Source organism: Phyllostomus hastatus, unplaced genomic scaffold, assembly GCF_019186645.2.
Source record: "Phyllostomus hastatus isolate PE091 unplaced genomic scaffold, TTU_PhHast_1.1 phas_contig_34, whole genome shotgun sequence".
Taxonomy (NCBI): domain Eukaryota; kingdom Metazoa; phylum Chordata; class Mammalia; order Chiroptera; family Phyllostomidae; genus Phyllostomus; species Phyllostomus hastatus.
In genome coordinates, this window is record NW_025333857.1 from 47104950 (window position 1) to 47366746 (window position 261797).

General features: G+C 41.7%; 3 protein-coding genes, 1 non-coding gene and 4 pseudogenes across 12 annotated transcripts; 3 read left to right on the forward strand and 5 right to left on the reverse strand.

Annotated features, from left to right (window-relative positions):
- Positions 1-1280: 1280 nt before the first annotated feature.
- CLTA (clathrin light chain A) lies at positions 1281-22916 on the forward strand. 3 transcript variants are annotated; one of them, XM_045840593.1, is made up of 7 exons: positions 1281-1632; positions 9410-9447; positions 11452-11569; positions 15478-15589; positions 20230-20283; positions 21464-21499; positions 22459-22916. In XM_045840593.1, exons 1-7 carry the CDS (start codon positions 1416-1418, stop codon positions 22628-22630), a joined length of 747 nt encoding a protein of 248 aa, XP_045696549.1. In that variant the 5' UTR covers positions 1281-1415; the 3' UTR covers positions 22631-22916. The 3 variants fall into 3 exon arrangements, with proteins under 3 accessions (XP_045696549.1, XP_045696550.1, XP_045696551.1); XM_045840594.1 differs by lacking the exon at positions 20230-20283; XM_045840595.1 differs by lacking the exons at positions 20230-20283; positions 21464-21499 and having other exon boundaries at positions 1282-1632.
- A 2267-nt stretch (positions 22917-25183) lies between these two features.
- On the reverse strand, positions 25184-75486 carry GNE (glucosamine (UDP-N-acetyl)-2-epimerase/N-acetylmannosamine kinase). Of its 2 annotated transcripts, none has more exons than XM_045840591.1 (12): positions 75370-75486; positions 59368-59573; positions 46660-47111; positions 40732-40884; positions 39688-39900; positions 38106-38193; positions 36669-36879; positions 34470-34599; positions 33898-34119; positions 31942-32124; positions 29745-29861; positions 25184-29153 (listed from the first exon to the last, which is right to left on the reverse strand). In XM_045840591.1, the coding sequence occupies exons 1-12, from the start codon at positions 75418-75420 to the stop codon at positions 28918-28920; spliced, it is 2262 nt and encodes a 753-aa protein (XP_045696547.1). In that variant the 5' UTR covers positions 75421-75486; the 3' UTR covers positions 25184-28917. The 2 variants fall into 2 exon arrangements, with proteins under 2 accessions (XP_045696547.1, XP_045696548.1); XM_045840592.1 differs by lacking the exon at positions 75370-75486 and adding an exon at positions 64210-64363.
- A 21074-nt stretch (positions 75487-96560) lies between these two features.
- Positions 96561-97383, reverse strand: LOC123819596 (annotated as a pseudogene).
- A 2170-nt stretch (positions 97384-99553) lies between these two features.
- Positions 99554-220027, reverse strand: RNF38 (ring finger protein 38). 6 transcript variants are annotated; one of them, XM_045840302.1, is made up of 13 exons: positions 219705-220027; positions 164445-164515; positions 142545-142592; positions 133918-134111; positions 127092-127305; positions 117672-117839; positions 116478-116648; positions 113922-114083; positions 113523-113629; positions 111579-111663; positions 107501-107622; positions 104355-104454; positions 99554-102430 (listed from the first exon to the last, which is right to left on the reverse strand). In XM_045840302.1, exons 1-13 carry the CDS (start codon positions 219949-219951, stop codon positions 102368-102370), a joined length of 1752 nt encoding a protein of 583 aa, XP_045696258.1. In that variant the 5' UTR covers positions 219952-220027; the 3' UTR covers positions 99554-102367. The 6 variants fall into 6 exon arrangements, with proteins under 6 accessions (XP_045696258.1, XP_045696259.1, XP_045696261.1 ...); XM_045840303.1 differs by lacking the exon at positions 142545-142592; XM_045840305.1 differs by lacking the exons at positions 164445-164515; positions 219705-220027 and adding an exon at positions 149855-150222 and having other exon boundaries at positions 142443-142592.
- Positions 121269-124086, reverse strand: LOC123819827 (annotated as a pseudogene).
- LOC123820333 lies at positions 180911-180995 on the forward strand (annotated as a pseudogene).
- Positions 193462-194350, reverse strand: LOC123819828 (annotated as a pseudogene).
- Positions 220028-244743: 24716 nt separating the features above from the next.
- LOC123820316 lies at positions 244744-244847 on the forward strand. The gene has a single exon (XR_006785946.1). It is a non-coding gene; the product is annotated as a small nucleolar RNA U13 (small nucleolar RNA).
- Positions 244848-261797: the final 16950 nt, after the last annotated feature.

Here is a 261797-nt window from a genome sequence, read left to right on the forward strand (position 1 = left end):
GCTTCTTTGTCTACACCTTGTTTGAGATTCTCTGGGCTCCCTGGATGCAATTTGTTTCTTAAAGCAATCTTATATTACAGCATCTTGTACCTTCTTATAACTTACAGTTTCCACACACTAGATTTTCCTAAAGGGAGTTACAGGACTATTATTTGTGATTTAGATTCTTGGTGCTAGTAACTATCATAGGCTTTGTTACCTTTAAGCAAAAACAAAAAAGAAATACATCTATTATTTTTTAAAAAACCAGTTTCTTGTTTGCTGACTACCTCGAGACATCTTTGACCTCTGGTTGGTTGGTTTTGATTTTTTTCCTTTTCAGGTGGTAAAGGAGTGTTGGCCATTGCCTAAGTTTCCCTCCTCAACATGGGTGTGATGAACTGGAATCACTTCTATGGCGTAGACGGGACTAACTAACCACTTAATATTAACACGTCTCTGATTTTAAACACTGAAGGAACTTTTTTGAAAAAAAAAAAAAGGCACATACATACAAGACATCGTGGCTACCCCATTATGTATATGCCCAGCAGACCTGGGTTCCCTGACCACTGACTACCTGTGTGACTGATCTCTTTCAGTTTCCTTATGAACTAGGTGATCCCTACGGATTTTTCCAGCTCCAGAAACTTGTCTAGCTCTGAAAAGACGTACTGGCTCCTAAAGGACTTGGTGAAAGGATCCATTATTTTCCTTTTTATAAAAATACTATGGGGGAAAAAATCAGAGTGGATTTGAATCCATCACATTTAAGTCAGGCTGTTCAAAAGTTGAAAAGAAACCCAGCTGGGCGAATGAGTTAAATACAACTTTTTTTTTTTTTTAAATGAAGCTAGTATATCGCCTTAAAAGGATTCAGTCTTCCCAACAATCCTAGGAGACAGTGCAGGATTCCCAGTCTCTTTTTACAGATGAAAAAACTGAAGTTCAGGAATCTAAGTAGCTTGCCTCTTCTACGTAATCCGCCCATCATCGCTCTCTTCGCCGAGAGGTTGAGCGCTAGTGTCCCGGCAGAGGTGACAGACCGGACCCCTCTAGTTCTAAAAGCTGGCGGGCAAAGCTGCTTTAACTCAAGCGCCACTTCCGCCTTTCTTGAGCCCACGAGGCTTACCGCCCGCACCCCCCCCCCCCCCGGTGCTGCCTGAGTCACGAGTTTTCCACGGGTGCTTCTCCGTCTGCTGATTGGGTAGGTCTTGAACGAGTGCTGTCCTCTGACTGGTTGTTACCTTCTCGGCTCTCCCACCCCGCCTTAGACCAACCGGATATAGGGGCAGGCCTTCCACTTCCGCCTTCTCCCTCCTCCCGCTTGTCCTCGGAGCGAAATCGCCACCACAGCGGTAGCTGCCGGGCGCGGTGTCTGTGGTTCGTTTGGTTTGTCTGTCACTGTCGGTGTCCGTGCCGTTGAACTGCCAGCCATGGCGGAGCTAGATCCATTCGGCGCCCCCGCCGGTGCTCCCGGCGGCCCCGCGCTGGGGAACGGGGTGGCCGGCGCGGGCGAAGAAGACCCGGCCGCGGCCTTCTTGGCTCAGCAGGAGAGCGAAATTGCGGGCATCGAGAACGACGAGGCCTTCGCCATCCTGGACGGCGGCGCCCCTGGGCCCCAGCCGCACGGCGAGCCGCCGGGGGGTCCGGGTGAGAATGCGGGCGCGTTTGGGGCGGGAGGACTTACCGGGAAGCCGGGCCCAGAGTGGGTTGGAGAGCTGTGGGTAACTCTTGTTCTGTCGCTAAGCCGCGACGTTGAGGAGGAGTGCCGAGGAAACGAGACCCCGGCCCAGTCGTGCAGAACGCCCGCTCGGTTCAGTGAGTGTATTTGAGCGCTCATGGCGCGGGCCGAGTGAGAGCACAGCAAAGCAAATACAGTGACAGTCACGCCGAGGGGCCCGGAGAAACCGGCTCAGTTCCGGAACTTTTCATTGAGTGCTTGCTGTGCGGTGAGTCTGGACTCTGGAGCACAGCCGCATTGGCGCAGTGTGGCCAGACTTACAGGCAAGTCTGAGCCCAGCACGGGACCAGGTATTAAGAAGGGAGGACAGAAAAATAACAGTATCGTTTTTGAGACATACAAACAAAAATGGCAATGATGGAGTTAAACACTTAAGGTGTACAGAATGTTGGGTTCTGAGGAAGAAAAGAGGAATGAGTGCGGAGTTCCAGAAAGATGGTACAGCCTTGGAGAAAGAGGGATAGGAGTTTTACCATTTACCCGAACGTGTTATGGCTAGGACTCCAGGAACTCCGCTTCCTCGGGAACAGCAGTGGTAGGCACTGCCGTCTGAGCAAAACCTCAGGTTAGCCTGGACCAGTCTTCCAAGAGGTGAACAGAGAATGTAGTATGGCCTTTTCCCAGCCACACTCAAGGAAAAACAAAAACACGGTAGAATGCCAATTTGACCTTTAGTGCTTTATCTGGGTGTGATATTTACAGTCGTCGCGGTGGGAGGAAAGGCTGAGTGGCAGAGATCTTTTCATTAATATAGGGAAGTAGGAAATTAGCTAGAAGAAATAGGACGTGGCTCTTCATTTACTTTTAAAAAATACTAATTAAGAGAGAACAGGGCAATGGTAGGGCAGATGGGAGCTTCAAGGTGCCAGGTAGTTTGAACATAAATAAGAGAAACATGCTGGGTGTGAGATAACGAGAGTTGGAGGCTGAGGCTTTGATATTTCTGAATAATGCTCTTCAAAAAGCAGTCAGACTCAGAAATCTCGTATTATTGTGCCAGTCAAGCAGAACCCTTTTGGGGGCGGGTGGCAGCAGAGGTGTGGAGACTGCTAACTTGCAGTCTCTGAGTTTTTATACTATACCATGTTGCTTCCTAAGCAAATCTGTCCCCCAGTTAGAACTTACATAACAATGTGTAATATACCTGAAAACTCAATTTATAGCTAGCTGGTTGGATTGAAATAGATTGTGGCTGAGAGATGAAGTTAGCTTTAAGTGATAAGGGTTTTTATGGTGTGGGTGTGTGTGTGTGGTGGTTCTTTTGTGGTCTTTAACGTTTGCCTAAGAATCATAAAATGTGCTTTTTTAGGTCCTTAGTTTACCTCCTTCATTTAAGAGAAGAGAAAAATGAGTCCTACACAGAAGTGACTTGCTTAAGAAAAAGGGCAAGTCACTAGGTGAGCTCTGTTTCCCTGTCCTCTGACTCTACCCGATTCTGTTGCAGTTTCAGCAGGGTTGTAGTGGGTTGAAAGATGGTCATTGCTGGAAAGCAGTTGTGGCTGCCCTGGCCAGGACAGCGGTGGGAGAATCAAAACCCATAGTTGGGTCCTGATTCAAGGACAGTGTTATCTCTTGCTCACTGTTTATCCGAAATGCCTGTCAGGATGTCTGGTACATAGTAGGTACTCACAAAAGAATGGGCAAAAATGTCAGGTCCAAGGAACCTGTATAGAAGCAGCAGATCTTGGTGACTGGCAAGTTGGAGAGATAAAAGGGAGAAAATCGCGTTGGACACATGGGTCTTTTGTGCCTTAAGCTTTCAGCAAAGGGAAGGAAGGGGTGATTGCTGACTTAGTTCCTAGGAAGGACTTTCTTAGTGAACTAAGCATTTAGTGATTTAAAGCCTGATCTCTGACATGTAGTTGGGGTTGGAAATAGCGAAGTGGTCAGCACTTCCTTGGATTAGAGAATGAGTTGGACACTTTTTTTCTTCCTTCTTTCACTCTTTTTCTTTTCCCTCCCTCAATTCTGTGCTAGACTGCTTGTGTGAGTGTAGCTTTTCAGGCAACTTATATAGCCTCTGCTCCCCTGCCTCAGTTTTTCCCTCTGTAAAAGGTGCAAATATGCACCACTTAGGGTTGCTAGGATTCCATTAGCACCTGTAACATGCTTACACACAGTATGTTATTACTATAATGCACCTATGTACCCAGCTACTGTTATTTCTTAGGAGTAGGGAAAGAAAGGTGTTACAAGGCCTATAGGCTGTGTGTGTGTGTTGGAGGGTGGTGTATTGAGGAAACAGATTTTAGGAGGGAGCTCTGTGTCTGATGTGTTTTTATGCCGAGAGCTATAGGCAGGAGGCTCTCAGAGATGGAGGAACATACTAAACTACTCCCAGCCGGGGGGAAAGTCCCATGGCAGATGGGGCAGGCAGAAACCAGGGGGGTTAGGCCTGAGCCCTGGATGACTCCCTCAGTTGTTGGGAGGGGTGGAAAGATACACAAGTTTAAAGGTGGGAGGTAACCAGCTAGGTAAAGTAGCTCATGGATATTGAGGAAGAACAAGTGATCAGGAAAGAGGCAGCCTAATTCTAGAGCCCTTGAAAGCCTTCAGTCACGAAGGCTGATGAGAGGAAAATAAGAGGTGATTAAGGAGCTACTGAAGGGAGTATGGGAATGAGGCATTCTTTGGGGTGTTTCAGTCAAGTCTTTTCTTGGAGGAGGAGGAAGAGAGGTACGTGAATTTAAAAAAAGCTGGAGGAGGAGAGTAATTTTTTTGGTAGCAGTGAAGAGAAGTTCAAGGAAATCTCATGTGTGGTATTTAGCAGTGCCACCCATTTCCCGTGTGCCAGTTTTCTCCGTACTGTCAGGTCCATGCAGTAAGCAATTCTGCAGGCTAAATGGTAGTGTCGTCCTGTTTCACATGAGAACTGATAATCATGGAACTTAAGCAGTTATCTTAAGGTAGCAAGCTAATAACATGTCTCCCCTGGAATTCCAACCCAGGTCTGCTTGCTTTGGGAGGTTGAAGGTGGGTTCAGGGTAAGAGCCTTTCATCTCTGGAAACATATTCTGACCCTGCTTCTGTCTGGATGCCCTAGACAGTTTCCTTCTGGAGCATCAGGTTGCTTAGCTTAGTTGTCCTAATAAAGCAAGGCACTCTAGATGTCCTTTCTGCATGTTTCTGTAGCCACAGATGATCTTCTGCCTGGGGCCAATTGAATCTCAGTGCAGTGGTGTGGTAACTAAGAAGAGTTCAGATCGTTTGCCACTGGGGCTGGATGAGCCTTCAGGCCTACAGGACAGGCAACATGTGACCTAGGAGGTATGTGATGAGAACAGCTTCTAGCTCTGTGATGGAGTAGTGATCAAAGTCTTTCCTACTGGGAATGGCCCTGGGCTGGAATGTATTAACTGACTAGTTCGTGTGTCAGGTGTAATACATTAACCAGAATGGCAGTCTGGCTTGTAGGCTCTAGGATTTAAAATGATCTCTTTTCTACCTTACACAAAAATAACTTCTGACCTGGCTGGCGTAGCTCAGTGGATTGAGCGCGGGCTGTGAACCAAAGTGTCGCAGGTTCGATTCCCAGTCAGGGCACATGCCTGGGTTGCAGGCCACAGCCCCCAGCAACCACACACTGATGTTTATCTCTCTCTCTCTCTTTCTCCCTCCCTTCCCTCTCTAAAAATAAATAAATAAAATCTTTAAAAAAATAAATAATTTCTGGGCGGATTTAAAATACCAAGAGAAAAGTGAATATTTATCTTAAAGGGGGGGAAAGGCCTATAGCGTAAACGCAGCTATAGAAATCATAAAGGGAAAATTGATAGTGTCTATATATAAGTTAAGTAGTTCCAGGTGTTAAATATCAAACTGTATAAAAAGCAAATGGGGAAAACACTTGTAGTATGAGAGGATGAATTAATACAGAGAGATACTTAGGGATTAAAAAGATTAAAAAATGGGCAAAACAGATAATTCAGTAAAGAAAATGTCAGATTTTTAATTACTTCAATGGAAATAAGATTGGCAAAACAAAACCACATTAAGTTTTGTGTTTAATACCTGCTATCAATTTAGCAAAAAGGTATAAAAACATGAAAAAACTCAGTCTTTAGTATCAGCGGAGGTCTGGGAAATGGGGCACTCTTGTGCTGATGGTAATAAAAGGGAGCAAGTAGTTGGTGTGTTAGAAGTTTTTGTGACCCAGCAGTTCTACCCCAAGGAATATATTATTGAGGTTCAATTGACTATCCCCACCCCCCTGCCATACTTTGATTAGTTTTTTGGTGAATGTTGTATTTCCAAAACTTTATAGAGTGCTTTTAAAAATTATATAGGTAGGGAACACACAAATAGCTTAAAGTGTAAAAAGCCAGTGACAAAAACGATGAGAAACTTTTGTACTAACATAAAGCATATGAGTAAAAGAATTAGGGAAATTAAGTTAAAAATATGAGAAATATGTTGCAATAACCCGGGTTTATAACCAACAATTGAGACAGATCAGTGCTGAGGTGGGTTGGTAAATGCTTAGGTCCTGCAGATGGTGTCCGTGTGTCAAACTCTCTGACGGTCTCTCCTCTGACTTCCTGGCTTGCCTCGGGTACTGCAGCACTTTTTAAAGGCTCATTGTTTTGTAATACATGCATTTAATATTTTTCCTAACATATCTTAAAGTTAAAAAATAAAAGAGGAAATGTTGTCATCAGTTACCTGTCCTTTGAAGAATAGCTTACTCACCTTAAGGAACCCTGTGCATGTTCTTATTTTTTTTTTATTTATTTTTTTTATTTATTTTTTTTTAAGATTTTATTTATTTATTTTTAGGGAGGGAAGGGAGTGAGAGAGAGAGAGAGAGAGAGAGAGCACGAGGGAGAGGGAGAAACATCAATGTGCGGTTGCTGGGGGTTATGGCCTGCAACCCAGGAATGTACCCTGGCTGGGAATCGAACCTGGGACACTTTGGTTCCCAGCCCGCGCTCAATCCACTGAGCTACGCCAGCCAGGGTTGTTCTTTTTATTTTTTAAAAAGATTTTATTTATTTATTTTTAGAGAGAGGGAAAGGGAGAGGGAAAGACAGAAATGTTGATGTGCAAGAGGTACATTGATTGACTGGGGACCAGGCTCATAACCCAGGCATGTGCCCTGACTGGGAATCAAGCTGGTGACCCTTCAGTTCTCAGGCCGGCACTCAGTCCACTGAGCCACACCAGCCAGGGCCCTATGCATATTCTTAACGTCATTTGTGAAGTGCTGATACATACAGGTTTATTATAAGGATTAAAACAATGTTGATGAAGTGTTAAACACTGTGCCCAGGACATGGGAGGCGATAAGCAGTAGGCATCTTCATACTAATAAAGTTGAGAATTTAATGAGGTGGATGAATGGGTTACTGAAAAAAAGGTTATATTGTAGGAGTCCAGTTTTGCTGAAATTTTTTATCTATACACATTAGGTAAGCTAACAGGATAGAAGTCAGTGGGTTGAGTGAAGAAATTGCAGGGCATTTTCTTCTGTCTTCCTTTTCCTTTTTTTCTTTTTAAAGATTTTATCTATTTTTAGAGAGGGAAGAGAGAGAGAGAGAAACATCAATGTGCGGTTGCTGGGGGTCATGGCCTGCAACCCAGGCATGTGCCCTGACTGGGAATCAAACTTGCGACACTTTGGTTCGCAGCCCGTGCTCAGTCCACTGAGCTATGCCAGCCAGGGTATTTTCCTTTTTTAAACAATTTTATTTTACTTTTTTTGTCTCAATTTTTCTTTTTGAAAAAGTAATGTTTTGGCCCTGGCTGGTGTGGCTCAGTCGGTTGAGCACTGGCCTGAGAACTGAAAGGTAGCCAGTTCAGTTCCCAGTCAGGGCACAGCACTGGGCCAGGTCCCCCCATTGAGGGCATGCGAGAGGTAATCAATTGATGTATCTCTTGCACATTGATGTTTCACTCCCTCTGTTTCTTTCTCCCTTCCCCTCTCTCTAAAAATAAATAAATAAAGTCTTTTTTTAAAAAAAGGATGTTGGCAAAAGATGATAAAATGTTTTTGTATCAGAGAGACATGCTGGGAAAATGATCTATAAAAGTTTTCAGTGCTCCCAAAGCCAAGAGGAAGGTAACTGAGAGAAGCAAGAGAACCAAAGAAATAAATGAAATGGTAATGTTAATTTGGAAAATGGGCGGTTAAAATTGCATTTATGGGCATCCCATGGAGATGCAAGTTTGGTTCCAGACCACCATCGTGATAAAGCTAGTATCACAATAACAGAAGTCATAATCTTTTTGATTATGATGGAAGGTCTTGCTTTCAATTTGTAAAGTGCAATAAAATGAAGCATGGCTGTAATTAGTTAGCAGCCAAGACCAGAGGAATGGTTTGATGAAATCTTTGCCTGCCAGAAGGAAAGAATGAGGCGGAGGGCACCTGCCCCAGACCTCTAGGAAAGCTATTTCTGTACACTGCCCTCTGAGGGCCTCCTAATGGGGGCCCTAACTAAGTGCTTGGCATTCCTTTTACTTCTTGAGTTCTTGAACCTTTTAGGTTCGTCTCTTCTTTCATCTTCTCTCTCCTATTCCATGCACTAAGATGACTTTGTAATTTGAAAAAAAAAATGGACAAATAATGGAAGTTCTACATGATAGGTAATACATGGAGCTCAACCAGCAGATACGGAATGCAGATTATGTAGGTGGAAGCTACATTTTTATGGTGTCTAGATTGAGGCTTTTGGAGGAGGTCAGAGCAGCCACCCAGAGTGATGGCGTGTAGCGCTGGACAGACTGCCTCTTAGTGATGGCTGGGTGAGGGGCACATGCTTATCAGGCCAGTCAGAACTAGATGAATGAAACACAGAATGGGTTAAAAAAAAAAAGTGGGGCCAGTGGGACTGGCATGCTGCATGTAAAGGCTCCCCTCGTTTCAAGCAGTGTTGCCAGTTCGGAAGCGCAGACCCGTTGTCAGGTCTTCTCTCTGCATGCCCCACTCCCCAAACCTGGAAATCCTGATTTGTGGGGTTTCCTTAGTACTTTGTATTTTAGATAAAATACGTTCAGCCTGTGGACCACCATTTTGTACTGTGTGGGTTGATAGTCTCTAGGTCTTACTTAGGCATTATTTATATTTCTGAGATGGACTTTCTCATTTAATTATGAATAATTGTGTCTGTAAAACTGGATTGTACACCTCCCTTTGAACTGTTTAAACTTTTATCCTTGAAAAGACTAATTTGGTGTGTCTTACTGTTTTGAACAAATTCCAGGTGCCCTGTAGGAATTAGCAAGAAGTCTAAACTGTTAAACCGTTAGGTGCCAAACTTACTGCAGCCACAGGATGGAGAGTCTTGACCCCCAAAAAAGCACCTTGGTTTGAACACAAAGCTGCACATTTCCTCTCAGTGTGAATGAATCTGGGCCATGCTATTTTTTTTTTTTTGCCTTCTCCAGAACTTTCATAGAGAAGTACTGTTGCTCTATGAGACTCTTCTGCCATGATTCTATGTGTTCTCTCTAAGCCAGAAAGCAGAATTTCAAAAGCTTTGGGGCCTGGGAGCACAGAACAGATTTGTCCACATTTTGGTAAAGTCATTTGTATATAGGCACATCTTGGTTTCATTAGTTAAAAAGTTGTTCAGTGTTACATCTTGTACCTAGCACAGGGACACAGTGCTGTATTTTGCTCTGCAAACCTTTGGCTCAGCATTTGACCAGCCCTGACTGACAAACCGCAATCTTAATGTCTTGCAGATGCTGTTGATGGAGTGATGAATGGCGAATACTACCAGGTACAGAGTAATTATGTTGCATGACGGTGCTCAAGAGTCTTTCTGTCCTGTGATTTAATAGACTGACCTGGAAGGGACCCCACTCCTTTGACCGTCCTGGGTGTATTAGTGGCTGGTGTGTGACCTGCCAGAGGAGAAGGATTTGAAGAGAAGTGACACTGATAGAGCATTATTTTAAAGTGCTATTTACCTGGCCCTAATGTTATCAACTTCATTCTTAAGAAGTGACCCTTCATGGCTGCTGCTGCTGCTGCTGCTGCTGCTGCTGCTGCTGCTGCTGCTGATTGTGAATTTAAACGCTGTCTGTGTCAAGCACTGTTTATAATTAATCTTATTTAGTTCTCACAACCACCTCAGGGACCTGTACTGTTGTTATTTCTATTGTACAGATGAATAAACAGAGGCATACAGAGCTTAAATCAGTAGTCTAAAGTAACAAAGGCAATATGTGGTGGGGCCAGCATTCGAACATTTTAGATTGTATGGGGAGGGGGGCTGATACTTGTGATGAATACCATTACTTTTTCTTCTGTATCACAGGTGGCACACCCAAGGCCCACGGGCTGAATCCGGCCCTCCACCTTGTTTCTACCCGGCAGCAGCGCTGGGCTCCTTGCCCCCAGTGAAGGAGTAGTTAAATTTATACAGTCCTAAAATTACATTCTTCCCTTTGAAGGCAACCGTGAGGCTGATGTGGCCCCCAGTGAAAATGAGTTTGACATCCCCACCTATATTACTAAGCTTTCGGTTGTTGGCCCAACTTGCATTGGTTTAAATAGAGAACTTGCTTGTTTTTATAATTGAAAGAGCTCTGAGATAGATTAGGTGTCCTCGGACCAGAACTCTGACTCAGTTCTAGGACTTTGGCTCTGCTTGCTGAGTGTGCAGTTTTGTACTCAGGTTCTTTTCACAGTGGTGAAATGGCTGCAGCACTTCAGACCTCATGTGTGCATGTCATATAATCTAGAGCAAAACGAAGGTTTCTTTTCTCCCAACCATGTGTTCAAGTGAAACTTAATTACAAGGCAGGGAACGGGCCTGAACTGTAGTTTCTGATCCCTGGTTTAGAACTCGTCCCTTAGAGTGAGACAGAATGTGATTCATCCCCTGGGTTTATCCCTTACCAGCTATGAATTTGGACTTGTCATTTCTCTGTGCCTCGGTCGAATCTCCCAACTGTGAAATGGGAATAAAAACTTGCTTTGTAGGGTGTTTGGGAGAGAAAGCTTTTATGTGCCTGACACATGGGAAGTGTTAATGAGCTAGTTACTAATACTTTAGATAGTTTTTTCCACCTTTATTTATTGTCTGCTTATGTTAAACTGGTAATACCTAGTTTAACAGGTGAAATAATTCTCTAAACATTAAATTTTATTTGGGTCTTTGTCAATCTATTTATTAGCTCCCAAATCTAACCCATTATAAAGAACAGTCTGCATTCCTACACACTCACGGCTCTGTGATTGCCTGCCTTCTTATTGCTTCTTTGGTGACTGCAGTAACTGTACATTGTCTTCTGGACTCTCCTCAAATTCACTATATTTTGATTAGGTGGTATTAAGTGACCTATTTCCTGCATTGTATAATAGCAGTTAGGCCTTAAGTTCTAGGTCTTGCTCTACTGTGTACTTTTTGTTACTTTGAAAATATCACATAATCTGTGTCAAGTGAGGAAACCAAAACTGATAGCACTGTTTCCTAGTAAGTCCATTACTCACCTCCGGGACTTTCCTGTCTCCACTCATGTCCCACTTATTAGCAGATAGGATAACAACTGCTCTGCCTCCTCGAGGATGGGAAGGACTGAGTGCAGTGATGCTGAAAGCTCCCTATCTGCATGTACGATTGTAACACGAGATTGTAGACTGTTACTGCTTCTCAGGCAGCCCTTTCACATTTTATCATTGTCAGGGCTCTGCATAGCCAGGGGTTCTAACTTGGGTGAAGTGCATTTCAGGAAGGAGTTTTTGGTACTGATAGAGTACAATTGTGTTTTGTGTTAAGGAAAGTAATGGTCCAACAGACAGTTATGCAGCTATTTCACAAGTGGATCGATTGCAATCAGAACCTGAAAGTATCCGTAAATGGAGAGAAGAGCAAACGGAACGCTTGGAAGCCCTTGGTAAGGAATCCCTTTCTATCTTTGGGTGTCTGTTTTCAGTGGGATAGTTGACCTTGACTCTCCTTTTATTCCTTTTTCGTTCGAATTAGCCTTAATGTCCTTGTCAAGTGTTTGGGAAGATAATCTTTCTCAACCTGAATGTCACAGGACTACTGATGTGGGGACACTCAATCGCAGGCCCTTGTGTAAGGATTAGGGCAGCCTAGAGAGCCACCAAGTGCATCCTCTCTCTCCTCTCAAGAAGAGCAGAGTGATGCTATGGAAAGAGCTATGGACTTGGAGTGAAAGGCTGGGTTCAAGGCCCAGCTATAACTCTTACCAACTGTGCGCACTCGGTTAGCCAAACCTTGCAGAGTCTAAGAGTCTTCTAAGAGAAGCAAGATCAGTGTTACCAACCCCAAGGGTATTCTGAGATGGTATTTATGAGAGTGCTTTTTGTAAACTTGAAGGTGTTATATCCATGTGAGAGACTTCACAGTCCATTTATCATTTGAAGGCTGAATTTTTAAAAATACATTTTATTATACTATTACAGTTGTCCCAATCCCCCCCCCTTCCCCTTTGTCTAAAATTAAATAATCTTTAAAGGGGGCGGGGTTGTTCCTGTCGTGTGGTCCCTGGGCTGTTGGTGTGTGGCTGCAGTTTGTTCCAATGTTACCTTCCACCTGTGTCTGTAGAGGGCGGTCCCTTCTTCCTGCCTTTGAGTACTTTGCAGTTTGATTGCTGGTTGTGAAGGTGTGTGAGGAGGAGGCTGTCCCCAGAGTCCAGGGGACTCTGAATCCTCCCTCTGAACTTCAGAGACAGAGCTGGGGTGTTAACCCAGGTCGAGCTCCCACTGCCCCCTGCTCCCCTAGTTGCAAGTCTCAGGAGGCCAGAGGAGAGGGAGGACTAGAGAATGTCCCTGTACAGGCCACCAACATGTTAGGGTGGTCAGTGACATGGCTGTGAAAGAATTCAGGGGAGTGGTGTGGAGAGACACACCCACTGCAGTCACATTTTTTAACCATTTTCAGATACCGACATCACATACTTCATGCCTAAACATTTTATTGTGAATCTAGAAATACAGCACTCTTCTGTGTAACCAGAGTCTCAGCATTATTATTCCTTCTTGGGGACCACTGAACTAGTACAAATACAACTCCTCTATTTTTCGGTTGGGGTAACTGACACCTAGAAATAGGAAGAGATATCACCCAGATAACACAGCCAATTAGTGTAAAATCTGTCGTCTCTCCAGTCCAACTTATGGTAGAGTTTTCAGAGCACAGGCCACACTTACGTTTACAGCATGTCCAGTAGTTACTTCTTTGGTGATGGTGATACCGTGTGTCTGTGCTGCCCAGTGTGGCAGCCACTAAGCTGTTAAGCATTCAAAATGTGGCTTGTATGACTTGGAAACTGAATTTTAAATTTTATTTAGTTTTAATAAATTTAAATGGCCACATGTGGGTAATGCAGCTTTAGAAAGATGGGACTGGGTCCTCCCAGTGCTGGCAGCACCCGTCCTTGCTTTTTCCCTTGTGTCTCTCTCCTCAGTGGGCTGAGAGGCAAGGCCTAGTTGGTATTAGTACTACTGGAGTATTTTTCATGTTACAGAACCCAACTTTCTCTTTTCCCGAAGTTTAGCAAAATTGCTTTGTTCATGGAAAGAGTTCACTTTGGTGTCTGGGAAAATTGCATTTTCTTTTTTGATGATCAAATTGGACATTTACGGGATACTCTGTGAAGTATTGTTTTCTTAATTCAAGATACCTCTGGAGGGAAGTCAAACATTTGGCCTTATGTTCTGATTGAATTGAATCGAATTTGTCCATGAACTAGGTGTTTCTTCAGTTGCACCTTTTTTGCTTGCAAGGACTGTGAGAAGGCACAAGATGCTAAGAATAGAGAACCAGTGTCAACGGTTTGTAGCTTAGCTGCTGGCTCTTAAATAACTTGCTTTTCTGTGAATAGTAATGAGGATGGCCAGAAGAGACAGCTGTCAGTGTGCCCTGCTGTCTGAGGGGACTCTTTATCCCTCCCTCCTTCCCCCTTCTCCCTCCCAGATTCAAAGAGATGGTATTATGGCTTGGATCTTTGTCTCATCAAGCTAAGTGTTTAAGAATTGTAAATCCTAACTGACAGTGTCACTTCATAAATCTGTAATTGTAAGAAGACAATTTAAAGGGATTGTTTTATGTAGTAACTATAATTAGTACAAATGGTCACAATTTTTATTTAGATAAAAATTTTTGGAGATAAATTTCCATGATAATTTGTTCCTACTATGTGATAATATTTAAAAAGTTACCAGACTACACAGAAAGAAAATACTCTTCAATCAAAAAGTAATTTTTTGAAAGTAATTTCGCCAATCTTGAAAAGGAGACCTTACATTTTGAATATGGTATTTTTCAGTTTCTTGCCCACATGGCACTGTCAGCCCTTATCTCCCATGGCATCCCAGCACCTCCATTCTGCCACGTACACTAGTGACAGGACAGCCGTGCATCAGGAGTTCACTCTGTACGTTTGAGTCATCGATAGAAAATCTGAGGAAACTAGTTCTCCTGAGACATAGGTCACCTGACAAGTTAGATAGCAGGGTAAAAAGCTATTTTACAATGTAAAACCATGTGGGAGTTTTTAGATGCTGTTTATTCTAGCAGTTACAGACGGCTTTCTGTAAGTTGTTCCTACAAGGCATTTTTTCAGAGGCCCTGAAAATGCCCCGAGTTGCTTCCTTTCTTCCCTTGGATGGTTACTTGCCGCCACCGCCACCACCACCTTCTCTTCCCCTCCAGGACACTAATTGCCTGCTGGGCTCCGGCTCCGCCCTGCCCAGACTCTAGTCTGGCCAGTGGCAATCCCCGTGTAGTTGCATCTCAAGATTATTTCTAGGCCTTGCTTCCCTTTCAGTCCTGTCCTTCCAAAGTAGCACAATGCAGTAAAAACATGGGCCTTACAGCCAGACCTGGGTTTGAGTCCTGACTCTGCCCCTTACAGTGACTTTACGAAGGTTTCTCAAACCTTCTGAGCTGTAGTTTTTCTCACTGCCACTAGGAGATGACATTTCACCTCCTTGGGGTTGTTGGAAAGACCACAGGGGACGTCTGCAGAACACCTGCCAGAAGGATGTCCTTAAAAACGTGTCACGTGAAGTGTCAGGGGAACTTCAGGTGTCAGTGCAGCAGTGGCTGGGACGCGTATTTCTTTTTCTCCCATTACTACTGACATGAGTCTCTTCATTTTAGGTGAATGTCTTAGGAAAATCTATATTTAAACCTGAGAAACTTCCTGTTAGGCATGCATTTTCTAATTTCTAGAACCTTTGCAGATAACTGTTGGTAATGATCCCCCACACTCTGCAGGTCTCTTCACTGGAGTTTCTCCTTTAGTTCTATCCTAGCTCTGCACAGACATGCTCTGCAGTCCAAGCGGGAAGAGATTTTGTGGTCTTCCCAACTCTAGCATCTATTATATTCTGTTCCCTGGCTTCTCAACCTTCTCTATGTCTGATAACTTTCCTGTAGCTCCCTACTTCATACAAGTGCTGCTGCCATATTTAGTTAATAAGAGAATGAGTGCCATCTTGTTCTACAAAACCATTAGTAGTCAACCTGAGGTGTGGAATATAGGCTGTGAGAAGGTTTTATTAAAGGATTATCAGATACCAGCAATTCATCCCAAACTAACATTGGCAGCATTACTAAAGAATCATCTCCAATTGCTTTTCCCTGAGTTGGCGCCCTCATAGTCTTTTTTCTATTAAAAGTATCTCCACTCCCCTCACCCCCACCCCCCCAGAAAACAAAAACATACCTGCACACAGCATAAGTTTAATAAGACCAAAATAGACTGATGAAGTGAACTTCAGTTTATGTTCTGTTTCATTTATATTGTCTTTCTTTTCCTTCCCATCAAAGATGCCAACTCTCGGAAGCAAGAAGCAGAGTGGAAAGAAAAGGCAGTGAAGGAGCTGGAAGAGTGGTACGCGCGGCAGGACGAGCAGCTGCAGAAAACAAAAGCCAACAACAGGTCAGTCCACGGGGCTCCTAGCACAGCTCGTTTTCCGACGGGATCGAATCCATTTCCGACAGCCAGGGCAGGTTCTCAGCTGCCAACTCTGTTCATGTGAAATGTCTTTGTGGATTGTCAAAAAAGTGCTTGAAACATAAGGATTGCAAGTTCTTGGGCCTTATGAGCATAATTTAGCCTATTAGCCATAGTGAATCGTTATAGCGAGTTTAGCTCTTCAGCCAAGAGTTTTTGGTTCACGTGCACCTCATGTAATGGTATGATGCAGTGAAAGGAAAAGTTATTTCATGGAACCCTAAAGTGAAAGGCTGCTTTCATGACCGTGACCAGGATCTCAGTCCCCTGAAGCTGTTTATAGACTCGGTCATGTTGCACCCCCTAAATACAGCCCTGCCCCCTGAAAGCTGCTTCACAGGGGAGTCCATCTGTAGGGAAATGTGTTTTGTAGTGAAGTAGCCAACGATGGTCATCCAGCACAGCAACTTCAGAATTAAGGGTTTGCTGGGTACCTATCTGTAAGAAAATCTTGGGCTTTTTAAAAATGCTTTTTTCAGAATTTACTCACTAGCTGAAGGGCTAAGTAGTTGTGGACGAAAACACTTTATGTCACCGCTGACCAGCAGCTGTGGCGCTTAACACTGTGTGCCGAGTCCTCTCGGAAGGAGCTCAGAGAAAGAGAGGTGGACGCAATGCTGCTTGCCTTGGTGTGTGATGGGCTCGCTTTGCCTGCTGGATTGACTTCACTCACTTAGTGTAAAGATAGGCCAGGCTGGTCTTGGCGATGGTTTTAATTTTCAGGGTAAAAAGCCTTAGGTTCCTATCCTCAGAGGCAGAAGTGGGCATAAGTGCCCGTGTCTTTGTCAGTTTTATTGAGATGGAAATTGACCAGAAAGGGGGAAGCTGATCACTTTGCCAGCCAGCCCGTGCCACTGTGGAGCAACTGCAGCAGAACAGACGGCTTGTGTAGAGCCTTCGGCTGCCGCCTGTCAGCCATCCTTGGTTCTGTCAGCTGCCCCTCAGACGCCAGGTTTGAGCCTCTGTCCTGGCCATTACCCTGTGGCACCCGCTGGGATTCCATTTGAAGTCCTGTGAAGAGTGTGGTGGGGACCGCTCTCAGGCTTCTGCTGGGCCTGTGATCACTTTGGAGTGCCGACAGGTCCAGGCTTCTCCATCCTGTGCTCATTCAGGATGGTTTCCCCCAGCTGCAAGTTCACGTCTCTTAAAGAAAGATGAGTGGGTGCTTTGTGCAAGTTGCTGTTCACCCTTTGCCTATGAATCTGCTCTGAAGTACTTGGTAAAACTGAGTGACCCTCCCTGTTCAGGGTCTCTGAGGATTAAGCAAGTTGGCCTTCAGATTCTGAGACTTAAAATGTGATTATGTTGGGAACGGGCTTCCCATTGCAGACAGTTTTTCAAGCCAGTTTTGCTACACTGTATCCTTTCTGTCTGTATATAGAATTAGTTGTCCTCGAAGAGAATAATTATACCTTTTCTTAGGAGCTGAGTCTTAGAGGTTTAGTCTCTTCAGGCATTGGTTTAGGGCTTGGTGTGCTTTTCTTTATGTAAAATTGTAGAATGTTGGGTTGGATAGTCTCAGAGATGAACCTAGGTTCCAGAGAGGGGGAGAGAGTGAAACTCACACTCCTCGGGAGTGCGGAGCTGTCACTGCCTTGTAGAAACCTTGCAGCACAGGGCTGCCCCCGAGTGTGTAAAGCTAATAGCAGACTAGCCACTGTCACCAGAGTTCCAGGACAGAGGGATTTTTTAAAATACAAATTTTACTTATTTTTAGAGAGAGGGGAAGGAAGACAGAAGGAAAGGGAGAGAAATACGGATCAGTTGCCTCTCATATGGGCCCCAGAAGGGATGGTTTCTACACTCCATGCCAGTTACTCAGAGGGCTGGGGTGGAAGCCGTTACAGAGCCACTTTGGGGCCCTTCTTCCAATGGCGTGCACCCTCCCCTGGAGATTTGGACATTGCCGACGGTTCACCCTCGTGGGACTAAAGGAGTAAGTCCCATTTATATGTGTGAAGTGACTCAACTTTCTTGTCTGTCGGCAGGTAAATAGTAAATACTTTGAGAAAAGAAAATGGGGGTGCTCAGTTCAAGCAGAGCCGTTCTCCGTGGGTGACTTCCGCAGCAGCTGGGTGGTCACGGGGGCCCTGCAAATATGAGGCAGAGAGAAGTTGAAAGAGAAGGCTCGGGGGTAGCAAGGGCCCATTTTTATGAGTATGTCATGAGGCTTCCTGCCTTCCAGGTGCCCTCACCTGAAGCCTTCAGGGCACATCTGTGCCAGGCATCGCGCTGGGCTGTGGGCAGACAACCAGCGGCAGACCTTGTCCTGGCATCTCTGGTCTGTGTTGGTCCTCCAGTTGCATCTCCTTCCTTGTGTAGGGCCTAAATCTCACTGAGCAAGAGCCATGAATTACCGTATTTTGCCATGTATAACGTGTACTTTTTGCCCAAATTTTTGAGGGGAAAATAAGGATGCACATTATACATGGGTAGTAATAATTCCATATCTATATAAGTGTTTTTAATTCTTTTATTTATGCTTACGCATTAAAAGTGTAGCTGTAGAAAGCAATAACGATATCCATATGCAAAACAATATCCTGGAATACAGTCATTGGTTTTGTTTCTAAATATAAGTAAACAAAATATGGAATTAAAAAATAAAAACGAAAGATTTTTTTCCCCTGAAAGTTTGGGCCACAAACATGGGTGCACATTATACATGGCAAAATACAGTAAGTGACAACACATGGAAAAGAATTCTCTTTTCATAGGAGCCAGAGGAGTTTATTCCTCGAGAACCCCAGATCATGTCCCTTCCCAAACCGTAACAGAATCATTTCCCCTTTTATAGGTAGCTTTGGTGCTGACTTTCAAGGCTCGCACAAGTTTGTGGAACCCACGATGCCCAGTGAGGCACCACGTTTTTTCCATGCCCACTCTGTGTACGTCAGCCTCCTGAGTGACTCGTGGTCAGGCCCGGAAGGCATCCCTCCTCCCCTCTCCCAGGCTGCCCTGAGCCCCTCGCTGCCTTGCCTGGGATTGCTGCTGTCTGTCTGCTGGGTGAAGCACAAACAGGTGGAGGGGCCACCTGTGCTTGTTGAACAAGATTTCCCATTTGTCCCCAGTCTGTACCATGACAGCAGTGCTGTCGGACGAGCTCTTAAGTCTTGGGACCAGCTGTGGAGGAACAAAAGCCGGATGTTCAAGCCTTTGTCAAGGCATCTTAGTGATGCGTTGTCAGGAGGTGTTAAACCTTTATTTTCTTACAGCAGCAGCAAGCACAGTTGAAATTGAGTAGGGTTAGTCCTTTTGTGTAAACTAAAAGGATTATGGGTTGACAAGTTGGCCTATTTTCCTTTCCCTCCCACTCATTTTGCCCACAAACAACTCTGTGTTTTCCTGCCGACTCACTTTGAGCTACAATCAGGCTGTTCTTTTTTGTTTTCTTTAAATTTCCACAGAACACCTCCTGTGTATAAACCAAAACGGTAAAGAAGGAAGGGTATATGTGAGTTTTAAAATTTACTAGCATCTCCCTTCAAATAAATACGTGAGCTTATGTTAACACATGATTGTTCTTTAAAAAAAAAAGTCCCTTGCATTCCTATGCCCCAGACTGACCTAGCAAGACAGGATCCAACTCCTTGAGGGAGGTTCCCTGCCCACCTATAGTGGATGGCGTGGGCAGCCGGGGCAACTGGGTCTAAGCCAGCCTGTCCTCTGCAGTGTAAACTCCGCCACTCAGCAGGCCCCCACCTTCTTGTCCCAGAGCCCTGCCATTTTGAGCCATTCCTGATGTGGGAATTCAGGAGGGAGAAAGTGCTGGCTTCTGGGCTGCACCTTGTCAAGGTCAAGTCTGGACTGAGCAGATGGTCCTATTCAGGGACACATAGTAACCAGAGCCAGAGCCCTCGTCTGCAGTCCTGTCCATCAGACCTTGCCTCCAGCTGCTTTTTTCTCTAAAGTGGGAATTTTGAAATGACCTAAAAGTGTTCCTAGAATGCTGAAAGTGGATCCCACCCAGCTAGTGTGAGGAAGCAGCGGTTGGATAATCCAAGATAAAACTGGCTTTGGGACCTAGCGAGTCTGGCAGCATTCATGCCCAGTGATGGATAGTTACTGAGGCTGGCAGGAAGGTGACACGGCCGCCCACTAGTGCACACCATCTGGGAAGTGCTAATATACAGTGAAGAGGGCCAGGTAACTTTGGTTGTGGGTTCTGCCTGTTGCCTCTTACTGCTGAGCAAGTTGCTTCATCTCCAGGCCTCTGTTACCTCATCTGTAAAAGGCGGTAAACACTCAGTGTCCTAGGTTGCTGGGGTTGCGAATTGAGCCAACACAATGTCTATAGAAGGGCTGTAAGTAGGTGCCTAGGGAATGTTTGTAGTGGCTGGGAAAGGCAAGGGGAGAGTCCCTGTCGGGGAAGCCAGCCCGGAAACTGTCTGTGCCTGCTGGAGGCTGCGGCGCTGGAAGCCTCCCTTGGGTTAGGATGGAGCCTTGGGAACAGCTTTCCCAGAGCACAGTTGTGCCTCTATTATGGGTTTGAGATGTTTCTGCTTCTCAATGTTCTCTCTTTTTTCCTGCCTGCTTGCCTGCCTTTTGGACCTCTTGCTGTCTAGGGTGGCAGATGAAGCTTTCTACAAACAACCCTTCGCTGACGTGATTGGTTATGTGTATGTTGCAAAACTAATTCCTTTTGTTTCAATTCTATTTTTTGTTTAGAGTTAATGCACCTTTTATGCCACAAGTTGCTTTGCTTTTTAAATGATTTCAAATTAGCACTCTGGGGGCTGCTTAAGAGTTGATATGCTGGGGGTATATGATCCATTGTTTGCCTCACAGAACCATGACTTCCTACAACTCCGATTGCCATTTTTCATATTCCGGTTTTGGAGGGAAGGAAGGGAACTGACTCCCTTTCAAAATGTGGGTCATTCGTGATCTTGTCTGGGAAGGCTTTGGGACTGGAGGACTCTGACCTCTTGCCATTGCTGCCACCGCTCCCTCCCTGTCCCAGGTGGGGAGGCCACGTGTCCCCATGTGGGAGAGGTGGACGTCCTGGTTAGGAGCCAGTGGGGACAGCAGCATTTTCTACACTTGGTTCCTTGGTTGCATTCTTCCCGGGGCAAAGGGGGGTTGTCTCTGCTGGGAGCCTGTAGTGGTTTCTCTACTGTCTTACATGTCAGAAATCGCTGTGTAGTGGCCAGCTTCTGGTGCCCCGTCCCCTCGCCCATGCACAGAGAGGCCCCAGCTTTGAGGTGCAGATAGCCAAAGCTGTCTGACATGAGCCACTTTGGCCTTTTCCTCCAAAGAAAATTACATCTTCTCTGGAAGGGTTTTTGTTTTGTTTTTAGGGATTCCTGCTACCAAATCAGTATTGCTGAAGACTTGGAAACGGTTTCCCCCTTAAATATTAGGACTAGATTTTGAGTGAAGGAAGATGAGGGTGGGGCGGAGGGAGAGAGGAGTTGGTGGGAAGGCTGGACCGCAGGCTGAGAGGTCTGTAGAGCCTCTGGGGCCTGTGATCTTGAGGTGTTCATCCCATTAGAAGGCAGAACTGGGTTTCATGGGCCCCCAGATATATTTACAATGAGGCTTGTGAAATGCTGGACTTACAGGTGGTATTGGATTTGATTTTTGCACATTCTCTCTGGAGTAGAAATGGAGACTAGAAAGGTCGAGTCTGGGTTTGCTGGGCAGCAGGGTGGCCCAGCAAAGCCAGCTGCACGTTCCCCAGCGTAAATAGAGTGGCAGGGGCATGTCTAGCTTACTGACCATCTGCATTGAACTCATTCTCATTTTCTATATCTGACCTAAAGTTTCCTTGTTTCTTTTCTTCTCTTCACCTTTAAGCACAAACATAAACCATCCTTGCTACAGCCTAGAACAGTTAAGTAAATCTTTCTCACTGCCCCTAACTGTGTGTGCCATGCAGTCGCAGTGTTGTAGTGGCTCTGGCTTCAGCAGTGTTTGCCACGGCCATCCCTGTGAGAGTGCGACCCTCTGTCCCCATGGACCAGTCATCTCCATTGCTTTTGCTTTGCCCGTGACGCTTGTTGGAGTAGATAAACACAGTGTGTCTTCCCTCCTCTTACCACTGTCCACATTGTGGGCTGTAGCTCCCACCAGCTGGTTCCCGAGCGGGGGTGGGCTGACCTTGACTGAAAGAAGGTTGGAGCAGCATCTTACCAAAAAGCACCTAACATTGATTGGCTCTCCAGCCATCATTGGGTGCCCACCCCTGCCACAGTGTGCTCTCAGTGGCCCAGGGTACCTGGCTGGAGGGAAAATGGCTGACCTAGAGAATGTCCTAACAAACCCTTTCCAGAATGGCTTTAGTGTCTAATGCCTGCTAGCATGGGAGCTTGTTTTGAATTCCTTTTGATCTGCCCTGTTTCTCTCCAGCCTTAGGAGTAATCCAGAAGCTGTTGTGCAATGAGCTGTGGGCTTTTTAGACGTCTCTAAATTTACTTAAAACTTAGTACAGCCCCAACATAAACTACTGTGCAAGTTCTTGACAAGCCTCTGCTTTGCTTTTAATGAAGGCACTGTGTAGCTGGCTGAGGACTTGCTTTTTTAATGCTCTGTGTCAGCAGAGACAGAGAGAGAGCCCTGAACCAAACACCTGTATTCCAACATTTTACACGACAGGGCAGGCACCCTGTGCCCAGGAGAGCCGGCCCTGTGTCTGCTCTCGAGTCCGACCTGGGCCAAGGGCTGTGATTCTTCAGAAACGCGGAATGCCATCAAGTCAGGCATGAAGATGCAGTTGCTTCTGTAACAAGGCAGCCACCAGGTAGCTCACAGGGGTTCTGCATTAAACCAACATATTTTGTCGTTGCTTCTAGGGCAGCAGAAGAAGCCTTTGTAAATGACATTGACGAGTCATCCCCAGGCACTGAGTGGGAACGGGTGGCCCGGCTGTGTGACTTTAACCCCAAGTCCAGCAAGCAGGCCAAAGACGTCTCCCGCATGCGCTCTGTCCTCATCTCCCTCAAGCAGGCCCCCCTGGTGCACTGAAGAGCCGCCCTGTGGAAACACTACATCTGCAGTACCTTAGTCCCACTCAGTGAGGCTCTTCACATAATTGGATTAATCATGTTGAGTTCTTTTGGACCAAACCTTTCGTCTTTAGAGTTGTTCATTGTTTGTGATTGCATGTTTCTTCCTTCAACCGTGTTCTCCCTGGCATTCAGAGAGGAGGGGGAGGTGGTGGCAGAGGAAGGGAGGGATGCCTCCAACGGTAGCCTCAACTTGTGCTTTTTGTGTATTATTCTGAGAATAAATTTCTGTTTCAAACAATAAACATGAAGCTTCATTATTGACCTCGAGATGTACTGCAGTTTGTAGTGAGGTTCCAGGGAAGGAGGAGTTCGCTTTTATCATCATTTCTAGGGCTGAGGCAGCTTAGTGTGGGGCCTCCACCCAAGCCTTGAACTAAAATAGCTCCAAGTCTCTATTGTCTTTGGAAGTTTCCATTTGAAAAGGGAGTTCCAGGGCCAAAAGTTAACCCCTTGGTACCCACCTAAGAGAGCTGTGAATTCTCACCAACCTGTATATTTCTCCCAGGTGGCTCATTTGTCACTGTCCCTTACTTCAGGGCCTTGGGTGGTATATTTCAGTGGCATATATTTCTCTGGGGTCATACACTATAGTGAGACTTTACTTTCAGATTCAGCCAGTAAACCTGAGTCAGACTGGCATCTGTGCGTGGCTAGCCCCCTTACTCTGGATTCCCCTGGCACTTTGCTCATATCTCTGTCGTCAAGTCCTTCATCTAGACGGGCCAGCACAGTGGCCACTAGGCACATGTATCTAATTAAAATAATAAATACATACTAGTTCTAGTTACATTTCATATGGCACGTGTGGTTAGGTAGTATCAGAATGGCACAGCACAGATGACCGAACATGTCCAGTGTAGAAAGTTCTAGACCACACTGATCAATACAGCAGGGGCCTCCAGAAGACTGCTCTATTCAGGCATCAGCATGTTTATTATGTGCCCTCAGAACCTGTCACATTTTAAGAGTTCAAGCAACTAATAACGCCGTATTTCAGAAATCTGCTTATAGTTACCTGATACTATTTCCAAGTTGGAGATGGATGTAAACTCCTGCAATGCCACCCTCAGGCGGGCCTTGCCATTGTGAAGAAGGAACGTCCACCGCCTCTCCTGTGGCAACTGTCTGAAGGGGAGAGGAACCTTCATTACTTTCCTGCCTACCTCCCCCTTTCCAAGCTTCTAACTTGGGCATTCCTTGGCCTTGCCCACAATTCTAGCCTCTCTGCTCGTTTCTCCCCTGTAGCCACCCCAGACTGCAGTCATGCAGTAACTCACTGTTCACCAACGATTTGTTCCTTCTGAGCCTTGCTAATGCCATTCAAGATGTCAAAATCCGGCACTGGTCGGGCAGCACAGTTGGTTAGAGTGTCACCCTGAGCCACGAAGGTTGCTGTTCCATCCCCAGTCAGGGCACAAATAAGGAGCAACCAATGAACGCTTGGTAGGTGGAACAACAAATTGATGTTTCTCCCTCAAATCGATTTTTAAAATGTCAAAATCAGGAACTAGCTTGAAGGCCACCTCCACAATGCTTCCCTTCCTCCCCTGAGCTCCCAAGGCCCCCTGTGCAAGGCAGTTTACCTTTTGGTATTCTCTTGGTGGTGCCATCTGGATTGGTCTTGCCTCCCATACCAAATGGGCTTCTTGAAGTGGATGTGGCAGTTGTAAAATGTCAGTATAGTCTTCTGACATTCCTCAGATCAAGAGGTGACTGGATAATGTGACAAGTAACACTGTGTGGCTTTCAAGGCTAGGTCATAAAAGGCAGTGCAGCTGACAGCTGGCTCGTTGGAACACAACAAAGCTCTGGCAATCCTTGAGCCACCATGTAAAAATGCTCTGTACCCGGAGGCCGTCACCCTGTGAAGAAGCTCAAACCAGCCCACCTGGAGAGACCCGAAACCACAAGCAGAGAGAGAGATCTGGCCAGTGCCTAGTGTCCCCGCCTCCTGCTCTTCCAGCGGCAGGCACTGACTGTGTAAGTGGATCAGACGCCCTGCAGCAGAACTGCCAAGCAGAGCCTTTCCCAAACTCCCGACCCACAGGAACCATGAGAGAAAACAATTACTGTTTAAGCCTCAAATTTTGAGGTAGTTTGTGACAAGGATTACTTCTAAAACCTACACCACCCACATGGGGCTACATAAAAGGGAGTTGGTCCCAGGGACTCAATGAGTGCTCAGCATTTACTTTCAAAACTCTCAAATCAGATCACTTGGCTTTTTATGTCAAATTTTAAATGTTATTGAACATATAGCACTGGAAGTCATAGCCAGAACAACTTGGCAAGAAGAAAAAAAAAGGAATCCAAGTTGGAAAGGAAAAACTAAAACTGTCACTACTTGCAAATGACATGATATGTATAGAAAACCCTAAAGACTCCACCAAAAAAGTTAGAATCTATGAATTCAGTAAAGTTGCAGGTACAAAACCAATGTACACAATTCTGTTTCAATACATTAATATCAGAAAGAGAACAATACCATTTACAACTGCATTAAAAAGAATAAAATACTTAGGAATAAATTTAATTAAGGTAAAAACCTGCACACTGAGAACTATCTGACATTGGTGAATATTGAAGACAACACAAATGGAAAGATATTCTGTGTTCACGGACTGGAAGAATTAAAATTGTTAAAAATGTCCATATTACTCAAAGCATTCTACAGATTCAATGAAATTCCTATCACAATTCCACTGGAATTTTTCACAGAATAGAACAATCCTAAAATTTACATGGAACCACAAAAGACCCTGAATACCAAAGTGGTCTTGAGAAAGGAGAACAAAGTTAGAGACATGCTCTCTGATTTCCAAATATATTACAAAGCCATTGAAATCAAAACAGTATGGTACCGGCATAAAAATAGACACATACATCAATGGAACAGAATAGAAAGCCCAGAAATAAACCCACACATATATGGTCAATTAATTTACAACATAGGGAGCCAAGAATATACAATCAAGAAAGGACAGTCAATAAATTGCATTGAGAAAACTGGACAGGCACATATAAAAGAAAGAAAGTGGACCATGATGCTGCCCCACACACCCCAAAGATTAACTCACAATGGGTTAATGACTTGAATGTACGACCTGAGACCATAGAACTAAAAAACAGGCAGTTGTAAGTTCCTCAACTTCTGTCTCAGTGATAATTCTTTGGATTTCACACCAAAAGCAAAGGCCACAAATGCAAAAGTAAACACAGAACTATAGCAAACTTAAAAGCTTCCACATGGCAAAGGAAACCATCAACAAAATGGCATCCTACTGAATGGGAGAAAATATTTGCAAATCATATCTGATACAGGGTTAATATCCAAAATTGAGCATAAAGAACTCATAGAACTCAATAGTAAAAACCCCAATGTGATTAAAAAATGAGCAGAGGACCTGAATATTTTTCTAAAAAGGACATACAGATGGCCAACAGGTACGTGAAAAGATGTTCCATATCACTAGTCAGGGAAATGCAAATCAAAACCTCACACCTGTTAGAATGGCTGCTATCAAACAGACAAGAAACACTGAATGTTAGCGAGGATGCGGAGCAGAGAACCCCCGTGCTCTGTTGGTGGGAATGTACACTGGTGCAGCCACGATGGAACACAGTGCAGGGACGCCTCAAAAAAATTAAAAGTAGAGCATCCATAAGACTTGCAGTTCCACTTCTGAGTATCTGAAGAAAACAAAAATACTTAAAAGATATACACACCCTGTGTTCACTTCGTTATTTACACTAGCTGAGATATGGAAATGAACAGATAAAGAAATCATGCTGTATATCTAATGGATTATTCTTCAGCCATAAAACCTACGAAATTTGCCATATGCAACATGGACGGACCATGAGGGTATTATGCTAAGTGAAATAAATTAGAGAAAGACAGATACTGTCTGATCTCACTTAAATGTGGAATCTAAAGAAAAAAAACAAACCAAGCTCACAATAAACCACAGTGGACTGGTGGTTGCCAGAGGTGGTGGTGTAGATGGTGAGTGAAATGGGTGAAGAGGGTCAAAAGGTACAAATTTCCAGTTACAAAATAAGTAATCCATGGGGATATAATACACAGCATGGCTAACTATAGTTAATACTATATCATATATTTGAAAGTAGATCTTAAAAGTTATCACAAGAAACAAATTCTGTAAAATATACATAGTAATTATATTATCAAAGGTTTTTTTTTTTGGTTAAGAAACCAATATTAGATGCCTTACAGAAGTTACATGACCTTCAAAAAGTAAGCGCTGCAACAATGTAAATCTCTTCTGGGAAGGGAAAGGCTTTTAGCTAGTGAGTTAATTTAAGAATAAAACAAAATAAAAGTGCTAGGATTTCCGCAAGGAAATATATTTATTTTTTCTTTAGAATTTGGCTCAGTAACAAAAATATTTACATTAAAATAAATTAAGATATGATTGTTAACCATATATAATAATTATGTTGGAATATATTAGTCTTTCCATGAACTTAAAAACTAAGATTTGGTTTTAGATTCAGTACCATCCTTCATATATTTGGGTGGCAATGCAATTGTCTGGTGTAGAAAGTGGTTATGGATTTCACCAAGGAACAACTGACGCCCCTTCACAGTACACCATCTGGCCGCAGACACTGATGGCCGGCTGAGCAGACCAGCTTCCCTCCCAGGGATCACCAGGAATGTTTCAGCAATAACCAGGACCTGGAGATTATTCAGGGCTGGTAGAAAGTTCTAAGAATCAGTCAGTCTATCTTTTCACATTAACTCACCAGGAAGTAAGTAATATATCAAATGTAATACTGATTCCTTCACTTTATTTTATACGCTAATACTGAAACAATGTATTGTAGAAATCTTGAGGTTCTCCTAAAATAATAATCTGAGAAACTTATGCATATCCTTTTTTAGGTCATCTGAAAGTATCCATAAAATCTATCACTGGCAAAATTGACACCACACAGAATATTTGATTAAATAATCTATTTACAGATAGTGCCATGGACAAGTCAAGGCATTACTAATAAGATACTAAATAAAGCTTCTGCCAGTCTGCAGTAAAGCCGAATATATTCACAATTTGAAAACTGTTGATGAGAGGTTGTGTGGCTTAGCAGAAAAAGCAGAGAGACCTGGGATCAAACCCTGTCTCAGACTCACTAGAGACATAACTTTAGGTATGTTTAAACACTAAGACAGTTTGGGATTCCGTAAGCTGGGAATTAAAACACCTGTTTTACAGGCTGCAAACATTTAGAATAATGTATCTGAGGTGGACCTAGTTCAGAGCCTGGCACACAGTAGGCACTTAATAAATGGTGGCTATTAGTTTTTCTTCCAGGTTGCAACTGACAGCAAGAACCTTGGCCTTTGTATCTTGACAGCAGTGAAAGCACGGAATCTCACTTAGCTGGAACCCAGACTCATGGATGTGGGCTCCAGGTCTGACACAGACACTGCCCTTGTGGCACTCCGGGGCCAAGTTCCATGTAGGATGAGAAGTTACTGAAGGGAGAGGTGTCTGCTTGTCAGTAGCAAAAACCCTTTGGGACAGTTAATCTCCTTTCAGAGGCTGTAAGTCCTAGTGGCTTCTCAGCTGTCCTTAAGAAGATAAGTACAAGGTCGCTAAGGCCACTGTAGTTCAGATCCCTGGTCTGAAGTTTCTCACGGTTCTGGGAGAGTAATAACAAGCGACCTTGGGGGGCGGTGACAGGTATGTCCAATGTCATGATTGTGGTAATGATTTCACAGTTGCATATATGTTTGAAGCTTATCAAACTGGGCACTTAAAGAAAAGTGCACTTAAGCCTTCCAAGGTGAGATTTGCTTTTGTTTCCTGACTAGATGCCTTTTTGCCATCTAAGTTTAGGGTCAGAGGAGGAAGGATTAATAATCCAAACTCCAGTCTCAAGGTCACATTCCCAAGCATGGCCTGCATGTCTGAGGGGTACATCTAGTAAGCAGAGGCCAAAAGCTACTGTAGCTCCTGCTGGCACAGAAAACTGTGAGTGGCATTTGTAGGGTCTGAGCTGAAATGACCCAAGAAAAAGCAACATCTACAAAAATGGGGATGGGGATAGGTGACTGTGGAAGAGGGGACTACAAGCACAAATTTCTCTGCCAAAGTCACCTGCTAGGTATCAAATTTAAGTAATCAAATTTGCTTTTTAAGAAATGTGCATCTAAAAGATAACCTGATTCCGTTAAGGAGCTCTAGTTTCGGTCTGTGTCCACTACCGGGAAGCCTAGTAGATCCTGCGCGTCGTGTAGTCCAGAACCATGCTGGCGGCCCCGAGCAGGGCAGGGTCCACCAAGTCCGAAACCACCACGTCCACGTCCTGCACGGAGGGCAGGGCTTGCTGGCGGATGACGTCTTTGACAGTGTGGATGTAGTGACTGGCCAGGATTCCGGAGAGGATCACGAGGGAAGGATTCACAGTGTGGAGGATGTTCACAACCCCAAGACCCAGAGCCGTTCCAGCTACAGGAAAACAAAAGTTTCAGGAAGGAAATCAAATAAAAAAAGCCCAAGGGGAAGGTTGCAGAGCCAGCAGCTGGGAACATTCCCACTGGGTAACCAGAAGCTGTACTTGTGAAGCTGTTCATGCCTTACTCCTGATGGAAGAAAATGACCATGGGATACTTTGAAATGAAAAAAGCTGGGTATAAAATTGCATATACCATACTATGGGACCTCAACTAAAAAATTTCTCTAAAAAAATTTCTCTAAAAAGTTAGAAATACTGGAAGGAAATGTTAGCAGTTGATATTTCTGACCAGTAAAATTCAGTGACACTTTTCCTTAACTCTCATTATTTCTCTAAATTTCCTATAAAATAAGTCATTTCATCATAGTTGTAAAACTCGACAACAAAAAAAACCTGTTTAAAAAAGGCAGTGCTGCCAAATACCTTGAAGGCGATTCCCTTTTCTTCCCCTCACTAGGCAGGAAAAGGACCTCTGAATAAACACTCAAGAGCACCACTCCTGAGGGAAGGTGGGCATCTGGGGGAGCCCTGGGTGGTCCGAGGGCCTGTCCCCTGCGCCGGAGCTGCCAGGAGCCGAAACTCACCTGTTCTCAAGATGCTCTGGGCCTTCACGTTGCCAAGCTTCGCAGCTTGGATAAGGTGGAGCGCCCCCACAGCTTCATCTTTTGGTACTGACATCCCTTCCACCAAAAGCAGGTCTTCTGTTGGAGCAGAGATAAGAAGCAGTCATTAATGAGCTGTGGCCGCCTGTGGGGAGGCCAAGGTTACAACTGTGCCGGTGGGCAGCAAGCCCCCAAATGGGAAGGCAGTATTTTCCTTTCACATTTGCAAAGCTCACCATCCATAAACATCCACGCATATCCCCTTGCCGCCACCCTCTTGTTTGGTTATACATCGCCCAGGATGTCCCCAGTTCTGCTCAGAACCCCCTCCTCACCCTCCTAGCCCCCGCGTCCTATGGCGGGAATGCACAGTGCCTAAGGCACAGACACGGACCCGGTTCAGTCTCCAGCTCTGTCATCTCAAGCTGCACGACCCTGTCCATGTCACATCACCTCCGTGTTTGTCCCCTCTGTGAGACTGGGGCCATACTGTAATAATACCTACTCTAGCAGGATTATTTTAGGGGTTAAATGACATAATGGACCATAAAGTACTTAGTCAGGCATGGGCCAAAGTAAAAGCTAAAAAAAACACCGGGTATTTCTGTAATCTGGAGTCCCTGCCTTTCTGTCCCTCGCTCTGCCAGTCACCGACCCAGATGGATCTGCCTCCTCCTCAGCCTTAGCTCCCATTCCTGTGTGCTCACAGATTCCACTTCCGTCTCAGTGTAGTTAGGCTTCTGCCCCGCACTGTTTGAACTTAAAGATAGGCACTTTCCCCTAAGGGGGCAAAAATAATCTTTTTATGTAGATACTGCATAAACAGAGAATCTTTCTGGGGTATTAGAGTTTCATGGGGTGAGATGATCAAGAAAAAACATCTGAACAGGCTCCTTGTCGGGGGTGATGATAAAAATGAGGCTGAAAACATTTTTCAGGGCTTCAAATGATGCCCTCGTGGACAGAGCCAATGAACTTTGCCAATTTTCTCTCATTCACAGCAGCATTCGACACTACCTACTACACTCTCCCTGAAACACTCTCCCCCTTTTTGGCTTCCATGACTTTCCCCTTTCCTGGTTTTCCTCCCACCCTCGAATGCTGTTTTGCAGGATTCCCTTCTTGACTCTTGACTCTTGCCTCCTTCCAAGTCTCTTCCGGAGGTTATACTGCCTCCTCGGGGCTGATTCCCACACCCCTCCTCTGGCCTAGTCTTCTCCCCTGAGCATCAGAGCCCTGTAGCCGGCTGTCCCCCACGCCTTTCCACCTGCACACGGCTGTCTCTCTGCCACCGAAACCTGTGCTTCATCTCACCTTCCCAGCCCCAGCTTGTCCAACCAGAAAACTGGAAGTCGCTCTACAGAAGTGTCCCATTTAAAGCTGCCCTCCATTCAACTACCATTTTCCTCCCAGAAAACAAAAAGTTACAGTTCAGTGAAGAATCTACAATTCAGATATGACTGAATCTTTCCCCTAAAACTTTTCAGTGGTTTCTTTGTTGGCTGCTGATTCTGGCTTACCTCTTACTACAGTATACTCCACCCTTTATGCACTGACAACGCTGTTTCCCAAGCTTGGAAATGTTCCCTTGCTCATCCAAACTTGCCTCACTGGTTGTTTACCCTCTGACTCTTGACCTCTTGGGACAGCACCCTCATGCTCCCCTCACCACACGGAGAGGGTGGGAGGGCACACCGGTGTCCTTCTAAGCATTTCTTGGGCATCATCACTGCACTGGAGACATTCTATCACGATACTAAATGACTTCCTCTTGCATTAGACTGGAAACCATCCTGACTTTTATAACATGTCCAGAAACAGCTTTAATGCAAACAGACCTTTTAGAATTCAAAAAGTGTAATACATCCCTCCATTTAATTCTTCATTAAAATGTGTATTAAGTACCTATGCTGTGCTAGGGCCTGGGAAAACAAAAATGAAAGAAATCTTCCCCGCTATCCTGGAGCTCAAGACCCCCGCCATCTCCACCACTGGAGAGGAAGAATTGTTAACACAGGTCAGGACCAAGGAGCCTCTGGCGCTTCAGTCTGAGAACCTCCTTTTCTTGTAGGCAGGAGACGGTTAAAATTTCTGGCTTCAGTGTTCCTCTCTCCAGAATATCTGCTTTGAAGTACTTTTCTACCTTTGGCTATTTAATTCCTCGGGAGAAAGAACCAACCGTCATGTAGCTTTTTTGCTTCCTTCTGCAAGGCCATTCCAGAAGCATACGCTTCGATACAGCCGTGGCTCCCACAGGAGCAATCAGGCCCGTCTAGAGACACAACAAGGTGGCCAAGTTCCGCCGCGCAGAAGGAGCTTCCGTGGATCAGCTCGTGCTGATGGATGATTCCCCCGCCAATTCCTACAGTGAGAGAAGCAGTCGTTGAGGTGGCTCTTCAATGCAACAGCAAACTGATATGGCAGTGCCTCATGTTAAGGAAAGCTTTGGGACATGAGGTTCTATATAACACTTAATTCTTAGATAGCTGAAATTTACTGAGTACCAAAACCTTACTTGGAATCATTTTGGAAGGGGATAATTTCGGCAGATCCTGATACCCTGTGTGGCAGCTGCTTGGCTCAGTGGATTTCAACCACAGCTGCTGTGGACAGGTCTGTGGCGCTTGGCCTCACCTGTGATGGCAGTGTACCCACACTCCCCACTATTCTCACCAAGGCTTCCTCCGATGCTGAGGAGCTTCGTCAGCCATGTAAACACCGTGCCCCAGAAGCAACCCTCAACCAAGGCAAGACAGGAGCCGGCAGATCCAAGTGGACAATCCTGGATGGTCTCTGCAGGCTTCCGGGGAGGTTCTGGTAGATTTCAGCCCCCGCTGCCCTCAAGGCAGCTCGGACACCGTGTCCTCTGACGGCTCTCCTGCTCCTCTGCTCTGCTCTTCCCGCTCCCTCACTCCTGCTCGGGGTCACGGCCCGAATAAAATGCCCACACCTAAACTCTTATCTGCTTTGGGGAAGACAATCTTTTTAAGGTATCAAATACCTCCTGCTTTCTTAAACAGATATGAAATATGTTTTGCCTCTTCTTAATACCATCAGGCCTAAAAAAGTCTATGCTTCAGTAATTATAAAAATCAGTAGCTGTCTTCTTACGGAGTTTAGGGTTACTAAGGAGTAAAGGACATTTCGCCTTAGTGGGCTCTGCTTTTCAGTTGTCCTGCTACCTATTACCTCTTGTGACATCTCCTCAAACTCCACCCCTCTCATCTGCAGCTCATTAACTGCTCTGTGCTAGGAAATGATGGCCAAGCTTGCTAGAACTGTGTCTGAGGCCAAGAGAAGTGTATGAGCTTAACAGGGAGGCAGCCTAATGCAGGGTTAAGGGCACACCAGTTTTGAAGGTAACCGTATCCGGGATCGAATGCTGGCTTGACCATGCACAGCTGAGGCTGTCTCCTCATTTAAAAAACGAACCAGGACATCGGCAGATATGGCAGAGTAGGGAACTCCAAAAGTTCATCCCTCCACTAAAGCAACGAATAAACTGACAAAAACTATCAGAATCAACTTTTTTGGAACTCTGGACACTAACCAGAAGTTTGCAACCACCAGAGGAATGCTTAATCAAGAAAAAAACAACTGAATGTTACTAAGAGCTTTCTGGCATTTTCTGGCCCCATCACCTTCTCCTCCCCAGGAAGTGGCACGGCCTTGAACCAGCAGCCCCCGTCCCCAGCACAGATGGCTGTGCCAGAGGGAGCTGAACTAACCTTACTCTCAAAGAACTGGGTGGTCTGTTTTGACCAGCTCAATGGGCCTGCCTTTCTCGCACCTACCTCAGAACTCACCCAGGGCTCAGGGGGCTGCCCAAGGGCCATTTGTCAAAACATCTAAAGGCAAAATATACTAATTAGCCCCCATTGGTTAGGGAAATAGGTAACGGTGGGGGCAAACAATATACTAACCAAAAAGACTGGGAGGAAAAGCTGGGGAATGAGAAGCTTTTAGAAGGCCATGTACATGCTCAGAAAAGACCTGAGCAGACCCTCAGCTCTCCCGTGTGCCTCTCTGCTCAAGCAGGCCAAGGCGAAGCTGTCCGCTGCCTGGCTGGGTGTTGATGGTGTGCCCGACACACACTCCAGCTCCTGCAGCAGCCGTTTCTGACTCCTCTGCTTACCTGTGCCTGTGATAAGTGTCACGAAGTTTTCCAGGCCCTTTCCTTGGCCAAATTTCCTTTCTGCCATGGCGGCGCAGTTGCCATCATTGTCTACCCACACGGGCAGATGCAAAGTGTCAGACAGGGGCGTCCTGAGGTCTACCGAGTTCCACTCCTGAATCAGCTTGGTCGAGTGCAGCACGATGCCTTCCCGGGGGTTTACACGGCCGCCTGTGGAGACACCTGCGCCCCACCACGAGCACGAGGGAGATCATTCTAATGAGCAATCTTAGAAAGTGTGCCGACTTTCTGGGCTTGGAACACCGATTGATTCACCCAGCAAACCTGAAGACATTACCAAGGACTGCAGAAAACAACAAGCAGTCCAAGCTAAATCTGTAGCCCCCGTAGACACAACACTATCAACGCTTCCCAAAGGCCTGGGAAGGCCTTGTGCCCGGGGCCCACAGACAGGACCCGGAGCCATCCGTGCACAGGGCAGGCAGGGACTTGATACTGAGTCGTGCAGCAGAACTCAGGAAGTTCTGTACGTAAAAATGAACATCGCTTGGATACGTAATTCACAATCTTACCTACTCCCAAAATTCTGCAGTTCAGTTTTACAGCTTCTGCTGCAGCTTCTACACACATCTGTAGTATTAAGTTAATCCTCTCTTCATAGGTTTTAGGATTGAACTGAGTATACTTCTTAACTATTTCACCCTGAAAGAGAAAACACCACCACCGTCTGCCGCACTGGTCTCAGCTAAGGAGCACACACAGTGAATCTCTTGGCCTATTGCATGACAAAGCAGACGATGCCATGGGACAGTTCCACAGATACAGAGGACCGCTTCAGAGGCAGCCACCGCTGGCTGCGTCAGCCCCAGGATACACCCAAGTCGTTCCCCAAGAAGCCCTTCTGGCACATGGCTACTGAAGCAAGGACAACTCCTGGCCACCCGGATAGACCCCTCCCTAAGCATAAGGTCAATGTTGGCTAATCTGAATCTTCGTTAAAAGGTCATATGTTACTCTCTCAGGCTGACAAATTTTCCTTGCTTAAATACTGAGGCAACTAAGTAAATGTCCTAAGCACTTAAGCTTTAATCCTCTCCCATAACTGGAGCCAATGATCGTATGGCACCATGACACATAAATTACTGTGTTTTGTGATAGATTTTAGTACCAACCAATCAGGGATAGTCCCTCCTAATTGTTCTTGTTTTTAAATTTTTTTCTTTGTTCTTCTCACTTGGGCATTATCTTAAGTAAACTTCACAATAATGTTGTTAAACTTTTAAAAATTTCATTGAAATGTTGACTAGAATTCTGCTAAATTTATATTTCAATTACGAAAGTGCTGACACTCAACACTCAGCATTTCCAGCCAAGATATTTCTCAAGCATTTACATTTTACAGTGAAGTTTTATAATTTCCTTTATATAGATCACATAGTTGTCTGGTTTAGATTATTCTTAGAAGTTTTTGTTGCATTGTTCTGAGTAGGATCTCTTTTTCCATTCTTCTGCTATGCATGGAGTTTTATATAAAACCATGACAAAGGTTAAGGCTGTCACTAATGGTTGCTATTAAAAATAATCCAAAGTTGTGATTCTCAGCCCTCACTGTGCATCAGACGCACCTGGGCAGCTCTGAACCAATACTGGTGCCTGGCCTCCACCCGCAGCGAGTCCAGTGCAATCGGTCTGGGGTGGGAGCAGGCATCTGCGTATTTTTTTAAAGCTTCCAGATGATGCTACTCTGCAATCAGGGTTCACAAACACCCACCGAGAGGGAAACTGAAATCTCTGCCTGCAATTTCAAACCAGTAGGAAGTTACTGACATTTATATATTTATCGTAATATCTAGCCATTTTACTCAGTTGTTTTATTAATTCTATAACATTGTTTATTCACATTGCCTATAAATAACACCATTTTACCCTGTCCACAATCTCCATTTCTGCTGTTTGTTCCATGCCTTAGTCCCTCCTAACTTCCAGAATCATGTGCAGCAACGGTGTGGAGGACAGCCTTCCTTTCCTCTTGATTGCAGTGGTGACGCCTCTAGAATTTGTACTGTGAGGGGTGCTGGCCACTGACATGGTATACATCTTATGTTAAGAAAATATTCTTCTATGAATACCTTGTAAAGATTATTAATAAAGGAGGCCTTCTGGCTTCTCTTGAAGAAATTGTATTTTGTTCTGCTTTTCTAAACAACTCTACATGTAAGGTCTGCTATTTCTAATGAGCTCCTGAAACTATACACAGACTGGATTTCAAACGAAGACTTTTCTTGTTAAATCATTAAAGAGCACTTTAACATGGACGCCGTGGTGTTTTTATGAAGGCTCTCTCAAGTTCGGTCGACACCGGGTGATGGTTCGGTGAAGGGGCTGAAGGCATGCTGTGCTCAGCCAAAGTCATGTGTAGAGGAGATGCAAGTCCCCTCACACCAGCCCACACCCTCCTCCCGCGGTAAGTCGCCGACACACTCCCTAATCCACACTGATAACCAATACAGCTTCCGGTCTCCTGGGTGGCAAAAGCCTCTCTGGGGCCTTGTCAACTCAAGTGCCCTCCCTTGGCCTCCCAGAGAATCTCACTCCCTTGGAGTGTTACTGATTAATAAAACAATGACAGACATTGTGACGGACCCAGAAAGTCAGCACTGTGGGCAAATGGTTACACCCTTCCATGTGTGTTTCTAGCCCTCCCAACTGTACTTTTTAAAAATCAATTACTTGTATGGGATATAGAGTGAAGACCTTAGGCGTTCTTTTACCTTCATGCTGACTATGGCAACTCGGAGGTTTGTCCCACCGAGATCAACAGCTAAAGCACTCAGAGTTTCAAGAATATGGTCAATGTCTTGAGAGATATTGTCCTTCACAGGAGGAAAGCAGAATTTCTTTTGCAGTGGCTCTTGAAGATCAATAGATTTCAGAAACTTCAAAATCCTTGGAACAGCATTTCCATCCCCATATATCTTTGAACTGCAATATCCAAAAAGTCAAGTTAAATGCTTTTCTCACACACGCTAAGTGATACGGAGGACACGGTATTGATGGCATCTCAGACCCGAGGTAACAGTTTGTACTTTTTCCTTTTAAGATAACAACATCTGGATCTCTTCAGCAACACAGCAGCTTCCTATCAGCAGTGTAATGTCTAATTCCATTGTTGATTGAAATACAGCTATTTCCAACCTGAGATACCATTAAAAGATGCTTATATTATCAAAGAAAAAGTATCTTTGTTAAGCCAATTTCAGCATATAACAGTTTGAGACAATGATTTTTTTTTTTTTTTTGGTGATAAAGGAAAAGAGTATTCAAAAGCTTCATAGTTTTGGAATAACAGCTTTCCACGTGCATTAGTCACTTAGGTCTCTCAATTAAGGCTAAACTCGTTAACTCTTTAGTTACAGCTTTAATCACTTAAACCTATCATTTAAGGCTAAACTCTAACACCTGAGTTCTACCTTTTCCCAGCCTCTACCCCCCTCCCCCATTATTTTTAATTATCTTAATCTGTAGGGTTAGTTTACAAACAAAAGCAGTAAGATACAAAAGCTACACAATTTTAGAAGAATGTCAGGCTTCTGCCTCAGAGCCTGTTCCCTCTAGAACACCCAAAGAATAACCCCGCCACCCTCTGCCAGGCCAGTCCGACCCTAGGCTGCACCCAGAGTTCCTTCCCATCCAAAATACCGTCCTTTGGGAAACGCAGGCAGCTGCAGCACGATCGTCCAGGCATCCCCAGAGCCAGAGAGAGCCCGTGCCACCGAATTTTATTTTTTTAAGTTTTCATCTTTACATTCATGGGGGAAAAGTTACATTCAGGGAAAAACATTCAAATACAGGAAAATCTCATTAATTTGAAATAGAAAGGAGGGCAGTCTACATTAAAATGCTGAGTGAAACTATTTTTAAATAAAATCAGTTACATTACTTTCTAATGTTTACGGAAAATCAAAACAGGCTAAAGACCTATTTCCTAGCTATGTTAATTAACTGAGACAAATAAAAAAATTATTCTCCATCGGACCCCTTGGCAGAACAATAGGCATATGTTAACAAGCCCCGTCTCCCCACCAGCTGGGGGCCCAGGGGTGGAGAATGAGAGCTCTGTTAGGGGTGAAACAGTGGTCACAGCTTGGAAATGGTGCCGAAGGCAGCTCCTCTTTTAAAGCGCTTTTAAAAAAAGGGTACGTACTCACCAAGGGTACTGTTTCCCAAACTGCAGGTGCAGCGCTTGCAATATTTTGTCTTGGGTATCAGCATCCCGGACATGAAGGACATTCTCCCCTAGGTAAACCCAGTGACACAGTGCCATGATTCAGAAGTGGGAATACCCAAAGAATAAAGAAATTAGCAGTGTGTTATGCTCATAATTATCCCTGAATCCCAGAGGACTTCAAATAAGTCTTCTTTTTAGAGAGACATCAACTTTTCTACTGTGTACCTTTCTTTAAAGCACTCTCAGCAAGATCTCCTTATGTCAAAAAGGTAAGGGCACTAGGGTCCTTCATTCCCCAAAACAGTTAAGTTTTTGTAAACTTACTGTAATCAATAAGGTGGATCAATCTATTGGGTTGTCAAAAAAATCCGTATGATTTTTTCCATAAGGTAAAAGACAGATTTTTTGCCCTGGCTGGCATAGCTCAGTGGATTGAGTGCAGGCTGTGAACCAAAGTGTCATAGGTTCGATTCCCAGTCAGGGCACATGCCTGGGTTGCAGGCCATGGCCCCCAGCAACCGCACATTAATGTTTCTCTCTCTCTATCTCCCTCCCTTCCCTCTCTAAAAATAAATAAAATCTTTTAAAAAAGACACATTTTTCATTTTCACCAATAACTTCATTAATTTGGATATTGTGAGTATGTCAGCTATCTCCCATGTGGTATAATGTTGATTGTTCTCAATGTCTCAATTTGATCACTGTCAGCTTCAACTGGGCTATCCAACCGTGGAGCATGGTCCAGTGAGAAATCTCCAGCACAAAACTTCACAAACCACTTTTGACACATTCAATCATCACAGCACCTTCTCCGTACACTGCACAAAACTATGCATTTCACTTGAATTTTTCCCTTTCTTGAAATAATAAAGTATAATGTGCCAAAATGTTGTGTATTTCTTCCATCTTCAATAACAATACTGCGTTAAATGGCTTCCCATCACACTTAGAAAAAAACCCAAAGTATTTACCCTGGCCTAGGTCTGCCTCCTTCTCTCACATCATCTTGTATTCACTCTTCTTGCCCACTGCCCTACAACTGCACGGACCCCTCTGTTTCTCAGATGTATGAAGCTTGGCCTTCATAGTGGTGTTTTCCTCTGCTTCTCCCGATCCTCACGAAGCTAATTCCTTGTCATTCATATCTCAGCTGAAGTGTCATCTAAAAGTCGCCTTCTCTTATCCGCCCTAATGTGACCTGCACAAGTGGGTAGCACACCACCTAATTTTTTTCCCTTGATTTGTCATCGATCTCTCCTCCCACTGGAATGGAGGTTACAGGACAGCTTGGATGCCACGTTCAACTCCAGTCTCCCTTAAACACTGCCATCAAACACCACAGCTACCTAAGAAACTCTTAGCTCTAAGTGGTATTACAAAGACGATAAAAAGGTAAGTAGAGCCCTAAAAAATTTCGTGATCCCTGTGTGCTAGTTATAGATTTTAGGCCAAAATTGGTCATTAACTGCATTCACTCACTTGTTGATAATATTTGCATACCTTGTAATAATTCACACACATGTGTTAAGCCAGTCAGTTGAAATACAGGCAAAGGTAGATACCTGTTTCTCTTCCGATCTGACGTGTTCCTAGATTGATCACAGGTGTTCCAAAAGCTCCAACCTCTCGTACCCCACAACTGCTGTTCCCAATCATGCAGCCCGCGTGGGCAACCAACTGTATGAACTGGTCAAACGGGACGTGTTTCACTGCCCGGAAATTAGGGTGATGCTCGATGCCCTTCTTCCGCATCACTCGAACCATCTCTTTGCTCCCTGAGAGAGTGAAAAGAAACAATTGTTATACGGTTTATGAGATAAACAATTTTCATTGGCAAGTACAGCCCCACTTGAAGAAATCTTCCCATGAAGACTCATAATAGTTTTTCAAGAAAAAGTCATTTTAACAGCCTACTTTGTTTCCCCTAACAATAAAGATTATTCAAGATACACTGAGACAGGGATTCTATCAGAGAAAGGTGACATCTGGACACTGCAGCGAAGGGGTCCTGCCTGTGTTACCACAAAGCACCTAAGAGCTCAGCGATGAGCGGTGTCAGCTAATGGTGACCAGCATGCGACAGCTCCTGCTCTGGCTTTCTCACTGGTACCTCATGTCCCCATTAACATGGTTAAGGTCTCACTGACACCAAAGCCTACAGGCAGGCCTGAGGATCAACTGGAGACTCTAGCTCTAATATAAATAGGAGAACAGGAAATAACCATAACAATGGCCATTTTACTGTGGTTAGTGGGGTCGTTACATTCCTAAAGACACTTGACTTCTAAGATTTGTCTCCTGGCTGTTGCATTTTCTTAGTAGTGCAAAATGGAGGGAAGAGATTTAACATAAAATGAAAATGAGGATTAGCAAGATCTTTTTTTAGTATTTATTTCCTATCAAGTTTCTACTAGACTTGACAAAAACATCACAGCCTCTTCACTCTACTGCAGAATTGGTGATCCTTTGAAAACTGGAACACATTTCCGAATACAGCAGCCTTCAGCATAAAATGAGCAAGGTAAGAATGGCAGTCAAAAGGAGACATAATAGGAACATAAAACTGGAAAGGTAGGTGGCACATTTTCATCTTCAAGTCTCTTTACCTGCATCAATATTTGGAAACAGAACTAGGGTCCTCTTGTTGAAGGAGATAAGTGCATCCAGTGTTAACTCGAACATTTTAATGGAATGCTTAATGTCGGTGGTCACTGGGTGCTGTAGAGCAACGATGTAATCTTTAGGTTTTACATCATCACCTGTTTAAGGAAAATCCAACCACATTACATTGCTTCATTAGTTAAGAATCTCAAAGGAAGAGGCAAATTCCAAAAGACAGACTCCAAAGTCTGTGCTTTTAAAAATGCTAAGGGAAAGCAGTTTGTTACATTTTTAGCAAGCCATCCAAATTAGATTCCAATGATCAGAATATATGGCAACAAGTCCAAGGATTCAACACATTTAACAAAGGTACCTGCTACCACAAACAAAATATATAACTTGAAATAGCAGACACTAGAATTTATTGTTTCAAATCCCAAATTTTTCAAAGCATTAGAAAAATGTGAATCTTCCCAATTTCTCATTAGTGTATCTAATGAATTATCAGCAATACCAATGAATAATATTAGGTTGTAAATCAGGACATTTAGAGATTGAATGAGCACTAAATACATTTCATATAGATACACAGGAGCTTCCCCATACCATCACCCACCAGATTCAACAAATGGCAAGTACTTCTAAGCCTGTTCAAAGGCCTAGACAGGCTTCACTAATCCCAGGCTGGGATCCCAAGGACAGTTCCTCGGCAAAGATTTAAAGGGTGAATGGCTCAGATGGACAGTGCTCTGCCAGAGAAGCAAAGCACTGATCAACAGGGCCTACATTACCTCATAAAACTGAAAATGAGCTCCACCTGCTTACTTTTAATGAGAATATATTTCTTTGTGATACTAATTTTAATGATCAACTTTATATTACACTGTAAGTTTATTAATTTCCAAATTCAAACAGTAGCTGTTATTTTATCATTTAATGGTAACATAATTTTTACTAAGAATCTTTAGTAGTATTTGATTCAAAAGACTATAGGTTCCGATTTTTTAAAAGATTTATTTATTTATTTTTAGAGGGGAAGGGAGGGAGAGAAACATCAATGTGTGGTTGCCTCTTGCATGACCCCCACTGGGGGGCTGGCCTGCAACCCACGCATGTGCCCTAAATAGGAATTGAACTGGTGACCCTTTGGTTTGCAGCCCGAGCTCAATCCACTGAGCTACACCACCTAGGGCAATTTTCTAAAATTATTGGCCCTATATTATGTTCTAAACTGGGGTTTGGGGAGATATAATTATTAAATTTTTGTGCAAAGTAGGGAAAAGACTTAAAGGCCTAAAAGAATCTATCAGAAACAGAAGTCTAGAAAGATGTGATCAATATAAATGGAGCTAAGTCACTAGACAGAGATCAGGGCCATTAGAAACTATGGGAGGGGCTTCCAGCCAAGATGGAGGCGTAGGTAGACACACTGTGCCTCCTTGCACAACCAAAATAAGGACAACAAAATAACAACCAGAACTGACAGAAAATTGAACTGTATGGAAGTCCAACAACCAAAGAGTTAAAATAGACACATTCATCCAGACCGGTAGGAGGGACAGAGTTAGGCAGTTGCAGCAAAAAAAGCAGTGGCTTGTGGACCCCGGGCACACAAGGCAGCAGCTGACAGACCTGGGGCGCCCAAGACAGAAGCGGGCGAACTCAGAGAGGCAGCGGCTGGCAGACCCCGGGCGTGGGGTGGCGGCTGGCCCCAGGCGTTGGGTGGCAGCTGGCGGACCCAGCGAGGCAGCAATTGTGGAGCAGGCTGCTGCGTGCAAGGTGGCTGGCTGACCGAGTGGTCCCACATTCGAGTGCAGATAAACCTGGCGAAACTGGAGAGTGAGACAAACCACACAACCCAGGGTTTCAGCTTGGGGAAATAAAGCCTCAAAACACATATTGAAAACACCTGTGGGGGTTGAGGCAGCTGTGGGAGAGACTCGCAGCCTCATAAGAGAGTTCGTTGGAGAGACTCACAGGGTCCTGGAATGTGCACAAGCCCACCCACACAGGAATCAGCACCAGAAGGGCCCAGTTTGCTTGGGAGAAGTGGCAGAAGGGACTGAAATCTGGCAGAAAGCAGAGCAAGCGCCATTGTTCCCTCTCTGACCCTTGCCCCACATACAGTGTCACAACCGGGCTACGGGATTGCCCGCCCTGGTAAACACCTAAGGCTCCGCTCCTCATAGGTAACAGGCACGTCAAGACAAAAAAATGGCCCAAATGGAAGAACAGATCAAAGCTCCAGAAAAAAATACAGCTAAGCGATGAAGAGATAGCCAGCCTATCAGACAGATGCACAGTTCAAAGCACTGGTGATCAAGATGCTCACAGAATTGGCTGAATTTGGTCACAAATTAGATGAAAAAATGAAGGCTATGCTAAGTGAAATAAAGGATAATGTACAGGGAACCAATAGTGATGGGAAGAAAATTGGGACTCAAATCAATGGAGTGGACCAGAAGGAAGAAAGAAACAATGAAACAGAAAAGAATGAAGAAACAAGAATTCAAAAAAATTAAGAGAACTTAGGAACCTCCAGGACATCTTGAAACATTTCAACATCCAAATTATAGGGGTACCAGAAGGAAAAGAGGAAGAGCAACAAGTGGAAAAGTTATTTGAACAAATAATAAAGAACTTCCCCAATCTGGCAAAGGAAATAGACTTCCAGGAAGTCCAGGGAGCTCAGAGAGTCCCAAAGAAGTTGGACCCCAGGAGGAACACACCAAGGCACATCATAATTACATTACCCACAATTAAAATGGAGAGAATCCTAGAAGCAGCAAGAGATAAGGGGACAGTTACCTACAAAGGAGTTCCCAACAGACTGTCAGCTGATTTCTCAAAAGAGACCTCACAGGCAAGAAGGGGCTGGAAAGAAGTATTCCAAGTCATGAAAGGCAAGGACCTACATCCAAGATTGCTCTATCCAGCAAAGCTTTCACTTAGAATGGAAGGGCAGATAAAGTGCTTCTCAGATAAGGTCAAGTATTAAAGGAGTTCATCATCACTAAGCACTTATTATATGAAATGTTAAAGGGACTTATCTAAGGGGAAAAAAAGATAAAAAACATGTACAGTAAAATGACAGCAAACTCAGTTATTAACCACACCTAAAACAAAAATAAAAAACTAAGCAAACAACTAGAACAGGAACAGGACCACAGAAATGGAGAACACATGGAGGGTTAGCAACAGAGGAGTGGAAGGAGGAGAGAGGGGGAAAAGGTACAGAGAATAAGTAGCATAGATGGTAGGTAGAAAATAGACAGGGGGAGGGCAAGAGTAGTATGGGAAATGTGGAAGCTAAAGAACTTAAGACACATGGACATGAACTAAAGCGGGGGAATGTGGGTGGGAGAGGGTGTGGAGGGGAATGAAGGGGGGAAAATGGGACAACTGTAATAGCATAATCAATAAAATACATTTTTTTAAAAAGAAACTATGGGGAGAGAAATAGCAATAAAGGATATAACACAAGTTGGCCCTGTTATGGTGCACAGTTCTATAATGTGAATAAGCTATTCCGTGACTCATAAATAGAAGAATGATGTCAGCCTTTAATGCAGTAGTTGAGTTTTTCATACACAATTCCCCATGGCTGGACACAAATAACCTTAGTTCTAAATGTATACAGCCAGCTATGGAGTACCTGTGTCTCTGACCTCTGAGGCTTTTTTTTTGGGGGGGGGGTCGGCCAATTTTTCTTTGAGAGTGAGGATGTTATAGAGCTCCAGAAGTCCCCTGCCGACAGGACCATTCTATACAACTTATTGCTAAGGGGCAATGGAAGGTGAAGAGGCAGTTACAGCAGTTTTAACCCATGAGAGTTTTCCACTTCTCAGTTGTCTTCTCCTTGAAGTGGGATTAAGAAGCATGTGCACTATTTAGAAAGTAATCATAATGAAAGAACTAGATGTCTTCAAAACAAAACAAAACAAAAAAACAGTGAAAAAGAACACACAGGACAATGAACTGGAGCTAGCCAACCCTGGCAATAATTCATTTTGTGCAAAGCCTACAGCTGCTTCTCAATGCACAACTTCTGACACCATCACTGTCTCTGTCTCCAGACCTCAGCAGCTTCAGCCCCTCCACCCAGCCCTTTCCATGAAGGTGCCATTGTTTTGTTCTGTGTTAAAGTTCTATATTTACTGTGCCATTTCTTTTATTACTGGGAATTTAACATGTCTTTTTAACTTTGCTAATATTTTTATTAGGACTGTTATTTATTAATGTTCTGCTTACAAAGTCACATATTCTGAGAGGCATACCAAACACTACTTTTCCCATTGATGAGCAGTGTGGGAAACATGAGAAGCAGGTACAGACTTTGCAGATGTATTATTGGCAGAGGCAGGTGGCCTGGCTCATGGTTTTGTTCCCGCCCCTTCTCTTCCTCTCAACACACATACTGGTTTGTCTTTTTATAATCTAGATTTTGCTATTTTGTCATGTTTCTTTTCATAAAGATACTGCTCACATGGTTCTAAACAGAACTTTAAGCCCTACAAATACAAGCTTGCTGCATTCCACTTTATAATGATTATTTGCTATTCACTGCAAGTTTTTCAGCAATCCAAAGTTTTGTAGAACACATATAGAGCTAACAGTATAATCAGAACAGAATAAAAGAATGTTTACTTAGAAGCATACAAAAAGGAGAAACTAAAGAGACAAGTTTATTCCACCTGCATTATCTAGTCAGGTTTTTTAATAACTACAAATCTGTCCAAGAATGAGAAATATATAGAATGGATTAATTTACAGAGCAGAAGAGCCCGATCCCTTTCCTGTTTTAATGTGGTCTGATGTAAAATACACACAATCACCAAATCAATTCATTCATTAACTTCATTATTCAACACATCTACCTCTTTAAAAAGGAGAGTCCTAAATATCTAACCAGATGATTATTTCTGATTTGTCCTCTAGATAGTACTCTCACTATAAATTAATCAATGAAATTCTGTTTGTAAACTTATTATCTTTGCTTCTGATTAGCAAAAGGTAATTTACAGAAGGCTAGACCATTGAACATTGAAGATTTCAGACCTTAAGGCTTATTTACAAAGATAAACTCTAAGGTACAACTATGACTTTTGCTTTTAATAATAATCATCAAAATCCCTTTTAATAAGTACTTACAGCTTACTAACCACTTCTAACATTCATTATCTCATCTAAGTATTCCAATAATCAAGTAAGAAAGACATTAAAATTAAAAATAACAAGTTTTCATTGTGCTAAAAAACAAAATAAAGGAAAACATAAATAAAAACACCCATCATTCTACTAACCAGACACAAATATTATAAATGACTTGGTGTACATACTCCCTTAATCTTCCATTCTGTTACTGTTGTCATAGAAATGGCATCATATTATACATGAATATCATAGCTTGCTTTCCCCCCTTTTGCTGTGTCAATATCTATCCCTGTAACTATTCACGCATCACATATTTAATGTATTAAAAGGCATTTCATTGTATGAATATCCGTTAAGCCTTTTTAACAGAAAAGGTGAGTCTCAGAGAGGTAGTCAAACCACACGGCAAGATCTATGACCTATAACATTAGCCTTCTGATTACTAATGGAATATTCTATCCATGATAGTTTCTGAAAGGATTAAATAATACACAACATGGACTCTGGCTGGTGTGGCTCATTGGATTGAGCGCTGGCCTGTGAACCAAGGGGTTACCGGTTCAATTCCCACTCAGGGCACATGCCTGGGTTGCAGGCCAGGTCCCTGGTGGGGGCCATGTGAAAGGCAACCACATGTTGATGTTTCTCTCCCTCTCTTTCTCACTCCCTTCCCCTCTGTCTAAAAATAAATAAAATCTTTTTAAAAAATGATAAATAAAATAAAATATACCCGACACAGACAAACACAACCATTAGACTGAATAGAGTCTGATACGTACCCAACCACATCCGAATGATGCTCATGTAGTCTTTGTTCTTGGCACAGAGAAGTTTGTCATAGGAAGGGCAGCCTGCCAAAAGGATGCGGTCGTGGTCCTCGCACATGGATATCAGGTGCTGCTCGGCACTTCGGGTGCAGCACACGTGGTAATGAGCCAGCTTTGTTATGGCGTGTCTGATGGAATCGTCGATGGTCCCACTGACTTCTCCACCTTCGATGTGAAGGATCCGGATGTTCATCAGGGCAGCAGATGTTGCCAGTGCCAGGGCGTCAAACCTGTCTCCGTGAACTATCATGATATCGGGCTTCAGGCGATTAAGGACATCTGGTAGCTTCACTAGGGCCAGGCCTACTGACTCAACCATGGCTGCCTCATCTTCCCCCCTAACAATCGTGTGTAGCCTGGTGTTAATGTCAAAGTCATCCTGTTCAATCATGCGGTATGTATTTCTAAAGCAGGAGAGAAATAAAAATGCGAGAGCATATTCTTAAATACGGGGCCATAAAAACATGAGAAAAGCAATCTAAAATCAACTCTGAAGGGAAAAATATTTTATAAAATGTCCTTTTCAAATAAATTGAAGTATAACTTACAAAAATTAAAAGCACAGACCACAAATGCATGGATCACTTGATGAATTTTTCTGACTGCATGCCCTGTAGCCACCGCCCAGACTAATGTGTAACCATGCAGCTGCTCTGACTATGGAGTAGCCACTCTCTGCCTCACTGCTTCACTAAGCAGCTCTTTCACAGAAGAAAAAAAAAAAAGATATAACCATCTAGCAGCATCTTGGGACTCTTACTTATGCAGTGAGGACCTGGAGGGAGATCTATCTGAGAGAGAATTTTATTAGGGGAAAAAAAGACCAAAATGTACAATGGTCATGACTTTTTTTATATATTTATAAATTTTTAAAAGAAATATGCTACTTAATAGAAAAAAAAGTACTTATAAAAGCAAAGCTCATTTAAAAAAATAGTAGGGAACCAGTACATCTGACATATTATTATAATATAAATTTCTGAATGATGGAAATTATCACCTGAATTTTCTTTGTATGTTATTATTGATGCAGCATAATTCTTTTTTATATATTTATTTTTTATTTATTTTTAGACAGAGGGGAAGGGAGTGAGAAAGAGAGGGAGAGAAACATCAATGGTGGTTGCCTCTCACATATCCCCCACCAGGGACCCAACCAGTAACCCAGGCATGTGCCCTGACTGGGAATCGAACCAGTGACCCTTTGCTTCAAAGGCAGGTGCTCAATCCACTGAGCCACACCAGCCAGGGCTTGATGCAGCGTGATTCTGATTGGGGTGAAAAGAAAGTTTTACAGCATTAACTTGGCTGTGAAATGCACTTTCAAGTCTGTTTCATGGATTAACAACAACAACAGCAATTTGCAATGCTGTAAAGTTTCCTGTGTGTTATCATGAGATTCTAAAAGGTATGGCTTTTTCCCTAAATATGTAATATATTTATTATTGAAAAATGGAAAAATACTGAAAATTAGCATCCATAAACCTACACTTGGCAATATCAGTGTTATCATTTTGATTTTATTTCTAGCCATTTCATGCATATTTTAACATGGTTGAGAACATGGTACACATACAATTTTGTAATTGACTTAATTCATTTAACACTAATATTTTCTGAGATCACAAAGGATTCTTTACCTACATCACTTTACCTCACATGGATATCCTAACAGTCATTTCACAGATTCCTTTGGATTGTGCTACACAAGCTATGTTGTCTGTAAATAGAGAGTCTCTGTGCCTTTATTTCTATTTCTTACTTTATTGTGTGGGCCTCGATGACTAGTACAAGTTGAAGAGAAGTGGTGAAAGTGGAAGTCCTTACTTTGTTCCCAATTTTAGAAGGAAAGCATACATTTTATGTTAGTTACAGGTTTTTTACAATTGCCCTTTATCAGACTGAAGAATTTCCATTCTATTCCAAGTTTAATACAAGTTTTTTTAATCTAAGTAGTTGTTTAATTTTGTCAAATGTTTTTTAACATGTATTGATGATAATATGGGTTTTCCTCTTTATTGTTAAAATGTTAATTATACTAATTGATTTTCAGATGTGAAATTAACCTTGAATTCCTGAGATAAAACCACTTGGTCATGATGTATTAATTGGTTTTTTATATTATTGGATATGATTTGCTAATATTTTGTTTAAAATTTTATGTCTATATTCATGAGGGATATTGGTCTGAGTTTTATTTTCTTATAATGTCTTTGTCAGGTTTTGATGTCAGAATTATGCTTATTTTATAATCTGGGGAGTCATCTGCTCCCCTATTTTCTAAGTTTGTATAAGATTGGTGTTATTTTTTCTTTAAATATTTGATAGAGTTCATGAGTGAAGTCCTATTTGTGGGAAATTATTTTTATAGGAACTGTTTGATAATGAATTAAATTTTTAACAGATATAGGGCTACTGAGATTTTTTCTTCTTCCAATTTTGGTAAACAGTGTTTTTCAAGGAGTTTGTCCATTTCATCTAAATTGTCAGCTTTCTTAGACTAATACTCCCCTTTCAGTCTTTTAATGGCTATAATATTTTGAAAGAAATAAATTTTAGCTCTGTAAATTTTCTCTATTGTTTAAGATTTCCCATCTTTATTATTCCCTTCCTTCTACTTAATTAGGGTTTAATTTTTTTGTTTTGTTTACTAAAGTGGAAACAGGTAATTGATTCTAAACTTGTCTTTCATTTTTTAAGTATATTTTATTGATTATGCTATTATAGTTCTCCCATTCTTTTTTTCTACCCTTTATCCCCCTCCACCCAGTACCCTTATTCCCTCCAGCATTCCGCCCCCCCCTTAGTTCATGTCCATGGGTCATACAAAAAAGTTCCTTGGCTTCTCCATTTCTCATACTATTCTTAACCTCCTCCTGTCTATTTTCTACCTACCAATTATGCTTCTTATTCCCTGTACCTTTCTCCCCATTCACCCCATCCCTGCTGATAACCTTCCATGTGAACTCTATTTCTGTGATTCGTTTTCTAGTGGTTTGCTTAGTTTTTGTTTTTGTATTTTTTAGATATGGTTGTTGATAGTTGGGAGATTGTTGTCATTTTACTGTTTTTTAAAGTATATTTTATTGATTATGCTATTACAGTTGTCCCACCTTATTTCTGCCCTTTATTCCCCTCCACCCAGCAACCCCCTCCCACCACAATTCCCCTTCTGCCCTTAGTTCATGTCTATGTGTCATACATTTAAGTTCTTTGGCTTCTCCATTTCCTATACTATTCTTAACCTCCCCCTGTTTATTTTACCTACCATTTATGCTTCATATTCCCTGTACCTTTTCCCCCATTTTCCCCCTCCCCACTGATAATCCTCCATGTGATCTCCATTTCTGTGATTCTCTTCCTGTTCTGTTGTTTGCTTAGTTTGTTTTTGTTTTTTTAGGTGACATTGTTGATAGTTGTGAGTTTGTTGTCATTTTACTGTTCATAGTTTTGATCTTCTTTTTCTTAGATTAAGTTCCTTTTACATTTCATATAATAAGGGTTTGATGATGATGAACTCCTTGAACTTGACCTTATCTGGGAAGCACTTTATCTGCCCCTCCATCCTAAATGAAAGCTTTGCTTGATAGAGTGACCTTGGATGTAGGTCCTTGCCTTTTATGACTTGGAATACTTCTTTCCAGTCCCTTCTGCCTTTAAGGTTTCTTTTGAGAAATCAGCTGATAGTCTTATGGGAACTCCTTTATAGGTAACTGTCTCCTTTTCTCCTGCTGCTTTTAAGATTCTCTCCTTATCTTTAATCTTGGGTAATTATGATGTGTCTTGGCACGTTCCTCTTCATGTCCAACTTTTTTGGGACTCTCTGAGCTTCCTGGACTACATGGAAGTCTATTTCCTTTGCTAGACTGGGGTATTTTCTTTCATTATTTTTTCAAATAAGTTTTCAATTTTTTGGTCTTCCCCTTCTCCTTCTGGCACCCCTATGGTTAGAATGTTGGAACATTTAAAGCTATCCCAGAGGCTCCTAGGCCTCTCCCATTTTTTTCAACTCTTGTTTCTTCATTCTGTTCTGGTTGAATGTTTATTTCCTCCTTTGTTCCAAATTACTAATTAAATCCCAGCTTCATTCCCTTTACTGATGGTTCCCTGTATATTTTTCTTTACTTCACTTTGTATAGCCTTCACTTCTTCCTTTATTTTATGGCCATATTCAATCACCTGATTACCAGTCTTTTGAACTCTGCAGCTGATTGGTTGGCTCTCTCTTCATTACTTAGTTGTTTTTCTGGAGTTTTGATCTGTTCTTTCATTTGGGCCATATTTCTTTGTCCCACGCACCTGTTACATTGTAAGAGGTGGAGACTTAGGTATTTGCCCAGGTGAAGCAACCCACTTCATTGTGTTGTGGTGCTATATGTGGGGGAGGGGTCAGAGAGGGAACAATGCCACTTACTCAGCTCTTTCCCCTCTTTCAAGAGACTGGCAGTTTCACCACCACACCCCCCAGGTTATTGCAGCCACATGTTCTGAGGTCTTATCTTGCCTGCACTGGGACCTTGGGTTGCATGGTCTGTCTCACTTCCCAGTTGTTCCTCCCGGTTTATACGCACATGAATGTGGGACCATCTAGTCCACCAGCCACCACAGCTGCTTCCTCAGACCACCTCCTTCCCTGTCTGCCAGTCACTACCTTGCCATGCGTCCTCTCTGCCCCTCCTACCAGTCTGGATGAATGTTTCTCCTTTAACAACATACAGTTCAATTTTCCATACATTTCATACTTCCATACAGTTCAATTTTCTGGTAGTTCTGGTTGTTTTTTTTTTTAAATTGGTTGTTTCCTTCTTTTGGTTGTGCTAGGAGGCGAAGCATATCTACGTATGCCTCTGTCTTGGCTGGGACCTATCTAATAGTTTATTTTTTACTGTATTTCTTCTATTACCATTTATCCCCCTTATACCCTCCTTCCACCTTCACCCACCCCCAAACTTGTCTTTTTTTTTACTATAGGTATTTAAAGATATAGGTTTCCCTGTAAGCATTGCTTCATCTATACCCACAAATTTGGTATAGTACAATATTTATTATACAGTTCAAAATCTTTTCTAATTTCCCTCAAGATTTCTTGTTTGATGTATGGGGTTAAAACTTACAAATAAAACAACATAATTAAAACATAGGCTAAAGACCTTAACAGACTCCTCCTCACTAAACATGATATAAAGATGGCAAGTAAGCAAATGAAAAGCTGCCTTATACCATATGTCATCAGGGAAATAAAAATTAAAATGACGGGATACCACTACACACCTATTACAATAGCTAAAATCCAGAACACTGAGAACACCAAAGGCTGGTGAGGATGTGGAGCAGCAGGAATTCTCTTTCATTGCACAGAGAACGCAAAATGATACAGTCACTCTGGAAAACAGCATGGCAGTTTCTTACAAAACTAACATACTCTAGTCATACAATCCAGAAAACACGCCCCTCTGTTTACCCAAAGGAGCTGAAAACTATGTCCACAATCCATACAAAAAAAATCCGCAAAACAGATGTTTATAGCAATTCTTCTGTGCTAAAAAGAAATTATCAAGCTATTGAAATACATGAAGGAAACTTAAATGCATGTTGCTAAGTGAAAGAAGCCAATCTGAGACTGCATACTTTATGATTCCAACAGTATGACATTCTGAAAAAAGCAAATCTGTGGAGATGGTAGAAAAAAATTAGTGGTGGCCTGGGCCTGGGGGGAAGAAGGGATGAAATGGATGAAAGGGTAGAACGTATTTTTAGGGCCACGAAACAACTCTGTATGATGCTGTAATGACGGATTCGTGTCATGATAGCTTTGTCCAAACCATAATTTACACCACCAAGTTGAATGCTAACATGAACTAGAACTTTGGGTGACAATGCTGTGTCAACACAGGCTCATCAGTTGGAACGAATGTACCACCCTGGCGAAAGACGTTGATAATGGGGGAGGCTGCGCATGTGCGGGGGAGTGGGGCACACAGGAAACTTCTCTCCCTTCTCTGCAATTCTGATCATTCTGTAACGATTAATTTGTACTTCTTAACCCCTTCACCTTGTTCGCCCAGGCCCACAACCCCCTCACATAAGTCTGTTTCTGTTCTGCTTGTTCATTTATTTTGGTTTTCTTATTCCACATATAAGTGAAATCATAAGTGAAATCATTTGTTTTTATCTAACTTTTCACTCAGCACAGTACCCTCTAGCTTCATCTATGTTGTTACAGATGGCAAGATTTCATTCTTTTTTATTTTTTAAGACTGAGTCATAAAATTCAATTGTACATATGCAACACTTTTTCTTTATCCGTTCATCTGCTGATGGACCCTTAGGCTGCTTACATATCTTGGCTATTGTAAATAATGCTGCAGTGAACATATGGATGTATATGCCTTTTTTAGCTTTTTCAGTACGCATGTTTATTTTTTTAAATATTATATTCATATTATTTTATGTATTACTTTTATCTTCTTTTTAAATTGTGTCATTGTTTATGCTATTACAGTTGTCCTAATTTTTCCCCCTCTGCCTCATTCCACACAACACCACCCCCCACTCCCTCAGGCATTCCCCACACCATTGTCCATATCCATGGGTCATGCATTCATGTTCTTTGGCTACTCTATTCCCAATGCTGTACTTTACACCCCAATGACTACTCTGTAACTACCTATAGGTACTTCTTAATCCCTTCACCTATTTCACCCAACCCCCAAATCCTCATCCCATCCAGTAACCATCAAAACATTCTCTGTATGATTTTGTTTGTTTTATAGATTCAATTATTGATAGATATGCATTTATTGACATCTTATTGTTCATATTTTTTTCTTCTTAACTAAGACCTTTAATATTTCATCTATTACTGATTTGGTGGTGATGAACTCCTTTAGCTCTTTATCTGCCCTTTGATTCTAAATGATAGCTTTACTGAGTAATCTTGGTGCTTTTCATCATTTTGCATATTTTATGCCAGTCTCTTCTGGCCTGCAAAGTTTCTACTGATACAGCAGCTGACAGTCTTATGGGGCCTCCCTTGTAGGTAGCTAACTGCTTTTCTCTTGCTGATTTTAAGATTCTCTGTCTTTAACCTGTGGCATTTTAATTATGGTGTGTCTTTGTATGACCCTCTTTGGGTTCACTGTTTGGAACACTCAGTGCTTCCTGGACTTCTATGCCTGTTTTCCATTATTTTTTTAATAGGTTTTCAATTATTTGCTCTCTTCTCCTTTTGGCACCCCTATGATGCAATATTCATATGTGTGATGTTGTCCCAGAGGCTCCTTAAACTGTTCTCATTTAAAAAAAATTTTTCCCCACTTCCGGCCAAGATGGAGATGTAGGTAGACACACTGTGCCTCCTCACACAACCAAAACAAGGACGACAAAAATTTAGAAACACAAAAACAACCAGAACAGACAGAAATGAACCAAATGGAAGTCTGACAACCACTCATCCAGACCAGTAAGGAGGAGTGGAGTCAGAGGCCAAGGGAGAGGGGTCGAGGGGTCCCAGCAAGAAAAAGCAGTGGCTGGCAGACGCGGGTGTGCAGGGCTCAGGCGGCAGTTAGTGGACCCCAGATGTGCAGGGGCAGCTGCCAGACCCGGTGGCGGACCCCAGGCACAGGAGGCAACAAGCAGACCCAGTGAGGCGCGCAAGGCAGCTGGCTGTCCACAGTCACACATTCGCATGCAGATAAACCAGGCAAAAATGGGCAGCGACACAGACCTCGCAACCCAGAGACCCATCGCTGGGAAATAAAGCCTAAAGCACCGATTGAAAACACCTGTGGGGGTTGAGGTGCCGGGAGAATCTCCCAGCCTCACAGGAGAGTTCCTTGGGGAGACCCACAGGGTCCTAGAACGTACACAAGCCCACCCGCCCAGGAGCCAGCACTGGAAGGGCCCAATCTGCTTGTGGGAAGCGGCAGAGGGGACTGAAGTCCAACAGAGAGTGGAGAGCACCATTGTTCCCTCTTGGGACCTGCCCCCACATACAACGTCACAACCCAGCTACTGGATTGCCCAGCCCTGGTGAATACCTAAGGCTCAGCCTCTCATACGCAACAGGCACAACCAGACCAAAAAAAAAAAAAAAAAAAGGGCTCAAACAGAACAAATCAAAGCTCCGCAGCCAATACTTTTAAGTGACAGCCAACCTATCAGATGCACAGTTCAAAGCACTGGTGATCAGGATGCTCACAGAACTGGTTGATTTTGGTCGCAAATTAGATGAACAAATGAAGGCTACACTAAGTGAAATGAAGAAAAATGCACAGGGAACCAATAGTGATGGAAAGAAAACTGGGTTTCAAATCAACGGTGTGGACCAGAAGAAAGAAAAAAAACATACAATCAGAAAAGAATGAAGAAATAAGAATTCAAAAAAATGAGGAGAGGCTTAGGAACCTCCAGGACATCTTGAAACATTCCAACATCCAAATTATAGGGGTACCAGAAGGAGAAGAGGAAAAGCAACAAGTGGAAAAGTTATTTGAACAAATAATAAAGGAGAACTTTCCCAATCTGGCAAAGGAAATAGACTTCCAGGAAGTCTAGGAAGCTCAGAGAGTCCCAAAGAAGTTGGACCCCAGGAGGAACACACCAAGGCACATCATAATTACATTACCCAAGCTTAAAATGGAGAGAATTCTAGAAGCAGCAAGAGATAAGGGGACAGTCACCTACAAAGGAGTTCCCATCAGAATGGCAGCTAATTTATCAAAGAGACCTTGCAGGCAAGAAGGGGCTGGAAAGAAGTATTCCAAGTCATGAAAGACAAGGACCTACATCCAAGATTGTTCTATCCAGCTAAGCTTTCATTTAGAATGAAAGGGCAGATAAAGCACTTCTCAGATAAGGCCAAGTTAAAGGAGTTCACCATCACCAAACCCTTATTATATGAAATGTTAAAGGGACTTATCTAAGAAAAAGAAGATAAAAGATATGAACAGTAAAAAGACAGCAAACTCAGTTATTAACAACCACACCTAAAACAAAAGCAAACTAAGCAAACAACTAGAACAGGAACAGAACCACAGAAATGGAGATCACATGGAGGATTAGCAACAGGGGAGTGGGAGGAGGAGAGAAGGGAAAAAGGTACAGAGAATAAGTAGCACAGATGGTAGGTAGAAAATAGACAGGGGGAGGGCAAGAATAGTGTGGGAAATGTACAAGCTAAAGAACTTATGACACATGGACATGAACTAAAGGGGGGGAATGTGGGAGGGGGTGGGCAGCGTGGAGGGGAATGAGGGGGAAATGGGACAACTGTAATAGCATAATCAATGAAATATATTGAAAAAATTTTTCCTGTTATGATTAGGTGTCTTCTGCTTGCTTATTTTCCAAATTCCTGATTTCATCCTCTGGTTCATCTACTCGAATGTTGATTCCCTGTAATGTACTCTTCATTTCTGACTGGTTCTTTTTTATGTTTCCTTTCTCTGTTTTTATGTTTCCTATCTCTTTGTTGAAGTTCTCACTAAGTTCATCCAGTCTTCCCCTAAGTTCGTTGAGCATCCTTATAACTCGTGTTTTGAACTCTCCATCTGGTAGATTGCTTGTCTCCATTTTTAGTTCTTTTTCTGGAATTTTGTTCTTTCATTTTGGACATGTTTCTCTATCTTCTCAATTAGGCTGTATCCATGTGTTTGTTTCTATGCATTCAGTAGAGCTGCTACATCTCCCAGTCTTAGCAGCGTGGCCTTGTCCTGATGTCCTGTAGGGCCCAGTGGCACAGTCTCCCCAGTTAGCCAAGCTGGGTGCTCCAGGTGCACCCCCGCATGTAGGATGTGTGCACCCTCATGCTGTAGTTGAGCCTCGATTGCTGTTGGCATATCAATGGGAGGGATTTACCCCCTAGGTCGATCTGCTGCAAGGACTGGCCATGACCACTATGGAGGATCTGCTGTGCAGTGGCTGATCTCAGATCACTACTCACTTCAACAGGGTTCAGGTGCCTGCTGAGTCTTCCCCTTGAATATGTTGCTCATGGAGGTGGCTGGGTATTTTGGTGTGTTCTGAAGTGGTCCACCAGGAGTGCTAGCTCTGGGACCTCCTGGGAGGTGCAGGCAAAGGTTATTAACCACCTGTGCACTGCCAGGGGCCACCCAGGATGAGTTGCAAAGTGGTTTGCAGATGGCTGCTACTTGTGCTGGGCTCAGAGGTGCCTGGGAGAGGGCAATCTTTGAACCAAGGCTGGCTGCCACTAGTGCCAGGCCTGGGGCCACTTAGCAAGAGGTACAAGGTATGCCAAGACTAGATGCTGCTTGTTTGAGAGGTTGTAGGAAAGTCTGCACCTGAGCCAAGACAGTCTGTTTGTATGGAAAAGCTGGTGGAAACATCTTCAGTGGGCCTGCAAATCAGGTGGGGCAAGGGCTCAGGGAATCATCAGGGCAGGAAGAACTGTATTAGGTTGATGGAGATGCAGATACAGGGCCTACCTGCTGGCTCTGTGGAAGGAGGGTCCAGAAAAGGAACAATGGCCCTTGCCAGCACTTCTCTCTGGGAGACATTGCCCCTTCAACCCTTGCCCTAATGCCAAACAATTCAGTATCTTCCCATCCTCCACATATGCCCCTGGCACCTTTCCAGCTATTGCCCCAGTGCTGGAGATCAGAGCAAGTGAGTCTGCATAAGAGCATAGGGACCTTTAAGAGCAATGTCTGGGACTCCTGGAGCCCTCTGTCTTACTCAGCTGGACTTACAGTCCCGGGTGGTTTCCACCCCCAGAAGTTATGGGGACTTCTCTTCCCAGCACTGGAGCCCTTGGCTGGAGGCTCATGTGGGGTTGGCACTCCTCGCCCTTCAGCAGCCAAGATGTCCCTCCCAATTTTAACTGCCACACGTGCGTGTGGGACCAGTCTATTCCTCATCTCCATCCCTCCTACCAGTCTGGACGTGGTTTCTTCTTTGTACCCTTAGTAACAGGACTCCTGTTCAGCCAGAGTTCAGGGGGTTCTGAATGATGGTTGTCCTGTAGTTTAGCTGGAATTTTGATGTGGCTGTGGGAGGATGTGAGTACTGCATTGACCTACTCTGCCATCTTGGCCACTGTTCTCCCCACTTCCCCACCCCCGCCACATTCTGTGGGGAAACACCATAGAGCCAGGTGTCTTCACCTCAGCACTACCGACATTTTGAGCGAGACAGACCTTTGTTGTGCAGGGGGCTTTCCTGTGCCTTGGAAGATGTTTAGAAACATTCCTCATTTCTTTAGAAAATTGTTGAGTAAATAAACAAAAAAATGAATTTCTAAGTAGTCTCTATTCATTTGATTTCCTTTTTTGCCCAATTCTTAAGAGCATAAAAATGCTTTAAAAAAAAAAAAAATATATATATATATATCTGAGCAGTTGAAGTAGGAAGGTAGCTTATTTTGCTGTTGGTTTAATGTCTTCTTAAAGCAGATAATACACCCTCATGGTTTAAAATTCAAGATACTAAAGGTTATACAATGAAAAGACTACCTTCTCACTTTGTTTCCCGTCATCTAGTTCCTCTCCCCGGAAGCAACCAATTTCTTCTGTTAGAATGGACTTTAAACATACATTTCCATTAAGCATTAGACAAACTTCCTATTTCCCAGTGTCACCAGATAAACACTGCATTCCCACACTCAGTCACTGTGGTAGGCAGACAGGAAACCGGCCACCACTTCTTTGGGGGCCCCTCCCACCAGTCTTCTGTCACACTCTTCTCACAGAAGTAAAACAGCCCACTTAGACTTCCACTTCAGGCTCTAGCTAACATTTCTCTGCTCTTTCATCCTATCTTTGTCCTATGTATGTAAGAAGTGAGTTTTCTTACGCAGAATTCATTTGAAAAGTTACAAAATTTTGAGCTTCCATAAATTTCTTCCCTACTCTAAGTTAGAATCAAATTGCTAAACTGGTTTTTGGAGGCAAGTTTTTCTTTGTTTTTCTTTGCTGTTGTTCTTACCTTGTTTTTAAAGAACAGTCTGAAAAAGACAATTTTCTTTAACACAAGCTTCTTTCACATTTAATATTGTTTTTGACCATCTTGCATTAACATTTCCATGCCACAAGAGTGCGCTAAATGCCACTGTATTACATGCAACAAAAGGAATGTTCATCTTTGGTTTATATATTCTGCTCCCTCAGAGATTCCCCAACTTGTCATTTTTTCTATTTTGACTCTGATCAATCAAAATAAATATAAATGGCAATGGTAACATAACATTCTATGTTACCTTGTAAATCAATTCGATTTTTAAAATCTTGTTTCATATCTACTATTTTATATGCTGTTGAGCTATATACCAGTTTTAATGTAGAATTACCATTAGGACTCACAAAATGGATTACATGGAATCACATTATTATATTACCCACTATATAAGTGCCACTTCTCCTGAATGTAACAACAGCACCAAGCATCTATTAAGCAGCATCACTGCGATGAATCTCTATATTACTATCTCCATTCTTCACGATAACCTACAACATAGGTTTTTACTCTGTTTTACAGTTGAGGAACCTGAGCCTCGGAGATGCTAAGCACCTTCTCCAGAGCCACCTAAAAATTAAGTGGTAGGACTGAGATTTGAAGCTAGGTCCACACAGTTCCTAGATCCAAGCTCTCGCCAGGACACCATGTTGCAATGAGGAGTATCATAAGGAAATGCTTTCATCTTACCCATAGTCGTCTATCAGGTGAGAGCCCAGCACCACCACATCAAGGTCAAAGAACTCTGGTTCCGTCTTAATGCCAAACATGATGGGTGCGAGTTTAGAATAATCGGCACGATTGCAAGTAGCAACACAAACCCGAAGCTTGCGGTTATTCCCATTCTTCTCCATGACTTGTTTTTTCCTTTTGGAAAGGTCCTTAAAATAGAGTTCCTGAAGTTGCAAAAATAAAAATTATTTATGAGCAGGATGACATATCCTAGATATAAACAGAACTTTGAGGTTGTAAGTCCTTATCTACCTTCTTTCCCACCTCATTTGTATGTGACACAGCCGCTGGTATATCCAGAGTTATGAAACTCCAGCTGACTAACTATAACTCCAACCCTTCCCCTCAAACTTAACATACTGTGATGCAATTAAGAAACAGTGACATAAATCAAGTCTCATTTAAAAGGTGAGGAAGCATCAGCTCTTAATTAGTTAAAAATTACTTGCCATGCCTCACAGTTGATACCAACATACCAGACCAAAACTTTGAGAATTACTGACCTGGTTCAACTCCCTCACGAACAAAAAGGGAAACAGGTGTTAAGAGGGGAAATTACTCCCCCCAGATTCAAGATCCATCTCAAGGGATGAGATCTATTCTGCTCACACCACACCCCCTATATACGAAGCACTGTGATTAGTGCTGAGGAGGAGAAAGATGAGTAAGATAAACATTTAAAACAACCACCAAAACACACACAGCTCTGCCTTTAAGGTGTCCTTAGCACTCACTGCCAGTGATTACAAACTGGACAACTCCAAATGCCAACCAGAACTTCCTGTCCCGCAGGCACCCTAAAGTCACTACCCCAAATAGAACCCATTTTTCCTTCCCAAACCTGCTTCTCCTTCCTTCTTCTCTAAGTCACTTGTGAACTTCCACTCATCCAAATGCCTTGATGTCCTTGTCTCCTGTTCCCCACCCTGTACCTCCTCAAGCCCTACCAATTCCGCCTCATGAATATCTTTCAAATCTGTCTCCCCCTCTCCATCCCCACCAGGGCATCCCCTGGCCCAGTCCCTCATCTTAGGTCTGAGCTGTGGTAACAAATGTCAAAGTTAATTTGCCTGTCTCTAGTCTTGACCTGTCTCCCACAAGACCTTCCAGATGATCTTTCCAAAGTTCACAAATCTGATTTTCATGCTAAACAGAACACATGACCTACGGGTGAGGTCCAAGTTGCTGATTGGACATAGCCCCATCTTCCCATCCCTGTGCCCCCGCCCCCGCCCAGGGCAAGTATCCCGACTCGGTGCCAAAGCCATGCCGAAGTCCCCAAAGTCCAACCAGTGGGTCTCCGTATCTGTGCTTTTCTAGATGCCAGTGCCTCTGCCTAACACTTCCTTTCCCTCTGCCCTGGCCTCTTCCTCCTGCCTCAGAACCCAGCCTTAGTTTCACCTCCACTTTCACACAAACCTCATTCCTCCACACCCCACCCCTCTCAGCTGCTGCCTGCCTCGGGCGCACCAGGGCCCTGCCACACAGACACACACTATCAACTCCTCTGCCTTCCCATCCCCCACCGCCCTATACTCTCCACTCGAAAAGTAAAAACAGGGACAAGGGATAAGAGGTATGTTTTATGGAGCATTTTAAACTTCTTTATATCAACGTAAAATTTCACTTCATGGGATGATCTCAAAGTTTATCTTTCAGGAAGTGTATAAATGTTTACAATTTGCACTCAGGAATCCAGAAAAGCTTGAGTAAAGATGCCAATAAAAAGGGACCTGCCAGGCCTGGCCGGGTAGCATAGCTGGTTAAAGTGTCATTCTGACACACCACAGTTGCGGGTTTGATCCTCAGTTAGGGCACATATAAGCATCAACTAATGAATGCCTAACTGAATGAAACAAATCGATATTTCTTACTTTCCCTCTCTCTCTCCCCCCTCCCCTTCTCTCTCTCTCAAAAAATCATTAAATTAAAAAAATTTTTTAAATGGTTGTTTTAAGTTTTCTTGTACATAATCCTTTTTTCCACTCATAATTCAGTTTAACCTGAATAAATTGTTGGTGATATTTAATTTGTTGGGTGAGACAAAAATTCATGGTTGGTCAATTTGTATTTATTTTAAAAGAGCAGTAAACTTTCCATCTGGCAATACTAAAATGCTTAGCATTTACCAAGTAATTCAAAGGTTATTCTGCCAAAACTGAGAGTAAGCTAGCTATACAAACTTTAAAATATATAAACTATATATAAACTATAAAAAATATAGTTAGTTAGGCCGAAACTTTGTTAAGAAGTTAAATCTTAAAAAGAAAATAATAGTAAAATGCCTTTCTAAGGGGTAAATTCTTTTTTAAAAATAACAATTTAATATATTTTTTGATAGGTAGTACATTCACATGGTTTAAAACTGAAGTCACCCCTTGGCTGGTGTGGCTCAGTGGACTGAGTGCCAGCATGCAAACCAAAGGGTCACAGGTTCAATTCCTAGTCAGGGCACATGCCTGGGTTGCGGGCCAGGTTCCCAGTAGGGTATGCATGAGAGGCAACCACACTGATGTTTCTCTTCCTCTCTTTCTCCCTCCCTTCCTCTCTCTCACAAAATAAATAAATAAAATCTTTTTAAAATAAATAAATAAATAAAACTGAAGTCACAAAAGGCTATTAGCAAAAGTCTTTTCTGTGTTCCCAGCCATGTAGTTCTTCTCCCTGGAAGCTAAGAGTTACTAGTTTCTTATCTATCCTTCTACAGATTAACTATGTACATACAAATAGATACCCCTATATTTCTTTAACAGTAAACATTTGCTAAGCACTTCTGAGGTGCCAAGCACTGTGTTGAGGAGTTTTCCAATTACTAACTCATTTCATCCTCACAGCCCTGTCTTAAAGTGTACCCACTTTACAAATGGGTACATTGAGGTACAGTGGAAAATTATTTACTTGCCCCAAATCACAGTTAACAACTGCCAGAACCAAAGTCAAACCCAGCACCCTGGCCGGGTAGCTCAGTTGGTTGGAGCATCATCCCAATAGGCCAAGGCTGCCGGTTCTGTCTGGCCAGGGCACATGCAGGATGCACAGGTGAGTGGAACAGCATCGTCGATGTTTCTCTCGATCTCTCCCTTCCTCTCTCTAAAATCAATCAATAAAAATTTAAAAATAAATAAAAATGAATAAAAGGAAATTTTTTTAAAAAGAACCCAACCCAGCACTCAGAACCCTGCCCACATCCAGCGTTTGCCTCGTGTCCGTCGATCTCATAAATACCTGAGAGTGAGAACTTTTTGTGCCTGGTCCTCCCAAGAGAACATGATATCCACCCCCAATCTGACGTTTCCCTTTTTGCTGTTTCAGTTACCCATGATCTGAAGCTATTAAATGGAAAATTCCAGAAATAAACAACTGTTAAGTTTGAAACTTCACGCTGTTTTCAGTAGGGTGATAAAAATCCCATGACATCCCCCTCTGTCCTGCCTGGGATGTGACTCATCCCTTTGTTCAGTGTTGTATGATACATATGCATGATACATATGCGTCCAGCCGTTAAGTCTCTTAACAGTAGTCTCTTATCGAAATGTCTGTCACAGTGTCACCCTGCTTGTGTTCAAGTAACCCTTGTTTTATTTAATAATGGTCACAAAGGGTAAGAGTAGTGACGCTAGCAGTTCAAATATGCTGAAGAGAAGCCGTAAAGTGCTTTCTTTAACTGAAAACTCGAAAGTTCTAAACAAGGAAAGGAAAAAATCATATGCTGGGGTTGCTAAGATCTACAGTAAGAACGAATCTTCTGTGTGTGAAATTGTGACGAAGGGAAAAAATGGTGCTGGTTTTGCTGTCACGCCTCAAACTGCACAAGTTAAAGCGACAGTGCATAAGTGTTTTGGAAAAGGCATTAAACTTCATTACAGGTATGTATGTATACATAGGAAAATAAACAGTATACATAGGGTCTGGTACTATCTGCTGGTCTCAGGCACCCACTGAGGGTCTGGAAACAGGTCCCCCATGGATAAAAGGGGACTGCTGTGCAGCACTTTTCCCTGGGTTCAGGGGCGATGAGACTCAGAGGAATAAAAGAAGGAAGGGACTATAGAAAAAGTGGTCTGAAATGCAAAGCCCTGTTCCCGAGCTATCATTGGGATAGATATCATTGGGAAGATTTGGCTTCTTCCAGGCCTTCTACAGTTGGGTTAACCAGTTATCTATACTGCTAGGCTGTGCCCCAGCCATCCTCTCAGGAGCAAAGAATACTTTTTCGTGCTGTAACAGTTTTACAAGTGTGCTCAGGATGGAGGGGTGGGGTGTGAAATAAACGCATATTAAACTTCCAAGGAAGCCCAGACTAACAATATAGTCAGGGTTGGGCGCAGACCTTCAAAATCATCTTTTAGTTCAACCTTTATACCCAGAGCAACTTGCCTGCCAAGTAGCTGTCTATCCTCTCTTGCACAACTCTTTTAACGGACATTATCTTTCAGGACAGCCTGTATTTTCACTAGACAGCACTGCCCTGGGATAAAGTCACGCCAGGCCTCCCTCTAACACCGCCCCCCCGCCCCCCGCCACACACACACACACACACAACTTCCCGGTTACTCTCCCAGGGCCGCATTGAACTTGTCTGCTCCACCCGCCACAAGGTAGGGCCTATAACGGGACTAAAGAGGGGCCATGGCGTGTAGGCCCGCCGGAGACAAGGCGCGGCCCGGGTCGGGTATGGGCCAGGGGGAGGCACAGCGCGGCACGAAGCCGCGGACTGGGGCGGGGAAAGAGGTCGTAGAGGCCGGGAGGATGCTCTCCCGGAGCCCGCCCCCGTGTCCCCGACGGACGCGTGGCACTCACTCGTCGGTAGTCCCGCTCCCTCCGGCGCCACCGCAGTTGCTGCTGCCACGCCTCGACGGAGAGAGCCGGAGGCCACGCCAGCAGGCAGGCCGTGCGCAAGCCCGCCCCTCCGGCTTCCGCAACTCCCAGGGGTCGATGACTGGTCGCTCACACCCGGCTTCCCACCCCACTAGCACACCCACCCCAAACACCGAATCGGCGAACGCGTCTTTACGTCACCTGAGAGCAATCCTGTGATTGGCTGTACCCTTCTACGCACCCCCTTTTCCCAAAAGGTTTCTGGAGGAGGCGGGGACGGGGGCGGGGCGGGCAGAGAGCCTTCTGTGGTGGTGCCGTCCTAGTTACCGCCGCCTTAGTTCTCGCTCGCCCGCCACACGAACGGTCGGAAATCTGAGTCCTCCCAGAGGGTATTTGTTTTGGCTTTCCGTTCCCTCAGTCCTTTCGCGGGCCGCGGCCGGAACGATGCTGTCGTATAGCCGGTCCACCCAGATCTGTCTCCGGAGTTAAGGCTTGCCACTTCAGAACCCCGACTGCCAGAAGGATCTGTTGGCAAATACTAGCTGATCATTGTAAGGGACTCGCCCGGGCCTCCCCCTGCAGAGAAACCCCAGGCAGTCCGGGCCCAGGGGCGGCAGAGAGCAAAGCTGTGACACGAAAAGTGGTGGGAAAACGCTCGCACAGGTCCCGATGGAGACTCTTAAATAATTGTTTCAAATTCCTGAGTCATCGCGGAGAAACTTTTGAGTTGGTGATAACAAAACATTAAAAACTTTTTTTTTTTACAACCATTAGATAATTTACTACGGGTGAAACTGAAGAGTCTAACAACTCATTGAAAGTTCTTATATAAGGTGAATGTCCTAATCAATAAAACTTTTGCACTTGATTTTTCAATCAATGACGACGCTCTAATTTGCGGAGGACATTAACCTTAGGTTCCCTGCAGCTAGATTGGGGCCACTAAAAGGCCACATCTGGCACAAAAGGACAAACATTAAGGGGTTTTGTCCCCCCCAAAATGCCATTGGATTTCTTTTTCAAATATCACTTTGGTTGCTGTGTGGACCGTGGGTGGGATCAAGAATGACGGCAGTCTGCGTAACCAACGTGGTACCACGCTGACTGCATCTGATGGGGCCCAGGAGAGTCGGATTTTTCACTAAATTCCCATCTGAACTATCTCTGTGTATTTTGTAGTATGCACACATTTTATGTTAAAAAGAATAAAATAAAATTGATTGAAAAATGGTGTCAGTGAAACAAAGTTGAAGTGGATGGATATGAGATTTAGATTTAGTTTGGAAATGGAATTGATGAAAATTATTTATGGATTAGGTATGAAGGGATGGCAAAAAGGAAACAAGGGTGACTTCCGGGTGCCTGGCATTAGTAATTGGGTGATTGGTGCCATTTACCGATGAGAAATGCCAGGGGGTGGAGGAGATGTTGGTGACCAGGTTTGGGGAGTTAAAAGTAGTTTTAATTGGGATATATTGTTTGGGATACCTATCAGATAGCTACTAAACAGGCAATAATATATATGAATCTGAACACAGATTCACCACACCATAGGTAAGTTTCATATTGTTGCTATAACAAATTACCTCAAACTTAATGGTTTGAAACAACACAATTGTGTCTGAAATGGGTGTCACGGGCTAAAATCAAGGTAGCAGTGTAGGCATCACACACACAAAAATTTGTAACTATGTGTGGTGATGGGGGTTAACTAGACTTACTGTGTTGATCATTGGGGTAAAAGGAGGTTTATAGTTGTGAGTATGTGAAATGGGGTTTATTCTTGTATTATTATTTATTAATTATTGTATTACTTTCCATACAAATAACTGTAAGTGTACTTTTTCCCAAACCTGTATACATATATTGAATTATTGTTGTACATCTGAACAAGTATAATGTTATGTGTCAAATCTCTCTCTGTCTCTTTCTCTCTCTCTCTCTCTCTCTCTCTCTCTCTCTCTCTCTCTCTGAAAAAGGTATCAGTGGGTCTGCCTTTGTCAGGCTGCAGGGGAGAATCTGCTTCTTTGTCTTTTCCAGTTTTTAGCAGTGCCTTGGCTTGTGGCCTCTCTGATCTGCTTTCCTTGCCACATCTCCTCCTCTGACTCTCCTGCCTTCTTTGTTCACTTAAAAGGACCCTTGTGATTACATTGGGTCCAATCAGCTGGTTCAGGATAATCTTCCCACCTCAAAACCCTAATTTAATCACATCTGGAAAGTCTCTGCTGCTATGTAAGGAAACATATTCACAGGTTCCAAGGATTGAAGTGTGGACATCTTCGGGGACTTATTCTCTTGCCTACCACAGGTGGTATTACAAGTCCCAGGAGACGTTCAAGGTGGGTATGTCACTTTTAAAGTTACGTGCCATACCCCCAAATACCCAGAACAGAACATTAATTTTTGTCTCTTGAAGTTAAGAAGAAAGTTAATTTCACATACAATGTTAATGTTCCATTTTTTTAACCTTGGTGTTTATTAAATGGATGTGTTTAGTTTGTAAAAATTTAAATTGTTAATCAATAAAACATAGTTAAAAATAAAAAAGAAAGAAAGAAAAATTTAAACTGTATGCCTAAGATATGTGTACTTTTATTTTTATGCTCACCCGAGGACATCTTCATTTGCTGCTTTAGAGAGAGAGAGGAAGAGAGAGAGAAGCATCAATAGGTTGCCTCCTATCACACCCAGACTGGGATTTCCCACCGGGACCGGGTATCACACTCACCCATGCCCAGACCAGGGATGAACCCGCAACCTAGGTATGTGCCCTGACTGGGGATCAAACCCACAACCTTTTGGTTATGGGATGATGCTCCAACCACTGAGCCACACCAGCCAGGGCTCCTGTACATGTTTTTGTATGCATATTATAAGTACACTATGTTTTTTTAACATATCATTTAAGATTATAGCTAGGAAAAATGTAACTAGAAAGATAAGCATTTTTAATAATAGGTAATACAATTTTAAGAATTTGTGCACTTGTAGATTATGTTTGATGAATCTTGAGAATTCTATATTTCCATATATAGTCAAGTAGTTCTGAATTCATGGACTCATTTAACCTTAAAGAAAATTGCACTCTTTAAAGAATTTTATCTCTTGAGATAACATTGTAGCAAGGAGCTACAGGGGGTATTTTCTCTGAGCTTTTTGGAATCACTTTTCTATGGGTAAATATTGTTACATCTCTGTTACTTGCTCTTTAAAAGAATGAATTAACATACCAAAAATCGCCCTAAGTCAATACATTTGCTGTTTTGGTTGGTTTCTTTTGGCTTTAATCTGAGGGCTCTACAAGCTTCAAAGAAGCACATAAGTACTTCTTATGTATAATGTAGCTTTGTAGTATAATAGAATTAGATTTTTCTACAGATTACTCCATAAGCAAAATTATAAATTCAGATATTCAAGGCGTAATTAGACTGTCAGAGAATCCTAGACCTTAAGACATCATCTAATCCAACCTTCTCATCAATGGAGGAGACCTCTCTACAGTGTCCTTGACAGAAGTTTGTGTGGCCACTTAGGGATCATTTCTTCTAACAGGGATTAGTCTTGCTCTTTTATTTGGTGATTTAATTATAAAGTACACTGCCTTCCTATAAATACTAGTATTAGTAGCCTACTATTCTAATAAACACTCTATTTATATTCACTCAGTACTCCTAACAACCTTAAGATATAGCTTCCATCACACCCATTTTACAGATAGGGAGACAAGCACAGAGGGAAAGTTTCATGAGATCCCACAGCTGATGCAAATGAGCCCAGCCCTTGACCCCACGTGTTTAGCCACCTCCCTGCCATAAGCAGAGCCCTTACACATTATGATATAAATCTATCTTCAGGTTGATCTTGATCATCGATTTTGGGGTACATCGTGCCACTAGTTAGGATTTCCCATAATTCTTCTCTTCCCCAGCCCACATCTGTGTGTTGCTCACATAAATATCTTAAGAGATTTTTAAAGATATATTCTTTAAAATCAAGATATAGAATGTCTATGACATTCTTCAATTGTACGAGTTTGATAAAGGTTTCAAGAAAGAAAAGATCAGTTTGGCACAACTTTTTTAAAATAAACTTTTAGTCGAAGTATAATGAAGAAACCTCACACATAGTAAGCACGTGTTGAATTCTGAATTTTCATGAAGTGAACGCTCCTAAGATAAAGAAAATATTACCAGTGTACGTGGGTAACCTAGCCAATAGCTGCCTATCCCTGACCCATGAAAAGACCCAGCACCGTGCCATGCATATTAATAGACACAGTGGTGTGAACCAAGCATGTGAACCTACCCCACTGAAGCAATTAGACTGTGGGAAACAGAGGGGATCAGTCAGTTGTAAGTGAACTGGAAAATGGGACACATTAAAAACATAGACACAGATACGCTGCGAGAGGTAGCGCAATGGACCACACAGAGAGAATCCAGTCCCTGACTTGCCTCTCTAACTTCAATCCATGCATATCCTTAAAATAAATAATCTTTTTCTTAAGGTGCCCACTTCCTTGCCATCAGAAGACATTAACAATGAAACTGCAAGCCAGGAAGGCTCCCCGACCCCATCATTTCAATTCCCAACTCCAACCCATTGGCAGTGCCTGCTTAGAGAACTATGTGGAAAATGGCCCTGAGGCCGAGTTCAGTGGAAAAGAGTATTGTACCTGCCATGTTGCCTTTTAGGGGAGGTTGGATGGGAGGCAGGGATCGTGCCATGTACTTGCCATTTCTGCCTTTAGCCAGTGTGTCGCCACCCTTCAAGGCCAGGCAGGTTCATGGTATTCATGCAGACAGAAAAAATATTCACAGAGCCGTGGGGATGTCTGGCATGCCTTTATTCATGGGTGGGTGAGTCACGCATGCTGCAAGCTGCCTGTCTGTCTGCATGCCTCATGTCGTGGCCCTTGCTCCTCCCCAGAGTGGCACCCAGCGTGGCACCTGTCCCCTTGTGTGTCTCCCATCATCATCGCCCCCCAGCAGGGAGTCCCTACCTGTTTAAGTACTAGAGGGGAACACAGCTGGCAAGATGCCAGAAATTATATAATGTAACATAATTCTGCCCATGCGAGCCCACTTCATGTTATGGGAACAGTTTATCAGGCCCAGTCTCAAGGCTATGAGAACACTGGTTACCAGGCGCCTCCAAGGCTATGGGAACACTGCTTCCCTTAGCTGCCCAGACCCCTGGGTGAGGAAGCCAGCCTGCCTCCACTCACCCTACAGCCGATATCAGAAAGAAATCAAGAGATGGGAAAAAACCAAGCAATTAATCACCACATTAAACTAGATCTTTCTGCTTAATAAACATCCTTCTCTTAGCTATTTCCCTCACTTTATAGCTCAGACACAACACTTTTAATTGCCGGAATCTCTGGAGTATGTAAAGAGGCAAAACACATCTTATGAGCTAGACATCACTGCATAAGCCAGATCACTTACAGCCCAATCCAGTCGCATAGGCCCCTCCCCGGAAGAGAGAGAAGTGACTTGTACTGATGAGGCTACAATATATAGATGGGAAAGCAATTCTTTTTTCCTTAGGAAAAGCATTAAATTGAAGTTTTAAGGATTAAGTTTACATTAGCTGAAAATAATCCTATGACATCCTAATCTGTATGGATCAACTTCAGGTTTGCAAGAGCATGTGACTAAAACATACGCTTGCGAATGTACTGATTAAGACGCTCATCACAAGAAGAGAAGCCTTTTTGAAATTTGTATTTCAGGACTATTAATCACTGTTCATATCCCCAATTACTAATCAGTTTATCATGTCAGCCAATCAGCTTTTCGGAGCCCTTGTGGCACTGAGCCAGCCCTGTGCTAGCTTGCCCAATTATACAACAAAAGTGCAAATAAATATGTTGACTGTGTGTTTGTTTTTGTGAAATATGGTACTTTATCGGGATTTTAAATGTATTTTTATGGACTATGCGAGTATTATATTTTAAACCAATAAGTAATTTTATGACTTCCCTGTTTGCTCAGGAAATAAGGTAAGCCAGAAAGTGCTCAGTCACCCCTGACTAATAGGAGGGCAGAAAGTTTAACTGGCACAGCTATTCTAGAAGAACTGGAAATGTGTTAAAACCTAGTTTGCCTTTAACTTTGACTCTGTTATAAATAGGTGGATCAACAAAATTATGCTCTAAAATAACTTGCTTGCTAAAGAGTTATGTGGGGAAAAAAAACAAAGGGGAAAAAAGCTACATAAGAAGTACATTCTTCTGGATATCAAAGGATCAGGCTAAAATCAACAGCATTTAGTACCAGCAATAAACCTTTGGGAAATGTTCATGATTTCTCATGTAGGCTGAGGAACCAGCCCAGGTGCTGGTCCGAACTCCCGGGGCTGAGAAATAGTAGACATTTAGTAGTCGGCATGTAGCTAAAAAGGAAGGTGGGGTCCCACATGGCATTCCTGTGGAACGCTGAGGTGGACTCCTCAACACCCATGTGAGTGCTTTGGTTACATGCAGATATACGTAATTAATGTCCGTAAGTCCAAAGCATGAACAAAAGGTCTGAACATTTCTCTTCTCGTGTCCTTCATTCCCCTCTTCTGGAATGAATCCAATTCAACCTTTCAAATCATTTGTTCTTCTTCCCTACCCTGCTTCGGGTCCTTGAATGTGCCCACCCCCTTGTGATTACACCCTGCCCTGGGTCTTCTACAAATGCCATCTTTCGGAATTTCTTTCACTCTCAAATGGTCCGTTTTGACTTTTGTGTACGTGATTCCTTGGGTGTATACTCTGGCCTCGTCCCTCTGGTTCTAGGCCTGTCACCTCGAGTGCCTGCCAGGTTAGCTCCTCACCTCCCACTCAGTATCTAAAATTCAGTTTGGTTTTTCTCTTCTTGACTTCCCCGATTCTCTTCATGGTATCAACTTGCCACTTGCATTCAGACTCAAAATCATGGCGTCATATTTTCATACTCTCTCTCTGTCTAACATTCAATCTTCCAAATTCTTTAAAATATGTTTTGTGGGGTTTTTTTTTGGGGGGGATCTACTCTTCCCATTTCTACTATCACCATCTTAATTCATTCAAATCTTCATCCTCTTATTTCCTTAATTCAGAGGTGCTTCTATTTTAAAAGGTCTTTACAATCCTGACTTTTTAAAAAATATATATTTATTTATTTTTAGAGAGAGGGAAAGGGAAGGAGAAAGAGAGGAATAGAAACATCATGTGTGGTTGCCTCTTACGTGGCCATCACTAGGGACCTGGCCTGCACCACAGGCATGTGCCCTGACTGGGGATCAAACCAGCAACCCTTTGGTTTGCAGCCTGCACTCAACCCACTGAACTACACCAGCCAGGGCTTAAGAGTTATTTTTAATTAACGTATACATTTAACGTAGTTTTTATTACAAAGTCTGTTATGTCAGTAGTGTCTTAGACATAATCAAGCACGGCGCCCCAGCCCTGCGCTTCCCCTTGCTCTTCAGCCTGCATTCCCTCGCTTCTCTGGCCTGTCCTGCGCACTGCAGCCTGATTAATCTACTTAAAAGGCTGCTTTCATTAAGCCATTTCTTTGATTAAGAAACACTTCCTTGTCTCCCCATCCCTCACCAGGTAAAATATACCTAGGCGATCAACTTCGGCGCTAAACGTCCCCCCCCACCCTGCAATCAGGCCCCGACTCCCTCCCGGCCCTGCCGCCAGTACTCCCCTGTCCAGGCCCTTCCGCGCTGAACAGACCACTGCGTCCGCCTCCGCTGGTGTCCTTCCCCACTCAGGCTTCAAGTCCTGTCTCTGTTTTGAAAGTGGATCTGAACCAACACCTTACCCCCAAATAATCTCTTCCTCCTCCAAATTCCTGTAGCCCTCGTCTTGACTGTTCATTTTACACTAATTATCTCTCCGGTGTTCTGTAAGGACGCTGAGAAACCAGCCGCACTGGTCACCTCACTCCACATGTCCTCTCTCTCCCATCAGGTCGCGCGTTCCTCGAAGCGAGGCCTGTCGGGCGTGCCCGTCTCCCTGGTGCACGCTTGGATCCTGACCTGTAATCAGTACAGGCTCCTAAGCCTCCAGGCGAACAGGGAGATCACACCTCTTATCAGGACGTCCTCGCCATCCCAGTTCTTTTCCCTCTGGCTAGTGCTAGGCGCTTACTCTACTCTCCGCCAGCACCCAAGCTTACGGCCCTGGGAGGAGAACACTCTTCCTCAGGCATCGCAGTGAGTCCGGTGTGAGAGAGCGTGGCGAGGTGAAGAGCGAGGAGAAACGCAGCCGTGTTGTGAGACAGACGGGTGGGGGCAGAAAGCTGCTGGAGATGCAGCGAGGACGGGGGCGAGGCCAGGTCCGCGAGGGCCCTGGGTGCGTCATGCTAAGAAGGTCAGGCTCTCTCTGCACTAGAACTGGGAGGTTTTTTTAATCTGGGGAGATGATCAGATGCACTTGATTAGAACTGTGGAAGGTGAGTTGGGAAGAGGAGGAAGGACTAGAAGGAGGGAGGCCCACTAGGAGTAGTATTTTAGGACCTTGAATTAAGGTGATGGAAGTGGGAAGAGCGAGAAGATGGAATTAAAGGAGTACAGAGAAAGACTGGACAGAACTAGGCGGCAGAAGGGATGGTGGTGGGAGGAGATGACTGGTGTTTCTACTCCAAAAAGCTGGGCGGACTGGCAGTGCTCTTATCTGAAGCAGAGGAGAGGCGGCGCGAGGCTGGCGGGGGAGGCGAGAACCCGCAGCTCTGGTGGGGATGCGCTGAAATCGCAGCACCGAGGGGGCGTTCTCATGAGACTGCCGACCTGGAGAAAGGCATGGCCTGGAGATACGGATCTGCGATACGGCATAATTCACCCCCCAACTCTGTGTTATTTGAAACACACTGCTACTTCTCGCCCTAGCAACCCAGCAGCATTTCTTGTCCCACTTCTTTCGCCAGGTTTTTCTAAGGCCCCTGACTATACTGGGTTGTTATACTTTTACTCCTGGCCAGTTCAGAGCTCGTTTTATAATATTTTACAGATAGCAGTTATTTAAATCTCAGGCAATTAGACTCTTAGCCATTATCAAATTTAACTTTGTAGAATGTAAACTTCTGCGGAAACCCAGGGACTTGCGTTTATTGTGTTTTGCGTTTAACATTCAGGGGTGCTTTCTGGCCATGTTACCCCTTTTCTGGCTCCCTTATCCCCGCTGTCCAGCCTTTCCCACCCTCCGGCTTCTCTTCTTGGAACCCCTTCTTTACACTTTAGGTCACCGCCACATTCTGGAAACTTTCTTCTTCCTGGGTTTCCATGACACCCCTGATTTCCCACTTACCTCCAATCCCTCTGGCTGCTATACTTCCTCAACCCTCTACTTAAAAATTAATTTTTCCTAAGATTCCCTGTTTAGCCTTCCTTTCAACTCATTTTACTATATACCTGGTGAGAGCTCATCCACTTGCATGGCCTAACACAACCATTGACATTTATTTCTAAATCTGAATCTCTTCTCAGTGTTCTCCGTCCAAACCCAAACACCCAGCTCTTTTGGGAGGACCTTTATCAGAAAGTGTCCCACAGGCACTTCACATCAACCCACCAAAATGAGATTTTCTTCCTCTCCATAAACTCGGGCTCTCTCCATTCTAAGTCTCAGTGAAGGATACTGTCGTCCCTCAGGAACCTGGGAGGAATCCTTGACTTCTCCACCTGTACCTCCCAAATCCAGTCTGTCATGAAATCCTATCAACTTTACGTGTGAAATGAACATTTCCCTAGAAGAGCACGTGGTGTGATGGAAGATGACAAGAAGGGAGTGAGAATAGCATGTTAAAAGAGAGGACTGGCCCGGCGGGAGAAAACTTTGGCTGGAGAATACTGAAAACGATCAAGCGGATGTGACTCGAAGACAGTGCGCTGTAAATGAGCTGACGTGGTCACAGCACCACCGAATGTAGGCAGATGGATGAAGTGGGCATTGCAAGGTGCATTTTTTAAAAATCAGTCACATGAAAAATGAGAGTCAGAGCAACTTTAGCTTTGTAACTAGAAACGACCGTTTCTTAGATTTTATTGAAGACGTGAGGGAAAAACGACAACTAAGAAGTTCCAACTAGAAGCTCAGAAAAGCTGACCTTGAATTTGAATGTCAGTGAAAGTATACCAAAAAATCAAACAAATTCTCACTGAAGGAGGCAGATTGAGATTAGGCAGCAGTGGTATAGCTAGAAGTAGACTGTTGGAAATAATTGCAAGAATGACATCATTTGATTGAAAAGTGCCTATGAGCCATTCCTCAACTATAGATAATCTTTACATTGAATATATATATTTATATATAATATATATATTTTATCCTCACCTGAGGGGTTTTTTTTAATTAATTTCAGAGAGGAAAGGAGAGAGAAACATCGACGTGAGAGAGAAGCGTCGATCAGTTGCCTCACACACATACGCATCCTGACCAGGGGTCGAACCTGCAACATTTTGGTGTATAGGATGACACTCTAACCAACGGAGTGACCTGGCCAGGGTGAATATATATATTTTTTAAATAACCAAATTGAAATGTGATCACTTCCTAAAACATCTGAATTTCCAATTTCAATAAAAATGTAGGTTAAAGTGATAATAGCATGATAATATAGCACACTATATGACATATTGATACATTGATAAACATGGTAATTTCCATTTTATTGGGCTTAGATACTGTATAACTCAGAGTAAGTGCACTTTCCTCCCTGATGTGGTTAGTCAGTAGTTAAATAACTGGGAGAAAACGAAGTACATCCCAGGCAGCTCTAAAAATCATGTTGCAAAAACAAAGTAATAAATACAAATAGTTGTAGCAAACTTTTACTTCTATAAATAAACTGCATTTCTGAAGCAGAAGATTCAAAAAGTAAGAATAAATCTACTTTCTTGGATGAAAGTCAGGGCTCTAAAGGGGAGTTCATTTTGAGCTTTCAGTTTAGAAATGCGAAGAGACCATGAGTTTCTGCAGTTTTGAGAAACAAATAGGAACCGTAAAACGACTAACATGCGTTAGCAGTTACAATGTGACATTAGAAAGGAATGATGGATGCATTTAAAACCAAAGCTCTCCTCTTCTTCCTTGCAATTTCCCCCTTTCTTTCTGATTGCAATTTCAATGATAAAAGTCTCCCAAACTGCTAAGTTACTTACATGAGGTCCTTCAGAGCATAGCCCCCGGTAAAAAGACATGTTGATTTCCATCTCCACCGGAGCTCTGTACCCAGAGTTGTTTGAATCAAGGAGCAGGGCAGCTGTTTGTTCTTCTGGTTTGGCTGCAACTGAGCAGTCATTAACAGGCACATGAATTCTGGACGGGATATCCAGCCGCACCTCTAGGAGGAAGTTAGTGTCTGAGGGTTACTTCCCTGTTTTTGGAATACCATACTACCTGATGAGTTTATCCATTCTGATGAGTTTATTTTCTACTCAAAAAATTATTTTCTTCTGAGTTTCCTGAAGGTAGAAAAGAATCTACAATCAAAATCTCAATAATCTTTTCACATTGCTTTCACACATGGTACATTCAAAACATTTATTGATATACTGCTTTGAGCCAAAAAAGTAAAAAATAAGAAATTTAAATAGAGGATTCAAGTTTCCTTCATAGCCATAGACCTCAACATATTGAAAACCCTTAGTTTCATGAGATTGAAGGGGGAAAAAACAATATTATTACATTTTATCTAAGCTACATTTGAATAGAAAACTTGCTACATTTTATAAAGGGTGTACTCTGCACCTTGGTGCTCAGGGACCCCCCACAACCAGATCGGTGGAAAGGGATACAGGCTGGTGATCTGCCATTTTTATCTCATTGGTATGTGTTCATCTGAACAAATCACCAGCCTAGCCTTGTCTGCCATACAACTTTACATTCTATTGAAGGGAAGCTTATTAAAATAAAAAGTAGTCTATTGCAAAGAAGAGAACACTTTATACTGCTCCTCTTAGTTTTTATTTTAATTGTTGATTTATTGCTTTGAGAGAGAGAAACATCGATTTGTTGTTCCACTTATTTAAGCATTCATTGGTTAATTCTAGTATGTGCCCTGATTGGAGATCAAACCCACAACCTTGGCGTGTGGGGGCGCACTCTCACCAACTGAGCTAGGCAGCCAGGGCTCGACACCGATGTTAAAAACTGATGCAGAAGGCTTCTGGTCAAGATGGCGGCACAGGTAAACCTCCTCTCATGACCACATCAAAACTGCAACTAAACTACAGAACAACCATTACTGACAGCTGCTGGAAGTCTAGCTGAACAGAAGTCCTATACCTGAGGACATGCAGAAGCAGCCATGTTGAGACTGGTGGGAGGGGTGGAGACAAAGAACAGGTTGACCCCATGCCCACCGGAGACAGTTAAAAATCAGGAGGGCTGTCTCAGCGGTGCAGCGGTCCCACAGGAGGATCAGGGAGTCCCGGCCCCACAGTGGGAGCCCCAGCCCAGGGCTCTCGCACCCGGAGAAGTCCCGTAACTTCTGGCTGTGAAAACCAGTGAGTACGGTGGCTGAGTGAGACAGAGGGCTTCTGGAGTTCCAGGCACTCCTCTTAAAGGGCTTCTGCATGGGCTAACTCACTGACCCGCTCGCTCACAAGAGCAGGTGCTGCGACTGATTGAACATGTCAAAAGTGGTCTGAGAACTTTCATGCTGGAGAGTCTCGCTGGACGATGCTCCCTGGTCAGACAGGCCAGCTGAGTTGATAGCGATCAAATCGAGACATGAATTGAGAACAATCAATGTTACACAACATGGGAGATTACTGACATACTCAGAATATCCAAATCAATGAAGTTACTGGTGAAAATGAAAAATGTCTCTTTTATTTTACAGAAAAAAATAAATGGACTTTTTGGTCAACCCAGTACATTAGGGCCTGAGGATCTTTTCTTGTTTTCCATCTAATTCTTCCTTAGAGTTGACTCAAAGGGAAACTGACTCAAGCCTGCTCTGTGGGCTTGGCCTGTGAGTGCGTGTGTGTGCGTGCATGTGCGTGCGTGCGTGCGTGTGTGTGTGTTTTCTCCCCCCTCACTTCATCTTTCCAGGCAGCTCTGTGAGTAAAGTTGGCTCAGGGCCCACAGCCACGGGGCAGGCCAGCCACGCTCACCCTCTGTCCTTTCTCTCGTCCACCTCAGAGCATCACTTTGGGCTCCAGAGGGCAAGACGCCAAGGATCAGATTTGGGGGGAGGTTAGATGCCGCCTTTTGGCTAAGCCAGGAGCTGTAAAAGCCGACTTCCCCAGACATTGTCCCGCTTTGCCCCATGGGGCACTACCCTCAGAATGACTTTCCAGGGCTCCTCCCCCACTGGGACTTGGCTTTGTCGACGACCGCCTCTGCCTCTTGCATTTTCAAGCTCTTCCTTCCTGTAAGGGCCTCCCTGTCTGTGTGCCAGCGTGTTCCTCTGTGGCAAAAACAGACTGCGCGGACCCTCTCCAGTCCTCTCTGCCGTGTGGTCTTTGCATGCTGATGCCACCTCTTCCTTCCCATCGTCACAGGATATTGGAGGAATGAGTTATGCTTAGGGTCTGCACCTGGCAGCCACCCACTCATTCCTTAATGTGTCTTTTAATTATTTTTAAGATTTTAATTTATTTTTTAGAGAGAAGAGAAGGGAGGGAGAAAGAGAGGGAGAAACATTGATATGCAAAGAGAAATGTCCATCCATTGCCTCTTGCATGCAGGCCCCTAGCTGGGGACCTGGCCTGAAACCTAGGCATGGGCCCTGACTGGGAGTTGAACTGGTGACCATTCGATTTGCAGGCCAGGGCTCAACCCCCTGAGCCATGCCAGCCAGGGCGTCCTTAATTTGTCCAGTCTGTCTTCAGGCTCCACCCTCCCCTGAACTGCTATGGTCAAAGTCAGGAGCCCTTCTCATGACACCCATACACCTCGCAGCCTGTGGCTGGCAGAGCCTCCCTTGGCTCCCACACCAGATGGCCTCCTGTGCTCCTTTCAAGGCTTTTCCTGCCTTATCTTCTCCTCCCCCAGAATGAGGGCACCCAGAGGGCTGTTTCCTGGCTTCCTTCCTCTCTCCCTGCATCTGTCCTCTCTCGAGGCAACTCCTCTGCGCCACCTCCGCCCTTCAACCCAGCGCACCCCCTGCCTTCGCAAGACAGAAAGGCCGTGGCATTTCACCCCATTCTCATTCCCTCCCAGGACCCAAAACTAAAAATAGAAAATGTTGCCAGCCTTATGACAAGGCCTCTGGGAAGGTCAGTGGGAACAGCTCAGGGTTTCAGAAAGGAAGCGTGATCCCTGGGAGTCAGGCGGTTCAGAAGAACAAGGAGATTTGTAAAGGAGACACAGCAGCCCAGCGGCCTTGCTTTCTGCTGACAGGATGCAAACCAGCCAGCTGTGAGGGCAACGTGCAGACAGGGGCCTGGTTGCAGAGAGATGTCAGTCAAAGCATTATTGTTATCTGGAGACCTCGGGGCAGACAGCAGTGAGGTCACACCATTTACCCTGAAGAGTGACCCACAGCTCCTCAGGCAATGATGAGGGGAAATAAAAGCCTAAGAAGTGCTCCAGGGACAGCCCATGGGCAGGCACTGCCCCTGCTGCTACTCGAGGCCCCCTCAGCACACCCCGGCTGCTTGCTGGTGCTCTCTGGGGAGAGCTGGAGGGCCCTACAGAGGGGCCTTCTTACCAGGCAATGGCAAACCTGTTTGAAACGTCAGCAGGTTCTGACTGCAGCCGGCAGAAAACTCCCTCTTATTCAGAACGCAGGGGCCCCTCTTTCCTTCCTAGGTCCCCAAGAGCCGCCCCCAAGTGCTGCTGGAATACGCAGCCCAACGGCTTCGGTCAGCCCTGCTAGTGCGCAGTGAGGGAACAGAGCAGGCGGGTGCCCATGTGCCCAGGTGCAGCTGCTGCTGTCAGAGACGGAGTGAGTGTGTCAGCATCAGGCAGAACTAAGCAGGACCAACCCCCCCCCCCCGCCCCAGGCTCTGCTTTATTACCCACAGATAGGTGTTAATAAGGGGCAGAGCCCTAGCACAGGGGTCTGAGCTGAGTGTGTGAGTGTGAGTGTGTGTGCGTGCTGCGGAACATGTTTGTGAGACTACAGAGTAAAGCATGCACACTCTGGGAGGAGGAGCTGCGGGTGGCAGGGTAGGGTGAGCACTGAAGTCAGGACGGGAGCGCCCGCCCAAGGAGGAAACAAGGCCTGAAGAGACAGACTGTCGCGCCTAAGCCAGCAGATCCCTATGTGTGTAGGGCGCCCATGAGCTGTCCTGCATGTTCCAGGACATGGTGTCCAGGAGAAGGGTATCGGTTGAGTAGAAGACAAAGCGGGCATCAACCAGGGAGGCTGGAGCCTGGGAGCCCGGGGTGGGGGTGCGGGGGGCACAGCAGACCCCCAGGGCTTCTCCTTCCCTTTGCCTTCCTGTCTCTCTGCTGTTAGCAGGTCCAAGTCAAACAGCTCGATTTAAACCTTTCCCCTCCAGATTTCCTTTTCTTTTTCTTAACACTAAACTTATTTTTAAATGAAATATAGTGGAAGAATAGAGGAGAATACAACCCAGTTTTTAATGGTTAGCATGACTTTAGATCTTGTGCCTGGGAGAGCAGATACCACAGATGCCACGGAGCGATGTGCTCTTCCTGCTTCCGAGGGGACACTCGGTTTCCATCAGCCCTGCTGCAGGGCTGCCTCCCGGCCTCAGGGCACCATTCCCGTGAGAGTCATGGGGTCTACGTCCTGATGTAGGAAGACAGGCACTGAAGAGGTGGAGCCCAAATTCCCTTTCTCCTGCTCAGGAAGGTGGCTGGGCAGCAGGGCAGCTGTTCGCTGCGGCCCACACACACAGGATGTCTGAAGAAGGCGTCGCTCGGCACCCGTGTCGTTAAGAGCACCTTCCCGGGCACTGGCACCGGCTTGTCCTGTCGATGGCTTTCATCCTGCTGGTCACTGTTTCACCAGCGTCTTTACTGAGTTGCACACCCGTGTTTACGGCGTGGCCTTGTAACCGCTGGAGTTCATGAATCATTGCTGTAATTTTCCACTTAATGACCTGATCTGCAGATGGGTATTGCCGTACTTACGCAAGCATTTCCTCTCTCCACCTGCAAGATTAGGACAATGCACCTACTTCAGAGATCCTCTGAGGATTGAGATAATACACATAAGTCACCTAGCACAGTAATTGACAACATATATAGTAAATGTTTTCTCCTCTTCCTTTCTAAACTCTCATAAAGCATCCATTCAAGTTCCATTTAGAATTCTCAAAGTGTTGCCAGAAAGGACCACAGTCAGAATTTCTGGAAACTGCTTTTGGTCCACTGATGGAAATTGTGGCGTTTCCTTTCTTCCGATTAACTGGGTTGCTGGAAAACCTGTAGGCATTAACGGTGTCCAAGTATGATTTTTCAAGAGTTTAAAAATAGGACTTTCACACAAATATACAATAGCATGTGTCAAAGATGAATGAATGGGCATTTATCGGTGCCCATTCATCGTGAGGGCACCAGTAAGACGTTGAGGCTGGGTCACAGGAGGATGCGAGGAGCAGAGAGGCAGTGAGGAAAGAGAAAATGGTTTTGCTGATACGTGCAACACTGGCTAATACCCACACGCAATCAAATGTGATGTTTGGGTTTATCTTTTCTACAAAAGAGAAATCAGTGGTATCCTTACTACACAAAATTCATTTGCATCGCTATGGACAAGAATTTTTTGCATCCACCAATTATTTGCAGGTTTACTTCAACTCCTACAGAGATGGAAAAGAGCTCAGTCGGTAAGAAATCAGTCCAATTGCACAAGCCTAGAGAACCAGAAGATCAGAGATTCCGTCAGGCAACGGTTAAGCTGAAAGGAAACCTAATCATCTCTGCCATGCATTTCCATACCTTGGACAGTTTTCCCCAAAGACACCTCTACCTTAGGATGTGGTCTAGGAGGGTGGCCTTGAGATTTCCTCATTCTGAATTGTGGGACCGTAAAGTCAACCTGGCACAGCCCATATCTGGACGGCCAGGCCCCTGTCACAGCCAGTGCCTTTTACCCCAGCCCCTGGTCACAGGAACTCCCCGCTCCCTGGACCCTGCTGGGGGTTAGGGGGAGGGTGCAGGGCAGGCAGCCCCAACAGGGTCCGTTGTGGTCCTGTGTTTGGTAGCCCGAGGGCTAGCTGCACGCGCAGCCCTGTGCTTTCAGGTTTCCCTCCACAAGCTGCCGCAGCAGACCGCCCTCCTGCGCTGTCCTGCAAGCCCTAACTCACGCTGCAGAGGTCGGGAACACGATGTGCAAACTTCCATAAAGCACCATCAAACATTCGTCACATGCTGCCTTGGGACACTTTTGGTATCATATTGTTTTAACCTGTACAGTTTTAACAGGTGTTATTTCTTGTCTTCAATTAAGTTGTTCTTCGACAGCAGAAACGATTCCCCTCTACCACAGCCCAGTCCCAGGCCTCAAATGCATACTCAACAGGTGTCAAAGTGGGTGTTTAAACAGGTGTTTGATCAGATGTTAAATAAAAATTGATTGAAGGGATAGATAGGAGCTATTAGAATAGAGTCCATCCATGCTCAGAAAAATTCTTTAACTGGCCAGTGCCTTCAGAATGATGTGAGGGCAACTTATCAGGGAGCTCCCCTCTCCTTATCAGGGAGTCCCCCTCTCCCTGCCTCGCCTGATGCTAACCCCCCAGTACAACACTGATTTTTGCATCTCTGTACCTACTCTCCCGATCTGGAATGCTCTTTTCCTTCACCTTCAAGGCTTAACTCAAACACCGTCTCCTCCATGAAGCCTTCCAGATCCCTCTGGTTGGAAGTTACCTTGATGCTTGCTTGTCCCCCACACAGCTCTGGTGAGAGGAGGGTGGAGGCAGGTTGTGGAGCTAGGCTGCCTGAGTCCACTGATTAGTTCCACGATCTTTGGCAAGTTGCAAAACCATTCTGTGGCTGAGTTTCCTAGTACAAATTTTGAGAAAATGCTACTGCTCATCTCATAGGGTTTTGTGACCATTAAATAAATTAATACGTGTAAAGCACTTAGAAGATGCCTGCACCCTGTCTGGTGTGGCTCTGTGGATTGAGCACCAGCCTGTGGAGCAAGGGGTCGCTGGTTTGATTCCCAGGCAGGGCACATGCCTGGGTTGCAGGCCAGGTCCCCTGTGAGAGGCAACCACACATTGATGTTTCTCTCCTTCTCTTTCGCACTCCCTTCCCCTCTAAAAAGAAATAAGTCTTTAAAAAATAGAAAGACAAAAAAAGATGCCTGTGACATAGCAAGTGCCTGTAGAAATTAGTTATTCGGACTCCTTTTGGATGCCATCATAGTTCTTTACTGGTGCCTCCTTCAGTCAGTTCACTGTGTCTTACACTGACTTTACTTCTTACATTTCTGTCTCCTTCACTGAAGTAAGCTCCTTGAGGGATGTTTAGGGAACATGAGCTAAATGAATGGATACATTAAAGACTGGATGAAAGGTTAAACAAATCCTAATCAAAAATCAAATTTTTTGCTCATTGTATGTATGACTTTTAAAAAACCACTTAACTTTTTGAGCTTCTGTTTTGCAGTCTTAGGCATCTGTTCGATCTGCAGTGTAATGTTTGGACAGTCCGGACACCTGCCGTAGCACCAGAGTCTCTGCGACATAAACCATCTTGTGTATATTTGTTTTCTGGGTGTAAGTCAGGGTAATAACTTGATAGTCAGTTTGTCTCACCTTTTAAAATCCACACATATAGTTAATTTTTTTTCTCTGAATGGAAGCCCCAGATTGGGAAGAAGGAACATTACACCTAGCAAGTTATGTGATGTTGAAAATTCACTTCCACACCTGGTTTTCTATATCTTCATTTTAAAGATTTTATTCATTTTATTCTTTTAAAAAAATGTAAAGATTTCATTTATTCATTTTTTAAGAGAGGGGAAGGGAAGGAGAGAGAGGAAGAGAAACATCAATGTGTGGTTGTTTCTCATGTGCCCTCTGGTAGGGGCCTGGCCTGCAACCCAGGCATGTGCCCAGACTGGGAATCAAACCAGCAACCCTTTTGTTCTCAGGCCAGCACTCAATCCGCTGAGCCACACCAGAGAGGACTATTTATTTTATTTTCAGAGAGGGGGGAAGTGGGGAGAAAGAGGAGGAGAGAAACATCAATGTGTGGTTGCCTGTCACATACCCACTACTGGGGACCTGGCCTGCAAGCCAGGCATGTGCCCTGATTGGGAATCGAACTGGCGACCCTTTGGTTTGTAGGCCAGTGCTCAATCCCCTGAGCCACACCAGCCAGGGCACATATGTTCAGTTTTAAAAGGAGGTGATTTCACTGCCTCTGAGGAGCAAAGAGTTTTCACTGTACACCCAGCACCCCGAATTTATTATAAACCCTTTCCCAAGGACATTTTTTTCATTGTTGTTTTTGAGAGAGAGGAAGGGAAAGAGAGAAACATCAATGTGAGAGAGAAGCATTGATTGATTGCTTTCCCTATGTGCCTAGGCCGGGGATTTTATAGTCAATCAAATCCCTATCAAAATTTCAACGACATTTATCACAGAAACAAATACAAAATCCTAAAATGTTTATGGAACAATAAAAAAAACAAATAGCCAAGGTAATCTGGAGAAAGAACAATGCTGGGGACATTATACTTTGTGATTTCAAACTATATTACAAAGCTGTAATAATCAAAACAGCACGACATTGTCCTGACTGGTGTGGCTCAGTTTCCCCAAAGGGAAAGGACACCAGTTCAGTTCCTGGTCAGGGCACATGTCTGGATTATGAGTTTGGTCCCTGGTTGCGGGGGTGCGAGAGGCAACTGATTGGCGTTTCTCTGTCACATGGATGTCTCTCTCCCTCTCTTTCTCCCTCTCTTCCCCTCGCTCTAAAAATAAAGGTAAAGTTTAAAATAGAACAGCATGACATTAATATAAAAACAGATATATAAACAAATGGAACAAAATATAGTGCTCAGAAATAAACCCATACATATTTGGTCAATTAATTGTTGACAAAGTCAAGAATACAATGAGGAAAAAACAGTCTCTTCAACATGTGGTGCTGGGAAAACTGGGGAGCCACACGCGGAAGAATGAAACTGAACCACTATCTTATACTGTCTATACCACTGTCTTACACCAATTCCGGATGGATTACAAATGTGACCCGAAACCATTAAACTCCTAGAAGAAAACAGGGGTAAGCTTCATGACATGGGTCTCAGCACTAAAACACCTGAGGCCTGTCGATTCCCTCCGAGGCCCGGAGCAGGGTGGCCCGGGTGTGGGGCGGGGCCAGATGAGCCATCCTGAACGAGGTCTGTCTGATGGACAGGTTTGTAAACCCATCGCTGAGAAAGCAGAAGCAGGCACTGCCTTCTGTGGGTGAGCTTTTGTTCCGCCTTGGAGCTCTGTGCGCAGGAGGCCGCCTGACCTTTATTCCCTGCATCTGGTCCGAGGGGCCTTCTGACTGGTGGTCAGAGGACACGGAGACCGCGACCAGAAGCACTTGTCTGGCCTCAGCAGGGAGAGGTTTCTGGTCGGATCCTTTTCTCCAACTTTAGTCGTGCCTGTGTTGGGGATGGCGTTCCTAAATGTTTGCCAATGACCTTCAGAAGCTCCCCGTGTTGGGGTGCACCAGGCCAGAGCTTTTAAAGAACAGACAGGCAAAGCTGGGTGTGCCCACCGGGCCCGCTGCAAGCCTGCAGCTTGGGAAAGTTCCCCTATCCCAGGCCCAACCGGCTGCGCTTTGTTCCGACAAACCCTTTCTAGGGCCAGAGGGAGGCCAGGGACGGTCGCGGCTGCCCTGGAGGAAATACACACCGGTACCGGGAGAAGCCGGGCCTAGTGGGTGCTGACGGCCCGGGTCTGCAGTCCGGCGCGGCTTCCCGCCCAGCGGGGTCACTGGGGGAGCCACATGATACTCCTGGCTTTTGCTAAATCAGTCTTAACCTGAAAACGTCAACCATCAGCGCCATGGGAGCGGCCCTGCGAGCCGCCAAACGGCTGGAGAGGGGGAGGGCGCGGGAGGTGAGATGAAGGTGGGCGTCGGGCTGCAGGCCCCAGCCGGCCCGCCGGGTGGAAGCCTGGACTTGGGGGTCACAGTCGAGGGAAGTTCCCAGACAGAACAGAGAGGGCCCACAAACTCAGTACAGAAAAGATTAAAGAAAAAATTACACCCTGTTTTCACTAATCTCTGACTACCGTTCAGATTTTCCTTCCGTTAAGAATATAGGCCACAGACCTTCGTGGACTGGAAAACCTGTGACTTTGTCTCACAGAGAGCCACAGACGCTTTTCTACCTCATTATGGTTGTCGCAAAGACCTTGAAATTTCACTTGCACTACCTGTTCTTCAAAATCACAGCTCTTATTAGACCTACTGCTAGATCTGGTCATTAATGCGTTATTAAAATAGCATGTATTTTCCATGTCATAAACGTGTTAATATTAACGTGATAGCTGTATTTCAGTATGACTGGTTCCCTCGTGGTCCTGTGTGCGTATTTGAGGCATTGGAAACGTCATTCTGGGAGGCGTCCACGGGCTTCACTGTTTTGCCAGAGGAGTGAGTTATTGCCCATAAAAAGGTTAGGGACCCAGAGCAGCAGCCAGCAAAGCGAGGTCCTAAACACACAAGACACGTGGGGTTCCGGGTCAACATCCTTTTCAGAAGACACAAAGCCCTTTGTTGCTCCTGTCCGCTGCCCTGGGCCAACTTAGAACAGGATGGGGACAGATGGGTGAGAGGAGGGCCCTGGAGACAAAGCATAGAGGAAGGTCGCAGGTGACACTCGCCGCCCCCCCCAACACACTGCACAACCACATCTAAGCGCGTACTTTAGAGCTGACCCGCAGCCCCTTCCGTCGGTCCCTCTCAGTCCGCAGCATCAGCTGGTTCCTCACAGACTCAGCAAGTCTCCCCTGAAAAATCCCAGCCCACTCCTAACCCCGAACCCCAGCCAGGGAGCTGCCCTGCCTGTGGAAAAACTGCTGGACCCCAAACAGCTTTCCCTCCAGAAAGTCAAGGTGAACTTTACAGTCTTTGGCTTGATGACTCGGCTGCTTTTTGATCACTGAGTATGCGATCAAAAGCTCATTGTAAACACCCACTTGAACTTTGCAGTTTCCCTGTTTCATTAAGAAGACTAGCCATGTGTCAAGGACATGTTGACTTGGGAGCTGCCTCACTGCTGCTGTAAGTCGGCCGTGGGGGTGGAAGCGTGTGGGCCGGAGCCAAGAGGAAGGGGCGTGGGCCCGAGTGGAGCGGCTGCGCTGGCAGCTGGCTGCCCTGGAACTGGCGAGGCCGGCCCTGGCTCTGACCCCGGGGGCGGCCAGGCTGTCGCTGCAGGGCTCCCTCACCAGACTTACTGCACCAGGAATGGCCTCCTGGTCGCCCCACCTAACGTGGGCCGAGTGGGAAAATCACTGCCACGAAACAGGGCCTGGACAGTTTCTTGTCTGGTGAAGCTGAGGCTGACACAGGGCCGGGGTAAGGGAACAGTGCTCACCTCGTTCTCCTAGGAATCCAGTGCTGTTAGAGACGCAAAACAGACCAGAACCCAAAGCAAACACAACAACCCTGCCCCACATTTACTTGCTGAAGTGCCAGTAGGTGCGTAGCCGACTGGGGGAGGGTGACAGAAGAGAAAGCTCCCTCTCGCCCGAAACCACTCATGGAAAGAACCGAGCTACTAGAAAACCTGGCTCTGCCTCCAACCCCCGGCTTGACCCTGGGTAATGCCCTTGTCCCGGTGTGCCTGAGTTTCCCCACTGGAGAGTGAACCAACCACAGAAGATCAGTGGACTGGGGATGGCGGGGAAAGCCTAGGGAGCTTGAGTACAAGGAGGCGGGCAGGTGGGGGCCTGGAAGCTGGGCTCAGACCGGGAGAACTGAGGGACCAGTGGGGTCTGAGCAGGTGGTGGGAGCCTAGCCAGGGACAGACAGGACTCTCAAGGTGCCAGTGTCCCACCAATTGAGGCCCTACACATGAGTCCTGGCTGGAGACCTCTCCCGGGCATGGGCAGCCAGAGAAGAGTGGCGGGCTGGCGGCTGTCCTGCCCCAGAGGGACCACCTTGCAAGCTGCAGCCCTCGCCGGCCAGTCAGGTCTGTGTTTAAGTGGAAGAGAAGAGGGATGTAAACCTTGTTCTGTTGGTAGCTTTCATTCATTCATTCATTCATTCATTCATTCAATGCTGTCTTTGGATAGTTTTTGTTTTCAAAAATAAACCATACTTATAAAAATTCAAACATAACAAAAATATAAAATCTGTGAAAATAATGTTTTCCTAGTACTATCCCCTAGAGCAGGGGTGTCAAACTCATTTTCACCGGGGGCCTCATCAGCCTCACGGTTGCCTTCAAAGGGCCGAATGTAACTTTAGGACTGTATAAATGTAACTCCTCCTTAACTAGGGGCAAGGAGCTTGGCACTGCCGCCGGGCAGAAACAGGGTGCCGGGCCGGATAGAACAGGGTAGAGGCTGGCCTTGTGTTTGCCACCTGTGCCCTAGGGCAAACCATTTGTCCTTTTGTGTTCATTGCATGCACTCTTTATTCGTTTTCCTTTTTTTTGGTAACATATGAACACACTTATTTTGGGCAATATAGAAATATTTGGATTAAAATATCAGGGAGTTCCTTTCCACTGCTTTCGACCCCCAATCCTACTCCCTTCTGCAGAGAGAGTCACAGTCAGTATTTTGGTTTCTGTCCCTCCCAACTTTCCGTGCAGGCAGCTCGTGCTCTGAACGTCAGCAGGGGCCTCGCCACGCGCCCAGCCTCTGCCCTTCTCAGGTAGGCGTCAGACACCGCCCCCTCTGCCCGGTGTCCAGGGGCACGTGTAAGCCCTCTGGCTGTCCCCTGAAGATTCCTCCCACATAGCCTCAGGTGAGGGGGGAGCATGACTAACTGGGAGACATCAAGCACGTGAGCCGTTCAGGACTTGGGTGTCAGACCCCCGGGAGGAGGTGCCGGGTTGTTCCCCCAGGTCCCCGGGGACCCCGTGAAACGTCCTGCTGTGGCACATTTCCTCCACTGCCACCTCGATGATCCCCACCTCCTCGCAGCCACACCCCAGAGTAGTCCCTCTCCACACTCACGGTGCCAGGAATGGTCTCTGAGACCAGTAGAATATGGCAAAAGGGATGGCATGCCACCTCCAAAATTAAGTTATAAGGTTCCTAGGTCATAAAAGACTTCAGTGCATTCTTCCTTGATCGTTTGCTTTGGGAAAAGCAAGCTGCCCTGTTAAGCAGCCCTAGGGAGAGGCCCGCAGGCGAGGCACCGGGGGCTGCCGACAGTCACCTGAACGAGCTTGGAAGCAGATCCTTCAGCCCAATTAAGTCTACAAGACGGCAGCCTCAGCTGACAGCTTGATCATAATCTCCTAGGAGACCGTGAGCTGGAACTGCCCAATGAATTCACTCCTGGATTCCTGACCTGCAGAGACTGTGTGATATCGTTATTGTTTGTCATTTTAAGCTGCTATGCTCAGTTCGGTTTAAAGATTTTTATTAAATATATACTTTATGCTGGGTGCTGAAGACTCAAAGATGACTAAGTTACTATCCTTGACCTTAAAAAATCCAACTTACAGTCAGTGATGGGGAAAATATATAATCAGAGGTGGTAGCATTATTATGTAGACAGTACTATGTTAGACATGGGAGTGGAGGGCTGCCTGGGAGAGATGAGCCCTGGGCTAAGCCTCAGTACAGAAGTAGAAGTTCCCCAGGCAGAGAAGCGTGCGGAAAGCCCTGGCTGGGCAGCTCAGTCGGATGGAGCATCCTGCCAGTACGCCAAGGTTTAGGGTTTGATCCCTAGTCAGAGCACATACAAGAAGCAACAATAAATTAATAAATAAGTGTAAGAAATCAATGTCTCTCTATTTCCCTCTCTCTATCTAAAAAAAGTTCAATCAATAAATTAAAAGAAAGAAGTGGCGGGGAGTGTCCAGGGAGAGGGGATGCATGAGGAGAAACCTCGGAGCCTGAAGCAGCATGGAGTGTGTGCTGGGGAATCACAAGTAGTTTCCGTTTCTAGGATGCAAAATGCAAAATTGAGAATAGCAAGAAATAAGGCTTGAAAGGCAGGGAAATCTGAAAGGCTCCTGGGGACCGTGCTTCTCTCTGGGAGCCAGCAATGGGGCTCCAGCAAAGGACTGACATGTTAAGAGGGTGGATTCAAAGGGACGAGTAGCTGGATCATCAAGGATTCTCACAGCCCAGATGGAGCACTCTAAAATAGAGGTCAACAGTACAGCAATGTTTAAATGAATTTAGCCCATATGATGGGTTATTACCATCAGTAAAAACCACTTTTACAAAGGCTATGTAATGATAAGTGGAACAGTTTGGACCCCTCCCTTTATCTAATATGCTGGGTATCCAGCAAGACCTCAATTTTCTATAAAAAAGGAAAAGCCTACCAGAAGAAGCAGTGAGTATGATTCAATAGATTAGTAACTAGGAGAGGAAGGAAGAGAGCCTCAAGCAGGGTACTGAAGAAAATGGAAGAGAAAAGGGGGCAGGGCAGAGAGCCTTTAGGAGGTAAAACTGTGACTTGGTGACTAACAGGGAGGAGGCGCGGGATAGCGGGGCCATCGGGAGACTAGCCTGACTTGTCAGCTTGAGTGGTTTTGCTGATGATGGAGCCACCGACCAGAACCGAGAACTCGGGAGGCCGGGAAGCCTGGGGCGGGGCTGAGCCCGCCGGTGGGGGGGTGTCCAGTGTGCTGAGGTGCCTCAGGGGCTCGGGCCGTGACTGGGCGACAGCTAAAGCCAGAAAACTGGGGGAGTTGCCTTGGGATTAAAAAAACAAACACCAAAACAAACAAACAAAAAAACCCACAGACCCCACGGTGGTGGAGAACTGCCGTGTTTGGAGAAAGACTGAATGAATTGTCTTCCACCTGAAATACCAGCGCTGCTTCTGATTAAACCCTGGCGCCATCCAAAGAAATGGCTCTAGTTCTGAAATCTCGGACCCAGACGTGTGTGTGGTGATATCAACAGGTCTCTGTTCTGCCTGTTACAGATCGAACAGGGCTGTGCCGGCTCCCGTCGCCAGAAGGCACAGGAGGGTGGACTCTGGGGTTGCTCCGTGAAGCCCTCACGCCAGGGGACACTTCTTTCCAGCGGTCTTTTGCCTTCTCGTGGACAGCTTCATCCCAAGGCTAATTTCCCTCGTGCCTGTAGGGATACACATGTCCACGTTTACACCCAGGGAGAGAGAGCATTTCTGAGGCAACATTCCGAGTCAGAATTTGGAGGTTCACCTTGACTTGCACTGCTGCTGAGGTCACACAGCTCCCCTCAAAGTCCCGGCTGCACCTAGAGGAACGGAATGTGCTCCCTGGTTTTTCTCCCCTACTCTCCACCCCCCACCCCCCCACCCACAGGGGCCACCCCAGGACTAGGACTGAGGTCGGCTCCCTCCTCCAAACATGCAGCACATGGGGAAGAGGTGGCTAGGGACTTCTAGGAAGAAGGATGGATGGGATGGATACCCGGGAGGCAATGAAAAACGGTCATTAGCCAAAACGTCTGCATCTGCAAACCCAAGAGCCTATCTCTCATCCAGAGAAGGAAACCGAGTCTTCAGTTTTAGGAGACACTGAATGTTCTAGTCCTCTTCCAGGGGGGCAAAAGAACGGATTTTTCATTCAGTTCTGGGTTGCAACCACCCATCACCAATGTGTGAATGATTCCAGAGTAATCTCTTCAAAACTTTAGGGGGTTCCTTTGGTCTCTTAAGGAGAAAATAGGAAAGGCATCAGTTAAGAGTGGTACTCTCTTACATGGGGGTGGTACTATTGTTAGCACTTTCACTTGCACTACATTATTTGATTTAGTTCCTTTGATCCTGGGAAGCATCTTATTATCCTGAGTTGATAGATGAGGGAACTATGCCCAAAGAGATTATGCAAATGACCCACAGGTGCTGAGCTCACAGTGGCGCACTCCTAGTGTTAATCAGACTTCTCAGTGCACTGGGGTTGTGTTAGCTGGGGCAAAACTTGGAGAAATGTGTCACCGGGATCCAAGGGGGTGGGCTCACGGTGTCTGAGAGCTGAGAGGCAGGTGGCACGAGAACCAGGGACTGAAGAGCCATCAAGACTCTCTTCTCTCGTGTCCGCTCATCTCCGCATTTCTGCTTCATTCTTCTCCCCTCCTGCAAACAGACTTTCTCTTCTTCTTCAGAACTTGAGGCAGGAAAATGTAGCCACTTAAATCACTGTCCTTTTCTTTCTCCTTCTGTTCAAAAACCCCGGAGAAGGTACACCCATTGGCACAGGGCGTGAGGACAAAGTGGTAGCTTCCCTGTGCAAGTTCTGGGTGGCTGGCAGCTAAACGAGGCCACGGTGAGCCAAGTGGGTAACTCGGCAACAGGGAGCAAACCTGTGCATCCAGTCAGCAGGGGGGTTCCTGTGAAGGGAGCCTGGGGCCTTCAACTTCCTTCCGCTAGTGGCCTACTTTTCCTCCCTCCATTGACATTATGTCCAAGCAGCCCCTAAGAGAATCCTTAATGAAACAGCTGTCGGGACCTTGGAGTTCCCTGTCATATCGCTGTTTGATGGAACTCTGGGGCATGTCCTCCAGCATCGCCTTTGGTTCCTGGTCAGGTTCAGGCAGTGGATTCCTACAAAGAGCCACGACCAGCCAGCCCCTGGTGGGCCGGCAAGGCCCTGTGTGCTCAACTGGCCCTGCCGGACCCTGGGTGGTCACGGAGCCGAGGGCTCTTGCGTTCTGTGCACTGGTCACGGCTTGTTCCTGACTGGCCTTGGGCCTATGGCATGTGGACGTAGCTCTCACCCTGTCTGGGCTGATGGTGACTTGAACCTAATTCATCTGATACACAAATCCAGGGACAGCAGTTCACCCAGAACCAGGCGTCACGGGCAGCCTTGGCGGCCTCGCTCTGGCACCTCTCAGCCCGGAGGAGCCCATCTGCGCTCCACTCCTCACAGGCCTGGCCCAGATCAGCACATTCCACTTCCCAGCGGAGGTCGAGCTGGGCCTCCATTCAGCCCGAGACTTCCTTCCGAAGTCAGCCTTGTCTGAGCCGACACAATTAATGCTTCTACCAGCCGATGGCCCCGTCCAGGCTTCTCTCTGGAACTCCAGACCTGGTCATGCAATTATCGACTATTGGACCTTGGCCTTGCATGTGCACCTCACCAGGTGTCTAAAGGCCAGGCCATTGTCTTCACACACACTTCCCTCTCCAGACTCACTTCTGTCCAAACCTGCTCCTCCTGTAAGATTCAGTTCACGCCTGACAATTCCCGCCAGCCACCTAACCATTCCAGCCGGGGAGTCATTCTCCATTCCTTCACTAAGACACATTTCTTGAACCTCTGCCATAGACCAGGCTCTGTGCAAGGCCGTAAAGGTGAAGACATGCGTCAGATCAGGTCACGAAGCTCATGGGCCAGTGGGAAGCCCGTATGAACAAGGGCTGATAACACACCAAGGAAGGGCAACGACTCAGCTCAGGTTACTGGAAGTAGGGTGGAGTATCTGATGAGGCTTACTGGGATCAGGGCAGACTTCCTGGTAGAGGGGACACCTGAGTTGAGTCATGAGAGAAGAGGGAGGAGGGGAAGAAGAGGCTTTCCAGGAAGAGGTGTCTGCGTGAGAAAATAAAGAGCGAGCACAGCCTGTCTTGGGGACGGTAAGCAGGCTGATGCTGCTAGGAGGTAAAGGGGGCCTTGCATGCCTAGGCAGGAACCACAGCAGGGGCGGACTAAGAAGGGCTCTCCCTGGCTGGCGTAGCTCAGTGGATTGAGCGCGGGCTGTGAACCAAAGCATCGCAGGTTCGATTCCCAGTCAGGGCACATGCCTGGGTTGTAGGTCACGGCCCCCAGCAACCGCACATTGATGTTCTCTCTCCCCCCCCCCCTTCCCTCTCTAAAAATAAATAAAATTAAAAAAAAAGAAGGGCTTTCATTGGAGAGGGGACATGCTAGGAAGACTGCATTTTGTCCTGTAGGCGATGGAAAGTCATTTAAAGGTTGGGGACTACGGGTGGGATGGATGGTGAAAGAAACCAGTCCGATTTATGTTGTGAACGACTCACTTTGGAGGCTGTGGAAAAGTTTGAATATGAGGATGGGGTGGGGGCGGGGGCGGGGGGGGGGTTGTTGCTAAGCTGGAGGCGTGATCTTGAAACAGCAGATGACGGAACATGGACTAGGGCTGTGGAGAAACGGGAATGACTGATCAGACATCGAGGACGGAGATGGGTGAGTCGAGGGCGGCTTCCCAGTTTCTGGCTGGGGAGTCTGGGTGCATGGTGGGGCCAGCAATGGACATAGAGAACGCAGGAGAAATAACAAGTTTGCGGGGAACTTGATGAGTTCATATGTGGACATGTTGAGTTTGAGTGCCCATGGGATGTTCAGGAAGGGAAATTCAGAGGGAAATGTGCAGCGGGAAGCTGGAAACACAGGCAGAGGCCCTTCTCCTGGGGAGAAGTTGAAACGGTTGATACACGTCTGCGAGTCACGAGCACTGATCAGACAGCAGGAGAGGGCGCTGTCACCCCAGCGAGGGGGCGCACGCAGAACGGGAAAACCAGAAGCTGAGGAACAAGTCCTGTGAGCCCTGATGTTAAAGGGACGGGTCAGGGAAAACCACAGGTGAGAGAAGAAACTCAGAGAGAAACAAGGAGGATGGGCTGAGGAGAGTAGTCATGAAACCCAAAGGCACGCAGCTTTCAGAAATGAAGAGAAATGAGCAGTATCGTATACCGCAGAGAAGTCCAGCAAGACAAGGACTGTAAAGTGTTCATTCAACCTGACACTGAGGAAGTCACTGGTAAACTTGGGATTGGTAGGGGCAGGTCTTGGCAGACAGAATAGCTCCAATCTCACTGCACCTGAGCGTGTGTGGAAGGAGCATGGGGCGGGGGGGGGGGGTCGAGTTCATGTGCAGGAATCTGTCTTGATCAGTGCAGAAGGATCAATATTGATTTTAAAGAGAGAGAGAAACAGTTCAGGTTCAACATTCAAAAAGCATTTTAACTTACAAGTGCTACTACTCGGTATGGAATACATACAATATTGCTTTGAGAGGAATGCGTCTGAGCTGTAGTGATCCTGTACTGTCCCGAGAAACAGCTTTCCTTAGGCACCCTTTCTGTAAATGAAAACACTCAAGTACGTTGTGGATGTTTATTGATCCACCTGCATATTAGCAGGCTTTTATTTGGAACTTGGTTTTGTACAATAGTGCCCCCTGGTGTGGATGTCATGCATAAATACTTACCTTTTTTTTTTTTCAAGTCTGTTTTATCAATTATGTCATTACAGTTGTCCCAAATTTCCTCCCCTTCCCCCCAGCAACTCCCCATTAGATCATGTCCATGGGCCATGCATAGTTGTTCTTTGGCTTCACATTTCTTATACTATTGTTGACATCTCCCTATTTTGCACCTACCAATTATGCTTCTTATTCCCTGTACCTTTTCCTTCATCTGCCCCTTTCCCTCTCCCAGCTGAAAACCCTCCAATGATCTCCATGTCTATGATTCTGTTCCTGTCCTAGTTGTTTGCTTAGTTTTTTTTACTCAATTGTTGATAGTTGTGAATTTGTTGCCCTTTTAGTGTTCATAGTTTTGATCTTCTTTTCCTGAAATAAGTCCCTTTAACATTTCATATAAGGGCTTGGTGATGATAAAGTCCTTTAACTTGACCTTATCTGGGAAGCACTTTATCTGCCCTTCCATTCTAAATGATATCCTTGATGGACAGAGTCATCTTGGGTGTAGGTTCTTGCTTTTCATCATTTTGAATACTTCTTTCCAGCTCCTTCTTGCCTTCAAAGTTTCTTTTGAGAAATCAGCTGATAGTCTTATGGAAATTCCTTTGTAGGTAACTTGTCTCCTTTTCTCTTGCTGCTTTTAAGATTCTCTCCTTATCTTTACTTGTGGGTAATGTAATTATGATGTGCCTTGGTGTGTGCTTCCTTGGGTCCAACTTCTTTGGGACTCTGAACTTCTTGAACCTCCTGGAAGCCTATTTCCTTTGCCAGATTGGGGAAGGTTCTTTCATTATTTTTCCAAATAAGTTTTCAATTTCTTGCTCTTCCTCTTCTCCCTGATTCAGATGTTGGAATGTTTAAAGTTGTCCCAGATGTTCCTGAGTTTCTCCCCATTTTCCTGAATTCTTGTTTCTTCATTCTGTTGAATGCTTATTTCTTCCTTCAGGTCCAAATTGTTGAGTCCCAGTTTCTTTCCTGTCACTGTTTTTTTTTTTCCCCTTCATTTTGTACACCCTTCACTTTTTCCTCTATTTGGTGACCATACTTAACCATTTCTGTGAGCATCCTGACTCCCAGTGTTTTGAAATCTGCGTCTGATAGGTTGGCTATTTCTTCATCACTTAGTTCTGTTTTTGGAGCTTTCATCTGTTCTTTCACTAGGTTTTATTTTTTGGTCTGGGTGCAGCTGTTATGTTGTAAGGGGTGGAGCCTTAGGTATTCACCAGGGCAGGGCAACTCACGTGGCTGCCTTGTGGTACTGTATGTGCGGGAGAGAGCTGAGAGGGAACAATGCCCCTTGCTTGGCTCTCCACTGGCTTTCAGTCACTTCCCCTGCTACCCACAAGCAATTTGGGCCCTTCTGGTGCTGATTCCTGGGTCAGTGGGTTTGTATACACTTTAGGACCCTGTGGGTCTCTTCAGTAACTCTCCTATGGAGCTGGGAGTCTCTCTCCTGCCACCTGGCTCCTGCTCCCAAGTTCACTGCTGCACAACCTGAGGTCTCAAACTGGTTTTTCAGAGTTTTTTTTTCAGAGGTTTTCAGGCTTTATTTCTCCACGCTGGAACCTTAGATTGTGCAGTCTGTCTTGCTCCTCAGTTGCTCCTCCTGTTTTAGCCACATGCAAACGTGGGACCCCCCACCTCAGTCCACCAGTCACCACCTTGCTATGAGTCCTCTCCACCTGTCCTACAGGTCTGGATGAATGTTTCTTCTTAAATTTCTTGGTTTTGGACTTCTATACAGTTCACTTTTCTGGCAGTTCTGGTTATTTTTTTTAATTTGTTGTCCTTTTGGTTGTGCGAGGAAGCACAGAGTATCTACCTATGCTTCCATCTTGGTCAAAAGTCCTATGAACACTCTTGTACCTGCCTTTGGTGCACGTGTTTCTGTTGGGTATATACCTAGGAATTATGGGATTATAGAGTATGCTTAATTTTAGATAATGATTTCAAGCAGGTTTCTAAGTTGGTCATTCCAATTTATACTCCCACCCACAGTGTATGAGAATTCCAGTCGCATCATATATACTCACCAACACATGCTATTCATCATTTTAAGAAATTATTTCCCATCAACTTTATTTCCATTCCGTTTGAGTTTGTGGAAGAACAGCTTAAGACCACTTAGTGGTTGTTCCTACCCATCAGTGGCCTGAGCAGTGGCAGCCGAATATTCCAGTCTTCAGTGGTAAACTGCTGGACAAGCAGAGAGGGTACCTGAGCATTCAGGCCAGTTTGAGACCTCAGACTGTGCAGCAGTGAACTTGGAAGCAGGAGCCATGTCCACTCACCCTGAAAAGCCTCCTCTTTTCAATCTCTCCTTGATCTCTGTAGAAGTAGCAACGAGGCACGACCTCTCACGGGTGTTCATGGGAGATGGTGCCACACATGCGCAGAACCTCCCGGGCCAACACCTACCACATCAGACCCGTGGAGTGAGCCCCCTTGTTTTCACAAGGGGTGGCAATGTCCACATAGTGCAGAGCGTCTGTGTGACACAGAGCAATTGCAGGCAGGCTAACGTAAGAGCCTCTGTGAGAGGCTGGTGCTCAGCCCTGGGGACAGTAAACACCGGAAATCTTGGCTCCAAGAGGGCCGCCTGGACCTGGTTAGTGAAGGTTCCAGGAGTGAAGCGGCTGGCAGTGGGAGTGGCACCAGTGGCAGCAGCAAACTTCAGCACAGCTTGCTGACCAGTATTCCTGGACGACACCGACATCAGTGGGTCTTTCAATGGCAACAGTGGCACAAGCTGCCAGCAGAAGCTTCTCTGAGGTTCCCTTCAGATTATGCACATGTCATCACTTTTCCTTTCGTAAATGTACTCTTCATTTGGAAGTCAAGGTTGGTGCCACCTAGGTAGGTTCTTGCTGCAAAGACTTTGAGGACACCCTCCTTCTTCAGGTGCAGGACATCAAGGGCTCCAGACACTGCGAACATTGCCCTTTAACTTATGTGGGAACCGAGAGCAACGCACGCCGTGGGGCTCCCTCTCAGGGTTGCGCGGCAAAGTGTTCATCTTTCTTACATTCAGGTGGGTATGTCACGTTTTTAAAAAACAGCTTTAGGGTGTCATTCACACACCATACAATTCACCCACTACATTCAAAGCCAGTATAATCAGTGGCTTTCAAAACACAGAATTGTGCCTCTATCACAATTTCAGAATGTCTTCATTACCACCCCCAAAGAAACCCCACAGTCCTTAGCTGCCACCCCCAAACCCCCTTTCCCCTCAGCCCTAGTTAGCCAGTAATCTACTACCTTTATAGATTTACTTTTGACATTTTACATTAATAGAGCCATGCAGTATGTGGCCTTTTGTCTGGCTTCTTTCGTGAATCTTTTCCAAGATTCGTCACGTTTTGACTCAACAAAGGAACCATCCTGACTCAAACTGCACACGATCCCATTTACTCATCCCCCTCTGAGAAACATCGCTAACTGCTTTCTCACCTCACGGTACATTTCCTAGTTAACTTTCAAAGTTACCTTATTTTCAAAAGTATGCTAGGAAGCTGTGCTACTGAGTCCATTTGCCAGAGCACAACTGAGGCTTATGCTTGGTTGCAAGAACGAGCCGAAGATAGAGGTATGATCCCCTTTAACACTTTTCAGGTCAAAATTATTTTGGTCACGCTTTATGATAGGAAACTGGAGTTTTGAGTCCGTTTGTTGGGACAGATTCAGATGACTCGCTGAGACAGGTCCAACCTGGCTTTTCCTAAGGTGACCCGACAGCTGACTTCTGCACGGGTCACTCAGTTCCGTCCAGTTGAAAACACACAGACACAGGGAAGATGTGCCGACCCATGTGCACAGAGGGGGTACCTGGAGCTGTGTGTCCACAAGCCGAGGAACTTCAAGGAGAGTCATGGAACAGATCCTCAGGGCTTCCAGAGGAAAATCAGCGCCTTGATTTTGGACTTCTGGCACCCAGAACTCTGAGAGTAAATTTGTTCTAAGCCACCAAAATTGTAGTAACTTGGTATGGGAGCCGTAGGAAACTAATATATGAAATACCCCAGTACCTGAGCCCGAAGCTCCCTGGCATAAGCCAGTGCTCAGTAAAAGCTTGTGCAGCAGACTCTGGGGCAACGAGTTCTTAGGAAGGACTCGAATCTCTCCTTACCTTTGGGAGAACAAAACTGACTTTGAACTCACCTTTTTTTTTTTTTTTTCTTGTTTCCCCAACTAAAATCTAGTGCCTTGGATTAGAAAGAAATCCGTTTTCTACTCATGTTCCTCTACCATTCAATAAGCTTATGCCATATGCATGTCTAACTTGGCTATCTTTTTGGCTTTTTAAAAGATATAATCATGTACCACGTTATAATGCTAGTTGCTTTTGTGTTTCTAAGATGTTTACACAAATGCAGAAACAAAATCTGAATTATAGTCTAACAAGTAAATCTGGCCTCTAGTAGCAGCTCAACAGCTCCAACCTCCTGCTAGAGCCCCCCATGCCCTCCCCGTCCCGACTCAGCGATGTGAGACACAGCAGAGCGTTTTAAGTGTACATCATACATTTATTACCAACACCCTCTCAACTCCAAAATTGGGCACAGGGATTAAAAATAAAAATTCATTGCACTACTTAGTGTAAAGCATTACTAGTAACTTTCATAAAAAATGTACAAACTTTGTTAAAAATTTATCAAGCCTTCAAATGATTTGGTTACAGATATTTATAATACATACATTTAAAACTATGTTAACTGATACAATGGAATATTATTTGAGGAAATGACTCAGCAAATGATTAAAAAAAAAGGCACCCCTGTAAGCTTTTATAATCTGAAACAACAGCAAAATGAGGTAACCCAATGTACCAACAGGGGGAAAACAGCTTCCTAATGAAGGCCTAAAGATATCTATAAAAAATATTCTCGTGAGTTATAGATCTCATTCAAAGTATTTAAGAGGCCCAAATTTAAGAATCTTAACAAATCACATTCAAGAGAGTGTATAAAATCTAAATATGCTTCCCCATTTTTCAGATTTTTCTCAAAAAAATTCAGGACAGAAAATTCTAATGAGATCTTGATACCTGGAGGCCTTGAATTTTTTGTTTTGTTCTGTTTGGGGGATGGTGGTGGCTGGCAAAGCGGGGGGAGTAGGGAGGAAAGAAAAAGAAACCGAAGATGATAATTCATGGCAACCCCCCCAAACAAAACCCCACAGCAGAAGTAAGTGGTAAAGCCAGTGCTGTTTTAGGAGGGAGGAGGGAGGAGGCAACGGACCGTCGTCTGCCCACTATCTAGCGCCCCGCCCAAGGTGACAGCAGCCGGGCATAAATCAACTGTTCTGTCCTGCGCCAGCCACAGCGCTGCTCACTGTGGCGGGTCCAAGCTGGTTCAGAACACACGCACGTGTGCTCCCAATATGTACCAACCACTTAACAAGCAAGTCTGTCTGCACACATCTCTTAAGAGCCCCATGCAAAGAAAAGACATTTCCAAAGAGAGATCAGCCACAAGAGTGCAACAATTCAGGATTTTACCAGAAGAGACCCTGCTGCCTCCTTAAATTGCCAACTGCCTCTCAAAATTTTACTGGAAAAGAGATGCTATGACAAGAATTCATCGTCAGAGGGAAAGAAGAAAGAGCTACTTTTCCTAGTCATTAGTACAATGTGCCTTGTTAACTAGGTATCTATATAAATTAGAAAAAGTGCTTTACTTGCATGCTTCAATAAAATGAATACTGAGTGTAGTAGTGTTATGTTAGATCTGTACAGATATAAATTTTTTTGCAGCTATATAAAAGTCTATGTATAAGATGGGCTTTTGCCATTTTTAACATGATTTTTTTAATAAAAAAAATAAAGATTAAACTACACGTGATTTGTAATGTAGCTGATTATTATGCCAATAATTTTGGTCTTTAACAAACTTCGTATTCATCAGGAATAGGTGGGGGATATCCTAATGATCTGAAAGTAACGTGTGCATTTTACCACTGTTTAGATGTATTTCTGATGCAATGACAAATACAGGGGCAAACAGAAAGTATGCAAAATCCTATCTGTATGACTAGATAGAGGCAACAGTGTCTGGAAAAGGGCAAAATTGTGCTTCTGTGTAAATTGATTTACTGAACTCTAAGCTGTGATGAGCTTATAGAGACTCCAAGGGAAGGCAAGTAGCATGGCAGTATTAAGCAGTTAACACTGTCTGAGTAGAAAACCAACACGGAGCCAACTGAAAGCTGAGTGAGGCTGGCAGCAAATCATCACAGTCCTGACTGGGATTATGCAGCTTGTGCTCCTGCAAAGCAATGACATCAACCGCAGGGGAGAGGCAGACAATGCGGAACACACGAAGAATGAGAGAGAAACCTAAACACTGCTGGAGAATGAATTTAAACAACCTGCATTATACGCAATGAATCTACTTAAAAAAACCCACACAGCTAAGTATTGAAATACTTCAGATCATCTAAATGAAGGTCAATTCCTGTTTTACAGCATTATTTTTTTATACAAAAATCAAATCTTCATTTATACTGCAAGTATTCTGGACTCCTGTTATTATATTAAATTTTTCTCCAACAAAATAAAGAGAAAAGCAATAAAACATCAAAGCACAACAGGTCTAAGGAACTTCAGCTGTCACAGCACTTGATCCATCCTGGAAACGAGGGTTTCGATGAGAAGCACATTTACTGAGAGAACCAGACAACTTTCAGAGTTGGAGCTTGGCAGATGAATTAACACAAACAGAATACAGTTTTCTTAAAACAACTTAGTTGCCTATGGGAGCTTAAACAAAGAACACATACCAGAAATCAAGCTGAGTTAGCTAACAGATCTTGTTCTGGAGGAAGTCAAGAAGTGAGACTTCATGGGACCAGTGGTATTCTTAGAAATATATTACTCAAATATCTTCAGAATAGACTACAAATCTAAACATTAAAAAAAAATCACAAGTACTTCCTGTAAAAAGCTTACTGGAAATGTAAAGGAAAAAACAAGAAAGTATTAACATTCGAATCACTGATTGAAATGCTAATATTGCTAACTGATGATGTATGATATTGCACCTTTTTTTTTTTTTTGGAAAACAGCAAGTTGGAGATTTTTTAAAAAGTTTTCACAACAGAATCAAAAAATTAGGTTCATGGAGTGAGAAATCTGTTACACTTTTTGTCTTAAGTGACCCACTTGGGACCACCAACAAAGAGAAGGTGAAGACAGCTGCCTGAAGCAAAGGAAAAAGGCTTTTCTCATTCCACTCATGGGGAGGAAAGGGGATGGAGTATTCAATGCTTTTCATTGATGCACCCTTAGCAATCAGTGTGCAACAGCAAACACAAGGGGAAAAACCAGTGTACAGTACTAGTGCTGTTTAAATAACACACCAGATTATACATTGCAGCATAATTAAAACTACACACACATTCTTGGTACATGCTGGTATATAGGATCTCATACACACGGAGCTACCATGCCCTCACACAAGGAGTTACACACTCTCTCTCACACAGAGATACATTTATCATCAACAACCATACGCTGCATTCATTTCCACTCACAGTTTCTGAAGGCTCTATATAAGGTAGATTGCTATATCATCTGGAGCTACCACTTTTTATAAAAGCACATGCTAAAAGATCACGTCCACTGTAATCTTGCAGCAACACTCGGAATGATCACACAAAAACCAGGGAATGTTAGTGCACACACAAAATTAAGCTAAAGAAAAAGTCTTTGGAGTTCCAATCACACGGTTAGTATAACAATCCCATAATTATGAAGACTAATTGTAAGCTTTTATAGTTGATTAAGTCACACAGTGCAAAGAAAGGTCCATTGACCCTTTTGGTAAAGGGAGGGCTGGAAGCCACACAGATTACAGTTCAATGGCTAGTCCGTATATACATGTGACAAGGAACACCCCAACTGTTTGTGCTCTTAGGCTGGTCACTCTGAATCCCGATGCACTTCCGAAGCATCTGCGCGGCAAATGGGGCAAGTGCGATTTGCCTGAAACACAAAAGAGAAAACCTGTCTGAACTGGGACTCACACAACGGAACATTAAAAGCAATGGAACTTTTTACTTTCCATATGGTTTTTACATTCTCTGTTTTTTAAGAGGGTACAAAGTAATCATTTAATGTCTTTAAAAAATACCCCAAACTTAATGGCCTATGATTGATTTTTTGGTTCTATGTATTTATTCATAAAAATGGGCTGTGTTATAAACACAGCCATTTCTACAGCACTGAATATTTTATTTTTTAAAAAAAGATTTTATTTATTTTTAGTGAGCGGTGAAGGGAGAGAGAAAGAATGGAGAGGAACATCAATTGGTTGCCTCTTGCACTCCCCGCTCTGGGGACCCGGGCCACACACAACCCAGGTATGTGCCCCGACTGGGAATCCAATCTGTGACTTTTTGCTTTGCGGGACTGATGCCCAAAACTCACCAAGACACACCAGTCAGGGCTACTTTTAAATTCTTCATAGATTTTTTTAAATGGGTCAGTTTCACCATCAACATTATCCATCATCAGTTGAGATAAATTTAATAACTGGCTTAAAGAACTCCATTCTCAACAAATGGCACTACCATTTGCTGAGCTGCTAAAGCCAGCAATATAGGTATTGCTCGCTCTCTTACTTTCTACAACCCGTTATTCATCAAATACTCTCATTTCTTTATTACAATAACTTTCAAATCAGTCCTTTTCATTTAATCACCACTATTTGTTCTCTGTCTGGCTCAGAATATCCTTATTACATCTCCCTGTCTCTCAGAAATTGTTTCTTGTAGTCCATTCTCTAACCTGGCCTGTCCAATGTGCAGCCCTGCAGCCCGCCATGCAGCCCAGGATGGCTATGGATGTGGCCCAACACAAAATCCTAAATTTACTTAAAACATTGAGGTTTTGTGACTACATGTTGCAATGTATTTAACGTGTGGCCCAAGACAACTCTTCTTCCAGTGTGGCCTAGACATGCCACAAGACTGGACACCCCTGCGTCTAAATAGTGACAATTGATCTTTCTAAAACACAATCTCAATCCTAACCTTCCATACCACTTTCAAGATCAAGTCCAAACTCCCTCACACTTCACAATAAGCCAGTCACTGGTTACATCTCTGCACACCTGTCTCTCTCACACTCTAGCTATCAGCCATATGGAACCTGCAGTCTTCTGATCATTCTCTGTTCTCAATGTCAAGGCTAAGCATATTCAATACTTTCTTTTCCTAAGAAGTCCAGACTCTTCGCCTTCAGGATTCAGTTCGGGCTAAACTAGGTACCCTTAGTTTGTGCTCCTCTGTCTTCCTCACCAAACTGCAAAGTTATCTAGCCCAGTATTACCATCTCCTAATCAGAATACTTAAAAAAAAAACCCCACAACATAAAGCTGACTATTTAAATTACTTTATTGCATTACATTTTATTCTATTATAAAAAAAGGAAAATTATAAACCCCTGAAATAATTTTGTTAGTTTTAACAAGTATCAGGATTTGTGTATCTGCCGCCTCCTTCTTTAACTGTAAGGAGAAAAGTGTCAGAATTAAATAAAAGCACTAGAGGTTCATTTCCCATGTAAATCTCTGACAAAGGAGCTCCAGTGAGTCCCCTTCTAAACTTTTAGAGGAAACTGGCTTAACAAGTCCAGGCCTCGCCCATATACATCATGAGAAAATTAGGACATGCTGATTATCAAGAAAAACCACCAATTTTCAGGTTTTACAAAATCACTCCCATGGTGATGCTGTAGTTAATTTTGCTGGCCTTTCCTCTTCATTTTCAGAAATCATCCTGAAACCGCAGTTCAACGCTCCCTCCTTACCCATCCCCTCCCCCACCCACGGACGGACTCCATGTGAACTGTGCTCAATAGGAAATAGAACCCAATGTCCCTCTCTTCACGGATGCTGTGACTTTACCTTAAGCCATTTGTCGACACACTTGGCATGGAACTCGTGGTTACAGGGTAAAACTCTAAGTAGCTGCCTTGACTCAAAATCACACATGCATACTACACACCTAGAGAAAGCAAAAAGATCATTTAACCAAAAAACAAAACAAAACAAAACAAAAAACCAAGTGGTTTTCTACTGTTACGACCACTGAAGCCCACAAAACCACTTACCACCTCACGTATCAAAATGTCATTTAAATTTTAAGCAAAATAATAAAAAAATCATGACGTTAAGACATTTAGTAAAAGTGGTTTTCTTTACTGAGATCATCAAGGAACTCTCTGGTTTAACATTCAAAAGCCAGTCTTAATACTGAAGGTACTATAATTTTCAACAAACGGTGCTGGGATGACTGGATAGCCATGTTAAAAAAACAGTAAGCTAGACCCTACACCTCACAATATACAAATGGAGCAAAAGCTTAAATGTAAAAACTAAAAACTATTAAAATCTTAGAAGTGGAGTAAATATTTGTGACCTCAAAAGAGGCAATGGTTTCTTTGAGATGATAATGAAAGCATAAGAAACAACAAAAACAGATAACTCAAGGAATGGGAGTTATTTCTGAAAATCAGTTAAGTGGCTTGTATGTGTAACATATAAATGACTTCTACAATTCAAAATTTGAAAATTTTTTTTTAAATGGACAAGGGTGTGAACATTTTTCAAAAAATATATATATATAAACAGCCAATAAAGTACAGTGTAAGAGCTCATAATCATTAGCCATCTGGAAAATGGAAATCGAAACCTCAATGAGACACCACTTCGCCCCACTAGGATGGCTAGAATCAGCAGACAGTAATAACTGCGTTTATGAGGATGTGGATAAATTAAGATTTAACACTGTTGGTGGGGATGTAAAATTATGTAGCCACTTTAGAAAAACTAGAAGTTCTCAAAAACATAATTACTGTATGATCCAGTACACCCAAGAGAAATCAACAGATACCGACAGAAACACTCGACACAGGTATGCCCCATTTTTTCAAAGTTGGTGTTACACCACTTTGCTTTATTTAAGACCTACCATTAGTACCCGTTTTTGGTAATTGAAATAAATCTGAGGAGGATTTTTGCTTTTACAAAAAAAAAAAAAGTGAAATGCATTCAGTAAAATGCAAAAAAGTGAAATTAGCATTTAGTATTCGTTTCACAGCAAGCACCCCAAGGAGCAAGAGTGGCCTCACCACCTCCTTTCCTACCATCTCAGCATCCAGCCATAGCTTCGAAATGTGTCTGTGAGCATCTGTGCTTTATCTGAATTTATTTTGTACAGATGTTAGCAGGATGTGTCCTAAGGTATTGAAAAAGTCTATGACAGCTTATAAGGAAGGATGCTTGATATAAAACTAGATGTAACTGAGCATTTAGATCCGGGTGAACAAAATAAGGACATTGTGTGTGTGCTGAACTTGCCTTCACTCACTATTCATACTATTTACATGCAGAGAAAGAATCCTGAAAGCTGCCAAAGTTACTATTGGTTCTGAAGAGCGGAGGCAATGGCAAGAGAAAAGGTTACATGCAGAACCCACGCCAACAGTGAAAGGCTGACAGTTACGTCACCCAGGAACGGAACAGGAAGCCCTTGCCTCGGGTTTTCTACATGACTGACGGTCCTGCAATATCTGCAGAGAAGTGTGGCTTTTGCTCTGAAACAGCACCTAAGGTTTTGGGCTGGTTTGCAGGATGTTTTGAGTGCCTACTAAGAAGCGTATGACAGAAAAATCTGTAAGGCTAAGCAGCCAAACATACTGAATTTCAAGCCTTCCACAGATCAGTCAGCCACAGCACAGGACAAACCTTGACCTCAACACTGAGGCAGGTGACACAGAGGGTGCAGTCGGTGACCTACCTCCTCTGATGAAGTCAGACGACGACATGTTAACAGATAACCCTCTTTCTCTCTGCTACACCCCAGTCTCCTGTACCTCCCAGCCCCACCCCCTCAGCCCAATACACCCCAGCACTACCTCTCAGCCAGTTGCAGTGCGCTCCCAGGCATCCCGATGCTGCTGAGTTAAGCTACACTGTACCTTCATCATTTCTACTTTTACTGTATGTCAGTGTTACTTCACTTTAGGTTTTATGTTTTTTGATATGATTTGGTAGGTTATTTTTTTTGGAGCTGCAGTAAAAACATTTTCCACGTAAATTAATGGTAATTGCTTCTCACTTTGTGTCATTTGGGCTTATGAAAGGTTTCATAGGAACACACCAATTTCAGAGCAAAGGAAATGTGCACGTGCATGTTCACAGCAGTGTTATTAATAACTAGCCGAGAAGTGGAAACAACTCAAATGTCCATCAACTGAGGAAAAGATAAAACAATTTCTAGTGCATCCATACAATCGAATATTATTTGGTGACAAAAAGGAATGAAGCAGTAATACAAGTTATGACATGATGAACCTTGAACACGAGCTAAGTGAAAGAAGCCAAACTCAAAAGAGCACATATTATATGATCCTATAAATGTGAGATGTCCAGAATAGGCACACCCATACAGAGAAAGAAAATCAGTGGGGGTTTGCGCCAGGGTGAAGAGGACTGGAGAGAAATGGGGACTGGCTGCTAACGGTGAACGGAGTTTCTTTTTGGGGTGATGAAAATGGTCTATTTTTGCTTGTGAAGAATGTTGCAAAACTCTGAATATACTAAGAACCACTATAAATGTGAATTATATCTCAGTAGCGTTGCTATAAAGGAGATACTATAATAAGCAGAATCTGTAGGTAAAAACCTCAAATTTTACATGTGTAAGATTTTAATCATACATAGAATATTATAGTTTGAATTAGAAACCATAAAATTTCTAGTCAACCTAAAAATGCAGAATAGCCCCATCCAACAACAACTCTCTGAAGTGACGGAAATGTTCTGTCTTCCAATATGGCATCTCTAGCTAGCGTTACTAGGACATTTAACTTTCAATTTTATTTAAACAGCTCCATGTAACTAGCTGCTACCTAACTAGACAACACAGGCCTGGAGTATGAAACAGAGGTTACCTATCTTTATCAAGCTGCCTTTGACCCTCAAGCGTTCATTTCATAAAGGCAGAGAAGGAAATTCGGCACGGAGTGATGTCAGAGAAACGCACTTACAAAGTCTGTTCTGACTGGTGGTTGTTAGGGTTGAACCGGTAAGAAGGAAGCTGTTCAATATCTGCTTTAGTCAGGCCTCGTGGCTTAGCCTCTCCCAGTCGCTCTGCCAGGTTTAAAAGGGCCTGTTGATGAAAAAGGAGACAGATTTTAATCCTTACAGTTTTCTAATTAATTATTTTATTAAAAACTACTTTTATTTTGGGAAATTTTAAATATACACAAAAGAAGTGTTACAGCATAATGAACTCCCACATGTCCATCACCCAGGCGCGATAGTTCACGGCTGCTTTTATTTCCTTATTTCTGTCTACTTCTAAACACCAGATTATTTTCAAACAAAACAAAAACATGGCATTTCACTGGTAAACAGTTCTGTATAGTTAAAACAGCCTGTCACCTTCAGCATTCTTGACATTTGGGGTTGGATAAAATTTTATTATGGGGGCGGTGTTCTGTGCACTGCAGGGTGTTTAGCAGCACCTCTGGCCCCCACATGCTAGATGCCAGTAACCACCCGCACCACCAGTTATAACAAACAAAAAAGTATCCAGATGCTGCTAAATATTCTGTTGGGGATAAAACTGTCCCCAGGCTGAGAACCACCACTCCAAAAAAACTGAAAGACTTATTTTAAAATCAGAAAAACCACAGTATCTTCACACCTAAAAAATTACTAATTCCTTAATTTCAAATGTCTGTTTCAATTACTTTCAAAACACTTTTTAAAAGTTTATTCAAATCAGGATCCAAATGAATCCATCTATTACCACTGCTTGATATGTCTCAAGTATCTTTTGCTGACCGAACCTCCCCCAACCCTGACCTGTTTCCTTGTCCCCTGTATTTCCTATAAATTGGTGGATTTGACTACTTTGATCACAGCTGATCACACCTAGTTGTTATGTTAGCAATCGCTAAAGAAATACTGCCTACATCCATTCATTCATTAAAGATGGAAAAATGGCAATATTCTATCATTCTTTCACTTATTGGACAAAACAGTTCTATATTGAGTAATTGCCCCCCACAAACTGTATTCAGTAGTATAATTTACATACAAAGTGCAGGATGAATAAGGCCACTGAGGTTTTTTATTTTTTGAAGCATCACTGTGAACTCATGAATTTTTGCGTAGTTGATATTTGAATATATTGCAGCTATTGCACTTCCCGATTTTATACAAGCACCTCCTTTCTCCCAGTTCGCAACGGCTCTCGTTATTCCCTCGCTTCCCTCCACAACCAGGCAGCCCTTTGTGTGTTGCTCCCCCTTACAGGCTGCCACAGGGCTAAGAGAGTGAGTGGCAAAGAAATGATGAGACAATGAGAGGAACAATTAATTTCTTGAAAACAATCTCAGTAACTACTGCTGTGATAGCTATGTTTGACTGTGACTGATGGCACAATGCTGCTTTTGGTACAGCTTCATCTGGAGAACTGGGTCACCTAAAATAAACTGCTCCTCCTCTGTGAGCATGTAAGCCCCTAAGTCCTTCTAAATGCTAGGCTAGCACATTGTTAAATGTAATTGGTGCTGATTACAATTTGCATATAAAATTTATATAAAATTTATGACAGCTGATCTCTATTATACATCTATTATATGTACTATAGGACACTTAGGTCAACTAACACAAGTATGGCAATTATATTCAATAAAATATGTTCATTAAGCCCTTATTGAATGGAAAATGTTATGATAATCAAACTCTCAACAAATTATATGATCCAGTAGACAAAACAACATGATTATTATGTGTGGTTTTATAAGAACAAAAAGGAGGGAGAGACTCACTGAGATGTGATAATGAACTAGAAATGCCTTTCACAGAGGTAGTTTGATGGCTTTGTTTGAAAATGTGCAAGAAGGGGGAAAGTAATTAGGCAGAAGGAGCAAAAGGAGCAAGGGGAGCACACGTACTCAGGCAAGCATGTACAGGGCAGACTCAAAAAACAGTGAGTACTCTGGACTAGGGCGTGTTTCAGATGTGCGCACAATGATAAAACCAGAAAAGCAAGTAAGAGTTCTTGATTGGATTAAAGTATGACTTTGCCAAAGATCAAACTATTCAACCCAAAATACAGTTTAGAAAGGGATTCCAATGCCAAATACAAAATTTCCTTCTTACACTGGCACTGGGATAGTATCACTGTTTTTTCCCCACTGGTATGTATATAATCTGTTTAATGAAGAGGTGTCCTTTCAGCAACATAATCTAAGACTTAATTTTGGTACAGAATACCTAAAGGACAGATAACCAACTCCTTTTCTTGTTGCTGTGTACAACAGTAACATAAACAGCCCTGGCTGGCGTAGCTCAGTAGATTGAGCGCGGGCTGTGAACCAAGGCATCCCAGGTTCGATTCCCAGTCAGGGTTGGGAATGCCTGCGTTGCAAGCCATGGCCCCCAGCAACCGCACATTGGTGTTTCTCTCTCTCTCTCCCCTTCTCCCTCCCTTCCCTCTCTAAAAATGGATAAATAAATCATAAAAAAAAAGTAACATAAACCGTGTTTTACAAACAACATTGGGAAATTATCACAGCCCCTTTCTCTCCACAAACAACATTGGGAAATTATCACAGCCCCTTTCTCTCCAGAAACCTGAAAATGGAAGCCAAAGGACCCTGCAGTGTGATCCTATTTGTACAAAAAAGGTGGCACAATGGCATTCTGAAAGCTAGAGAAGAATTTAGCAGTTGGCCTGATCTCTTCCACATGCATTAAAACAAACCAAAGGCGCTTTAAAAGAATAAGAGAGAGAGAGAGAGAGAGAGAGAGAGTGTGTGTGTGTGTGTGTCCCCTGCCCCCGAGGGGTTTGATTCACCTAAAAAAAAGTGTTCCAGCATAGATGTCCTGACTAACGATGGTTTGGCTTATGACTTTTCCACTGTACAGTGATGTGAAAGCAACACGTGTCCAGTAGAAACTGGCTAGGCTAAGCTATGATATTCAGCAGCTGAAATGCATGTCGACTGACGACGTTCTCAACCTAACGCTGGACTTATCTTGACGTAACCCCACCATAAGCCAAGGAGCATCTGTGTTCACACTGTATAGAGAGACCCCATGAGGCTGGGATGAGAAAGATAGCTGACAGCACGAAAACCAACTCATACAGTCACTCACATTCAACACAACCGGAAGTTGCCTTCCAACACCGAGACTTCACCCCCTACTCCCAACTTCAAATAATCCAACACCAGCATCATCTAAGCTAGATTATGTCAACTACTTGACCTACTGTCGCCTTCTGCCTTATTCCTGGGCTACGGCAGTTTTCTGCAGAGCATCTTCTTTTGCAGCCCTCCCACACACACCCTTGACACCACCATAAACCATTTATTCCGTAATCAAATCCTACTGATTCAAATGTTAAAAATGTCTTTGAGTGTACTCTTTCTACTTGCAGTTCCCATAGTTCAAACTTGCATGATTTTGTAATTTACTGCCTGATCTATACAGGTCTCCCCACCACCAACTTCTTAACCTCTCCCATCTATTTCCATTATGCTATTAGCAGGATTTTGACTCTTACAAAGGTAGAGATCTGATGCCATTAGCACCAAAAAAATTAGTGGCTCCTTCCTCTCACAGTTCAGAATTATGTCCGTTGCCTAGCATGACACTCCCGAACCACCAGCTGAGCTTTCTAGTCAAATCTCAATTTGTCCCTTTCCCTTTACCCACAGCCTGCATGTGGTTCCTCAGGAATATCCAGCACTTTCCTATCTCAACCTTACCCATGAGAAAGTTTCCCCAACCTTCCAGAACCGGCTCAAACACAAAACTGGCTTCCACAAAATCTTTGAGAACATCTATTCGTAATTCAGTTTTTTCATTTACATTCTTTCACAGCAGTTGTATATAATTCCGATAGCGCACCAAGTCGGTCTTGTTATCAGAGCAGTGTGGTACATGACAAAATATCCTTAAGAATGCCAAACACTGTTTAAAACAGTTGTATTTTGAAATGTACAAAGGATTCACCAAATAATGTTTAATTAGATGAATGAATTGAGAACAATTCTATGTACGCACACAATACCCCCCAAATTAATTCAAAGTTCACCTACTAACCTCGTAATTTTCTACTTCTCCATCTTCCACGTCCAATTCAAAGCTGAAAGTTGGGCCTACTGCAGGTGGCACTGGAAGCATTGATCTGCAGGAACATAACCAACACCAGCACTGACACATTATTACAGCCCTTCAGTGAACGGGGGAAAGGTCAGTGCTACAGGGACAAAGAACAGTTAGGGTGCACCAGGGTAAAAAAACTGCCTTCACTAACAACAAACAAAAACTGACACAAAAAATATTCACAACAGCATAAAATCACATAAAATATTAGGAATGAATTAAACAAAACATGTACAAGACCCACATAATAAAAATGGTAAAAATACTGCTAGGATAAACTTAAAAATAATAAAGAAATACACTGTGTAAGTCGATGAGAATAGCTAATATTAAGACATCAATTTTCTTCCAAACTCGATCTATAAATTTCAAGCAATCCCTACCCAAACCTCAGCAAATCTTTATTTAAAAGTAGAAAGTGAACCCTAACCAGAGTGGTTAGGTTGGCTGGGTGTCATCCTGCACAGGGAAAGGTTACTACTGGTTTGATTCCTAGTTGGGGCTCATGCCTGGGTTGCGGGTTTTATCCCAGATGGGGTGTGCAAGAGGCAACTGATTGATGTTTCTCTCCCTCCTTTTCCCTCTCGTTAAAAATAAATACAATCTTTAAAGTAGAAGCTGACTTTAAAATTTATATGGCTCACACAAAAGACCTTAAAATCATTTTAGGAACTAAGATGGGAAACTTATTCTATCTGATTATAAAGTTTACAATAGAGCCAAAATGATCAAAACAGATGTGTGTGTGTTTTTTAAATTTTTTCTTAATTACTGATTTTTAGAGCGGGAGGAAAGGGAGAGGAGAGAAGAGAGAGAAACAATTTATTATTCCACTTACTTACATTCATCAGTTGCTTCTTGTATGAGGCAGAACCCATGACTTTGGTGTATGGGGACGACGTTCTAACCAGCTTAGCTACCTAGCCAGCACTAGGCACATGACCTTATAAAGGCAACATTTCCTAGCTTTCCTAGCAGTTAGAGACTTGAGACTTAATTCGGGTCAATGGGATTCGGCAGGAATAATACAACACTTAGAAAAGTATCCCTGTGAGGAGCAGGTAGGCAGGGAGAGCCACTTAATTTTTATCGGCCAGAATGCAGACATGATAGCTAGAACCTGAGGAGCCATTTTAGGTCATGGAGAGCAGGGGTCCCCAGCCCCCACCCGCCCGGACAGCAGGTGAGCAGAGGGCTAGGGAGTAAAGCTTCACTGGCATTACCGACTGAGTGCTGCCTCCTGTCTGCCCTGCCCTGTCCCGCCCCGCCCCACCCCACCCCACCCATGGAAAAATTGTCTTCCATGAAACCAGTTCCTGGTGCCAAAAAGGTTGGGGACTGCTGATGTCGAGGAAGGCATAGGATGGTAGAACCATTCCTCAGAGTTACGGCCTGAACAAACTATACCTGCATTGCCTACTTCTTGACTTCATTACATGAGAGAGAAATAAAGAACTATCATGTTTAACCCCTCCCTGCTTTTGTTATAAACTTAATCCTAACAGAGGATTAAAATTTGAGGCATAGAAATAATTTATCTTTATTCCTTTGAGAGAAGCAGCAGCATCAAAAGCTGGATAACAGGAGAAGGTAGCAAATGATGGCAGTTGTAAAGGTAGCAAAAATTTTAAACTTTTCTACCTTTAGATTTGGTAAACCTATTTTCTAGCTCATGAATTTCTTCTTCCCCCACTTCTCCCTTGTCCGTGGCCCTTCTCTTTCATTTACCCTTAAATGGTCCCACACTCCAACCCCTTATCATTAAATAAAAACAAATGACCAACACACTCTAAATTATATACCACATAAAAGGTACTCATAAAGAAAAGAGCATCTCGAGGGTGTCAAAATTCAGAACTTGTTAAAGTAAGAAGAACTTACAACACATATGGTAGTAAGCTGGGATGGTAAGGGGGAGGTGGTATTGGCTGCTGGGATCGGTATCGACTACGCCCTGTGAGCCTCCGAGGCATAAATGGAGGATAAGGCTGTAGGGAAATAAAAAGTAAAATAACTTAAGAACATTCTACCTTTATAAATATTTAACTTGTCTCTTAAAAACCTGGGAAGTTCTTTACTATTCAAGTCGTATTTAATATTTCTTAAATATTCCCATAGATGCAATGACTAGTTTAAAACATAGGTAATATTTTTAAATACAATTTTCTAACCCAATGATTTCAACAATACATGTAAGATTCCAAATATGCAGAGTTCACTGAAATAAAACTCAAAAAAGTTATCAAAGCAGTAAATTAATAACAATGAATGAAAACTTACTACTCCAAAGGACACCTCTTGATGCAAAGGATCATGTGTTAAGAACTGCAGAGGAGCTGACGGAGGTAATGTTGGTGGATGGGCTGATGGAGGGTAAGTAAAACCTCCTACTGGAAGATGTTCTCCTAAGAGTTCCACTTCATTTTCTATCCTTTGCAGAGGCTGAGGAGGGGGGAAAAAGCAAACTAATGTACTTCCAGTGTTTAGACAGACTGTGCTAGAATAACAGAAATATACCCTCCCTCAAGTATTTTTAAGGTCATGACTTTCTTGATGTTCACATTAACCTGAATTCATACATGTGGACATACATAGTAAAAACTTCTTGCCTTTAATTGAAATTCAATAAGAAGGTCTCTGAAATATGTCATTAAACATTTCCACTATCCGTTAAAGGATCCATTTCTCTTACTATGCAAACCATTTCTTAAAATGAGAAGGCAAGGCAAAAAAAGTCAGGTAGTAAACCTATTACATGACACAAATTACCTCCTCGCAGGATTTTCAGACACTTAACCCTTACGTCAAATGGAACATGGTGTACACTTCCTTAGAACTAAGAACCAGGGCTTAATGGGTAAGACACACTAGGCATTACACTGTAGTAGAAAGCTTATGGGCTGTGGCATTGGACAGACTCTTGGTGTGGTCAGTAGCCACCCATGTAACTTTTATGTAAGTTATTTAATCTGAACCTCAACATTATCATCTATAAAACTGACATTTTCATAGCCTATTTCAAAAGTGTGCTTTAAACACTGAGACAATGTACGAAGTAGCACATAGTGCTATGTAAAGCCCATACCACATGGAATTTTTAAAAAGCAGCTGAGATATAATTCACATGCTATAAAATTCACCCTAAGGGGTCCAACTCATTTTTGTTTATTCACTACAATCTAATTCCAGAACATTTCTCTCCACTCTTCCCACCCAAAACCCCATGCCCCATACTAATCAGCAGTCATGTCCAGTACTCATTTCCCCTCAGTCCTCCCGAAGACCAGGACAACCACTGATCTACCTTCTGTTTCTACACATTTGCCTATTCTGGACATTCCGTACATACAGAGTCACATAATACTGTGGCTCTTGTAGCTGGCTTCTTTCATTTAGCATGTTTTCAAGGTTCATACATCCTATAGTTTATCGATACTTTATTCCTTTTTATGGTTGAATAAAACCCCACTGTAGAGATACACCCTGCTTTCTTCCTCCATTCATCAGTTGACAAGCATGTGCATTTCTACATTTTGGCTCTTAGGAATGATGCTCCTATGAACATTTGTATACACATTTTTGTGTTGATTGTTGTCAACATATTCTTAAATGTTAACCTGACTCCCTCCCACAGTCAGAGAGCAGTAACACATTATTCAAATATAAGTAATTACTAACACTTTTAATTTGGAAGCTTACGTATACTCGAGAGAAATCACAAGTGTTGACTGACCCTGTGCATCGCAAATGAGCCCAAGTTCTGATCTGGCTATGTGACTAGACCTTTTAAATAATTCCAAATGATGGTCAAATTGTTTTAACTCTGAATCCAAGATACTGGAAACTAAGGAACATCCTGACATAAATTTTGACCCAATTCTAATAAAAGATTTTCTTGTATAAGTAGTCTTAGCTTTTTGGATTAACTAAACTTCTGTCAAAACTGGCTTCTATAGTTTCAGGAAAGCAGCCAGGTAGGTTCACCCCTGCCTGTGACCCAGCATGGTGCATAAACCCTTAGTAAAGGTAAAGGATGGTTTGCCTCTGCTAGAATAGGCTGTCAAGTTCCTTTCATCATGGGGCTGAAATTTCCCACTCTAACCATTTCCGTATGTTTTTTCTCCTATTCTCTTTTAAGGCCTGATGGTTCAGATGTTCGACTTGGCCTGTCTAAAAAAACAAAAACAAAAACAAGAAACCAACCACCAACCATGTCTTCTTTCTGTGCCCATCCTTCCACTTATCCAATACTCACCTTCTCTAGCCCCTAAATAACATGCCTCTCAGCTGTACTCCAGTCCCAGGACAGAATTAACTACGTTAATAGACTATCTCATCTACCTTTCCTAAGAACAAAGTGGGGGGTGGGTGGGTGGGGGCGGGGGAGAGACAGGCCTTAAAGAAAAACAAACAACTGAGGCTCAGAGGATCACTTTACTTACCTAAGTAAGTATAAATATTATTCTAACAAGCATAAACAATATTTTCATTATATATTTTGTATTATTTTCATTTTCCATTTTAGAAATACATAAATGGAAAAATAGAAAAGCTAACCTTTTCTTCACACTTACTTCCCAAGGGATTACAGATATGAAGAACAAATTTAAATCAGATAAGTGACATAAAATAACTAGAAAAGTTTCAGAAACCAAAATAATTCTGGATATATTTATATATATTAATTTGTATGTTTATGGATTTCTTCTTTTAAGAACCAGAAGAGTGCCTAAGTTACAATTTTCAAATGGTAACAACTTAATCTACTAAATTAATCTGCCTTTTAGATCTAAACATTCTGTGAAAATTAAAGACATAAGAGTTAAAAACACCTACCGATCGTGACTGCTGTGTTTGAAAAGGGACAAACTGGCCTGGTGGTGGCAAATGAGGAGGATGATGGGGAGAAAGGTGAGAAGGATGTAAAAGAAATGGATCACTGGAAATAAGGGGTGGGAACGCAGCATATGGTACTGGTAAGTGCTGAACTGAACATGCTTGTAGCATCTGTAAGAGAAATTGTTATTTTCTGTTAAAAGTGCCAGAATATACAATTAATTTAAAAAAACTATACAGTGAGATAGAAATATCATTGCCATATTTTCCCCAAATCAAACCAGTGTTTTAATAACCTATATTAACAACAAAATACTAGTGTATATTTACATCTATCAGTAAAATACTGGTGACTAGTAATTATTCTGTATTTTATATAGCTCTTACAAATCAGTCAAAACACTTAACTTCTACTTTAGCCTTATTAACACCTACGAAATGGGGAGGAAAGTAGAGGAATCTCTCTCTGCTTGGTTTAAGATGTAGCGGATACACTGCTTTCCAAGAAGCTCTCTTTTTCAATCTTGTAGAAATGTTTTACTTCTAGATTTTTATATTTATAGGAAGCCAGTTCTCAACATTTGAAGTATGCAGACCTAGCACGCCGGTTCCAGACCTGTCACCGAGAAACCAAGCTTGGACAAATTAACCCGAGAAGCTGGGCTGATGTCTGCATGTGAGTGTTTGTTTTAATTTCACATTCAAACAAAGGTATTAGTTTTATATTAACAGACTCTATATTAATTTATGTAATATATAACAATATAATATTATTAATAGGCTATATTAGTGAAGTGCTTTACTTTGAAAACATTACTGACCTTAGACAAGTCATTTTAATCTCTTAGATTTTGGCAACATCATTTCACTAACTAGACTTTATTACTAACTAGTCCAATATCCTATGTTGAATACTCTAAGGCCAACCTAAATTAAGATTAATTATAAACGGTGCTGATATATGAGGGAACATGCTTTAACCTTCAGGATATTCAAATATGTATAGTTTAATTAATGTAAAAATATATCAAAGTATAAAGCTAATTTCCTTAAACTGTTACTATGAGAAAGCTATTGAGAGAGCCGTTGCAACGTAATAGCCTTCTTTAGCTGGAAAAGAAAAGTTACAGAAGGCAATCTCTTAAATTTTTATAAGGCACTTAGCTGATCTAAAGAGAGCGTGCACAGACTTACTGGAGGAGGCACACTACAGACGGGCAGGTGCTGCCCACTGAAAACCACAGAGCATCCGGGCACCTGCTGTGTGCTGCACGCAGGGATGTGCTGGCCTGTGCAGAGTGGAATCCCATGTGGTGCCACTGTTGTTACTGTGTAAGAGACAGGGACAGTGCCCTGATGGAGCTATTAGGAAAGAAAAACACAATGTTAGAATTTTAGCCATTTGGATAAAATATCAACAATTAAAAATTAAAATTTGATCATTTATTGATTTTCCTCAGGTACACAGATTTTCACAATGTAATTCACCAACAGTTTCAGCTAAACACTGTAACTGTGTAGAGAACCTGTCTGTCTCAAGAGGAGAATATGACACCCACAGAAGTGGGACTGAACTTCCCCCAAAAAGATTTCCTGAAAAGTCCTAGAAAATAATGAATTGCTATATTAACTTTTCTAGCCTGATGAAAATTCTTCTAAAGAGAAAAACTGGAAAAATGACAGCTCACATCTTTTAGTACCTGGCCACATCCTAAAGGACAAAAACTTGTTTAATTGCAATTACTGAAACAATAAAGAGTAGTATTTTAAAAAGTTAAACAGAAAACCACAGGACAGACTTCAAGTCAAGATGGAAGCCTAGGTAAACACAGCTCACCTCCTCACACAACCACATCAAAATGACAACTACAGAACAACCATCACTCAGCACCGTCAGAAATCGAGATGAATGGAAGACTGAAAACTACGGAATTAAAGAAACCACAGCCATCCAGGCAGGTAGGAGGGGAAGAGATGTGGAAAAGACTGGTCCCACATCCACATGTGGCAGATGAAAATTTGGGAGAGAGAGCTCAGGAGCAAAGAGTCCCAGCCTCACACTAGGCCCTCTGGCCCAGGGTTCCAGTGCCTGGAAGGTTAAGTCCCCATAATTTCTGGCTGTAAAAGACGGTGGGAAAAACTGCTGGAGTCCCAAGCAGTTCCCCTTAAAGAACCCACACATGGACTTATTCAGACTCACTCCCTCTGAGCTCCAGAACTGGAGCAGGAGTTTAAAAGGCACCTATGGTATACAGGGAGGAACTGAAGTGTCTGGCATCAAGGTGAGAGCTGGGGGCAACTTTCCTCCAGACAGAAAAGCAAGCGGAGGCCCTTTTCTGAACCCTCCTGCCACAGAGCTGGCAGGCGGGTACCATATCTGAGACTCGATCAACATGGCTAACACTGTTTCCCCTGCCCTGGAGGATCCTGAGCCTCTGTCCCACCCAACTTATGCACCCACCCAAATTGTTAACAGTGGTTTTTCCATATGAATGGCTGGTTTTGGCTCACACTTCACAACTTTCTAAATCTTCTCAACCAAAGGCAAGCAAGCCTCAGTGAGCCCACAGCCCCCATTCCTCTTGCTAAGTGACTTCAGGCCCCACACTAGCAGCAGGCAGCCTAGATTTACAGCTTGGCTTCTCCTGGGGACCTCTAAGTCCAGCACAAGTAGCTGCCATCTTAGATTGCTCTATAGCTCATTCTGGGTGGCCCTGCGCAGAACACAGGTTGGGGGTGATCTTGGCCTGCACCACCTGGGAAACCCCAGGGTTAGAACATCCAGTGGACAGCTACAGACCATGGTGGAGTACCACCACCCTGTGCCTGCACAGCTGATCCTCCATGGGGGGGCAGAGTTCAGTGGTCAGTGGTCACAGCCAGTCCTTGTAGCTAACTGGCCTGGATAAATCCCTCCCGTTGATCTACCGACAGCAATCAAGGTTCAACTACAAGAGGAGGGTGTACTCAGACCACATGAAGGATACACACGTTGAGTACCCAGCTTGGGTGATAGGTGAGGCTGGGCCACTGGACCCTACAGGACACCTACTACATTAGGGCACACTACCAACACATGGAGTCAAAGCAGCTCTACCTAATACATAGAAACAAACACAGAGAGGCTGCCAAAATGAGGAGACAGAGAAACATGGCCCAAATGGGGGGGGAAGATCAAAACTCCAGAAAAAGAACTAAACAAAATGGAAATAATCTATCAGATGCAGAGCTCAAAACACTTGTTATAAGAATGCTCAAAGATCTTAGTGAGGACCTCAACAGCATAAAAAAGATCCGGTCAAAAACAAAGGATATATTAATCGAAATAAAGAACAATTTTCAGGGAAACAGCAGTAGAGTGGATGAAGCTGAGGATGAAATCAATGATTTGGAACATAAGGAAGCAAAAAACCACCATCAGAAGAAAAAGAAAAAAAAAAATCCAAAAAAATGAGGACAGTGTAAGGAGCCTCTGGGACAACTTCAAGGGTTCCAACATTCACATCATAGGAGTGCCAGAAGAAGAAGAGAAAGAGCAAGAAATTGGAAATCTATTTGAAAAAATAATGAAAGAAAACTTCCCTCATTTGGTGAAGGAAATAGACATGCAAGTCCAGGAAGCACAGAGGGTTCCAAACAAGATGAATGCAAAGAGGCCCACTCTAGAACACATCATAATCAAAAAGCCGAAAGTTAGAGAGAAACAGAGAATCTTAAAAGCAGCAAGAGAAAAGCATATAATTACCTAAAAAAAAAAAAAAAAGAAAAAAGAAAAAAAAAAGACTGTCAGCTGATTTCTCAAAAGGAACTTTGCAGGCTAGAAGGGATTGGCAAGACATATTCAAAGTTGTGAAAAGCAAGGACCTACAGCCAAGACTGCTCTACCCAGCAAAGCTATCATTTAGAATCCAAAGGCAGATAAAGAGCTTTCCAGACAAACAAAGAAACAAACAAACAAACAAACAAGATTCACAACCAAACCATAATTGTATGAAATGTTAAAGGGACTTATGTAAGAAAAAGATGATCAATACTATGAACAATAAAATGGCAATAAATCTATTATCAATTAAATCTGAAAAACTACACAATCAAGAACAGAGACAAAATCATGGATACAGAGAGTGTTTTGATGGTTGCCAAATGGGAGGGGCATGCTGGGGAATGGGGAAGAGGTGAGGGGATTAAGAAGTACAAATTGGTAGTTACAGAATAGCCATGGGGATGTAAAGTACAGTATAGGAAATGGAGTAGCCAAAGAACTTATATACATAACCCATGGACATTAACAATGGTGTGGGGACTGCCTGAGGGAGTAGGGGATGCTGGGTGGAGCGGAGTACAGGGGGGGAAAACTAGGACAGTGTAATAGCATAATCAATAAAATATAACTTAAAAAAATAAAAACAGAAGATAAAAGTTAAATAATTTCTTTTTAAAGTCTTATTCTCATCCTACCTATCCTGAGACAAACAACGTTAATAACATCTTTCCACATCTCCATGAGTATACAACAAGCATGATTACCCACAAACTGCTATCATATTTGTTTTTGTTTTCTTAATAGAAATGAGATCACATTGCCCTTCAACTTATTTTTCAATTAATATTATAGATATCTCTTCAAGTGAGTTAAAGGCAATCATTCTTTTTTTCTCCCCCTCTGCCACACATCTGCCTTTATTGTGAATAGCAGGCGGAACACTTCCAGCAATAGTTAAAAAAAAAAAAAAAAAATCATTTAACAAAAGCAAGGATTCAGTGAAGCTGCTGATTAGAACCCTTGGGAGCTCATACACAGATGCTGATGCAGAGCAGCAGGAAGAGGACACCGAAGCCCACGAAGAGCAAGGCCACCAACAAGATGAGGAGCTCTATGTACAGATGTCCCGAGTGTACCTGGTGAAGGGTGACCTCATACACGAAGAACCAGGCGGTGAAGAACATGCCAATGGTCAACAGTGTAACTCGGTCAGATGAGGGGAAGACAGCTGGGTTCACTGGGCTGGTCTATCTGTTCATGGCCTCAAGCTCCACTTTGCCGGGCACAGGGTAATCCGCCACTCTGCCACCAGCAAGGCAATCATTCTTTTTGATACTGGCCAGATATTTCAAGTAAATGCACCCAACACAGCCCTATCACTTGTATACCAATGGATAAATGTTCAAGTTGTTTTTGCTCTTTTGCCAAAAACAAAAAACAAAACAAAAATAACAAAAACAAAACAAAAAAAACAAAAAAAAACCTATGAAAGTATTGTTAAATATATATTCTTATGTATTAATAGCTTAATTTATTTCAGAGGTATCACTGGGTAAAAGAATAAATGTATTTTAAATATTTGCAAAAGGCTGGATGGAATAAATCACAATCCTAACAGTAACAGCAGCATCTCACAGCATCTCCACTCATGGTAGATATACCTGAGTTACAAGTATGTGTAACCTGAACAATGAAAAAAGCAGTGTCAACATGCTTGCTTTAAATTTGTGTTTCTCTGATGAGAGGTTAAACATCTTACAATATTTATTAACTGATTCAATTTCTTTCTCTTTAAGTAATCTGTATCAACCTTTTTGGCACCAGGACCAGTTTCATGGAAGGTGGGGGGTGGGTGGAGTTGGTGGATCAGGGGAGGAGACAGGAGGTGGTGCTCAGGTGAGCTTTGCTCCTGGCCAGGTTCCTAACAGGTGGGTTCCTAACACACTCACAGGCTCATCCGTGGCCAGGGTCACTGGGGACCCCTGATGTATAACCTTTCCTCACTGCCCATTTTCTATTATATTATCTATACATTCATTTATAGTTTTAACTAGAAATAAGCACCCATTGCTTGTCATGTGTAAAAAGTATTTTCCTAGTCTATGTTTTATCTTTTGATAAACATTACAATGGAATTTTTTCTTTTATGATTTTACATTTATTGTATGTAGTCAAAATGTAGCTTTTGTAGATTATGAAGTTATACAGGCTGGGACAAAAGCAGGCTTGCAGCTGTGAGTATATGAGTTTATTCTTGTTACTATTTATTAATTATATTATTTTCCATATAAATTATAAGCTTGTTTTTGCCCCACCCTGTACATGTATGCTCCTAAACTTTCTAATACTTTTATTTTTTATATTTAATTTATACTCCCAAATAAAATCATTTTGTTTATAGAGTGAAGTCAGGCTCTAGTTTTTCCTTACAATTACATTTGTTCCACTTATTAAACTATCCTTTTCCCTCTAAACTGAAATACCATCACTTTTCCATCCAAAAGCATCCCATATACACCTAACATCTATTTCATGCCAAATCTGTGCTGTTTCAATTACTGTACAGTATCTTACTAGGAAAGTTAATATCTAGTAAGACAAATTCTTCCTGTCACTGTACATTCTTTTCATTTTATTTTTGGGCCATCTTCAAACATTTATCCTTTGTAAATAAACTCAAAAATTCTATTCAGTTTCAAAACCCACTGATATCCTGATCTATATTAATTTAATTACGTTAAGGGTTATGCTATTTTACGAAGAACACAATTCTATACTAAGGTTTTTTGCACTGGAACATTATGCCACCAGATGTTCAATACTATGGTACTATCCTTCAAGAAATTAATTTTCTTTATATCATTACTAAATTTATTCCCCATAGTTTTCTTCTAAGTTTGTGGCTTTTGTTATATTATCAATAGATTGTTTTTCTCTATTTCCATTTCACTGAAGACCTTTCCTTAGGAACGATGGCTGCCCTGGCTGGGTTGCTCAGTTGGTTCGAGTGTCGCCTCAATATACCAAGAAACACCCAATGAATGCGTAAGTGAAACAACAAATTGATGTTTCTCTCTCTCTCTCTCTCAAATCAATAAATACATTTTTTAGGATTTCCTAATGTTAAACATCCTGCATTTCCAGGATAAACTCTAATAATAATTCTTTCAGTAACTCTTAATAGATTCTTTTACTACATCACCAACTTCAATTATTTAGAACATATGCATCTGTATTCAAAATGGAAACTAGTTGAGTTTTGTTGTAGTGTCTGTAAGATTTCATTATTAAGATTATGTAAGCCTCATAAAATATACTTGGAAGCTTTCTTTTACTATGATTTGAAATGCTTTAAATTGGAATTACTGGTTCTTTAGAGATTAGACAATTTAGATGTAATTTCTAAAGACAGGTGTTTTATTACACCTTAATTTCTGCTACGGCTATCAGTCTGTTCAGGTTCCATCTTGGGTTGCTCTGATATTTACATACACACTTTTTCATTTCCCAATATATGTGTATACACCCAACACGTAACTTGTTTTAAGTGGGATCTCAACTCTTCTGAAATGTAGTCTTTACCTTTTCTTCCTTTGATTCCACCCTTAACCACCTTCCCATTCCCTTCACTTTAGGACACACACACCCAAGTTCAGTATATATTTCTCCATATTTTCCTCTGTGTTCATATAGTCTGACATAGTGTACTGGGTTGGCCAAAAAGCCTGTTTTGCTTTACAAAATGAGACAGAATACTGTCCTCAATTTTGCTTCTCTTGTTCCATCTCTTGCAGATATTGCTTACATTTCTGGCATAATTCTAATTCCTTGAATATTACATTCCATGGTATGAAGAAATTACTTATTCTACTTTTCTGCTAATGATTAGAGATCACTGTTTATTCCTACTTCCCTACTTCTATGAATTTGCCTATTCTAGACATTTCATATAAATGGATTCTACAATCTGTAGCCTTTCAGGAGTGGCTTCTTTTACTTAGCATGTTTTCAACATTAATCCACAGTGCAGCACGAATTAGTACTTCATTCTTTTTTCTGAGTAATGCTCCATGGTACAGATACAACATACTTATCTATTCATCAGGTTGACTGCTGATCAACATGTTTCTGCTTTCTGCACACTGAATTTGCATTTAGGCACCATATCAAATAGTTTCAAACTAGAATCTGTGTTTTCTTTTACAATTATATAGTGAGGATGAAAAAGATAAGATTACTTTTCAGTTTTTCTTTAATCCTCACCCAAGGACATTTTTCATTGATTTTAGGAGGAGAGGGAGAGGAAGAGGGGAGAGAGAAACACTGATGAGAGAGAGCAGCATCAATCAATCACCTCCTATACGTACCTGGACTGGGGACGGAACCTGCAACCTATGTATGTGTCCAGGCTGGAAATGGAACCCACAACCTTTTGGTTTCAGGACAATACTCCAACCAACTGAGCTACACCAGCTAGGGCTCTTTCAATTTTTTATATCCATTACTACATTACATTACATTTGGTAGAGCTTCTAAATAACATTAAATTAATGGACAGAGCACCTCTGTAGCTGATTTGTCTTTCACCAATTAGAATACCAGCTGTTAGTTTACTTATTATATTTAAGTAATTGCCTTGATCTATTTTATTCAAGTTTTTATTAAATTTTAACTGACTTTTCAAAATATTTTGATAAGATTTTTCTTTTATTTGATGTAATATGAATACTTTCATATTAAACTACCTTCTCTTACTTGGGAATAAATCTTATTTAGACATGGGTTTTTATTCTTTTGGTACATTGCTAGACTGTATTTTTTTTAACATCTGGTGAGAAATTCTTCCTATGCCAGAGATTTTCCTAGTTTTTTGGGGGGATTACCATCTTTATTTGCTTTTACTATTAAAATTATACTGGCTTCATAAAATCATTACAAAAATTGCATTAAGAAAAAAAAAGCCTGGAATCATTTGAATATTACTAAAATCAAAGTTCCTTGAAGATTAGAAGAAACAGCTGTGAAGCCACCTGGTCACTGTGTCTTTTTAATGGCAATCTCTAATTAGCTTTCATGCTTCTGCGGTAATTCCAATTTTCCTATTATCTTGGGTCAATTTTTGAACGTCCTTTTTCTTTTTGTTCCCTTAGGGTTATACACAGAATTTCATTATAACAGTTAACAATGAAATAATATACTTGAGCACTTACCCCTTACCCTAGTTGAAGTGCTCAAAATAGATTAACTCTTAATTCTCCCAACATCTCTTATGAAACAGGTGCTATAATTAAAAAACATATTCTAATCAAATTTGTAAGTTTTTATAGCTGATGGGGAACTATAGCAATTACTTAATATTCAAGCTTACTTTAGCATAACTGCTAATGGATTGTAAAGAGACAATACAGAATCCTGATGCATCACAGCAAACATTACAATGACCTTCAAATTCTTTGAATGTTTCCATGTGTAGATATGTATCTTTTAGTCATTCCTATTCTTTACATTTGTCCTTTTCTCCTTAACCAAGCCTCACAAGAAGTGTGCCATTCTTATCAATTTTTCAAAGCACCAGGACTGAGTTTTCTTAGAACTATTTCTCTTAAAAATAGATTTCTGTATTACTAATTTTGGTTGTTTTTCCTGTTTGGTTGGTTATTCTCCTCAATTCCTTTTGGTTTACTCTACTTTCTCCCCTAATTACTCAAAATTTAAAATTTTCAATTTTTAAAATAAATAATGAATGGTTTATGAAATTTTCTCAGAGAATCGCTTTCCAACTGATATCCAACTGATTTTGCTATGAACATTTTTCCTTTTACTTATAATCTTGCCTGAAATAATTCAGTGTCATTATTTTTAAATCAGTTTTTTCAACTTACGATTTATAATTTTTCAGATTTTGACCCTGAAGAATCTGGTCGAGGTCGGGGTGGAGGGATAGAGCAAAAAAGAAAAAGGACTTATGGACAGCAGTGTGGTGATTGCTGGGGGAGGGAAATGGTAATCAAAAAATTACAATAAAGATAAATAAGATAATAAATCTGGAAAAAAAATGCGGTCTGGAAAATCTTTCCATTTTACAACTTATTACGTGATCAATTTTTAAAGGTGTTTCATGAACACAAGGGGAGACCATGACAGAAAAATGGCATCTGGGAGAGGTATTTTCTTTCAGTTGTCAGTATACAGTGTTTTCAGTGCTTTTATCATCCAGTGCAGTAGATGAAATATTAGGATTCCTTTGTAATCTCTCTTGTCTATAAACTTGCAAGAGTTTTCCTTGTCCTTAAAATTCAGCAACTTTATAATACTAGATTTGTGTCTCTTTTGACCTTAGAAACCCCACAGAAAGAAAAACCATACAATTTGGTCTTCACCCTCGGGCTCTGAAGGCTGGCAAGCCCTCTCCTCAGGTGGTTCTTCTCAGTTCCTGGAAGAAATTAAGCCTTGACCTGTCATTTCCTTGAAGACCTATGGAAAGTTTAAATGAAGGTGCACCCAACTGCCTTGCCTATTGAATCACTTCAGAAGAAAGTGGAAGAGGGAAATAAGGATATGTATTCAAACCACCAGCTGAATATGTCCTATTAATCCTCTATCAGTAATTTGAAACCAACTATTACACAGTTATTTTTAGGTTTTCATAACTTTGATCTTAATTTTTAAAAACGTTCAACTTTATTCTAAGGAAGCTATATAGAATTTATATTTCAATCCTTATGTAAAATGAACTTTTGTTTCATATTAGGTAAAGTTGTTTCCTTTTAGGTAAAATTAAAAGAAATTTACAACAAAAAATTGCCACCAACTTCGAACACCTGTGTTTCTTCCACATTCTGTTACCATACCTGATCGTGTATGTCAACCATTACTGCATTCTGCTGGGGTGGATGAGCAGCAGGGTGTAACAGACGGGGGGATACATTCGGAGGGTGGAAGGCTCGAGGTTCCTCTATTGCTTGCTGCTGTGCATAAGGGAGATGGTGATAATTTTCATCTTGACTAATAGAATTATGTCGAGACAGACGATCCCTTCTTCCTCTCTGGCGTCTGACAGGAGGACTGTAACACAGCAAATGTCATAAAGGTTGTTACAATGTTTCTGTTGTGACACATAAGGATTCTGTATCGTCTCTCTTTACAATCCATCTGCAGTTTATGCTAAGGTCAGCGTGAGTATTAAGTAATTGCTGTAGTTCTCCATCAGCTACAAAAACTTATAAATTTAAGTTTTTAAATTAAAATATAGCTAATACACAATATTATTTATCTTAGTTTCATGTATACAACAGTTATTCAACATTTACATACCCAAAGAAGTGATTACTGAGTCTAGTGACTATGTGACAATGTAAGAGGCCATCACAATACGCCCGTGACTATGTTCCCCCACTGCTGATGTACGTCATATCCCTGTGACTCACCAATTTTGAAACCAGAAACTTGTGTCTCTTATTCTCCTTACCTTTTTTTACTCTTCATCCTACTCCCTTCCCCTCTGGTAAATAAATATCAGCTTTTTATATATTATATTACACATATATTACAATGTGTGCATATACATATAGTTTTAAATAAAACAAATTGGTACTCAGCTCTGAAAGTATTCAGAAATCAACAGCCAACCACTGTCATTGTCTGGTTTAACTGTATGAAATTGCTTTATACACCAAAAAGTCAAGTATCAGCAATTTCATATAGTTTAACCTATTATTTTTCTCCCTTTATTTTATAAACATAACAAAATTTAATATATCTTGCCAGTATTCATTCCACATATATTAATAGGACCTTTATGTTTGTCTATTTGGCTAAAACATAAAGACATAGTTCCTATATGCCCAAAATGACAATTTCAAAAAATGAGTAGAAAAATAATGAAATAAAGAAAGAACATTTGTTGACAACTGCAAATATAACAGTAACTGAGAAAAAGCTGAGAATGAAAATGATTGAAAGCCATTGCTGGCATAAATATTCCATCAATATACAGAATTTTTAGTTAGAATCTGGTTATTGAAGGAAACCACTTTTATTCTCTATGTACTAATCACCTATGTAGTTTAGCATAAATTTAACAAGTTATTTTGAGTAAACTTCCATTTTGTACTTTCCTACAATTCCACAATTCACCTCTACTGCTCTTTACAATGGCTCAGCACCAGTGCAATTTGAAAAAGCAGCAGGCCTCATTAAAATGTACTCCACTTTGGTGAAAAAAGCTAAATAGCTCCCTTCTAGACACAGCTGCACACAGCCACCTCAGCAATCTTTACTGAGGCCAGGTCCCCTTTCTCTCTACTTTTCACCTCTGTTTCTTCTCACTCTGAACAGCTCAACCTGAAAGGGTACAAGAAACACTCCTTTGTGACATTAACTCCTTGAATAGTACTCTTGATACCATCCCCCAGGTTCTTGCTCTACTAATTGCTTCTTCCATCTTTATTTTTAGTATATCTTTTTGCATTTTTCCTTCAAAAACCACATATTGTATTGGGGGGGAGGGAGGGAGGGGGAGAGAAAGAGAGAGAGGTTGATCAGTTGCCTCCCCCATGTGCCGTGCGTGACTGGGGATTGAACCCACAACCTAGGCATTTGCCCTGACCAGGAATCAACCAGCCACCTTATGGGACAACGCTCCAACCAACTGAGCCACACTGCCATGGCTTAAACCCACTTTTTAAATGTTTTATTTTGGGACAATGTCAGTATAGTTTTTGCCAAGCCCTTAACCAGCTTTCCTTCCTTCATACTAATATCTTCCATTAGCATAGAAAAATTATCAAAATTTAAAAATAAACCTCAGTATCACACTATCAATTCAACAAGATGTATTGAAATTTTACCAGCTTTTCCACCAATGGCTCCTCAATGTCTTGAAATTCAATGCAGGATCTCATTATTCATAGTCATCATGTCTCCTTAACTTAATTTCTCCAATCTGCAACATTTCCCCTGTCTTTCCTTGGCTTTCATGACCTTTACTCTTCAGAATGTCCCTTAACCTGGGCCTGCCTGATGTTTTCTCATGATGTACCTGAGGTTGGGCATTACTGAATAGGATACAGAGATGGTGACACGCCCTTTCATTGCATCACAGAAGGAGCACAGCATATCACTGTGCATCACTGAGACATTTATATATCCTGACCACTTGGCTAACCTGCTACCTGCCAACACCCTCTACCACAAAATCTTCTTCCGTTTGTAATTACTAATCTGCTTCTATGGAAAGTTTGCCAATCATTTTAGCACCCACGAAGGGATCATTAGCAATCATTATGATATTCTAATAGTGATTTTCTATAGCCCTCATTTCTTCTACATGTATTAATTGGAATTCTGTAAGAAAGAGCTGTGTTGCTTCTCTCACATTTGTTTACTCGGTTATTCACAATCAGTATGTGCTCATGGCTATTTATTTTATTCTTTGGGTTATGGTATACACCATTACTTTATTTTGTTGTTCAAATTATTTCAACTTTGTCCAAGTAGAGCACTTTTAATTTGGCTCCTGTGTGCTCTCACTATGTCCTATCCTTTTGACCACTTCCTTAGTATGTGGCACCACAATGTGCTGTGGGGTTTTATCTTGTATTCTCCCTACACCAGTTCTGGAATTAACCAGCTCTCCAAAGAGTCTTGGAACCCAACACAGTGGCTGATATTTTGAAGACAGGTGTGCTCACTGCTACCAGAGAGTCATATCACTGTTTCTGATCTCTTTAAGAGAACCAAACAGAAATTTTATGCATACTATCACATATTTGCGCATGACATGGTTTATATCCATACGAATGTCTTATTTTACTTATTTATCTGAGAAGCTAATTGGCTTTGAAGTAAATAATATAAGTAATTCATGAACCTGGCAACAAGCATCCCCTGTAGCACCTAGAAGAGCACTACCTGTAAAAATACTTTAAAGGAGTGTTTAATGTATCACTAAAAAGAGGGAAGAAGTTGCCAATTAAACTATGAAATACCATCAAGTTTAGGTCTTGATGTTAAGTTATGAAATCTTAAGATTACAACCGAATATATATGCTTACGATGCTCATCCCCTGAAACAACACTCGACCACAAGCTTTTAGGGCCCTTTTTAAAGTTGTTTTATTCTGTTGTTACCTGCTCTTTCTTTCCTCCTCAAAAATAATTTCAATAGCTCTCAAACCAAACACAAATTAAGATCCAAGTCCTTGTGTTGACAGGTAAGTCCCTATCTTTCCTATACTGCCTCTCATGAAATCTTCGTTAAGTGTGCCTTTGTGGTAGAACATTTAGGAAGAATTATTAGAAAATCTATAAATAAGAAATAATGATAAAAAACAGACAAATATGTCTTTCAGTTGACTTTACACTGGTGATACTTTGTCATTTTTTTTGCATGTATCATTTGAAAATAGCACAAAGCTGTTCCCTCCTGCCTTTTGATGGATTGAGTTTTCTCTATATGGTGTTTCATGGTGTGAAAGTTACACAATCTAGTTTTACCCTTCTGATTTACCCTTAAAATTTTAAACACATAACCCTTCCACTTTTGTAAAAACATCCAGATTTACTCAGCATTAGTAGGGGAAAATAATTAAAATACACTTTTACTTCTTTCTCCTCTGCCCCATCTCATGTTCAAGATCTTTCCCATATTTCTTTCTCATTTTTAAACAACTGTCTTGAATCCCACTTCTTGCATTTGTTCTTGTTTTCTGGAGAGAACACAGTATTTAATAGTTCTTTCCTTCCTTGTCTGTGGCTTTATACTTAAATAATTAATCAGCTAGTAGAACTCTCTCGAGATGTTAGTAAATATTGAGTGTTTATTTATCCTTGATGTATGTTCTGAAATTTCACCACGATCTTGCTCAACATGCAGTCTTGAAGATGATTTTGTATTATTTTTTTTAAAAAGTCTCCCCTCTTACCATCTCCCCCTGAAAATACTAGACATATTTTAAAAGTGATGGCTCTGTGTATACATAAAAACTGTCTTTCCTGCATTTTACCCTTTTACACCACACTCTGGAAAGATTCCTCCACTTGATCTTCCAGAAATGAAGACACTTTTTTTGCCCACTTACTGAATTTTTAACTTTATTTTTAGTTGATTTTTACAGATATAATCAATCTTCTCTTGCATATCTCTCATTATACTTATTCTAGTTCTTCATGTTTCTTCAAATTCTTTGTTTTAGTGACCTTCTTTCATTATCCTGGGTTTTCCTCAAATGTGTGGTAATTTCCTTTTGGTGTGCTCATCTTTGTACTTGAAATTATTCTAACTATTGCTGACTACTGCATCTGTGTGCAGAACCTGCTTCTGGAAGAAAATCTGACAGCTAAGCTTGCAGCTAGCCTACAATGAAGTATTAAAGGGAGACTGGAGTAGGGAGAGTAAAACACTGCCAGATAGAATACAGGCTTACCAGTAGCTAGTTTTCTAGGTAAGTGCTCCCCCCATCCCTCCTTTGTGTTATCATGAATGTAGAGCATGATGTTTCTCTTCAATTTGAAAACCCACAGCTAACTGCTACCATGTGGAAACAGACACTTCTGCATTCCCTTTCTAGTCCACAAAATTTCCTATGGCCTAGCAACTGTACTCCTAGGCTTCCATCCTAATGAAATATTTACACATATACACCAGGACATGTGTATATGAAGGTTCCTAACAATACTCTTTATAATAAATAAGTACATACATTATAGTATGTTGATACTATAAGATTACAAAAGATAACAAAAGATTACATCACAGTAAAAATAAATGAACTACTGGTACCTAAATTAAAAACAGAATGTTAGGTGATTGTGGGAGGGAAAGGGGCATAAGGGGGATAAAAGGTAATGGAAAAAAATACAAAAAATAAATTAAAAAAAAAAAAACCCTGAATGTTTAGTAAAAAAAGTCAAAGAATACATTTAAATGAAAATAAAACAGGCAAAACCCCAAGTTATATTATTTTAGAACACAGAGGTATTAAAAAATCTAACAAGGGAAGGATGACAAATCAGAGGAAAAGGTTTGCTCTCTAGGAAGGAAGAAGGGGAGTTTTTCGAGGCAGTACCAATAGTCTGTTAAAACCTAGGTAGTGGGTAACTTGTGTGTGATGATTTTAAGTGTATACTTGTTTCACAAATTCTTTTGAATGTATGACACATTTCAGCATAAAATAGGAAAGACTACAGTAGGTGCTCAGGCTGTAATCTTGAAACAACCAACCATATTTCCTTACACTTATTTAACAGCTATAAAATATTTTACTTGGTTGACATAACATTATTTGCTTAAATATTTCCACATAATCAGGTAATAATGCACCAGGTAATGTAAAAGTCTTAGTGTTTCAACAGAATATAGCTCAGAAACAGGTTTATTCTGTCTCATCTGAAACAAATAATGGTGGTTTTAAGGCCCCTTCAGTGTTAAGTTTCCTAGGGCTGTCCTAACAAAATACCACAGAGTGTGAGGTATGAACAACAGAAATTTACTTTTTCATCGTTCTGAAGGCTTTTAGGTCCAAGATCAAGGTGCCAGCATGGTTAGTTTCTGGCAAGAGCTCTCTTCTTGACAGTGGCTACTTTCTCACTGTGTCCTCACATGCTGTCTCTTCCTGTAAGAACACCGATCTTCTTGGATCAAGGCCCCATACTTACTTCACTAAACTTTACTGCCTTAGAAGCTCCATCTCCAAATACACCCATACTGGGGGTTAGGGCTTCAATGTATGGATTTTGAGGAGACACAAATATTCTACTCATAAGTCGTATTTCAGGATTAACAATATTTCTTAGATTATCAACAACCTGGACATGCAAACAATTATCTCATCCTAAAGATGCACTATTCCCCTGGAAGAAGAAATGTATGACCTCTCACAGCAACCAAAGAGGAAGCAGCTCCGGCCCTGGTTGGTGTGGCTCAGTGGATTGAGCACCAGCCTACAAATCAAAGGGTCTCCAGTTCAACTGCCAGTCAGGGCACATGCCTGGGTTGCAGGCCAGGTCTCTGGGGAGGGAGGGGTATGTGAGAGGCAACCACACGCTGATGTTTCTCTTCCTCTCTTTCTCTCTTACCCTCTCTCTAAAAATAAGTAAATAAAATCTTTAAAAAAAGAGGAAGCAGCTCAGGAAGAAATATATTCTCCTAAAAAGGGAAAGCAAATGCCAAGTCCCATGAAAGAGAAGACTGAGAGAGTTAAACCAAATCTCAATCACTCTTCATACCAGACTGCACACTTTTATAAGATTACCTAATTATGCTCCCAAATGCCTTAGAAGGTACAAAAGAAATAGGAATAGAGTGAAGAAGAGCTTTGTCATTACTAGGATCTCCTTATTCCCTTAACTGTTGTGAATGATAAAATGCATTTTTCCACAATCAGGACTGCAGGCTGGCCTGCAAAAAGTCTTAATCCGTAAGGTAGTTGAATTCATATATAATGGTATGGATTGATTTTATGGTAAATCACTTTCGCCTCTATGAACTTCTTCATCTGTTAATCACAAGCTAAATGAACTGTCAGGATCTAAACCTTTAATATCATTGTGTGTGTGTGTGTGTGTGTGTGTGTGTGTGAGTGTACACATACATATGTGTTGATGTGTTTATAAAATGCCTAAGATAAAAGACACGAATCTTTTTAAGATTTAAGAAATAAACTATAATCAACTAACCTCCTTCTGTTGCGTGCAGGTGTGTTGCATCGTTCCCCTGAGAAGTGATGTTGACTTGGTCGAACTGAAGGGGGCTGCCTATTTGATGTCATCTCCCATGGTCGCATTGGTGGGGAGGGAGCTGGTGATGCTGACGTATAATCAAAGACTGAATGAGAGAGGCGCTGTCTCTTGGGACTTGGACTATCTTCACTCTGCCAATGCAACAAAAATTAATCAACTGAGTAAGGTATTTTAAGGATTTCACATTACTGTTCACGCATGGTGTTTAAATATATTTATTCTGAAGTGTAAAGGAGGGAAAATATGCTATTAACCCAAATTAAATACCTTTAAAGAAAAAGATGTGGGGGCAGAGGAGAAAGGGAGATGCATAGTAAATATTAAATGAAAAGTAAACTCTGTTTCTTAAAAATCATCCTAAAATCCACCAGATAACAATACACAAGGTACACAATAGAGCAATTAGTAATTGTACGGTGGTCAACTATCTCTTTTAAATCCCCATTCAACTGAAAAATTCTACTATGTCCTCCCATCAGCCAATGGTTACTCTTTTAGGAATCAACTCTTAGCTGAGAGATCAACTTAGGAGGGGCTATATAATGTAAGTAGGCCCTTGATTTGATTCTAAACCACTCTTCCGCATCCTTAGTTCTGTTGTTTAAGGATGTTCTGTTATTTAATAAAAGTTACTTGGAATAAGATTTACATAAAACAGATAAAAAGAAATAGTCAACTGATCCAAATCAGTGATTTTCAATCACTGTGCTGCAAGGGGCACATTGGTGTGCTAAAATTTTGAAAACATGCAATGCCTGACTAGTTAGTCAGGGGCACTGACCTCTTCACAACGGCCAACGCAACAATAGCTGTTCGTGTGACTGAATCAGTATTACACTTTTTTTTTTCATACTGGCAAGAAATATTTTTTGTGTGCTGCAGAATTTTAGTAATTAGTTTACGTGTGCCATGAAATTAAAAAGGTTGAAAATTACTCATCTGGATTATCACTTATTAACCAGAATGTCACAGCATTTTGAGAAAGATACCAAGTTTCAGGTAGATCATGGGAATAATGGATAATTAAAAATTCACATATGTTACATGCTGGTACAGTCTCAAGTTTTCAAGTGTCAAAGCATTGTTTACTAACTATAAAATTGGTATGAATCACTTAATTGAATTATTAACTCTTCAGGAGTCCACATACAACTCATTTCCCAATTGAGCCTCACCAAAACTGTCTCAATTACAAATAAACTCAAAGTCCGATGAGGACTATGTGTTTCCTAAGAGAACATCTCCCAGCTCTAATCTACTCCCAGTGAGTTCTAATTATGTGGGCATTACAGCACTTTTGATCATAACTGGTACCTGCTGCCAGCACAGGTACACATGGTGCTACATACTACATTAGATTTTAAGAGATAACATAACACAGAACAACCAGTTAAACTGATAGTAAAGGAGCAAACTGCTAAATAGTTGTATTTGATTATTCCAAATTATTGTAACAGGTATTCCAAAACCCAAATAATTTTTCTTCTATATTTAAGAATATTTCAATTTGTCGTAACTAAAATAAAATTTTCAGAATCATATATAAAAGCTTTTGTAACTTTTCACCGCACTAATGTTTTCTTCCTAGATTTGACAGTGCCATTAAAAGTGTATTTGTTTTGCCCTGGCTGGGTAGCTCAGTTGGTTAGAGCGCCATCCCCATACATCAAGGTTCCAGTTCCATCCCTGGCCAGGACACATATAAGAAGCAACACATGAATGCACAAATAAGCGGAAAGACAAATTGATGTTTCGCTCTCTTTCTCTAAAATCAATAAATATTTTAGTTTAAAAAAAAGTTTTAAAAAGTATACTTGTTTTTACCCCTTGATTTTAGTAAGAAAATGTGTTATGTTCTGATAATCTTAATAAATAAAAAATAACCATTGGAATTTAGTTTGATTAAAACAAAATGGCAGAATGACCAATATTTGGCAAACCTATAAACTACACAAAGCACTAGAAATAAGTGATCCCCAGTCACTAAAACAGATTTCACTAACATGACTTTAAAAGTACAAAAGACTAATAACCAGTCATAATAATTAGCTTTCTTTTGCATGTACTATACTACAAAGCTTAATGAAAGCTAAGATCTGCAACTTTGAATTTTAACTTTTCATCATCCTAGTCCGAAAACCAGGTAAAGACACAAGAAAGAAAAGAAAATCACAGGCCAACATCACTGATGAACATAGATGCTAAAATACTCAACAAAATATTGGCAAACAGCATCTGGCAATACAATACATTGAAAAGATCATACACCATGATCAAATGGGATTCACCTCAGGGATGCATGGATGGTACAATATTCGCAAATCAATAAATGTAATACATCACATAAACAAACGGAAAGACTAAAATCACACAATCATATCAACAGATGCTGAAAAAGCATTTGATAAGGTACAGCACCCATTTATGATTAAAAGCATTTGGCAAAGTAGGAGCAGAAGGAGCATACCTCAACATAATAAAGGCCATACATGAGAAATCTACAGTCAATGGCATACCCAATGGGCAAAAGCTAAAAGCTTTCCCCTTAAGATCAGGAACAAGACAAGGGTGTCTGCTTTCACCACCTCTATTCAACATGGTATTGAAGTTCTAGTCACAGCAATCAGACAAGAAAAAAAATAAAAGGGATCTTAATTGGAAAAGAGGAAGTAAAACTGTCATTGTTTGCAGATGACATACTATACATAGAAAACCCTACAGACTCTACCAAAAAACTACTTAACCTAGTTAAGTGAATTTGGCAAAATGGCTGGATACAAAGTCAATATTCAGAAATCAAAGGCATTTTTTTATTGTGTTTTCAAGTTCAAAGGCATTTTTTGTAAACCAACAATGAAATATCAAGAAACAGAAATTAGGGGGGAAAATTCGTTTGCTATAGCAGCAAGAAAAATAAAGTACTGAGGAATAAACCTAACCAAGTATGTAAAAGACCTGTACTCAGAAAATTATAGAACGCTGAAGAAAGAAATTAAGAAAGACACAAATAAATGGAAGCATACACTGTGTTCATGGATTAGGAGAATTAATGTCATTAAAATTTCCATACTACCCAAAGCAATGTATAGATTCAATGCGATCCCTATTGAAATACCAATGACATACTTCACAGACATAGAACAAACACTTCTAAAATTTCAGTACTAAAATGTAGGATGAAATGCTATAAATCCACAAAAATGACCTGAAAAAACACTTATTTTACAACAAATGCACTGCTTTTAAGAGTAGAGATGACCCAGAAAGCTCCCAATCTCTATTTGTGCTGTTGTTAAAGGTTTACATTAGTGAATAAAGAGACATTAGGTGAAGAGAAATGAGGTCTTCATCAGTACTATAGTAATAAGTCTTTCTTTTTTTCCTCAAAGTAATAGGAAACCACAATGGATACCTAAGGACAAGAAAGTATCAAAAAGTTAGCTTTAGTATATACAACATGGTTTCATCACATTCTACATCAATTTTAGCACCCTAAGGGAACTCCAAAAAACAGTCCTCAGTTTCCAACAAAGGGAAGAGAGTAGCCTACAAAGAAATGAGAATTAGATTAGCATTAAACTTCCCACAGAAGACAAAAGAAGCTAAAACTGCTCTGAAGGAAAATAATGTTGAACCCAGAGTTTTATACTCCAACGAAACTATCAATCTAGTGAGGGCAAAAACAAATACCTTGCCAGATTCAAAGTTGCTTCTCACATTTGGTTCAGAGGAATTTACTTGATTGATTTTGTAATGTGAGTGAGTGAGCTCTTTCTTTTACTTGAGGAAAAAAAAGCTAATCAGAAATCATTAAATGCTAGGGAAAAAATAATTAAACATGTGTGTGTATATATACAGCTTACCCTTGAAGGGGGGGAAAGGGGCACTGATCCACTGCAGTCAAAAGGCTACTATAACTTCCTCAGGCTCTCCACATACACAAATTCCCAGCTGCGGACGAAAAAGCAGTTGACCCTTGAACAATACAGGCATAAACTGTCTGAGTGTACTTATACTAGGCTTTTTGTTTTTTTTCATCCTCACCCAAGGACATTTTTTTCCCCTAGCTTCTAGAGAGAGAGAGGAAGGGAGAGAGAGAAACATCACTCGAGAGAGAAGCATCGACTGGCTGCCTCCAGTACGTACCTGGACCAGGGGTCAAACCCACAACCCAGGTATGTACCCTGACGTGGAAGCAAACCTCTTGGTCACAGGATGGCTCTCCAACTGAGACACAACAGCCAGGGCTACTATAGGCTTTTCTTTTTTAACATATACCTGTACTGCTTTTGCTCCATAGTCGGTAGTGCATGGATGCAAAGGACAGACTGTGTGCACTGATCTATGCCATTTTATACAGGAGCCATTAACATCTGCGGATTTTGGTATCTGTGTGTATATGGGGGGGGGGGTCAGAACCAACTCCCTGTCGATACTGAGGGACAACTTAAGTTTTGTGGGAGCCAAAAGTTACATAAGGATTTTTGACTGTGCTGTTAGGTACCCCTAACAGACATGCTGTTCAAGGTTCAATAACTACATGTAGTTCCACCAAAGCACTAGATTTTATGCATCATGAATCTGTAACTATAATTTTAAGCTGTAAACATAGATCAATAAAATAAAAAATGTGAAGCACAAACACAAACCAATGAAAACAGAAAAGATACTAAGAACAACCCGAAATCAAGGGATTCCTCTGAGGTAAGTATGTGGAGTTATTCTGCCAACAGCTAAAGCTCATTGACTAGAAACATAAATTTAGGAGTTTTTGGTATATAGTTGGTAGGTTAATGAAGCTGCAGGCATGGACAAGCAGGGAGAAAGGTGCCCAAAACAGTTTATATAGTGACAGATGCCCAATACTGAACTTTGAAAAATTCCAACATCTTATGCTGTTAGTTAATGAAAGGAAGACTGCAATGTGGTGGTGGATGCCAGCTGAATGGAGCTTCAAAGATTCAACTGAGGTGTCATGAAAAATAAGGGCTGAAAAGCTTCCACTGCATTTAATAAGTTAAAATTTCACCAACATGAAGCTATTTGTTTATATGATTTAGTATCTATATGGCACAGATCTCCTTAAATTATTTTCCAAAAAGTTTCCCCCGTCTTTTCTTTGATAATTTCATGAATTTAAGGATAATGCTATAAAGTTCTAAAATTAAAAATTATAATATTTTGGCTGGAATTTTTATTAAGTCTGTAAATTTGCTGGACAACACGTTATTTTACACATATTTTAAGACAATAATTAGTCTTCTCTTTCAAATCATCAAAATTCCAATCACCAAATAACTTTAGAAAATTTATAATAAAGTTATCACATAGCTGTCAATAAAATACACACACACCTGAAATCAAGGACTGTGCCAGACATCAAGTTCAAGTTTCCCACAATATAGCTGACTAGTTCATGCAAGCATACTATCTATATCACAATCACTAACTTGAATGGTAGTACAGAAACTGCTAATTTTTAAAACTGTAAGTGGTTCAGAGCAAAGAAACAAGAGGGAACTTTTGGGGATGATGAAATGTTCCACATCTTGACTAGTGGTTCCACAATCTGTTTGTATTTGTTCTAACCCACAGACCTCACACTATAAGGGTGTATTTTACTGTACGTCAATTATACCTCAATTTTAAATTTTAAAAAAAAATTATAGGTGGCACTTCAATTCTAATTTTAAATATGGCTTATTTTTACAGCAATGCAAATGCACCACTTTTGTAAGAAAACTCTGAGCAATAAATACAAAGTAAATATAATGTTTCTTTTATAGAAACATTAAAATACCAACTAAATGAACATCAGGAAACATACAAGCATATTCATGGCAGCATTGCTAGTAGTAATGGCAAAAAACTGGAAACTACCCAAATGTCCATCAAAGTGAAAGTGGACAAACTACAGCATGGTCACATAATAAATGGAATACTAAAAGAAGGAAACTGATTCAACTACACGGCCATGCATCGGTATACATGAATCTCAAATGACAAAAATACAAAAATACCATTTATATTAAGTTCAGAATCTAAACAATATAGTATTGAGGGATACTGTATGTGGTAACGCCACACAGAAAAGCAAGGGATTCTAAACACAAAATTCAGCAGAGGTTTCCCGAGTACAGGTGTGGAACAGCAGGTAGACGCAATATGGAAGGCCACATGGAGGCTTCAAAAATAACAGTTGAGTTCCAAGCTGAATGATGTTTTTTTTTCTCCCCCAGAAATTAGACATGTATCTGCATTATACTTTATAGTTTGTATATATGAAATATTCCATAATTTTAAAAATTAGAAAAGCATGCAAAATTGGGAAGATACTGACTAGAAATAATACAATATAAACAAATAAAAAAGCTAAATACAAAAGTCTTCAATAAACAAGGACAGTGACAGAACTGATAAACAGCTAAGATGAACGACAGCCACATACAAAATGCCATGCTTGGAGTGGAAAAATCAGTAATTTCTTTTTTTCCTAGAGAAGACTGCAGGGAAAATGTCCTCAGGGAAGATACCTGTTTCAGCTACCATAAGGAAGTAGAAAGGTGCTTCAAGAAAAAAATGGAAGAGGAAGTTGAGTCTATTAACATGGAAGTATTATTCCAAAGGAAAAGAAAAGTAGAAAGAGTTGGGAGAGAAGGAACTGGGGGGTGGGGGTGGGGAGGAGCCAAGTATAAGAAAACATGAATATATTAAGAAAATAAGTTTCTGAGGATAGGACATGGCTGGGTAGGTTCTCTTTTTAATGTGGCAACTAAGTTTCATAAGGATGAGAAGCATAATCAGAACTAAGAAATCACACCTAATTTTGGTATCAATTAGTTGAAGGTTATCTCATAGTATTTCAAAGGGGATGGGAAAAGGATTTACCACTTTGCTTCACGCAGAACAGCAGGAGGGCAGTACATGGGCAAAGAAAACCTCCAGTTTCTTTTGGGGGCCAGGGACACTGAGAGCCTTTGTTTTGAAGTTAGAGAAAAGTAAGATGTAAGTTAAATTAGGACTATAAATAAAAACTTAGTAGCTTTTACCTTTTGGCAAACCGAAATTAAAAAATCCTTTGTTTTCTTTTCAAAACATGGGTTTAAAATCTATTGCATTTGACAGTTCTCTGAATTTAAAGTTAATGTTGAGTTAAAACCTGAAGACTCAAACTATAAAGAACACAGAAAACACCAAATAACTGTTTACTGGCAGTAGTGAAGGTACTAAGTCAATTTTTCCTTAGCTATATCATATTGGTGTACTACTAAATATCAAGGTATTACTGGGTAATGCTACATCAAAAATGGCATTTAATTCAATACAGATAACTGTATCAACATGTACTGCACTGTGTTTAAAGAAATACTGATATCTAAAGGACAGGGCAGTAAGTGGGCAGATATAAGAAAAAAACAGCAAGAGCTGGATCTGAATCTCTGCTCTGCCAACAACTAGACATGTAATTGGGCATCTCAGTGTGCTCTTCCCAGCCTACTTCTTCATCTAGAAAACCACCAAGATTAGTTTGAGGGTTAAAAACAAAAGGAAATAATACATGCAAAACAGAGACCCAGGCACAAATTCCAAGGACTATCAGATGGAAGAATCCCGAATCACCTACACAGCTAGCCTCAGAAATTCCACATCTCCAATTTAATGTGTCACAAGCATTCCTCTTTCAAAACCAGTCCCAAGCGACAACCTGTCACTCTCACACAAAAAGAAAGTGAGCTAGCTCCATCTGAAAGTTCCACCCTTGATTGGCAACTCTCTCTACCTCAGGTTTATACACCCATGCACAAATACATTGGTGGGAAAAACCCTAGCATCCAAGAAGCAATTCAGTAACTCAGTTTCCTTTGTGGTAACTATGGATTAAGGGAGTAAAAGTTTAGTAATGCTTTATGTGGGCATATCCTAGTAATCTTAACTGTTAATAACAATGATATTTTGATCCATTCACATCTCATTTAATATGTAACAAAAATTTTAATCATTTTACCCACAGATATAAAAAGTCATTAAAGACAAGTTTTCTCTCTGAAATATGCATTACTATGTAACTCTAGGCACTAAGCAAATAAATAGTGATGGCTTTAAAAACTATCTTACATGCTTCCCCTTTTCCTGTCCTATACAATTTCCTATAATCTGTAATGTTTTCTACTTTCCTACAGAACTTGGCCTACTAGGACAAATGATTCAGACCAAAAGATCAGAAACAAGAATATTAAGTGGTCAAAAAATAAACAGCAGGTCCAGAGAAGATAAACATTCTTCAGAAAAGCAGGCTGAAAAAGCTTTATTAAAGAAGTCCTCTAAGAAGAATACTTACTTCCATGTATAACAGAAAAGAAGAAGGAAGATATTGAGAATTTTGTTTCAAGTCTCCCTAGAAACAACCTAGAATGTTATGTGACTTTCAGCCCTGTGTAGGGAAAGGGTAAATATATAAGAACCTGGAAGAAAGCTTTGAAGTGAGCATCCTCTTGAACGGTAGTGTTCTTATCACTTGGGAGGAGAGGGAACAGGCTCTGAAGTCTCACCCTTTCACAAATCACCTTGTTAGGATGGCCATGTAGAGGTGCTGAATTGGCCCCGGGAGTTATCTGGGAAAAAGAGGGAGAAGAAAAGGATAGTTCATGGCTAGCTGCACCAATGTGGAGAATCATGCCTATGAAGGACAGTCTGGATTTTCTAGGTATTTGATTTAGCAGAGACTGGAAAGAAATTAAAAATTAATCTTAAACATCAAAACAAAGGTAAGGATGGCAAAGGTTGCCTCTGGCAATGGATCTCTCACAAAAACTTTTAAGGCAAAACAGTAATGCTCAGAGAACACGAACTCCTTCCTATTTTTCCCATATAATTTCTATTGATATCTTTTCTGTCGGTACTAATTCTGAGATCTAAAGGGATACAGACAAGACTTTATGCTAAGAAAACCTGAGGTAATAATTATATATCTGGTTTAGTGAAGGTAGGTATTTATCTGAACTAAGATTAGTATATTTTCTCATTTTTTAGTTAACCTTCCAAATGACTGTGCAAAGGAAGATGAGGAATTTCAGAACCTTTGTAGCAAAACGTCTACAGAGATTATAGGCATTTAAAAGAAAAAGACCACGGTGAGGCCCCCTCTATTCAACGTAAAACCTAGCAACTTTCCTAAGGAATATAAGACCAGATCATAAGCCCTGAAGTAGATGACTGTATGTTTTAATGCACGACTTGGTTGCAGATTAATCCCCTTAAACTCTTATGTTAATATACTTAATCTGTACCACTTTTAATCATAGACATCAGGAGCATCACCTGATGCACCCTTTGGGGGTGAGGGTTTGTGGACCTGCCTGTCCCTACACTGAAGACCATGTGCTCTGAGGCTATCTTGTTTCTAGAGCTTCACTGCCTCATTCATTCCCTTACGTAAGTGTTTATTCTGTGACAGGCACTAAACACACACACACACACACACACACACACACACACACACACACACACAGTCATGGTTTCCTACCTTCAAGAAGAATGTGCTATGCAAAAAAATAAAAGCACATCACTGTACAATATAGAGTATCATCTTTCTATGATAATGGGAGGTACCAGATGCTATGGAGGGATAACTGGCAAGAGACGGTCAGGAAACTGCAAAATGTTCAGTATGGCTGGTCAGTAAGTAGTAGCGAGGCAGAAACAGATCATGAAGTGGCATGCTATATGTTAATAATCCTGCTACAATAAACTTCCTTTATAAATTTGTTCCTGGTTTGCTATGAGCCTAGTAAACAGATAACCATGCCTGTTGGGAAGAATGTAACTATTTCCAAAGATCTTCCTAGGAGTAAAAGCAAAACACTTGAGAGCACTAACTTTAGAATTCATTAGTTATGCTATACAAAATGTTTTGAACATGAAACATGAATGTGCTAATATCCCTTACCACTATGAAGTATGAGTTGTGGAATCAAGGAATATTTACTGACTCCCTCCTATAAGCAGAATTATGAAGGAAGACAAAATAAATCCCACCCTCGAAAAGCTTATTTGTGTATATGTGTGTGGTGGTGGTGGGGGGCATGGTGGGAATGATGCCAGCAGCCAACTACAGGGTAATGTTGGAAATGCACATAGTATAGAAAAAGTTGGACTAGAGGTAGGAGGAGGCTTGGGTTTATTTGAGGGTAAGAGTAAGAAAAAATTTAAAGGGAAAAAGTGTATTTCACATTCCTGACTGCTCAACTCAATCTAAGGAGCGCTTATTTCCCTTTTTTTTTTTTAACCAGTTAAGCAATTCTCTCCTCAAAATGATGTTTATGTCGGTTTCATATTCTTTTTGCAATCTTTGTAAGCTTATAATCTGCACAGTAAGTACCTTGAAGAGTTTTTTAATAAGGCCATCTGCCTTCAACTATCATACCTAACGCAGTCTGTATGAATAGCACTCTTACAAACTACTCGTACGTGTTGCTGGCTGGGAAAACAGAACCAGAGGGTAAGGTTTCCTCTCCTTCTTTGTTCCATTGAAAACTTAGGAAACTGGCAAATCCTGGCCTCTATGGCTGTAGTTAATAATTTTTAAACATATTCCTCTCCTACCTGCAATTTCCTTTGGTCAGAAACTCCATCTGACTATAAAAAAGGAGGACAAACAATACAATGGAGAAAAAAAAAGCTATATTCAATTCCTGTAGTTAATACAGATCTGGGACAAAAATGATAGATGGGTTTGATCAAAACCAGATTCCCCGACTGGATAAAAATAAAATCATACACAATCACTGTGTGTGTGTGTGTGTGTGTGTGTGTGTGTGTGTGTGTGTGTAGATTCTAAGATGGCCTCCAAGATTCCCACCTCTGGTATAGTATCTGTGTAATATGTATGAGTAGGACTATAAATACAGTAAATTTTATTCCCATGAGTAGGTTAATCACATGACCTAAATTATAGAAATCCCGTCACCTCTGTGAAGGGATTTTCAGATGTAATTAAAATTCCAAGTTGGTTTGAGTTAATTACAAAGGGGAGATTATCCTGGATAGGAATGACTTAATAAATAAAGCTCTTAAGAGGAACAGAGCCCTTCCCAAAGAGATTCTCCAACAAACCTGCAAACCACACTGCCATGTTGTGAGAAGGCACATTAAGGGGGCCATGTGGGAGAGACCTGGTGGCACTCTAGGAGCTGAGAGTGATCACGAGACAGCTAAGAAATGGGGGATCCTCAGTCCTACCATCACAAGCATCACATTATACCAACAACCAGTGAATGTGGGAAAAAGGACAGCAAGTCTCCGATGAAATCACAGCGACCCTTTGCCCCTGTCAGGTAAGATTGTGAACAGACAGCCCTACAGCTAACCCGTACCAGGACTCCTGATCCATGGGAACTGTGAGATAACAGATCTGTGTGAGAAGCTACTCAAACTGTGGTAATTTTAACACAATAAAAAACTAACACATTATATGTGTGTATATTAAAAACTGTTGTACCACCTTCAAAGGAAACTTTCTTCTCCAGAATTTTAGCATATTAATTTGATGAAAAGTAAATGAAGACACCTTATAGCAATATAGCAGCTTTTTAAAATCTCAATCTTCTAATAGCTAACTTCGTGCCATGAACTGAACTGGGCTTTCAGATCTTTACATACTGCAAGTCAGGGTTGACTGACTTACAGCCATACATCTCAAGTACTAGAGCCATAATTTAAAGCCAAGCCTATTGCCTCTAAGGTTCACACTGAGCCCACTAAATAAATCACCTTGTAGTTTTAAGAATTTTGAAAGTAACATTCTTCTTTATAATGTAGTTGGATTAGTAACTAACAACTCTTCTACAAGGCCTAGTTAAAGCTTTATTAACTATTTTAAAATATATTTGTTTCCTTTTAAATTGTTTCTGACATAAATTTCTACTACTGCCCTAATCTTCCCTCAATTAAAATTACTGACTACATCTGAAAATTGATACAATTCTATTTTTCACTAACATGGCAACTGCTGAACATTACACAGACATGGCAACTTCAGCCTTCCCTCAGAATGCAACTAAAACTCAAAAATTCATACCAAGAGAACATCCCTGAGATGGGATTAAACCTGCAACTTACATACTTCTCATTTTTTAAGTTATTTACATATACTTGTATGACTAATCCACCAGAATAACTGAGAAAAGCAATGTTTCACAAAACTAAAGTTATATAAAACAATTTCACCAATACATTATTATTTTAGGAAATCTTTTGTTTACTGTGTCCTTTCCCTATCTTGGTAACCATAATGTAACCAAGAATTTAACCTTTTGTCTTGGAGAGTGTAGTAATTATTATCATTTACTGTGCTAAAAATAACATAGTTCTTAGGTCCAGATACTGTGCCAGAACTTGCTTCCTCCAAAATAGCGTCTGATCACAGCTTCCTTCTTCATTCATTTACATTTTTCTCACAGAGGTGAGGCACAAGACATGCAAGTACATGACATTTAGGCCAGTGTTAAATAATGTGCTTTCTATAAAATAAATTGTTCAAAGGCCTAAATAGCCTTCTCCAAAGAGCTATATTACTCTCCAGAAAAAGAAGGAAAAAAGTTCATCTTTGATTGCTATAATAACCAGCCAGTCAGCAGCACTCAAATCACAGCCTAACAGAAGGGAAAAACAAAAGATGAGGAGCCAGGTGCTCAGTGTTGACTCCAAGTCCCTTATACTTTAGGCCTAAGTCTGTATACCCCAAATCAAAGAGGTCAAACCCAAATTACCTAAAATTCCAAATGGCCTTATTGCTTTCCTGATGGCAAATGTTAATCATCTGGGAAGTAATCAGGTAGGTTTTATTAACAATTTAAAGTTTGAAATAATCAATAATCTTTCCTCTGATAAATTCAGGTTACACCCCCAAATACTGGAAATCCCATATGTAAAATATGTTCATCATAGCACATTAGTAGCCACAATTTAGAACTAGAAGTAACCTAAATGTTTAGCAAATAGGTATTTGCTAAGTCAAATGATGGTATCCATGCTTGGCGAACTATTACGCATCCTTAAATCACTGAAGGACTGATACCACCTACGAGGAGAAGATCATTACAGTCCAGCACTGGGTCAATCATTTTTAAAAACAAACTACCATCCCCATTCTTGAGTTAAGGGGCCATGGTCTTTCTGAAAGCAGAGCAGAGCCAGGTTGGCGAATGCAGGTTATAGGCTCCACATCCCAAAATGAATGGGAAGGGGAGAAGGGGGGCACATGCAGCTAAGCAGGTCTCTAACCACTACATATATTAAGAAGGTGGACATAAAGATTAAGAAAAATAAGAGTTACATGTTCTTTTAATAAATTGGTTCTTTCCTTTCCTTTCACAATCCAGATTTGCCTTCATAAAGACTATTTTCCCCTCAAAGAAGTTTATTTAAAATCATTTTACTTAGCCTGGTAACCTCTTAATAGATTGCTCTAAAATATCTCTTCTAGATTTAGCTCTAAGAATTACATGGATTTGGAAAACATCCAGATCAAATGAATACAAAAATTACTTGTGTGCATATTTGAAAAGATGAAGTATGACTGAGCTCGCTGATTCTTATTAAATAAAGAGCATAATTCAAATATTTACTGCATGTCTACCATGTTCTACATGTTGTGAATACAATGGAAAAAAAAAAGAAATAGTCATTGCCCTCTGTTCAGTCTAGTGAGGCAATTCAACTGGAACTAAAAACAAAGACAATAAGGCCCCCTAACAGACGGGATTAGAGGTAACATGTTCAAATAGAGGGGAGAAGGTAAAGTTTTAAATACTTAAAAAAGGAACATGAAAAGATATGGGGGGGGGCAGATAAAGAGCTACTGTCTTCATCTATTTGCTTAGATTCCTCACTGGTTACTTTAGTACACAGAGTTCAAATATTTGCCTGATCTCCTCCAGATATTCACAATGACACATTAGGAATTTAACATGGGCTGAATGAACCAGGGTTCAAATGTGTTTACAATCTGTACATTCTCAAATAAAGCAAGCCATGAGTTAACCAAGTAGAACAGAAGTGAATATACAGAAGAGATTAATAGGAAAGCAACCAGAAAACCAGTAACTATATATATAAAAGCAGACACTACACGACAATCAATGGACTAATCAATCTTTCCAACAAAACATTACAAAATGGTGGCAGCCTAAACAAAACTGGGGCAGCACAAACAGAAATAGATGGAAAGACTGGAAGTAGAAGATAATCTTGACCAATAATCTTCCCATGCTAATGAACCACTTTGGAGATTTTTATCTAAGGATTTTTTTATACTCATGCCTGCCACTCATAGCCTTGAAAAAAAGTAAAAAATGAGCACACATAAAATGTAAATAAAAGCCTTATCCAAAGCTGTTGGCAGAGAGACAACAGAACTGCACTCTACATTGTGATGCTAACAGCCTCAGTTACATCTACCTGTGTCATCCTCTGCCCACCCTCTATCAAAAATCAGGCTGCTCTAGTAAATTCCCAATGTTTACTCAGATTAACACTTGCCAACTTAATTTAGCTATAAAAATAGAAGTGGGTATATAAACTTCCATAAGTGCAGAAACACAAACTACCTTCTAGAATCACAAAAGACATCAAAAGTGGAGCAACCACAAAAATCACTTAAATCCAATTCCCACATTTTACAGATGAGGATCTGAGGCCCACAGGACTAGTCTGTGGCAAAACTGATTCAATAAAGCTTCTAAAAGGCTGTAAATTCTTAGAAGTAAGTATTACAGAAAATATAGAAATCAACTTAAAATTGAACCCCTATAGTAGACAGAGTTAAGGTTTAACAGGTTTTCAAAAAGTGGAATATATTATGCCATTAAATTTATAAACCAGCAAACACTGGCAAAAGGGGTACATGAAGTGATAAAATTCCCACCTGAAAATCGTTACCCATTTCATCTTTTGATTAAAAGTACGTTCCAGCTTCACTGCAACCGATCTGATACCTATACTTGTTCTTGCACTGTTATTTCCTAAGTCCAATTTCTATTAGACCATATTTTCCAAAACCTAGAACAACTTTTACCGTGACTCCAACTGTCCCTAGATCCTTGTTTTGATTTCCTAAAAACTGTGAATGGATTTTTTAAAAAGTTAAGCGTAGTTACCAGCTGCTTGCTATTTAAAGGAGTCCTGTGGTAAATGTATTAACCATACTGCAATCAAGGCCAAATAGGATATTAAAAAAACACTATACTTAAATTTTCGCCCATTGAGTGCATCCCGTTAAGAGAAAAACGCAAATCACACGATGCTCTAAGTATTTGTGTTTCCATTTACAATGGAAGAATTAGCATACCCAACTTTTACTGAATAACAATATACACCATTTTTGAAGCACAAAGTGAGGTCCCCAACAAGTCCTACACACGGAAATGAAAACTTTTGCACTTAATTTTAAAAACTCCCGGTTCAAAACCAACCTCTCTCATTCTTCAGCCCTGAAAGGAAAAACTTTCATTCCCTGAGAACAAAACTCAGCCTGTCCAGAAACCCGTGGCGGCAGGAGGCGAGAAAGGACCCTTCCAACTGGTTCCGCGTTCTCCTGGGTGACATCACTTCACCTGCGCCTCGGCAAAAAGGGAGGGAGCCAGAAAGCGAGGCCATCTGCCAGGCGGCAGCCGGCGGGCACTCCCGCTGGCTGTGCCCGCTCCTTCTCACTACCTCCCGTGAAACAAAGAGCGCTGGGAGGCCGGGCCGCACCCCACCGAACACCGGACAACCACACCTTTGGCGGACCTCCGAGTGCGCCCCGCAGCCTCCCAAGGGCCTGCGGCTCGGCCAGTCCTGCCCTAGCGCGGGAACCAACGGCCACCGCTCCCAGTACCTTCCAGGAAAGGCTCCGCCCTGCGGGATGGCTCCCGCAGCTCCTTGCTGGCACGTCGCCTCCTATTGTGACCACTTGCCCAGCCAGCAGCCAGCTCGCCAGATCCCTCGTCCCCGGGCTTCTTCACCCCCGGAACCAGGGCTCCGACTGAGGCGCTGTCACGACGCTTCCTTCCTCCTGGTACCATCACACGGGCAGCGCCCGTAAACAAGGGCTGTACCCCAGAGTTGACACAGTCGGCTAGCGCCTCGGGGGCTCCATACTCTCCGCCCCCGCGCCCTAACCGCCTGGGCCGCCGCCCCGCCCAGCACCACTGCACGAGGGACCCCGCCCCAGTGCACCCCGCCACTGTGCCGGAGGACCGGGCTCACTGCGCGCCGGCGCAGTACTCTCCGCTGCGCGCGCAGGCGACGCCCTTTGCCATCAGGCAGCGTGATGAGCCAGCACGCGGCCCTCCCACCTCTTGGTTCTGGCCCGCCCCGGCCCTGCCCCCTTGGCTGAACAAACCTAGCGAGCCCAACGCTAGACTGACAGACGCTCGGCCTCTTCCCCCCACAGCCGGGCTTCACGCAGAGCCCCCTTTGTTACCACCCCCGCAGGGTAGGGGGCAGGGCGGGGCTGAGCACGTCCAGGCCTCGGACTTACACTAGTTCTCCTCTCCCAATTCCCAGATTTGTTCCCTAAATTGTTGCTCTGATCCGGGCCTCCCACTTCCAAAATTCATCAGTTAAACAGTAACTGACCTCACTCAAATGCATAATAGGAATTCATGTGGCCTGAGGGATTTTTATTGATGTAGAAGCAAGGTGTCTCACAATAGAGCAAGGAAGTTCGAACTCAACTTGTCCAACTGTAAAGTTTGATTTAAAATGTGACAATCAGACCGTGGTGAAGATGGGAAATGAGACAGGTACGAAGACCAAGCCAGCTTGGTGACCTTACCGTGTTCAAGATCTAAAAAACAGGAAGTAAAACCTTCCATAAAAAGCACAATAAAACAAGATAGTTATGTGGTATCGGAGAAAAGATGGGCAGTCAAGAGAACATCATGAAAGAAGTGCACTTCAAGCAGATGGGAACGTGGTATCTCCACGTCTAACATCTGAAGACATATTTTACAATGGTCCAATGGGGGGTGGGGGGAGGGGGGAGGTTCTAGTTCTTTCGGTGTTCAACCAGTCCCGTGCCTGGGTTAGGCCTCAGCTGCTTCCCGTACAAAATTAGGGACCCAGACTAAAATGATGTTCCAGGCAGGACCCTCTGAACCTCCATATATGAATAACACTATATGGTAATTATTTGTATACATCTGTCTCCCATATTAGACTCAGCACTAGGATGCTGTTCTGACTCTGGTAACCCAAGGTCCAAACCTACAGCCTGAAACACAACAGCAGGTGCTTAGCAACTGATGCATCACAGTTCCAGCAGTAACATCACAGGCTTTTACAATTCCTGGACAAAGAAAAGCTAGAATGAGATAAAGGCCCCTATGAACACAAGCCCTCCCCCAGCTCCAACCACCATTACTGAGTCCAGTTACATAGTTGATTCCTCCCCCAAAGCTCTCTCTGCCAGTCTAACAAAGCAGCCAATTTGAAGATGATTATATCCGATTTTTTACATTTTTATTTTCCACTTCATTGTACATAGTCATACATCTCAGCCACATCTTTAGATGCAGCCAGTGCAACCCATTTCTAACATCTGAATTCCTCACAACTCCCCTTCTACTCCTGTGGTTTGACCTAGAATTATAGCTCTTCCAGCAGAATCTCAGCTACACAAACTTCCTTACACAATACGACCCTGAAACAGTTTTTCTTATATACTTGGATGTGGGCTATGTGATGAGAGGAAAAGGGAAAAACTGGCAAAGGGGAGAGAAATGACCACTTGGTAGTTGTTTGATCATAAGAGTCAGATTCCTAAGGGCTGAATCTCAGCAGCAAAAATTTATTACAGTCCTCCAGGGTTCCTAACCCTTCGGTTTATCTGAATACCCCTTTGTGAGACATTCTCCTTGAAACACCTTCTCAAATGGTTAAGAGCTTAGTTAGCTACCTGGGCACTAAGGGCTTAGCCCAAGAAGTATGCCTAGATGTAAGCAAGGCTCTCTCCTCCTAAGGTTAGATAGTTTGAAATTTGTACTTCAATTTCTTCTCTAAATGATTCTCTTAACAAAAAAAATCTGGTACCCTGCTTATAAACACTCAATTACAAGCTTTAAGGTGGGCCCATTATACCAAAGCAAGTTGCTCAACTCCACCTATAATTGTATTTGGTGTCTGATGGAAAAAAAAAAAAGGGAAGCCTTGTTAGAGAGGTGTCAGATCAAACTTTCCACAATGATGGAAATGTATGATATCTGCACCATTCAAAGGTGACCACGAGCTACATATAGCTACTGAGCACCTGAAATAGGGCTAGTGCAACTAATGAACTGACCAGGATCATTTTAAAGAGCCACACGTGGCTAGGGGACAGCATAGCACTTGTAGGAATAGTTGCTTGTGAAAAGAACTTCCTGAGAATCTTGACTCCAAGACTGCCCTTTAACATTGGTTTTTACAACAGAAGTGAACTGTGAATGACTACTAAAAATACTTCTTCCTAGAGCCCAGCTTAGCTCTTTAATCCCAATATGCCAAGGTTGTGGGTTTAATCCTCGGTTAAGGCACATATAAGAACGAACTAAAGAATGAATAAATAAGTGGAGCAACAACAAAAAACTTCTTCCTGAGGTACCACCCCAAGTCATTTAAGTTCTCTCCTAAAATAAAAATACAGGTATCCCCTACTTTTTGAAAGCCACTTTATACCACTTCGCTTTTACGAAAGCGAACCTCCATGAGTGCTTGTTTTCACTGACCACAAGGAATCTGAAGAGGATTTAGCCAAGACAAGGTTCAACATTTGTTTTGCTGTAAGCCATTAAAGAAGCAGCGTGCAGCCCTGGCTGGTGTAGCTCAGTGGATTGAGCTTGGGCCTGCAAACCAAAGGGTTGCTGGTTCGATTCCCAGTCAGGGCACATGCCCGGGTTGTGGGCCAGGTCCCCAGTAGGGGATGTGCAAGACACAGCCATACATTGATGTTCCTCTCCCTCTCTCCTTTCCTTACCCTGAAAAGAAAGAAAAAAAAAAAAAGAAAAAGATAAAAGAAAAGAAAAAAAAGAAAAGAAAGGAGCAGTGTGCACTTGAGCAGTAAGGGTGGCACCAGTAAGCTCCTTGCCCAGCAGCTACACTCAGCAGCAAGCTGCCACTGCTCTGAATGGTATCTGTGGGCATCTGTGCTTCATCTCAACTAATTTTATGCAACCATTAGCAAGAAGTGTGCTAAGGTAATTGCTTCTTCACTGTATTTTGACTTACAAAAGGTTTCATAGCAAAGCTTTACTTTAAAATAGTGGAGGAAACATGTACACTAATATACTGCTTACCAAAAAGGAAAATACTGAAGTTCTTTCAGATGTGCCTACCTACACTGGTGTCCTACCATTCCTTTTCAAGTTTTTATTTACTTATTTTTAGAGAGGAGGGAAGGGAGTGAGAAGGAGAGGGAAACATCCACGTGCGAGAGATACCTCAGTCAGTTGCCTCTCACACACTCCCAACTGGGGACCTGGCCCACAACACAGGCATGTGCCTTGACTGGGAATTATACCAGCAACCTTTTGGTTCGCAGGCCAATGCTCCATCCACTTAGCCATACCAGCCAGGCCTGTCCTACCATTCTCATACGTGTCAATAACAGCTTAGATTTTGATTGGGCTGCAATGGATCTAGAGATAAATTCAGGATGCTGAATCTTAAATCTATGAGCAAGATGCATCCTTATATTGTCTGAACCACTCATTTTTTCCATAATGCTTCAGTTTTCTGTAGAAGTCTTGCACATATCTGTTCTTAGGTTTATTTTAGATTTTATATATAATTATTACTTTTAATAGTTTACCTTAATTCTTCTGAATTTCCTATGCATACAATCCTGTTGGCAGAAAATAATGACTGCTCAGTTTCTTTCTTTCCAACACATTTTCCCTTTTTTTTTGGTCTTGATTTACTTCACTGGCTAGGACCTCTGATACAGTGCTAGACAGATACAGTGAAAACAGGTATTTCTTATTTCAAAACTGGAAAACTTTCAGTGATGCTCCCCTCCCCCCCTCCCTTCACCCCTCTCCCTCTCTCATGCACCTTTTTCCCTCTGCTTCCTCTAGGCATATCCTTTCTTTCTAAGTTCCAAGGGCCCTTTCTTTTGCCCCTGTAACTTCTTTCCTGAGCCCACACAGCCCAGCTGACCCACTTCTATCTCTGTGACTTTGTAAATACACTTTTGCTTGTACTTGAAAAAAAAAATGGAAAACTTTCAACATTTCACATTTCACTATGTTTGCAGTAGGTTTTTTTGTAGATATCTCTAGCAAGTTAAGGGAGTTCTCTTTTATTTCTACTTTGTTAAAAGTTTATCATAAAATGGACATTTAATTTTCTCAATTTTTTTTGTATCCATGAGGCAATTATGGTTTTTCTGTTAATGTATGAATTACATTGATTGGTTTTTGGATGTTAATTTCACATTCCTAATAACACCATGTCTCACTGTATTACCCTTTTTATGTATTATTGGATTTGGTTTGTCAATATTTTGTTTAGAATTTTTACATCTGTATTCTTGAGTGAGATGAGCTGTTATTTTACATTTTTGTAATGTCTTTGTAAACTTTTGTTACAAAGATTTTGCTAGCCTCAGAAAATGAAATCAGAGAGTGTTCTTTCTTTTTCTATTCTTTAGAGAAATTTCTGTAAGATTGGTGTTAAGCTTTCTTGAAACATTTGGTAGAATTTGCTGGTTAGTCAACTGAACTTGGAATCAAATTTTCTTAGTAGTTATAGATTTCTTTTCCTCATTCTGAAAGTCACAATCTGCTTCTAGTAAACTACCTCACAATCTTGTCAACTTGAAGGACACTACTGTTGGAAACACACTGTCAAATACACTTTTCTCCCCCTCACCCAAGGACATTTTTTCACTGCTTTTAGAGAGAGAGGAAGGGAGAGAAAGAAACATCTACCTGAAAGAGAAACATTGGTTGGTTGCCTTCCTCACATGCCTGGACCAGGGAATGGACCCATAACCTTCTAGTTATGGGATGATGCTCCAACCAACTGAGTCACACAGACCATGGCTCAAATACACTTTATAAATGACAATTACAAACAGATTTTACATAATAGTAGCCTGCCAAACACTAAATATAAAATTTGGTTTTGTGCTCAATTTTGCATTTGTAGACATCAAAAAACATTTAGATAATAGTTATCTGAAGAACCTGTATACAAAATAGATTACTATGGAGGCCATAGGCTCTCTTGTCCCTCTATACACTTTTATCATGACACTTTACAGTATTTATTAAATGTCTACATCCCCCTATTAAACTGTAATAAGTTGTCCTCTGGGGCAGGCCCCATTTTTCCTTGTTTGTCTGATGTCCATATTGGGAAACTCTTGGCTAATAGAGAATTAATAAAAAAGGAAGAAGGGACCACTTAGTTTAATAGGTTAAAAGGCATGATTGAAGAGCTGCAGATAAAGAATCTCTTGTCCAGATGCTGAAGAACCATGTGCATGATGGAAAAAACCATACCAGGAAAAGAAAAGCTACATACTTTGGGGCCATGCTCTGCCAAAGACGGTGTTGGCCTTCCTGCTGCAAGTCTGCAACCCCTATAATGAGGCAGGTTCCCACTGTTAACACTGTCAGAAGCAGAGTCGTGCTGCCCTCATATCCACTGCCGAGTCTCCTGACTGTAACCTCATTCCAACCCCAGCCACTGCTACTGAGTTAGTAGCCTCTACTCTGTGTTCTAAAATAGCATTAATCACCCTCCCTTGCAAATACGTATTTACTTGACCCTTTTGCTCATTATACAGTAAACTCCTTGAAGCTATAGACTCAATCTCACTGATTCTGGCAAATGGCAAGAGCACAATAAATAGTTTAATTAATGAAATGTAAATATTCCACAGCAGTGTTATTTCTAATGTTTTTCTCAATAGGTAAATTCACAAGAAGGCATGGGGCACGGAAACAGAGTGGGTAGTAAAAGAGAGGAACAAGGAGACAAAAAATAAATTTCAAAATTTCCTGTCTGCTCACCCTCCTCCCCTAAACTTCCCCTCCTTCCATCAAAACCAGCTAAAAGGACCTAATAAGATGAAGCTACTCAGAGGAAAGGTGTACTGGCCTAGCACTAATCAGTCTATGCCTTATCTGCAAGCATGACAAGATCTGATGTGATGTAAAACAAGCAGCATAAATACTTTCACCCATGTTATCCTATCAGAATGAAATGGTTAATTATCAGCAACTACCAATGGTAGGTGCAAAAGTGCACCCCAACCCAAACCCACTGAAAACCTCCTATAATAAACCCATACAGGCTTTGGGATGGGAGTGGTCAGACCCACAGTGCGGGTGACAGATGCCAGGCATTGACTGCACCATGGCAGAGGGAATAATGGAGGAAGAGCTCTTAAGGAAGCAAAGGTGGGAAGAAGCTAAAGCAGACCCAGGGTGACCAGTCATCAGCCATGAAGGAGTTCAAGAGGGATGAGCGAATAAACCTGAGTACCTAGGATCAACTGAGTTAGAAATAGAAAAATAAGAGACCTACACCAAACCGGAAATGGGGTGGTGATGGTGCAAATAAAGCACACACTGCACTCCACAGTATACACCATCTCTGGAGCAGCGTAAATGGGAAGGAGCTGACTTTGAGGCATGATCTGCCTTAACAGGTACTTTTGAAGCACAGATCTCAAAGTCTCCTTGTTTATTTTGTTCTGGTGAAAAAGACACATCTTAGGAGAAATTCTAGTTGGTATGACTCTCACTCTGATTGCTCCAGCAGCTTAATCTCAGAGCAAATCACACTTTGACAGTATAGTTTCACAAAGTACACTGAAGAGCCACAGGCAAAGAGGGAACTAAAGGAAAATATGATCTGAAAAGTCAGTGAAGATGGGCTTTACTTATTATGTAAGGGCTTCAAGAAAATAATTGATGGTATAAACACTGATTAAGAAACAGCCTGGCTGGCGTAGCTCAGTCGATTGAGCGCGGGCTGCGAACCAAAGTGTCGCAGGTTCGATTCCCAGTCAGGGTACATACCTGGGTTGCAGGCCGTGACCCCCAGCAACTGCACATTGATGTTTCTCTATCTCCCTCCCTTCCCTCTCTAAAAATAAATAAGTAAAATTAAAAAAAAAAAGAAAGAAACAGAAAAATATAGACAGCTAGCCCCTTCACTTTGGGCAGAACAATGAAAAAATACTGCTGAAAAAGGACATGGGAATGAGAGGAAGTCTTAAAATAGATACACTAGATGACTTCAAAATAAAAACTCCGTGCAAAGGACACAATCAACAGAAGGAAGGGCAACCTATGGAATGAGAGAAAATATTTACAAGTCCTATGTCTAATAAGGGGTTAATATCCTAAATATATAAAGAATTCCTACAATTGGACAACCAAAAATAAAAAAATAAAACCTGATTTTGAAGAGGGCAAAGCAGGCCCGGCAGAGCAGCTCTGTTGGTTAGAGAGTCATCCTGACACACTAAGGTTGTAGGACTGATCCCTGGTCAGGGCACATGCAAGAGTCAACCAAAGTAATCCAGTCAAGATGAGACCATAGGTGAACACAATTTGCTTCCTCATACAACTGCAGAAAAAATTTCAACTAGACCTCAAAACAAGTAACACCCAGAACCATCAGAAAATCAAGCTCTATGGAAGTCTGACAAATAAGGATTTAAAGAAGCTATATTCATCCAGACAGGTGGGAGGGGTAGACATGGAGATGGGCAGAGAGGCATGGAGAAGCCGAAGAACAGGCGATTCCACATTCATGTGTGGTGGATAAAAATCGAGACATTTCTCCAAAGATACATAAACAGACAAAAAAAAACACATGAAAAGACTCTCAACATTACTAATGAGTAGGGGAATGCAAATCAAAACCATAATGAGATAATAACCTTGAATCCATTAAGATGGCTACTGTTAAAAAAAAATGTCAAGGATGTGGAAAGACTAGAATCCTTGTGCACTTGTGGGAATATAAATGGTACAGCTGCTATAGAAAACAGTACAGTGGTTCCTCAAAACATTAAGAACACAACTGATATTATAGCAATTCCTCTTTTGGGTATACACCACAAAGAATTAAAAGCAGAGCCTCAAAGAGATATTTGTATATCCATGTTCCTAGCAGCATTACTCATGATAGCCAGGAGATTGAAAAAGAGCCTAAGTTCATGAATAAATGTGTAAACAAAATATGTTGTAAACATACAAAGGCATATTCTCCAGCCACAAAAAGGAAGAAGATTCTAAAGGGAAGTGGGTGCTGGGAGGAGGGAGGCAAGGGGGGTGGGGATGGGGACACCTGCAACAGTGTCAACAATAAATTTAACAAGGAAGGACTTTCTGACACATCCTACAACATGGATGGACCTTGACAACATGATGCTAAGTGAAATGAGCCAGTCACAAGAAAACAAATACTGTATGACTCCACTTATAAGAGGTACATAGAGCACTCAATTCCATACAAACAGAAAGTAGAATGGTAGTTGCCAGTGGCTGGGAAGAGAGAAAAACGAAGAGTTATTGTCTAAAGGATATAGAGTTTACAATTTATAAGAAAAAAGCGTTCTGGAGATTGATTAGACAGCAATGTTGATATACTCAATACTACTGAACTGTAGATTTAAAAAATAGTTAAGAAATCCTGACTGGTGTGGCTCAGTGGACTGCATGCCAGCCTGCAATCCCAAAGGTCACAGGTTCAGGTCCCGATCAGGGCACATGCCAGGGTTGTGAGCCAGGTTCCCAAATGGGGGCCTGCAACAGGCAACCAATCAATACATCTCTTGCATATTGGTGTTTCATGAGCTTTTATCCTCAGGACTAGAAAATTACTGGAAGCGCTGTGAAGGTGCAGAGGCTGTAGGAACTTACAAAACAGGACATGCCAGACCACTATGATTCTGTACCCAAAGATAACATCGAAAGGAGCTGCAGCCTATACAAGACCAACGGAAACATCCTGCTCTACAGACATCTAATCAAAGCTTAAAGCCCCCACTCCTTAGGGCTGGTGCACCTAACCCTTTCTCTCTCTTGGGAAAGTAAAATAAAAACTTTACTCTCTGCACTTTCTGCCATTTGTGAATTCTTTCACAGCCTGCATCACCTACCACCCTGACACTTCCCATGACCAGCAGAATAAAATATAAAGTTCTTTCCTCAAGCTTACCAAGATCCACATGATTTGGCCTGTGCCTGCCTCTTCTCATACCACTTGCACCCTCATCCACCTTGCTTGTGCACATCAGCCTTCTTTCTGTTTGCACAATCTTTCTAGTGTTAGGGACTTTGCACAGCTGTTTCCTCTCCCTAAAATGTGTTCATTTCTATCATTCATATCTTAGCCTAACTGCCACTATCCTAAAGACCTTCTCCAAAACCTAGTCTAGAGGAGCCAACTCCCCAATTACTTGCACAACACTTGTGAGTATCTGATTATTTACTGGTTTACATATACAGTTCCTTTTCTGCCTCTTCCACAAAAAAATAAGCACCAAAATCAAGATCTTCCCTGTCAGTCTTTTCGCCACTGTGTCGGGATGACTCAACAGTGACTGGCACATAATAGGCACTTAATAAATATTTGCTGAATGAATAAATGGGTAAGGGTTTTTTTTGTAAATGATCTAAAGCTTCACAATTAAAGACATTAAATAAATTATCATGGAGCCTTACGATAGAGCACTATGCAGCCACTGTACCTGACGTTTCAGGTAGATAAAGAGCGCAGATTATATTTTCCAAGATGGCCATAGTAAGTTCTCCTGCCTTTCAGTCTTTTTTTAACATTATGCTGACATTCCTGCCCAGTGGTAGGACTGATGTTCCCTCCTCTTAAATCTGGCAGGGTTACGATGCTTTGTGACTTCTGAAGCTAGGTCATAAAAGGCCATACAGCATCTGCCTGATACTCTTGGGGTTAAGCCACCATGCTGTGAGAAGTCCAAGCTACACAGAAGTGGCTCAGGCTGAACCCCAGTTGAAATCCCAGCACCCACCATCAAACATGTGAGTAAATACTTCAAGATGACTCCATCCTCAGGCACCATTTGACAGCAACTGAATGAGAGACTCCATACAAGAGCCACCTAGCTGAGCACAGAAAACCCCAAACCATGAAAGATACTAAATGCTTTTCACCACTGAGTTTTAGGGTAACTAATTACAGTCAAAATTAGCACAATTTAGTTTTATTTTAACCATGCAGAGGACACAGAGGAAAAAATGAAGGAAAAATGTTATGTTAAGAGTAATTGTCTACTGAAAAATGGTGAGTATGCTTAGGACATACTCTGTATGCATCTCCCAAATTTCCATAATGGACACATATAACTATATAATTGGGAACGTGGTGAGATTTAATGTATTTTTAAACACAAGTGGCAAGAACAATCAAAGATCCTTAGCTGAGTCTTTTAAATGACATGGAAGATTTAGGAATGGCCAATAAGCATATAAAAAGATGCTCACTATCATCAGTCATTAAAGAAATGCAAATCAAAACCACAATGAGATGCCACTTAACACTCACTACAATGGCTATAATTTGAAAAACAATAAAAAATGTTGGCAAGATGTGGAGAACCTGAAACCCTCATGCATTTTCTGGAATGCAAAATGGTGCAAACCACTTTGGAGAAAAGTTTGGCAGTTCTCCAAACATTAAATAAAAATCTACTGTGTGACCAACCAAACAAAAAACATGCATGTAAATATTCATAGCAGCATTATTCATAATAAACAAAACAGGAAAACAAATATCCATCAACTAATGAATAAACAAAATGTGTTAGATCCATATAATGAAATATTTTTTACCCATAAATAGGAATGGAGTACTGATTAATGCTACAACATAGATGAGCCTTGAAATAATCATGCAAGAGAAGCCAGTCACTAACGGGCCACATATTGCATGATTCCATTTATATGAAATGTGCAAAATAGGCAAATCTGTAAAGATAGAAAGATTAGTGATTACCAGGAGCAAGGTGGGGGTAGGGATTAGTTAAAATTAGGCAACTTTTAAGAAAAATCGCCTTTTATTCCCCAATCTGAGAAATGGGCCATTCCTGAAAGTTAAGTGAGAATAATAAGCATAACATCAATGTGTGTTTGGACAATGTGTTCAGAATAGCTAAAGATTTATTTTTACCTGACTTGTATCAGGGATAGAAGATCTGGTGTAGCTGAGGTAGGAGACAGTCAGGAAGGAGGAAACTCCGGAGGTGCCACAGGGCTAAGGTAAAGGACAATGATACAGAACAGAGACCCTGTTCTAAGATCGGTTATTCCTGCTTTCTGGAAAGGCACTGAATCATGGTGATTCATGAATGCATCTGCGCAGAACATGCTACATGACCTCTGCTTCATTATAACAACATTATAATAAATTAACATTGTGCGACCCCCTTCTCCAGTAGCCAATCAAGGAAAATGATGGGAGACCACATGCACAGTAGCTTTAAAGTAATGCAACTACTTGTACATGCGCAATAAAAGCCCGCCAAAAGTAGCCAGGAAATATCTGCCCTATAAGAATAGAATCCCTCCAGCCCTGGAGGTCAATCTCTCTGCTTCGAGTTGGCCTGCTCCCATGTTCTGTGGAGTGTACTATCCTTAATAAATCTGCTCTCTCTTTCTGCTATAAACTCTGTGTGTTCGGTTCAATTCTTTGTCCACAATCACCAAGAACCTGCTTACCTGTGCCCACCTGTGACACAGCCCCAGCACTGTAGGGTGACTCCTGAATAAGTCATTTCTTCCACAGGGGACTGAATTAGCTGTGCTCTACAATCCCTTCAATTCTGGGAGGGAGAGTGGGAGGAAGGGAGTGGGGCAGAGGGGGAGAAGAACAGAGGGGAAGAAAGAAAGAAAAGGAGAAAGAAAACATACACACATCCAAACTGTATATATCAGGCAGCAGATTCATTTTTATTTTTGCAAAATCAATATCAATTTGTTATACAAAGAAATGTCAGACCCATGGACAAGGACAATGGGGTGGGGATTGTCTCTGGGAGCGGGAATTGGACAGGGCAGGAGAGAGCAAGGGGCAGGGATGGGGACAACTGTAACTGAACAACAATTAAAAAAGAAAAAGACCAGCCACCGGGATATAAATACAGTATAGGAAATGGAGTAGCCAAAAACTTATGCGAGTGACCCATGGACATGAACAATGGTGGGGGGATTGCCTGAGGGAGTGGGGGTTGCTGGGTGGAGAGGGGCAAGGGGGGAAAATCAGGACAACTGTATCAATAAAATATAATTTAAAAAAAGGTCAGAAGGTGTTTTCAACATGCTATCCACCACTCTACTCCCCAGAATGATGCTTGATGATCCTATTTAAAGCAATCGGTACCATCCTGGTGGTCCTCATCCCATTTATTATGCTCTACTTTTCTTCAATCCACTGGGTTTATTATAACAGACTGCATGATTTCCTATTGCATTTATTTTATTGTCTGCCTCCCCCAGTTATACTGTATACTCATGAAAACAACAGTAATTTTTGTTTAGTATCGTGAAACATCATCTAAGTGCTTAGACACGTAGCTGCCAATCAAATATAAGTTTTAAGATTTTATTTTTAATTTATTTTTAGATAGAGAGGAAGGAAGGGAGAAAGAGAGGGAGAGAAACATTGGTGTGTGAGAGATACACTGATTGCTTGCCTCTCGCACACCCCCAACTGGGGACCTGACCCAAAACCCAGGCATGTGCCCTGACTGGGAGTTGAACCAGCGAGGCTTCTGGTTCACAGGCCAGCACTCAATCCACGAGCCACACCAGCCAGGGCCAGTAAATATTCTTTACTGACTGAATCAGTTAAATAAATTATAAATGTAGTCAAGAGATCCTAACCCATCCTCTCCATTTCCCAGGTATACACATGGTGGGCAAAACAGAGGAGAGTATCACTGAAAGTTCTTTGATCTGTTGATTAAGTGACAAAATCCCTTAAACTTCTTTTCCCTCTCCCTATGTATTTCAGAAAAAAATCCCACCTCCTAAAAGCACAAAATCAGTCATACAAAGATTCAGAAATTAGAGGAAAAGCTTTTTAAAGTAAAAAGTATCTGAGGTAGAAAGAAATCTCATCTCCAGACTCTAAACCAGATGAAAGAATTTGGCTTTTCCACCATAAATAAATGGAGAGAGACATATTACACTTAGTAGGGAAAAGAAAGCTTCACCTCCAAATATTGTAATATTAGTGACCTAAAGTGATTTTGCCTTTTCCCTCTGGTCTCTTATTTTTAAAAGTTTATTTCTAAAATATGTTGTATACAGAAGTATGTAGCCAACTATAGTGGTTTACTTTTATTATAACAGAAGTTAAAAGTTAAACCCATGCCTACCATAAAAAAACCCCCAGCAACTCTGGAATGCTAAAAACATATTCTCTTTGTAAACAGAATGTAATCTGTCTGAGCAAAGCTCACAAAGATAGAGAGACCAACACAGAACAAAGAAAGCTATTTGGAAAATCCCAGTATCAACCAACTTCTTGACTGAGCTCCAACAGGATGGGGGAGGAAGACCTTGATTAAAACAGCAGAGAAAAAGATGACTTGGACTGATGTGCCTGGGAAACTACCAAAGGAGTGCTACATTCCTGCATACAAGATACAGGAAATGGGAGGGAAGTCACCAGAAACTGATGGTGGAAAAGACTAAATTTAGGCCCATCCAACACTGGCAGCCAGATGTTTCAAACACCAAACCCATGTTAGCATCTACAGAAAGGGCTAGGCCACCCAGGGTACTGATGAGTATTGGAAAGCCCCCAAAGACCAAGTTTCTTAGAGATAAAAAGAACAGAAGCAAAACACCAAAATGAAACAAAACCACCAAGAGTTTGGACCTGATTTAAACTAACAGGCCCAAAGCAGGGTGGTGGTTTTTAGTTTCTTTGTTTGTCTTGTGCATGAATTAGACAGCTTCCATCCTCAATCCTCAACATTTTAACTGGGCTTTGGAAACAGCCAAAAAAAAAAAAAAAAAAAAAAAGTAAACATGAGAAGAAATCATAATCTAACTTGATCAACTATAAAAATGAACCAAATTGAAATGTCTAAGATATTTCAAATTGGAAACAGACACATTCTGAGAAAGGTATCAGCTTTGGGAGCACTTGTTTGTACGTTAAGATAATACATTCAGGCCGTGGGAAAAAAAAAGAGGAAGTATGGTGTGTTGGGGACAGGGATGGGGTAAGAAACGGAGAGTCTGCCAAGAGTCCAGCCCGTGTCCTAGGAATTACCAAGTTTTCTGCAGCACTTTAATCACCTGACACACAAACCATCAAGGCCCTCTGCACCTCAACACTGTGTCCCCACGCCATACTCTCCTGGCCCTAAGTAGCTCCAGCAATATAAGGGCAGCATGCATTTTCACCATGATAAACATCAACACGGACCTCACCTTGTCACTGTCATCATGACAAATGTGGTCGTGATGGATGGACTGGCACTGAAAAGAAGCACCAACACTACCTACAAGAGAAAGGGAGGAAAAGTTAAGATGCAATAATTCCTTACATTTAAACTGCTTTCCCTATTACAAGTGCTTTTAAACCCATTATTCCCATCTAATCCTCAACAATAAATACTAGGAAGTAGGCAGGAAAGATTATTCTCATGTAGTTTAATCTAAAACAAGGCAAAACACAGAGAGGCTGGCTTGCACAAGGTGGCAGTCAGTGAAATGGCAAGTCTACAACTAGAACTGTGTTACTCAAACCCCTAATTTGCCCCTTTCTACAATACTGAGTGGTTAGCTTTCAAAGTCAGTCCACTTAAATAAGCACAACAGCCTTCAATAAGGCAAACTTCTTTTTAGGAAAAAACTATACTCCTTTTTAGACTATACATACACTGAGGAAAAAACAATGACCTTATAAATTCTCATCATATAAATAACAATATGTAATCACATGATTATAGATTTTTATTACTTTAAAAGTATACATTTTTGGTGTAACAAAAAAGTATACATTTTTTATATACCCAACCATTTGTTAATTTGAGGAACTATCTCTAATAACTACTCTATAACAGTGACATTTGTAACCAATAGGAAAACAAATGATTATTCAATGACTGGAACTGATTAATCATTTGAAAAAAGTTTTCATTCTTCACATCATACAGAAAAAAATGGTAACTCAAAGATCTACTGTCTTACTGACAAGTTACAGCTGCTGTCCTGTACCCTTCTGAATAAAGTGGTCCCAAGTGAAACCTCTGGTGCTTTCACCAGTCTGAAACCAGTTTTAAAAGAAAATGCAAACTTAAAAAAACCCTTTTATTGTATTTGTTTCAAAAATGTAGGCTCTCAAAAATAATCTTGGAGTAAGAAAAACTTGAAAGAAGAAATTAAAACTAGAAGCCATATGGGTAAGGTCAGCACGCATTACTGTGGACCAAAACCTCTTCTTATTTGTGAGAATTTGACCTTGGGTTAATCTCTGTTAACCTGATTAGGACAGCATGCCACCTGTTACTTGGCAGTGTTGCTTATGATAGAAATGACCACATTAGGAAATTATGTCTTTACTGGAAGGAAGTAGACACTGTAGAAAACCATGTTTCTTAGCTTCTCTAAGAAACATGGTTTCTTAGTTCATGGTTCCATGAGTGTGGTGACATGTAATTAGGTATGTCCCTTGCAGAGAATCCTAAAAACTATGCCTATCCACTATCCAATGTGAGTACCATCTCTTTGAACCTGAGCTATGAGAAGAGTATTTCAGAAAGTATGAACTGTTCCACAGACTGTCAAGGATTCCCACTGTCTTCCCAACAATGTATAGTTTCTGTCCTATACCCTTATGAATAAGGTGGTGCCGAGTGAAACCTATGGTATTTTTACCAGTCTGAATTTGTAAATGTTTAGATGAACCTAAGGATATCCCATTAACATCCCTGTAGACATCACATTGACAAATACGTATTTTGTAAAATTTATGATGCCATAAATTCAGATATCCAAATATTCCGTATGCCATTGAGAAAAAATGCTACAAACTAAAAGTTGACACCTTTTTTCTTAATATTAAAAATTTTATACTTACTGAAATTACTTTTTTAGAGTTGTTTAAAGGTTCATTTTTATCATGTATTACTCTTACACATTCATAAAAAGAAAATGATACAACAATTAAATTGGCAATAGCAGAGAAATGAGAACATTATTTTTAAAACTGCAAAGGAAAAAGCTCCTTACTAGATAGGCTTACCAGTTCATTTCTTTAAATAATACAGATACAATAATCCCAGCGACAGAGATTGTTCCTAACCTACCCAGTATAAATTGCTATCTCCCAACTTACTTTACATGAGATTGATTATAAAATACAAAGAAAAATTAATCTCAAACACAGGAATAAAAATACTAAATAAAACTGCAGCATAAAGTATACATATAGCATAGTGACAGCATACATAATAAAGTGCTAACATAATCTACTCATGTTTACCTGAAGTAAATCTGATTCCTTAACCTAAGTCAATAAAAGAAAATTTATCAACAAAGTACAATATTAGAGGAAAAAATTTTTTAAAGTTTGATCACATCAAGAGATGCTGAAAAAACATTTGTTAATATTTATTATCAATTTCTATTTCTCAGAAGTAACCTTTTTAGTAAGCTTAACTAAATTTTGCTACTGGATAACAATTCTGTGAAAAATGAGGTGGCAGGAGTGGTAGGGTGTGGAGGAGGTACAAGTGCCAAAATGGTGCAATTATGGATAAGAATAATAAAAACCATGGAGTTCTGGTATGAATTAACATTATTAAACATATCCCAGCCCTTGCTAGTGTGGTTCAGTGGATTGAGTGCTAGTCTGTGAACCAAAGTGTCACTGGTTTGATTCCTAGTCAGGACACATGTCTGGGTTGTAGACAAATCCCCAGTAGTGGGCACGAGAGAGGCAACCACACATTGATGCTTCTCTCTCTTTCTCCCTCCCTTCCCCTCTGTATAAAAATAAATAAATAAAATCTTTTTTAAAAACCTAAAAAAAATTCCACAAACATGATTTGGGAAAAATAATATATAATAATATCCTCCAATATTACAATCTTCTGGGATAGTAGAATGACAAATCAAATCACAGTATAAGTTACTATATCAAAAATATGCCTGTGTTTCAAGGAGGCATTAGTAAAAATTATACTTTCAGTCTATTAATCCAGTGTAACATAATACTAAAGTTACACTAGTGAAAAGAACCCAAAGAATTGATGACTATGTATATGTATTAGATACCTACAAAGAGGTACCAAAACAAACATTTTATTCTTACACAAAACCCTTGTATTTAACCTATCATGTCATGTGTTTTTTTATTGGACATAGTTTAAGAAAGATGAAACTGTGCTGGAAACAGTTCACATAATACTATCAAGTAATGACTGTGGTGGAGAACATTACTTGGGACCATCACCAAAAACTTAAAACTCCATGAAAGCTGGAAAAATGAAGGTTAACATATATTATTTAGCAACTTAAAAACCTCTTCTGAAAGAAGAGTATTAAAAATAAATGAAAAGATATCCACATACAAAAAAAAAATGAACCTAGACACTGACCTTAAAGCTCTCACAAGAATTAATTCAAAATAGATCATAGACCTAAGTGTAAAACGCAAAACTACACAACTTCTAAAAGTTGTGTTCACTTTGCAAGATAACAGAAAAATCTAAGTGACCTTGGGTTTGACAATGAGCTTGTAAATTTTTTTCATTTATTGTTTAGAGAGAAAGAGAGAGAGGAGAGAGAGAGGGGCACATCGATTTATTGTTCCACTTATTTTATGCATTCATTGGTTGCTTCTTGCATGTGCCCTGACCAGAGATTGAACCTGTAACCTTGGTGTACTGGGATGATGCTCTAACTAACTGAGCTACCCAGCCAGGGCCGACAATGAGTTTTTAGATGCAACACCAAAAGCATGATCCATAAAAGAAAAAAACTGGTAAGATAGACTTCATTAAAATTTAAAACATCTGCTCTGTGAAAGACACTCTTAAGAAAATGAAAAGACAAAGCCACAAATCAATCGAAAATATCTGCAAAATGTATATCTGATAAAAGACTGGTATCTGAAAACATTCAAAGAACTCTTGAAGCCCAACAGAAGAAAACATACAACCCAATGTAAGAATGAGCAGGGTTTCTCCTTGACCTTTTGCCCTGAATATCAAAACTCACTCCTTTGCCATTAAGGAAAAAGGGCCTTTTGCAGAAGCATCCTACAAGTGAATGAATGCACACAAGCACCAGCCTCCCTCCCCAGTGGTCCCTGCCCCATAAGAAAAAGGATGTAAACAGCTCAAATTGAACTTCTGAAGAATGAAATACAGATTTTAAGGCAGCTTTGGGTAAGCTAATCAAAGAATGAAGTACTCAGCAACAAAAGAAACCTTCTGTAATAGAACAAAGGGGCCAATTTTTGAAACCTGAAAGAATCTAAGAGAGAACAGCCAAACATATTATATTAAACGACAGTGTTCACTAGTGTTCAGATTTTTTTCAAATACATTTTGTAAAGTTACTATTCCTGCTGAAGAACCTAATTCTGCACTCAAAGCATAAAGTTCATGTCTGAATCCTCTCCCCATGATAAATGTTGCCTGGTAGGTGCCCAGGGGCAAAAGTGGCAGTGTGCTTCCATGCAGACAAGGCCTGTTCTTCCACCTGGTGACCCATTCAATGGCCTGTTCACACCAGCACTACAGTTCTCACTCTATGTTCTTAACCTGGGACATGGAAATAAAACTGTATCTTTTATTTTCATTAACTTGAAACTGAAATGTAAAAATTCTCTATTATGAATACAGCAACAAACCACATTAGTATTACATCATTTACATTTATCACTACCATGAATTTACAGTATTAGGCCCACTGCTACAATGTTTTATTTAATGCATTAATAAAGATGCAAATATATTTTTATCATTCCAGTATAATTGGTTTTCCTTTGTACTCTCATGTATTTTACTTTAAGCAATTAAAAATGCTCTCCTGGAAAAGGACCTATAAATTTCTTTTTTTTTTAATTTTTTTTTAATCATTGTTCAAATAGTTTTCTCCTTTTTACTCCCAATCCAGTCCCCCCTCCCACCCTCCCCACTTCCCTCCCATTACCACCCTCCCCTTAGTTTATGACCATGTGTCCTTTAAGTTTGTTCCTGTGAACCCTTCCCACTGTCCCCTTAAATTCCCTCTTCTCCCCCCTCCAGGACCTATAAATTTCATCTGAGTACCAAAGGAGTCCATGATACCCACCAAAAACGGTTATAAACCCACTAGCAGGCAGAAGATGCTGGGACCAAAGGAACAAACTACATCAGAAGCATTTTAAGGAAAAAGACAATGTTCTGGGAAGAGTCAGAAAAATTTGTGAAATTGAGGCAAGAGAAAAGAAGTGAGGACAACAAAGTCAGAATATAGAGTCCAAAGCTTAAAACGAAGGAACACAAAGAGGTCACATGTGAAACAGAGCAATTGCCAAGAATATCAGCTAGTGCTTTGTGTCTACAAGGGTAAAACAGTGATGTAAAGCAGAGACACTATTTGTCATGTACCCAGAGACAATCGCACTGTGAAATCCCATAGTCAAAGTCAATCCTGAACCCAGGATTGTTCTTGATCTACTGGCATGTTCTTGATCTAGTGGCATTTGACCCAGTTGACTCCACTCTTCTTGAAGCTCTTTTTTCCCCCCGTGGCCTCAGGGAAATTCCCACACCACTGACTGCAACTCCTCAATCCCATTTACTGGATTTCCCTTACATCCGGGACTTCTAAAAGCTGTTAGGTCCCAAGGATCAAGCCTCAGACTTCTTTTTTCTATCTATATTTACTCCTTTAGTGATCCCAATTAGTTTCATGGCTGATGACTCCGAAATACCTATCTCTAAGTCTGACTCCCCCACCTCCACCGCCAAAGAAATCCCTATTTCTATATACTGCCATCTGATCAGTAACACTTAGCTATCTAACCAGAATGCTAAATATAACATGTCCAGAATTGAGCTTTGATCTCCTCCAAACCTACCCCTCCTCCAGTTTCAGTAAATGGCAGAACTATTCACCAGCTCCTCTTGCCAAAACCCTTGGTATCATCCTCAACTCCTCTCTTTCACTTACATTCCCCATTTGATGAGTTAGCAAACCCTGTTAGCCTCACTTTCAAAATATGCCTGAAATACAAGTACTTAGCATCACCTCCACTGCAAAGCCTGAACTAATGCAACAGTTTCCTAACTGGTATCCTTAGTTCTACTCCTTCCCTGTAAATTTTCCCTAGTTCCCCTCTTCCCCGAGTCTGTTCTCCACACTGTAGCATGAATGACCCTTTTGAAGGTTCAGATGGATCATGTCACTCCTCTGAAATCCTGGTTTCTTCTCTCGCTCAAAATAAAATCCAAAGTCCTTACACCTTGATCTATAAGGCCTCATGTGACCTGGCTATCTTAGACCTTTCTGATCATAACCCCTGACACTTCTTTCCTAAAAGGAAACTAAAACACAGTTAACACACTCGGAGCAAATTATCATGCCAGTATGTAATAAATTTAAAGCACTGCCAAAAAATACTCCTTAACAGTTCTTTGTATTGTAGGAATATGGCCTCTTCGTGCCAAATCCACCCAGAACTCACAACCTTTTTGTGGACATGCAACATAATTTTCCAAATGACATATTTTATCAGGGACAGTTGAAATGTAACTAAGACTCTTCTGTACATTGCTTTATTAAAAAAAAGTTGTATTGGGTTTGAGAAACATAAACATACAATCTTCTTATATAAACACCAGCAGAAAAACATTGTTGAGACATATGCATATTCCTTGAACTCTGGGTACAAAAAACGAGAAGCATTAAACCATGAAACTGAACTGCAGAGATGTGGACAGAGTGTGCACATCTTTAAAGGTGGTCACTTGTCCAAGTTGTCATAAAAATGTGGCATTTTGAGCACTGTCAGAATTACTCCTCATGTGCACATCTGAGACGGGGGTTTATATTGTAATAATAATGTGTTAACCTAAGAATATGAAGTGGGTCCCTCTGAAGCATTTCCTACACGCGAAGGCCAACTGCCTGTCACCTCAGAAACAAAGAATTGAGGGTTTAAATATGAAGGTTTTGCCCTGGCTGGTGTGGCTCAGTAGATTGTGCTCCTGCCTGTGGGCCAGGGGGTCGCTGGCTCAATTCCCAGTCAGGGCACATGCCTGGGTTGCGGGCCAGGCCCCCAGAAGGGGGTATATAATAGGTAACCACACTGGTATTTCTCTCCCTCTCTTTCTCCCTCCATTCCCCCCTGTCTAAAAACAAAAAAAAATCTTTTAAAAAAATGTGAAGGTTTCGAACTACAAAATTGGACAATGGGGATAGCAACAGCACCAAACCTAAGTACCACAAGGTCTCTAAGACCTATTCCACAAGACAGAAGCAGCAGCTCCCAATGATCAAAGTTTTACCAATTTAAGGATTAAAAGCAGCAGCAGCAACAACAACAACAACAACAACAAAGAATAGCACCCTGGCTGGTGTGGCTCAGTAGACTGAGGGTCAGCCTGTGAACCAGAGGGTTGATGGTTTGATTCCCAATCAGGGCACATGCCTGGATTGCGTGCCAGGTCACTGATTGGGGGTGTGCAAAAGGCAACCGATCAATGTTTCTCTCCCCCTCTGTCTCCCTCCTTTCTCCTCTCTCTAAAAAAAATAAAAATAAATTTAAAAAGACTAGCAGCTACAGTGTAGCTCATCAAAACATCATCTCAATGAAAATCTGAGTCCCTAAGAGTCTCAAAAAGGGGTGGAGGACATAAAACCTCAACTGTCTCTTCTTGAGGTGCCTATTAAAACAGCTTCTTCAAAAACTGGTAATTAAAACCAAAAAATTAAGCATTTATTCTACTTTTTAGAGTAATCAAAATAGATCTAGTTCTACTTAGTTCTTCATTACAAAAAAATACAAACTAATACATATAGAAGGATTTTCAAAATTAAGAAACATCATTTTGCAAAACCAATGAAACTGATGATTCAGGCAAAGGTAATTAATGAGGTTAAAACCATTAGGTAAAGACTTCCAGCCAAGATGGAGGCGTAAGTAGACACACTGTGCCTCCTCACACAATGAAAATAAGGTCAGCAACAATTTAGAAAGAAGATAACAACCAGATCTGACAGAAAATTGAACTGTATGGAAGTCGGACAACCAAGGAGTTAAAATATACACATTCATCCAGACGGATAGGAAGGGAGTGGTCAGGCAGCTGGGCAGAGAGTGGTCGAGGCACAAAGAGCAGTGGCACTGGGTGCATAAGGCATCCCAGGCCCAAGATGGCAGCAGGTGGACACTGGGCACGTAGGTGGCTGGCAGACCCAGCAAGGTGGTGACTGTGAAGTGAGGCACTGCCTGTCCAGGCGATCCCACATTCACGTGCAGATAAACCAGGCGAAACTGGGGAGTGAGACAAACCACACAACCCAGGGTCCCAGCTTGGGGAAATAAAGCCTCAAAACATGGATTGAAAACATCTGTGGGGGTTGAAGCGCAGGGAGAGACTCCCGGCCTCACAGGAGAGTTCACTGGAGAGACCCACAGAGTCCTAGAATGTGCACAAGCCCACCCACACAGGAATTAGCACCAGAAAGGCCCGGTTTGCTTGGAGAAAGCAGCAGCGGAAGGGACTGAAATCTGACAGAGAGAGGAGCAAGTGCCACTGTTCCTTCTTGGACCCCTGCCCCCACATACAGCATCACAACCTAGTGACTGGGCTGCCCCACCCTGGTAACACCTAAAGCTCCGCCCCTCATACATAACAGGCATGACCAGACCCCCACCCCCACCAAAAATGGCTCGAACAGAAGATCAGATCAAAGCTCCACAGCAAATACAACTAAGCGACCAAGAGATAGCCAACCCATCAGATGCACAGTTCAAAGCACTGGTGATCAGGGTGCTCACAGAATTGGTTGAATTTGGTCGTAAATTAGATGAAAAAAATTGAGGCTACGATAAATGAAATGAAGGAAAATGCACAGGGAAACAATAGTGATGGGAAGAAAACTGGGACTCAAATCAATAGAGTGGACCAGAAGGAAGAAAGAAACAACCAAACAAAAGAATGGAGAAATAAGAATTCAAAAAAAAAATGAGGAGAAGCTTAGGAACCTCCAGGGCATCTTTAAATGTTCCAAAATCCGAATTATAGAGGTACCAGAAGGGGAAGAGGAAGAGCAACAAGTGGAAAAGTTATTTGAACAAATAATAAAGGAGAACTTCCCCATTCTGGCAAAGGAAATAGACTTCCAGGAAGTCCAGGAAGCTCAGAGAGTCCCAAAGAAGCTGGACCCAAGTAAGAACACACCAAGGCACATCATAATTACATTAGCCAAGGTAAAAATGAGAGAGAGAATCCTAGAAGCAGCAAGAGAGAAGGAGACAGTTACCTACAAAAGAGTTCCCATTAGACTGTCAGCTGAGTTCTCAAAAGAGACCTTGCAGGCAAGAAGGGGCTGGAAAGAAGGATTCCAAGTCATGAAAGGCAAGGACCTACATCCAAGATTGCTCTATCCAGCAAAGCTTTCATTTAGAATGGAAGGGCAGATAAAGTGCTTCTCAGATAAGGTCAAGTTAAAGGAGTTCATCATCACCAAGCCCTTATTTTATGAAATGTTAAAGGGACTTATCTAAGAAAAAGAAGATAAAAAACATGTATAGTAAAATGATAGTAAATTCACAATTATCAACAACCACACCTAAAATACAAAAACAAAAACAAACTAAGCAAACTAGAACAGGAACAGAACCACAGAAATGGAGATCACATGGAGGGTTAGCCACAAGGGAGTGGGAGGAGGAGAGAGGGGGCAAAGGTGTGGAGGACATCGGCCAGCAGTATCCATCTCGGCTGCGGGTGTTCGTCAACATGCGAGGAAAACATACACAGAGACAACCAGGTCCTGTGGGGGAATAGGAACAGCAGGGCCACTCCTCACGTGGGGAGTGCGCCTTGGCCACCCTCTCTCCTGGAGGGCGCCATGGCCACCCTCTCTCCTGGAGGGCGCCATGGCCACCCTCCCTGGTGGGGAGAGCTCGCCTAACCCCTCCGGAGAGGCTTTTCATCGGTTTCGTTTGAATAAGAATTCAGGTAAAAGCTCATTACTCATTGCTAGGAAGTAAGGATCAAATAATAGATAACAAGGAACTCTGAGGGTCTATTTTGAGTCAGGGTCAAAGAGCTGTAAGACTTCAAGGAACAAACTAACTTCCTCCTTGGACCCTTCTCATTCAACTGAGAGTATTTTAAACAAAGCAGGTTTCACAGGATCTTACATATTCTTTCTTAGGCCTGATCACCTGGGGAACCCGCCCTGTTCAGCACAGAGCTGCACCACCCTCTCATTGTTTCAGGCTTAGGTGGAGCAAGGGAACTAAGGCAACCAAGAGATAAGGAGATTTTCTCCCAGACGATGAGGACTAAGGCTATGTCAAAGCTGAGGAGCGAGGGTCCATCACCCCCTTTTGCTGTAGCCCCCAAAGTCCTTTCTTGGGGGCCTACCACGTGATCGTGCCTGTCTTAGGTCATTCCCCCCTTGGGGAACCTTACCCATCATTGGCTAACTGACCAAGCTTTGGGGTTCAGTTATGAATGAAGCAGCAGAAGCAGCGCTCCTGCCAGGGAGATACACTTTTGTCTCCTTGCTGGCTTACGGTCCAAGGCCACTCCCTCAGCTACCAGGCAGGGCAGTTCCCAGCACAAAGGTACAGAGAATAAGTAGCATATATGGTAGGTAGAAAATAGACAGGGGAGGGCAAGAATAGTATGGGAAATGTAGAAGCTAAAGAATTCATGACACATGGATATGAACTAAAGGGGGGGAATATGGGTGGGAGAGGGTGTCCAGGTTGGAGGGGAGTGAAGGGGGGGAATGGGACAACTGTAATAGCATAATCAATAAAACGTATTTAAAAATATAAATAAATAAAAAGAACAAACAAAACCATTAGGTGAGTGGGGATGTTGATTTGTAAATTGCCAAAGTAACACTATTCAGGTCACTCACAAGCTGCAAGGAGAACCGAACTACACAATGGAGATCAACCCCCATCATCTTAATCCAATGCACAATCGTAGCACTACCAACAGTGGTCCAGATATGATTTCTAATGGGATAAACTATGAAATTCTGGCATAATCTCTGTTTGGCATTCAAGCAAAAATTACTTCACACTTGGATCCATCCCACTATTGGATATGATTTCCAGTTTACAGGAACTATAGGAGATAGATGAATAAATGACATCACCAGGAATCAATCAACTCATCCAAAAGAAAGTAGTTCTACAGAACTGGCTCAGGTTTCCAATAAGTCAGTGTTATTATTACTTTAAACAAAAAAGGAAAGGCTAGGAACTGTGCTAGATTAAAAGAGATTTAGGGAAAATAATCAGATATGATGTCTTATATAACATTATTGGCCAATGTTACCCCCCAAAATTTAATTAAATAAATACATCAGATACAATGTACATGCCACATTGTATATAAGTTTAAATAAACCAGTTGAGACAAGATACTTGGGAATGAATAGAGAAATATGAATGTAGTAAAATTAAATGAGATCAAATTTACTTAAATGAAATGTTAATATTAAAAAAGCAGGTATCACCGTGGCTGGTGTAGCTCAGTGGATTGAGCATGGACTGAGAACCAAAGGGTCGCCAGTTCGATTTCCAGTGAGAGCAGCATGCCTGGGTTGTGGGCCAGGTCCCTGGGGTGGGGGGCAGGGTTCGTGGGAGGCAACCACACATTGATGTTTCTCTCCCTCTCTTTCTCCTTCCCTTCCCCCTCTCTAAAAATAAATAAATTAAAAAGAAAAAAATAAGCAGGTATCACCCTGGCTGGTGTGGATCAGTGGACTGAGTGCCAGCCTGTAGAGCAAGGGGTTGCTGGTTCAGTTCCCAGTCAGGGCACATGCCTGGGTTGCAGGACAGGTCCCCAGTTGGGAGTGTGTGAGAGGCAACCACACACTGATGTTTCCTTCTCTTTCTCCCTCTTTTCCCCTCTATCTAAAAATAAATAAATAAAATCTTTTTAAAAAAGCAGTTATAGAAAAATATAAATAGTATGATTTCATGGTGGTTAAAAAACAGACATGGCCCTTTCCAGCGGTGACGACCTCCCTGAAACAACATGCCTCTCCAGAAGAGGAGAAGAGGAAACAGAAGCAGCAGCACCTGGTATAGCACCCCAGTTCCCACTTCATGGATGTGAAATGCCCAGGATGCTATAAAATCACCACCGTCTTTAGCCATGCACAAACAGTAGTTTTGTATGTTGGCTGCTCCACTGTTCTCCGTCAGCCTACAGCAGGGAAAGAAAGGCTTAACGGAATCAACATGAGTGGGGAACCATCCCAGTAAACACACTTTGGATTAAAACACACACACACACACACACACACACACACTAGATATGCAGAGAAAACTTCCAAAAGAATATTAACACTAAGAATAAGAACACTAAGATATTAACAATTATACAATAATGCCTGGGTAATAGGAAATTATTTTTAAAGATTTTATTTATTTTTAGAGAGTGGTAGAGAGGGAGAAAGAGAGGGAGAAAAATGTCAAGGTGTGGTTGCCTCTTGTGCACCCCCTACTGGGGACCTGGCCAGTAACCCAGGCATGCAGCCTAGACAGGGAATAGAATTGGGGACCCTTTGGTTCTCAAGCTAGCATTCAATCCACTGAGCCACACCAGCCAGGGCTCAATCAATAATTCTGTAAAATACCAGCATGTAGTTATCAAATATGTACATAAGATTTTAAAAAGTGAAAAAAAAAAAAGAAGGAAAAAGAAACGGTTTGTGATAACAAAAAAAAAAAAAAAATCCATTCCAGTACCCACCCCACTCCCCCCAGTCCCCAGTCTCCCTTCCCAGAGGCAAGTACCCTCACATTGTCTAGGTATTTCCTCCAGTACTGATCTCAATTTTTCTAAGCCATATGCTTATATGACTATTTCTTGGTTATCAAATTTTGTGATTTATTGGATTTCTGCCATGCTACTTAATCAGAAGACTAAACTCTTCCATCCGTATTTCATTTCCCCTCTCATCTATGCAACATAACTGTTACTGATATATTTTGTGTTTGTATCAAAATGGTCATTGAAATTTCAGAAGGAAGTAAGATCTAAGAAGTTTTAGCCAAAGAAAAGCTCACAGCCAAGAACTAAATGTTTTGAATTTTAGTTTTAGAGGTGGAAGGGTAGTTAATGAAGAAGATAAAGAAAGAGGAGGAAACAAGTAGAAAATAGAGACCAAGTATTATGTTTGGGGGCTACAGGAAGAGAAGAAGGAAGTGACTTATTTGATCTATTTTCTTGAGTATTAGTAGTAAAAGGAATGGCTCCACTTTTCTTTGAGTGGAAACATGAGAACCTCAGATAGGAAGGGCTGGGGTGGGGAATTCAATTTCCAAAGCATCTCCTTATTCTTTGTAGTAGGAAATAAAGAGAATGCAGAAACTGGGTATCCAAACAAAATATGGCCTGAATGTAATCCATTCCATGGTTATAAAATAAATAATCTGGATTTCTGGCCAAGATGGCGGCGTACGTAGACACACTGTGCCTCCTCGCACAACCAAAAGGACAACAATTTAAAAACAAAAAACAACCAGAACTGATAGAAAGTCGAACTGTATGGAAGTTCAACAACCAAGGAGTTAAAGACACATTTATCCAGACAGGTAGGAGGGGTGGAGCTGGGTAGCCAGGGCAGAGAGGGCTGAGGGCAAAGTGGTGGCTGGTGGACCCAGAGAGGTGGCAGATTGTGGAGGGGCGCAGTGCGCAAGGTGGCTGGCTGACCAGGCGGTCCCACATTCACGCACAGATAAACCAGGCGAAACTGGGGAGTGAAACAGACTGCACAACCCAGGGCCCCAGCGCTAGGAAATAAGGCCTCAAAACATTGATTGAAAACACCTGTGGGAGTTGAGATGCCAGGAGAAACTCCTAGCCTACAGCAGAGTTCATTGGAGAGACCCACAGGGTCCTAGAATGTATACAAACCCATTCAAGAAAGAAACATCCTATCAGAAAAGAATGAAGAAACAAGAATTCAAAAAAAAATGAGGAGAGGCTTAGGAACCTCTAGGACATCTTGAAATGTTCCAACATCTGAATTATAGGGGTGCCAGAAAGAGAAGAGGAAGAGCAACAAGTGGAAAAGTTATTTGAACAAATAATGAAGGAGAACTTCCCCAATCTGGCAAAGGAAATAGACTTCCAGGAAGTCCAAAAAGCTCAGAGAGTCCCAAAGAAGTTGGACCCAAGTGTAACAGGGTGCAGCCGGGGGGGGGGGGGGCGGGCGGCAAACAGGGATTTGGAATGGGGTCCAGAACTTAAGGTGTCCAGGAAATATTAGAAAGTATATAGGATGTCTTCACCCCTTCCCCTCACAGGTGTGAGTTGGGGTAAGGGACACATGGAGCAGGGCCATAGAGAGCTGTTTTGCATAGCAACAACTTTGCAGCTAACCTCAGGCATGGTCATTTAACATATCTATAACCTTTAACTGGTTGCACAGATATGTTAAATAGCTGTGGGCATGCTTTGAGCCAGGGGGATGGAAGTGACTTCCACCGAAGACTTAACTAGGAGGCAACTCTCCCTGGTTACAGCACCTACATGAGAGCTTGGAGATGACTGACTCCAGGTCATAGGGCCACACCTGCCCAGACTCACTATGGCAGCCTCCCAGTACAGCTGGAAGGATATGGGAGTGCTAACAAGTGTAGCCAATTGTGGGAAGAGTTGGAAATGGGGCTGCAGAGGAAGATTGGAGTGGGGATTCAAACCCAGACTTAGCAGCCATATGGAGGGAGAACCATGCAGCTTTGGCCAGGGTGGGGACCACCTCACAGCTTTGCTGAGAGAGAACCATACAATTTTGGACAGAGTGGGGACCCCAGCAGCCATATGAGGCTGAATCACCATGTGGCTTTGGCAGAGTGGTGATCCCCCACCCTGCAGCTTTGGCGGGGAGAGAACCATGTGCCTTTGGCCACAGTGAGGACCCCATGGCTTTGGGGTGCTCCCTTTGGCCACGTGGCTTAAGGAGGAGAGACTTTGCCTGGAGGAAAAGGGGTGCAAGGACTTTTGTTGGTGGGCCATGAGAAGGTGCCACACGGCTTTGGATTAATTGGAGATCCAGACAGCGACACAGCTGATGGTGCCAGGAGCCTGAATCACAGACTGCAAGTTTTCCTGAGATACAGTACCCCAGATAAGGGCAGAGGGAGAAGGAAGGACTGTGTGTGTCTGTGGGTATCTTAAAAGACTTTAATATTTTAATGACATTAGGTCACTACTTTAAGTCTATGTAGCTTTAAGTAAATTTACATTTCCTTTCCTTTACACAAAGCTCTGGCATTGAGAGACATCTTTCCTCTGGCAGTGGGCAGTGTGAACCTAGTGGAGTACTTTCCATAATAGTATATGGTGTCCCCCTTGGACCTGTTCTGTAACACAAGGAGGAACACACCAAGGCACATCATAATCACATTACCCAAGATTAAAGATAAGGGGAGAATATTAAAAGTAGCAAGACAAAAGGAGAGAGTTATCTACAAAGGAGTGCCCATAAGACTATCAGCTGACTTTTCAAAAGAAACCTTACTGGCAAGAAGGGGCTGGAAAGAAGGATTCCAAGTCATGAAAGGCAAGGACCTACATCCAAGATTGCTCTATCCAGCAAAGCTTTCATTTAGAATGGAAGGGCAGATAAAGTGCTTCTCAGATAAGTTCAAGTTAAAGGAGTTCATCATCACCAAGCCCTTATTTTATGAAATGTTAAAGGGACTTACCTAAAAAAAAGAAGATAAAAAACATGTATAGTAAAATGACAGTAAATTCACAATTATCAACAACCACACCTAAAACAAAAACAAAAACAAAGCAAACAACTAGAACACAAACAGAACCACAGAAAGCAAACAACTAGAACAACTAGAAAAGAACCACAGAAATGGAGATTACATGGAGGGTTATGAACAGGGGAGGGAGAAAGAGAGGAAAAAGGTACAGAGAATAAGTAGCATAGATGGTAGGCAGAAAACAGAAAGGGGGAGGGTAAGAATAGTATGGGAAATGTAAAAACCAAAGAATTTATATGTATGACGCTTGGATGTGAACTAAAGGGTGGTAGGGGGTGTGCAGGGTGGAAGGGAGTGAAGTGGGGAAAATGGAGTAACAGTAATAGCATAATCAATAAAATATATTTAAAAAGGGGGAGAAAAAATGGGACAAGATAATAGTATAATCAATAAAATATACTTAAAATAAAAAAATAATCTCATTGGTGATTTCTAGGTGTTCTGCCCCTCAGCTTTAAATTAATCCAAGGACTGACTTTATTCATTACTTCCCATTTTGCAAGGGATAAAGATGAAATCTGACAAATACTGTTTTAGCCATTCAATAGAAGATGTAAGGTATACACACATATGTGAAACATGGGTGATCATCTACTATTTATGATAACCAAACATTGTAACACAATACACTTAGTTTACACTTTCTTATAAATTAAAGTCTTTGGGCTAAAGCACCTGAAATCTCTAAATATATTCCCTAAATGATAAATGAGAATTTAAATTACTGCTATAATTTCTAGTACAGATACAACATTGATATTAACATATAACACTCCATTCAACAACATTAAGAGGCTTAAGAAAAAAATCCTCACATTTCCAGGGTCTAAAATTAATGAATCAATCAATCAAGCAAGCAAGCAATTAAAATGTAGTACAGATTAGTAACTTTTAAAGAACCCCTCTATCCTGAGTGTGAAGCTGGCTTTTGGTGTTGCTTTTGCAACTGCCAATAGCCATCAATGATCATTCTTCTCTTCCTTCAGAAAAGATTACAACACACAGTGGTTGTAAGAGGGAGACAGCACAGTCTGGGTAGTAATAAATAAATACATACAGACATAAATAAATGAACCCCTAAAAATAATAAAAACTCAATGAAAATAATAGACAAGAGTCTCAGGAAATAAAATTCCTTTTCAAAACATACAAATGGTAAGCTGTTCTCCAAAGAAACATGCAAATGAATGTTCCACTGACATGCCTTTCTTCTGTATCAGGTTGGTAAAAATCAAAAAGTTCGATAACACACTGTGTTGGAAGAGGTATGAAAAAACAGGCATTCAAACACTGCTAATAGTAGATATGTAAACTAGTACATCAAAGAAGAGCAACTGGGCAGCTACCTACCCTGATGAAAAAAGAGACACCTTTTAAACTAGACATTCCAATTCTGAGTTCATTTTGTAAGTATACCTTCACTCAGGCAAATTGATATATGTACAAATTATGCATATTTTATTGTATGTCCCCCGAGATCAGAATTGGCTCCACAAGGCAGGAAACCCCCTGCTTTATACATTGTTATCCTAAGTGCAAAGAACAGTGCCTGGCATAAAGCAGGTGCTCCATAGTTGGTCAACAGAATGAGTGAAAGCTTAGTTTAAACATCCATCAATAAGGGAACACTCTGCAACTGTAAGGGGGAAAAAAAGGAGGTTCTCTGTGCACCAATCAAGAATGTGCTCCACTATATAACGTTCAGGGAAAATGCAATGGGCTTGGGGTAGTACAGATGTGTAGAAATTGATTACACTGAGTGCCTCTGGGCTTAGGAAGAACTAGGAGACTAGAGGACAGGTGTCAAAATCTTTTCACTATATGCTTTTTTATGTTTTGAACTTTGAACCATGTGAATGTTATTACCTATTCAAAAAAATAAATTTTAGAAAGAGATGAGACCTGCTGTAAATTACAGTGGTTGTAAAATGAGGCAGACTCTTAGATACACTTGAAGTTAGCAAGTTGAAAATGTGAGGCAAATACCGAAGTCATAATTCTTAAGTGAGATGTGACTTGTACCTTAGAATTAATTGTTTTCCAAAACAAAAGTAAAAAGTGAGTGGAACAAAATTTCTGTAATAATTTATATTATTCTGTGAAGTCTATATAGTTGCTACTTGGATAACAGACCATCATCTAGACTCTAGAGGGAGAAACTGAATTTGAAAACTAGACAATAATTGATGCTCAGTTCTGGCTCTTAAATGTTCGAACACAACTGTTGATGCCTTGAACTTATCAAGTGGAGTTTCTAGGCAGCAAATAGTATAATCTGGTTCTTTGCAATTGTGTGTTTTCTTATCTACCAGGGCTCATACATTTAATTTCCCAAAAACTATCACCTGCTTTAAAGTGGCAAAATAATTCATTTAAATGTTAAGCTCCCAATACAATGGTGTCAGCTCCTAATGCTAAGGATAGCCTCTGCATGTATAGTCATAAATGTGTACTAAAGTTTTACACACCAGTTTTCCATTGGAATTAGGCTTTTATCACTCCAAAGCAGTAGCAGGGTGTTTTGTTTTCGTGAGGGAGGTGCCAAAAATGTAAAAAGTGGATTAAAAAATATCAGTAAAATATTGGCATCCTGGATGGTGTGGCTCAGTGGATTCAGTGCCAGCCTGTGAACTGTAAGGTCCCCAGTTCAATTCCTGGTCAGGGTACATGCCTAGGTTTCGGGCCAGGTCCACAGTTAGGGACAATGCAAGAGGTAACCATCGATGTTTCTCTCACACATAAGGTTTCTCTTCCTCTCTTTCTCCCTCTCTTCCCATCTCTCTAAAAATAAATAAAATCTTAAAAAAAATAAAAAATTAAATTAAATATCGGGAACATGCATTAAAAAGTACCTGGGGAAGACAAATGATCTTGATGGGTAAGCTGACATTAAACTAGTAATCCAAATAAAAAAAGATCTCAATACAGTTTTGAAAAAGCTTAACCAGTCAGCTCCTTTTTTGAAAGATGGCCACCCATTATATTAAGATAGTAATGATAGATTTATATGGCAAGCATATTCTGGATTTCATGTTGGATTCATTTATGTCCAGTTTTTCCTTCCATTATGTGCGGAAAATATTCTAGTTTACAACAGCAAGGACTCGTCACAATAAGATTAGCACTAAAAAATAGAAATATAAGAATAAATAATATAAAATAGATAATCATCCATCTTTTAGCCTTGTCATGGCAACCTGGGCCAGTAATCTTTGAAGACGGTTTCCTGACTTGCTAGTTCTGAAAAAAAAAAAGCAGTTTTCTAGCAAAAGAGAAGCCGAAGGTCAGGCCCTTCCTTTTCCCTCTTTCCTGGCCTCAAGAAGATTAACACTTCAGAAGCAAAGAGGGTAAGAGTGCCTACTTAACAAGGCCACTCAGTCCACAATGGCAGGTGGCCAGCCCAGCCCTTCCCTCCCTCTCCCGGCATTTTAGCCGAGCAGGTCAGGAATATGAGGCTTCATGGGCTAATCTTACTATCAACGATGCCATTCCTCACCCACCATCAGATGGAGTATATATGCTTTTTTTCCTCAACAAATTTTACAATTAAAATATTGCTCTGGCTGGTGTGGCTCACTGGATTCAGTGCCACAAATCAAAACTGCAAACAAAAAGATTACCGGTTCGATTCCCAGGCAGGGCACGTGCCTGGGTTGCAGGCCAGGTCCCCAGTTGGGGAGTGTGAGAGGCAACCAATCGGTGTATCGCTCACATATTGATGTTTCTCTACCTCTCTTTCTCCCTCCCTTCCCCTCTCTCCAGGAAAAAAAAAAAAATCTTGCAAGGCTAAGTAGCTCAGTTGGTTAGAACATTGTCCTGATAAGCCAAGGTTACAAGTTGGATCCACAGTCAGGACACATACAAGATCAACCAATGAATGCATGAAGAAGAAGAACAACAATCTCTCCTTCTCTCTGTCTCTCTCTCCACCCCTCTAAAAATCAATCAATAAATTAAAAAATTTAAAAATAAAATCTTTTTATATCAACTCTTGGTTATCTATGATGATGCAAGTGAGCCCAAATATAAATACCAGTAAGCATATCAACTCAGAGGAAAATCTACCTATGCTTTGGTCAGTTACTGTGACAAGTATCTCACCTAAAATTATTCACACAACCTTGTCTGTTAAATGTTTATCCTCCATCTAAGTAATTAATCCTTTTCACCTGAACTCAAAGCTTCCTAATGGAAACACTCTAAAAAAGTGTTCACTTATCACCTGTTGAGTGATAAGCCAATCAATGCTCCTAGCTGACAGACTGATTCTGGTACTGGGAGGACAAAAGCAGCAATTTCAACCTAGGAAGGGAAACAAAGTCTAAATACCAGAGAACCACCCTAAAATAACTTGTTCAAGATAGTTTACTTCCGACTATAAGTGCAAAGGCAATGCAGGTGAGTGGTTTTTAGCAGATCCTCGAAGTAGTCTACATTTCTCAAAAAATTAAAATTCACTAATCTAAAACAAAGTGTCTAGGATTCCTACCTCCTCACTTTATCCCAATATATACAACAGGAAGAGTTTCAGGACATTTAGGAAGAGGTTCAGTCCAGATTAGAGCTTTCGCTGAGCTGAACAAAAGACTTGGAGGTAGGAAAGCACTTATTCTCGGATACATCTACTTCCACAAAGCCAAAGAAGGTGAGGGGAGGAAAATGGCCAATTGGCACTGGCCATTCCCAAGTGAAAGAAAAAATCTTATCCTGTTTGGGTGGAGATGCCCTCCCTCTCTTCTGCTAACTTAGAGTGCCACAAGTCTGGGGGACGGCAAAGCAACAAGAAGGTAAGAAGTTTTACATTACGGTCATTAGAAGCTGAAGAATTATTACAAATTTCTCTTAGCCTTGAATACCGCTACACAGACGTTTATATCAAATACTCTCTAAACCACAAAAAACTAGAAGAAATGGATGTAAAATGAGCCAGAGGGGCTACTTCACATTGCCATATTTTAAATCTATGCAGAATGGAGCTATGCATAAAAAGCAAGGAGGCGGGAGGATGACCACTAATCACTACAGACGACAAGTCAACAAGGAATGAATTTTTACAGAACACGAAAATTATATTCATACTAATTCTAACATCATCACTGGCAGAAAAAAAACCCATTTATCTGCTATTAATGTATTTACATCTAGAAATATTAAGTGGAAAAGAAACAAGATTTTGCCATGAGACAGGCAAGGGCTTTAATCCTTGTTCTTCCTTGTGAGACCTTAGGCAAATAAGCCTCAATTTTTCCTTATCTGGGAAGGGATGTTAACACCTGACATAGGTTGTTGCAAAGTTCATATGACATATATAAAGAATTTAGCACTGTCTGTGGCACAAAAAAAAAGGACTAGTGTTTATCCTTATCACATGGCAATAGAAAAAGTTAACAGTACCAACCTTCTTTCTCTATCCCTCCAAAAGTCATCTGGCATACTCTGTAACTGGGAAGGTTGTATCAGTACCCACAGTAAGAAAGGGTTAAGTAAATCATTATCCCTTCCTATGATCTACACCTATTAAAGAGCCCTCCTGAAAGTTACTGACAATGGAAAGGCTACCCAGGTGTATTGTTAAGAAAAAAAAAAAAAAAAGCAAGCTGAACAATAGATAAAATATAATAAAGTCCAATTTATCTGGCAATATATTATTAACAGAAATTATCCCTGAAAAGGACAATGGCACTGAAGGTATGTTTATATATTTTGTACTGTTTGCATCTTTTTAAATTTAATCTTTATTGTATTTTTTCCATTACCATTTAGTCCCTTTATGCATCTTCTATAATTATAAACACTACGTATATAATTAAAAATAACAAAAGGAAAAAGGTATTACTTGTGTAATTAAAGTGAAAACTACTCATAAAGCACTTTTCTATAATATCAGATACTGATTTAACCTTCCTATCAAAAACTTTTTTTCCTGAAATGGCTCATGGCCTGACAGTCTTGAAAATCCCACAAACAGACTTATTTTTGGTTCCATCTGCTGGCCAATCTAACACAGTCAAGGCAAAGCTGGGAATGGCTGCTTTAACTACGACAGTGGCTAGGGGGTGAAGGCATGGAGTGCTGGTGTGTAGAGGGGAGAAGGTGGTAGAAGAAATGATGAGAATGAAAAAGCTCAAGGTGTGAAGAGCAGCATTCTCTATTTTGAACTGTACTCCTGAGGTTATAAAATGGTCTTTGCCCATACTGGTAGGCACTTACTGTGCCTCAACCATCTATATGCAATACAGCCAACCCCTCTATGACTGTCAGGTAGATGATAAGTAAAGATATCATTTATGTAATTTCATTTTGCAGGCTTTTAACCTGTTCAGGGTTACTAAATTACTCTGACAAATAATTCTTAATATTGAATTAGATCACCTACGATGAATTCCAAAACTACTTTTCTCATCTCATTTAATTTTACCAGACATTTCAAAAGGGCTAACACATTCATAAACACTTCCATAAAAACTTGTATACCTCCTTCAAAAAGGCTTGCTTTGGGAAGTTAATACTTTGCTCAAGGATGACTTCAAGTCCATTTAAATTAGCCTAGGAAGTGGTCTTCAGTTCAAAGTAATCAGAGCTACTTTGGAAATGACTGACTTCAACACATATTATTTCCTAGAGTATTAAATCATTTGTACCTCCACACTGATTTACAGTGAACATTAGATTTAGCCTATTATACTTACCACTGAATGTTAGCCTGTCCTTAGACACTAATATAACATTCTTTTATGAATTTATAATAATTAAAGCATCAACTCATAACTCTTTCCTAATACTTCACTTTAACATTATCATTTCCCTACACAGGAACCAACAATTGCTGTCTGCTACTTGCAAGATTAAAAACAGTCAAATTTCTCAATCAGACATTCAAAATCATATACAATCTGCCCTGGTCTCATTACTACCGACATCTTACCAAAGACTTTGCTCAAGCCAGTTATCAACTAACTAGTTCATCCATTATCCCTCCAGAATCCAGCAAATTCTGCACAGACCACAAAGGTTCAGATCTCCTAGGCTACACTAGCCAATCCAGGACACATGGTGCCCCACTAGGGTTCAGCATCCACAACAGTGGATCACCTCACTCTTTCTCTTTCTTATCACAGTACAGGATGTTATGACATGATATTTTCACCCTAGAATGACAGAGAGTACACACAATTGATATGACTCAGGAACACTTAAAGACAATAACAAGAAACACCAAATATTAGAAACAAAGAATAGAAAAAATCTAGGTGGGAAGAAGTTAATCATGAAATGCTTTTTGAGAAAATCTAAACATGACAGAGAAATTGAGCATGGTTAGGGAAACAGACAATAGACATACTAAGTAGATTTCATGGCCATACGTCCTGAATTTTGAGGCAATATGTTTTTAGTATTTTTTTCTTTCTAATTAGTTATTTGTTAATTGCATAATGAGATAGACTTAATTATCATTTGTTCCATTCTTCTTCATGTTAACAGTTTTACAAATTAAAAAAAATCCCTTGCCAGACCCTACACTCAATCTGATATTACATAACTGGTTGCCACACGAATCAAAGCAATGGAACCTACAACACTGTTACAGAGATGCTTACAAATAAATCATGTAGTCAAGATGAGAGGCAGTGTAAGTAGATAACCCATGCTAAAACAAGGGAGTCAAACCACAAACCAAAAGGACCTGGAGAGTATGAGGGAGCAAGAACTAGCTAGTGAAAGACTTCCAAACAAGGAGGCATGTGGCTCTCCGAAAGCCAGGCTACAACTCGTCAAGGCAGGTTTCCGCCTTAGTACTTCAGAGTGTCAGCTGACCTCAAGGAGTGTCAAAAACAACAAAACAACAGTGACAACCTTCCTTTACAGAAACAACTCACAACTTCAACACATCACCTGAAATTGTTATCTGTGGAAAACAAGTTCGTGCGGTGTCACGAGGAAAAGAATTTCCTAAGACCCGCACGGGAGGATAGGGCTCTGTGGTATGGTTTATTGATGATGTACAATTAAGGGGATTTCCTTCCTGGCGTCCCAATGCCCCATCTCTACCTATCTCACCATGGAAAAAGTCCAGTCTTGTCTAATAGTGCCAGGATGAAGGCCACTGCCCAGCATTTATGCTCCATATTAAAGTCTAGTTCAGTCCAGCATCCCAGCTAGCTTAGTGTATGTTTCCAGCTGTAGTCCACTGCTGTGCTTTTGGTGTTCAGGCTCCCTCCTGGAGGCCATGAAGAGAACAGATGCGTGCAGCACTGTGCGAGTGTGGGTCATGAACGAGAGAGAGAGAGAGAGAGAGAGAGAGAGAGAGAGAGAGAGAGAGAGAGCTCTCGAGCGAGCACACTTCTTTGTTCCCCTGGGGTTATTATTAGAAGCTAGGGCTTCGGAGGACTGGGTGCTTTCTCAAAGCGACCCATCAACTTTCCAAGTTTTTACGAGCTTTGGATAGGGTCCATCCCACAGCTAGATCAACAGGCCTCTATAGTCCAGCACCTCCCCCTAAACCCCCCAACAATCTGGTACTGGTATTGGAGGAGGGAAGGAAGGACTGTTAATCCCCTTGGCTGGAGTAGAGCTATGATCCTCTGGAGTGTAAAAAGCTGTAGCTTCCTGGTAAAGCAAATAGGCTCCTGCTTCTGCGTTTATTAAACTCAATGTCTAGTCTGTTTTGCTCCCCTTCTCAATATCTAGCTAAACACTGACAGTAACAAAATAACTAGGAAAAATGTACTGTAATTTTCTGTTTCAACTCTTATCCAGGCTTGAAACACTTCACCTTGAGGTGGAACACAAGAACCAACCCACACAGTGCAACATTTAGCACTTGAATTGTCTCATTCTCTCACACTCATTCTGCTCTAACCCAGTCCTTGTCTTCCTTCTCTGCTGTCTCCCAAAGTTTTGGCTCTTGCACAAGAAACCCTACCAAGCATTGTAGTGCGCTTAAAACACTCATGCCGTTGTCTGTGGTCCACACGCACATCTGGGCCTCTGCTCATGCCGTGGGTTAGCCCTGTCCAAGTTCTCAATATGCTAACCTCCAGGCAGCACTTCTGGCCCTTCAAGTACAGACTCTGGCAATGTCACACTGATTTTTATCACATGGAGAGTTATTTTCTGTTCCTGGAGAGTTCAAGGGCAAAGAATTAATATAAAGGGTTCATAAACACAGTGAGAATTTGCCCAACAATCTCTAAAAGCTAAGGACAATATGAATTCATACAACAGTTCACATGAAACACTTTTTTTCTCCCCTGTGATTCATGGAAAGAAAATTTGGGATAAGGAAATGGTGTGGAAACAATTGTTTCTTTGTATTAAAATAATAACGGAGGCCCGGGCCAGGAAGCCCAGTTTGTTAGAATGTCATCCCAATATGCCAAGGTTGCAGGTTTGATACCCAGTCAGGGCACATGCAAGAATCAACCAATAAATGCTCAAATAAGTAGAACAGCAAATTAATCAACCTCTCTCTCTAAAATAAATCAATAAAAAATTTAAATTAAACACTAAAAACTGTTTATTAAGTTTAAATACACATCAAGTTAGACTCATTAATCTCTTGTGATTAAGTGTGGCTAGAAATTTTGACTCCGGTCTCATCACCGTGTCTGTACAGCATGATTCAGACATGCTTCCTCCATGTGGCCACAGGCCTCTGCATTACATCACATCGTGCAATGCTTTGCTTCTCTTTCTACACCAAGAGCTGCTTCAGATCAGAATCCACAACTTACATATTTTGATATACCAAGCCCAGTACAGGGCTGGGCACATAGTAGGTGTTAAAAAATACTTCTAAATGGAAAGACAGGATACTCACGAATTTCTAACTAAAATTCTCTTATCTCTGAAGGATTCTAAATTAACAGTAAATAACTACACTCAAACCCTAGATGTGTGGGTATTTGGTATGTGAAGTTAGTAAATATTTAGTAAAAATGACCTGCTAAAATAAATAACTGTGTGAAAGTAAACTGTAGTTTAAAAGTTTTTAAAAATAAAAAACATTTAAAAAATAAATTATGGCTAGACAGCAATGTAAAAAAAAAATAAATAAATAACTATGGGAAGGAATAAGCCTCCAAAGAAGCAAAGAAAATGAAAGTTTTTTACAGACTCAGAATTCCTGAGGCCTCTTAGCATACTCAGTATTCAAAATAACTACTAAGTCACAGAAATATAAACACAGAAAGGAAATGGTCTTGCCAACTACCATTTGTTATTTTCTTTTCAAATCCAAATGACCTTAGGATCCAGGCCAAGAGGAAGCTTGAGATTTCAACACTCAAAAATGTATTAACTGTATTAAGAGACCTCGATAAAAATTTACTCATGTGAACTTCTATTTGTGTTAGTAGTATGCACTGCGTACATTTAACTACTATCACAGGCAACTCATAGTGGCAGTTTCCACCTGGTGAATTCTTTATACTTAAAAGTATGGAAGAAGGTGATTCTTACTGCCAATTCTGAAGCCTACGTACAGCCCAACAGCTCTGGTTGGCCGTGTTGAAAGGAACCCTTAAAACTCATCAAATCTACCTCTATCCACTTACACTGTAGCATAAAACTAAGGTCCACTGAGACCCTGGCCAGATTGCTTAGCTGGTTTGAGTGTTGGCCCAGTCCACCAAGGATAAGGATGCAAGTTTTATCCCAGGTCAGGGCATACAAGAATCAACCAATGAATACATAAATAAGTGGAATAACAAATCAATGTTTCTTTCCCTCCCTTCCCTTTCCCTTTCCCTCTAAAATCAATAAATTAAAAAAAAAAAAAATGGAAACTGAGGTGCATTAAGAGGAAGTGACTTGCCCAGGATATAAAGAAAGTTAATGGCAGCACTGGCTGGTGTGGTTCAGTTGGTTGGGTGTCATCCCACTAACCAAAAGGTCATAGGTTCAAATCCTGGTTGGGGTGCTATGCCCAGGTTGCAGGTTCGGTCCCTACTTCAGGCGCCTGCAAGAGGCAGCTGATTAATGACCCTCTCTCACATTGGCTGTTTCTCTCCCTTTCTCCCTCTCTTTTCCTCTCTCTGGAATTAATAAAAGAAAAATAAAACTTTTAAAAGAAAGTTAATGGCAGAGCAAGGGCAGAATAGGTCTTAAGGCCAAAGCCAGTAATCTACTACCCCCCAACCATCTCCCTGCCAACTATAAGATTTGTGTTCATGGTAATAAATCACATCAAAGTATTTTGCAAATGCAAATTGAAATGATCAAATGTAGCAAAACCTTTCCAAGGAGACCTTCTCAGAATTGCATACTGTAGTTGATTTACTTTTCTGGTCTCCAAAGGTTGGTTTTGATAACCGAACCTCACGATGATCAGGTAAAAGAACCCCGGGGGGTGGGGGGAGCAGAGTGAATGCTGTTCCTGTCCTGAGGCATGTGTGGCAAGCCGTTTTCCTTCCTCAATGGACCTCTGCCACAGGTGAAGTGGTGGTGGGATGGAACGAACGGTACAGCCCTGCCGCTGACTGACCAGCTGCGTGGCAGTCTCTCGAGCCAATCTCTCTGGAACTCAGCTTTCACATCTTTAAAAAGATGAACTAAATAATGTAAGATCCCTTCCAGCTCTGAACTCATAGCATCTAGAACACTAAGCATGTTTTCTTGTAATATGCAATGTTCTCTAGAAAGGGCCTGTATCCTCCCCCAAATAAAAATTGAGTATATGATTATCTCAGGTTAAAAACAGACCTGAACGATAAATCGGTTATAACACCTAACTGATACCTGGATCTCTTCCATAACTGCTTGTAACTCTGATGAATAATGGCTTTTTGGTGTCTGAAGGAACTGCTCAGATAATTGGCCATAGTTTAAAACATTTAGGAGCTGTACTATGGAGTGGAAGCAGGGGATGTTGCTCAACAGATGAAAGAAGTTTTGTAGAGCCCTTGCTACATCCAAGGAGTTCCAACTCAATGTTTTATGTATCACAGCTTTGCTGCTCAAAGCAATTTTTGAAGCTCACTGACTTAAAGACTGATCTAGGTATTCTTCCCCCCAAAAAAGATAGTATGAAAAATACATTAGTTCTTTTCACAAGAATACTACTGAATCTCCACATGTATTTATATGCTGTCATATACTGTCATAAGGTTGTCCCATTTTTTGTATTTTTTTATTGTGGAAAAACGTGCAGCACATACAATTTACCATTTCTGCCATTTCTAAGTGTGTATTTTAGAGGCATTAATTATATTCACAATATTGTGCAGCCATCCAATATCTATTTTCTAAAACTTTCTCATTACCCGAAGAAACCCTAAACCAGTGAGCAGTAACTCCCTATTTCTCCTCCTTTATTTTTAATTATATTTTCAAAGGCCTTAATAACTTTCAAACTATGATATGCTGCCACCAGGTGGCATGAAAGTGTCATGACTACCCAAGATTGGGAACTGCCTCAAAAATAATCCAGCATAAGTATGGGAAAAATAAGTGAAAATGTACATGAAATAAAATTGTCCCAGTTGGTAACTTTGTGAACCCAGGTGATGGGCACACAGGAGTTAATTATTTCAGTCTCTCTACATTTGTACATGTTTTAAATTTTCCAGAACAAGTATTAAAATTGTGCCTACAATGTTATAAACACTGTATACATTTCATACACTTTTAAGCCCTAGAAAAGATTTCATACATCAGTATTGCACAAATATTGTGTTTCTTCAGGTATTTTTAAAAGGTGAGAAAATATTTTATGCACAAGTTATCAATTATACATTAATTTTAAATCCTGTAACTAGATAGCTGATTTCCAAGATTACATATTTATGTTAATAAAAACTTTTGTGTTGTATCCAACTAAACCTTATTAGTTACAAATCTGAAAAATTGGTATTCAAATGTATCAGTATTCAATTCCCACATGTATATAGAATTGAACTAGAGTAACTGCAACACAGTACTGTACTTTATCTCAATTTAAGAAGGTTTTGCTTCTTTAATAGTATGCACAACTTTACAAAGGAATCAACTGTCAACTATCTCCAGGAGAAGGAAGCTAAGGAGCACAAAATTCAGTTTAAAACTGCACTTGTTTTCATTAATCTTTTATTTTTCTTTCCTAAATTGCCATTTGACCAGATCACAGAAAATTTAGCACAGTGATTTTTAATTTTTCTAGCATCAGCAGGGAATAGAAGCTCTGGGTGACTTTTTGAGGCAATTTTGTTTATTGTCAAGGACCAAGAAATAAAGTCTGGAGATGCTCTATACAAGCAGTGATGAGTTACTAAAGAAGGGTGGGTTGGGGAGGAGACAATAATACATTACATTATTTTGAGTGAACTCCAGCACTTAATTCTAACACTTGATCCAAGGAGAAACAGCCACCCTTTTTCACTAGGGCCACAGCACAATGGAAACCTCACTCAATTTATCAGTTCCTACATGGCAGGCTGAGCAAGAGGCTAATTTAAGCTGATGCAAGAGACCACACATGGTCTGTTAGGAACCCCCACCCCAAGCACAGAATAGACGCTGAAGGTAATCCACAATTGCTGGTGGTGGCGGTCCTTTGGTCTTGGGTTTCTGTTGGTTCTCAATGATATGCTAGTCAGTTAAACCAAATGATGAGCCAATGTGGACCTGTCAAGAAATCATTCCCAGTTCTCTTTTGGCTTTATTCAGTAGGGTCTGAATTTCTACAGGGTCTTTTACATTTTTATTTTCTCTGAAGGCATCTCTTATCCCCCTGATAGCATAAGTTCTGTAACTGTAGGCGCTGAAATGCTTCTTTTCTCTCAGCATCACCAGGCATATATCTAACATTTGTGCATGGCTAGAGGAGGATGTTATTTTGCAAAGAAAAAATAACCTCTTTCACAGAGGCCCTGAGCTTAACCCAACAAAAGCCTATACAAAACCACAAACAAAATAAAATGCAGTGGGGTTTGGTTTTGCCAGTGGGCCTGGGCCTCAGACCACTGCTGGATGAATTTTCCTGATAACAGCTAATCCAACAAATAATTTTTATTTCAACCATATTTACTGCACTCCAAAATATGCACTCCTCTGCTTTATAAAACATTCAGTACAAAGTAATTTAAAATTTTTCATGATAATCATTATTAACATCAATTATCAACTTCTAACGGCTTGCTGCTGAATGTGTTTCTTGGTTTTTGCCTACTTTTGCCACCAATGATGTAGGCTCTGTCTGACTGTGCCAGTGAAACTGCCTCCTCTCCTGGGCTGAGTGTCTCTCTTGGCCTCTTCCTGTAATTTAGCTCTCAGACTACTGAACTCACTGAGTATAATGAATGCCCACTGCTTCTCTGTTCTAGCTAGCTCAAATGCCCCACCTCCTCGGTTCCAGAATTGCTATATCCCACATTGTGCCAGGTGTGAAGACCAACACACTGGGTTGTGTTGACCACTGTGCTGACCTATTTAATAGTGGATTTGTTTTAGAATTATAAAGAATCTTAGTGAGAGGCCAACCTCCTTGCTTTTGAGATAAGACCTAGGGTGATTACATGACCCATCTAAGGTCAAAGGGCTATTTAGGGACAGAAAAGATATTAATAGTCAGAACTGCTGGTTTCTAGTTCAAATGCTTTTTGCACTACTTACATCAACACTCACATCCTGGAAGATTATCATACAATAAGAGATAAGCTGGTGAAACCATTAAGCCAAATTTTCCACAAATTCTTTAAACTAATGGACACTGGTCCTTCCAGAAATAAGACAGTGAAATCTGATTTCCGCTAGATGAACCTGTGTTAAGGTAGGACTAGCTTTACCACGGGTGCTGGCTTTCCTCTAGAACACGAAAGCAATGGACTCACAGGAATTAATCACATTTAAACCAAACACTGATAAAACTATGTTGCAGAACCACACATAGCAGGTAACAGTTTACAGTAGGACATACTTTATTTTTAAAAAATAGAATTTATTTATTTTTACAGAGAGAACAAGGGAGGGAGAAAGAGAGGGAGAGAAACATCAATCAGTTGCCTCTTGCATGCGCCCAACCAGGGACCTGGCCAGCAACCCAGGCCGTGTGCCCTGACCTGGAATCGAACCAGTGACATTCACTTTGCAGGGCGATGCCCAACCCACTGAGCCACACTGGTCAGGACAGGGCATGCTTAATCAGACTCTCTCTGATGGAATTTAAACCATTTAATTGGCAATTGATCTATTAACTTTTAACTCTTTTCTTCTGGGCAGTAAGACAATAACAGTCATCTATCCTTTCAAAAGGGCCCTACTCCTACCGTAAGATTTTGGAAGTTTGCAAATAGGCAGATACTAAGATAGTTTAGAAGCCTTTGTTCAGAATAACTTTAAAGTTTTCATGTACAAATTTTATAATAAGCCTTGTTGATGTCAATCTTTAAGGCATAAACTCTCAAATTGCAGTCCACCGGCCCTAAAAAAAATTTATCAATGGACTTCAGGAGGTGTGTGAACTCATTAAACTGTACACAATATTGTGTGCATGTGCATACACGCATGTGTTAGGAGAGAAGATCTATGGCTTTATCAGATCAAAATCACTGCTTTTAGTAAAACAGAGTTTTCAGGCAAGGCAGCTCACTGGTGGCTGCAGCATGCTCAACAAGAAAGGTTATGGAATTGCTCTTCAAACACAGCAAGCTTTCTGGAATGCAGAACCTCAATACAGTGATAATCCTAACAGACCAGAAGTGCTCCCCTCCCACCCCGTTGCAAGATGGGGAGACAAGTCCACTATACCTTCCAATCAACATATCTCCACATCTGATCTCCTAACCAGAGAGCATCAAGAAAGCAAGATTGTCTTTTATCTAAAATAAAAAGATAGGGGGAGGGGTAGAGAGAGACATGATGGGAGAATCCATGAGATCAAGGGCCTTCCAGCATCCATGAACTAGCAATAACCCCTCCCTGAAAGTATTTTATTTTAATTAGTACTACCACCTCTTAGGGTTAAATTTACTAACCTGTATTAAGATATTAACTTATTTGTCAAAAAAATGAACACCAAAGCCCTGGCTGGTGTAGCTCAGTGGATTGAGCGCGGGCTGTGAACCAAAGTGTCGCAGGTTTGATTCCCAGTTAGGGCACATGCCTGGGATGCAGGCCACGGCCCCCAGCAACCGCACATTGATGTGTGTGTGTCTGTCTGTCCGTCTGTCTGTCCGTCTCTCTCTCCCCTTCCCTCTCTAAAAATAAATAAATAAAATCTTAAAAAAAATGAACACCAACATCTCTCTGTCAAACATCAGTGATGGGAGATTACCCTCGTTTTGGTACTTTTAAGTATTTAGTATTTTGAGAATTAACCCGTTATTGTGACTTTATAAGCTTCAGTCACAAATCCCTTTAGTGTTTTCCAAAAAAGGAATTCCTTTATATTTAATACCCTGAATGCCTGACAGGAAGAGTGCAAGAGCGACTGAGAAGTGTGAAGAGAGAGAGAACATGCTCCAACATATACAGGCCACATAAAACATGAACTCTACAACTGTACGTTGCTTAACCCAGAAATTCTTTCTTTCCACCACAACTAAATACTGCTCACTTTAGAGGTGTCAATTTTAGAAACTTTTATTTTCATATTCATCACCTACTACCATGTACAATGCTAAGAATGCATTTTAATGTTTTTCCTCCAACAAGATAGAGAAAGGAATATTTAGTTTGGAAACCTGTGAACACAAGATTCTCTATAGTGACTGGTAACATCAGCACAAATGCTTTTACTTTAGACACTTTAGAGAGATCTGACACTTTAGAGAGAACATACCAAAAAAAAAAAAAAAATAGGCCCTTCCCCCTATTTTTTAGATCTTGAAAGGCAGAGAATTAAATCCATTCACCAAAATCAGACCTCTCTATATCTGAAAACCATACTCAGGGCCAAAATCAGTGTTTCCAATTAGAGACCACAAATGTAATTTTAAAAATTTTCCTGCGGTTTCTTTTTATTTTTAATTTCTATTCACTGATTTTAGTGAGAGAGAGGGATGGAGGGGGTCAGAGGGAGAGAGGGAAGAAGAGAGTGAGAGAGAAAATGAATTTGTTGCTCCATTTACTGATGCAATCACTGGTTAATTATTGTATGTGCCCTGACCAGGGATTGAACCCACAACTTTGGCATATCAGGAGGATGCTCTAAACAACTGAGCTACCTGGCCAGGGCTTCTTCTGGTTTCTTCAAACCATGATTAGCTAACTACAAGATGACACTGAAGATTAAAAACAGTAATGACCAATAAATATACTAGAAATTCCAATTCTCTCATTTACAGGCACAGCACAATTGTTTGATATAAACAGAGAGAGTTAATTATCCACACACCTTCTTCACAACTCCATATAGGTGTCTAAGCAAACAAAAAAAAAGATAGTACAATATTAAAAATAAGTTGTTCTCAGTTTGCAAAACTGATGGTTTAGGTACTTCCCCAGCGGAAGTGACCCTAAGGAAGAAGCCAACCTAATCCAAAATTTAAGCAACTAAACAGGAAATTCAGAGGCAGGTAGAAAAAGAACTTTTATCTAAACTGGCTTAGTGAAGCTATTATATACACATACATATTGGAATAAATGGAGTGACAATAGAGTGTATATGTGTGTGTGCGTGCGCGCGTGTGCAAGTGCCTGGTGTACACCACCCCACTCCCCACTCCAACAACTTTAATTTGGAGAGTAAAGTAAATCAAAACACAGTCATAGGAAATGGGTTTTTTCTAGGCCCAGGAATACTTACTGGACTAGAAGATGCAACAAGCTTAATCAGTGACCTGAGCACATACAAGAAGCAAAAAACCACCAGAAGGTTGCAATCAGCAATGAGAAGCTGTTTCTGAGACCAAACTTGAGCTATACCCAGAGGAGAGACGAAAATATACACACAGATATTCTGGATACTAGGGGCATTTATTGCTGAGATGAAGAGATTTTTCACCAAGCCCTGCCCCCACCATCGCTTAGATGAAATTGTCAGATGAGCTACCTGCTTGTGCTCCAATTCCATTCCATGCATATGTTCTGAGCAGGTACTAAGTGCCAGGCACTATATAGGTGCCAGGTAAATCATGATATTGTGCAAACACAGGAAACAGATTATTGCCTCATGCTGCTTGTACTCTAGTAGAAAAGACAATTTAAAAGGAAGGGAAGCAGAACAGGTGGACCCCAGTCCCCTTCACTCCCTCTGTTCTTCCCAATGCCAATTTTTGTCAGAAGGTACGTTAGGATGACATCAAAGTTATATTAAAAGAAATGGTCAAATAAGAGAGAGATCTTGATGTGTCCTGCAAATAAATGTTCAGTTTTGAAGAATATGATAATTAAAATCTACCTAACTGGATGAAGTCAGGAATAAGTCAACCTGGCCTTGAACATAAGCTGTCAAAGATCTTCCCAGTCTTGGGCAAAAGGAAAGGGATAAAGAAAAGGAAGAAGAAAGATCAAAGGAGAATGGACTTCTGGGAACTCACCCAAGACAAAGTAAAAAATTATTTGCAGCCTCTTCTGAATGCACTTTTTTTAAAGATTTTATTTATTTTTAGAGAGGGGAAGAGAGGAAGAAAGACAGGGAGACAAACATCAATGTGTGGTTGCCTCTCCCATGCTCCCCAACCAGGGACCAGGCCCGCAACCCAGGCATGTGTCCTGACTGGGAATCGAGCTGGAGACCTTGCACTTTGCGGGACAACACCCAACCCACTGAGCCACATGGATCAGGGCCAAATGCACTTTCTTTCTGATCAACTACAATCAAGACCAGACTTTTCTGGCAAAGGACAGACTCACCTGTCCTTCCAGACCTAGAAAGACAAATGTCAGGGCCACATACGTAAATCTACGAATGAGTAATTGTGAATTGTGGTAAGTTCTACAAAGGACAAAATGAAGTGCAACAGGAGAGCAGACAGTTAGAAATTCCTTTAGAAAGGGTAGCCAAGAAAAGCCTCAGTAGAAAGTTAAGAGCTAATGGAGGAATAGGAGCATAGCACCCAAAGGGCACAGTAAGTAGCCTATGCAGGAAACATTATGAGAGGTGGGGAAAGAAAAAGTGAGATAAGCACAAGTGCAACAGAAAGTCAATGAATGGTTTTAAGTAGCCATGTGACCCATTCTTTTAAAAGCTCTCTCACTGCTGTGCAGAAAAAATCGGAGGGAAGCCAGAGAAGTGTGATCAGTTGAAAGGATAGAGTGATAGTTCAGAGGGAGAGATGAGATGGTGCCCATGGAAAGACATGGAATGGAACGATACAAGATATATTTTGGAGCCAAGTTTCTGAAAAGGACTAAGTGAAGGATGTAGGGGGAAAAACACAGGTGTCAACAATGACTACTAGGTTCCAGGATTAAGCAACTGGATGTCATTATCTAATGGGAAAGACTAAGAGAAGGAAGTGAATGGGACAGTTATCACCAGTTTTGGCTGGGTAAACATTTTAGTTTTTGACATGTAAATATGAGCTCCCTGTAAAATGCAATACTGGGGCCCCAGCTGGTGTGGCTCAGTGGATTGAGGGCTGGCCTGCGAACCAAAGGGTCACTAGTTCGATTCCCAGTCACGATACATGCCTGGGTTGTGGGCCAGGTCCCCAAGTGTAGGATATGTGAGAGACAACCAAACATTGATGTTTCTCTCCCTTTCTTTCTCCCTCCCTTCCCCTCTGACTATAAATAAATAAATAAATAAATAAATAAAATGTTTATATATATAAAATTAAAAACTCCCAGCATATAAATATTTAAAATCCTTGGGAACAAATGATATCATCAAGAAAGAGAACACAGAAGAGATGGGTACAGGGCCAAATCCTGAGCAACACAAACCTGTAGTAATGGGAAATGAGGCAAACAAACAAAAAGTACACACAAAAGCAAGAGGAAAACCAGGATTATTAGATTACAAAAGTCAAGAGATAGGGATTCAAGAAAGAGGGTAAATTTTATGGAGAACTGTGTAAGACATGTAGGGAAAAGTGGTCTGAGTGTCTCCTGGTTTGGTAATTCACTGCCATTGATGACCTTGGCAAGTGCAGTCTCAGGAAGTAGGAGTCAAGCTGATGAGGGCTGATGAGAGACCGATACAGTGTACACCAAACAGCCTGTTTCTGACTTAGCTTCTGACCTGTTTCCTCAGCCTCATCTACTCCCCCAAAAGAGCCTCATAACCACTTTTCTTACCTTCACCCTTACCCTCCTACAGCCCATTCTCAGTATAGCAGGCATAGTGGGAATGGACGTTATTACATCACATCATCACTTCTCTACTCAGTCATCTCATCTCACAGCAAAAGTCAGAGAAAGTCTTTATAACAGCCTAGAAGGTCACCATCCTGCTTCCTGCCACAGTACTCTCTCTAGCCACTCCAAACTCCCTCCCACTCCCGGAACACTGCCAGCACACTTCGGCCTCAGGGCTCCTGCACTCACACAGTGCTTCAGGTCTCAGCTCAACCCCACGGCCCAGAGGTCTTCTCTGACCAGTGGATTTAAAGAGAACCGATGCCTTTCATTCTTTGCTTCTCATTCCTTACCCTACTCTCTATTAGCATTTATCATTTTTATGACACATTACATATTTATTAGTTATTGTCTAACTCACATCACCAGAATGTGAGCTTCAAAAGAACAGAGGTTTTACCAGTTTTTGTTTACTACTGCACACCTAATAAGCAGGCCTGGCAACAGTAAACACTCACGTTTATTTGCTGCATTTAAGTCATTAAAGGCCCTTTCGTCTCTGGCTGGGTGGCTCTGTTGATTGGAGTGTCGTCCCTTATATCAAAAGGTTATGGGTTCAATCTTCTGTCCAATCTTCTTCTGGGCACATACCTGGGTTACATGTTTGATATCTGGTCGAGGTGCCTGTAGGAGGCGACCTATTCATGTTTCTTGCTCTCTCTCCCCCTCCCTACATCCCTTCCACTCTCTCTCCTTTCCCCTCTAAAATTAATAAACATATCCTCAGGTGAGGACTAAAAACAGAAAAAGAAAAAGAGGCCCTTTCGCATTAAAAATTATTAAGCTGGCACTTTCAGTTTGGATTCAAGCCTTCTGTATTTTTTAGACAGTGTGAGTCTGATCACCCACAGCCAAGCAATGAAAGTCCAATTTCTGGGCCCCTGAAATTCAGCACTGGCCACTAGGAGTTGGAAACTCACAATACTATCATCCTAGAAGCCATCTCCTATAGATTCCTCAAGGAATATTTCCATTTAGTTTTCAATATAAACTCTTTGCCTTTTGGGTAAAGCGAAGTCCACTGAACAAAAATCACTGTAATAACTCAGAGAAGGAGCCATGGAGGGAACAGTGGTACATATGAAGGTATGTATCTACTGTACAGGAACAAAGGCAAGTAGGTACACTGCTCTGGAATTAAGTGATTCTCCCAAATGATGGAACCATGCTCTCCAGTCTGTACAACTGGTTTTCCTATTCATCTCTTGGATCACCAAGAAACAGACTACATCATTTTTCTCTGCAAACTCCCTACCTCAGGCTGTTCTCCCTGGAAGGGTAACTGACTGAAAGTTAGTTCAGGAGTCACCTGGAAACTCCTGATGAGTTAAAATCAAACAAAGCTCTACATTATGTCAATAAAATGCAAACCTTAACCACACCTCTGAAATGTTCAAGTCAGGTTTACCAGTCATATAGATCATCTACTCATATACTCCTGTCACGGTGAAATGCTCAGGCTCTCTGACTCCATCTCGTTCCAGCCTGTGTTGTTTCCATGGCTTTCAAGCCAATAGTTTCTGCTTGGGGCTGAGTTTTTACAAAAACAGCTCCTCCCATTTTTCCTTCCTTGACATTAAAGAAGCCTAAACCCTGTATTTCCTTAAAATGGATTTGAGGAACTACTAGGACTCCCATCTTCTTACTTGGTGCCTTCTCAATCATACTGCAAATTCTGACGTGAGTCTTGGCCTTTCAGAGTGCTAGGCACACAGACTGTGAACTGGTAACACTCCTATAGAGAGTCTGTGGAAACATGTCCTGAAAATTGCAGTGCTCGTCCAATGAATTGATTTACATTTATTATATACCTAAGAATGGAAAGGAACAGCAAAACAATTTAAAATACAAATAAATCTACAGAACTTGTAAATGTGGCTACATAACTGCATGACATTTTTTTAAATCCTCAAAAGAAAATATGTAATTCATAAAAATACCAAATTTTAAAAACTCCATGTTATATTCACAAAAAAAGGAAAGGAGAAAGAAATATAGGTGTACTAAAATGTTTGTCTATAAATTATGAGGACACAAAAATATTATTTAGGTCTGCCTCTATTAGAGAGAAGTCTTTTTAAAATCCACATGGACCAGTAACACATGAAAAGATGCTCAGTATCATTAGCCATTAGGGAAAAGCAAATCAAAACCACAATGGACTACCAATGCACCCCCAGTAGGATGGCTATAGACAAAAAGATAGATACTAAGTATTTAATAAGGATGTGGAGAAATTAGGACTCTCGTAAATTGCTGGTGGAAATGTAAAATGAATGGTACAATCACCTTAGAAAACAGTTTGGCAGTTCCTCAAAAACTCCACTCGTGTGGGTGTTGGGTGAGTGCATCTAGGAGAAATGTAAACATAAGTCCACACAAAATCTAGTACACTAATATCCATAGCATTATTCATAATGGTCCAATAGTGGATGCAAGGCAAAGTCCATTAATTGACAGATGGATAAATAAAATGTAGTATATTCATAAATGAATATTATTTGACCATAAAAAGGAATTAAGTACTAATATGTTACAACATAGGTGAACCTAAAAACATTATGCTAAATAAAAGAAGCCAGTCGTAAAAGACTATATATTACATGATTCTACTTACACAAATGGTCCAGAATAAATAGGTAAATCTGTAGTGACAGAAATTAAATCTCTGATGCCTAGAATTTAGGTAGAAGGAAATGAGTGACCACCAATGGGTCCAAGTATTCTTTGCGGGGGACAATGAAAAGATTCTGGAATTTGATAGTTGTGATGGCTGCACAACTGTGAATACAACAGAATACCAGAAGCCAGTCAACTATATACTTTCTATAAGTAAATTGTATGAAATGTGAGTTACAGGTCAATAAGGCTATTAATTTTAAAAAAGAATGAGGTAGAGAGCACAATGGGAAGCTTCTGGGTACTTGCATTATTATTATTTCTTGATCTACTGGTTATACTGTATGTTCACATTATGATTAACTGAGCTGCAAACTTACAAGATGTGCATGATTCTATACATATATCATATTTCAAATAAAGGTTTTAAAAAATAACTAGATCTATAAATACTGACTTGGAAAGAGACCCAGATACAAAGTGGAAAAAAGCAAGTTTCAAAACAATATGTAGTATAATATGGACCCACTTTTTATAAATGCATGTGTGTGCGTGTGTGTGTGCAGAGTAAAAGAAAAAAGCCCGCCCTGGCTGGCGTAGCTCAGTGGATTGAGCACGGGCTGCGAACCAAAGTGTTGCAGGTTCGATTCCCAGCCAGGGTACATGCCTGAGTTGCAGGCCATAACCCCTAGCAACCACACATTGATGTTTCTCTCTCTCTTTCTATCTCCCTCCCTTCTCTCTCTAAAAATAAATAAATAAAATCTTTAAAAAAAAAAGAAAAAAGCCCACATGAGTTTACATAGCAACCTCTTTTCACTGATCTCTTAAGAATTCAAATAAAGGGACTTTTATTTTATGATACATATTTCTGTAATGTTCGAATTTTTCCAATGTGCATTTTTGTAATGAGAACATAATTGTATAGGTTTTTTAAAATAATTTAAGCCATACAGAATTTAATTTTCTTTAAAAAATCCAATTCATGCCCCCCTGCAAAATGAAGAAAACTGAATAGAATGAACTAAAAACAAAATAGAAACAAATGGTTACTGCTCCTCCACCCAAAACAGATTACTATTCCATGATACCAAAATCCTGGTATTAAGAATGGCAGAAGGAGGTAAAATTACAGGTCTCCACTTGTGAACATACACCAAAGCCCTGAATACTAACAGATCAGTCCAAAGCTATGAGGGTTCTTCCAGGAATGTAGGGATAATTCCGTGCTAGAAATTGATTAATATAATTCAGTACATAAACAGGTCAAAAGAAATAATCTCTCAGGGTACATAATCATATTTAAAGGCATCTGACAAACTTATCCTTTCTAAAAGATAAAAAAGCTTAATAAATAAAAATACTTCTGTAACTTGTTAGGTTTGAGACCCATAGCCAAACAACCCCACAACAAACTGTGAAGTGCACCTGAGGCAGCCTCATTAGACTAAAGTTGAATATATGACATTTTTCTGAATGTTATTGTCTAGCCAATGAAATACCAAAGAAAAATAACATAGGAAAATACTGAAAAGGAGTCTAAATTAGCAAAATTTGTTCAGTTGAAATACCCACCAAATAAATCTATGTAAAATTATTAGAATGACAAAGCTCAGGAAATAGGCAGGTCTGTAAATAAATTTATAAAAATCAGCTTTTTCTAACATTGACAAAACTCCAAAAGTAAGATTAAAAAGAAAGAAAGAAAAAACACCCCATTGCCCTGGCTGGTGTGGCTCAGTGGGGTGAGCACATACCTGCGAACCAGAAGGTCACCAGTTCAATTCCTGTGCAGGGCACAGGCCTGGGTTACAGGCCAGTTGCTCAGTTGGGGAAGTGTGAGAGACAACCGAAAGGCAACCGATAAATGTTTCTCCTGAACAACGATGTTTCTCTCCCTCTCCCCCTTCTCCACCTCTAAAAAATAAAATCTTTGAATAAAATAAAGTTTAAAAAAAATCCATTGTCAAAAACAAAAATGTAAAATACTATGGAATTAACAAATGTTAATTAAACCACAAAACTTCACTAAGCCATATACTGTGACACATAAAAGGAGAGTAAGGAGAAAGAAGTCATGTGATACATGAACAGATGCAGTATGAAGATATCAACTTAATAAATTTCATGTATTTCCAATCAGTGTAGCAGTGCGGTTTTTTGGGAGGAGGGGGTTTTGGGGGTTTTCTTGTTTGTTTGTTTTGTTTTTTATAGATTTTTAAAAAGATTTTATTTATTTATTTTTAGAGAGGGAAGGGAAGGAGAGAGAGAGAGAGAGAGAGAGAGAGAGAGAGAGAGAGAAATATCAATGTGCAGTTGCTGGGGGTTATGGCCTGCAACCCAGGCATGTACCCTGGCTGGGAATCGAACCTGCGACACTTTGGTTCACAGCCCACACTGAATCCACTGAGCTACACCAGGCAGGGCTTGTTTTTTTTTTAATTCGGACAAAAACTTAAAATTTTATCTAGAAGTGGGGGGAAGTATGTAATAAAAGCCAAGTCCTTTTCAAAATAAGAAAAACTACAAGAATTTGTCCTATCAAGCATTTACCTGTATAAAACTACAATAGGTAAAACATGCAATGTTGGTGCCAGAATAGAGACAGATCAATAGAACAAAACAGGATATACAAATACATCTAAGTACTAATGGAAATGCAGTATGTAATTTAAAATGTCATGTTAAATACATTAGGAACTGGTTAAATTGTGGTAAGTCCATATCAAATACAATGGAATACTGCACAGCTAGCTATTAAGAATGAGGTAGATTATACTGAGGTAGAAAGATGGTCAGAATATATTATGACAAAAAACAGAAAGGAAGTACAATATGATCCCTTGTATGTTAAATATATTCGTTTACTTGAGAGCCACTCTATATAGAGAAAACGTCTGGAAGGATGCACCGCACTGAAATAGCACTGTCACTACCTCTAGGGCTATGACAGACAGGAATAACAATGACAGTTCACCAGCCACGGTCCCAATATAAAGAGATGGCAAACTCAAATTAGAGAAATCTGGAGGGGGGTTATTTATAAATGAAATAAGTACAAATTTGGGAGGTGAGTTCTACAGATGCCACAGGAAATGGAAGAGAAACTAGGACTAGCAATAACAGAACAACTATCACTCTGGCCTTTCAAAAATACAGGAGATAAAGGTAACAGAACCCACTAATAAAATGCAGGCTCCCCTGAGAGGAGAGAGGATAAATATTCTCACCTCTTTCTCCTCCTTCCTTTCCATTTCCTCTTAAGGTTGAACACAGGAAGTCAGAGGACCTGGGAGCACTTGCCCTGGGGCAAAGAGCCAAGTAGAAAGGGGTGGAAGATAGATTTGGAGAAGTACACAGATATCTGGCACAGATTTCTTTAACCTTTTTGATTAAAAAAAAAAACCCAACAACTTACATTTAGGGGAAAATTTTTAAATGATTTTATTTTTTAAATTTTTATTTACTGATTTTAGAGAGAGAAAGAGAAACACTGATTTGCTGTTCCACTTATTTATGCATTAATCTCATTAGTTGATTCTTGTGTGTGCCCTGATTGGGGATTGAACATGCAACCCTGGAGTATAGGGATGACTCTCTAACCAACTAAGCTATCCCGCCAGGGCCTCTTTTACCTTTTTATAAATTTAATTACATAAATACAGGTACAATCGCTTTGTTAAAACTTACATCGAAACTAAAATCTCCCCCTTCCATAAACCTGGATCTTTCTCCGGAAGTAACCATCTTTATCATCATCATTTTGGTAAGATTTGTTGATTTTCTTCTAGACAGACACATACCATAATAAAACACAGAGAACTGTTCTATGAGATATCATTTGCTTAACAGGAACAGCATTAATTACTCCATTACTTTCTGCAAACTTTTTATTTTTGCCATTTTCTATTCGGTTATAAAATTATGCTTAAAAAGCCGAGATTTGCTTCTCCTCAGTGTTATTCACATGGTATCTCAGTGGCTCTCAAAATGATATTCCCCTCACCACCACCCCCCAAGCTGCATTAGCATCACCTAGGAATTTACTTAGAATACAAAATTTCAAGCCCTCACCCTACTAAAGGTAACCAAAACCTCAGAAAGCGAAACCCAGTAATCTTCCTTTTAACCAGCCCTTAAAACCTGGCTATTGTAAGAAACACTACTCCACCAATACCAGTGCAGTGTCCCTGCTAGGGATCTGCATTTTAATGAGATCCCCCAGTGATGCATAAGTAAATTAAAGTGTGAGCAGCTCTGGTCGACCTCAGAACCATAAACCTAACCCCAATCCATAATACCCGCACCCATTCACACACAGTTTATCAATGAGTGGTTTCTGGGGCTGAGAAGGGAGGAGGCCAGCAGAAAGACCAGTGGCTTTTAATCTCTTTGAATTTGAATCTATCACTCCGGTGGGAAAAACATCAATACTGCAGGCCATAGTTGGGCAGAACATGTTACCAGTGTCATATTTAGTGTGTGGCAGATAGCACATAACTACTATTAAACCACCCTGGAAATTCACCGCTCTTAGATGTCAGTTTTATATCCTAAATTCTCATTTTTCTTTTAAAATAAGTGAATTTCAATTTTAACCCCAAGTACAATAAAATTATACACAACTAGCTAACTTTTGTTTGTATCACTATTATTGTGGTGGGGACCCATCCTTTTATTTATATTTTCACTGAATGTGTTGGGGTGACACTGACTAATAAAACCATACAGATGTCAGTGTATTCCGCAATGCATCATCTGCATAGTGCACTGTGTGCTCAGCACCAAAGTGTAGTCTCTTTCCGCCACCAATTATATCCCCTTTACCCTCTTTCACCTCCCCCCACCCGTTCCCTCTGGCATTCACCATTATTTTAAAACAAACCTACCTTTTCTGTTCAATAGTGCCATTAGCAACAATTACTGGTATATCTACCCTCCATTTCCATGCTGCAGCCTAAGCTACCACACAGCTTGTGGGGAGGGGAAAATGTGACCAGAATTCCACCTTTAACCTCCTGCTCCCTCCCTCAGAGGCTCAAATATTTTCTTATATTTTTTAAAAGATTTTGCCTCTAGTACGCCCCCCAACCGGGGACTGAACCCGAAACCCAGGCATATGCCCTAACTGAGAATCAAACTGGTGACCTCTTGCTTTGCAGAATGAAGCCCAACCAACTGAGCCACACCGGTTACGGCTCAGAAATTTTCTTTTAAAACCTGCAACCTAAGGCACCAGCCTCAACCTCTCCCTTTTGCTCTTCTCTCATATTTCTCCACTCAGTTTCAGGGCTGTCTGTCCTGAGTCAACTGCAAACATGTTGAACTTTTTCAGGAAATCTGCCATGGGAACATACACATTTGTGCCTGAGAATCATAGTCTCAGTGTTCAATCCAACATGACTCAGAGCCTAATACAACGATCTGCTTTTTTAAGGCACTTCCAGTTTCACTTCTAGTTCTTACCAGGCTTACGCCCTGCCCCAGTGCGACACAGCAACCCCCCCGCCCCCTCTCTGAGCTTTCCTGACCCAGGAAGTAGAACGGTAAAGTCTATGGGGCCCATGCCCAATTTGACTTGCCTTTCCCTTCTTAGAGCAGTGTTGGAATCAAAATTTCTAAAGCCCCTTTTCAATTTGATAACTTTTCTTATGTAGAAACAAGGAGTATTTTAGTCAAGCCTTAAATTTGGGCCCGGGGTTTTTAATAACATAGCATCAGGAAAAATAATGTAACTATTCTATCAAACCATTTTATTTTGAAATGAAACATGTTTGCATTTCAAATGTGCTATTAAAAAATTTTGGTACCATAACACTAATTTGATTTCTATCCCACCTTATAGAATTATGTTAAAATCTTTTGTCAATTGAGACAGTTCATTTTTTAAAAGATTCTGTTCTACCAAACAGTCAGACTCACAATATGTACAGTATTATCTAAACCTTCTAGACTCAAATTCTGACTTTAGCTTTGACCTCTAGAAATTGATTTCATGAACTGCACACAAATTAATTTTTTTAAAGATTTTATTTATTTCTAGAGAGAGGGGAAGGGAAGGAGAGAGATACATCCATTGGTTGCTTCTCACATGCAACCCCCCTCCCCCCTCCACCACCACTAGGGACCTGTCCTGCAATCCAGGCATGTGCCCTAGCTGGGAATCAAACCAGCGACCCCTTGGTTCACAGGCCAGCGCTCAATTCACTGTGCCACACCAGCCAGGGCACAAATTAATTTTAATACAGCAAATCTTTTGATTTGTTTGTTGCCTTTGTTTGGGGGTTAATTTTTTTAGGCACACAGTGGTAGCTTTTATTTAAAGTTAAAGCTCAAAAATATCATGAAATAGTAACTTGTGTTCAACAATATATGAAAACTTCTTAATAGAACCATCAAATAATTAGATCACTGCCCTGGCTGGTGTAGCTCAGTAGATTGAGCGTGGGCTGTGAACCAAAGGGTTGCCAGTTCCATTCTCGTCAGGGTTCATACCTGGGTTGCTGGTTGGGTCCCCAGTAGGGGGCATGTGAAAAGCAACAACACATTGATGTTTCTCTCACTCTTTCTCTCCCCCTGCCCCTCTTTCTAAAAATAAATAAATAAATCTTTTTTAAAAATTAGATCACAAGAGTTCATGACTAGAACCCCAAATATATTATAACTCTAGATGTGTTCATAACTCTAAATATGTTCTATATGTTAGAACATGTATCTATGTTCTAGATAGGTTCTTAAACAAACTCAAGCAGTAAACAGGCAGAAAGTCCTCAATTACCTAAATTAATCGGTTTTTTAAAAGATTTTATTTATTTATTTTTAGAGAAAGGGGAAAGGAGGGAGAAAGAGAAGGAAAGAAACATCGATGTGTGAGAGATACACTGATTAGTTGCCTCTCACACACCCCCGACTGGGGACCTGGCCCGTAACTAAGACATGTGCCCTGACTGGAAATCAAACTCACGACTTTTCAGTTCTCGGGCCAGTGCTCAATCCACTGAGCCACACTGGTCAGGGCTAAATTAATCAGTTTTTATCCTGCCTGAATGAAAAGAATATCTCCCTCCTATGAATTAATTCCATATTGCTTAGTAATTTGAAAGACGAAGAATTCCTTTTTCCCTTTCCAGCTATTCATAAGCAAAGTAGGAGAAAAAGATTAAATTGGCAGACTCATCTCAAAAACAGGCTATGTTCCAAAAGTCTATAAATACTGTTTTAACCTTAGATTCCCATTTTGCTGTAGAACATTTTTTAAATAGATGGCGCACCAATGCCTATTAAGCCCATCATAGAGATGAAATAATATTAGAAACACCATCTATAATTGCTTATGAGAAATTTACTCAATCTCACGATTCCAACATTAGGCCACCCGAAGAGAATTTTTAACAAGCGTTCCAACCAATTTTGAAGTACGTAGTTCATTCGGGAACCACTACACTACATTATTTTCCTCAAACAATCCACTGTCTCAGACAGCATCCACCCAACAACAGGCTATCCAACTGAAGCCTGAAATGCTCATATTCTATGCTACTGAGTAAAGGGATATGTTTATGCTTTAGCTTGTGACAAATCAGTTTACTATGGAAATTAAGGCTAAAAAGAAGTCTAATACCCATTCTTGTACTGATTTGGGAGTGGGGAAGGTATGCATATCCACAAAAAGGTGGGATTCAGAAGTTCTCCTGAATAGTGTCAAATTTTTCCTTGAGTTCAGTATCTTCATTAAGTGCCCAAACAAGCACTCAGTTAAGACCCTAATATTCAGAATCATAGAACATGAGAGATTTTCTAAGAAGGAATTTAAATATGCCTGATCTAAAGTGAACCTACTTCAATACGGGTACTCCTGCTCCCGTTGTGAAAAAGTAATGAATTCTAACAGAATAATTCAGAACTTAAAAAAAAAAAGAGCATATTTCACAGGAAGAGCAAAGGTGAAACTAAAGAAATTCTTTTGAGTGGCTAAACCACTGATCGCTTTTTATACTCAATCTTTTGTTATCAAAATTAACTGCTAAGTTTGCTTAGACTATCTAAAGCGAGATGTAGTAAAGCATGATGGCTAAAAGTACAGATTTAGAACAAGACAGCTTGGGTTCACATCCCAGATAACACTCTTAATAGCTGCAGCATCTCTAGCAAGTTATTTAACCTCTCTGTGCTCCAGTTTCTTCATCTGCACAATAAGGATAATAATAGCATCAACCTTAGAATATTGTGAAAATTAAATGACTTAATCCAGGTAAAGCGCTTGGAACGAACTTTGCACACAGTAAGCGCACAATAAGTGACGATTACTTTCAACATATTAAAAAATAAGTAGGGTTTGGAAAAACTGCAGGAGGAAAGGCATTCCAAACTGAAGTAACAAGCAAAGGAACAGTGGTGAAAAAGTGATACACATTTGGACAACAGGAAATTCTATTCCCTGGAGAATAATATTCGTAAGGAAGAATAGTAGAAATTGGAAATAATGAAGACCCAGTTGTGCAGGCCTTGACTGCCAGACCAAAAAATGTTTCTTTCATTTAGAAGGTAGCCACTTAAATTTTTTATCTGATTAGATCTGTGCTTTAGCAATGTTAATTATCAAGATTACATCCTATCACTACCATTAATGCAATTGTGACATTCTGTGCTCTTATGAAGGGTTAACAGACCCCAAACTACATCTGTCCTGTTACTGAACTGCTGCATATGTGAATCATACCTTAAATCCTTACTGTGCATGGTACCTAGTAGGCACTCAATAAATGTCTTATCATTTAGTGGCCACCAGAGAGCAGTGAAGTAAAAAAAAGTTGGAGGTTAATCCCCAAAGGAAATATCTATTATAAATGAAGTAAATGAAGTAGTCAAATAACAGTTTATAATTAACCTAAAATATAAGTCACTGCTAATCATGAGGGTGGGTTGGTGGGGATCAATTCTACTTTTCATTTAAAGCAAATAAAATAGGTCCTTGTGCTTTTTTTTTTTCCCCCCCATATAATACAACAGTTTATTACTGATTAGGTCAACTTGCTCCAATAAATTAAGAAGAGTAAAAACTGGTCAGGTCAATTTTTAAGCTGACTCTCATATATTTTTAAGTTTCATAAAACTTAGCTGTCAAATAGGTAGTCTTTTCAAAGGATTACTTGGGCAATATCTTTGTAATAAACCACCAGTAGTCTTATGTTAAGATAAATTTAAGGTAGATTTTCTCGAGATATCTGTATCCATGTTCACAGCAGGATTATTCACAATGGCCAAGACAGGGAAACAGCCTAAGTGTCTGCCAGATAAATGAATCAATAAAAAAGATGTGGTATATACATACCATGAAATATTATTCATCCATGAGAAGTAAGAAAATTCTGCCACCTGTGACAACATGGATGAATTTGGAGGACATAATGCTAAGGAAAATAAGCCAAACAGAAAAGACAAATACCATACGATCTCACTTATATGTGGAATCTTTTAAAAAAATAATTTAAAAGGTAAAACTGATAGAAACAGAGCAGGATGGTGGTCACCAGGGGCTGGGGAATGAGAGACTCGAGGAAATGCTGATCAAAGGATGCAAGGCTTCAGCTACAAAATGGGTGAGCTCTGAGGGTCCACTGTATAGAGCAGGTGACTGCAGTTAATAATTCTGTCTTGCTTATTTGATATCTGCTATACGAAACTAGATCTTAAGCATCTCACCAAAAAAATAGTAACAATAACATAACTATGTGAGGTGATGGATATATTAACATCACTTCACGATGTATATGTATAACAAATCATCACTTTAAGTATAAGCAATTTTATTTGTCAGTAAAAAGGGTAAATTTCCTCAAAATCATGCTACACAATGAAAATAAGGGTCCAACTGCTGACCTGGTTCTAACAGGTAATTAGAGGCAAAGTCAGCTCACAGTAGCTGCAGGTTTCCATGGAGTACACACTCTCTACCTGGATGCTTCACTCTCCACAGATGACCGTGCGAATTACAACAAAAAAGACCCCTTTCCCTTCATCCTGAGTAAGGGGGACTGGAGTCCACTATCCTAAAGTTTAAAGGTAACTTTTGTAGTCAATTGTTTGGTGCATCTCTTGTAAAAAAATGTTTGAGACACTAGTTAGAGTAATACACTAATACACCACTTCAACACAGTAAGAAAAAAAGCGTTCACTAAAAGAATACCAACAGAGCTTGGAAGCTCGTCATGACACAGGATGACTGATGTAAGAGTTTGTATCCCCAGATTAATTGATATTTTTTTCTAGTGGTAGTAGGGGGAAATCAGCTTACCAAATATGCCAGCTAGTACCTACTTTGAGAAACTTAAAACACATACACACAAACACAGATTAGTAGGCGCACCCATGGATAACAAGCAAGTTATATATGTGGCTTTCTTGGGCAATCATTCTGGCAACACATACAAAAAGCAAAGTAGGCCCAGATTTCTACATAACTTCTTCTAATGTACTTTTAAAGTAACTACAATTTTAGACTAAAAAAGAAAAGAAAAAATAGTTCCAGCTGTCTTGTGCTTTTTAAAGCTTGCAAGTACTAGAATTTAAAGACCTGAAGGGTATTCACTCAAACATGTTCCCATCAGCATTACCAACAACGCTCCATTATCCATTTGGTACTGTTTCCAGATGATGTTTAATCCCTGCCTGACTTCTCCCTACCAACAAGTACTTGGATACCATCTTTACCCTGCCTGCCCCCATTACTTAGTCGTGCTTAGGGAATTATAATTACAGTGATCCCGCCTTTAGAACATCCTCAGAGCACAAAGCCTCTTTGTATGATTGGGGGTGAGGGGGGCGCCTTCCAGGCTCCACAGCAAAGGGTGGGTGGTGGCAACACAGGCACCAAAAGGGGAGTTGGAACCACTACAGTGGCCCTCAGGTCTGGCTCCATATTGTTTGAGGGGTTTTATTTGCTGGGTGCCTAGCCAAAAGGTTCTGCAAAGCCTCTGACTCCTCCAATGGGGGAAGCAGGGGATGGGGCCTGTCCTGACAGATGGATAGATCACCACTAAGCCCAGAAGGCCAGGAAGCAGAAAGAAGCATTAAAAAAACACTTTTTTAGAAAAACCAACAGCTAAAAATTACGCCTCTGTACTGTTCTGAGGACCTCAGGTAATGAAGTCTGCCAATGAAGGCCATCACTCCAGTGAATCAGCAGTTAGTATTGGCATTGCTAGTATCCACTGGGTGCTCAAACATGTATGTATCGAGGTGGGGACAAAAATGTACATAGAAAAACAAATCTATTATAAAATATTTTTAGCTCCTCACCCAAGGGTATGTTTATTGATTGCAGAGAGAAAGGCAGGGGGAGAGAGAGAAACAGATGTGAGAGAAACATTGATCAGCTGCCTCCCATACATGCCCAGACCAGGATCCGCAAACCTATGTTATAGGCTCAATCCTGGGCCAAGCCTTCAACCTAGATATGAGCCCTGACTGAAGATTAAACCTGCAAACTTTCTGTGTCCAGGATGATGCTCCAACCGACTGACCCACATGGGGAAGGGCTCTACTAAATTTTTTTTAAATAAGATAGCCTCAAAGCCAAATAAAAAGTGCTTTTTGTTCATTATGACAGTACCAACTCCTATTTGCAAAAGTGATTACGAAATGACTACTAATTTTACTTTTCTTGCCCTACTAATTCTAGTCTAATTTTCAAAATTGCTCATTTTCTAGCTTTGGACAGTAAAACTGGTTTCAACTAAAGACCAGAGAGTACCATCTGCAGACAATGAAATCAAAGGTACTGAAGCAGAACTGATACATAACTTTCAACTCAAGGAACATCCACAAAGCACTACAAAACATCTACTGTTTAAATGCTTGCTACTCTCTCTTCCATATATGTACTTCTTCCTCTTACCACTTCCCTCTTTTTTTTTTCTTTCAAAAGGGTTAAATGATTACATATCAAAACTCACAATCCCTTATTTCTACACTTTCTTTTCCCACAAAAGCAGACAAAGCAATGATAGCCTTCCATATCGCGACTGGAGGGAACTGTAAAACCTAGCATAATCCCATCAATCTCCTCCTCCACCTGCCCAACAGCGCTCCAGTTAACTATTCTAAGCAGTCCCTAGAATAGCACTAATATCAATTTAAGCAAAAGAGGGAAAAACCGGAAACTGCTTTAGGTAAGGCCTATAGGTGAGAACTATTTATTCTCCATATATGGGCATAAGACTATTTTTGTTAAGCCTTTTTTTGTTTTTATTTACATCCATTTTCGTTTAAAAATTCCCTCAAGACAGCAGCAAAAGTACATTGAAACTCTCAATCCATCATCCTCAATGGTGTTTTAAAAGAATAATAATAATAATAATAAAAAAACAGAAATCACTTCAAATGTACATCTCCCTTGAGCCTGCAGAACAGCACTCTTCCATGACAACTGTTCTGAGAAACACACTGCCATTATTTGCAAAAGCAGTAGGAAGTCCAGTCTTGTCCTCGGTTCAGCACTCCCCCCTCCTCCCTCTCTCCAAAAAAAAAAGAAAAAAAAAAAAAGGAAACAGCAGGAAGCATAAACCACTTAATGGAAAATACAAATGGGTAAATATTTTAAAAATTGCTAAAAAGCCTCAGGTCTTAAGAAATTCAGAAATGGTAGTGTAGGATGAAACACGAAAGAAAATAAAATTGTATTTCTTCCTCAAAGTGAGCACTGTAAGAAGGCAAGAGCAAATGTGGTACAGAGCTACTTTCCTTCACTTACCAGATGCTTTGTCTTTAATGATTTCTCTCATTCTGTCTTTCCATAAATAATGGTATTTTCTAGATAGTTTATATATTTCTCCGCCCCATAACAAGTTTTACAATGTTAAGCTTAAATCTTGGGTTCAACTGAATATGGTGATAGAAAACCAGGGGTGGTGGGTCCCTTCCCATTAAAAGTTCCCATGGAGAACTTTCGAGCCCCAGGCCCAGCACCAACTAGCCCTCTGCAGAGCTCACAGTAAGCACGGATGGCTCAGTTACAGTTGGACCACCAGCTCCAAAGATACAGGGCCATGGTACGCCATAAAGGAGCTTTGTGAAAAGGGTACCCCCTCTCTGAGGGACACTGCTGCACATGAGGTGTTCATACTAGTAAGTGGAACACAGACTGCATTTCCACTCCCACTTGCCACTCAAAACCAGTGCCCTTGTGCTGGGCAAAATCTACACAACCCTGAACAGCAGCCCTGCAAAACTGTACCTAGGGCAACACCATACCTCCAAAGTAGGTTTTCAGAAAGAACCTCATCAAAAACAAGTAGGCATTTTCTGAATTTCATTAGCAGAAATCCTCACATTTGTTAAACAAATTAATAGGGTCCTATTAAGAGGGTCCTATAGAGAGGAAAAACTAGCAAATTTGGGAGAAAGGAAACTCTTCCAATTTGAGAGATAATCCGTTGTTTCCTAAAGCCCCTAATCTTTGACTACAGGTTCAAACAGCTGAACTTCGGCTGCATATCATAAACTGGAACACTCAAGCCATCGCTGTCATCTGCAAAGAAAGGAATGGTGACATACACTTACTCTGGGGGTTTACTTTTGCCAAACCTGCCAGTTTTCCTTCTCTATTAGACCCTTTTTCAGCTCCTCCTATCCTAACAATAAAACCACATGTTGTGATACATGTGGTTAAAGTTTGTGAAACCTGCTAAAAAGTAAAGAGCCCTGTGAGTGGCAAGCCCCTTAGCTACCTGCATGAAAACAAGAGAAATGGACAACTTGGATTATGAAGGGCTTAACATTCAATGGCTTCCATACCTATTATTATTTTATGCCCAACAAAAGAACGAAGTATCACATGAGTCCAAATTAGTCCCAGTCATGCAGAAGGAGCAACAGAGGTCAGCCTGGGAGCTAGGCTGGGTCAAAGCTGAGATGAAGTACAACCCAGAATCAAAAGGAGCCTAAGGCAGTGAATCTCAAACTCTGACATCAGAATCTACTGCAAGCTTTCAGAATCAGATTCCTGGGTACCCCCTCTCCACATTTGAGAAGTCAAAATGTCCTGGAGCATTTATATTTTGACAAAGCTCAAACTGCTGACTTAGGTACACTAGAAAGTTTACAAACACTGGGAAATCCTCTGCACCTATCAATCAGCAGTTCCAAAATAAAAGACATCCATCGCAAAACTTGACTTTACAGGTCAGAAGTGGGTGACAAAAGAATCACCCGCCTGCATGCCTAACAGGCTGTGCAGGGCTGGAGCCTGCGGTTAGTTTCATTATTATAGGACAAAAACCTTGTGCTCTACACGCAAGAACATTTTTTGCATGTGAACAAAATTTCAAACATCTGAAAATATTTAAGATAATATAATGAATCTCTGTTCCCAACACCCAAGATAAATATTAATTTGCAATTATCTGATTTCCATTTTTTTGGTAGTAGGATATTACAGATATAAAGCCCTCTGTGTATCCCTGTCCAATCCCATTCGTCATCTTTTCTTCCCAGAGATAATCACTACTCTGAATCTGGTGTTAGCTATTACCATGCATGTTTTTATACTTTTACTACGCATGTACACAGCCCCAAACAATGTTATTTTGCATGTTTTCAGATTTTATACAAGTGGAAGCATTCTGTAACAGTTTTCTGTTACTTGCTCCCCCAACTGATGCTATGTTTCTGACATTCAACCATTTTAATGCACGTGGCTATAGTTTCTTTTTCACAGTCCTACAATATTCAGTTGTGTGGGACCAGCTAACAATTTATGTGTTCTCCTGTTAGCGGATATTTAAGCTACAATGAGTATTCTTGTACTTCTTTTGTACTTATTTTCTTTGACGAGGGTGCAAGGACTTCTTAGAGTGTATACGAGAAATGAAATGGACATTTTGGGTAAAGAGGTATGTTTGCCTTCCTTCAACTAGACTTCACTATGTTACTCTCCAAGGTGGTTTATCCATTTACATCCCCACTAGTAGTATTAAAAGTGGATTTCCCCACAACCTTACTAACACTTTGTTATCACAGCATTTAAATTTTGCCAATCTGATGGCCCTGAAATGGCATTGCACTGTTGTTTTAATTTGCATTTCCCTGATCGCAGGTCTTTGACAAATGAATTTTCATGATTTTATATATATATCTGCCAAATATGTGCTTCTCACAGTTTTTTAGAAAAATCTAACTCAGCTTATCTGAATTCGGGCAGCTCCTCCCAAAGCACCCTGCCAACAGCCACCACAGCTGGGAACCTGAGGTGCAGGAGGGCTGCAAGAAAACAGCTGACTTAAACAAGGAATCTTCTTGGACAAAGGGCCCTAATTAATGCATTTTCTAATTAGTCTTCCCTTCCCTCTTTTGTAAAGGCTTTACATCCAAGACACTACTATGGGCCTGCAACTTTAGAACAGGAGAGAGAAAGGAGGTGAGGAATATGAAAGCTAAAACATTTATATAAAAGTACAACTGTATGAAGACACTGCAGACCAATACTTATTACTCAACCTTGTAAGATACCACTCACTTCTAACAGACACCTCTCAAAACTCATCACATTTGGCTCCCTCTTTGAAACACCCCAATCTTTTTCTCTACACTAGACACTTGTCCCCTCCCTTCAGCCACCCTTTCCCCACAATGACTAAATACCGTCTCCTTTTCCCCCATTCTACAGCTATTTTCTAGGTCCTCAGGGGACTCTTCGTTGCCTGTAACACGTTGCACACTCTCTCTCCCTCTCCAAACTCCAAGTCCTCTCCTCCTCCCCTTTCCAAGATGCATCCACAGTGAAAACAACCCACCCAGTCACCCACCCTAAAGAAAAATGGGAATCCCATGTAATACATGACCCTGAGTTACATGCCAGGCAAGCGCATGACATTCCCCAAACCACCCAGCTTCCTTGTCCCTTCAGGCCTGGGATAGCTTTCTTTCTCTGGGGGTTGTACAAGTTTGACAATTCATACTACCGGAGAAAACCTCATTCGGACTTCTGTGGCAGAAATGCCATTAGTAAGGCCATATATGCACTTCTGCTTGGGTCATGAACGAAATTCGGGCCGTTTCGTGGAAAAGACACCTTGCGGGAGTCTCCCCCCACAAAAAGAGGCAGGCCTCCCTCCTATAAATTTCAGCTGGATTGGTTTAGCCCGTGCGGTGGTGGTTAGGTGGCCTCGTAGAGACCAAACGGCCCCCGCGTTAAGAAGTTTCCGAAGCTCTGACCCACGCACTCAAGAAGCCCTCTTCCCCGAAAGCAAACCAATCACAGGAGTCTTTCCCTCCGCTGCTCCCCAAATCCGCTCTCCAGGTCACCACCAAGCCCCGAAAGCGGCCCCTGCTGCTCCGTCCTACCCGCAAAAGATCCTTTCTCCTAAGGCAGCCAAAAAGCTCTGGGTGGGCGTGCCTGGGACCAGGGCCTAGCGCCCCCTCCTCCGGGATCTCTCTCTCTCTCTCGGTTCTCGGCAGCTGGGGGCTCTCTTCCTCCTAGCCACCCTCCCTTCTCGGGGCCCGCACCGGCCCAGGGTGGCTCTGGGTCCCAGCCAGGATACGACTCTCAGCGGCTACGTGACCTTGGGCAAGTCACTTCCCTCTGTAAGCCTCAGTTTCCTCCTCCGCCTAGCGGAGACCCAGAGAGGTTCTGCCCCGGCCCCCAGAGGAGTGGGGGGCTACTACCCACAGGGTGGGAAAACGCTTTGTGAGCCGCTGGCGCGGCGGGGACGCAGGGCTCACTGGGGCTCCGGAGCCGGACAAAGCTGACCCGGACCACGCTCCACCCACTCCGCGGGGCCGTCTGGCTGGACCGCACGCTTTTGCGCCCCCCACCCCAGGGACCAACCTACGCCCCTCCCCGCCTGGCCCGCTCTCGGACCCCGTACCTGCTCCCGGCGTTCGGCCGCAGGCGCCACCACCCTGGGCGCTCGCCCGGAGAAGACCGTGGCCCGGAGGGCTGAGGCGGCCGGCGGCGGCGGGCTCCGGCCGGGGCGGCGGCGGCGGGGGACGAGGGCGGCGCGGGGGCCCCAGCTCCGCGAGGCCCGGCCTGGGAGACGACGACGGAGGCTGGAAGTGCGCGGCGGCCGCGGCTGCTGAGGCGGCGGCCACCGCGGCGGCGGCGCTTCCGCTCATGGCGGGGCCGCGGGCAGCGGCTCCGGCTGCGACTCGACTCCGGCGCGGCGGGCGCTGGCTGGGCCCCGGCCGGCGGCAGCAGCGACGGTGGCGACTACGGAGGCGGCTCCCGGGGGGAGGAGGAGGCGGAGCCGGGAAGCGGCGGCGGCGGCGGAGGGGGCGGGGACTAGGAGGGGGCGGGGACGACGCGCAGCCGCCGCCAATGGGTGGTGTGTTCCTCGCCAGGGGCTCCCGGGCCGGGCTGACTGCGCCGTGGGGCATCTTCTGCTGCGGCAGCTTGCGGAGGCGGGGAAGCTGAGGGCCGCCGGCGAAGAGAGCCCAGCTTCTGGGACTTGGCCGCCGACAGTACGCCCCCGGGGCGCGGCCGCGGGCCTCCCGGGCCAGGCATCCAGCTGCCCAGACTGCGGTCAGCTGCGCCTCCGCCCCGACGCCCGGGTTCGCGCCGCGAGTTTGCCGGGGGTTCTCCGGAGTAGTTGCTGCTAGCCTGCGCGCCCGCCGCTGGCCTCCCAATCCACGGATAGTGCCGCCTCGACTTCCCTCCTCCTCCGCCTCCTCCTCCTCTTCCTCACACCATAGCCACAGTCTCCTCTCCGTCTCTTGCCTGTTTCTTCCAAGTTTTCCCCTTTCAGACACTTGGGAGAGAAAGTCTTCCCTTCTTAGGCTATACCTCTGATAAATCAGTCCCCGAGGATCCAGAAAGTGTAAGAGAGGAAGAATCGACCGAAAGGAGATGCCCTGCCTTCTCTGAGCCTAGAGACCTTCCTGGATTATGAGCAGAGAGGCCAGCCTGGCTCAGCCCTCGCCCCTCGTCCCTTTCTCTGATTTTCTCTTCCTTTTCCTTACTTTAAACGCCCTTGTTAAGACTTACAGGAAACCATCCAACCCAGCCGGGCCCACTCTCAAAAGGAGAGGCTGTGAGGTGAGGAAAGGCTTTTGAGCTGTGATGACAGTTTTCCTATGAAAGAATTCTGCAGATTCATGACCCTCTTGGCAGCCCTCTTCTTGGATGTGTTGTTGGTCACTGAACCCATTTCCTTTTCATGTTACTCTGACTCTCATATCAAAGACAGAGGAGACAGGAAAAAAAAAATCAACCATGTGCTAGGAGTGCTTGTAAGTATGGCCACGTGGGTGAGGGTGCAGCTAAACTGCTGACTAGATCATTGCAATAAAGCATTATCCTCAGCCTTTCCCTACATGCAGCCACCAGCCGGGGACTGAGCAGAGAGAGAGCTACAAGTTGACAAGACAAAGTGCTACAGTGGTAGGCTGGCCCCGTGAGAAAGAAGTGAATGAATCTTTGGCAACAGACATTCCAACTGGAATTCCGCCCTGACACTAGATGCATGCATGATTTTCCTTTTACTCAGTCATCAGTAATGCTAGGCTGTGGGGGATTCAGTGATGACCATACAGAGTCCAAGCTTTCGAAGAGTTTGTCATCTCCTTGGAAGATGGTGAGATATATTCTTAGATGATAAGAACTTAAGGAAGGGTAAGAGTTGACCAGGTAGAGCAGGTTGGGGGAAAGTGGGCTGGAAAGACATTAAGATTAGAATTGGCCAAGGAATCTAGTATTTCCTGAATCCCATCCTTGATGTCTGGTCACAGAGGAGGCAGGTAACATCATATTACTTGTTGGGGCTTTGGTCCCAGTGCCCACTGTCGAATGCCCATAAACAGTAGCATTTTTTCCTCTCTTGGTAGGTCTCAGCAGCCTTGAACAAAATCAGTTTTATTTCCACTCTGAAGCTCAACCCCCCAATTTCAGATCTTAACAACTCCAATTTGGTCAGATGCCTTGCCCACCAGCCCTAGACAAAAAGGGGCAGGCAAGCAGTTTTATTCAGTAACAAAGGAGCCCTCAGAAGCTCTCTTGTAGGCCAGGAAGAAGTAAGGGAGAGAGCCAGACTAGGTCTGGGCCACTTCATCTTGCCAGTTAAGGGGTGCAAAAGAAACACTGGACCATGTAGGCTGTGGCCTTTAGTTCTGAAAATTTCCATCCTGCAGCGATGATCAGGAAGAGAGATGGGCATGATGTGTTTGGGAAACCACACATTTAATAGGGCTGGAACACTGCTTGGGTGATGAGTGGAGAGAAGAGATCAGACTGGAGAGTTGAGGAGACCAGAAGATCATGAAGATTCTTAAATGTCATGTTGAGGCATTTGGACTTAACCTAAGTAACTAAAGGAAGCTGTTAAAGGATTCAGTGAGAGAATGACATGATCAGATTGGATTTTGAAACACTGGCTACTGTGCAGAAAATGGATTGATGGGGAACAAGAAGAGAAGCAATAAAACCGGTTGAAAAGCTATTACACAAGGGGTGAAAGGGATCCAAACCGAGGCAAAGATGGTAGGAATAGAGAAATATTAAGGTGCTAGAATCACCAAGACATGTAGCGATCTAAGAAGATGAGAGAGAATCAAAGATAACAAAGATTTCGGGCTTGGACAACTGAGAGATAGTGGTGCCATTCCTACAGATAGGGAATGCAGGATGAGGAACAGAAAACTATGATCTTAGTTGAATCAGTTTGTTTCTATGGTCCTCACTCTCCTCATCCATACAAGGCAGAGGGCTAAGAGAATTGGACTAGAGTCACTACTATACAATTACTAATGTCCTTCTGAGATTGGCATCCAGAGATTTGCAAAGGAGAGGCAAGATAGCAGAATTGCCTATTTTACATTTTGTTTTTGTTCTAATTGAGGTAAAACATACATAACATAATTTTATCATTTGAACTGTTTGCAAGTATGTAATTCAGTGGCATTAGCTACTGTTTTAGCTCAGGCTGCCCTAACAAAATACCATAGGCTGGTGGCTTAAACAACAGAATTTTATTTTCTCACAGTTCTGGAAGCTAGAAGTCCAAGATCAAGGGGACAACATGGTTGGTTTCTGGTAAGAGGTCCCTTCCTGACTTGTAGGTGGCTAAATTCTCACTGTGTGCTCACAGTGAGAGAATTTAGGGAAAGAGCAAACTATGGTGTCCCTTCTTATAAGGGCACTAATCTCATCTTGAGGACCCCACCTTTATGACCTCAAAATCTATCTTCCTAAGGCTTCATCTCCAAATATTATCGTATTAGGAGGTAGAACTGCAACGCGTGAATGGGGGGAGGGGGTGGTGCACACAACTCATCTACAGCAACTATATTTACAATCTCATTCAACCATTGCCACCATCTATTTCCCGAACTTTTTCACCATCCCAGACAGAAACTTTGTACTTTTAAATAATTCTCTCATTCTCCTCTCCCCTCAGCCCCTGGTACCTCTATTCTCTTTTCTATCTCTAGGAATTTGCCTATTATAGGTACTTCATAAAAATGGAATCATACAGTATTTGTTTTTTTGGGGGGATTTGGTATCTTGTTTATTTCATTGAGGGTAATGTTTTCAAGGTTTAACCATGTCATAGCATGTATCAGAATTGAATTCTTTTTTAAATATAGATTTATTTATTTCTTTTTAGAGAGGAAGCAAGGAAGGAACGGAAGGAGAGAAACAATTGATACGTGAGAAAAACATCAATTGGTTGTCTCTTGCAAGCCTCCAACTGGGGACCTGGACTGCAACCCAGGCATGTGCCCTGACTGGAAATCAAACCAGTGACCTTTCTGTTCACCAGCTGGCACTCAAGTCCACTGAGACACACCAGCCAGGGGGAATTCCATTCTTTTTTAAAGCTGAATAACATTCCATTGTATTTATATGCCACATTTTGTTTACCCATCCATCCATCCATCAATGGACTTTTACTTACTTCCACCTTTTGGCTATTGTGAATAATGTTGCTGTGAACATTGGTGTACCAGTATCTTTTTGAGTCCCTGCTTTTAATTCTTCTGAATTCCACCAAGTGGAATTGCTGCATCAGATGGTAATTCTGTGCTTAACTTTTAGAGGAACCATCAGTTTCCCATAGTGGCTGTACCATTTTCCATTCCCACCAGCAGTGGACAAGAGTTTCCATTTCTCCACGGCCTCATCAGCTTCTTTTTTATATTAGCCAACCTAATGGGTGTGAAGTGGTATCACACAGTGGTTTTGATTTCCCATTTCACCTTTAAGTCCAGCATATCTATTACTTGTATTTGTCTTCTAGCTTGGTTTGCAAATTTGGAGGGGCAGGAGGGTAGAGAAGGGAGATTATAAGAAAATACTAAAACAGTTATTTCCTGAAAATTGTAAAACAATGATAGGCTTCAGTAAGATGTGAAACCAAAAGAAGAGCAAGGTCGTCTCTATTATGCCACAGCATAACACCCTGCAGCCTTAGCAACCGAAGGACCCCAGATGTAGAACTCAGTGACCTCCACCACCATGCACAGCCACGCCCTGGCAAAGGCAGTGGAAATAGCAGTGGCAAATGGAAGGGGCTGGAGCAGAGGATGAGTTTGACCACCAATACCACATGACTACTCTTGTTCACGAGGACATCACAAACACTCATGAAACGCCTCTGAGGACTCCCTGAAACAACTGTCCATGTATATTGCAGGGTGTGAGCAAGGGCAAAAAGAACTTTATGCTGACTGGTTTTCTCACTGCTATAATGCTATTAAACCAGAGTTTCTATTTCCTTAGGTTAGATTTCTAAAAATTGGATTACTAGGTCAATGTTTTTTAAGATTTTTAAAAAGATTTTTTAAAATTTATTTTTAGAGAGAGGGTTAAGTAGGGAGAAAGAGAGAGAGAACAATACTGATATGAGAAAGACACGTCGACTGGGGACCGAACCCGGAACCTAGGCGTGTGCCCTGACTGGGGATAGAACCGGAGACCTTTTGCTTTGCAGGACTGTGCCCTACTGAGCCACACAGATCAGGGCTGTTTTTAAAGGTTTTAATTTCTAGAAAGATTGTCACAGTTTATTTATTTAATAATTTATTTATTTTTATGTAAAATATGTGGGATTGACTTGATCCTCTTCCTCACTCCTGAAGCCTCTGGCATTGGTTTTATTTATATATTTATTATTTTCTTTCATTCATATTCTCCCATCTCATTCCCCTTTCCAACCATAAGAAACCATCCCAGTGTGTTTAGAGTATATACTTTTGTTTGTAGGTGTTTATTGAAAATTTATATTAAAAAATAAAATAGCGTGTATTATTGCTTTAGATGCATGTGTTTTTTTCTTATGTAAGTAGTGTTATCAGATATACTTTTTCTTTGTTTTTTTCTTTCTTGTGGCAACATGTTTTTAAGCTCATTGCTTCTAACTACGGTGTAGCACTTCATCCACCACATTTTGACTTCTTCAATTATGGCTATCCAAATTATCTCCAGCTCCCCACAATGCAAACGACACTGCTGGAACTATCTCTGTACACTCCTGTTATGGGACCTGTGTGAGCTTTCTTTGTGTTATGTATCCAGTAACAGAATATGGATGCTTTATAGGTTTTTTCCTCTTTTACATAGTTTTGATTTTCATTTTTTGATGATCTATAAGGATAAATGTGTGTTTCTTTAACTAGTGTATTCTTCCAGGAATTTTCTGATCACATCTTTAACCCTATCTTCCATTGCTTCTTTAAAGATTAATTAGTCTGTAATTGATTGTAACACATTGAATAAAAGTGACACATGGGCCCATCCATACATGAGTCCATAATGATAAAGAGAGAGAGAGAAGGAAGGAAAAAACCTCATTTGCCACCAATGGAAATGCTATGACACTGACTTTTTTGTCAGGAAATTGGTTATTAAAAAGGAAGAATGAGGCATTTAACCTGCCATTTTAGGAAGAAATTAGATTCACCCACAATTAATAAGAGGAAACTCTTCTTTACAGAAGAATGTCGGCTAATAAATGTAGATGGACTAACAGAAAATCACCATTTTGCCATCTCCAGTGAGATAACTGATTGAAGCAAAGATCATCAGTGAATGTTAAATTATTTTTAAAAAGAAAGAAAAGAGACCAAGCTACTATTGTATCTATTTCCTACTTGCCCTGTGAACACTTCTAATTTGCCTTCTGCTCCCACCATTCTATTGAAACTGCAATGCTCGAAGGACAATGGCAGCTTCTCTATTGAGAAATATAATGGCCTTTTTTCATTCTCCATGATCTCTCTATGGTATTTGACATTAGAGGCCACCTCCCCTTTCTTGTAATTCTCTCCTTTCACCCAGAAAAGACCGGTTATCTGTTGCAGTGTAACGAACCAAACTAATACTAAGTGGCTTAAAACAATAGCTTATTATTCTTTCTGGTGGTAATTTGGGTAGACCGTGCTGACCGAGTTGGGTGATTCTCAAGCAGAATCTCTTATAAGGATGCAGTTAGATGGTGGCCAGGGCTGCAGTCCTCTGAAAGCCCTACTGGGCTGGTTATCCAAGATGGTTTCATCACTCACCTGTCTGGTACCTAAGCTGAGATGACTGGAATAGGTAGGGATTAGCAGGGCATCTCTCTATCTCTCTCTCTCTCCAGCTAGCTTGGGCTTCCTAACAGCATGGTAGCTAGTCTCAGGATAGATAAATATAGTGCCTGGCTTCCCACAGAGCAAATGTTCCAAATGTCCTAGGTGGAAGCTACAAGGTTTCTTATGAGACAATTCATGGTTTCTTTCTCACCCAGTATGAATCATCCACTATTTCTAGCACTGGTTTCTTTTTTGTAAAATATTTTATTTATTTATTTTTAGAGAGGGGAAGTGGGGGGAAAGAGAGAGAGAAACATCAAAGTGTGGTTGCCTCCCACTTGGCCCCCACTGGGGATGTGGTCCACAACCCAGGCATGTGCCCTAACTGGGAATCGAACCTGCGATGCTTTGGTTCGCAGCCTGTGCTCAATCCACTGAGCTATGCCAGCCAGGTTAGCACTGGTTTCTTTAGAGGGGAAAAATAAATTAAAGACCCTTCCAAAACTCAGTGTAAAACCCATCCATGTTTTTATTGCTTTATTTTTAACTATGTGTCCATCCATATCTAACCCAAAAGCAAGTTTTAAATACTCACTTTTTATCAAGTCTTTCTAAAGCATTTAACTTAGTTTTCATAGAACCAGGAACTGTCTTTCCTTTTGCATGTGTGTTTCTGCAGTTTCCCTAATATTTAATCAAATAACATAGTTATAGTAATACATAGAACTAATATAAACAGGTTTGGGGACAAACTACCAGAAAGCCACCTATTGGCTTTGAATGTTCTGTATACAAAAGTATAAATCAGTATATTCTACATCAGTATATTCTACAGAATGGAGTTAAAAGAGCATCTAATATATCATTTACTAAGCCACTTAAAGAAACATAGAAAAAAAAGAAACAGAATTTATTGGTTCCTATAACCCAAAGTCTGGGGTGGATTCAGCATGGGTTGTTTCAGAGGCTCATATGATATCGTCTGCTCCCAGTCTTCCTTCTTCTCTCAGCTGTGCTCACCACCATGTTGGCATCATAAGAAATTCCATGTGGTGACTTGATGGTGGTGGCAGCTCCCGGCACTGAAGAGAAAAAATGTACCCCCCTCAGCAATCCTAGCAAAAGACCCACTACTCTTCGTTGCCTAAGAGCAGGTATAAGCCCACCTCTATACAGATCTGAGAACTGAGCCCCATGCACCCCCATGAAACCTGACCTAACCCTACGGACTGAGAATTGCCTTGGAGCATTCCAGCATACTATTATAGAAGTCTATCCCTGTAGTAATGATTGAACTGAGGACTCTACTGCTCAAGGACTGGTGTAACATCTTGTTCTCCATGTATTCCCACTGCCCCCAACACACACAGCACCCCTCATGTTTCCCTGCACACAGGAGACATTGCTTATTTTGAACTAAAAGTCACAAGCATCTTCCTCTTCATTTACTGTGCACCTTAAGGCACTTTACAGGAGACTTGCCTTAGTGTGAGAAATGCCAATTCCCATTTGCCTGAATTTTGTTCTCTTTTGATCTCTGTGCTGTCAAAAGGCCTCAAAGCATAGGTTTGAATGGGGTTTGGACTCAAAGACACACACAGCGCTGAACTCCATATAGAATCCCCTGAGTAAGTCTTTCCTCTCTATCTCAAACCTCGCATGTTGCTTTATAATGCTAGTCACGTGAGAGGCTGTCGTTTTAATTTCACCTTCTGGGTTTGTACTAGAGCCACTTTTAAGGACTCTCCTCGGGTCTTTCTCCTAGTCTTTCTCGCAGCCTCCCCCCTTCTCTTGGTTCCTCCCTTCCCTGCAGCCACAGCTGCCTGGCTCCAGGGCACTCAGACAGCACTGTCGCCTTGGCAACCCAGAAGGGGGCTTCAATCTACTGTCTCCCCAGAGGGGCTGGGCTGGCCCTGAGCCAGGAAGAGGCAGGGGGCAGGGGACCTGACCCATGCAGCGCAGGGTATGTCGGGAAGTAAACAAACCACTGGTGTGCTGCTTGCCAGAAGAGACTCAGGATGACATGGATGGGATTTTCTGAGTGTTGTAAAAGCAAACCGCCAAGGATGCGATGGCCAGCTAAGAGAACAGAGATGGGACAAGAGAAAAAAGGCCTGATGAATCTCAGATCTGAGTGACTTAAAATAACAGAAATGTATTGTTTCACAGTTCTGGAGCATAGAAGTCCCAAATCAAGGTGTTGGCAGGGCCACACTCTCTCTGAAACCTGTAGGAGAATCCTTCCTTGCTTCTTGCTAGCTTTTAATGGCTTCCTGGCACTCTTTGGCTTCCCTTGCAGCTGCATAATTCCAATCTCTGCCTTAGTGGTCACATGGCATTCTCCCCATTGGTCTCTCCCCTTCTTATAGAGACACCAGACATATTGGAATAGGGGTCCACCCTACTCTATTGCAACTTCATCATAACCAATTATGTCTGCAATGACCCTATTTCCAAACAAGGTCACTTCTGAGGTACTAAGGGTTAGGATTTCAGCATATCCTTTTCTAAGGGGACACAATTCAAACCAGAACAGCCTCCCAGATAAGTACGGAAGTGACGGGGAAGATGGTTTTAGAGGTTCCTGGAGTATAAAGGTCTGGAAAGATTATTTGACAGGACTAAGGAAAGCCTTAAATACCAGGCTGGGGAGTTTGGCTTTTATTTAGCAGAATGGAGTCATGAGGGGTTTTGAAGCAGGTAGCAATGTAACTACCTATGATTACCTGTGAGACTCAAGATTTTTGTCATTGGTTGCTTTTTATTTTTTAGTACTACTGAAATGAGCCACTTCCTCCTTCAGCTATCTGTTTAAGCCACAGGACAACCACAGAGTTGAAGCATGGCATAAACCTCCAAAATGAATAGCACAGAGTCTGGTGCATTTCAGAAGTATTACCTCCACTTGCCAGCTATGTCAGTCTCAGCTGCCTTATCAGTCAAATGAGAATAATCAGATTACCTATCTCATGGAGTAGCTAGAAGTATTAAATGAAGATCTCATATAAACTTGAAATATATTAAAAATAAACTTAGAGTAAATAACTAAAAAATATCTCCTATTTACTTTAGAAGAATGTCTGCCAAAGTAGGACCTTAACAAATGTTCATCACTATTACACAGAGATGAACAGTTCATTTGACTACGAAGGGCAGGAAAAGCAAGTATTATTAGTGCTGATTGTTAGACTTCAGATCCTGGAAATAGTGCCTTATTCTTTTCCCCTCCAGGAATAACAGTCTGTCACATTTGCACAGCACTTTTCAGTTTCAAAGTACCTGGCCCTGGCCGGGCAGCTCTGCTCATTGGAGCATCCTCTGGCCTTGCCAAGGTGCATCCTCAGTCAGGGCACATACAAGAATCAATCAGTGAATACATAAATAAGTGGAACAACAAATCTCTCTCTCTCTCTTTCCCCCTCCCCCTCTCTCTAAAATCAATATATTTAAAAATATGTTTTTAAATTTGCCTTGGTTGGATAGCCCAGTTGGTTAAAGCATCGTCCCAACACTCCAAGGTTCAATCCCCTGTCAGGGCACATACAAGAACCAATGAATGCATAAATAAGCGGAACAACAAAATCGATGTTTCTCTCTCTCTCCCCCCCCCTCAAAAAAAAGAAATCAATAAAAACAAAGTACTCTGTTATCCATTCTCCTTCTTTCTATGTAATCCTCACAACAATCGTATTTATCAAGGCTTTCATTATTATCTCCACTTTATAGATGAGAAACAGAGACCCAGATGGGTTAAATCAGAGGCTTTCAATATTTTTTTCTTTTGGGACACATAATGGCAGATGTTGCTTTCAGATGGACACACTCCCATGTGTAATTCCTGCCATGTCTTCATCCCTTTCTCTCCCACTGGAAAGTATTTGATGCTATGCAGTCATTAAGAAGGGTAAGTAAAGCTATATGTAATTGATGTGGAAAGAGATCGCTGATATATTATTGATGAAAAATCAGAGTGCACATTTGCTATTTATAGTAAAAGTCCATGCACAATGCATTTACACAAGTGTAAACTGTCAGAATAGCCACACAGGAAACTTGTAACAGTGGTTAACTCTGGAACTGAGCAGTTAAAGGTGCTGAGTGGGTGGACGGAGCTTTCACTTTTACGTACACAATTTTTAAACACGCATGTATTATTTTTTATAATGAATATTTAATTCCATTTTGGAAATAAAATAAAGCATTCATTATGCAAGCAACATTATTATAGGCATACCTTGAATCTGCTCTAATTTTCTTCAAGGAAACCACTCATGAATATGCATCGACTGTCTCTGGAAGGGTATTTAAAGAAGCTGATGACAGTGGTTGCCTCTCCAGAGGGACACTGGGGGCCTGGTATTTGGAGTCAGGGATGGCAGGGAAGTGAGCTATTCCCTGTATACTCCTTTATATGGTTTAATTTGTTTTTAACCAAATGCATATATTATGAATTCAAATGAATTAAGAGAAAATTATTAAAAGCTTCAGTGACTTATAATTACCAGTGAATAATTTGTAACTCACCTCATGACTGATCACAACACACCATTGCTTCCCACTAGATTAGATACCAAGCAGAGCGCTGAGATCCAAACATAGGGCTTCTGACTCCAAACCTATGCTCTTTACACTACTATATCACCGCCCAGTGTGGTTGCTTCAGGGGCCGCACCCTCCCACCCTCGACACCCCCGAGGCCCACCCCTCCGAGGCTCCATAAACCATAGCAGTTCCATCACAACTGTCCCGGCATAAAACTCACGATTGTGGAATTAACTCCCCAGCCAGTTTTTAACCAACCACAGTTCTATATTGGTCATCTACTTTCTTTTATTTTTCTCATTGAGATAGAACTTACATGTGGTAAAATGTTCATCTCAATGAATTTTTATATATGTTTACCAGTATAACCACCATCCAGTTCAAAATCCAGGCCATACCATCTTTCCATAAGGCTCCCTCATGCCCCCTCCAGTCTATACCACCCCACTAAATGTAACCGCTACTCTGACTCCTATTATCATAGATTAATTTTTTTTGTTTTTGAGCTTTTCATAAATGGAATTATAAAGTATCTACTCTGTGGTGTTTGGCTTCTTTTGCTTAACGCTGTTTCATGAGATTTTTCCACATCAGGTGTAGCAGTTGTGTGCTCATTCCAAGGGTGAAAGAGCTGAACCAGAGGGTATACATGCATTCAGCCTTGTATATACTGCCAAACATTGCCAACGCAGTTGGGGTTCACGATCTATACTCCTACCAGCAATATATGTTGTAGGTGTTCCACATCCTTATCCACACTTGCTATTGTCAGTCCTTTTAATCTATGCTATTTGGATGGGTCACCAGCTCTGTTTTGAGCCCATCCCTCTTGGTTCTCTGGTTCCCCATCTGCTCAGCCCTCTGGTGTGACAGCCCCTCAGTAGACTTTTCAGACTTCCTGCACTTCTTTCCTGGAGTAGAGCCCTGTTCTGCTAAGACCCCAGCACCTGATTGAATCCTAATGCTCACCACAAACAAATCTGATCTCTGCTATGCCTGAGCCCTGATTCCAGCACAGACTGATGCCTAATGCTAATACAGACAGGTGTCTACCCTAATGACAGACTATTCATAGCCCACCTTAGGCTGATATGCTTTCAAGTCTTGATTTAGATTTAAAATGTTATTATGGGCTTGTGATTTACATAATTAAAAATATAAGATCATTGTGAAACTCCAATCATCAAATGGTAACCGTTGCTTTGCATATTTGCACATGCCATATTTAAAAAATTAATGTAAAATTGAATATAAATCAGAGCCCTATTCACAGCTACAGGGTGAACCCTGATCCCCAACCACAGCCTGAGCCCTGATCCCAGTAGCAGACTGAGCTCTAATCCTAATACAGGCTGAGCCCTGACCCTACTCACAAACTGACCCAATTCAAACTCAGACCGACAAATACAAATGGGCCAATCACAACATTAGAAATTATTAGAGAATGTGAAATTGCAAGAATAAAATGCATTGTTAAGCAAACTACTATCTATAGTCTCTCCTTGCTTTACTTCAAATTGTAATTGTAATAGAATTTTGCTAAGTTAGGGAAAGAGGCTATAATCAACCCCACCTAGAAATGTTGTAAAGAACAGGCTGGAGGCGGGGGAGTGTGGCTCAAGGAAGCCTGAAGCTAAGCTAGCCCTGCAGATGGTGGTGGAAAGACGGGTAACCTTCTTCCTGTCCTCACAAGATGGCAGGTTTATTTTAAGGGTGTTTTTTAACAGCTTAAAAAATGGATTCAAAGAACACTGGGGAAAACCTCTGATTTCTGGGCTTCTGCCCATGGTGCCTGTTTTTTAACAATGGTATTTGACTCCTGGTGTGATTTGTTCCTTCCTTACATTCTGATCATATTGCTTTTCATACCCCCCTCCCTATAGTGGCTGTTGTGAAGGAAAAAGGAACCAGAGCCTTCAAGGATGAATGCTTACCAGAGGGAAAGGGGTATGGGGGAAGGTAGAAGAAGATAAAGGGAGAATAAATGGTGATGGAGGGAGACTTGACTTGGGGTGGTGAACACATAATACAATATACAGATGGCGTATTATAGAGTTGTACACCTGAAGCCTATAGGATTTTATTAACCAATGTCACCCCAATACATTCAATTTATTTATTTATTTTTAAGATTTTATTTATTTTTATAGACACAGGGGAAAGGAAGGAGAAAGAGAGGGAGAGAAACATCAATGTGTGATTGCCTCTCACACTACCCCTGCTGGAGACCTGACCTGAAACCCAGGCATGTGCCCTGACTGGGAATCCACCCTTTGATTTTCAGGCCCGTGCTCAATCCACTGAGCTACACCAGCCAAGACCCAATACATTCATTTTTTTTAAAGGATGAATGCTTACAGGTTATGCTTGTTCTTCATTTACTAATCAGCAACAAACAAGCTGAAAACCTAATTTTCACTTTTTCTTGTTCCCTTGAGAAAAATCTTGATTTCACCCTTAACACTAGGAGAAGTGCACCTGAATGGGCCCTGTCCTGTGAAGGCTGGGGGAGGAGTCTACATTGCAAAGTGGACTGTGACAAAAATTTTCTCTCCTGATCAAGATCCGGATTGGTTTGAGACTTCTGATTTCTTAAACGTTAATTGGGTAAGACTATGTGAGTGAAGGAGCCATGTGGTATTGTGGACAAGCCCTGGGCTAGGAGTCAGGAGCCTTGGAGAGTTCTGCCACCATATGTGATCTGGTACAAATCCCATTCTCTCTCTAGGCTTCTCTCCATCTACAATCAAGTTTAAGTGCAGCTGTTTGTAATATCGTCTACATGCATTGTCTCATTTAATCCTTACAACAATCCCCATGAGATGGAAATTTATTCCCATTTCACAGGAAAGCAAGCAGGGATTTAGAGTAATTAAGGCTTGCCCAAGATATCGTAGTAGTCAAGAAATTTTGTTTTGTTTTGTTTTGTTTTAGTTGTATGTATCCCTTTAATGTTGTTATTTATCACTAATTTTCCTTATTGAAAAACATGTATTAATCATCTTCATATGCCAAATACTGTTTTTAACTCAAGGAATAGGAACATTTTCAGGCCTGATCTTGTTGGTTACCATATTTTTAGCACTATAAGACTCCCCAGACCTTAAGACACACCTAGGTTTTAGAGGAGGAAAATAGGAAAAAAAATTTTTGAAGCAAAAAATGTGGCAAAATATTTAATAACCTGTGCCCCCACTCCACACTGCTGCCCCCCACAGTGAGCCAGGTAAGTTACATTCAAACTATAAGATACACCCCCCTTTTCCACCCAAATTTGAGGGGGGTGTGTCTTATGGTCTGAATAATATGGTGATTATTTTATAAAGGTCAGTGTGTCATCTGAAGGTGGTATGAATAAAGGGTTTTCTTTTGTCCTTCTCTTAGGACAAATTTGGGTTAGCTTTATAGCTCTGTCCCCCTGGAAGTCGAATGAAGGTACAATGTCAGCTATGGTATTAGGCAGCATTGCTTATGATAAAAGTAACTCCTGGTCGGTAAAGTTCACTGGGCCCAGGATATGGAAATATCTGGTGGGAAGCCATGGCTTTGGGCCTCCCTAAGTGCAGTGCGTCTTGTAACTAAGCTCATCTCCCACAGGGAACCCGAAAGCTATGCCCACAGGACATGAGGTATTGATTCCTATTTGGGACAAGACATTTCTAACCTAAGATTGCCACCACATTCTCTGATGTGATCTCGTCTCCTTGTACCTGGGCTGTCACCTAAAGGGCCAAAGAAGACTAATCGCTGGATTACTGCAGCAACTCCTGCTGAAGAGAAGTGCTAGATACTGCCCTGCTGGCATGCTGTTTCTTATCTCGGACCCCTGGGAGTCAGCGCGATGCCAGGTGAGGCCTCTGCCCTTGAGTGAGGCTAAAAGTCTGGTTGAGCCCAAAGACCACCTGATGGCGAACATTTTAGGGACAAATCCAGGCCAAGCAGTTTTGAAGATAGGATTCCAACCCTGTTTTTAATTACTCTTAGAGCCATGGTTCTCAATCTTGGTCACACACTGGATTAGAAATGATGTTGCAGTCACTTGCCACAATGGACACAGCAGTGGAGAGAAAATCCCACTGCTACATACAACATGGATCAACATGGATAAATCCCTCTGACATAATGGTGAAGGAAAGAAGCCAGACACAAGGAGTACATACAGGATAATTCCACTTATCTGAAGTTCAAAAACAGGCAAAACTAAATTGAATAGTAGATGTTCTTGAGGGTGGCTATTGACTGGAAGGAGGTACAAAGGAGCCTTCTAGGGAACTACAAATATTGTATATCTTATCTATGTGGTAGTTACAGGGGAGGGTATATATACTTATAAAATGTGTGAAGGCAGAGTTAGCGAATCCAGACATGTAGGCTGGACCCAAGGGCGGGTGGGGTGCTTAATAGATCAGGCAAATCTGAGGCCCTGGGCTGGAGGCTGCATCTTCTGAAAAACTCCCATTGACTCTGCAGGGTAGAGAGTGAGAGCCCTATGATATGGTATGTGAACAGTGTTTTAATCAGAGACCCAAGGCTTTGAGGAGAAGAGAACTGGGGATACAGGACCAGAATATCTGACTCCCAAGGGAAGCAGGGAAGCAGAGCCTGGGGCTGCGAACAAAAGGTGAACTTCACTGTGCCAGGGGCTGCTACTATAAAACACAGGAAGGTAATATTTTGTGAGTATCAAATGAAAGCATTTGGGGTGGCATTTTGTTTTTCACATGTCTCTCTCCCCACACACTTTTTCTGTAAGAGGATTAACGTCAGAGGAATTTAATAAAATAATTTATAAGGCCTTATTTTAGTCGGTTTGGAGCCCAGACAGCTCGTGAAGTTATGCCCTGCCTATGGTTGAAATGGATTCATTCATTCCTGGCTTCAGGCTGGGACAAAACTTCTGTCATAAAACCAAATGGAAAGGAAGAATCTGGGAGTCTTGTCTTATGAGAAATGGCTGAGAGGACGGAGGTCATGGAGCTGGAGAAACAACAATCTAGGGGAAGGGGACAGGACAGAAGAAATGTCTCCAGATAGCTTAATGTTTGCCATGTAAGAAAGAGGCAGACTTGATTAAAAATCGTGGCCAAGAGAAAGAAAGAAAGAAAGAAAGAAAGAAAGAAAGAAAGAAAGAAAGAAAGAAAAGAAAGAAAGAAAGCAGACAGATTTGCTTAGGGTGATTTCAAAGGGGAACAAGGACCACTGGGTGGGTGGAAATTCTGGGAAATAGAGAAATAAGGAGAACTCTTCATGAGAAATTAGAGACCTTATAATTTCCCTAAAATTCAGTCTATTCATGTATGCTTTCTCATGCTGGGCTGTGCTCTGTGGTGCAGAGACCATGAGATACACAGAGACCCAGAAGGTCCCTTACAAAGGTTACTAAGTATGGCAGAGACTGCAGGTTGCTTATTTAGTATTTATTTTCCCCTTCTTTTATACTGAGAAAATTGTGATTTTTCTTATGGGTTATAATGTGTCCAGCTAAAATATTACATTGCCCAACCTCTCTTGTAGCTAGGGATGACCAGTGAGATGTGACTAAAAGTTGTAGTCTGGGACTTCCAGGACATTTCCTTAAAAGAAATTGACTTAGATAATAGAAGTAGCATTATTGCTGTCTCCTTATCTCTGCCTAGAATATAGATGTAATGGCTAAAGTCTGAACTGCCATTTTGGACCATGAGTTGCCCTTCAGAACTGAGTTCACTGAGGATAGTGGAAGAGAAAGATATAAGGATCTCAGTCTGTAATGACTTTAAAGTCTCCGTATCAGCTATATACTGACCATTGCTGAACATCTTTTACATGAGAGAAACAAACCTCTACCTTGTTTTTCAGTTATTTATTCAGGGTTTTTGTTATATGCAGCCAATTCTAATCTTGATACATTAAAGCAAAACTTTTTAAAAACTAAAATTGGCCCTGGCTGGTGTAGCTCAGTGGATTGAATGCAGGCCTGAGAACCAAAGGATTGCCGGTTTGTTTCCCAGCCAGTGCACATGCCTGGGTTGTGGGCCAGGTCCCCAGTAGGGGGCACTCGAGAAGCAACCACACAGTATGTTTCTCTCCTTCTCTTTCTTCCTCCCTTTCCCTCGCTCTAAAAATGAACAAACTCTTTAAATTAAAACTGTATAGAATGACAACCGAGATACCTTTTAGTTCAAACAGCTCAATACTGTGACTATTTTTCTCTGAGGTCTCAGTATAGTGTCATTTACCCAGATTCTTTGGAAAGATTAGATCTTTCCCTCCTTGGTTTTCCTACAGCACTTCGTTTATTCTGCTTAGATAACACTTATCAAATTGAGTCTTATGACAGGTCCTCAACACACACAATTATGATTGCTGCTCTTTATTGGCTGTATACACGTAGCATAATGAGTATTTAAAGGGGGAGGGCACTTGTTTGCTGTCCAAGGTTCTGAACCTTCAAACAAACTAAGACACAGTTGTTTTCTCCAGTCTCTGAAACTCTGATTTCACCTGACCAATCTCACCAAACAATTTTGTTGAGGCAAGGAAGTAAGAGCTGAAAGAGAGAGACAAATGAACAAAGAAAAAAGCTGCTCAGATCATCACCCCTAAAAGGAGATCACGGAGTAGAAACGAAAAAAGGAAAAAAAGGTGGTTTTTTTTTTCACAATTTCAAATAATGTCATCAGACTTAACAAAGATTCACAGCTAAAAACAAGTCATGAATTTTGTTCTAAGTGATGCAAAGCTGTGCAGGTATTGGTATGAACAGCCATATTTGTGCAGGCAGGAGTGAACATCATTGGATTTACACGAGTGTGCTCATGCTGCTTCTTTCAAACATTTTCTTAAATATTTTGTGATTTTGAAAAAGTAGTGCCACAAAAGAACTTGGACTGTGACTTATGTTTTATAGCTCACACAGCAAATTGCATGTATTTTTCCATGGTCTGCCTATTTTTATTGGTTACAGGAAATGGTTTTCCTCTCCCAAATTTGGAAAAATAGGATATTCTGCTCATATTTCCCTCCTCCTTGCAGCTCATCCCAGTTGTTCACTTGGCTAGCCAAGTGAGTCCCTCCTGTGTTCTTGATTCAAATTCATGCTAGATGTTTAAAAATGCATAATCTCAGTTAATACCCTCAACAGCCCACCATGTCAGTATAATTACTCTCATTACAATTAAATTCATGCCATGGATCTTTGAGGCTGTTTGTGAATTGAATAGCTGAAACAATGAATAAGTAATTTACAAATGCCAAGGGTCTATACTAATTTACCTGTCAGTCTCCCAAAATAGCCTATGAAAACTTCAAAGTCATCAACCATATCCATTCATCATTATATTTTCAACAATATCTAGCATGGTTCCTGACACATAGTAGGGGACCTCAAAAGTATTCTTGGAACAAATAAAGAATTAATGGAAATATATAACAACTAGCACTGCATACAAATCATTCAAATAGGATGCATTTATGAATAATAAATCAAAAATACATAAGGGAAATTTCAAAATGATCTTTTTAAAATTTTGAAATAAGCTTTTATTTTTAATTATATTTTATTGATTGTGCTATTACAGTTGTCCTGATTTTCTCCCCTTAGTCCCCCTCAACCCAGCACCTCCCACTTCCTCAGGCAATCTCCACACCATAGTTTATGTCTATGGGTCTTGCATGTAAGTTCTTCAGCTACTCCACTTCTTATACTGCACTTTACATCCCCATGGCCATTCTGGAACTACCTATTTGTATTTCTTAATCCCTTCACCTCTTCACCCATTCCCCCACACCCTCTTCCCATCTGGCAACCATCAAAACCCTCTCCATATCCATGATTGTCATTGTTCTTGTTTACTTAGTTTGTTTTTTAGATTCGGCTGTCAATAAATATATATTAATTGCCATTTTATTGTCCATAGTTTTGATTTTCTTTTTCTTAAATAAGTCCCTTTAACATTTCATACAATTATGGTTCGGTAATGATAAACTCCTTTACCTTTTTCTTTCTGTGAAGATCTTTATCTGCCCTTCGATTCTGAATGATAGCTTTGCTGGGTAGAGCAATCTTGGCTGTCTCTGCTTTTCACGACTTTGAATATGTCTTGCCAATCCCTTCTAACCTGAAAAGTTCCTTTTGAGAAATCAGCTAACAGTCCTCTTTTTGGGTAATTATCTGCTTTTCTCTTGCTGCTTTTAAGATTCTCTCTTTAACCTTTGGCATTTTAATTATGATGTGTCTTAAAGAGGGCCTCTTTGGGTTCATCTTGTTTTGAACTCTCTGTGTTTCCTGGACTTGCATGTCTATTTCCTTCACCAAATTAGAGAAGTTTTTTTTTCATTATTTTTTCAAATAGATTTCCAGGTTTTTGCGCTTTCTCTTCTTCAGGCACCCCTATGATGCGAATGTCATACCTCTAGAAATTGTCCCAGAGGCTGCTTATACTATCCTCATTTTTTGGATTCTTTTTTTGTTTTGTCATTATGAATAGTTGTTTTTTTTCTTCCTTATGTTCCAAATCATTGATATGATTCTTGGCTTCATCTAACTCTACTGTTGTTTCACTGTAAATTTTTCTTCATTTCACTTAGTGTATTCTTTGTTTCTGGCTGGATCTTTTTTATGCTGCTGAGGTCCTCACTAAGTTCCTTGAGCATCCTTATAACCAGTGTTTTGAACTCTGCATCTAATAGATTGCTTCTCTCCATTTTGTTCAGTTCTTTTTCTAGAGTTTTGATTTGTTCTTTCGTTTGGGCCATGTTTCTTTGTCTCCTTGTTTCAGCAGCCTCCCTGTATTTGTTTCTATGTATTAGGTAGAGCTGCTTTGACTCCATGTCTTAGGAGTGTAGCCTTGGTAGTGTGGTCCTGTAGGTCCAGTGACACAGCTTCTCCTCTCACCCAAGCTGGTACTCAAAGTGCGCCCTTTGTGTGGGCTAAGCACACCCTCCTCTTGTAGTTGAGCCTTTATTGCTGTTGGCAGGTCAATGGAAGGGATTTACCCAGGCCAGTCAGCTGCAAGGACTGGCTATGACCACTGACCACCTACCTCTGCCTTCCATGGAGGATCAGCTGTGCAGGGGCAGGGTGGTGCTCTGACATGGTCTGTACCTGTCCACTGGGTGCGCAGGCTCTGGGGTTTCCCAGGTGGTGCAGGCCAAGGTCAGTCCCCACCTGTGTTCTGCCCCAGTTCCATCCTGCATGAGCTATAAAGCAACTTGAGATGACTGCTACTTGTGCTGGGCTTCGAGGTTCCCAGGCAAAGCCAAGCTGTGAATCTAGGCTGGCTGCTGCTAGTGTTGGGTTTGGGGCTTACTGAGGGCAGCTGTTGCTTGTTTGAGATTTATGAAGTTGTGAAGCATGAGCCAAGACCAGCCATTCATATGGAATAATACCTTGGGTGGGCTGGTCAGTTGGGTGGGGCAGAGTCTCTGCAGATCTCCAAGGCAGGTCAAACAGTGTTAACTAGGTTGATGGAGCCTCACATATGGCACCAGCCTGCTGGTTCTCTGGTTCTGTGGGGGGAGGTCTCAGAAAAGGGACAATGGCCTCTGCTTGCCTTGATGCCAGACATCTCAGCATCTCCCAGCATGCCACTGGTGCCTTCCAAGCTGCCACTGCAGCACGGGAACTCAGACGGAGTGAGTCTGAGAGGGTAAGTCCATGTGTGGGTTCTTTAAGAGGAACTGCTTGGGGCTCCAGAAATTTCTTCCACTGATACAATCGCCACCTGTTTTGGAAGCCAGAAGTTATGGGGATTTATCTTCCTGGTGCTGGAACCCTGGGTTGGGGGCCCTGGTGCAGGGATGGGACTCCTCACTCCCAAGAATCCCTTCTGAATTTTACCCACCATACGTGGATGTGGGACCAGCCCATTCCATGTCTGTGCCCCTCCTACCAGTCTGGATGGATGTGGTTTCTTTAATTCCATAGTTATCAGACTTCCATTCAGCTCTATTTCTGATGTTTCTGAGTGATGGCTGTTCCATATTTTAGTCATAATTTTGATGTGGTTGTACGAACAGGCAAGCTATATCTGCCTATACTGCCATCTTGACCAGAAGTCCAAAATAGTCTTAACTGTGGGTAAAGGATTAGAAAAAACATCCTACATGCAATTTCTACTATGTGAAATAATTAAGACAGGGAGCAGAAATAGTGAAATAATCCCCTTTCACACGTAGGTGTCACTCCTGTGATAAACCAAAGTGATTTAGTTTATTCTAAGGAATAGAAGGGTAAGCCCTCAAGTCCCATCTTTTCCCCTTCCCTTCCTTTTTCCCCTTCTTCTTCTCTTTTCCTTCCTGTTCTCATTTTCAAACATTAATTGATAGTACATTAACTAGTGCATTAATACACTATGAGGTTTTTTCAGCCCCTGCCTTCACAGAGTTTACTCTCCAGTCCAACGGGGTGGGAAGTTCACAAATATCAATATCTTTTACTATAGCAATAATGTCTGACTTTGTACAATAACATCAAATGCACGATTTTTCCTAGAGTTTCCCTCTTGCCCAACACTAACCCCATTTTGGAAAACACGCCACATCTTATCTCCTGAGCACAGGAGCAAGGAAATTTTTTTCTCAGTCTGTAAGTACCCATTGTAGCTGGCTGAACTGCAGTAACAGTAAGGCTTTACCCCAGGGTAAAAGCTAGGGGAAGCATCAGAAAGATATCTCAAATGACTAGAGCTGTTCAAAAGAAGGACTGTAATGATGGAAGGGGGTTATAACAAGTCATTTTTCAGATCTGGATGTGGAGGCCCAGCTAGGTGGATGATTTGCCTGTGGTCACAGCACATCAGTGGCAGGTCCAGGGTTAGAGCACAGGTGTACAGGCCCCCACTAAGTACTCTTTCTATTTCCCACGGTTTCTGAGAGTTCCCAACATCTACTCAGGGCTGATGTGTACAATCATAGGCTGTGCCCTCAACAGCTCTCACATGAGCACAATGCAGACGGCACCCTTAGAGTTTGGCACGGAGCAGCTCTGGTTTCACTGTTGTTCTCCTGAGATTATTCTACACAGTTCAAGACAATTGTTTAAAGACACTAGTAATTATGCATTTATTTTAGTGTTTAGGAAACATATAAAATGTACACTTTACTTTAATGTTATGGATAAGGACATTCTATAGTGATCTAAAGTTCCTTTTAAAATTTAAGTTAACAGGGTGAGTGAATAAAAATTTAAATATTTTTAAAAGTAGTGTGACTGGTACAGAAATGTAGTAAAATATCATAAGAGTGGTATGCAAATTACTGAAGTTTAAGAAATAAACTGTGTTTATTATATCTTGCTGCATCCCTCCATGATAAAGGGCTGACAAATTCAGCTGCTCAAGACATCATGAGAAGACCACCATTCGATGTGAAAGTGCCGACGAATGGGTGGATACACGTACATTCAGCAGAAACAGGTTAAAAACCATCAGGAGAGCTCATTTCACTCCAGAAGGAAGGAGGCAACTAGGTGGGAGAGTTAGGCCTGGAGGGTGATGAAAATGATTTTGTTTCCAAATACACACTCTTGAATTAGCAAAGGGTCCGGTAGAAACTCTGTAACCTCTTTCCCTGTAATCGAATGTGAACATTTATTAGAAGAATGAGGTTCAAATCCTGCTCCTGCCACTTCCCAGCTTGTTCCCTCTGCCAAGTTCATTAACCCCTTTGAATGTATATATAAAAAAGGCTTTGTTTTGAGGAGTAAGTATGACAATGTAAAAATGCCTTGAGAGGGGGAATGTGAGAAAGACTGAAGGAAGAAGAAAAAGAGAAGAATGATGAAAAAGAAGAAGCCAGGTTGGAGGGGCTATAAGAAGAATGGGAACTGGTGAAATTATCTCAGACTTCATGTGCTGAAATAGTCATTCTTGTCACAAGCTGCTAGATTTTCTTCTTATAAAAACATTTCTAAGGTGGCAGATGAATATATTTTTAAAAGTTTTCCTGAAACATAACACTCCAATGGGATGTGTTAGAGAAATGCCAAGAAAAGAAGACAGAAGGAGGTAAAGTCCTTAGAAGAAGAGGAAGATAAAGTGATTTATGGAAAAAGTCTCACCTCCTCCAAGAAGCCTTCCTGACCTCCTGAGTGAAATTGACTATCTTTGACTCTCCGTGTACTTACACACCTTCTACTAGGGTTGGTGCAGGGATTTAGGAGCTTTTGTTTGTCTGTCATTCCCATTCTCTAATAAACCTTTGAGTGTTGGGACTGTGTTTATTCACCTTCTGTATTCCCAGTTAGTCCCACAGCACCTGGCACGTGATATGCTTGGTTACTGTTTGTTGAATGAATAAGCATGAGTCAAGGAACTAGAAGCCATGTCATTTGAGGGATGAATGGCAGTCCAGAGGACATGTAGCCTGGAAAAGAGGTAACTCTGAGGGGATATACTTATTATTTCTAATATTTAAAGGGCAACCTTGGGAGAGGATATTTGAAATGGGCTCTATGGTCCTCCTGGCACTGCTAGGACTAGTAAAGCAAGCCTTGACCCACTATAAGGAATCCTAATCACCAGAACTGGCCAATGACATCTTCAGGGGCCAAGGGCTCATTTCAGCAGAGACCAGATACCACTTTGCAGTGTCTCATGTACTGAGTTAAACAATCTCTCTAGTCTGCCTGTCTCTTATTCTTCATATGAGTCTCTTCTCATTTGTTTGTTAGGTTTCTGGCTAATTTTATTTATTTATTTATTATTTATTTATTTATATTTTAAAAACATGTTCATTGATTTTAGAGAGAGAGAAAGGGTGAGAGAGAGAAGCATTCATGTAAGAGAGAAACATTGACCGGCTGCCTCCCACATGCGCCCCTACAAGGAATCAAACCTGCAACCCCCTGCCCTTTGGTGTACGGGATGGCACTTCAACCAGCTGAGCCATACCAGCCAGGACAGTTTTTGCCTGAATTTAAAACATTTCCCGGCTGGGCACCTCTATCCATTCTGGGTACCATGGACCTCAGAGCTGAAAGGAACCTTAGAATTCATTTGGCCCAATCTTTTCTGTGTACCACCATATAAATAAGAAAACTGAACCCCAAGGCATGTAGCTAGATTATGGTGGAAGATAGCCCTAGAATCCAGATTTCCAGGGTTTTCTTCATTGCTGACCGAGATATGGTGTCTGACCAGTAGGGCTTTTCTTGTTTTTGAGTCTTACAGTACCTCAGCAGGTACTGTATCTCCAGTCCCCACTCTCACTTCAGAATAAAAATGGAAAAGGAATGTGCAGATTTGCTACGCACTCAACATAATAAAAATAACATTATATTTGCTAAAGATTTTATTTATTTATTTATTTATTTATTTATTTATTTATTTATTTATTTATTTATTTATTTTAGAGAGAGGGTAAGGGAAGGAGAAAGAGGGAGAGAAACATCAATGTGTGGTTGCCTCTCACGTGCCCCCTACTGGGGACCTGGCCTGCAATCCAGGCATGAGCCCTGACTAGGAATCAAACCAGCGACCCTTTGGATCGCAAACTGACACTCAGTCCACTGAGCCACACCAGCCACGGCAAGAATAACATCATATTTTTGATAAACCATATTGCATAGTGGTTTAGGGCCATGAACTTGGAGTGCATAGCCAATGAGCAGCAGAATGTACCCCCATATCTGTGAGACTTGATACAGAGCTTCACGTGCCCAGAAGCAGAGACACCTGTTTTTAGTTTACACAGGTGCTGTATGGGATTGAAACGTGAAGATCAGAGACACCTGGGTTCTAGGTACTCTGCTTTTCTAGCAGTGTCACATTGAGCAAGTTAGTTAGCTCTCTGACCCTCAGTTTCCTTATTTCTAATAATAGAATAACCGTACCTACCTCCCAGGGGGGTAGTAAGGCTTACATTGAAAAAAAAACAGCGGTCCTTTTGTAATTCATAAGCATGATGATTGGGCATTCATACTCTTGTGTGACATGTGCCTCCCACAGATCTTGTTACGACATCGGCACATTACCCATCTGACATGAAAAAAAAAACATATAAAAGTCTAAGTACAGTACCACAATGAGCTCTTAATATATATTTTTAAAGACAGCCCTAGTCTTTTTGTTCTTCTTCCCAGTCTCTCCCCAGATATAAGAAGAGATAATTGAATAAAGCTTCTCAACATTCCAGCCTCTTTTCTTTCCATGGGAAACAACCCTGCTCGATCCCGGTGTCTGTCTCCATGAAAACTTCCCCTGCATTCTAACTAGGTGACACTGCATAGTCACTTCCCTCTGTGAGCGTGTTTCTCCATCTGCAAATGAAGGCAGGAGAGGAAGGGATGTCTACTTTCTATTTATAGCAATCCGTTACCACAAGTATATCTTAATTTTGTGATGTAAAGAAATACAGGATTTTTTAAAAAAATGGACGGAGAATGCTTAAGGTGCCTCCCTGCTCTTAAATTATATGAGCCTGAAGGAGGAAAGAAATTTCTTCCTTCCTCCTACTCCCATTCTCTTCCTTCATCCCTACCTCCTCTCTGACTTAGAAAACAGAACTCAGCCAGAGTGTGTGATGCGGGTGGGAGGACTGTAAGACATGGGCTTCTCCTCTGGATCCCCAGTAGGGACCAGCCCCAGAAATCGCTATAGCTGGAAATGTGGAAAGAAGCCCAGAACAGATCTGGTTGCCTCACTTGGCTGGAGCACAGCCTATCTTTTACATTTGAGCACTTTTCTTCACGATTTCACTGTGCATTCCCATCCAGTACCCACTTTCCTTTAGGGAAATCCAGCAGCTGAATTGGAGAAATACAGACCTCAAAGTGTGCAAACTAATAAAGAAACCAAGTTTATAAAAAATCCTGCAACAAACCCTGTCCTCATTCTGGTCTTGGTCTCTCTCTCTCTCTCTCTCTCTCTCTCTCTCTCTCTCTCTCTTTCTCAAGAACCAAGTGACTTAAGTGTTTCTTACTGAATGACACTAATTTTAATTTCATCTTTTTTCTTTGGCCCATTTTAATACAGAGAGGCCACAAGATGGTTACCCAAAAGATTTATATTCAACAATTTTCAGAGAACAAAAAATTTAAAATTAGAAATATATGGAAAGGGCCCTGACTGGTGTGGCTCAGTGGATTGAGTTCTGGCCTGAGAACCAAAGGGTCACGGGTTTGATTGCCAGCCAGCGCACATGCCTGGGTTGTGGGCCAGGTCCCCGGTAGGGGGCATGTGAGAGGCAATCACACACTAATGTTTCTCTCCCTTTTTCTCCCTCCCTTCCCCTCTCGCTAAAAATAAATTTTAAGTCTTTTAAAAAAGAAATATATGGAGAGGCATTTCTGATTTCTCTGGAAAAATTACAGAAGGTCCAGTAACAATGAGGTCACATTTCCTCAGAGCAAAACTTGGCTGAGACTAAGTAGGCACTACCTCCTTGGGGCATGGACTGGTCAGGTGACTGGTTTCTGCACCTCCCTTATATCACCTGACCCCCATGGTCAGTATCAGTTTTACACTGTTAATTACATTGCACTTCACTAGAGCCTGATCCCTGTAGTCGAATGAGTTTATGAGTTCAGGAATAGATTTTAAATGCAATCATCTATGAATTAACAATGGTATGAAATTTTTTGCAGTCCATTAGAACATTTTTTGATGCTATGAATGAGATTACAAAAATAGTATGGAGTTGGCATATCATAGGCACTCAATAAAGAGTAGGTGATATTAGTAGTACTAGTATTAAAAATGATTACTTAACTGGAATGTAGCGTGTCACTTTGAGGACAAAATTAGGTCAATGATGCATCCAAGAGAACACAAATGGGACTCCAAAAAAACCTTGAAAAGTAGTATAAATCTTTACTGAATGCCCTTGAACACAGAGGAGAATATCACAAACATACACTTATTTTGTGAAAATCCTCATTACCAAGCTCTGTGTCCCAGAGTCTACTCTTCAGATGACGGCACATTTGATTGCCTGCCTTTCTTCCCATCTCCAGCCTCCCCGACATCCCTCCTCCGCCTTTCCTGCCCCCATTCTTTCTCCTGGAAAGTAGTCTGGCTACTCTCAGCTTCTGTTAGTCTCTCGGTGAGAGGGTAAAAAAGACAGGCAGCACTATTTGTAAATACTTACATTTATGTTTACTTCTTTTATCCTTATGTCAATTAATATTTACCGGGTGTTTCCTGAGAAAGTACGGAAGTTATTTGTACATTGTCAAACATCCCAGAAAGGAGTTCATATAATTTAGGCTGGGGTGGGTTAAGATCCATAATACAGGCCTCTGTAAAGTACATTAGGGACATAGAGTTTGGGGCACAAATGGATGTAAGTTGGTGAAATCATGACAATGCCCTTCTTTCCACCACTCTGTTTCCCCAGTGCATCACTCTCCAACATTGGCAAGGAGCTCAGCAAAAATGAGTAGAAATTTCAGGCTTGAAGCAGTCATCCTTGCCTGGCTTCTGAGAGGAGGGAGGGGTCCAAATGACCTTCAGCAGAATTCTGCAGTCCAGAAGTTTACCCGGGTGTGCAGCCACTGGCATTTAAACTGATAAATGTGAGGAGTAAAATGGGTCCATGTGTGTACTACATGGAAGTCAAGTGTATGTTTTTAAGTCAAGTGTGTGCAACATATGAATGAGCAGGAACATTAAACACAACCTTTAGGAGAAGACAACAGGCAAGTGCAGACACAAAGAAAGCAGAATATGTATTATTCATATTATAAAACAAATTCAAGGAAAGTAAGATCTATTTAGATATTTACCAAAAGGAGAGCACCACAAAACAAAATGTATGGGGATGGGCCAAGTCTCTACTTACAAGGAGATTACAAACGTTACATTTCTTTATTCTAGAAATAAGAATGAAAATGCCAGAACTAAGCAGTCAAATTAAGAAACATGACAAAGAGGAGGGAGCAGACAAAATAAGAAAGGTGTTTGGCGGCAGTCAGGCCCATGGGTGTGGGACAAGGTGAGCAGAGGGGCCTCTCAAATGCGTAAATCATATGCACAGCAAGGTTTAAAGACAACCAAAACAGCTCCGTCACAGAAGTAAGGGAAACGAAGTCTCAGTGAAGAAGCAGTGAGTTGTAGAAAGGAGGACACAAACAACAGCGTCAAATGCAAAAGTGAGATCTAATGCAAAAATTACTTAAATTTCTACAAAATTTGGCAATTACCAATAAGAGGTCACTAGAGTTTCTTTGGAAGTGCCCACAGAAAGAAAAGACTATTGCAGAATTAAAAGGACATTGGGGTGGTGGTTATTTCTTCTGTTTGCCATCTAGCATCTCCTTAGCCTTCTTATGATAAGTGCACTCTAGTTTTGCTACTCTAGTTTTGCTATGGAAGAGACTTCCCTTCGAACTTTCAGCCATGTGGTTCAGGTGAAGCAGATCCATTTCCATACCCAGGGCTTGATGTGACAGGCTGTGGGCTGGATAACTTAATACCGTTCCAAGCCGTCCCTTGCCTGCCTCACCTGTGTCCACTTTCCCAATCACTTTGCAGTGAGTAGTGGCAATGTGATATATGGCACAAAGGAGACATAATGTCTAGACAGAAATAATGGCAAGAACTGGGGCAAACATTTTGCGGGAAAAAACAAAAAGATCAAGAGAATTAAAGCTCTACCAGCCCCGAATCGTTGAACAAGTGGAAGGACACAAATAGGTATGTGACTCCAGACTTTTTGCGATGTACGAAATATAGACCCCACTCTTTGGTGGGAAGACTATCGGTCACACTAGAAAAGAGTAGGTGCAATGGGACTGATATATTGATCCAAAGGCATCTCTGGAAAATGCCATCATTACAGACTCTTTTGGTTTCATGTTACAGAAAACCCAAGACTAACTGGCTTAAACAAAGAGGAAATTCACTGACTCACATATGTACAAACTCCAGGGGCAGGGCTGAATTAATCTGCTGCAGAGGACTCATGGCTTATGGTGATGCTGACCTTGACTCAGCTTCAAAAGATGGATATGTGACTCAGGCCTAAGGCTAATTCACTCAGAACATTTCCCTGATGACAGCGAATTGTTCAGGAATGGGCACCAGTTAGGATAATTAGAGCCAAAGAAACTCAACTTCCGGGATGTTTGTGTGAAATAAAGAAACAGACTGATCTTTTCCTGAAGTAATTGAGCAAGAGAAGCTGTGCAGATAAAGCTATGGCAGCATCTTGCCACTACAAGGGGAGAATCTGGGACTCAAATCACAGAAGAGGCTGAGCTCAGAGATAAAGAAAGAGAAACTGGGATCTGGTGACATAGCTTAAGATTTATTCAAGCCTTATCTGAAGTCAGCTCTTCCCCTGGAGTTTTCACATATGTGAGTCAAAAAATTTCTTCTTTAAACTAGTTAGTCTTGGGATTTTGTAACATGAAACCAAAAGAGTCTGTAGCAGATTGTATTTTCCAAAGATGCCTTTGGATCAATATATTTATCCCACTGCACATGTTTTTTTGCAGTGTGACTAATAGTCTTCCGACTGAGGGGAGGGGCCTGTGTTTCCACCACCCCTTGAGTTTGGGTGGGCCTCGTGACTCAGTGGAGTATGCTATGCTGATGTTATGCGAAATCCGAGGCTAAGGTAAAGAGAGATTCTTCTCTCCCTCTCTCCCTCTCTCCCCCTCCTCCCTCCCCTCCCCCCCTCTCCCCCTCCCACTCTCCCCCCTCCCTCTCCCTCCTTGCCTTTGTAGCCTACCACTACATTATGAGGAAACATAAGCCAATTGGAGAGGCCACATGTAGGTATTCTAGCCAGCAATCCCAGCTAAGGTCTCATCTGACAGCCAGAATCAGTCACTAGATGTGAGTGAATGAGCCTTCGCGTGACTCCAGCCTCCAGTCTTCAAGTCTTCCAGCTGACATCGGAGACAGCAAGGAGCAGAAACAAGCCATTCTGGTGGTGCCCCGTCTGACACCCTGACCCACAAAAATATGTGAAAGATAATAAATGATTATCATTGTTTTAATGCAACTAAGTTTTGGGGTAATTTGTTCCACAGCAATAGATAAAATAATATAGAGTCCTAATGAATAGAACTGGAGTTCTACGTGATAGTGGCTTAAGAAGAATGGTAGAAGGGGAAATACTGCAGCGTGTAAGAAGTGAACTGGAGATGAGGAAAATGAAGAAAGCAAGTAAGCTTCTCTGGAAAATTTCCATGGAAGCATCTCCCTGGGATTAGGAAAAGGTAAAACAAGTTTGCATCCAAAGCAAAACAGTAGCCTCCATGTTTCTGCTAATCATTAAAGGACTAGATTTTGAGTTTGATAGAATCCAGGAGGAGGACCTTCAGCTAATAGGTTTAGTGAATTCCTCTGAATTCTAAAAGGCATTAAGAAGGAATCAAAGGTGAATCAGTGAAACCCTCAAGAAGAAGGCATTTATTTGAGAAGCAGTCTCTGCTCACAGCCCTCAGCAGATTCCACTGCCTTCGGTAAGGATCAAGCCCTTTGGCCTGGCATTTAAGAGTTTCCTTGGCATTTCTGTTTCCCAATCTACCCTTTATACACTCCACACTCTAGCAGAACTGCAGAGCTAAAAAATGGGGCTATCTGATGTTTTTCAAACTATTCTTTACTTAGCCGCTTTTGGGGAGGAAGCTCTGGGACACCAGCTATGGTGAGAGTGGTTCTCAGAGCCTGTGCCCTCCTGGAGGGAGGGATCAATGATGTGTGTCTCAGAGACTCCAGCCTTCTTCTTCTTCTTATGCAGTTTTTAAAATTAAGGTATAACTTACATACAATAAAATGCATAGATCTTAATCATACAGTTCTATGAATTTTGATGATTGTATTTGCGTGGGCAACGAGAATATTTGTTTCATCATTCCCCTGTCCCTTTCTGGTCAATCCTTGTGTACCTCTCCTCCTCAGCCATTAGAAAACTGTCCTGGGGGTGGGTGGGCTGGGTTGGGAGTAAAAGATAGAAAACTGTACTTGAAAAATAATTAAAATAAAATTTTTTTAAAAAGAGAAAACTTTCCTGGCCCTGGCTGGTGTGGCTCAGTGGATTGAGCACCAGTCTGCAAACCAAAGGGTCACTGGTTCAATTCCCAGTCAGGGCACATGCCTGGGTTACAGGTCAGTTCCCCGGTTGGGAGTGTGCAAGAGGCAACTGATTAATCGAGGTTTCTCTCACACATCAATGTTTCTCTCCCTCTCTTTTTTCCCTTCCTTTCCCTCTCTCTAAAAATAAACAAACAAATAAAAAGAAGAAAGAAAGAAAACCACTCTGATTTCTGTACTACAGATTAGTTTTGCCTCTCTTTGAACCTCATATAAAAGGAATCACATAGTATGTATTCTGTGTCACGCTTCTTTCACTCAACATAAAGTTTTTGAAATTCATCTGTGCTTTTTGTGTGCATTAATTGTTCCTTCCTTCTTATTTTTTCTTTTTAAATATATTTTATTGATTATGCTATTACAGTTGTCCCATTACCCCCCTTCATTCCCCTCTACCCTATACACCCTCTCCCACCCACATTCCCCCGCTTTAGTTCATGTCCATGTGTCATACATAAGTTCTTTAGCTTCTACATTTCCCATACTATCCTTGCCCTCCCCCTCCCTATTTTCTACCTACCATCTATGCTACTTATTCTCTGTACCTTTTCTCCCTCTCTCCTCCTCCCATTCCCCTGTTGCTAACCCTCCATGTGATTCCATTTCTGTGGTTCTGTTCCTGTTCTAGTTGTTTGTTTAGTTTGTTTTTGTTTCTGTTTTAGGTGTGGTTGTTACTAATTGTGAGTTTGCTGTCATTTTACTATACATGTTTTTTATTTTCTTTTTCTTAGATAAGTCCCTTTAACATTTCATATAATAAGGGCTTGGTGATGATGAACTCCTTTAACTTGACCTTATCTGAGAAGTACTTTACCTACCCTTCCATTCTAAATGAAAGCTTTGCTGGATAGAGCAATCTTGGATGTAGGTCCTTGTCTTTCATGACTTGGAATACTTCTTTCCAGCCCCTTCTTGCCTGCAAAGTCTCTTTTGAGAAATCAGCTGACAGTCTGATGGGAAGTCTTTTGTAGGTAAACTGTCTCCTTATCTCTTAATGCTTCTAGGATTCTCTCCTTCATTTTTACCTTGGCTAATGTAATTACGATGTGCCTTGGTGTGTTCCTTCTTGGGTCCAACTTCTTTGGGACTCTCTGAGCTTCCTAGACTTCCTGGAAGTCTATTTCCTTTGCCAGAATGAGGAAGTTCTCCTTTATTATTTGTTCAAATAACTTTACCACTTGTTGCTCTTCTTTTTTTCCTTCTGGTACCCCTCCCTATAATTCAAATGTTGGAACGTTTCAAGATGTCCTGGAGGTTCCTAAGCCCCTCCTCATTTTTTTGAATTCTTATTTCTTCATTCTTTTCTGATTGTATGTTGTTTTCTTCCTTCTGGTCCACTCCCTTCCTTCTTATTGCTGAGTAGTATTCCATTGTATGACTATAATATGATTTGTTTCTCCATTTCCGTGTTGATAGACACTGCAGTTGTTTGGAGTTCTGAACTATTATGAATAAAGCCATGAACACTCTTGAAGATTACTAGTGGATATTTGTTTTTATTTCCTAGGATCGAGATTGCTAGGTTTTCAAATAAGTGAGTGTTTAACTTCATAAAAACTGCTAGACAGTATATCTAAGTAGTTGTGCCATTTTGCGCTCTCATCTGCACTGTATGGATTCAGTTGCTCTCTCTTTGCCAATATTTGGTATCGTTAATCTTTTGGTATTGTCAGTGGGTGTGAAGTTGCATCTCATTCTGGCTGTAATATACATTTCCCTGATGACTAAAGATGTTGAGAACCTTTTCATATGCTTATTTATGTATCTTCTGTGAAGTGTCTGTTCAAGTCTTTTGCTATTTTTAAAATTGATTTGTACTTGCAGCATTTTTTTGTTGTTGTTGCCAAGATTACAGATATGGAATTCAAGAGTCCACTTGGAATTCACCTGGCCCTGGCACACAGTTCAAGGTGCAAAGAAAGACCAGGTGTCTATAATCAAAGGATCTGAGTCTACTTAGGAGTTAGGCTACACAGGATTATGTGAGTGTTGCAACTTGTGCCTTTTTTTTTTTAAGATTTTATTTATTTATTTTTAGAGAGAGAAGGGAGGGAGAAAGAGAGAAAAAGAGAAACATCAATGTGCGGTTTCCGGGGGTCATAGCCTGCAACCCAGGCATGTACCCTGACTGGGAATCGAACCTGCGACACTTTGGTTCGCAGCCCTCGCTCAATCCACTGAGCTATGCCAGCCAGCAACTTGTGTCTTTTAACATTGGACAGGACCCACTGCACCTGCAGAAATAAGAATCAGAAATTCTGAATATTATACTATAGCAGTGGTTCTTTACCTTGGATACAAATTAGAATCACCTGGAGAGTTTTCCTCCCCAGAGACTAATAACTGGTGGTAGAGGTTCGGCCTAGGCATTTGGAGTTGTAAAAGTTTTCCAAATGATTCCAGTACAGCCAAGGTTAAGAATACTTAAAAAGCAAACAAACAAAACTTCACTCATTACTGAGCATCCGTGATGCTATTTTGCTAAAACATCAAGGTAATTTTAACAGGATGTTAGGCATCTTTTTCACATAGGTGCTTATTTAAAGAAGCTGGAGATTTTTATTTATTATTTATTAATATTTATTTATTTATCAATGGTCAAATTGCAGGATGTGGGTCATGGTCAGTTACTTTTCTTTCCTGGCTTCCTGATTCTCTCAAGCCCTCATTTCACCTATGAAGAGCATGTTAAAAAGCATGTTTGAAATAAAGTGAGGCTTTAGCCCTCAAAGGTCTAAACAGTCACCCAGCAATTAAAAGGAGATGTGAGATTCATTTTTATTTCTTGTTTTAAGCTGGTAGGGGGTCATTCTGTGTATTTGTAACTTATTGCCATCCCCCCAAAAGCCAGATTTCAAATCGGGAAAAAGTTGTGCAGAAGTTTTGATCTAGGGCAAGGGTCAGCAAACTTTGGTCAATAGGCAAAATCCTTCCTGTAGACCAAATCCAGTCCATGGCCTGACTTTGCAAAGCCTGTGAGCTAAGAATGGAGTTTACATTTTTAAATGGTTGAAAAAAGTCAAAGTGAGAATAATAATAAGACTTATATGAAAATCAAAGTTCAGGGTCCATAAAGTTTTATTGAAACATAACCATTAACCTACATATTGTTTATGGCTGCTTCTGCACTCCAGTGGCAGAATTGAGTAGTGATAACAGAAACTGTACAGGCCAGCCCTCGCTGGTGTGGCTCAGTGGGTTGAGTGCCAACCTGCGATCCAAAGGGTCACTGGTTCGATTCGTGGTCAGGGCGCATGCCTGCATTGTGGGCCAGGTCCCTGGTAGGGGTGTGTGAGAGGCAGCCATACATTGATGTTTCTCTCCCTCTGTTTCTCCCTCCTTACCCCTCTCTCTAAAAATATAAATAAATAAAATAGTAAAAAAAAAGAAACTGTATAGCCCATAGAGCCTAAAATCCTATAGATTAAAAGATTCTTAAGGAACATTACAAGATACAGATCTTATTTGAATTCTGATTTGAACAAACTGAAAAAACAATGAGACAATCAAGGAAATGTGTGGATGTACTTTGGATATTTGATTACATTTAAAGAAGTTTTATTAATTTTTTACATGTGAGGATGACATTATGGTTATGTTTAAAAATAACTCTTATTTAGACATGCATTCTAAAATTTTTATATGAAAAGATACAATATCTGGGGCTTACTTCCAAATAATATGGGCGGGGGGTAGGAGGCAGGGGTAGAGATGAAACCAGACTGATCATGAGTTGGTAAGTGTTGTAGCTTGGTGATGAATGTGTGGTTTATTGTACTGTTTTGTCCACTGTTGTATGTTTCAGGCTTCCAATATAAAAAGTCTCATTTTGTTTTTTGAAAAGGCTTTTTAAAAGAATACCAGTAACATGTATTTGAAAGTAGTCACTGTTATTTGTCCAATGAAATATTTAGAATCCTTATAAAGGCGTGACAGTACTTGTGTGGGTGAGGAAAACATTAAAGATATTTTTGATGATGGAGACTTTGTCGGCATGATATTTTCCAGTGTTTTATTGTGGAGGGGCTGCTTTCTTCATTGTATTCTCCCCTCCTGGAACAGACAAACCCACGTATTCATACCTATGTGCACATGGGGTTGTGAATATGCCTTTCTAGAGACAATTGTTGTCATCACTTTACGATGCAGAAGGTGAGTGGGGAGGGGAGGAAGATATTCCTGGTAGGTGATGCCACTTGTCTCTGCAGGTAAAAGCCACTGCAGAACAGGGGAAACAGGGGTTCCCTTTCAGGCCATCATGGGCCTAAATGGTACTGGTGATTTGCAAAGGACTCAGGGATATTTAGTTTTTTAATGCTTTTGATGTGGCTGTGGCTTGTCTTCAGTCTCCAGGCAGGACTGCAATGAGTTGTGTGTATCCACATGGGTGGTCTGGTACAAAGTACATCCATGGGAGTGGCCAAAGGAATTTAATAGAGCCGAAAAAATAGGCTTGGTTGGACTTTCTCCTGAATTCCTTTTTCTGTACCCATTTCCCCCAGCCGGAATGGGCGTGTTGATATACAGTCCAGTCTTGGCCTGGGAACCTGCTGAGGCTCATGGTCTTTTAAATTACAGTTTGCATGTACATCATGATAATTGAAAATGGCTCAGCTATTTAAGGCTGTCTTGTTGCAAAGTTTACTTTGTCCTTGCTTTGTAGTCTATTTTTCAGAAATTTGGGGGTGATACAGTTACATGGTTGAAATTTGATGTTTAAGGTTTTTTTTTCTTAAGATTTTATTTATTTTTAGATGGGAAGGCAGGGAGAAAGAAACATCAATGTGTGGTTACCTCTTGTGCTCCCATGGGGACCTAGCCCTGACTGGGAATTGAACCAGCAACCCTTGGCTTTGCAGGCTGGCACTCAATCCACTGAGCCACACTAGCCAGGGTTGATGTTTAAGTTTTTATATACATGTTGGAAAACAAATTGTCCTGTAAAATGAGAACCTTGCTCTGAATCTATATCAGGAGAAATTTCCCAGGGTAATAGTATTTAATCCAAGGTAATAGTATTTGCTTTCCTGCAGGGGAATGTCTTGAGCCATCCAGAGAACAGTTATTTCTTGCTGCAGAAAAAACTATCTGAAAACTCAGTGGCTTAAAAAAACAGTATCTGGCTCTGGCTGGTGTGGCTCAGTGGATTGAGTGCTGGCTTGCAAACCAAAGGATTGCTGGTTCAGTTCCCAGTCAGAGTACATGCCTCGGCTGTGGGCCCTGTCCCCAGTTGGGGGCTTGTGAGGGGCAACCACACATTGATGTTTCCCTCTCTTTCCTTGCTCCCTTCCCCTCTCTCTAAAAAAAGAAAAAGAAAGAACCCCCCCTCCCCCCCAAAACAAAACAAAACAAAACACGTATCTTATTCTCATGAATCTGTGGGTCAGGAATTAAGTCCAGGCTCGACTGGGTGGTGTTTTTGTTCCGCATGAGAATGGCTGGGTGGCTCAGGTGCGTTCAGCAGACAGCTGGGCAGCTGCAGGTGCCTCGGTGCTTTTCCACGTGGTCTTTTTCTCCACAGGGCTGCCTTAGGCCTCCCCACAAGGTGGTGGTCTCGGGATAGTCTCATTGTTATGTAGTGGCTGGCTTATGAGAGGGCGTCAAACCAATTCTGTTACAGGCTAGGTCTAATCCAGGGACAATTCTGCCATATTCTTTTGCTTGAAACAAGTCCCAAGGCGAACCCAAATTAAGGAGTGAGGAAGTAGATTTTATCTCTTGATAGTGGAATGGCACATGTGCACAGGGAGGGAAGGAATTGATAAAAGCCATGCTTGGAGACCATCTACCACAGTCACTCTTCTGGCCACAACAATTCACATCTCTCCCACACGTAAAATATGCTCACACCCTCATCTGAAAGTCTCATTCCATTAAGACATTGCTTTGAGGTCTAAGATCTTACCACCTAGATCGGGTTGAGCTGTGAAGGAGGCTCCTCAGGTATAGCTCTTCAGATGCGGAGGGCTTTGGACAAGAACAAGTCATCTTTCTTCCACACATTTAACACACAGGGTGGGGGCAGGAATAAGAGAACTACATTAGACACTACCCTTTACAGAGCCCGGGAATATAAGCACCCATCAGTTGCTGATTCATGGCGATCCGAAAATCCAGCTGGGCACATGTCTCTAGTTCCTCTTCAAATGTGTATATGTATCTATATTTATGTTTAGAGAAATGTGTGTGTGTGTGTGTGTGTGTGTGTATTTATAAAGAGAGAAGGAAAGAGAGATAGAGGCAAACAGAGAGACGGAAAGAGATTTACTATAAGGAATTGGCTCATGCAATTACGGTGGCTGAGAAGTCCCAAAACCTGTCCTCTGCAAACTGGGGACCCAGAAAGCTGGGGGTATAATTCAGAGTCCCCAAGCCTGAGAACCATGGTGTAAACCTAGTCCAGGGGCAGAAGAAGAAAGAAGATGTTCCGGCAGCTCAAGCAGTGAAGCAGGGAAAACGGAGTGAATCCTTCCTCCTGTGGCCTTTTGCTCTGTTCAGGCCTCAACGGATTGGACGATTGGATGATGCCCACCCGTGCAGGGGAGGGTAATCTCCTCTGAGTCCTCCAGTTCAAATGCTAGCTTCATTCAGATACATCCAGAAGTAACATTTAATTTTCACACCCTGTGGCTAGTCAAGTTGACACTAAAAATAATCATCACAGGTGGTATAGATGTGCCATAGTTTTTTAACCATGCATCTCTTTAAAAACAGGTGGTATGTATACCTAAAACTAATATTGTATGTCAACTGCAATTGAAACTTTTTAAAAATAAAATAAACTCAAGGAATTAGAAAAGAAAAAGATGTAGGAGCTTCCAGCTTTTGGCTATTGTGACTAAAGCTGCTATGAACATTATGAACGTGTTTCTGTGTGAAAAATACATTGTTATTTCTCTGACATAAAAGCTCAAGAGTGACTGCTGGGTCATATGTCAGGTCTGCTTTTGGCTTTTAAAGGCACTGCCCAACTATTTTTCAGAGCAGCTCTACTATTTTTCGTTCTCACCAGCAATGTATGAGTAACCCATTTTCTCTGAATCCTCACCAGCAGCAGGTATTACAGCTATTTTTTTTTAGCCATTCTTAGTATTCTGACAATCAAAATTCCTCCACAAATTTCCAAAATGTTCCCTAGATGGTGGCACTGTACCCATTGAGAACAGCTTCTCAAACTGGACTGAACACTGGAATTGCCTGGGGAACCCGGGCCTGGGGTTCTTCCCGCACGGATTCTAGTTTAATTGGCCTGAGGTGTGACCTGACCATCAGGAATTTTTAGAGTTCCCCAAGTGATTTTAACCTACAAACAAATTCATGAAACATCGATGCCATTCTTGTAACTCTATCATTTCAGTCCTAAAGTTTCAAGATCCTGCAAATGACATAAATTCAAGGGTTGAGATGATTTTCTCTTGAGTAATGTAAGACTTAAAAGCCAGAGCTGCATCATTTTCCCAGCAGACCGTCAGTAGAGCTCAGAGGAGGAAGTAAAAGTAACCATGGAACAACAGCCATGTTTTGAGAAACTTTTTAAATAGACATATAAAAGACTAAAACCCAATCCAAATTATATAAAAGCAAACCACAGATGCCAGGGACACATTTTGATTCCTAGAATTATGGTGTAGTGGTAGAAACAGATTGGGTTCTGGAGTTAGAAGTCTTGGTTTAGAGTTCTGGTTTTTCCACTTAAAAGTTATGGGATCTTGGATGAGTCATTTGGCTTCTCTCAACTTCAGTTTACTCATTCCTGAAATCTGTAACAATGGTATGCTAGAGGCTTTTTGCAGAGATTATGTTGACATGAGCTGCATTTTATTCATAACACACTGTAACTATGATTTAATTATTACTGATAAAAAGATAGAAATATTTGCTCTCTGAGCAGCATCTAGCTCACCCCAACCAATATTTAATGAGATTTTATGTAATATTTATAATACATTATCAACTTTATTTTTATAGTTTCTTAGTTTTTATACCTTTATGATGGAAGTTTTAAGCATACACTGAAGTACAAAGAATAACGTAATCTGATACTTCGCAAGCTCTAGTGTTCCTATGATTCACTGGGGAGCTTGTTAAACTGCAGGCTCTGACTCAGTGGGTCTAGGTGGGGCCTGAGACTCTGACTTTCTAAAAAAGTTCTCCTGTGACGCTTGTGCTGCTGGTCTGCTGACCAAATACCAAGCATAGGAGTAGGCAGGGGTAGGCTTACAATTGTGAGTATGTGAAGCACAGAGTTTATTCTTGTACTCATATATTCTTGCATTATATTATATTGATATTGTAATTGATATGAACAACTGTGAAACTACTTTTGCCCACCCCTGCATTTGTGATGTTGTAACAAAACCATAGATTGGGTAGCTTACGCAACAGACGTTTATTTCATTTACTTCTCACAGTTCTGGAAGCTGGGAAGTCTGAGATCAGGGTCACAGCATGGCCAAGTTTTGTTGAAGGGCCTCTTCCTGCTTTGCAGATGGCTGTCTTCTTTCCGTCTTCTCGTCTTCTCATCTGGCAGAGAGAAACGCTGGTGCCTCTCCCTACTCTGATAAGGTCACTCACCCCATCATGGGGGCTCCCCTGGACGATCTCATCTAAACTTAATTACTGCCCCAAGTCCCACCTCCTAACCATCAGCTGGAGGTTAGGGCTTTAACATAAGAAATGTTGGGGAGACTCAAACGTACAGTCCCCAACACAAGTGCATAGTTAACTTCCAAGTTCTAGTACTCCACTTCACCAATTACAAACTCATGGCCAATTTCATTTCCACCTTCACCTTCATCTTCCCCTTTCCTCATCCTCCCTGCTGGATTATTTTGAAGTAAATCTCAGACATCCTATCATTATACCTACTATATTTCAATAGTATCTCTTTCACACTTAATCTTAGCCAAAAGGCTAAGAGGTGATCAATATGTATCTCCTTAAGAAGAGAATTAATTAAAGTAATTCCTTTGAAAAACTATAATCACAAGACCAGCACCACCCCCACCAAAATGTAACAGTGATTTCTTAATATCTTTCAATGTTTAATATTTAGTCAGCGTTCACATTTCCCTGAATGCTTTTCACTGTGATACGTTACTCTTTCAGCCTTTTCTTTTCCTTGTTTTATTTTTTTAAGATTTTAATTTATTTATTTTTAGAGAGGGGAGGGAAGGGGGGGTGAGAGAGAGAGAGAGAGAGAGAGAGAGAGAGAGAGAAACATCAATGTGCAGTTGTTGGGGGCTGTGGCCTGCAACCCAGGCATGTACCCTGCCTGGGAATCAAACCTGTGATGCCTGGTTCGCAGCCTGTGCTCAATCCACTGAGCTATGCCACCCAGGGCTATTTTTTTTTAATTTTATTTTAAAGAAATTAGAGTGTTTGTCCTGGATAGATTCCATATTCCCATCTCCTGGTTTTGCTGCTCACATCGTCATGAGGTCGTTTAACATGTTTCTTTCTTTCCTGTGTTTCCTGCAAATTGGTAGTTGGATCCAGAGCCTTAATTGGATTCAGGTTTGATTTTTTGGGCACCTTCAAAGGTGGTGCTGTGCACTTTAACAGGAACTACATCAGGTCTGGTTGTCTTTCTGTCCATAAACCCCTGAAAGGCGTGCCCTCCCAAACAATGGAGCCCATGACTGCCATGTGCTGCCACCAGGTGGTGACAGTGCACATGGCCACAGGTTCCAAGAGAGATCCGTGAGATCTCAGCCAGGGGGGACTTGTTTTCCTCATTGCACTTACATTAAATCACCACGATTCTTAAGTAGCAAAGCTACTTTGAAAATAAACGAATGCTATATCTTAGTACTATGTTTGTAGCACGTAAAAATAGCTACAATTTTTGGTGCCCAAGAACCTTATGTCCATCATCTCATTTAATTTCCAAAACACTCAGGAATATTAAATTACAGGGTCCCTAGTAAAACAGGGGTGAGGCTGGGAATAATACCTACACTCCTTCTCTCAACCATTTCTGTGCCTTCCTGCCTTCTGTCTGGGTCTGTTAGTCACCTGTACTTGCTGTCCTCTCCCTCCCCTAGCTTACAGCTGTGATTTTTGCCCCCAGCTCTCTTCCATTCTCCAGTCCATTCTCCCCGCATTCCTTCCCAGGGAAGCTGGCTTCTGTGAATTCTGTTTCCGGGCTGCCTTACATGCTGGTTTCCAGTGGCTTCCAACTGAATTTAGCCTAGTTTATTCTTTTGCTTCTCCCCTACCTTGCTGTGTTTCTGAGTGCCACTTCCCTCAACAACCACTTCTGCTCCAAGCGGCCCCTTTCTGTGTCTCTTCCCCCAACTTCAGTTAATACGATTTCTCCTCTTGCTCCTTGGGCCTCAGAGTTTTAACAACTTTCCACTATTCTATTTCCTCTAAGTCTCAACTTCCCCTTTAGTTTCCTACTTCACCTGCCTCACTGAATAGCACCTTCATTAAGATGCCTCTTGAAACATGGGAGCTGAGGGTCTCCTGCTGGGATTTTCTCAGATGCTTCTCACTTCCTCAGCTTTCATTTTCTCCTCTGTCCACTCCAGTGAGGCAAGTGCCCTAGCACTTCACTGAGAGGTTCCCACAGTTGCCACCTTTCTTGGCCAAATGGGAATTAAGTGGGTTAATTCCCATTTCTCATCTTACGTTTAATTTAACAGCAGCTTTTGATACATTCCTTGAAGCACTCCCCCCGCCCCCCCAGGCTTCCCAGTCACCTTGTGGTTGTCCGTGTCCCTTCTTAGCCACTCTTTCTCTCCCTGACCACATCATGGTGGCATGTCCTGGTGTTCAATCCACAAACCTCTTTATCTCCACTCTCTTCCTATTCATCTCATCTAATCTGGGAGATTAAATACCGCTTCTGCACAGATGACTTGCAGGCTGTCTCTGGTCTCAGCC

Excerpts from the sequence above, each read along its gene's own strand:
- RNF38 (XM_045840302.1), bottom strand. The coding sequence starts at position 219,951 with ATGAGCGGAAGCGCCGCCGCCGCGGTGGCCGCCGCCTCAGCAGCCGCG. Across the intron at positions 117,840-127,091 it reads TGGTTGACATACACGATCAG|CTCCATCAGGGCACTGTCCC; the intron begins GTATGGTAACAG and ends CTTTCCTAATAG. Across the intron at positions 114,084-116,477 it reads AAACACAGCAGTCACGATCG|CCTCTGCAAAGGATAGAAAA; the intron begins GTAGGTGTTTTT and ends CCCCCTCCTCAG.
- CLTA (XM_045840593.1), top strand. The coding sequence starts at position 1,416 with ATGGCGGAGCTAGATCCATTCGGCGCCCCCGCCGGTGCTCCCGGCGGC. Across the intron at positions 9,448-11,451 it reads TGAATGGCGAATACTACCAG|GAAAGTAATGGTCCAACAGA; the intron begins GTACAGAGTAAT and ends TTTTGTGTTAAG. Across the intron at positions 20,284-21,463 it reads GCTGACGTGATTGGTTATGT|CACAAACATAAACCATCCTT; the intron begins GTATGTTGCAAA and ends TTCACCTTTAAG.
- GNE (XM_045840591.1), bottom strand. The coding sequence starts at position 75,420 with ATGGAAATCAACATGTCTTTTTACCGGGGGCTATGCTCTGAAGGACCT. Across the intron at positions 47,112-59,367 it reads CACCTGATAGACGACTATGG|AAATACATACCGCATGATTG; the intron begins GTAAGATGAAAG and ends CTCCTGCTTTAG. Across the intron at positions 40,885-46,659 it reads CATCATTCGGATGTGGTTGG|GTGATGATGTAAAACCTAAA; the intron begins GTACGTATCAGA and ends TTCCTTAAACAG.